Source organism: Apodemus sylvaticus (assembly GCF_947179515.1).
Source record: "Apodemus sylvaticus chromosome Y unlocalized genomic scaffold, mApoSyl1.1 SUPER_Y_unloc_2, whole genome shotgun sequence".
Classification (NCBI taxonomy): Eukaryota; Metazoa; Chordata; class Mammalia; order Rodentia; family Muridae; genus Apodemus; species Apodemus sylvaticus.
Window position 1 is genome coordinate 935,030 of NW_026262996.1, and position 288,358 is coordinate 1,223,387.

At 37.5% G+C, this 288,358-nt stretch overlaps 2 protein-coding genes and 1 non-coding gene across 6 annotated transcripts; all 3 read right to left on the reverse strand.

The window, feature by feature from the left end:
* Positions 1–22,826: 22,826 nt before the first annotated feature.
* On the reverse strand, positions 22,827–41,424 carry LOC127676083 (ATP-dependent RNA helicase DDX3Y). 3 transcript variants are annotated; one of them, XM_052172001.1, is made up of 17 exons: positions 41,278–41,424; positions 38,198–38,258; positions 36,802–36,849; positions 34,394–34,523; positions 33,514–33,669; positions 32,959–33,058; positions 30,597–30,732; positions 29,626–29,711; positions 29,072–29,170; positions 28,837–28,997; positions 28,252–28,396; positions 27,991–28,135; positions 27,259–27,440; positions 27,072–27,189; positions 26,147–26,300; positions 25,387–25,514; positions 22,827–25,220 (listed from the first exon to the last, which is right to left on the reverse strand). In XM_052172001.1, exons 1-17 carry the CDS (start codon positions 41,320–41,322, stop codon positions 25,141–25,143), a joined length of 1,974 nt encoding a protein of 657 aa, XP_052027961.1. In that variant the 5' UTR covers positions 41,323–41,424; the 3' UTR covers positions 22,827–25,140. The 3 variants fall into 3 exon arrangements, with proteins under 3 accessions (XP_052027961.1, XP_052027960.1, XP_052027962.1); XM_052172000.1 differs by having other exon boundaries at positions 25,387–25,517; XM_052172002.1 differs by lacking the exon at positions 36,802–36,849 and having other exon boundaries at positions 25,387–25,517.
* Positions 41,425–54,055: 12,631 nt separating this feature from the next.
* Positions 54,056–186,615, reverse strand: LOC127676064 (probable ubiquitin carboxyl-terminal hydrolase FAF-X). 2 transcript variants are annotated; one of them, XM_052171990.1, is made up of 45 exons: positions 186,520–186,615; positions 180,887–181,032; positions 178,901–178,980; positions 176,312–176,424; positions 171,260–171,478; positions 163,737–163,852; positions 163,298–163,549; positions 162,823–162,958; positions 161,293–161,445; positions 152,798–152,902; positions 144,219–144,425; positions 142,576–142,712; positions 140,315–140,448; positions 131,946–132,033; positions 130,164–130,506; positions 129,556–129,651; positions 127,934–128,148; positions 123,617–123,857; positions 122,751–122,903; positions 114,799–114,919; positions 113,118–113,248; positions 112,669–112,947; positions 110,583–110,708; positions 110,335–110,460; positions 109,121–109,290; positions 101,688–101,796; positions 101,380–101,526; positions 99,953–100,099; positions 98,740–98,962; positions 96,481–96,701; positions 94,988–95,178; positions 82,948–83,121; positions 73,325–73,466; positions 71,598–72,345; positions 71,074–71,197; positions 69,972–70,209; positions 69,105–69,234; positions 66,728–66,913; positions 62,638–62,858; positions 62,472–62,560; positions 60,093–60,249; positions 59,736–59,948; positions 58,803–58,898; positions 57,760–57,762; positions 54,056–54,187 (listed from the first exon to the last, which is right to left on the reverse strand). In XM_052171990.1, the coding sequence occupies exons 1-45, from the start codon at positions 186,613–186,615 to the stop codon at positions 54,056–54,058; spliced, it is 7,674 nt and encodes a 2,557-aa protein (XP_052027950.1). The 2 variants fall into 2 exon arrangements, with proteins under 2 accessions (XP_052027950.1, XP_052027949.1); XM_052171989.1 differs by lacking the exon at positions 57,760–57,762.
* LOC127676089 (U6 spliceosomal RNA) lies at positions 65,919–66,021 on the reverse strand. Its single transcript, XR_007975655.1, has one exon. It is a non-coding gene; the product is annotated as a U6 spliceosomal RNA (small nuclear RNA).
* Positions 186,616–288,358: the final 101,743 nt, after the last annotated feature.

A 288,358-nucleotide genomic window follows, 5' to 3' on the forward strand; every position in this document is an offset into this window, starting at 1 on the left:
GAACTGTTCCTCATTAAGCAACGACATCGTGGTTTGTCACTACCATACTTGAACTCATGAACTATGCATCAACTCAACCACATCAAACCAAAAACTTTACAAAAGTCGTGTTACGTTGACCGTACATAACAGATCATTGTCAATGAAGACTCCCTCACAAACGTTATGCCTTACAAAAAACAAAAAAAATCCCTTTGCATTTTGAAGATGCAACAACCATTTGAAAATAATACCATTTTTTTGCACTTTTTGGTGGTAACTAAAATTTTTAAATATGACCCAATACTTTGCCATATTTCTCAAGATGGCCATTCATTGATATGTAATACAAAAATAATAAATACAAAAGCACTCAGAAGTTTTGACTTATTTTTTGTTAGTATATTGGTTTGGTTTCCTTTTATTGCATTTGGTTGTTGTTCTTTGTTGTTTTTAATTTTTGACATACCATATTTTGTAAATCTAAGATGATCTTCAACATGAATTATATTGATGAATGACTATCTAACACTACCCAAGCCCCTTTCAATTAAATTCTTGAAAGACCCCCAAAACCAGGCCCACAAAATATGTCCAAGTTGCTTCAAAAGTTTCCATAATGGAATGCTGAAAAGCAACTAAAACAGTCAGCCAAGAGGTTTTAGAAACAATTAGAACTATTCCCACCTCCTACCTCGTCCCCCACCACCTGTACCCAATTTAACTTGTAAACCAGTTTCTAGGCCTCCAGAAAGTACACTTCAAAAATTGATTCACAGACCCAATGCTACTTTACTCTAAGGTACTAACTGCATGGTTTGGAGTTGCCAGTTTTTCAGAACAATAAAAATCACCTCTGGGGCTGGAGAGATGGCTCAGCAGTGAGGAGCCCTTGCTGCAATTCCAGATGTCCTGAGTTCAAATCCCAGCAACCACATGGTGGCTCACAGCCATCTGTAATGGGATCTGATTCCCTCTTCTGGGGTGTCTGAAGACAGCTACAGTGTACTTACACATAATAATAAATCTTTGGGCTGGAGCAAGTGGGGCCAGAGAGAGAAGAAAAAATATCTGAAGACAGCTACAGTATACTTACGTATAATTCATAAATCTTTAAAAAAGATCAGCTCTGGGCCTTCTTTAAAATTAATATGTAATCCACACTTGCCAAAGGACAGCTAACTTTGCAAAACACTGGAGGTTGTGGTTTTGCTTAAAAAGCAAGGTTTGTTGCCCCAACTGCACAGGATGTGCTTGATTACAGATAAGTGGAAGATATGCAGACAGGAAATAAGTGAGCATCTATGCTTGCCTCTGATTGAACAAAAGTGGAAAGCTCATAAAATTGTAGGGGTTTCTTTTCATGATCATCTGACTGATTTAAATTCAGGACCATTTCTCTTGGGATCTTGATGTGAATGTAGTCAGTGTCAAACTTCTTGCCAGTATTAAATAAAGTGTCCTTTAATTCAGTATTGTGGAATGGGTCTTTGATATGTCATATATAGGCAGGTTGATTGGGAAGCTGCCCTTGGACAAGTTCAATAACTGAGACCACAGAAGTCACCATGGAAGAGAATGGAAGGTGGGGGGGAAAAAGAGAAAACTCATGTACATGGAGCAGGAGGGAGAGATAACAGATAGAGATGAGGTAAGAAGGAAGAAAAAGAAGGGGCAAGAGGAGAAAAAGGAGGAATAAGAGGAGGAGGAGGCTGTGGCCAAATGTTAGGATTATATAGGGAAGGGCTTCTGGGGGATCAGTAGCCCAGGTCCTGATCTGGAAAGTTCAGGGTCAGGGATAGGGTATGCCAGGTTGCAACTAAAAGATGCTAGAGGTCTGCTTTGATTTGTAAAATATGCATCATAGTCCTTTGTATGGGGTCCAAAACCAAACAATCTTTCTCTACAAAATTCTCAGGTTTTAACAGTTCTGAAGTACTAGTAGTCCATCTTTTCATTTTCCTCTGCTGATATTTCTTCCACTCTTGTGTCTACTGAATTCTGGACTTGACAAATATTGGCCACAAAGGTATTGTAAGACTCTGGGAACCTTAACTCACCAGAGAGACCCCCTGAGTGAACAACAGTGTAAACAGGAATTGATGCAAAAAGCAAGAGGATTCTTTTTGTTTGTTTGTTTTTTTTTTTTTGTTTTGTTTTTTTTTTTGTTTTTTTTTGTGAGACAGGACAGGGTTTCTCTGCACAGCCCTGGCTGTCCTGGAACTCACTTTGTAGACCAGGCTGGCCTCAAACTCAGAAATCCACCTGCCTCTGCCTCCCAAGTGCTGGCATTACAGGCGTGTGCACCACCGCCTGGCTAAAAAGTTTTTGTTTGTTTGTTTGTTTGTTTGTTTTTGGATTTGTTTTTTTTTGTTTTTTTGTTTTTTGTTTTTTTTTTGAGACAGGGTTTCTCTGTGTAGCCCTGGCTGTCCTGGAACTCACTCAGTAGACCAGGCTGGCCTTGAACTCAGAAATCCACCTGCCTCTGCCTCCCAGAGTGCTGGGATTAAAGGCGTGCACCACCACCACCCTGTTTTATCATGCTTGGGTCACCCTGCACAAGGGAGGTCTCTGGGCCTTTCCTAGCTGCAGGGACCTCCCTGTGGTCTGAGGAATGTAATTTACCCTCTCCCTTCTGGGAGGGCCAAGTGTTTCATGACCTTTCCAAAGTTCCCAAGTTAACCCTTTCAGTATAATGGTGAATCCATTAAATTGCAGAACTCAGTATGTAAAGTCAGACAGATAACTGTTAAATGCCAACTTACTCTACATAGGGAGATCCTATCTTACAACAAACAAAAAAGGTATTTGATAATAAAAATCCTTCTAAATTAGACTTTGGGGGTTTGAGGGCATTTCTCTATTAAAGATTAAAACTCTGCCATATTCCCTCAATCTTCATTTTGTAGTTTATAAACTTAACTTGATCTATTGTTTCTTGCCCTGAAAAAAACAATTTGTTATACTTTTTCACTGAGACTTTTGGACTTGACAATTTATTGCAAATATTGTAAATGTTGCAAATGTGCGGGTTCCTTGTTTTTCCCATATAAAAATTGGTTTGGAAGACTGCCTGAAGTTTTGAATCCCAACTTTAGTGTTGGAGTATGGGTTAACAGTGTCAGAATGTGTGTTCAATAAACCATTGATACATCACTGAGATGGGTATCTGAGGGGTTCTATGACTATTACTGGACCCTAATAATCTCAATCACAGAGTATGTTAAATATGATCAGATTGTAGGTAAAAATCCCTAACACTGACATACATTGCTTACTTTAAAAAAATCTAGATTATCATCTAGGTGTTATACATATCTTTAAGTCTAGCACTTAGGAGACAAAGGTAGAAATACACATGTGATTTCAAATAGATTTCAAGGAGGTCTACAAATATAAATAAAAATCTGCCCCTCACATTTTTTTTTCCTTCAGGAATCCAGATTCATGATGATACTCTAAGAAACACTGAACTTGCTGGGCAGTGGTGGCGCATGCCTGTAATCCCAGCACTCTGGGAGGCAGAGGCAGGCAGATTTCTGAGTTCCAGGCCAGCCTGGTCTACAGAGTGAGTTCCAGGACAGCCAGGGCTACACAGAGAAACCCTGTCTTGGGAAAACAAAACAAAACAAAACAAAACAAAACAAAACAAAAACCAAATCCAAAAATGGAAAAAACAACCAACCAAACAAAAGAAACGATGAACTTTTATATCAAACTTCTGTTTATGATAAAAATTCAAATAATTTTATCTGGCTCACCTACTAAGACTTTTATGCACGTGTTCAATCTAGTCTGCTTAAAGAAGTCTTTGCTTACACAAACTGCATACTATATTCTCAGAATTAATGTTCATTAAGTGACTTCTGATTTCCTGAATTTCTTTTTTCATTTTTTATTTTATTAGATATTTGCTTTATTTACATATCAAATAGTGTCCCTTTTCCTTGTTGCCCCTCTGAAAACCCTGTCCAAACTCCCTTCCCACTGCTTAACAAACCAACGCTGCCCCCTCTACCCCCCACTTTCCTGTTCTGGTATTCCTCTGTACTGGGACATCGAGCCTTCACAGGACTAAGGGTCTCTCCTCCCATTGATGTCTGACAAGGCCGTCTTCTGCTACATATGCAGCTGGAGCCATGGGTCCCTCCATGTGTACTCTTTGGTTGGTGGTTTAGTCCCTGGGAGCTCTGGGAGTACTGGGTTTTTCATATTGTTGTTCCTCCTATAGGGCTGCAAACCTCTTCAGCTCCTGGGGACCTTTCTCTAGCTCCTCCAGTGGGGACACTGTGCTTAGTGTAATGGCTGGCTGTGAGCCATGGGTATTTTGATCCACTTTCCAATAAGGATCAAAGTATCCACACTTTGGTATTTCTTCTTCTTAAGCTTCATTGTGGTCTGTGAGTTGTATCGGGTATTCGGAGCTTCTGGGCTAATTAATATCCACATATCAGTGAATGCATTCCACGTGTGTTCTTTTGTGATTGGGTTTCTCACACAGGATGATATTTTCTGGTTCCAACCATTTGCCTAGGAATTTCATGAATTCATTGTTTCTAATGGCTGAATAGTACTCCATTGTGTAGATATACCACATTTTTGCATCTACTCTTCTGTTGAGGGATACCTGGGTTCTTTCCAGCTTCTGGCAATTATAAATAGGGCTGCTATGAACATAGTAGAACATGTATCCTTATTACATGGTGGGGAATCCTCTGGGTATATGCCCAGGAGTGGTATAGCAGGATCTTGGAAGTGAGGTGCCCAGTTTTTGGAGGAACCGCAGTTTTCGGAGGAACCGCCAGACTGATTTCCAGAGTGGTTGCACCATCTTGCAATCCCACCAGCAGTGGAGGAGTGTTCCTCTTTCTCCACATCCTCGCCAACACCTGCTGTCTCCTGAGTTTTTGAACTTAGCCATTCTGACTGCTGTGAGGTGAAATCTCAGGGTTGTTTTGATATCCATTTCCCTAATGATTAATGATGTTGAGCACTTCTTAAGGTGCCTCTCGGCCATCCGAATTTCTTCAGGTGGAAATTCTTTGTTTAACTCTGTACCCCATTTTTAATAGGGTTATTACTGTTCAGCTATTGGAAAGTCCTTAGCTTCCTTACAGCCTAGGACCTTGAAATTTGTTTTTCCCTAAGATTAAATGGAGTCTGAAAATGAAAGGATAGTACTTAGGATAAATCCCTCTAGCTGAACAGTTTCTGTTATAATCAGACATCTCAGAGACAAGTTCTCCATTTTTCTGAACCCTGAGCACTTGCTTTGTGCTTCCATCCTATAAAACTTTGTACAATCTCATGCTCGGTTTGTGGTTCAGAACTGAAACTGGCCATCTCCCTGAATGCTCAGAAAACAAAGCATTTTTATAGAATAGGATTTATAGAATTTTAAGTTCTGTTAAGAATTCTACTGCTTGGTCTACAGTGTGAGTTCCAGGACAGCCAGGCCTACATAGAGAAACCATGTCTCAAAAAACCAAATAAAACAAACAAACAAACAAACAAACAAACAAAAAGAATTCTGTTAAGTTCTAGGGTAGCCTGATCTAATATTGAATTCCAGGCAAGACAGAACTACATACTGAGACCCTATCTCAAGAGGGTGAAAAAAAAATTAATAATGAGAATGAGAAGAAGAGGAAGAGGAGGAAGCAGAGGAGGAGGAAGAGAAGGAGAATTTTGCAAGTTTTTGATCTTTAGGCTATTTATTTGACTTTTTCACTTTTGTAAGCTTTTCAAACTCCTAAGTGTCCTCTTCCTTCCTGAAGGGAAATGTTTCAATTTGGAAGAATATAATAAGAAGGCTAGGTTGATTCCATGACAGACTTCAAATTGGCAATTACGGAGACTAGACCTAATGAAGGGGTTTAAAAAGAGAGGATGGGGGTTAACGGAGGTGTAGCACAGTAGTGTGGAGGAAGGGGGTATCCAGGCAGGCCCATTCCCCAACACCCCTGAGGGACCACACACACACACACACTGGCATGGTATAGAATAGAGTTTGCTCAGGGTAGAGATTGGGAGTTAGTGGTAGAGAAGGGCAGAGAGAGAGAGAGAGAGAGAGAGAGAGAGAGAGAGAGAGAGAGAGAGAGAGAGAGAGAGAGAGAGAGAGAAGTGCAGGCTGGTCATGACCTTGTGGAGAGAGGGGGAGGGGAGGGGAGCCCAAGGAGCAGAGAAGTGAGAGTGGGATGGAAGAGAGCAAAGAACACAAGGAACACAATTATGGAGGCTTATAAATACTTGTAACGGCAGTGTCAAAGATCTCATATCCTCAAATGGGTGCTGTGACACCCATACATGTGGCATACACACACACAGGCCAACACAAAAATGTAAATACAGCAAAGATCACACTATGACTTAATAAACAAAGCCAACTTGATTTTATGTCTTAATCTTTTGAATCCTTAGTCAGAATTTCCTTAGCTATCCCTGCAAGTTGAAGTATCCTTTTCAGCTTTCCCCATAGCAGTTTTAGGGTAGTACATCTTGTTTTTATGTCTTAACCCACTATCCATTTTGTAAGAGATGGGCGAAGAGGTCATTGCCTCCAGGTAAGATCTCACTATTATACTAGGAACTTTAAACAGAAGAAAAGGTTCAAGATATAGTCATAAAAATATTTGGGTTAAAAACTGAATTGTTCATCAAAGCAAAGCAACATAGGCAAAGGACATAACCATACAAACTAGTCTGACAGGATGTGATTTGGAAAAACAAAATTGCTACCAGCAGTTGTAGAAAAAGTCTGATATAGACATCATAAAAAGAACATTAAATATTGACTGAGCAATGATCAAAGTTTCATATAAAGTTGCCCAACAACCGTAATGTTATTCTCAAAGGAAGTAATAAAAATAACCAATAAATATGTAAAAAGATGTTCAATGATTCTTTGTACTTAAACACTGAAATAAAAGTAAAAGTATTTTAGATTAAATTATTTAAAGTATTTCACATTAAATCTATTAAAGCAATATGTGTATCATAAACTCACAGAAGTCTCATAAATGGGTATAATTGTTTGGAAATAATTGTTTCTCCCTCCAAAACCAAAATAACTTCACAGCTCTTTGAAAATACAGTACAAGTTAATTTCAAGCTTACTCATAATGAAGTAATAAAATTGAAAGAGAAAATAGAAGGCTATATTGAAAGAGGCAGGGGGAAAAGAGGAATGCGGAAATGTTATGATCTCTAAATAAAACAAATATTTAAAAAGTTTTTCAAGGAAGTGTCCAGTTTACCAGATATTACAGAATAATCAGGTCATTAATAAGAATCATCTTTATTAACCAATTTTTCCTTCACTCTGGCCAAACATTTTACATAAACCTCCCACCGAACCAAACTTAAATGTTTTAGTATTTTACTAGGTATTTCATAGCATCATGTTGGAAAAACAAGGCAGAAGATCCATCTCCATTTTAAGTATGTATACATGATGTGAATGATCACAACTGAGATTGTTAAAAGCATGCAGTGAGACCAATAGCAAGTCCACCCTTTCATTCAGACAAACTAACACCAAAGACCCACACTCATTGGTGATATTCATCATTCTAAAAGTTCCAAATCATCTCCAAATATTACTATATTTCTATGATCTGTGAGTGCAATTTTCAAACACATGATCATATCAGAGACATTAAACACAAAAATGTGCTTCTGGTCTACATTAGCTTGTGACCATCTCATGAAGCCAAATTAATTCAGTTCCATTTTAGGTGCTCATGCAAACTTTACATAATTCAAATAGTTCTCAAAATTCTCAAATTACCTCAGAGATGCAAGACAAACACAATATTCAGGTCCTGTAAAATAAAAAACCAATTATGTACCCTACAAAGTACGTGTATCTTTAGTAGGATAATCTTGTCATATAACTATTAGGATGGGCAAATGAGAGTAATAATGGTATTTTCTTTTGTTTTGAATGTTTATTTTTTGTTGTTTTGTTTCTTGATGATGTTGTATTTGCTTTTTTGAAAAGCATATTCTTTTATGGAAAGAAGTAAAAGCATTTTATGATAAAATTGAAGATTTACATGGAAAATATTTCTGATAAAATAGAAGAGACACAGAAAAATACATTAAAGTTGACACTTTTCATGGAAATTTAAAGAATAAAAGTGGTAGAAATAAAAAACATTGAAAAATTAATTGAAAAGGAAGTAGAAACATTTTATGATATAATCGAAGATTTATATGGAAAAATTTCTGATTAAATTGTCGAAAAATGTATAGAAACATGTTAAAATTGAAGATTATCATGGAAAATTTTATATAGATACAATAATGGTAGGCATAAGGCATTCATAATTTATTGAAAGTGGAATTATAAGCTGATAAATTTGAAGGTCTGATAAATTTGAAGATTTACATGGAAAATATTTCTGATAAAATTGAAGAAATATATAGAAAAACATGGGTCTCCACCTCTGGATCTGGAACAGCCTGAGCGCAACAGCCTAGGCTAGAGCACGCAGTCTCCAGGCAGTGCAGGAGGTCAGTTGTGCACCCAGAGACCAGCTGGGAAGAGGCAGCTTGCACTGGTGAAGCCAACATTGACAACAAGACCAACTAACACCAGTGAGAACTAGATGGCAAAAGGCAAACGCAGAAACCTTACTAAAAGAAATCAAGGCAATATAGCAGCAGCTGAACCCAATTCTCCATTAACAGCATGTCCTGGATACCCGATCACACCAGAAAAGATTTGGATTTAAAATCACTGGTCATGATGCTGTTGTACAGGAACACATGAAGGACATAAATAAATCTCTTAAAGAAATTCAGGAAAAAAATGGAACAAAAGTTAGAAGTCCTTACAAGGGAAACACAAAATTAATTGAAAGAAATGCAGGAGAATTCAGAAGCCAATAAGGAGGAAACGCAAAAATCACTTAAAGAAATACAGGAGAACTTTGGTCAACAGGCTGAGGTCATGAAAGAGGAAACACAAAAATCTCTTAAAGAATTACAGGAAAGCACAAACAAGCAAGTGAAGGAGCTAAGCAAAACCATCCGGAATCTAATCATCCAGAAGTAGAAACAACTAAGAAATCTCAAAGGGAGACAACTTTGGAGATAGAAAACCTTGGGAAGAAATCAGGGGTCATAGATGCAAATATCAATAATAGAATACAAGAGATAGAAGAAAGAATCGCAGATGCTGAAGATTCCATAGAAACCATGGACTCAACAGTTAAAGAAAATGCAAAATCCAAAAAGCTTGTATCCCAGAACATCCATGAAATCCAGGACACAATGAGAAGACCAAACCTAAGGATTATAGGCATTGATGAGAGTAAAGATTTACAACTTAAAGGGCCAGTGAATATCTTCAACAAAATTATGGAAGAAAACTTTCCTATCCTAAAGAGAGAGATGCTCATGAATATACAAGAAGCCTACAGAACTCCAAACAGACTGCACCAGAACAGAAATACTTCCCGTCACATAATAATCAAAACACCAAATGTTCTAAACAAAGAAAGAATACTTAGGGCAGTAAGAGTAAAAGGGCAAGTAACATATAAAGGAAGACCTATCAGAATCACAGCAGACTTTTCACCGGAGACTATGAAGGCTAGAAGATCCTGGGCAGATCTCATGCAGACTCTAAGAGAACACAAATTCCAGCCAATACTACTATATACAGAAAAACTCTCAATCACCATAGATGGAGAAACCAAGATATTCCATGACAAAACCAAGTTTACCCAATATCTATCCACAAACCCAAACCTACAAAGGATAATAGGAGGAAAACACCAATACAAGGAGGGAAACTTCACCTTGGAAAAAGCAAGATAGTAACCTTTCATCAAACCCAAAAGAAGTTAACCAATCAAATTTAAAAAATAACATAAAAAATGACAGGAAGTAATAATCACTATTCCTTCTTATTTTTTAACATCAATGTACTCAATGCCCCAATAAAAAGACATAGACTAACTGACTGGATACGTAAACAGGACCCTACATTTTGCTGCATAAGGAAACACACCTCTGGGTCAAAGACAAAAACCACCTTAGAGTAAAAGGCTGGAAGACAATTTTACAAGCAAATGGTCTCAAGAAACGAGCCGGAGTAGCCTTTCTAATATCAGATAAAATTGACTTTCAACCTAAAGTCATCAAAAGAGACACTGAGGGACACTTCTTGCTGGTCAAAGGAAAAATCCACCAAGAAGAACTTTCAATTCTGAACATCTATGCTCCAAATGCAAGGGCACCCTCATTCATAAAAGAAACTTCACTAAAGCTCAAAGAACACATTGCACGTAACACAATAATTGTGGGTGACTTCAACACTGCACTTTCCTCAATGGACCAATCAGGAAAACAAACTGAACAGGGTCACAGTAAAACTAATTGAAGCTTTAGACCAATTAGATTTAACATATATATATCATTTTATCCTAAAGCAACAGAATATACCTTTTTCTCAGCACCTCAGGGTACCTTCTTCAAAATCGATCATATAATTGGTCACAAGACAGACCTCAACAAATATAAAAAGATCGAAATAATCCCATGCCTCCTATCAGATCACTATGGAATAAGAGTGGTCTTCAATAGCAACAAAAACAACAGAAAGCCCACATACATATGGAGGCTGAATAATATTCAAATCAATGATACCTTGGTCAAGGAAGAAATAAAGAAAGAAATCAAAGACTTTTTAGAATTTAATGAAAATGAAGGCACAACATACCCAACTCTATGGGAAACAATGAAAGCAGTGATAAGAAGAAAACTCATAGCCCTGAGTGCCTCCAAAAAGAAAATGGAGAGAGCATACACTAGCAGCTTAACGAATGACACACCTGAAAGCCCTGGAACAAAAAGAAGCTATTTCACCTAGGAGGAGTAGAAGGCAGGAAATCATCAAACTCAGGGCTGAAATCAATCAAATAGAAACAAAAAGAACCATACAAAGAATCAACAAAACCAGGAGCTGGTTCTTTGAGAAAATCAACAAGATAGATAAACCCTTAGCCACAATGACCAAAGGCCACAGAGACAGTATCCAGATTAACAAACTTAGAAATGAAAAGGGCAATATTACAACGGAAACTGAGGAAATTAAAAAATCACCAGATCCTACTACAAAAGCCTATTCTCAACACAACTGGAGAATCTGGAGGAAATGGACAGTTTCCTAGACAGATATCAGACACCAAAATTAAATCAGGACCAAATAGATCAGCTAAACAGTCCCATAACCCCTAAAGGAATAGAAGGGGTCATAGAAAGCTTTCCAACCAAAGGAATCACAGGACCAGATGGCTTCAGTGCAGAATTCTATCAGACCTTCATAGAAGACCTAACACCAATACTCTTCTTACTATTCCACAAAATAGAAACAGAAGGAACACTACCGAACTCATTCTATGAAGCCACAATTATACTGATACCAAAACCACACAAAGATCCAACAAAGAAAGAGAACTTCAGGCCAATTTCCTTATGAATATTGATGCAAAAATACTTAATAAAATTCTTGCCAACCGAATCCAAGAACACATAAAAATTATCATCCACCATATCAAGTAGGCTTTATCCCAGTGATGCAGGGTTGGTTCAATATACGGAAATCCATCATTGTAATCCACTACATAAACTCAAAGAAAAAAACCACATGGTCATTTTATTGGATGCTGAAAAAGCATTTGACAAAATTCAGCATCCTTTCATGCTTAAAGTCTTGGAAAGAACGGGAATTCAAGGCCCATACCTAAACATAGCTAAAACAATATAAAGCAAACCAGTAGCCAACATCAAACTAAATGGAGAGAAACTTGAAGCAATCCTACTAAAATCAGGGACTAGACAAGGCTGCCCTCTCTCTCCATATATTTTCAATATAGTACTAGCTAGAGCAATTAGACAACATAAGCAGGTCAAAGGGATACAAATTGGAAAGGAAGAAGTAAAATTATTACTATTTGCAGATGCCATAATAGTCTACTTAAGTGATCTGAAAACCTCCACCAGAGAACTCCTACAGCTGATAAAGATTTTCAGCAAAGTGGCTGGTTGTAATATCAACTCAAGCAAATCAGTTGCCTTCCTATACACAAAGGATAAGCAGGCTGAGAAAGAAGTTAGGGAAATAACATCCTTCACAATAGCCACAGACAGCATAAAGTATCTTGGTGTGACTCTAACAAAACAAGTAAAAGATCTATACGACAAGAACTTCAGGTCTCTGAAGAAGGAAATTGAAGAAGACCTCAGAAAATGGAAAAATCTTCCATGATCGTGCATTGGTGGGATTAATATAGTTAAAATGGCCATCTTGCCAAAAGCAATCTACAGACTCAACACAAGTCCCATCAAAATCCCAACCCAGTTCTTCCCAGAGTTAGAAAAAGCAATTCTCAAATTCATCTGGAATAACAATGACCCAGGATAGCTAAAACTATTCTCAACAGTAAAAGAACTTCTGGGGGAATCAGTATCCCTGACCTCAAGCAATACTACAGAGCAATAGTGTTAAAAACTGCATGGTATTGGTACAGTGACAGACAGGAGGATCAATGGAACAGGATTGAAGATCCAGAAATGAACCCACACACCTATGGCCACTTGATCCTCGACAAAGAGGCTGAAAACATCCAATGGAAAAAAGATAGCCTTTTCAACAAATGGTGCTGGTTCAACTGGAGGTCAGCATGCAGAAGAATGCGAATTGATCCATCCTTGTCTCCTTGTATTAAGCTCAAATCCAAGTGGATCAAGGACCTCCATGTAAAACCAGACACTCTGAAGCTGGGGAAAACCCTTGAAGACGTGGGCACAGGGGAAAAGTCCCTGAACAGAACACCAATAGCTTATGCTCTAAGATCAAGAACTGACAAATGGGACCTCATAAAACTACAAAGTAGTTAAGGCAAAGGGCACCATCAAAAGGACAAAACGGCAACCAACAAAGTGGGAAAAGATCTTCACCAACCCTAAATCTGATAGAGGGCTAATATCCAATATATACAAAGAACTCAAGAAGTTAGACCCCAGAGTAGCAAATAACCCTTTTAAAAATGGGGTACAGATCGAAACAAAGAAATTTCACCTGAAGAAATTCGGAGGGCTGAGAAACACCTTAAGAAATGTTCAACATCATTAGCCATTAGGGAAATGCAAATCAAAACAACCCTGATATTTCACCTCACACCAGTCAGAATGGCTAAGGTTAAAAACTCAGGAGACAGCAGGTGTTGTTGAGGATGTGGAGGAAGAGGAACACTCCTCCACTGCTGGTGGGATTGCAAGATGGTACAACCACTTTGGAAATCAGTCTGGTAGTTCTTCAGAAAACTGGACATGACACTTCAGTAGGAGCCTGCTATACCACTCCTGGGCATATACCCAGAGGATTCCCCAGCATGCAATAAGGACATATGTTCCACTATGTTCATAGCAGCCCTAATTATAATAGCCAGAAGCTGGAAAGAACCTAGATGTCCCTCAATGGATTTATGGATACAGAAAGTGTGGTATATTTACACAATGGAGTACTATTCAGCAATTAAAAACAATGAATTCATGAAATTCTTAGGCAAGTGGGTGGGACTGGAAAATATCATCCTAAGTGAGGTAACTCATTCACAAAAGAACACACATGGTATTTACTCACTGATATTTGGATATTATCCCAGAAGCTTGGAATACCTAAGACACAATTTGCCACACCAACCCCAGTCATTCCTCTGTGAAAAAAAGTTCCACAGGCTTAGGCCTTTGACTCCAAGGTGAAGAAGTCTCCTGGGGATGCTATGGAACTCTCCAGATTGCAGGATAAATCTGAGCCCTAGTTCTCAAAAGCGGTTTCTAAATTTCCTCTTTTTCTCTCTTCACAAGGAGAATGTGACTGGCCCAGCAGATAATCGGTTCTTTGAAGTGGACTCACTGACTGCAAACTCCTTTTTAAGAATGCAAAGCTTTGCCTCATACTCACTTACATAATTACAACCTTCCAACAACATGCAGGTTTATATGGCTGTGTGTATGTGTATGAGGGTGGCTCTGACACTGGGGTATGGAAAGCACTGATTAAGTCAAGAGGCTTTTACAAGGTGAAAGGTAAATGCTAGATAAGAATTTCTCACAAAAACTTATTAAGACCCAGGGGGTATAAGAAACTTCAAACTCTTTGAAGGTTTACTGTAAACTACAAGTGACTCTGTATTCTACTCAGGAAGATTGATGACATCTGTAAATTGATCCTCTGAATCTGTTACATGAGAAACATTGTACCTGATTGATTTTGCATTTCCTTGTGCCAAATGGTTATGATAATTGTGCCTGCTTCACTGGCAACATTTTTGACATGGTAATACCAACTCTTCCAGTATAAAAATCCTTGCTTTACAGCTCCTAAATACATTCAGATTCAAACCACCTCTGTGTGTGGTTGTTTCTGTCTGTCACTGCTGAACCTGCTCCTCTCCTGAAATCCAAAGTTCCCTCTCAGATCTGCATCTTCCTGGCTGGGACTGTCCCTGGAAAAAGAGGCTGTTGGTTGACAGTACTGAAGTCCATCTGACCTCAGAGAAGTGTATTCAGTTGGATTCCCTAAAGCTTTTAGGATATTTTTAAGTTCTATACAAAGAGATAAACTTTAGGTATACTAGTATTACCACTGTTTGTAATCCACACTGAAATGCACATGTAGAAAGAGCAAGGGATGGGGATAGAGGGATGGCTCAGAGGTTAAGAGCACCAAAGATCCTGAGTTCAAATCCCAGCAACCACATGGTATCTCACAACCATCTGTAATGGGATCTGACCTCCTTTTCTGGTGTATCTGAACACAGCTGTAGTGTACGTACATATGATAAATAAAAAATAAAAAACGAAAGAAAGAAAGAAGAAAGAAAGAAGAAAGAAAGAAAGAAAGAAAGAAAGAAAGAAAGAAAGAAAGAAAGAAAGAAAGAAAGAAAGAAAGAAAGAAAGAAAGAAAGGAAGAAAGAAAGAGCACCAGACTCATGCTTTTGTGTCATAGTAGAGACTTGGAAAATAATTCAAAATCTAATGTTAAAGCTCTGAACTTTGAAGTCTTAAAATAGCAATACCATAGTGAGGGGAAGAAATCTGAGCCATTTTCATTCCTTCCATACACATTAAATCACTTTTTCACCATTTATGTTTTTTAAGAACTTTAACCTTCAAAATTTCATTTACAAATGTTAAAACATTTTCTTAGACTCTCAAACATGTTCTCAGAAGCTTTTGTATCCTCAGACCGTACATAAACTTTAACAATTCCACTTTTTCCTATCTAATTTTTTTACCATGAGACACACATAGTTGATTACAGGAGCAATCACTGTAAAGTGAGTTTCGTTAGAGAAAGCAATGGCAGAAATTTACTTCTTTCACTAGTCTAGTCTTCAAACACCTCAAAGACATAAGAAATGTAAATTATAATCTAAATGGTATATATACATATCAGTTATATATATATACAATTTAGATTGTAATTTATATTTCTTATGTTTATCATATATATATATATATATATATGACTATGGTATATATATATATATATATATATACCATAGTCTATTACCTAGACCATTGTCCCAGTCTCCTGTAGTTTCTCATTGAGCACTATGGGCAGAGGAAGTCTTTCACCCTCAGTCTCAGGAGATGAAGAGACTTTTTCTGTGAAGGGGAATATGAGTAGGATCAACTTCTCCTTCTCATAGGTAACCTTAATTCTCCAGGTGTTTTGTCTGGCTACAGTTGAGGTCAGGCCATAGTAGTAGGTAAGGCAGTCTTGTCCAAATTGTTAGCATACCATAAATCAGACAGTCTTCTTAGAAACCTGGAGAGATCACTGTTACAATTGGGGAATCTCTGTATATCATGATATGTTAAAGCATCTTAAATACCATACTTAGCAGGTCTGTGAAGTGCTTGAGGACCATGTCTAAAATATAATTGAGGGCTAGAGAGATGGTTCAGCAGTTAAGAACCCTGGCTGCTCTTCCAGAGGTCCTGAGGTTCAAATCCCAGCAACCACATGGTGGCTCACAACCATCTGTAATGGGATCTGATGCCCTCTTTGGGGTGTCTGAAGACAGCTCCAGGGTACTCATATACATGAAATAAATAAATCTTAAATAAAAAATGAAATAAGATATAATTGAATAAATAAAATTTGTTTCTAGTTATCTTTCCTAGGCTTAAACTTGAAAACATATACATCTGGGTAAATAAGACTTATTCCTGTTAAGTTTGAGCTTAAAAATGAATCACAATTTTGAATTGAAACTAAAAGTGTATGTGTATGTATATGAGTGTGTGCATGTTTCTGACTGCCTCTGACCCCTGAGACCTGGAATTAAAGGTGTGTGCCACCCCTGTCCAACTCACTCAGCTTTTCCAGTTCTTATATTAAGGTGGCACATTTATGTTATTGTCATATTAATATTTCAAAGGTTCAGAAAACCTTTATACGTCTGGGGTGTGGAGACTGCTTACTATCAGGTTGCGCAATAGAAATACTTGTCCCTATAACACCTAAATTAGTTTCTAAAACACCTGTGCCCTCTGCATGCTATCTCTATTACCATATTAAAAATCACTTATGTTGGCTAAAAAGTTACAGAGGATGCTCATACTGATCTTGTAGATCACTTAAAGTATATTCAGAAGAAAACTTAACTTTTGTGTGAAATGGGGACTTTTTTTTAAAACTCTAAATTAAGAATGTATGATGCCCAAGATGGGAGAGAAGAATCACTGACATGCTATACTGGAGTATTTACCACCATCAGGAATGATCAAAATACAGAAGGCTATATACTCAACCCCTAAACACTCAGATGTAGAAAAGTCAGAAGTGGTCTAAAAGGTCCTCAGACATCCTTAACATCATCACCCTTCAAAGACAATATTGATCCCATTTCTCTGTCTTTCTAGTCACTCTGAAAGATGTTAACCTTGTTTCTAACCTTAATCCCCAAATATCAGTTAATAGCACTTTGATGGGCATTTTGGAGAACGCTGACTATATATTTCTCCTGGGTGAAATTTAAGACCACCATTTGAAGCACGCCCATTGACTTATTAGACTATGCTATGAGCCAAATATTACTACTACTCCCTTTATGTTATTCAGAATGCATTAATTCCTCTGGAACACACTTTGTAGCACATTGGATTTTTTAGAATGCAACAAAACTTTCTTAGTACTGCCACCCAATGCCTTGTCCCCTAAGAGCTGTAATATTTAAATTGGTAATTCCAGTGGACAGGAACGCTCAGGCAAAACAAGCATAAATTGTGAGCCCTGTTTCAGCGACAAAGCACTACCTATTTCAAACACACACACACACACACACACACACACACACACACACACACACACACACACATACACACACACAACCAAATAAAACCAAACACAACCAAAACCCTCACCAAAACCTCCCACACAACCAAATAAAATACCTTACACAGGAGTTAGAGAGATGGCTCAACAGATAACAGTGCTAGCTGCTCTTCCAGAATAACTAAATTCAGTTTTTAGCACTATGTCAGGTGTCTCCCATCCCCCTTTCTGGTGTGTAATCGCGCTGCACTATTATGTAGAGACCCATATTTGAGAATATATATAGCCTGCTCTCTGACATACTTGCTTCTGACAAGTATGGCTTAGAGAAAGACACCCAGAGGCCCACCCACAGCCACACCACATAGTATAAGCATGAGAAGGCAAGGCCCAACTGATACATAATGTGGGTGAGTAGAAGATACCAACAAGCGAACCCCACTCTTTATAGCAGCTGTAGACAACCAAAGCGCTGCCAGCTACTATACCATGTATTACAGGCAGGTGGAAGACATCTAAAGGTCCACCAACTATGAGGCCTGTGTTCAGCAGTAGCCATTACGATGTACAAGTATATGGTGGAGAATAGAAAAAAAAGCAGAAAGGTTTAGGCATCATGGAGAGGTAGAACTGGAGATGTGAGGGTAGAGAGTATCAGGCTATTCCCTAATGTGCATAGCCTGCCATACCACCTGATGCTATAGGGAAGTACCAGCCTGTACTACCACTGAGGGACATATCTGGGTCTGTGTCAATGTCCAAGGCTCATATTACCACAAAAGACCATGAAGATATCTCTGGTCTGGTCTGATGCCTGGAACCATACTGATATCCAAAAGCCTCCGTTCCTCCCCACCCCTGCCCCACAACACCTATCGGCTCCAGCACACAGGAGAGTGGGACATATTTTTTGCTTAGGCAGCACAGTAGACCTAGCCCAGACAACATGAATGTGGGAGAACTGGCTCTTCCACCGTATGACACTTGCTGGCTTGGGGGAAGATGTGACTCCACCCTCCAACCCACCCCTTCTCAACACCTGCAGTAGGTCAGAGGTCTACTTGCAGCACTCAGAAGAGAAGGCTGCACCTTGGCTGCGCTGCACAATAGAGCAGGCTCTGGTGGCATGGGTGCAGGTGAGCAGGTCTGAAGGGTGTAGGCACAGGGTTGGCCTTGCTTCTTGATAACTGTGTCATTGAACGAGCTAGCCAAGATGGTGCTGGAATAGTGTGGTATGGATATGGGAGAACTGGCAGGTGGGCCAATTCAGCTACCACCCAGGCCGAAATTAAGGGCTTTGAACAGCTCACCCCAATATCTACTTTATCTATGAATTGCTGGAGCATGTGAAAGGGTAGGTCTTGCAGATCTAAAGTTGCAGAATTTCCATGACAACCCAGGGCAACAATATTGGATCAGTATTGGATATGCAGCAAAAACTAGAGGCTTTGAATCAGACCAATAATCCATTACAATGGACATTTGCAAGTAAAACCTTGTGGAAAAAAATGGTATACACTGTGACACACAGTAATGCATGATAGCATCCATGGCAAGTTGTTTTTATAATCTGTTTTATTTTATTTTTGCTTTTGGGTGGATACAAAAGTACAGGGATATAGGTTGGATTTTGGTGCATGATGTAAAACTTACAAAGATCTCTTATGAATTTAAGGCCAGTCTGGTCTACACTGGAGTTCCCAAACCAGTTACATACTAGATTTTGTCTAAAACAAAATATCATACATACATAAATATGCATATATGTGTATATGTTTGTGTGTGTGTGTGTATTGAAACATTATTGAAATGTTATTAAAAGAAATCCAGAGTCCTTCCAAAATGGAATAAGGTGTCTCTTACCTTTTTGCAGCATTTTAAAATGTGCTAAGACTAGACTCTAATAGTACGGTTCACTTCTGTATTCCCTTAACAAAGAAAGATCAAGTATTTTCAGCTTGGAACTAGCTAAATGGACCCAGTTCCAAAGCAAAAGGCTGGAAATTTATCAGTGCCATTGTCCAGGTATTTCTTTTTCTCTTCAGGGGTAAAGCAGTATTTTACTACCTTTATAGCTATCCAAGTTATCTACCTGTGTTTAGTTGACTTATGCTTACAGTCTTTGTTTTCACTTCTTTAGGAGGGTGAGGATTAGAGACAGTGTCTTTCTCTATAGACACAGCTGTCCTAGATCACTTTGTAGACTAGGTTGTCCCCAAACTCAGAGAGCCATCTGCTTCTGCCCTCCTGAGTGAAGAGATTAAAGGTGTGCGTCACTACTGCCTGGCCATTTTTTCCAATTTCCGTATGACTGTACAGATATTTGTAACTTGTGTGTGATCCTGTAGGAACCTTGAAAGAGGTCACATATCTCATGGAAAAACATCCCAGAATAATAACATGCTATCTCTAAAATGAATGAAGAGTCTATGCTACAGCTCTACTTTCTGATTAAAGAAAAATGTTTATATTTAAGTACAGTCTTTGAAACTAAAGATATTTAATTTAAAAAATCTCATTAGACATCTTTTAACTTCAATCACACGCACACACACACACACACACACACACACATAAAAACAACAACAAATACCCTGTTACTCTAAGAAATTGTCCAGTTATGTGCAATATAGAGAATATGAGAATACTACATTTACATTCAAGAATGATCCAGGGTAGAAAACTCTTTTTTTTTTTTTTTTTTTTTTAAATCTTAATTTGGTTATTTTACTGGTCCCATTCTTAAATTTCAAGAATTAAATATAGAATATTTTTTATATAATATTTGTTCTAGAATTCTATATTATACTGGTAAGAAGTCTTGCCAAGTGCCATGTTAGCCTCACAATCTGTGTTTCATATGCAGAACTAATGGAAAAATTACACTGTCATCACACACAATTTTTTTTTTTTGAAAAAAAAAAAAACTTCAGCTATCCTGGAATTCACAAACATTCACTGGTACTTACCTACCAAGAGATGTGATTAAGGATTAAATCATGAATGGCAACATTTTTAAGAATTTTAAAGAAAAACTTTAAGAATTATGTCCCCAAACACCAGTTTCAACAATTTTAAGGGTAAAGAAATGGCTCTTACTGCCAAGTCTGACAATGCCAAGCCTGATTTGGTTCAAAGGACCTATATCGAGAAAGCAGAGATTTGAATTCCACAAAGGCACGCAAACACAGATACTCACAGAAACACACCCCTGAAATAAAAAGTCAATATTTTTGCTAGTAATCGTCAGGTCATCTTGCAATACATTTTAATTTTAATGATAAGGGCAAATGTTTCATTATTCTTAAGAATATAGCTGAATAGTTACCACCAATAAAAAATTAATGTATCTGCTTATCAAAATGTGAAAAAACAAATACTTAATAGAAGTTGGTAGGTATTACCAATTCTTGACTAAATAGATAAAATTCCACTAATTATTACAACTACTACTACAACAATGGTCTGGGCTATAAGAAAGCCTGCCTCAAAAATGCTAAAGAACAGACAAAGACCAAATATACATTGTCAATAGTTAGAAATAGTAATTTACATTTTGTAGTGAAAATATACTAGCTACAAGAATTTTAAAAACAATATTGAAATGTACTTTGTAGTTGAAATTTGTGTACAATTTACATGGTAACAACTAAATTAAATAACAGACCCATTTCACTAAAAATACTTTGTAGCAATGTTTGTAATAGACATCAGAAATAAAGTTAGATAAATGCCTATTCTGTTCTGCCTCTCCTAAAAATCTGATCCTTAAGAAACTTTACACCCTGTACCTTCCTCATTAACCTGTTTAAACAGACTTTGCACTTATCATGTCTATCCCTGAATTTAGCCTTACTAACACATCCTGCAATACAGACAACCTGAGTAAATCTTCAACCAAAGGCTCAATTCCCTGATACTACTATGGATGGCAAGAAGTGTATACCAAAAGGAGCATTCCATGGGTGTCTCTGGAGGGGTCCAGCCAGAGCCTTACAAATACAGAGGCAGATGCTAACAGCCAATTATTGGTGATGTCAGCCACCCAGACACCCCAAGACTCCCAGGGACTAAGCCATCAACCAAGGGGTATACATGGCTCCAGCCAAAAATGTGGCAGAGGAATGCCTTGTTGGACATCAGTGGGAGGAGTGGTCCTTGGTCAGGTAAGAGGCCCCAACAAAGACCGATGGGGGGGATATACACGGAGGCAGGGGGTGGGAGGAGGGATTGTAGGTTTTCAGGGAGGGGGGGAACCAAGAAAGGTTTTACCATTTGAAAGGTAAAAAGAATATATTCAAAAAACAAAGGCTCCTGCACTCATCCCATCTTCAAGGTGATGAGGTTTCATACTATAGTATATGCCTGAAACCCTCAAAATCCAGAAAGAGCTTCTGGTCATTGCGACTGGAAATCGAGTTTGAACTTTCCATAGAGTATGGATATGGATAGAAATTATCCATTCTATCCATAGAGTAGACTATGGACAGAAATTCAGCAAGTAATTTTAACTACAGTTATTCTTCTAGTTTCAGATACTGAATTTGCCAGGGACAAGGGACTGTACACATTGTACATATCAAAGCAGACCTGTCCTCCAGGTTCTTCCAGCATCCCTCAGTACCTACCTTGAATATCCTGTGCCCAACGCTGTTCCAGTCCAGTGGCTGTGCTGTCCTTCCCCAGACGTCTCCCTCCTTTTCTTCTCTCTGTACTAGCCCTTTTTTTTTCTCCCTCCCCCTCTTTTCCCCATGGTGACTTCCCTGGGCTCCAACCCACTTGAAAGTGATTTCTCAGTAAATCTGCCTTTTAATATATTATAATCTGGCTTGAATTGATTTATCTTACTGGTGGTGGGGAAAATAACCTATCATGTTTCACCCCACCCCAGTCAGAATGATTAAGATCAAATGCTAAAAGATATGAGGAATAACTTCATTCATTGCTGGTAGAACTGATGGCTGGAGTCGGCGTGGTGGCGCAGGCCTGTAATCCCAGCACTTGGGAGGCAGAGGCAGGCGGATCTCTGAGTTCGAGGCCAGCCTGGTCTACAGAGTGAGTTCCAGGACAGCCAGGGTTACACAGAGAAACCCTGGCTCAAAAAAACCAAAAAACCAAAAAACAAAACAAAACAAACAAACAAACAAACAAAAAAACCTGATGGCTGGTATAATCACTACATTGCAACTTTTAGACCAGCCAAAATTACAGTGAAACCATATTTCAAACAAAATAAAACCATAATTAAAAAAAAATACTGGATGTGATCTCTAGCAATGTGTTTTGTTTATAAAAAATAAAGAATTAGATAAACATTTTTTTCTTCAGCAGTATTTTGTATCAAAATGCATCAAAGATCATGCATTGTTGGCTATGTAAACTTTTTACAAATGTCATCATTCACAATAAAAATCTTGTTTGCTTACTTCTAACTTTGTACCACCTTCATCTCTTATGCAAGTATTTAAGCAAACACATAATGGTGTTCTTTACAAATTACCTTTTTTATTAGCTAAAACTGAGATTTCCAATAGTTCAAGCATGCAAGTTCATACGAACATTAAGTCACAAGTTATAGTAAACATTTTGCTGTACTTTCTACTTTAATGAGAATGGATTAGACACATGCAGTGCTAGCATTTAATACTAATACAATAAAGCAATTACTAACTTTATAGTAACTTAAAGTTCCAGGTTTACATTCAGCAAGATAAATATATCATTTACTGAAAAGATTGCTGGCTGATAAAACTAAATGTAACACATTACTGCTATGGTAACACAAATATATAACCACATGTTTGAAAATTACAAATATGCCAGACAGTTACAATACTGAACCAAACAAACAGATTATGTAAGGTAAATAAAATGTCTTAAGAAAAATGTTCAGTTTTCATTAATATTTTAAATATATCAAAACCTTGGCATGTCTTAGAAATTTTCGCTATTTCAACTGCCTTTTATTTTGTCAAAAACAAAACAAAGTGTAGCTATATCACCAATATTGGGTTAGATTAATTTGTCTCAAGTTTAGTAAAACTTAACATTAAAAGCTCACACTGCTCACACTACCCAAAATATACTATTTCACATACAGTGACAATCAACATTCAAATACCAGTGTTTTTATACTGTCTTTTGGTCAAGTTTCTTTAAACTTTCAAAGAATCATTTTTAGGCTTACAAAAATAAATATTTGTCAAAATGTTCAATAAATATTACACAAACTAGCAGCAAAAAGTCTGTTATGTGCAAATAGTTTTTCTTAACTATCATTCCATGGTCCAAATAAAATTTTCTGAACCAAGTTCTTGACACACTATAATCAACTATTTTCCAATTGGAACTTCAAGGACTTGTACATAAGATACACATATAAAATTCTCCTCATGTGCAATAAAATAAAGTACTTTGTAAAAAGTTATGGGCAAAATGTATAGTCTAAACATCTATAATTAAAATAGCACCATAACAAATGATCTTGATAATACTGTCAAGTACACCTACTTTAATAAAATTTTAATACAAGGCACAATACACTTGAAAATCTATTGCACTTTTAGAAAAATTTGTCAACTTATGACATTTTTAATGACTTAAAATTTTAAACTTATTGTATTGTATCCAGGAAATTCTCAAAGGAAAAGGCATTTTTAGTGATGGATAATCATCTTTGGCCAATTAAAATATGACTATAATACAATGGAAACCTATGCAACTAAAATATATGAAAACTGAACTGTACTGACCATCACGTATATTAGTACATAAATCCAACCTGTGAGATCTCAGCAATATCAATTTGTTATGCTTATATTTACATAGTATGTATGTAAGCCTCTTATTTTACATATCAACAACATAGCTCTAACAGAAAAACCTGTGTAAAAATAAAGCCTGCTGCCACATAATCCTTTCTGTTCATACTCTCTTGACCAAAAAACACCAACACTAGTATGCATTAAAGACCAGCATTAACAAGGCTGTGATAAGGTCTGATCACTGCCATGGTCAGCCATTAATATGTCATTTTTATGTATGGCAGGCATTAAATAAATCTAAACTTTATATTCCAAACTCCTCACCGAATTTCTAAACTTTCCTGTACGAGTATGCCAATCTAAATTACTTAAAACAGTAAATGAGGAATCACTGTAGTTATCTGTATTAGTGCTTTCAAAAATAAATGATATAATCATATATTTAAGAGTTTAAGGTTCTAAGTGTCAATCCACAATAGAATGAGCAATTCAGAACTTCAGCTTTGTATGTCTGTCACATTACAAACTTAAAAAAAATAAGTTTTACCAACAACTCTGCATATACCAAAAAATTCTTATTCAGGCTAATTTCTTTCACCATCATATTTGGCAATGAATTGATTTCTGTTAAGGTGTCTTACACTTGTGTGCCAAGGTTTGCTTGTAGCCAAAATTCAATTAACTTATTAAAACAATTTTTATCTTGAGCATTATTGAGCCAACAGAATATTAAATAACTTGTTTAAAGTTAAAAGTCACAGTACATTAACAAATGATCCTCAGTCACATTATAAATGCAGTTTAGAGTGCAACCAAGCAGGAAGGGAGTTAATCCAAATACAAAGAATGTTCACATCAATTTTGAATAGGGCTACAGGTTGTTGCTTAATTTCTTGTGACTTTGAGCGCTCACGAATTTTTAGAAGAATCACAGCTGGTAATGTACTGTAAGTTCCTGAAGCTATACAATACAGTCTGGCTAAGTTACATGTGGTTTCCATACTAGCTATATGAAATGATGATTTAGGCAGAAATTCAGTTGCCCCACCAGTCAACTGCCTGGGAGTTATAATTTCCTCCATATCCATCATTATTGTAGAAACCTCCATAGCCACCTATCAAGGAAAAATAAAGTTACCATTATTCTATGTAAAAAAAAAAAAAGAAAAGTCTCACTGTATAGCATTATTTTCTGTTATAAATTGTCTTGAAAATATTGTTAAGAAAGACCAGGAAACAAACAAACAAAAAAAAACTCTTCTAGCAAAAAATTAGCATTACCTCCACCAAATCCTCTGTTATGGCTACTACCACTACTTCGGCTGCTATTGGCACGATTACTATTAAACCCAGCATTTGCAGAACCACTGCTCTGTCGATAGTCTCTGGCACCAAATCCTCCACTGAATCTGCTATTGCAAAAACAACAACAACAACAACAACAACAAACATTATGTAAGTATGATATCCAATTAAAATATTAATTCATGCTCAAACCTGCCATTTTATTTGAGGAACGTATTTCCCATTGTAGAAACTGTCCTATAATCTCCAAAAACCTCAAGATTACAGAGTAACTGTCAGTTTGCTCTGTAACCTTTTTTTCTTCCTTTTTGTTTTTTGTTTGTTTGTTTGTTTTTGTTTGTTTGGTTTTTGTTTCTTTGGATTTGCTTTTCCCGAGACAGGGTTTCTCTGTGTAGCCCTGGCTGTCCTGGAACTCACTCTGTAGACCAGGCTGGCCTCAAACTCAGAAATCCACCTGCTTCTGCCTCCGAAGTGCTGGGATGACAGGCGTGCGCCACCACCGCCCTGCTCTGTAACCTTTTCTAATTACTACTTATCAAAATATTTGATCAAAATCAAATAGAATTTGACTTCTGGAACCCATTGCAGTTGTCTTCTTACTCCACATATATTCCACATCATACACAGCTGTATGTATACATGTGACACACACACTAATTTAAAAATTTTCAGTATATTAGGTTAGGCTCAACTCTAAGCAAACTATAATAATGAAAAAGCTCAAAACAATGCTTACCTTTTAGAACGTCCCCGGCTGCTTCCCTTGTAGTGGTGTTCATAGGCCATACTTTCCAACCAAGATGGCACTTCTTGTTTAGCCTCAACAAGGAGATCTAACAAATCTTTTGTGATGTTCAAATTCCTCTCATTGAAAAAAGAAGTGGCAAGTCCTAAAAAGTTTTTAAACATTACCTAAGGCCTACGTTTCCACAAAGTAGTTTCCTATTGTTTTCTTTCCCAGACAGTTTAGTAATAGAAAATATTTTATAACATCACTAAATATAAAGGTTAAAAAAGTTTGTTATTGATAGAAAAAGCTCTCTTTCTCTCTCTTTGGAGATAGGGTCTTTTATATATCCCTGGTTGGATATCCACTATGATGGCCTAGAACACATAGAGATCCAACTGCTTCTCCCAAATTCTGGGATGGTCCCATTCCATTAAGATAAGCTTTTATGTTTCTTTTTGAACAAATACGTAAGGCTCTTTAGTTTTTGAGATTACTTAGGCTAGGTTTAGAACACAAGAATCTTGTCTCTGCTTTGTAAGCCCTATCAAAACCCTGTGCTACAAGCCAGTAATTTTAAAAATCTGCTATAGTTTAAAAGGTCATCTGAGGAACAGAACAAGACTCTGCCCCAAAACAAAACCAAAAATCTAAACTCAAAGTCAAAACCCAGCTTCTTAAACACTTTTGCTAATATATCCATTAAAAAAAAATCAGTGACATGGTCCTAATGATCTAAACTCAACCCACATAATAGAATCATGTCCTGTAAGCTGTCCTCTGATCTTCTGTAAAGAGTACTACTATAACATGTGCATGGATACCCACACATAAATAAATGTAGAGGGAGTAGCAATGCACTTTTAGTGATAAAGGGCTCCCAGGTCTTTGGTCCCAAAATCCAAAGGGAAAAGGAACAACATTAGCACTTTACCAAGGTTTCCTACACGTCCTGTGCGGCCAATACGATGCACATATTCTTCAATATCACTTGGCAAATCAAAATTGATAACATGTTTCACATTTGAAATGTCTAGACCTCTTGCTGCCACCTGAAAAACAATACTAATTAAAATAAAGTAATAATCAGACTAAATGACTAAAAAATAAAATATACATACAGCTGTAGCCACTAAAATTGGCTTTCTCCCTGAGCGGAACTGATGAAGGGCCTCTTCCCGATCTTTCTGTGATCTGTCTCCATGAATACTAGTACACGCATATCTTTCTTGAAATAAGAAGTTCTCCAGTGAGTCTGCACCCTTTTTAGTCTCCACAAATACTAAAGTCAATGAATCCTTCCCTGAAAAATTACAAGGTTTTCTTTATTAACAGAAATGTGATATCTCTGCTTATTCTAAAATTTATTAAGCTTAGTGACTTGAGAAAGACTGCTCTGTGAGAGAAGGGTATAGACGTACACATCATACACAGCATACACTCACAGGATAGGAGGGTCCACAAGGCTGACTAGATAATCTATCTGAACTTGTAAACTGCAGTTTCAGTCAGAGACTACCTCAGAAAATGAAGAAGATGCCAGGCGGTGGTGGCACACACCTGTAATCCCAGCACTTGGGAGGCAGAGGCAGGTGGATTTCTGAGTTTGAGGCCAGCCTGGTCTACAGAGTGAGTTCCAGGACAGCCAGGGCTACACAGAGAAACCCTGTCTCAAAAAAACAAAACAACCCCCCCCAAAAAAAAACAAAAAAAGATACTCAAATATATATACAAACAGAGACACACACAAAATCACACATACAGAAAAAGTGGGGTTACAAAGTAATACTGGGAACTAGAGAGGAATTTTACAGGTATTTTCATTTTATTAAATAAAGGACTCATAATTTTACCTGTTGCATTTAAGAGATCAAGTAAAAATGACCGTTTGTCTAGCTCTTCAACCCACACTACTTTCTGTGTGATGTTCTCAGAAGTAGAGCCTACTCTGCCTACAGCCAGAAAAATATATTCATCTAAAAAGTCACGAGCAAGCATCTGAAAATGAAAAGAAAAATGAAAGCTAGAAACTTAAATTATCTATGTAATACAGAAATCACCAAAATTTACGTAAAAATAAAATGTTCTAAAATAAATTTGTAACAAAACAGTACCTGTATCTCCTTAGGAAAGGTAGCACTAAACATCATAGTGTGACGAATCCCCTTTGGTGGCATTGTGTCCTGCTCAACTATACGACGTATCTGAGGTTCAAATCCCATATCCAACATTCTATCAGCTTCATCCAACACTAAGTATCTATTAATAAAAAGTATTAGGTACTTATTGGCCTCTATATTTAACTGTTGAGTAAATGATTCTCATAATTAATATAACATCTCAGGTCTTAAGCACAGTAGCTTCTAATTTGAAATATTAAATTATTGTTTAAATGGACTTAAATCAAAAACAGAAAAAAATTAAGGGAAGAAAGAAGAAAGTAAAGAAGAAAATGACAAGTCAACTGCACTCATTCAACAGTGTGATTTAGTGAGACACACATACACACAATTATTAAGACTATGACATTATAACAATACATCTATTATCTCAGAAATGGGATGATGAGGCTAGTGAATTACTCTGAGCTGTAGCCCAGACCATTTAATAAATGTAATATACAAAGAAGTCTTATATACATGCAAGAATTTTAGAAGGCCTATATAGACGTTTTACTTCTTTTGTCAAAATTAACATACTTGCAGAAATCTAATCCAATTTTTCCTCTTTCCATCATATCCACTAGACGTCCTGGTGTAGCAACTAACAAGTGGCATCCCCGTTCTAAGTCCCGAATCTGCTGAACAGTATCAGCACCGCCATACACTACACAAGGACGGACTCTAGACCTGTATGAAAACTATAAGCAAAACATTATTAGTCACAGAAACACTGAAATTAAGAAAAAGACCAATCATTAAAAGTTATGCTTACTTTTCTGGCTTCCTCATAGATCTGCACAGCCAATTCTCTTGTTGGGGCTAACACCAAGGAAATTGGGTATTGTTTACGGCGACCATATCTTCCATTTTCCTAAGAGTTAAGTATAACTTTAGAGCTTATGATCCAAAATTTTACCTGTTTTGTTTTTAAATTGTTCCATTTTCTGTGCATGCATGTTTTGCCTACATGGATTTATGTGTACTGTGTGTATAATTTTGCAAAACTCAGAAAGTACAGAAAAGTCTGGAGTTACAGAGATTTGTGAATACTGGAATCAAACCCTAATACTCTCTCATAACTCATGAGAACTTATTAAGAACTCATAGTATTCTTAAGCACCAAGTGTCTCTCCAGTCACAATTTATTTTTTAAAGTTAACCAAAGTATAGTACCACATGTAATTTAAGAACTGTTTGAAGTACAATCACAAATGTCTCCAATTCCTATCCAATGATCTCTTCTACCTTCTGAGGACACTGCATGTACATTGTTCATAAATATATGCACAAAGAAAACAGTGGGACACAAAAATTAATAACTGTTACCTTCATAGCCTTCAAAGCCTCTCCTGGACCATCTGTATAAATCTGACTGAGAATGGGTAGTAGAAATGCAGCAGTTTTTCCAGACCCTGTTTAGAAAACACTGGATTATTTACTTTGAAAAATTAAGAAATGATATATAAGCATACTGGCATATATATGTAATCTCAGCATGTGAAGTTTAACCATCCTCATCTACTTAATAAATATAAGGTCAGCCAGGCAGTGGTGGTGCACACCTGTAATCCCAGAACTTGGGAGGCAGAGGCAGGAGGATTTCTGAGTTTGAGGCCAGCCTGGTCTACAGAGTGAGTTCCAGGACAGCCAGGGCTATACAGAGAAACCCTGTCTGGAAAAAGCCAAAAACCAAAAACAAACAAACAAACAAACAAACAAAGAAAACAAAAGTAAGGTCATCCTGGACTATGTGAAGCAAGATGTAAAAAGACAAATACCCTAAAGGCAAGCAGATCTCTACAAATGAGGCCAACCTTATCTAGTGAGCCTTTGTCTAAAATAACAAAAGCAAATAAATAAAGTGATAATGTTAATGTGAAAATATGTTTTATTCAATCTCTGATTACCTATGCTCCCAAAGCCACTGCAGTTATTTAAGTGAACTTCTCACACACCTTTCTGTATGTGAGAAGCAGTGCTTCTCTACATGACCTTAGCAGTCCTGGAACTCCTTATATAGATCAAGCTTGAACTCACAGAGATCTACCTGTCAGTATTAAAGAAAAGCACTACCTCATCTACAATTCTAGTCAGGACTATATGGGTGAGATCCTGTCTTAAAAAGACCAAGAGGAATAAAAAAGTGTTGTTATTGTTATGGTGTCTCTTCACAATAATGACTAAGCAGGGACTCAGATCCAAAATATATAGTTCCCAGATATTTTTATGTATTCCATACTTTCATAAAGAATATACTATATTTAAAACAATCTTTGATATTTACAAAATGACCTTACCTGTTTGAGCACAAGCCATTAAGTCCCTTTTTTCTTTAATAATTGGAATAGCATGTTTTTGAACTGGGGTAGGACGAGTATAACGAGTAAGTTCAATGTTCCCCATGATAATTTCTCCCATCTCAACATCACTGAACTGTAAAAGAAAGTAGTCCAAATAACATAAAACAAAAACAGGGTATTTGCTACATTAATCTAGTAACAAATACTGCAAATGAATTTAAGAGCTGTGTTCATTCTTATGATTATATTTTAAGAAAAATTCCTTCACTGAAAGAAATTATAGTTCTTGATGTTTGCTATATTTTCTATGTTGGAGTTATTCATAATAGTAACACATAGGCAAAACACTTATTTTTTTTCCTTTTTTAAAAATATTTTTTATTGGATATTTTCTTTATTTACATTTCAAACATTTTCTTCTTTCTAGCAGAAATCCTCTCTCCCCCTGCCTCTATGAGGGAGCTCCCTCACTCACCAACTCCTGTTTTCCCACCCTGGTATTCCCCTACACTGGCACATTGAAAACCGTCAGGCCCAAGGGCCTCTCCTCTCACTGATGCTAACAAGGCCATCCTCTTAGGCAAAACATTTATATACATAAAAAGGGAATCAGAAATGGGGATTTCTGTGAGTTCTATAATAGCCAAGGATAACTTTGCCTCAAACAAAACAAAACAAAACACACACACACACACACACACACACACACACACACACACACACACACACACACAAAAGGTGGGAATGGACAAAAGAGAATTCGTGTAATATAAGTAATCTGACAGGGAAAATGAGCTCCCTTAAGAAAGGGGTAGGGAAATAAATACAGAAGGAAGGTCAGTAAAATAACAATAGTGATGTCTGAAAAGAACAACATGCTAATATACTATTATCAATTTAAAAGAAAAAAACCCACAAAACATCTACACCTAATACTTTTAAACTCATAACCAAGAGACCAAGACCACCTAATAAAAACCTGCTTGACTTTTCTTTCTCTTCCCCCCTCCAAAAAAAACCCAAAAATACCTAAAACAAAACAAAACAAAAAACCCAATAACCAGATATCAGAAGCTAGCATGGGAAGGGAATATAAGGACAGAGAAAAAGGAGGGAGGTGACTGGAGAAGGAATAGAGAGAAGAAGGTTTATGGGACATATGGGGAGGGGGGATCTGGGAAAGGGGAAATCATTTGGAATGTAAACAAAGAATATAGAAAATAAAAATATTAAAAAAAAAAAAGAAGCTGTTTTTTGAGTTTGTTGGCAGGATCTGTCCAAGACACTTCTAAAACATACAGCCTATTGATGTTGCACTTGGTTTTATTCCAAATAAGTGTAAGTTAAGTCTTTACTCTGAAGATACCATGCACTTCAGAACAGGTTCCAGAGAACCCTGAGGTAGAACTTAACTAAGATGGAACCCTGAGCTGCCTCCTCCCTAAGGACTAGCTGTCATTGTGCCTCCTAGCACCACATATGCTTACAAAGGAGGGAGGTAATCAATAGTCCTACCTATTATGCTTCATAACCACATCAGTGACCAACATGGTACAATAACCTTGAGTGCAGTAGTAGCTTGCATACCTTGAATCTGTAGTTGGACTTAAAGAATGAACAAGAGGGAACCCAAACCTAACTAATCAGTCCCACAGAAATGGTTACTGGAGGAGAATCTACAACCGTTACCACTACATTATAAACCAAAATAATCCTTAAGAGCAATCTAGAAACATTATGTTCTTTTATATCTACAAGGAAACTTCTCTTTACAAGAGATAGAGACTACCACAGAAACCCAAAAGTAGTCAAAATATAAAATTTTGGAGCCAGTCTTAATACTCCCACAATCACAGCTCAGTTGAACACTGTAAAAAGGGGGAAGGAAGTCTGTTGTGAGATTCTGTCTCTAATAATAGCAGAAGTCATACCAGAAAAATCTCACTGATATGATGGTCTCAACAGGAAAACAATAGGAACTAACTATACCAAATCAGACAGAGAAAAAGCCAAGACTTCAGCTCTATAAGAAGAACTAAAGCAACTGCAGGAAAATGGGAGCAACTGAGGCTGTGGTCCATCATGGAAAAGCAGGATAACTAGTTATCCAGTGCTAAAATTTGGCCATGAAAATTTCTCATTATCAAGGAATAAAGGTCATTAAGGACTAGTGAGATGCCTCAGGAAGTAAAAACACTTGTTGCCACCCAAATTTGAGAAGCTCCTCCCACAAGTTGTCCTCTGACATAACCAAGTGGTGTGGCACACACACACTCAAAACAGTAAAATAAAAAGCCAAAGAACAAACAAAACAAAACACACACACCCAGTAAGACAAAAAGTCAAAACAAAAACTTACATTTTCAATGTGAGGAGGACAATTATTTCCAGTTGCCTCTACTGGTATATCATCATATTTCTCAAAGTTAATCCCTGTGTTTCCTCCAGAAAAAAGTTCTCTGAAATCAGATAATCATTATATTTTATTAATAGAAGGAAATAGTTTTGCCACAATCTCAAAGTTTATTTATCGACAAAATAGTATTAGGATTAAAGTCATTAGCTACAATAACCTACATAATTATAAAATTTAATTATTTTTAAAATTTCAATTTTCATTCTGTGTATATAGGAGTCATTCTCAGTGGGTATATTAGACACATGACCCAAATGCCTTAGGTCAGAAGCACAGGGTCCTCTTGAACTGAAGCATGGGGTCTGACAAGGGTACCAGGAATCAAATTCAAGTCCTCTGAAGAAATCCACATACTTTAACCTCTAAGCCATCCTTCTGACCCCATATTTAATATCACCTTAAGCTCTATTTCTTATTTACTTTGAGACAGGGGCTCACAAAAAGACAAGTTCGTGCACACTACACCCTAATTTAACAGTTAACATATTAAAAACTTACTGCTCTAAGCGTTCACTTGGTGGAAGTGGTTTTGACCAATCATCTTCATCTGATCTGTCACCCCAACGACTATGACCACTCCGTTCAAATTTGCCAAAACCAGTTCGGTCACGACCACCAATACCATCATAATCACTTCGACCATGGTCATCAAATCTGAACAGCAGAATAATCAGACTATATTAATAATGTAAAAGTACTTTGGACACTATTAGTTCAACTGAACTCAAATACCTAATAAATATATCAACAATTTAATCCTGATCTATACCATAAATAACTGCCTACAAACAGAACAGACTTGCTTCAAGTTCACAGATTCACTAACTTTATCCATGACATGATGGCATAAAAAAATGCTCCACTGTTCTCCTGTGATGACTATGGACTTAACATGGAACTAACTAAAAGCTCAAGCTGCTAGGCGCATTTATAAGAGATTTTTAGTTAATTGAATGAAATATGAAGATCCATTAATGTGGGCCACAGCTTCTTGTGGCAAACTAGACTAAGGAAAAGGAAGTATCATTTTACTCTTTGCCTTCTTGCCCTTGTTCTCACTTCACTGTATTACAGCCTACCTCTTTCGGATTCTGACATTTGCTGAAGACTAGCTGACACTTCTAACTTCATAGAGATATTGGGAACTTTTACTGGAAGATAGCCATTGTTGCAGCAGTTGGACAACAACCTATATTCACTCTACTTAGTAAATTCTCAAGTAGGTAGGCAGGTAGATAGATAGATTCATTCGATCAGTTTTGTTCCCCTTCAGAATCCTGACTTTGCCAAGTCAGGATGCCAAAGATCCTTACATATTCTTATTCTTAACTATTAAGATCCTAACCCGTACTTTATACATTATCAACCAAGAATTTACCTTCCCCTGGATCCACTTCCACGATCACTGAAATAATTGGGCTTTCCTCTGGAATCACGAGATCCAAAACTACTATAGGCATCTTTATCTTTACTATAACTCCATCCTGAACTGTCCTTATCACAGACTCCTTTCAAGGAAAAAAAGAACAAAAACCAAACAATTAACTAGTAAATCTCTTCAAGGCCAGACTTCTAAAATAACTGATTCTAGTTCAGTGATAGTCAGTGGAAACCCAATAAAATTTCAACACTTTTTAATAATCAGCACTTTTAAATTTCAGTAAGTAAAAAGTGACTTGTACTTTGATAATATTCTGGTTTAATGTTTTACCCTACCACCACTTGGGATACTGAGAGGAGACCAAGAGATTGAAGTCACTCTGAGCGACATTGTGAGAAGACCCTCTCTAAAACTAAAAAGAGAGCTAAAAATACTGCTTAGTAGTAGTGTTTTGCAGCAAGTGTGAAAGAAACTGAGTTCAATTTTAGTATATACAATACTCTATCTTAAAGATTCTGCTGAGGATATAGTTCAGATTTTGCCTAGAATGATTAAGACCCTAGCTTCAAAAACCATTAACATCACAGAAAAGAAAAACAGCAAAGAGAAATAAACAGCTTTTGAATAATACTAACAATATAATACCATCAGTACTTTATTAATATAATATAGAAATTCAAAATGCAAATTACTGTGGCTGGTTTGGCTATCTAAGCTAATAAGATCATTGTCTAGTGTTCATAAAATCTTGGATTAGACATAAAACTACCTGTGGAAACACCATTTCTGCCTGTCTGGGAAGCAGAGGCAGGAGATCACTACAAATCTGAAGGTCAGTCTGGTCAACAAAATCATGAAACTATATGTTCAAAACAAAAACTCGTAAACTGTTTACAATAAAACTCTAAAATCAAAGGTTATATTTTAGACTATTTAGTTTCTTAGTTATGTCTCATACAAAATTACTTGACAAATATTATTTAAAATACATAATATTTGCCATCCAATTTCTTTCCCCCCTTTTGAATTAAGACTGTTTCACAAACTTCTTGAAAACCTCAAGTCACTATGTAACTGAAGCTTACTTTGAACTTCTGATCTTCTGATAACTAACTACCTTAAAGTGAATGTTCTAATACTTTCAGTTTGCTCTGTAATTTGTAAGCAGAAGGACTCTATACTGATAATAGCAAGAGCAAACTAGATCTATTATTAGTTATTAGAATGGTGTCTAAATTCATTTTAATAATTGTTTGATGTTTATAGGTTATGTTATCTACCTACCTGCTTTACTGAACACTAAGATAATGAACCAATTTGTATAGCAAGGTCCTACTGTCAATCTCTAGCAAACATATCCCACCATAAATGCATATCCCCTAATGAAAAGAAGATGTTAAAAATTTCCTCTACCAATCACTGAATCTAACTTAAAACACTGTCACTTCTTTTGAGGTACGTTTGAAATGCAACTTTCAAAGCAGACATCTTAACAGCAGTCAGTATATACACAGTGGAAGAAAATATGTAGTTGAGAGAAAAAAAAAAGAGATGTACTTTGATAGGTCTTCAAAGTATCACCCACAAAAATATTTTAAACCTATGCTCCAATATCACAAAACTACTAAGACATAAGATGCATCTACATATTTTATATGTATGAGTATTTTGCCTACATATGTTTGTGACATCTGTGTGTAGCCAACAGAGTTCATAAAATGACATCCGATCCCCTGGAACTGAAGGTTTGGAGTCACAAGGATAGGAAATGAACCCAGCTTCTTTGTAAGAACTCATTCATTGAACCATCCCTCCAGCACCTCTAAACTTCAATATAGTAGTTAAATAAAACTTTTTTTTACTAGGCAGTATTTTAAATACTTTTTCAAATGGAAACTGCGCTGACATTTATATATTCAAGAGGCTCCATTCTAAGTCTTTAGGATTCAATGCCAAACTAAACAAGGAAATGCTGATGAGTCAATGTTTCTAAAATTACAAAGTGCTAGTTTTTGGTTTTCTTTGAGACAGAGTTTCTTCGTATACTCTGGCTCCTTAACTTACTCTTTAGACCAAGCTGGTCTCAAACTCAGAGAAATATACCTACCTCTGCCTGCTGAATGTTGGGATTAAAGACATGCACTGCTAATGCAGCAATGCACTGAAGAACCAGCACATGTTACTAGTTCTTCAAGACAAAAGAAACACAAAGAGGGAAAAATATGTTCAAAGACTTCCTGAAGAGATATTATCTCCTTAGTTTTAATTTTCTTTATTTTTCATGTGATATATGTGTATACATATACACATAGCAGTTGATCTTTGCTGCTGAGGTATACTCACTGAATCCAAAATTTAACTTCTAAAAAAGTAAAAGTTCAATCTATAAATCTGCTACAACATACCTTTAGATGTTTCTCTGTTCCTTAAGTGAGGAGGTATATAGCGCCCTTCTAAAAGACAAAATGTAAAACTGAAACCCTATAGTATTTTTCTAGGAAAATTTTTACCAAACTGTCAAGGAGTAGGAATTATGCTTTTTTGTTGTTTTTCTAACTAAAACTATTATCACAAATTAAAAATACACAAAATGCTGGAATAGATTTGAAGAAATTCATGTTTTAGCTTGAAGCATTATAGATTAAATCAAAATCTTAATGTAGTATTAAGAAAACAAGGAATCAATAAAGTAGAAGACTGGTATTATTTGATAATCTACATATTCATCCTGTTTTAAAGTTGAATATTTAAAGTCTATATACTCAATTAAGTTGATCACATTCTTGAGTGTTAAATATTGTTTGAAATTAGCTGGACTGAGTGAAGAGCTAAGGTTTATCACCTGCTAGCTGATGCCAAATAACCAACCCACCAATAACTCCAAATAAGTTCCAAAATTAATACCCACATTTTGAAATGTTTGTGTATTTGATTTCTAAAGAATATAACTCACAAACCATTCAGTCATACTTAATTTTATCATTATGTCTCTCAGGGTCTTCAGTAGAAATAATTAACAGAAAACTAAGTTTTATTTTAATAGGCTTAATACAATTCATGAAAGAACAAATCCTAACTTTTAAATTAAGGCTGGACATAATATGTACTCTAAAAACTACCATCAGGTAGTTTAAATGTTATGCTTAATATTTATTTAGGTGCTATAATAGCAAAAGAATCTGCACTTTTATCATGTGCCACAGTGATATAGAAAAACTTAAGAATAATAAATTGATGTTATAAAGGACCTTCTAAACTTGCTTAGGCAATATTAAAAGTTACAGGAAATAGAATTTATCCAAAGGAGCCCATTCTCTCATTAGGAAGAGCACATACTTAAGTGTTTTTTCCTTCTCAGTATTTTATCCCCCTAAACTCCACCTCTCTACTGCCTCTTCTTTCCTTTTCTAAAACTATTTTAAATTACTGAGTGAACAAGTTTTCTAAGTATCATCCACAAAAATAATTTAAAGCTATGTGCCAATATTACAAAACAACAAAGACATAGGATATTCTAATTGCTTTTATTTCGTTTATGTGTGTAACTGTTTGAGATGCAGAAAATGCAGCCATATTTGGTTTGTCCAAGATAACCATAACAGTATTTTACTCACAAATCTCTCCCATTTGCCCATAACGAAACTGAAATTACTATCTCTGTGAAATGTTTGTTTAAAATAGAAGTTGGAATCATTAAGCTACACAAGCAATTGAGGATTTCAGCTCAGGGTGGTTTCCCTTTGTAGCACAACCTAGAAAAAATTCTGTAATTATTATTATTAATTTTTTTTTTACACTTACTGCTCTCTGTACTTCCTCCTCCATTCTGATTATCTGATGAGTTTAGGTCCAGACCCGCAAGCTGTAAAATAAATATTAACTATTTATAAATTAAGAAAATAAAAAAACAAAAACCAGGCTGGTTACCACCACAAAAGACAAAATCAGAAAATTTAGGTTTGAGTCTTGTACAATATCATTTACTAAATGCGACCTTTCAGGGAGCTGGACAGATGTCAGAGTCCAAATCCCATCGCTCATCTAGCTGCTCACAGTCAATTCTAACTGTAGTGTCAGGTGATCCAAACATATCTTCTAGTTTTCCACTGTACATACATGCAGGAAAAATATCCATACACATAAAATAATAAAATATACAAATAGAGAAAATACTTTTTTAGATGTTAGGGATGAGAATTATTAGCAGTTGAGCATGTTCATTACAAAGTGCTTATATTCTTAAAGAGAAAAACTGCTTTGAAGTTGATAACATGTCAGTGGCAAGCAACAGAACTTGAGATAAAAAATAACTTTTAACAAATGCTTCTTTCAAGACAAATTAATTCTATTTTCATTATGAAATACTGCTAAATCACCAAAATGAAAAACTACTATCTTCTGCTGGCTAAATAACTCTGCAGATAAAGACTAGCCTGGAAATGTTTGATTTTTTTTTTTTTAGACTTAAAGGAAATGGATTTCATAAAGTCCTCTTCTGAGCTCTATACCTTCCAGTGCTGTGGCAATGCACACCTCCCATGAATAATAAAACAGCATCTTAACTTGTCAGTAATTTAAAATTTAGTGAGAGCATGGGACTTAACTGACAACTAAGCAATTAAGATTACTTTGTGCTCTTGCAGAGAACATAGTTCCCTTCCTCAAATTTGGCTGTCTCTGTAATTTTACTTCCAGGATATATGACAACCTCTTCTTATGTCCAAGGGCCAAGTAGCAAACATATAATGCATGGATATACATATAAGTACAAGCAAACACTTGAACACATAAGATAAAAATCAGTTTAAAAAATGTAGGCAGCTGGAGATAGCTCAGTAGTTAAGAATACAGGTTACTCTTCTAGAGGACTTGGGTTCAACTTCCAGAACACACATGGCTGTTCACAACTGTCCGTAATTCCAGTACCATATGATCTGACACCCTCATATGGGCAAAACACAAATGAATATGAAATTAAAAACTAAGGTATTACAGAAGTTCTACCTTTAAGGGGTAAGAAAAAACTAAAATGCATGCCTTTAGACAAGACTCTTTAAATACTTATGTCCTAAAGGAGAGACCCTCTCCCCCACTTATACTTGCATGACATTCACTCTTGGTGCGTACAGAATAGGGCCCTAGATCACCCTGGGAATTGAACTAAGGTGCTCTTCAAGAACACACTATCAAGGAATAGGTTAAAGTGGAGATTTCTGGTTAGTTACCAAGCTAGTAAAGAACACACATACATTATGTTTTTTATCTCTACTGTTCTTTACACTGGCAGAATATAAGACAGCATAAAGGCTATTTTGGTTTCTAGCACTTCTTGTATTATGTTACCAATGTAAGCCAAAAAAGTTCAGGTGTTCATTTATCAAAAAGCAATGTGACAATAGTACCTAATTAACAGCAAGGATAATTACTAAATTACTGTACAGCTGGGTTTGTAAACACTCTTTTAATCCTCATTCACAAGGGTGCACTGCAAGAATATTTAGCCATTTATTGAAAATAAAAAGTAACAAGTGTACTAGGGCTAAAGATTAGTAGAGCTATTGTTGAAACAGCATGTGCTAGTTCATATACTCTCAACATACAAGCTAAGTTATTTGTACAAAGGTGTGTGTAGGGGGAGGTCATGCTATATCAATTTAAACTGTGTATGTGACAAAAGACATGGTATCTCAGCAGGGCAAAAATTCAGTAGCAGTAAAGGAGACTTCATGACACATAATATTTGTCGTTCAAAGGATAATATTGTGTGTAATAACTGTATAGCAATTTTACCTAAGGTATTGTGTTTGTCCACTGGTAAAAAGAAAATAAAAATTTTTTGTGTAACGATGACAACAAAATATTTAAATACTTTGTTGTGTGACCTAGAGTTTAAGAAATACCCTTGAATTCCACACTTTTAATATTAGAACTTGGAGGCAAGTAAGATTTCTGAGTTTGTGAATAGTCTGAGCAAGTTTTAGGACAGCCAGGGCTACATGAAGAAACCCCGTCTGAAAAAGGGAAGAAAGAAAAGAGACAAGACAGACAGAAGGGTGGAGAAAAGAAGAAGAAAAATAAATAAATAGTGAACCAATCAAACAAAAAACCTACTGGTCTCAATTACTGGATATGTACATGCTGTGAATGAAAAGAAGTGTAAGTTTTAACACCTCGCAACAAAGCCCAACTTTCATTATTTGCAGACCACTGTCAAGGTACGTACACTGCAGCCATTACTTTTATCATCTGTACTGCAGTCTACTACTTTCCCGTTTTCCTGCGTCACAGAACTCAGGAGACAAAAATGAGGCCCCTGTACCGCGGGAAAAACGTAAAGGGTATCAGTGTGGATGAACATTAGCAGATTATCAGGTAAGTGTAAATAGAACTCTCGCCTTCTTTAGTTCGCTGCTTAGGCCGAACAGAACCGCAGCACGGCCTAAGCCCGCCGCCATTTCCTCCGCCATAAGGCCGCATTTTCTAAACGCCGAACAAAATTCGTGGCGTCAATGCTTTTCGACTGACATAAACTCAGAAACATAAGGAATTAGAGACACCCGATGTGCAGACAATAATTACAAGAATTATAGGGAAAACAAGTTCCCTTTCATGTATCGCCAAACACATATTTGAAGAAAGTTCCACTCGCAAATAAAAGACGCCATTATGTGATGTCTGTGGACTAATCTGTAACGTCATTGCTATCCCCCCTTTTCTCGTCTACGCCATTTTGTTCAGTTTGATTCTTTTCAGATTTTGAAGAGGCGCCAGAACTCCGGTAGAGAACACAAAAGAGTTTAAGCGTTTAGTTATTACTGGACCACGGCCAATTTAAAATAAAGGGTCGAAGAAGGAGCGTTTTATATATAGGTTCAACTTACTTGCTGATCCAGGTCGACCGTTTTTTCCGCAGCCACTTCACTCATTGCTGAAAAAAATTGAGAACTTCTTTCGGAGGAGCCACGGTAAACCTGTTTGCTCACAGTGAACGCCAGCACTTACGGACACAGCTTAGAGTACGCCCAAACGTAATCACGTGTTTACGTCATCACGCAAGACGTACGACTCTTTCGTCAATTCGTACAACGTGCCCCCACTCTTTAAGCGCTGCTGTTATTTCTATTTCCTTAACAAGCTTTCGTTTAAGTCACAGGATCTAACCTCGCCACTGCCGCTGTCAAAAACTTCAGATTTTTCACTTGAAAGATCTTAAGCATTTCACTCACTTTAATTATCCGACTTCCCACCTGCTTTCCTTTTTTTGTACTAGCTCCTTTCTATTTCCTTTTCAGGTCCGAGAATACAAAGTTTACTAAAATTTCCCCTTACTAATATAACCTTACCTAACTTTGAGAAGCTTCACCAAAATACAAGAAATAAATAGTAGTGTCTGCTGAGCTATATTTGGTTTCCTACTTATATTACTGAAAAAAAAAACTGACACTTTTGGCTGAAGAAACAATCAAAATTGAGGTACAGATAATGGTATTGGTAATAATTTAGCCCACTCATTTAGGTTATTTTTCTAGTCCCTTAGACGGACTGTACTGTATTCTTACATACCATGGGTTGTGGAATTATGAATAATTGTATTGGTTACACAAAGAATTATACATATTTGAAGCACCTGTAACAGAACTGTTTAATTTACAAGTGATACTAGGCAGCGTCAGTGGGTAAAAATACAAAATATACACAGTTTTAATGCCCTAAGTTTTTTCACTTTCTGCATTTCAGACAAAGGAGAAATTTGATTTTCTATGTGTTTACTATAAAGTAATCAACAACTATTTACACTATCAGCACTGTTTGCAAGTATTTTTTCTTTTTCTAACAAAACTGATGAAACCTTTGCATAATTTCCTAAAGAATCTTTTGCTGTTAAAATTGTTAAAATTCAAATTGCTGCATCCACAACCATTTTTCCCTTCCTGAACTTAGGGTCTCAATATACAGCTCTGGCTGTCATAGACCAGATTGGTCTCAGATGCACAGAAATCTGCCTGCCTCTGCCTCCCAAGTGTTGGGATTAAAGGCATTATCCTTGGATATTACCACTTCTGGGATTTTTTCTTTGTTTCTGATTTTTTTAATTATCAGTTTTAACATTTGTAAAACATGATTTGGACTAACAAATTTTAATCAGTTTCCTGGAATTTCTTTACTACCTCTTACAGTTTGTTCAAGGCAAGAAAAGATAATCTTCGGTTTTTTCTTTTTCCTTTTTCCTAGGACTGGATTTTTTATAGTGAGGCTCTGGTTGAGGATGACTATAAAATCCTATTCTGTCATCAACTTCTAAGGAAAAGATTACAGGAAGCTGTGAAAGTGCTGTGTTTATTTGGTTCTGGGAAATAAATTCAGGGCCTGGTGAATATTACATTGGTGATATTTTTAAATATACCCTACATTTAAACAACACTGAAAAATTATTTATTTTATTAGAAAAACACAGATGAGGAAAAAATAAAGTAGCCCCAATATGGTACTGTCCAAAGGGAAAAATACTTATATTTCTCAGCACCTTTATCATTCTGAAATTAAAGATCTAAGTTATATAAATTAAGTTCATTCACACAAAAGTCATAAAGACTAGTTGTGAGTCCAAATTGTAGGAAGTACAAATAAATAATCTGTAAATAATTTATGATATCCTGTATATCATAACATAGAAGTGTTTTTTTACTACAGTACCTGTCCCATTAAATAAGAAATGCAAAATATCTTATTCACAACTCACATATTATATATTGCTGCAAAAAGTAGTATAGTAGATCTATTCAAGCTATCAAGGAAACCATGGTTCTACTGGGAATTCTTAGTGTCAGTAAAACAAGCAAAAATAAACTAAAAATGAAGCTCAAAAACAATTTTAATAATTTGAGAAAACAGAAGCAAACCTATAAACTCTGTAATTCACAGAAGGAGAAATATAGAGAAGACAGAAAGTAATGTCTTTTTGATATTATAAATGCCATCATGTTCAGCAAGTAGGGTTAGAAGTAGCAGGTAGCTATATGGTTATAGATGTGAAGAGAATCAAAGAAAAACAGAAAAAAAAATCCAAAGTGTCAGGAAAGGCTTTTGAGCAGCATCTGAAAAGAATGGAGAATGGGGAATGGGGCAGATGAAAGGTACGGGGAGGGAAAAGAGTGGGAGCACACATACAGGGAGAAAAAAAAAATGCTGAGAGACAGAGATGACTAAATATCCGCATTATAAAGGGAAGAGTGTCTAGGGCTGTGGAAGCTCACCCTGTGGGCTGAAAAGTTCAGGGCAGAGAGCAGGGTCTGCCAGTCAGGCCTTGTAACAGGGATACTGGAGGAACCTGGAATCTAGAACTGCTTTAATATATTAAATAGGTACCTTAACTGCTTCTCCAAGGTTTGAAACCCTACTATATCTACCATTACCTAGGACTAATCATGTTCTTTTACTTTTTTCATTTGGTAGCAAAATTATAGGGCCTTTCCATAGTTAGTGATTGATAGGGGATGGCCATTCTAGGTGATAGCATGCCTGGGTTGCTGGACCTAGATTGCAGAAGTAAACACACTGAGAAAGTTATTGGAACAATCTAGTAAGCAACATCCTTCTATGTCCTTTGCATCAGTTCCTGACTTCTAGGTCCCTGCTCTATTTGAATTCCTGTCTGGACTTCCTTCAGTGATAAACAGTAATATGGAAGTGTAAGACAAATAAACCCTTTTCTTCTCAAGTTTCTTTCATCATGATTTTTTTTTATAACAGCAGCAATAATACTATCTAAGACAACTTATTTTCACAGGATGAGGTTTTCCTATGATAGACTTAACCATGTAGTTTTGGAGACAGTTGTAGAAATTTGAATGAGAAAAGATGTTTAAAATATCCTCTTGAGTGAATTAGCTTCTTTCTGTTCTAAAGGTTTCACGTGTGCTATTAACCTGCTAGTATATGCTTTCTCAGTTTTCTTTTTGGAGGCACTCAGGGTTATGAGTTTTCATCTTGGCACTGCTTTCATTGTGTCCCAAAGATTTGGGTATGTTGTGTCTTCATTTTCATTAAATTCTAAAAAGTCTCTGATTTCTTTCTTTATTTCTTCTTTGGTCAAGGTGTCATTGAGTAGAGTATTTTTCAGCCTCCATGTGTATGTGGAATTTCTGTTGTTTTTGTTGCTATTGAAAACCACTCTTACACCATAGTGATCTGATAGGAGGCATGGGATTAGTCCGATCTTCTTATATTTGTTGAGGTCTTATATTTGTTGAGGTCTTATATTTGTTGAGGTCTGTCTTGTGACCAATTATATGGTCGATTTTGGAGAAGGTACCATGAGGTGCTGAGAAAAAGGTATATTCTTTTGCTTTAGGATAGAATGTTCTATATATACATCTGTTAAATCTAATTGGTCCAAAGCTTCAATTAGTTTCATTGTGTCCCTGTTTAGTTTTTGTTTTCCTGATCGGTCCATTGAGGAAAGTGCAGTGTTGAAGTCACCCACAATTATTGTGTTAGGTGCAATGTGTGCTTTTAGTTTTAATAAAGTTTCTTTTATGAATGAGGGCGCCCTTGCATTTGGTGCATAGATGTTCAGGATTGAGAGTTCTTCTTGTTGTATTTTTCCTTTGACCAGCAAGAAGTGTCCCTCAGGGTCTCTTTTGATGACTTTGGGTTGAAAGTCAATTTTATCTGATATTAAAATGGCTACTCCAGCTTGTTTCCTGAGACCATTTGCTTGTAAAACTGTCTTCCAGCCTTTTACTCTAAGGTAGTGTTTGTCTTTGACCCTGAGGTGTGTTTCCTGTAAGCAGCAAAATGTAGGATCCTGTTTACGTATCCAGTCGGTTAGTCTGTGTCTTTTTATTGGGGCATTAAGTCCATTGATGTTAAGAGATATTAAGGAATAGTGATTGTTACTTCCTATCAATTTTGACGTTATTTTTTAAATTTGAATGCTTAACTTCTTTTGGGTTTGATGAAAGGTTACTTTCTTGCTTTTTCCAGGGTGAAGTTTCCCTCCTTGTATTGGTGTTGTCCTCCTATTATCCTTTTTAGGGCTGGGTTTGTGGATAGATATTGGGTAAATTTGGTTTTGTCATGAAATATCTTAGTTTCTCCATCTATGGTGATTGAGAGTTTTGCTGGATATAGTAGTTTTGTTTGGCATTTGTGTTCTCTTAGAGTCTGCATGAGATCTGCCCAGGACCTTCTAGCCTTCATAGTCTCAGGTGAAAAGTCTGCTGTGATTCTGATAGGTCTTCCTTTATATGTTACTTGGCCTTTTTCTCTTACTGCCTTTAATATTTTTTCTTTGTTTAGAACATTTGGTGTTTTGATTATTATGTGATGGGAAGTATTTCTGTTCTGGTCCAGTCTGTTTGGAGTTCTGTAGGCTTCTTGTGTATTCATGGGCATCTCTCTCTTTAGGTTAGGGAAGTTTTCTTCCATAATTTTATTGAAGATATTTGCTGGCCCTTTAAGTTGTAAATCTTCACTCTCATCTATGCCTATAATCCTTAGGTTTGGTCTTCTGGATTGTGTCCTGGATTTCCTGGATATTTTGGGTTACAAGCTTTTTGCATTTTGCATTTTCTTTAACTGTTGAGTCCATGGTTTCTATGGAATCTTCAGCATCTGAGATTCTTTCTTCTATCTCTTGTATTTTGTTGTTGATATTTGCATCTCTGTCCCCTGATTTCTTCCCAAGCCTTTCTATCTCCAAAGTTGTCTCCCTTTGAGTTTTCTTAGTTGTTTCTACTTCTGATTTTAGATCCTGGATGGTTTTGCTTAGCTCCTTCACTTGCTTGTTTGTGCTTTCCTGTAATTCTTTAAGATATTTTTGTGTTTCCTCTTTCATGACCTCAGCCTGTTGACCAATGTTCTCCTGTATTTCTTTAAGAGATTTTTGTGTTTCCTCCTTCATGACCTCAGCCTGTTGACCAAAGTTTTCCTGTATTTCTTCAAGTGTTTTTTGCGTTTCCTCATTGTTGGCTTTTGTATTCTCGTGGATTTCTTCCAATGATTTTTGTGTTTCCCTTGCAAGGGCTTCTAACGTTTGATCCATTTTCTCCTGAATTTCTTTAAGTATGTCCTTCATGTGTTCCTGTACCAGCATCATGACTAGTGATTTTAAATCCAAATCTTGTTTTACTGGTGTGATGGGGTATCCAGGACATGTTGGTAGAGGAGAATTGGGTTCAGATGTTGCCATATTGTCTTGATTTCTGTTAGTGACGTTCCTGCGTTTGCCTTTTGCCATCTAGTTCTCACTGGTGTTAGCTGGTCTTGTCAGTGCTGGACTCACCAGTGCAAGCTGCCCCTTCCCAGGTGGCCTCTGGTGCACATTACACCCTGCACTGCCTGTAGACAGGGTGCTGCTGCTCAGGCTGTTCAGATCCCAAAGCAGGCACCCGAAGGCTCCCACTGGGGCCCGCTGGATTCACTGGAGCACACCGATTTCTCCCAGCTGGCCGCCTGGAAGCCCCTCTAGCCTCTTGCAGGACCTGGAGATGTGGTGCCGCTGCCCAGGCTGATCTCAGTGTGTCCGATCTCTCTGGAGTCTGAAACCAAGAAGGAGATGAGCCTCTCCTGACTGGTGGGAGCCCGAATTCTGAAGTGTGTGTTCCTTGCAGCGAAAGGCGCCGTAAAACCGCAGCTACTTGCAGCCCGGCTGGTCAGCGAAGGTCAGTGGTCATGGGCACAGGACCTAACTGGACCCTGTGTCGCCTTGGTTCCACTGCTGATGGCCCTTCAGCTGGACCAGCCACTGCTGCACTGCCACCGCCACCGCTGCCCACCATGCAGTTTTTAACACTATTGCTCTGTAGTATTGCTTGAGGTCAGGGATACTGATTCCCCCAGACTTTCTTGTGTTGCTGAGAATAGTTTTAGCTATCCTGTGTTGTTATTCCAGATGAATTTGAGAATTGCTCTTTCTAACTCTGTGAAGAATTGAGTTGGGATTTTGATGGGTATTGCATTGAATCTGTATATTGCTTTTGGCAAAATGGCCATTTTAACACTATTGATCCTGCCGATCCATGAGCATGGGAGGTTTTCTCATTTTTAGAGGTCTTCTTCCATTTCCTTCTTCAGAGTCTTGAAGTTCTTGTCATACAGATCTTTCACATGTTTGGTAAGAGTCACCCCAAGGTACTTTATACTGTTTGTGGCTATTGTGAAGGGGGTCATTTCCCTAATTTCTTTCTCAGCCTGCTTATCCTTTGAGTATAGGAAGGCCACTGATTTGCTTGAGTTGATTTTATAACCTGCCACTTTGCTGAAGTTGTTTATCAGCTGTAGGAGCTCTCTAGTGGAGTTTTTTGGGTCACTTAGGTAGACGATCATGTCATCTGCAAATAATGATAGCTTGACTTCTTCCTTTCCAATTTGTATCCCTTTGACCTCCTTATGTTGTCGAATTGCCCGAGCTAGTACCTCAAGTACAATATTGAAAAGATAAGGAGAGAGGGGGCAGCCTTGTCTGGTCCCTGATTTCAGGGGGATTGCTTCAAGTTTCTCTCCATTTAGTTTGATGCTGGCTACCGGTTTGCTGTATATTGCTTTTACTATGTTTAGATATGGGCCTTGAATTCCTGTTCTCTCCAAGACTTTAAGCATGAAAGGATGCTGAATTTTGTCAAATGCTTTTTCAGCATCCAATGAAATGACCATGTGGTTTTGTTCTTTGAGTTTGTTTATGTAGTGGATTGCATTGATGGATTTCTGTATCTTGAACCAACCCTGCATCCCTGGGATAAAGCCTACTTGATCATGGTGGATGATCATTTTGATGTGTTCTTGGATTCAGTTGGCAAGAATTTTATTGAGTATTTTTGCATCGATGTTCATAAGGGAAATTGGTCTGAAGTTCTCTTTCTTTGTTGGATCTTTGTGTGGTTTTGGTATCAGCGTAATTGTGGCTTCATAGAAGGAATTGGGTAGGGTTCCTTCTGTTTCTATTTTGTGGAATAGTTTGGAGAGTATTGGTGTTAACTCTTCTTTGAAGGTCTGATAGAATTCTGCACTGAAACTATCTAGTCCTGTGCTTTTTTTGGTTGGAAGGCTTTCTATGACCCCTTCTATTTCTTCAGGTGTTATGGGACTGTTTAGATGATCTATTTGGTCCTGATTTAATTTTGGTATTTGGTATCTGTCTAGGAAATTGTCCATTTCCTCCAGATTCTCCAGTTGTGTTGAGTATAGGCTTTTGTAGTAGGATCTGATGATTTTTTGGATTTCCTCAGTTTCTGTTTGAATATCTCCCTTTTCATTTCTAATTTTGTTAATTTGGATACTTTCTCTGTGCCCTTTGATCAGTCTGGCTTATGGGACTTTCGGGGAGTGGGGGGCTAGAAAAGGGGAAATCATTTGAAATGTAAATAAAAAATATATCGAATTAAAAAAATAACTAAAAAGTAGGAAACTCACACTTAACATTAAGAAAAAAATCCAAAATGTAGATGAAAAAAAGAGACAAAACTTTCTAAAAAAAAAAAAAGAGTTTATTGATGAGAGGGAAGACCACTGATCTGTGGGAATAATGAAAAATGTTTATTGATTATTCCTAAGAATTATATGATTTTAATCCATATTTAACTAATTTAAAGTCAATTAGTGATTGTGATTTTCCTTCAATAGTTATGACATTTTATTCAGAATGTAAACAAAGAATATAGAAAAAAGATACATTGTATACCTGTGAGAAAATGTCAAAGAATAAATAAATAAATATTTTTTAAAAATAAAATAGTTATGACATTTTAACTAACAAAAATTGGGGTATTATTTTAAGGCAACATGACTAGATTTACATTTGGCTTTTCTTGATTTTGCTGACGATCTAGTTGACCTAAAATCTTGTTAATGATGCTCAGACATAGTTTTAACTCTACCTTACTAATACTGAAATTTTCTACCTTCTTTTTAATCAAATTGTAGGTTTGAAAATATAGATTTAGGGCAAAAATCTACTTAATGTTCCAGAAAAATCTATAAGTTTACTAAAAATTAAATGTTGAAAAGCCTAATAAGAGTTGTCAAAATGCTTTAAACATTCAGTATGTATACATGTATATTTATTTATACTTATTTACACATCTATATATATTTCAGGTTATGATGTATTACTGTAAACTGAAATTGTTAAGTTAGCATAAATACTTGTATTTTCCAGTTTGCCAAAAAAGCTTCAAGCTCAGTAAGGGGTAGAGTGGACTAGTCCTGCTAACTTGAACCTCTCTGCAGGCTAAAGGGCTGGGTTAAAGGGTTAGCCTTGGATCAAATGCAAAAGTGGAAAAAAAAAGTTTGTTTCCAGAATCCTACAGTTTTGTGCCTCCAGTTTCCTCCCATAGGTGCATTTCCAGGGATTATCAGGGCAACCTTCTCTGACTTCAAGGTGGGAAGGAGTGGGTGGAGCACCCTGGGGAACTGGTGAATTGACAGCCTTTCAGAATCCTGGAGTGCCCTCTGGTGGTCAAGGCAGCAACGATCCTGAGAATTGATTCTCAAAATGCCATTTTCTTTTTAATTTTTTTTTTTAAAAATTGGATACTTTGATACTTTGTTTACTTACATTTCAAATGTTATACTCTTTCCCGGTTTCCCCCGGAAAGCCTATCACATCCCCCTTTCCCTGCTTCTATGAGGATTTTCACTCCCCAACTCACCCACTCCTGCTTTCCTGTCCTGGTATTCCCCTATACTGGGGCATCCAGCCTTCACAGGACCAAGGGCCTCTCCTCTCACTGATGTCTGACCAGGCTGTCCTCTGTTGCATATGCAGCTGGAGCCACGGGTCCCTCCATGTGAACTCTTCAGCATTAGAATAGTGACTAAGATAATGCCCAAATGCTTAAGAAAGGACTATATTACATGGTTAACTGAAATGTTTGGAAGAATCTTGTGCTTTATTTCTCTCTGTTCAACAAATACTGAAAGGGCTGATTTGAAGGTATAGGACAATCACCAGAACTATCCAAGTAGTTTTTACTGTTCTTTCCCTGTATTTGTGGCATTAGGTATCAAACTAAGTTCTCTGTGTGATAGAAGAGTACTCTTTGGGAGTGTACTGAGATTGTGGGAACTGGATTCTCGGACAGGGGTGATGGAGGTGAAGTCACAATCTTGGGAAACAGACTCTGGAGACGAAAATCGAGGTACAGATCTATACTGTATTGCAAAACAACAAGCATTTTTAAATAGTCTTTAGACCAATGGGGAATTGACAGGAACTCTGGAGTAGCCAACTATCCCAGTGACATTATGGGCAGGTGTCACACTTGAGAGGACTTCTGTGAACATGGGGGAAGCAGTCACTGCTCTGTTCCAGGCCCATTATGACGTTCTAGTTTGCTAGGGTCTTTTATGTTTCATGGTAGGCACTCATACTATTACGGTTGTATGTAAGCCTCCATCACCATCCTCTGAGTCCCAAGTCTGGGTGGCCTTTACTTCAGTTTCAGTTCCACATGTTGTCTCCCTTATTGCTCTTGTGACTATTTTGTTATGTTTCATAGAGAAACCAAAGCACCCTCACTTAATTAAGTCTTCCTTCTTCTTGAGCTTGGTGAATTGTAACTTGTTTATTTTGAGCTTATGGGCTAACATCCACTTATCAGTTAGTGCATACCATGTGTGTCCTTTTGTGATTGGGTTACCTCACTCAGGATGACACTTTCTAGTTGAATCCATAAAATGGGTATTTTAAGACAGGATGTTGGCAAGGAAAAGAAAAGTTGGATATTCTAAGAGAGGTAAATAAACACTCCATTGTATAGGGAAGTTCCCTAAACTCAGTAAGTAAATGACTCAATACAGCAACAGGAAATCCATGAAAATAACTAGATTCACTATAGCCTAGCCTCTCCAGGAATATTTAAGGCATAAGGGACCCACTGAGGTGCCCTTAGACAACGTGACCTGGAAAAGATAATCTCCAACCTGTTGAACTGCCTACAGGCTGTGCAATATGCTCTAGGTTTCTTGTGAGGTAGGTTTTTGGTAATTCAGTGTCTTCAAGTCATTTCTTCTGTTACAAGCTAACCTTTATTCCTGTAACTTAATACAGTAATAAACAAATACAGTTAATAAACAAAGTTAATAAATACAGTATCTGTTCACCACGTTAGACTTTGCAGGTATGTTTACTTTTGTGTTTTGTAGTTTATTTTATTTTATTTTTTACCTACAGTGAGCACGTTTGTTCTCAACTTCTTAGGAATAGTGTCATAAAAGACTCTTAACTTTTCCCTTGCAAAACAAAGTGCTGCGAATACTAAAAATGACACTTACAAAGAAGTTAAACTGAATACTATATAGATGTAGCCTACTGACTATAAGTTGAAAGAGTGATTAAGCAATATATGGACTATAGAAGTCATATATCTTATATATTAATGGAGTTTCTCTCAGCTCATGGTCTAATAATTAATGGCCTGCTCATGTAGACCTTATAAAATTGTATTATTAAACAACAGAGCAGACATAGCAGTGTTCTAAGGAAATCACTATGGTAAGCTAAATTAGAAAAACCTGACATTTATTACAAGAATCCCTTAAGATAGAAAGTAACTGGACTGGAATTTGTACACACAGGTGGTTATCTCATGTTAAAACTAGAGCAATACAGAAGGGTGAATCTGGATATATTTCTTTTTGTACATCATGAAATAAAATACCAAGAATGATTGGTATTACAGAACACAGCAGAAAAAATGCCTATGACCATGAACAGAGGGGGTAATGTAATGAAAATACTGACCAAAGAGCAACATTAATATCTCCTTATAAGTATGACAAAGTTGTGCTTTGCATACTCAATAAATACTGTTTCAATATATTCTTAGCAAATATGACAATTTGTATTTTTAGACTAAGAAAGACTATTATAGCTCATTCTGTTTAACAATGGGCCAATAAAAATATCAAATATGCTCATTCTGTTTAACAATGGGCCAATAAAAATATCAAATATGCTTACAGGTTACAGGGTCAGGCTTAAAGATTATGGGCATTTAAAGTATTACTGTGAAAGGTGAAATTAGTATTTGTGTAAAATGCTTATTAATTTAGTTCTCATGGTAACTTTTTACAATAGACCTATTATTAATAAGTATTAATTATACAGAAGTATGCTGATTATATAAGGAAATTTAAATAGTACCAATGATGTCCTGTTTTCTTTTAACAGGACCAACCTTTATATCTACAAAAGGTAATATAACTGAAATGTGAGGTTAGCAAATCGAAGTATGCTATGCAGAGCAGAAATGTAGACTTTTAAAAAATGTAGTTTAAAAAAATAAAACAAAACAATGATTTTTCTTAAATTATATTTGTGAATCCAGCAAAATCATTTCTGTAACAGAAACAGAAATATATTTATTCAGGATGTACTGTTTGTAAGAATACTTTCTTTTTAGGGAGCTTCCAAAGTATGACAAATATTAAAGCTACTACTTAAAAATATTATTAATTTGAGAATGTTTGAGAATCATAAGTTTGAAATGTTTCAATATATTCTCAGAATTATTTTCATTAAGTAGTTACTATCTTAACTAAGCCTTATATCTAACAATAACAGTTTTGGAGACTGGACAAAGAAAAAATGGCATTGCTGCCAAAGAATACTGATAATTACTAAAGAATTAGCCAGATATGTTGGAAAATGACACTTCAAAATGTTGTGGATTCTGACAACCACTTAATCCACAATACTGCAGAAAAAAAGTCTTCACAGCTTAACCTAATAAATTCTACCAAATCAGTCAGTCAGTCTGTCAGTCAGTCAGTCAGTCAGTCAGTCAGTCAGTCAGTCAGTCAGTCAGTCAGTCAGTCAGTCTTCTATTATGCTTCTACACATTCTGGTATAGAAAAAAGATGTGTATTTGTTATTACTTTCTTGAGAATGAGAATTAATAGCCAAACTATATTGTACATACATTTTCCATTTGTGTATTAGTATTGGGCATTAAGAATTAAACAGCCCTATTTATAATAGCCACAAGGTGGAAAGAACCCAGCTTTCCCTCAACAGAGAAATGAATTCAGAAAATGTGGTACATTTACACACTGGAGTACTACTCAGCTATGAAAAACAATGAATTCATGAAATTCTTAGGTAAGTGGATGGAACTGGAGAATGTCACCGAGTGAGGTAACTCATTCACAAAATAACACACATGGTATGCACTTGATGATAAGTGATTATTATCCCGAAAGTTCGAAATACCCAAGATACAAGTCACAGATCACACTAAGCCCAAGTTGAAGGAAGACCAAAGTGTGGATACTTTGATCCTTATTGAAAAGTAAGGCCATCGCAACTAATAGAATCGGAATAGGGCTCCCAATGGAGTAGCTATAGAAAGGACCTAAGGAGCTGAAGAGGTTTGCAGCTCTGTGGGAGGAATAACAATATATACCATCCGGTAGTCCCTGAGCTCCAAGGACTAAACCATCAATCATAGAATACACATGGAGGGACCCACGAATAAATTAAACAGTATACATATTTCACTGCAGGTTATGTATATTACCACAGTAAAGTACACAGCATAAATTTCCCACTCAGGTTTGTTTGGCAAATATTTATAGTTTTAAATATGAACCAAGTACAGAAAAGTTTTTAATATAAGACCAGAATATGTGGATACAACACACCAGATATTATTTGTATTACTGATCCTTTATTAGAGATGAAGTTATTTCTTCACTGCTTTCCTGAGTTTCTTGTGGTTCATCATTTTTCTGAGGGTTATTCAAGTGATGTGCTGCTGGACCTGAATATGGCTGTTCAGGTACATAATTCTAGGAGGGTGAAAAAAAAATCTCCAGGTTAAACTTTTCAAAAATTGCAATTAAAATTTAAAGCATATGCTGAAGTTTTATAAAGTAGATTAAAAATGTTATTAAAACTTGGTATGTCTTTAAATAATTTGTTATGTAGCTGTTAAACAAAAAGCTTACTGATTACTATGTTAAAGCCAGTACCACCTGAGAAAATAAGTATACATATAAACCTTTGAGCAAATTATCTTTGATCTATATTTATATAGAGAAAGAACAGGCAAATCATGTAAAAATATTAATCTGTCATTCCAGAGCTAGGACCAGAAAAAAATGTATAGTTTCCAGAGCTACCATGGTATCACTTGCAGACTTGTTAGAAATGCTTTTTTGTCAAATAGAATTTTGCTACTATGTGAACCAGGATGGCTTCAACTACAATGTTTCCATAGTTATGTGAGTGAAATGTGGGGCTCACAGTTGTGTATTACTATTTATAGAGCTGGAACAGCAAATCTTTAAGGTTTTGAATATACATACAGACTGGACTGGAATCTTCCTGTGCAATTTGGCTGCCAAACAAACTCTTTCAAACTATTATTATACATACTAAACTTAAGAACAAATGAACTGAATTATGTAACACTCCTGATTTAATGTTATAATAATAATTTTCATCATTCTCAGCACTCCTTAGTCTTTTCCCCTCAAGTAAAGTATTTCCTGCCCCCTATGTTTAGTGTGTGCAGGCCAAAGACTGATATGGAATATCTTTATCAGCTGGTCTCTATTTTGTTGTATTTTTTTTAATTTTAAAATTTGGAGGTTCTTCAAAAAGCCACAGACAGAATTGTCAACTGATCTAGCTATATCACTTCTGGGCATTTACCCCAAAGTACTCTACATCCTAGTATAGAGGTATGTGTTTATCTATGGTCACTTCTGTTCTATTCATAATTAGCCAGGAAGAGCTGGAGATATGACTTAGTCAGAATATGGAAAAATATTGCAGGTCTATCAGTGGATGAATGGCTAATATATGGTACATATATGTAATGAAATTGTATCCACCTGTAAAGAAAAATAAAACTAGGACATTTGCAGGTAAATGGATAGGGCTGGAAATAATCAGAGTGACTTAGGCAAATAGTATATATGTTTTCTAATATGAATTCTATTTTTGATTTTTAAATATGCAAGCTAGAATACTTGTAGAAGTACTTGAAAGTGGCGATGGAGGGCAGATTTTATGGGAGAGAGATGGTACAACACAGGTGATGGTACAAAGGAACGATAAGAAAGAAAAAGGTCCAGAGAGTTTTAAGTGGAGCAAGAGATAGAAAGGTAAGAGTTGGAGAGATGGCTCAGCAGTTAAGAGCACCAACTGCTCTTTCAGAGGTCCTGAGTTCAATTCCCTGAAACCACATGGTGACTCACAGCCATCTGTAATGGGATCTGATGCCCTCTTCTGCTGTGTCTGAAGACAGCAAGTGTACTCACATACATAAAATATTTCTTTTTAAAAAAGAAGGGCAAGATATGAGGGACACTTTAAAAACATTACACTGAAAAGGTCACATGAAAATCTATTTTGGATGCTTCATGAAATGCATACACACATATAAAGAGTTTAGATGAAGTTATACTATGTGCGGATGTATCCTCCCCCAGCGTTTGAGCTGGTTGCTAATCACTAATTCTTAGCCCTTTATAGCTCCTGGCCCTTTGTTCTTTTATTTTTTTTTAAATTTTAATTTCTATATTCTTTGTTTACATTCCAAATGCTTTCCCCTTTCCCAGTCTCCCCCCCCCCCCTTCCTCATATGTCCCATAAGCCCTCTTCTCTCCAGCTTCCTGTTTTTCACCTGGGAGCCATGGCTAGCCAACACCTGGAGCTCTCAGCTGATCTGCCAGACCTGAAGTTTCCTGATTCCAGCAAGTAACACACTGACAGTGGAGCCAACACATGCTAAACCAGTTTCAAGAGATTCATACCATAGCCCATATATATTGTCAAATTGCCATACAAAGGTTACATCTTGAACAGCAATGTTGTCCTGGCCTCCTGATGTCATTTCTTTTTTGCCCACCCCCCACCTCTGTCTATCCCCAGCTTCTCTTCCAGGACCAGTTCACTGCAGCTGCAGGCAGCAACATGGGGATTTACCTTCCTTAGACACTCTTAAGTTGTTGTCCAGTGCACAACAGTGATAATACATTACAGGAGCACCCAACCATTTTCTGATTCAACTTAAGTCCCAATTTACAAAGAAGTCTCATTCCTGGTATTTCTAACTAGGTCAAGATCTTGTGGCTAAACAAGTGCTTGCTGTCATGAGTCTGATGGAGCTGTCACCTGGGAGGCCCTGCCAGTGAATCACAAATACAGAGGAGGACACTCTCAGTGAGCCATTGAACGGAGCACAGGGTCCCCAAATGGGGGAGCTGGAGAAAGAACCCCAGGATCTGAAGGGGTTTGTGCCGCAAAAAGAGGAACAACAGTATGAGCCACCCAGTACTCCCAGAGCACCTAGGGACTAAACCACCAACCAGACAGTACTAAACCACCAACCAGACAGTGCACATGGTGTTAGACATGGCTCCAGACACTTTGGCAGCAGAGGATGGCCTTGGTGGACATCAAAGGGAGGGGAGGCCCCTGGTCCTGGAAAGGCTCAGTGCAACAGTGTAGGGGAATGCCAGGACAGGGAAGCAGGAGAGGGGTAATTGGGGAACAGGGGGAGGGGCAGGAAAGGGGACAATATCTGAAATGTAAATAAAGAATATATCTTAAAAAAAAAAAAAAAGAACCTGTGGCTAAATAAAGGTACAAGGGAGAATTTATTAGTGGTGCAGCTCTCAAAGTTCACCAGAGACACTCTTTCTACCCTTTCTTTCCTTTCTTCTTTCCTTTCCTTGCCTTGCCTTTCCTTGTCTTGACATTCTGCTCCTTTCTGTTTCCTTTTCCTTTTCTTCAGCAATTTGTGTTACAACAGTTACTCAGAACTTATCAAAGTATAGAGAATAAAAAACTGTAAAATGCTCAGCTATACGCAAGGCATCTGTAACATCTCTGTCCACAATGTTTCCAAAGAGCCATAACTAGGTTAAGAGGAGTCTGCTGTGGAAGTATTTTCAGACACAACAGGACCATATCCTGTCTTGCAGCTTGTACAATACTGAGCCAGACAAAATCCTATCATGAATTTGGGATGGTTCATGCATCTATGGCCATCCTTAGCTGAGGCAACTAATGGCTGCTGAAGGTAGGAGAGTTCTTTCCTTTAGGGATATAGACTCTGGTAGAGTGCTCCAGAGTCTACTCCAGTGGATGGTCCTAAACCTGTGCAATAAGTGGTCTCCAAAAGAACATATCACCAGGTGTGGCGATGCACACCTTCAATTCCAGCACTCAGGAAACAGAGGCAGTCAGAAATCTATGAATTTGATGCAAATTCTGGGCTAACGAGTGAAACCAACCAAATTACAAAAACCCTAAAAGTACATGAAAGAGGGAGAGGATATGGTACGTGAGATCTGGGAAGAACCGAAAGAGAAAATGGAGGCAGATTTGGTCAAAACTCATTTTATACATTCTTGAAATTCTCAAACAGAAAACTTATTGGGGTGGAGAGTTTACCTCCAGGAAGTCTTTCCATCAACTCTGAAGACCTGAGTTTGATCTCTGGAACTCACAAGGCAGAATGACACAACTTAGTCCAGTAAAATGCCCTCTAACTTTCACACATATTCTTAGGCATGCACACATGCAATCAATAAAAAATACATTTTTATTATTATTGTGATGTACACATCTTGACTGCAGGTGCCAGTCAATGTATGAAGGTCAACTCTGAAATTTTCTCTTTTCTCTTTGAGTATGTGATCAGCAGGGATCAAACTTAGGTCAACAGGTTTGTATATAGCAAACACCTTTACTTGTTAAACCCTATTACAGGCACTAATTTTTATCTTATTTAAAAATATGGAACAGGACTACACACTAAAACTAAAACTAACCTATTTGGCTACACCGGCCAGTCAGCAACAGCATTTTTTCTATCATTCTAGTGCTGGAATCCCAATAGGCATGCTATTGAACCAGGTATTTTCATATGGGTTTTAGGGACCTAACTTTAAATTACTCCATTTATAATCAGGTGTGTATGGATAGATGTGGGGGAGGGCCACCTTTGTGGCTGGTTCTACTCTGACATCTTTACAGGGGTTCCAGGAATCAAAGCAGACTTTGCAAAACAAGTACCTTTACCAATGGAATCAGTCATACTGCCAGTCCCCAAATTACTAAGCATTTTAAAAACATTTTTACTTCCTCTGAATTTAGAGTAACTAAGACAGTTCTGTTTCTGTTTCTCTCATAATGCTGGAAACATGTCACAAAATTTATATTTTTCATACACCTTAATTAAGGTAGTAGTAGCACAAGGAACCTGGGTAGGTAATTGATATATAAAATACCAGAGAGATTAAAACAAACATTTCTCAGAATGATACCAGTACAAAAGTGCTTTTTTTGTTGTCTGGGAAAAGCTGAAGTCATAAATCATACATATTTATAAAATGAAGGAAAGTATAAACGGTGAAGTGGGAATATGAATGAAAAAAATCTGTTTACCTGTTGATACTGAGATCTGTGAGAATAAAGATAAAATGTTCTATCTTGTTGTGCAGGTGACTCATGCTCATCTGGGGCATCTCGGTCATCAGGGTCCTAATTTAGAAGAAATTAAAAAAGTAGGTGTGGTTTCATCACCTATAATTTCAACAATGGGGAGGGTTAAGCAACAGGACTGTAAGTTCAAGGTCATCCTCAACTACATAGTAAGTTTGAGGTCACCCTGTCTTACATAAAACTCTATTTCTCTCATCCCCTACAAAATGAATTAAACAATCAATAAAAATCTTCTCAAAATAAAAAAAAAACAAAAATATTTTAGTTATTAAAATAAATTTTAAAAATAAGATTTAATCTCTGTCATTTAAAGTTTTAAACAATAAATTAAAACACAAAGCTTCAATATATTTTTATTTACTCTAACACTTTCAAGGAAAATACACAATTGAATCCTTGTAGATCCTATGTTTGAGACAATTTAACATTATATAATAATAAACTGTACGTTTTGTTTTTGAGAAAGGTCTTGATATGTAGTGCTAGATTGCTACTGAGACAAGGCAAGTAGCAAACGGAAGAGATCTATCAGTTTCCCAAATGCTGTGATTAAAGATGCCCCAGTGTAGAAGAATGCTAGGGAGCTGAGGTGGGAGTGGGTGGGTGGATGAGCACCCTCATAGAAGCAAGAAGAACAGGGAAGGGAATAGGGGGTTTAACCGGGGAGCAGGATAACATTTGAAATTTATATAAATAAAAAACCAATAAAATAAAAAAAATGCATGTGCAACTCTACTTGGTTAAGTTATGTTAGCTACATATCCCATCAGTTCAAAACAGACAGAAGCCTAATCTGATATTTACATAATCTAAATACATAGGCATTAGCTTATAAAACAAGGTACTTTTCTTTAATTAATGAGTTTTATTTTTTACCTCTTCTGGACACAGGTCACAAGCTTTTGCAAGTGTCATTTTTGCACTCTGAGATCTCTCTAAAAAATAACCACTTGCTGTTTCATTGCTTTGTACTGGAGGAGACCAGTTGCTGTAAGTGTAGTGAGGATTGCCAGAATATGGTTTTCTTTCAAGTTCATCTCCAAGCCATTCCACAGCACAGGTCCACTTTTTTTTAAGGTCTCCATTACCCTTCAAGAGAAAGCAAAACTATGTAATATCAAGAACAGGAGATTAAATGTTAAGGTTTTAACCCAAAATGGAAACTTAGAAATTTGTGTTTTCTTTGAAAAATTTGAGTCAGAATTTCATACAACTGTAAAAAAGAACTTCTACCTGTAAGATCTGGTAGGCAACAGGACAACTGTTAAAGAGAGTTACCATCCATTTTATACATTGATAGGCTCTTTTTTGATGGTGATTTTTGGAGCGCTGGATTGTATCAAACAGGCCATCTCGATCATTTGGAATTCCTTTAAGTGCATTATGAATTCTGAAAAGATGCCAAAGCAAAAGAAATCTATAACACCTAGAAAGAACATAACTCTTCTAATTCCCTTTTAATCTTAGAATCAGACCAGACAAGCCTTGAACTCAAAGAGATCTACTTGTCCCTGTCTCCCAAAAGCTCTATCACATCTGGCTGAAGCCAATACATTTAAAGTGTCATTTGTGTCTCAATCAATGCTTTTGAGGTAATTAAAGTTTTCCATGTAAGTAACATTAGTAAATCCATTTAGTACATAAGAAAACAAATATAGTGATTAAACTGGTTGTCAAAGACAGAATTGGGAAATTATTCAGCATTCTAGTCTGAATCTCTGTTAAGGTTTTGATTTTAAACAAATTAATGTAAACTTTAATGTAAAATTAAAATGCATTTAAGTATATCATTAAAATAGAATTACAGAGGATGTTATTACACTATTATTCAAGTTAAACAAGTCTCTTTTCTTCAAGACTGATAAGTCTGTTGAGCTTATTTTAAATGATTGTATTTCAGCGGGGAGGAGAGATAGCTCAGAGATTTAGAGTACCCACATGGTGGCCATCTCTAACTCCAGTTCCTGGAGACTGAATTATAGGTATTTTGCATGTGGGTATCATACGCATAAATGTAGGATAAACATTCATAATATGTAACAAATTAAGTGAATCTAAACAGGGAAGCAAGCAAGCAAGCAACAACAATAATAAACAACAAAACATTGCATTTTAGAAACGAACAAGTGAATTTCAGAAGAACCAATGAATGAAAACATTTGGTGGTAAAAGATAACTTTAGGGCTGCTGAAATGAATCAGCAAGTAATATGCTGGCAATAAAGCATGATGACCTAAGTCCCCAAGAGTTACTGGGAGAAGAGAATCGACTTCCCTTAGTTCTGGTTTGACCTCCACATGGGCCTCATGGTATATGTGCATATACACAGCACAAGCACACAATGTACTAAGATATATTATGTGCAGAATATTTTCTCACTGGCAATAATATAATCTGAATTACTTTTTTTTTGTTTTTTTGGATTTGGTTTTTGTGAGACAGGGTTTCTCTGTGTAGCCCTGGCTGGCCTCGAATTCACTCTGTAGACCAGGCTGGCCTCGAACTCAGAAATCCGCCTCAAACTCAGAAATCTGCCTGCCTCTGCCTCCCAGAGTGCTGGGATTACAGGTGTGCACCACCACCGCCCGACTATAATCTGAATTATTAATTTAAAATTTTATATTCCCTAATTGTTTTTCTTTTCAGTAGATTATAAATTTACTTATATTATACTAAAATTATACAAATTTTCCTTTATGTCATGTATTCACTCAATAGATTGTAATTATATTTCAACTCAAAAGCAAATTTTTGTGTGTGTTTGACACAGAGATTTCAGTCTTTACAGTTTAGTTATTCCGACAAAAAATAAGGTATGAGAGCTTAGTGTGTATTTTATCCTGTCATCATTACTGCTAAGTGTTTTTATGACCAACTAGATACATACAAACTTTGACTTGTTCTCCACTGTTTAGAATTGTATCTGGACAAAGCAAATGTTTTATAAATAACTTCTGAATACTGTTCATTGAGTTTCTCACATAAAACTCTAGTGTTTCTACATTAATTTGTGTTTATTACATATTATTTAATTTTGTTTACTATAATTATATCTCTACTATTAGCATTTTTTTTAAGTAAAGCAGTAAGGGGAGAATGTGATTAAGACCAAATATCCAAAGTGCCATTTAAATAATATATTTTGGAATTCTTTTTAAAAAATCAGTAAAAATTAGGTTCAATCAAGGCAAATTAAAACAATAGTACCCCAATGAAACAACTTAAAAATATTGAAAATGACTAACAACAGCTTTACAACTTTTGTTTCACAATGTTTTTGGTTTATGAAATTTGTATAACATTAGCTGATTTGTTGAATCAGTTTTAAAAATTAACATCATATAATCTGCTAAAATATTAATCAGCTGATATTCATACTGAAATTTAAGAAAAACTGCATGCCAATTTCAAAGTATTAATTTATGAAATCTAATATTTCTAATGATAAAGATTTTTCTTAAATTTAAACAAAATTAAGCTTAATAAACTGTTACACAGGGTACCCAAAAAGTATTTTTAAGAATTCCAAAATATATTATTTAAATAACACTTATACAAATATTTTTAGAACTTATGGAACTAATTATGCTATTAGCATAAAAATATATATACCTGTGAGCTTGCCAAGAGTCCTCAAGCAGAATAATTTGCAAAAGTAGATCCAAATATGGTTGAAGTTCATATGCATATGAATATGCAACCTAAAAAATAGTGAAGGCATAGTTAAATAGTACTTAAAAGACTATGAATAAAATTAGATATATTTATTTTGCTTTACCTGCCATAGCAGTTCACTGAGAACAGAACATGAAAACTGGGGATTCTCCCAGCAGCAGAAGCGAAGTAATTTGACTGTTTCCTCTGAGTTACTGCAGTCTTCAATAACTTTCTTCACATAAGTGGTTCTCATAAATAAAATGTCAGCCACATGCTGCTGAATTGGCATTATAGGCTGTGATAAATTTGGGTCACCAAATGGATTTGGAAGAGGGGGGTTACCTGCAACATATTTGTCATTAATGAAAAATCAATAAACTTTTACAGAAAATTATAATGCCAGATTTATTATATCAAACAATGGATTTTGATTTTCTAAATAAGTACACCTGAATCCAAGAACACATCACATGACCATTTACCATGATCAAGTAGGCTTCATCCCAGGGATGCAGGGATGGTTCAATATAAGGAAATCCATCAATGTTATTATTGACTACATAAACTCAAAGAAAACACATGATCATCTCATTAGAAGCTGAAATGGCATTTGACAAAATTCAGCATCCTTTCATGTTAAAAGTCTTGGAAAGATCAGAAATTCATAGCTCATACCTAAACATAGAAAAAGCAATATATAGCAAACCGGTAGCCAAAATCAAACTAAATAGAGAGAAAGTTGAAGCAATCCCACTAAAATCAGGGACTAGACAAGGCTGCCTCCTCTCTCCATATCTTTTCTTTTATTTTATTCAATATATTTTTTATTTACATTTCAAATGATTTCCCCTTTTCTGGCTCCCCACATATCTTTTCAATATAGTACTTGAGGTACTAGCTCAGGCAATTCGACAACATAAGGAGGTCAAAGGGATACAAATTGAAAAGGAAGAAGTCAAACTATCACTATTTGCAGATGACATGATAGTCTACCTAAGTGACCCAAAAAACTCCACCAGAGAACTCCTACAGCTGATAAACAACTTCAGCAAAGTGGCAGGTTATAAAATAAACTCACGCAAATCAGTGGCCTTCCTATACTCAAAGGATAAGCAGGCTGAGAAAGAAATTAGAGAACTGACTCCCTTCACAATAGCCACAAACAATATAAAGTACCTTGGGGTGACTCTTACCAAACATGTGAAAGACCTGTATGACAAGAACTTCAAGACTCTGAAGAAGGAAATGGAAGAAGACCTAAAAAAATGGAAAAATCTGCCATACTCGTGGATCGGCAGGATTAATATAGTTAAAATGGCCATCTTGTCAAAAGCAATATACAGATTCAGTGCAATACCCATCAAAATCACAACTCAATATTTTATAGAGTTAGAAAGAGCAAATCTCTTTCTCCACATCATCTCTAGCACCTGCTGTCTCCTGAGTTTTTAACCTTAGCCATTCTGACTGGTGTGAGGTAGAATCTCAGGGTTGTTTTGAATTGCATTTACCTAATGCCTAATGATGTTGAGCATTTCTTTAGGTGTTTCTCAGCCATTCACTTTTCCTCAGTTCAGATTATCTGGAGTCTAAGGTATTTATTTATTTATTTATTTATTTATTTATTTATTTATTTATTTATTTATTTATTTATTTATTGGTTTTTGGAGCATGGTTTCTCTGTGTAGCCCTGGCTGTCCTGGAACTCACTTTGTAGACCAGTTTAGCTCTGTACCCCATTTTTTAATAGGGCTATTTGATTATCTGGAGTCTAAGGTATTTATTTATTTATTTATTTATTTATTTATTTATTTATTTATTTATTGGTTTTTGGAGCATGGTTTCTCTGTGTAGCCCTGGCTGTCCTGGAACTCACTTTGTAGACCAGGCTGGCCTCAAACTCAGAAATCTGCCTGCTGGGGTTAAGTGCCACCACTGCCTGGTTTGGAGTCTCTAACTCCCTGAGTTTGTATATATTGAATATAAGCCCTCTGTCAGATGTAGGCTTGGTAAAGATCTTTTCCCAATTTGTTGGTTGCTGTTTTGCCTTATTGACAGTGTCCTTTGCCTTATAGAAAAGCTGTGCAGTTTATGACGTCCTATTTGTTAATTCTTGATCTTAGAGCGTAAGCCACTGGTGTTCTATTCAGGAAATTTTTCCCTGTGCTCATGTTCAAGGTTCTTCCCTACTTTCTCCTCTGTAAGCTTCAGTGTATCTGGTTTTATGTGTAGGTCCTTGATCCACTTGGACTTGAGCTTTGTACACTTCTCCATTGCTGGTGGGTTTGCAAGCAGGTACAACCACTCTGGAAATCAGTTTGGTGGTTCCTCAGAAAATTAGACATAGTACTATAGGAGGACCCAGCTATACCACTACTGGGCATATACCCAAAGGATTCCCCAGCATGTAATAAGGACATATGCTCCACTATGTTCATAGCAGCCCTATTTATAATAGCCAGAAGCTGGAAAGAATCCAGATGTCCCTCAAAGGAGGAATAGATACAGAAAATGTAGTATATTTACACAACGGAATAGTACTCAGATATTAAAAACAATGAATTCATGAAATTCTTAGGCAAATGGTTGGATCTGGAAAATAACATCCTAAGTGAGAGGTAACCCAATCACAAAAGAATACACATGGAATGCACTCACTGATAAGTGAATGTTCTAGCCCAGAGGCTCGGAATACCCAAGACACAATTCATATATCAAATGATGTCCAAGAAGAAGGAACAACAAAGACCATCCAAAGACTGCCCCACCTAGGGATCCATCACATATACAATTACAAAACCCAGACACTATCATGGATGCCCACAAGTGCTTGCTGACTGGAGCCAGATATAGCTGTCACCTGGGAGGCCCTGCCAGTGCATGACAAATACAGAGGAGGACACTCTCAGCCAGCCATTGAACTGAGCACAGGGTCCCCAATGGAGGAACTGGAGAAAGGACCTCAGGAGCTGAAGGGGTTTGTGCAGCAATAGGAGGAACAACAGTATGAGCCAACCAGTACTCCCAGAGCGCCTAGGGACTAAACTACCAACTAAAGAGTACACATGGAGGGACCCATGGCTCCAGACGCATAGGCAGCAGAGGATGGCCTTGTCGGGCATCAAAGGGAGGGGAGGCCCTTGGTCTTGGAAGGGCTCAGTGCAGCAGTGTAGGGAAATACCAGGACAGGGAAGCAGGAGGGCTAATTGGGGAACAGGGGGAGGGGAGATGGCTTTTGGAGGGCAGGAAAGGGGACAATATCTGAAATGTAAATAAAGAATATATCTAATAATAAGAAAAGATATTTCAGTAAAGTGTTCAAGTGATACATCACAGAAAGATAGATTCTGAAAATTGGGAAAATGACGCTATCAATTCTTTCTAAAAAGAATTGTTTTGTTAAAAAAAATGTAATGCTTTATTAATTTGTATGTCATTTTAGTGCAGGGATCATGCTAATCTTGGCTATATAGTTCTGATTTTAGTATATTTGCTACTAAAATGACCCTTTAATTCCTTAGTAAAAAAAGTCAAGATTAACAGGAAGGCAAGACAGTCATACGTATAAAATGAGTACATATAAACTTTTTTTAAATCAACATTTCTTCATCAATACATGTGATAGTGCCATGACATGCAGGTTTATGTGTTAAAGAACAACTAAATCCTCTCTCTTTGTGTGTTCCAAGGATTAAACTCAGATTTCAGGTTTGGCATGCAACAATCTTTACCAATAAACCATTTCAACAGTCCTGTGAGTAATAGATTGCTGTGGATTAGGTGAGAGAATAGACTCCTGATGATTTTTTCAGACCTTCATGCATATGCTATGGAACATATGTTAAAGGAAACTGAATTCCCCAGCAGTATCTGAATTATAAGAGATCACTTTAAATAATAAATAAGTGGACAGTTTATGGTAGGAATACTGAAGAATCGCTAAGCAATGTAGTGAATTCTAGGTGAGAGAGAGAAGATGAAATTGGAAGAAGGGCAGGGAAAAGGCACTGTATAAAACAAAAGAAAAATAAAATTACTTCTAAACAATAATAAACTAACTAAAATGTCAGATAAAACTATATATAATATAATAAAATATAATAAAAAGTACATAATCTCATTCTACTTTATAAATCTTCAGTCTTATTTTAAGTATAATGTGCAGCTAGCATTATTTTGAAACTATTACATAATAAAGCTTTCTACTTTACCATTGATTGAAGACTGCATTCTTGATGAGACACTGCAACATCGGATTAGTTGAGACACTATTGAATGTAACTTGCTTAATTCAGCATATTGATATTTAATTGGGGGTCCTGGTCCTTCATCCAAAGACACAAGCATAAAGGTTGCAGGTACATTCAGTTTTAGAAGCTGGGTCTTTTCTGCCAAACCTATAAAAAATAGGACAAGTAATTTGAAGGAAAAATTAGGATAGACTATACAATTTACAGCTCTTGTATGCATGAATACAGCCTTAACAGTTTACAATATAAACAATTTCTACAGAATGTAGACAGCAATAAATACTGATATTTAATTAAGACTAATTTAATTATAACAGAAATAATATCATGGTACTAGCATCTTGTGTTTCTAGATTTATCTATTTCATGTATATAAGTGTTTTGTCTGCACGTGCTTCTGTGTACCCTAAACATGTCTGGTCTTCAAGGAGGTGGTAAGTCTCCATGAAGGTGCTGGAAATTGAACCCAGATCTTTCATATAACAACAAAAATAATCAACCAGAGTCAATTCTCAAGCTTGCCTACTGTAAGTCAAACAACAAACAAACAAACAAAAACCAAACCAAGTAACATTTTCTTGGACCCATATAAAAAAAGATAAACTAAATGGTAAATAAAAATTATTTTTATAACTACCAGTATTTTTCCCTAACTAGAACAATTACCTGGGTAAAAAAAATGTATTTTTATACTCTCCTTTCCACTTTATTGATTTCTTTTTTTTATTGAATATGTTCTTCATTTACATTTCAAATGTCTCTTTCCCAGTTTCCCCCACATCCCCCCCAGAAAACCCAACCCATCCTCCCTCCCCCTTGCCTCCAAGAAGATGCCCCTCTGCACAGCCCACTCCCACATACCCCCTCCCTCCATTATCCCGCACTGGGGCATCTAACAAGGCATTTCTCCACCACAATGGTGGCTAGAACCCTGTGTACCTCTTGGTTGATGTTTTAGTCCCTGGGAACCCAGGGAGGTCTGGTTGGCTAACATCATTGTTCTTCCCATGGGGCTGTAAACCCCTTTAACTTCTCCAGCCCTCCCTCCAGCTACTCCATTGGGGATACCACGCTCAGTCCAATGGTTGGCTGCTAGCAACTGCCTCTGTATGTGTAAAGCTCTGGCAAGACAGCCATAACAGGCTCCTTTCGGCAAGCGCTTCTTGGCATCCACAATAGTGTTGACCTTTACTTTTATTAATGTTACTTCCTCAATATGTTAAGATTTCATTCTTTTTAAGGTGTGGAGTGAATTGGAAATTTAGACTTTTGGGTACATTTAAAAATATGAACAATTATTTTAGTGTCACTGATCAGTAAACTGTGGCAAATATTTATATCTTTGCTTTCTATTAAATTATAAAAACATTAGTGTGTGTGTTCAAATGCGTTGGAATGCACACATACCATGATGTGTGGAGGTCAAAGAAAACTTGGAAGACTTGGTTCTTTCAGGTTGTCAAGTGTTGATAACTAATATCTTTATCCAAGCTTGCTAAAATTAACTAGACTACAGTTTTAAAATGACTTTTTATTTTATATACATGCTTATTTTCTTCTATGTATGTATGTATGTATGTATGTATGTATGTATGTATGTATGTATGTACACAGCTTGAGGATTATGAATAGGTTAGAAGAGGGTGCTGGATCACCTGGAATTTGTATTATTTATAACTAACTTTGTAACAGCTTTATTCTCTTTCCAACATGTGTTAGCATGCAAACCATCTCCTCCAAATCACTGAACCTGAATCAACTCTAAAATCATGGCATCTTCTGCCTATCTATCTGTCTACCTACATACATATTAAGTTAGGAATCAATCACTGATAGAAGGTAATGAACAGGTTCATGATAGGAGAAAAATAAAAATACTCTAGTAAAAATAGGCTAAAATGGAACTAATATATCAATAGAACAATGTAAATGAATTTTTCCATTACAAGTAATTTAAACTTACTGTTTAACTATTGCAAGCTCTTTCAGAAATTTTTCCTAAATGTAACAAATACCAAACTAATACTCTTTATTAACCATACCCTTTAGAAAACAGTAATTCTTTAGTATAATTATATTTCAACTAGTGCGAGAATCATCATTTTTCAGAAGGCAACTTGAATCAGATATGAAATATTATCTAAAAGACTATCAGAGAAAAAATGTCAAGTACAGTATGTGTTCTATTATTGTATAAAATGAAATGCATGAGTACATTTACAAGGGTTTTAAGGATATATTCCATAATTTAAGTTGTTATTTCATCATTTGATTAAATGGTTTACTCATTGTCTATACAATCATAAAACAATCACTAAATGATTTAAGTACTCCTTACCTAAACTGGCATACATTATAAATAAATTGAAATATTGTTGTAAATGTCGCCCATGTTCAGAAACTTCCCTCCTCAAGAGACTTAATACTGCTTTTAGTAAATGATCGCTCAAGCTTAAATTGTCATATATCTGAAAAAAAATAACATTAGTTATTTTATCAGCAGTTGCATATAAACTCGGTCTATTTTTATCTGCATAAGAAATAGTTATGCTATTTCAGAAAAAAAGGTTAGTTGGTTTATCAAAAAGGAAATAAAGAATTTCATAAAAATGCCATTTGTTATTTTGTTCAAATTGTAAGAAGAAAAATATATGTGTTATGGTCCATTTTGAAACGAAGCTTTTGTAGTTCTACCTGTCCTTGAATTTGCTATACAGAAGAGGCTGGCTTTGAACGAGTAGAGATTTGCATGCCTCTGATTATTGAGTACTAGGATTAATAGCTAGGTACCAACATACCTGACAGTATGTTACAGTTTGTAAAGCTGTGTATGACTCAAATAAATTACAGATCAGCCTGAGTTATGGAGTGTAATCTTGTTACCAAACCAAACCAAACCAAACCAAACCAAACCAAACCAAACCAAACCAAACCACAGCACTTAACAAAAAGTTTGTGATTACAAAATTAAATATTAAACATAATTTAAAATATAGTAACCATCTGAGTACAAATTTCCTTATTGAAGTCCTAATAATCATTTTCAATAGCATAAAATTAAAAACTTTATGTATTACAATATACATTTAGAATAATTATCCCCCATGGTAAATATTTCAAAACACATGATTTTCATAATTTTAATCTATAAGAAACAAAATTTTATAATTTATAATTTAACTACTATAGAAAAGCTAACAATTACCTGACTATAAGGTCCTGGAGTTGCAAAAGCTGATGTAAAAGATGAAGGAGAAGATCCATCTTGCAAAGAAAAATGTGCAATAAATACTATAAGCTTTGCAAATGTACCTCTGACTTCTGCACTTGGACATTCCAGAAGGTACTCAGAGAAGCGATTTGATACATTAAAAAGGACATTATGAGCAAACCAAAAACGTACATTCTTGCTGTGACGGAGGAGAATACACAGTGCATCATACCTAAAACAGAAACATCTATGAATACTGAGGCTTTAGAGGAAGGAAAGGTTTCTGTGAGAAAGAAGAAAAGCTGTCCTTCTACACAATCAGGGGTTCCTGTTGGTTCTCATATAAATACCACATTGATTACTAAAGTACTATTACAAGTCTCATAAAATAATAAAATGGTTTAAACCACTAAGAATGTTGTTAAGCCTCTGTAAAAATCAACTTCGTTATCTGATGACTTATTTTAACATCTTTTAATATGAATGATGTCGAGTTTTTAAATCTAGATATTATCTGTTCTGTAATTCTAAAGTTAGCAAGGACTTAAAATGTACATTTGAGAATTTAAGGCATGAGAATTTCATCTACTAAATGATAGTTTATTTTCATGATCATAAAGAAATGCCATAAATCAGAAATAACTTTTAGGCTGTTGCATCCATATATAATGCTCACAACTGCCTGTGACTCCTGCTGCAAAAAAATTGGTATACATGTACACATATATGTACACTTACACAGAGACATATAATTAAAAAAATAATAATCCTGAAACTTATTATGTAGACCATGCTGCCTAAAAACTCAGAGATCTATCTGCCTCTACCTCCCAAGAGATGAAAGGGGCTCATCACCACTGGGCCTGGGCAGAACATCTAATTAGTGAAAAACAAAAAAGTAGCCTTAGTAAAATTCTTCTAAGAACCTGTGTATGGCAGCATACACCTTAATCTCAGGATTTGAGGGAGAAAAGTCAGCATGGCCTATACAGCCAAGTCCCAAGGTAGCTAGGATACACAGTGACACTATGTCTCAAAACAATAGAGGTAAAAACTCAGTACACACAAATACACAAAATTAAATTCCAAGTTATACCAGTCATTGGCAGGTCCACGGACTATTTTCTTAGTATGAAATCCAGTAGTAAAGAGGAATCTAGCAGCAAGCTGAATGCTGATCATTGTGATATCTTCTGCTTCTGGCAGCAAGTGATCTTGTCCTTTAAGTAAAAAAGGTACACAGAAGCAGACACTTTTTATTTTCAACTTGTATGTTAAAAATGCCAGAACCATGACTGATTCTTACTGATTATCCCAATACAACAAACCAAGTTTAAAACTAAATGAATGTCTGAATCAAAATAAATAAATTGAACAAAAGCTCTTACTTTATCTAATATTACCATTCAGTGATTCATATTTTCTGCAAGTTTTATTTTAAAATAGATCTAACTAAAAATTCTGACACATTCAAATGGATTGAATTGAATAAATGTTTTTGGGAGGGTAGGATCAGAGAAAAGAAGAAAAAATGTAAACCCAGTTGCAGTATCTGGTAAGAAATCTTCAAATCAATAAAGAAGTACTGCTTTTATATAAGGTTAGTTTCAAGAAACTTACCTGGAGCAGGGTTTAAGTACACAGCATTACATGTAAGCAGTTTTTTAATAAACTGAAAATATTCTAAGCTAAACTGCATTTGGTTATGCAGGAATTGCACATTCTGTTTCCACACACTTCTTTCAATGGCTGGTGACATAATCTGATGGGGTCTGGTGATTGTTAGCTCTGATATATATGCTCTCATCTCATCATTTTCATCAGTTATATCCATCCGTTCATAAAAAAGAATATAAGCATTCCACCATCTTTTCTGACGCCTGTATGACATACGCTTCATCATATGATCAAAAACTTCTCCCATATATTCTCCACCAAAGCATTGATTTTTCATTTCTTCATCATCATCCATTTTACATTCCGTTACATCTCCATCATCAAATTTGAACCAGCGACTTCTCTTATTGTCTTTACCATTTCTTTGAATGATATAAGAATAATAATGTCCACCATTTGCTTGACCACTGTGAACAAGCACACCAACAAGTCTATATTTTGTGCTTCCTGGTATCACACTTTCAGACTGCTCATTCTGCTTAATCAATTGAGTCTGTGGATTTACACTGTCACCTTCCAGCTTTGTGGCACCTGCTACTGTATAAGGCTCCATATCCAATTCTCTTGGAAATTCAAAGTAATCATTGAATTTGATTGCACATTCTCTTTCCCAATCATAGTCAAATCGTTTCAGTTGGATAGCAAGAACAGAGGGTAGTTTTTTAATCAGTAAGCGCTTTACTGTATCAACCTAAAACAGACAGTATAAATAAATACATAAAAACCTTAAAAATATTTTTGTTATCAATCACTTAAAATTACTTACAACTGATAATACAATCAAGATCATTTAAAAAATAAGTGGATTTTAAGCAATATTTACAAATCTTTAAATATGTAATAGCTTTTCTTACTCAGTGCAAAAATTAGTAAAATATATTATTCTTGGAATGATTCCATATTGTCATTGTTATCTAATGACCCCTTTAAGGTGGATCAGGAGTTTGGGGTCATTTTTATTACCTGAGACACTTTCAAGTAGTAGTGAATCAAGTATAATGCAGAAAGCTTGGAGAGCAGAAGGTATGTGGGTCAAGAAAAAACATGTATTATTTCCTGCACAGTATCTTTAAAGATAGCCTATTATTTTCTGATAGTCCTATTATTTTATTCTACAATCCAAATACCTAAAGTTGACTGACTGAATCTAAAATTCATATCTGCTATTAAAATAGTAGTTATTAATAGTAGTGTTATTTGGTAAGGTTTAGGAGGTGTGGTCTTGCCAGAAAAATTATATTAGTAGAATTAAGTGTAGGGTTTGAGAGAGAGAGAGAGAGAGACAGAGAGAGAGAGAGAGACAGAGAGAGAGAGAGAGAGAGAGAGAGAGAGAGAGAGAGAGAGAGAGAGAGAAAACCTTGCCTAGTATTTTAGTATTTGCTGGTTTTTGTAGGCCTCATACTTCTCCATGTCTATGATGGACTACTCTCCATATGTTACTATAAGCCCAAATAAACCATATAAGTCAAATAAAACTAAAGATAAGTTTCCTTGGTCACAGTGTAATGAAATTATTTTTATTAATATTATCATTTTATTAATGAATATTACCAAACAGCTGGTCACCCCAAACATCCAAATAGAGGTTAATATTAAGTACAATACAGGCAACTCCAGAGTCTCTTAGTCTCTATTACATATAGTAATAACTTTGAAAACTTGATACATACCTTTTTATCACATTTTTCACAGTGATATGCATTTGCACCCTCTAATAAATCTCCTTTAATATACTGTTCTAAAGAATCAAGAAGATTTTGGTGATTTCTAATGTCTATATTTAATGTTGTAAAAGATTCTTCACATTCATACCTAAATATATTAGAAAACAAAGGCATTTGTTAAGTTTTAAAATATCTTTTTGTCTTCTATTGCTGTAAAGAAACATCAAAATTAATGCAGCTCTTATAAAAGAAAGCATTTAATTGGTTCTTGTGATGACATGCATGACATTGGCCCAGTAACTGAAAACTACATCCTGGTCCTTAGACCACATTTCTTCACAGATCTTGAAATTACAATCCTTAGCTTTATATAGAAACTGCCCCTCCCCCACATGTTCACATGTACACAGGAATAACTAAAACAATCCTGAGTAAAAGAGAACTCCTAGAATTATTCTTGGTTGCAAATTATACTCCAAAACTTTAGAAATTAAAAAAAATCCCATGGATATAAAAGTGTTCATATTGATTTGTGTAATCAAAGTGAAGACCCAGACATAAATCCACACATATATAGACACATGGATTTTTATAAAGAAGTCAGAAATAACACACAAGAAAAAAAGGTAGCATAATTAACAAATAATGATGTCCAAATAGGATGCCTGCATGTAGAAGAATACAAATAGATCCATACTTATCATGCTGCATAAAACTCAATTCAAAATGGATCAAAACCTTCAAAATAACAGCAGATCCATTAACCATCATAGAAAAGAAAATGTGCTGGGTGGTGGTGGTGCATGCCTGTAATCCCAGCACTCTGGGAGGTGGAGGCAGGCGGATTTCTGAGTTCGAGGCCAGCCTGGTCCATAGAGTGAGTTCCAGAACAGCCAGGGCTGCACAGAGAAACCCTGTCTTGAAAAAACCAAATCCCAAAAAACCAAACAACAACAACAACAATAAAAAAAAACAACCCAATACAAATCTGAGGACAGAGCTCTCAAAGATAAAATGGCTGGGAAACATAGACATGTTAATACCATTAATCATCTGCCAGGAGTGGTGGTACACACCTTCATTTCAGCATTCTGTAAGTAGAGACAGGTAGATCTCTATTTAATGCACTTCAGTGAGTTCCAGGAGATAAATTACTACAGAAAGAACCCTATCTTGATAAAAAAACCCAAAGCACAAAAAGAGGAAAATGCAAACCAAAATTATTTAAGATTTCATTTACAACATTCATAATGGCCAGTATCAATAAAACAAATAATGGGTCATGCTGTTGAGGATGTGAAATAAGGGGAACACTCATCTATTGCCAATGGGAGTACAAAAATGTATATCCACCTTGGAAATCAGTGTGGCAATTTCTTAGGAACAAGGGAATCAATTCACTTCAAGATCTAGTTATACCACTCTTGGGCATATTTCCAAATGACCCAGAGACACTGCTGCTGTACTTATACAGTAAATTTGAAATCATATAGATGTATATCAACAGATAAATTGATAAAGAAAATGTGGTATATAATTACCAGTGGAAGATTATTCAGTTGATAAAAAATAAATTATAAAATATTCAGGCAAATGGTTAGAAACACAAAAATGATCTTGAATGAGGTAATTCACACTCAAAATACAATCATATCGCTTTTCTCATATGTGGATATTTTATTTTAAGCTTCAATATCTGTGCTAACATCTTATAATCACAGAGGTTAGGTTCCTACTAAGGGACTAGGAGGAACAGAGAATCTCTCAAGTAAGAAAAATAGAATATGAAGTTATAAAAGTTATGGTAGTACAAAGTGGCACAAAGTGCCATTCTGATAGGACTTAAGACATTCCATGAGATGGAATCCAATGCTAACACAGTCCAGGTGGAAAAATCCAAAGTTCTAATAAAGGAATTACAATGGATTAAAATGAAGGGACTAAAATGACTCCTAACTACATTTAGCTATAATCATTGATAAATGCCTCATTAATCGCAACCAAACAGTGTGTTAATATTGGGTTATGCAGTGCCAAATGAGATGTCTCCAATTTAACTTTCTCCTCTATGGCTCAGAGATATAAGACAAAGTGAAGATATGAAGGATCTAAAAGCCAGATGTGATGGATGACTGAAAAGAAGCATTGAATTTCAGACTCAACAGAATTCATGTACATACAGACTGAGTGAAAAGATGACTGTACATGCAAGTCCTAGAATTGAAAGGCAGAAAGTGGACACAGGCTCACACCTCTGATCAAAAAGCCATCTATTATTTAAAACTGCTTTGAAAGAAAGAACACTAGTTTAGTCTAGTTAAGTATTACTGGACATATTAACCAGACTTCTTCACAGGGACCTCATAGACAAAAATAGCTGGCTAATTCAAACAGAACTCAATAGTATTTTTGTAGACTTTTGTCTCATGTTTGTGCTTTTCTCTCGCTTATTGGTCTTTTAGTTGTTTTTGTTTTGTGTCCTATTTTTATATGTTTATCTCTTTTAGGAGAGAAATGCACATAAAATAGGGGTAGTGAAGGATTTTAAGGAAGAATGTAGTCAGAATACAGTTCTTAAAAATTCAAAAAAATCAAAAAACATCTATTGGGTAGGTACATATTTGTGTCCATATCTGACCCTTCTGAATGACTATTAATAAAGTTATTTTTACTAGGAATCATAATACATCCATTCTTTTTGATTAATTTGAAAACTTAAAAAAACAACTGCCAATTAAGAACTTATTTTGTATTAGAAATAATACTCTAAAATGCTAGCCAATCTGTAGATTTATGTTAAGATATAATTATTGTTTCCAGAAAGAAATAAAATATCTAGGTAATTGTAAGCTTCCAAAATATGGTATTTCCTAAAAGGATATGTAACACCAACAAAAAGTCATGCAAAAAATATCAGGAATAGAAAGATCTGTTTTGAGGGGTCTGCCTGCACTCAGGAACTGAGCATGTAGGTGGCTTTTGTCTGCCATCCACCAGGCTTGGGGCCTGTGTCCTGCCCAGGAAGCTGTGGAAGGAGAGAAACCCCACAGCCATATTTGCTGTCTGCAGGGACACACAAGGATCACTAGGTACTGTATCACCCTGAGCTTTAGATTTCTGGTGGTGCAAACCTCTAGGGGTCTGCCTGCACTCAGGAACTGAGCACATAGGCGGTTCATCTGCAAGCCAGTCCATCGCAGTACCTGTGTCCTATGTGAGAATCAACAGAGGGAGCGACCCCCAACACAACTTCTTCCCTCCATAATAGAGCAGACAGAGAACACCTGGTTGACCTTGACAACCTAAGTATAGCATTGCTTGAGGCAAGACTGAGGAGGGCTCCAAAGGCACAAAAGAGGAAGCCAGCATATCAGTAATCTGTTCCAGAAGAAACCCAGTCATCCAGTGTTGCAGAGATAACCTTAAAGATCCACAGTAGGTTGAAGCACCAGCCAGTGACAATAAGACCATCTAACACCTGGCAGAACTAGATGGCTAAAGGCAAACATAGGAATGTTACTAGCAGAAACCAAGGCATTCTGGCAGCATCTGAACCCAATTCTCCAACATTAGCAAGTCCTGGATACCTCAACACACCAGAAAAACAAGATTTGGATTTAAAATCACTGGTCATGATGCTAGTACAGGAACACATGAAGGACATTCTTAAAGAAATTCAGGAGAAAATGGATCAAAAATTAGAAGCCCTTACAAGGGAAACACAAAAATCATTGAAAGAAATTCAGGAGAATACAAAAGCCAATAAGGAGGAAACACAAAAATCACTTAAAGAAATACAGGAGAACCTTGATCAACAGGCAGAAGTCATGAAAGAGGAAACCCAAAAATCGCTTAAAGAATTAGAGGAAAACACAAACAAGCAAATGACAGAACTGAGCAAAAATTTCCAGGATCTAAAAACAGAAGAAGAAACAACTAAGAAATCACAAGGGGAGACAACTTTGGAGATAGAAAACCTTGGGAAGAAATCAGGGACCATAGACGCAAATATCAACAACAGAATACAAGAGATAGAAGAAAGAATCTCAGATGCTGAAGATACCATAGAAACTATGGACTCAACAGTTAAAGAAAATGCAAAATGCAAAAAAGATTGTAACCCAAAATATCCAGGAAATCCAGGACACAATGAGAAAGCCAAATCTAAGGATCATAGGTATTGATGAGAGTGATGAGATTACAACTTAAAGGGCCAGCAAATATCTTCAACAAAATTATGGAGGAAAACTTCCCTAACCTAAAGAGAGAGATGCCCATGAATATACAAGAAGCCTACAGAACTCCAAACAGACTGGACCAGAACAGAAATACCTCCCGTCACATAATAATCAAAACCCTAAATGTACTAAACAAGGAAAGAATATTAAAGGCAGTAAGAGAAAAAGGGCAAGTAACATATAAAGGAAGACCTATCAGAATTACACCAGAATTCTCACCGGAGACCATGAAAGCTAGAAGATCCTGGGCGGAGCTCATGCAGACTCTAAGAGAACACAAATGCCAGCTGAGACTACTATACCCAGAGAAACTCTCAATTACTATAGATGGAGAAACCAAGATATTCCATAACAAAACCAAATTTACACAATATCTTTCAACAAACCCAGCCCTACAAAGGATAATAGGGGGAAAACACCATTACAATGAGGGAAACTATACCCTGGAAAAAGCAGGATATTAAGCTTCTTTCATCAAACCCAAAGAAGATAACCACACATGTATAAAATTAAAATCAAAAATGATAGGAATCAATAACCACAACTCCCTGATATCTCTTAACATCAATGGACTCAATTCCCCAATAAAATGACATAGATTAACAGACTGGTTACATAAACAGGACCCTACATTTTGTTGCATACAGGAAACACACCTCAGTGTCAAAGACAAAAACTACATTAGAGTAAAAGGCTGGAAGACAATTCTACAAGCAAATGGTCCCAGGAATCAAGCTGGAGTTGCCATTCTAATGTCAGATAAAATTGACTTTCACCCTAATGTCATCAAAAGAGACATGGAAGGTCACTACTTGCTGGTCAAAGGAAAAATCCAACAAGAACTCTCAATCCTGAACATCTATGCCCCAAATACAAGGGCGCCCTCATTCATAAAAGAAACTTTACTAAAGCTCAAAGTACACATTGCACCTAACACAATAATTGTGGGTGACTTCAACACTCCACTTTCACCAATGGACCGATCAGGAAAACAGAAACTAAACAGGGAGACAATGAAACTAATTGAAGCTTTGAACCAATTGGAGTTAATATATATATATATATATATATATATATATATATATATATATATATATATATATATATATATATATATATAACTTTTTATCCCAAAGCAAAAGAATATACCTTTTCTCAGCACCTCATGGTACCTTCTCCAAAATAGATCATATAGTTGGTCACAAGACAGACCTCAACAAATATAAGAAGACTGAAATAATCCCATGCCTCCTATCAGATCACTATGGAGTAAAAGAGGTCTTTAGTAACAGTAAAAACAACAGAAAGCCCACATACACATGGAAACTGAACAATACTCTACTCAATGATACCTTGGTCAAGGAAGAAATAATGAAAGAAATCAAAGATTTCTTAGAATTTAATGAAAATGAAGGCACAACGTACACAAATCTATGGGACACAATGAAAGCAGTGCTAAGAGGAAAACTCTTAGCTTTGAGTGCCTCCAAAAAGAAATTCGAGAGAGCTTACACTAGAAGATTAACGGAACAACTGAAAACCCTGGAACAAGAAGAAGCTAATTCACCCAGGAGGAGGAGAAGACAGGAAATCATCAAACTCAGGGCTGAAATCAATCAAGTAGAAACCAAGAGAACCATACAAAGAATCAACAATACTAAAAGCTGGTTATTTGAGAAAATCAACAAGATAGATAAACCCTTAGCCAGACTGACCAAAGGGAACAGAGAAAGTATCCAAATTAACAAACTTAGAAATGAAAAGGGAGATATAACAATGGAAACTGAGGAAATCCAAAAAATCATCAGATCCTACTACAAGAGCCTGTACTCAACACAACTGGAGAATCTGTAGGAAATGGACAATTTCCTAGACAGATACCAAATACCAAAATTAAATCAGGACCAAATAGATCATCTAAACAGACCCATAACCCCTAAAGAAATAGAAGGGGTCATAGATAGGCTTCCAACCAAAAAAAGCACAGGACCAGATGGTTTTAGTGCAGACCTTCAAAGAAGACTTAATACCAATACTCTTCAAGCTATTCCACCAAATAGAAACAGAAGGAACACTACGCAACACCTTCTTCGAAGCCACTATTACGCTGATACCAAAATCACACAAATATCCAACTAAGAAAGAGAATTTCAGGCCAATTTCCCTTATGAATATCGATGCAAAAATACTAAATAAAATTCTTGCCCACCGAATCCAAGAACACATCAAAACGATCATCCACCATGATCAAGTAGGCTTCATCCCAGGGATTCAGGGATGGTTCAATATAAGGAAATCCATAAATGCTATCCACTACATAAACAAACTCAAAGAAAAAAAAACACATGATAATTTCATTAGATGCTGAAAAAGCATTTGACATAATTCAGCATCCTTTCATACTAAAAGTCTTGGAAAGGACAGGAATTCAAGGCCCATATCTAAACATAGTAAAAGCAATATACAGCAAACGGGTAGCCAACATCAAACTAAATGGAGAGAAACTTGAACCAATCCCACTAAAATATGGAAATAGACAAGGCTGCCCCCTATCTCTATATCTTTTCAATATAGTTCTTGAAGTCCTAGCTAGAGCAATTAGACAACATAAGGAGGTCAAAGGGATACAAATTGGAAAGGAAGAAGTCAAACTATCACTATTTGCAGATGATATGATCGTATACTTAAGTGACCCTAAAAACTCTACTAGAGAACTCCTACAGCTGATAAACAACTTCAGCAAAGTGGCAGGTTATAAAATCAACGCAAGCAAATCAGTAGCCTTTATATATTCAAAGGATAAGCAGACTGAGAAAGAAACTAGGGAAATGACCCCCTTCACAATAGCTACAAACAGCATAAAGTATCTTGGGGTGACTCTAACCAAACAAGTGAAATACCTATATGACAAGAACTTCAGATCTCTGAAGAAGGAAATCGAAGAAGATCTCAGAAAATGGTAAAACCTTCCATGCTCGTGGATTGGCAGGATTAATATAGTTAAAATGGCCATCTTGCCAAAGGCAATCTAGATTCAATGCTATTCCCATAAAAATCCCAACCCAGTTCTACATAGAGCTAGAAAGAGCAATTCTCAGATTCATCTGGAATAACAAAAAACCCAGGATAGCTAAAACTATTCTCATCAGTAAAAGAACTTCAGGGAGATTTAATATCCCAGACTTTAAACTCTACTACAGAGCAATAGTGATAAAAACTGCATGATATTGGTACAGTATCAGGCAAGTGGATCAATGGAATAGGATTGAAGATCCAGAAATGAACCCATACACCTATGGTCACTTGGTCTTCGACAAAGGGGCTGAAAGCATCCAGTGGAAAAAAGATAGTCTTTTCAACAATGGTTCTGGTTCAATTGGAGGTCAGCATGCAGAAGAATGCGCATCGATCCATTCTTATCTCCTTGAACTAAGCTCAACTCCAAATGGATCAAGGACCTCCACATAAAACCTGACACAATGAAACTAATCGAAAAGAAACTGGGGAAGACCCTGGAGGACATGGGCACAGGGGAAAAGTTCCTGAATAGAACACCAATAGCTTATGCTCTAAGATCAAGAATTGACAAATGGGACCTCATAAAACTACAAAGTTTCTGTAAGGCAAAGGACACCGTCAAAAGGACAAAACGTCAACCAACAGACTGGGAAAGGATCTTCACCAACCCTAAATCTGACAGAGGACTAATATCTAATATATACAAACAACTCAAGAAAGTAGAACCCAGAGAACCAAATAACCCCATTAAAAAGTGGGGTACAGAGCTAAACAAAGAATTTTCACATGAAGAACTTCAGAGAGCTGAGAAACATCTTAAGAAATGTTCAACATCATTAATCATTAGGGAAATGCAAATCAAAACAACCCTGAGATTTCACCTCACACCAGTCAGAATGGCTAAGGTCAAAAACTCAGGAGACAGCAGGTGTTGGCAAGGATGTGGAGAAAGAGGAACACTCCTCCACTGCTGGTGGGATTGCAAGATGGTGCAACCACTTTGGAAATCAGTCTGGCGGTTCCTCAGAAAACTGGGCATGACACTTCCTGAGGACCCTGTTATACCACTACTGGGCATATATCCAGAGGATTCTTCAGCATGCAATAAGGACACATGCTCCACTATGTTCATAGCAGCCCTATTTGTAGTAGCCAGAAGCTGGAAAGAACCTAAGTGTCCTTCAACGGAGGAATGGATACAAAAAATGTGGTATATTTACACAATGGAGTACTATTCAGCCATTAGAAACAATGAATTCATGAAATTCTTAGACAAATGGATGGAGCTGGAGAACATCATACTATGTGAGGTAACCCAGTCTCAAAAGATCAATCATGGTATGCACTTACTGATAAGTGGATATTAGCCTAGAAACTTTGAATGCCCAGGACATAATACACAAACTAAATGAGGTCCAAAAAGAATGGAGGAGTGGGCCCCGGTTCTGGAAAGATTCAGTGCAAGAGTATAGGGGAATTCCAGAACAGGGAAGTGGGAAGGGGTGGATGGAAGAATAGGGGGGCGGAAGAGGGCTTATGGGACTTGCGGGGAGTGGGAACCCAGAAAAGGGGAAATCATTTGCAATGTAAATAAAAAAAAAAGAAAGTCTCCCAACCAAAAAAAAAAAAAAAAAGCTATACAGATGTTATAAGGAGATTCTGGGGCCAGGACTTCATGTTTGACTCAAAGACCAGAAATCAGATCCCTGTTACTTTACCTGTGTGTACAATGTGCATGTGGAAATAAAATTCCTCTATAATATGCTCAAAAAAAAAAAAGAAATCTGTTTATTTTTTCTTTTGAGAGAGGGTTTCTCTGCATAGCCCTGGCTGTCCTGGAACTCACTCTGTAGACCAGGCTGGCCTCGAACTCAGAATCCGCCTGCCTCTGCCTCCCAGAGTGCTGGGATTACATGCGTGCACCACCAAATGGATGGAGCTGGAGAACATCATACTAAGTGAGGTAACCCAGTCTCAAAAGATCAATCATGGTATGCACTCACTAATAAGTGGATATTAGCCTAGAAACTTTGAATACCCAAGAAATAATTCACATATGATGTCCAAAAAGAACGGAGGAGTGGCCCCTGCTTCAGGAAAGACTCAATGCAGCAGTATAGGGGAATTCCAGAAAAAGGAAGCGGGAAGGAGTAGATGGAGGAACAGGGAGGGAAGAGGGCTTATGGGACTTTTGGGGAGTGGGGAGCCAGAAAAGGGGAAATCATTTGAAATGTAAATAAAGAATACATCGAATAAAAACAAAAAAAAAGAAAGATCTATGACAGTGAGCTATTATCCATAAACAATAGTTAAGATTTTTATTAACAGTCTGTCAAAGGAGCAATATAACAAAACAGTATTACTGGAACTTACCTATGTGGGCAGCCTTGACAAATCTTCTGATCAGCAAAGGATCCTCCAAGGACTTTACTAAGCACAGTTGGATGTCCTAATGCTTTAAAAGCTTCATCTAAACTATCCACCAAAGAATTAAAAAACTCTAATGCATCATGTTGTTCACGTAGATTAACAGGTTCACCCCAAAGTCTAAGAAATAAACAGGAATTTTAATACAAGAAAGTTCTAGATGTATTTTATCTCTAAGAAAAATTACAACACTGTAAGATGAAAGAAGCAATTTTAAAAGGAAATACAAGCTGATAAATGTATTCTATAGAATGTGAAGAAACATTGTATATACTGTACATAAGGGTAGTAATTTATAAGTTGAAAACTAAATTACAGTAACAAATGACAGTACAGTCAGCCAGTTTCATTTAACACGTTTATGAGACTACAGATATGGCACAGAAGTTAATGCATGTACTGCTATTTTAGAGGTTCAGGGTTAGGGTCCCAGAACAGACATGACAGCTCACAACTATCTTAACTCCAGTTCCAGGGATTTGTCACATTCTTCTGTCCTCAGTGGACACTGTACTCATGTTTCCCAAATATGCATGCAAGTAAAACATGTATATACATAAAATAATTTTAAAAATAAGCAAAAGAAATGAGAGCTCGGAAAGAACCCAGGTATCCCTCAACAGAAGAGTGGATGCAAAAAATGTGGTATATATACACAATGGACTACTATTCAGCCATTAGAAACAATGAATTCATGAAATTCTTAGGTAAATGGATGGAGCTAGAGAACATCATACTAAGTGAGGTAACCCTGACTCAAAAGGTGAATCATGGTATACACTCACTAATAAGTGGTTATTAACCTAGAAAACTGGAATACCCAAAACATAATCCACACATCAAATGAGGTACAAGAAGAAAGGAGGAGTGGCCCCTGGTTCTGGAAAGACTCAGTGAAACAGTATTCGGCAAAACCAGAACGGGGAAGTGGGAAGGGTTGGGAGGGAGGACAGGGGGAGAGAAGGGGGTTTACGGGACTTTTGGGGAGTGGGGGGCTAGAAAAGGGGAAATCATTTGAAATGTAAATAAAAAATTATATCGAATTAAAACAAAAGAAATGAGAGCTCATGTTGACACAGATATTGGGTAAGGAGAACACTAATTTAAGGCTGTAGGGAATGCAAATTTGTACAGTCACTATGGAATTCACTGCGGCAGCTCCTCAAGATTTTGGAAATAAATATGTCAGTACACCTTTTTGGACCTATATATACAAAAAAGACTCCACACTGTACCTCAAGGACATTTGCTGAACCATGTGCACCACTGCTCTATTTATAATAGCCAGAAGTTGGAAACAGCTTAGATGTCAATCAACAGATGAATGGAGATGAATGAATTAAAATATGATATATTTACAGGGAATATGACACAGCTATTAAAAAAAGTAAAATTACAAAATTCACAGGTAATTTTGGTTGACCTAGAAAAAAATGATCATGAATGACACACTTCTGCTTCCAAAAGACACATATTATGTGAATTCTCTTATATGGTAATAGGGAGAAGAGAGTATTTCAAGAAAGGGAAATAGAAGCATAAAGTTATGGAGACACAGAGAGAGGCTTAAACAGGAGTGTTAACAGAGAGAAGTATGGAGGAGTTGATGGAGGAAATACATATGGGAGAGACAATTAAGAGTCACTAGATAGGTAATATAAAAACCTACTACAGTAGAAAATTCTTAAAATTTTATTTAATTACATATATAATTAAATTTTGTATACATATATGCAATTTCTATATACATGTGTATACATATGTCTGTATATTTATGTGTGTACATGAGTACATATTTATATATGTACACACAGACACACAGACACACAGACACACACACACACACACACGGAATCTAAAAGAGTCCCCAAGTGACAGGGACCTCTCTTGTGATCAAATAAACTTTCACTTCCAGAAATTAGATTTCTTGTAATTGAGTTGTTGGTCAAAGACGCACCATAACCCAAATAACATAGGCTATGTTCAAAGCTATTGATTGCTTCCCACAAACTGATAGTAAGGTCCTATTGCTGAAGACAATACCCACATAATTCACTGAACACAGAGAAATTGAGCTGATGTCTACCTACAACCTTCACCCCTACTGACTATGGTACATGGTACTGACAAGAACTCTGTACATTACCAGGGGAGAAAGGTAAACAAGAACCCAACTACAAACCTTGTGATGTGCATTGGTAATCTGCCTGAATGGCACAAATATTCAAATTACTACACTGAGCAACAGACTGACATGAATATCACACAATGTTATCAAGAATTATTTTACTTCTATGTATCTCTAGCAGTAGTTTTCACCTAGGTCCATATATGATCTCAAGTTCTAGGCACTTGAACAGTTTCAGGCATATGATCCTACAGTGGGCCTTCAAGAGGAAACGAATGACACCAAGAAAATAATGCTTTCCAGACCCAAAGCAATTGTAGGTTTTTTGTTTTGTTTTTTATTGTTTTGTTTGGGCATTTTATATCTCCCTTTTTTTTGCCATGATTCTTGGTTTTATGGACCTTGGTTTTTGAATGTGTTACTAGGTATGCATGTGTCTTGTGCTTTTTCTAAATTGTTTTATGTTTGTTTTTTATGGAGAAAAAAAGAGGGCATGGAGTGATTGAGAGGATCTAGGAGCAGCAAAATCATGATCAGAATACATCAAAAATTATTTCCAGCAAAATTCCTATCTTAATGTTTCTCCAGACCCAATCCTAAAGAAGATGAGCTGCAGATTCTTATCCCCTGGTCCATATCTTCTGTGGATCTCATAAACCAATTGCTCTGAGTCACCATCTCCCAATCTCAACTGTCCTCTGTAGATATTTCACTCTCTCCCTCTCCCCTCCCCACTCCTTCCTTTCTCTCCCACTCTGTCTCTCTCTCCTCCCAGGCTGAATCCTTTATTCTCATCTCTAGCTGTGCAGCAGACCATCCATGTCAACTTTCTGTCATTCTGCTCCCATCTCCTCTGGAATTTACAGACCTTTCTCTTCTAAAGGCTAATTCACATTTATTTTAAATGTACCATATCCAGTACAGTTCCCTCTTCAACACTTTCCCAGCTGCATAGCAGGAAAGCTTCTGTAATCTCCCTTTTCTTTCTGATCCTATCCCCAATAGATCATAAGACCTTTTCTTTCAACCTTCCATCTCCCAACTCATTCTACTGTCTCGGTTTCTATGGTTTCTATCTAACATTTGGCAGTACCTTCCCAGGGAACAAATCAGCATAGCAAACAAGAGGATCAGGCAACACATATCTATCATATTCTCTTAAAAACCAATAGAGGAAATAGAAACTGTGCAACACAACACCCAACAAGAGAAATCCAGAACTCAGAGCTTAGATAGATACAGAATCATTCTAAATCATATAGATGTCTAGATGTCCATGTAAAGTCAGAATCAGTAACAGCCAGGGAAATATGTCTCTACTTGACCTCAGGTATGATTACAGCAGGCACTGATTACTCCAACACAGTAAAGGACCAGAATAGATATTAAAGCCAGGTATATGAAGATGGTAGAGATCCTTAAAGAGGGGATGAATAAATGTCTTAAAGAAATCAAGGAAAACATACAAAAAATCAGAGAATATGAATAAATTTTTAGAAATCCAAGAAAAACAAGGAAATGAAGGAAATGAATAAAATTACTCAAGAGCTGAAAATGAAAATAGAATAAAAAATACACAAACTGAAAAAATTCTGGAAGTTTAAGCTTCAGGACTTTGAAAAGGAACTTCATCAGTTAAGCTTCACTAATAGAATATAAGAGATGAAAAAGACAATACCAGGCATTGACAATATGGTAGGGAAAATGTATACTTCAAGAAAATGTTCAGTTAAAACAACTACTAGTACAACAAATTCAGCAAATCTAGAACACTATGAAAGACCAAACCTAAAAATAATAGGAACAGAATAAGAATCCCATTCAACAAAATCATGGAAGAATATCCTCCTAACCTAAAGCAGATGCTAAAGGTAAAAGAAGCATACAGAACACCAAATGAGTTGGGCAAAAATAAAGTCCCCTTACATTTAATAATCAGAACACTAAGGATACAGAACAAGGGAAAAAGATCAAGTAGCATATGAAGGCGGTTTGTCAGAACTACATCTTACTTCTCAACGAAGAACTTAAAATCCAGAGAAGCTTGGACAGTTGGTGTTCTCCAGACTCAAAGAAACCTTAAATGTCAGACCAGACTAGCATACCCAGCAAAAATTTCAATGACCATAGAGAAATAAAAGGTTTGATGATAAAGCTAAATTTAAGCAATATCTATCTACAAATCCAGCACTAAAGAAGGTTCTAGAAGGAAATTTCTTATGTAAAAAGATTAACCACAGTTATGAGGACACAGAAATTAATCTCATACCAACAAAACCAAAGATGTGAATGCACACACACAGACACACACACCACAGACACATACAGACACAGACAGACAGACAGACAGACAGACAGACAGACAGACAGACAGACAGACAGACACACACACACACACACACACACACAGAGAGAGAGAGAGAGAGAGAGAGAGAGAGAGAGAGAGAGAGAGAGAGAGAGAGAGAGAGAGAAATCCACCTGTACTGGCTGGTTTTGTGTGTCAACTTGACACCGGCTAGAGTTATCACAGAGAAAGGAGCTTTAGTTGGGGAAGTGCCTCCATGAGATCCAGCTGTGGGGCATTTTCTCAATTAGTCATCAAGGGGGGAGGGTCCCTTGTGGGTGGTACCACCTTTGGGCTGGTAGTCTTGGGTTCTATAAGAGAGCAGTCTGAGCAAGCCAGGGGAGCAAGCCAGTAAGAAACATCCTTCCATGGCCTCTACATCAGCTTCTGCTTCCTGACCTGCTTGAGTTCCAGTCCTGACTTCCTTTAGTGATGAACAGCTATGTGGAATAATCAATATTGTGTGTGTAAGATCAATGAACCCTTTCCTTCCCAACTTGCTTCTTGGTCAAGATGTCTGTGCTGGAATAAAAACTCTGACTAAGATACCACCTCATCCCCTCAAAACACCCACCTCAATAATAGGAACAAAAAAAAAATCACTGGTTATTGATATCTGTCAACATCAATGATCCCAATTTCCCAATAAAAAGACAGACTGATTGAATGGGTGTGAAAACATACTTTGATCCTTCTGTTGCACCCAAGAAACACACCTCAACATGAGGAATAAATATCACCTCAGGGGAAAAGGATAGAGAATATACCCCAAGCAACTGAACCTAAGAAGCTGGTGTAGTCCCTGTAATATTTGACAAAATAAGATTTCAAACCAAACCGAATCAGAAGAAATAAGGAAGAATACTACATACTCATCAAAGTAAAAATCCATCAAGAGGACATTTCAATCCTTAATAAGAATGCCCCAAACATCAGGAATTCCACAGTTGTAAAAGAAACACTATTACTGTTAAAATCACATATTGATTCACTGCCCCCCCCCCCCCACAATACTCTACTCTTACCACTAGACAGGTCACACAGACAACTACTAAAGAGAGGAATGCTCGAGCTGACATTGTAAGCTAAATATATGACCTAACATATATTGTTGGAACATTTTGCCCAAACACAAAAGAATATACCTCTTCAGCTACCCATAAAAATTTCTTAAAAATTGAGCATATATTCAGACACAAGTCTCAACAAATGTAAGAAAATTAAAATAAACTTTTTGTGTCCAATCTGACCACCATGGATTAATGCTGGGTATCAACAACAAAACAAAAGAAAATTTGTAAATTCATGGAAACTGAGTAATTCTTTATTGAATTAAAAAAATGCAGCCGGTTGTGGTGGTGCATGCTGGTGGGATTTGCTGAAGGAGACAGAAGCAGGAGGATCATGAGTTCGAGGCCAGTCTGGGCCACAAATTTGGGCTGGAGAGATGTTTCAGTGGTTAAGAGCATTTGGCTGCTCTTCTGAAGGTCCTGAGTTCAAATCCCAGCAACCACATGGTAGGTTAAAACTGTTGATCCCTCTTCTGGGGTGTCTGAAAACAGCTACAGTGTATTTACATATAATAAATAAATAAATCTTAAAAAAAGAATACAGAAAAGAAATATTAAAATAAAAATGCATCAAGACAGAAATAGAGACTTTCTAGAACTGAATCAAAATGAATACACAGCATAACCAAAATGAGGGGTCACATAACGAGAAAGTGGTACTAAGATAGTTCATAGCACTAAGTGCATATATAAACTGAAGAGATCTCATATTTGCAAGGTGACAGTACACCTGAAAGTTCCAGAACAAAAACAAGTAATCATACCCAAAAGAAGTAGATGGTAAAAATAATCAAACCATGGCTTGAAATCAATAAAAACAATCAATGAAACAAAAGAGTTGGTGGTTCTTTGAGAATACCAACAAGACAAGGCAAATTCTTTATCCAAAGTAACTACAAAGCAGAGAGAATATCCCTGCCAACTGAGTTTTGTATAAATAAGCACCTCAACTGCTAGTCAGTCTGGCTGCAAGATCCTCCCCCCTTTTCCCCTCCCATTCACTCCTCCCTCATTGACTACTTGTCTCCTCTATGGGACGTGGGCATTGCTGGGACTATACTCATATGGCATATTTGTACCAGGGCCTCGGCATATATACTATTACTTTAGATTAGTATTTTTTGTGGGACCCCTGACTGTGAGAGCAATTGAGTCTCTGATTCTTTTGACTGCTCTTGGAACTATTTTCCTTTTGTTGTGTTACTGTGTCCAACTTTGATATGATAGTTTATGCATCACCTTATTATATTTTATTTTGTTATGTTTGGTTGTTATCTCAGAAGCCTGTTCTTTTGTAATTACAGACAAAAACGAATTGGATCCAGGGGAGAGCACAGATGAGAAGTAACTGGGAGGAGGAGAGAGGGGAAACTATAATTAGGATAAATTGTATGAGTATAGAATCTGTTTTCTAATTTGAAAGCAGAAAAAAAGAAAAAAGAGAAAAATCATTTTCAATAAAAAAGAAAATGGATTAAGAATGAGAAAAGAAATACTAAGATTGCATTGAAAGAAGCTATAACACATTTTTACTTTTAAATGTACAGTTACCTGTAGTGCTTTCATTTTGTTGTGCCCATATATACTTGGTGAACCTTTTTCATCTTGCAAAATGAAAGCTCTCTATTGATTAAACCAAATTTACCATGTCAACTATACATATTCTTTGCAAATAATATTTAAGGCAAAGCTGACTTGTAGTAAATACTTCCATGTAGTAATACTTATTGGTAATATATAACTAACCAGTGCATAAATAAATGTGGATTTTACTTTTTTTGACATCAGATAGACCCCACGCTAGCGTTGAAAGCTGAACGCTGGCATTACAAGAATGAATTTCCATATGTACTTTAAGTGGTTCTAGGAACTGAACATGGAACTACCTACTTGTTAGGTAACCTCAACCCAGGGTTCTCTTTTTAAAATGTTAAGGATGAATCATTTCTTTTCAAGCAATAGCATGTAATTTTGTGGTCAACAATGTACAATATTTAAATATTATATTTGGTAAAATAAGTATTACAACAATAAAGTATTGTTTAGCAAACTAAGGTAGTTTAAATAAAAATGCCTCCAAAGTCTCTTATGTGTGGGCCCAGTTGGTTGAACTGTCTTGGATGGATTTATAAGTGTGACTGTTGGAGAAGAAGGAGAAGGTGTGCCACTGAGGGTGAGTTTTTAGGTTGCCCACAACCATTCCTTTGTATACTCTCTCTGCTTCTCACCTATAGATAAAGGTATAAGCTCTCAGTTACTGCCCCAGACCCCATATCTGCTCCTATTCTCTCTTGCTATAATGGTCAAAGATTCTAACCCTCTGAACATGTAAATTTTGAATAAATTCTTTTTTTTCTACCAATCACCTCAGTCATGGTGTCTTATCACAGCAATTGAAAGTGCATCATGGGGCCCTTTTACATATGCATATTGGCCATGGCTAAATATTATTTTGAGAAAAAATTACTTTATTTACCTTTGTAGTTGGGGAGTTCTGAATACAATCTGGCTATATTCACATTAGATATTGTCTGTAAATTACAATCTTTGAGAAAACATCTAATATACATACAATTGTTTCCTCAATGAAGGACCTTATTCCCTGAGATGTGTTTCTCGTTGGTATGTTTCAGAATTAAGTCTATTTTATTTTATTATATGAGTATGCTGTCTGGCACACCAGAAGGGGGTATTGGATCCTATTACAGATGGTTGAGAACCACCATGTGGTTGATGGGAATCGATTTCAGGACATCTAGAAGAACAGCCAGTGCTCTTAACTGCTAAGCTATCTCTCCAGCCCTATGCCACACAATTTTGACTGCTGAAGTTCTGAAATCAGTGCTAGTTTTATTTCTTTTGTTTTTTTGCTAAAATATTTTGGTGTTTTGTGAGTCTCTTACACTCAGTATTGATTACAACTATTACTTTTTTCAATTTATAAAAAAGTCACTGAAAATTTTAGATACTGGCACTGATTTATTTAAACTGTCTTTTTGAGTAGTATTTCCTCTTACCCATTACGTAAACAGGAAATATACCTTTATTTTATGCCTGTAATTCTTCCTTTTTTTATTTTTATTTTTGGAAATGACAATGATAAAACATTGAGATATGTCAGGCTGGCCTTAAACTGACTTTATATCTAAGGATGATGTTTAACTTCTGATCCTTTTGCCTCTACTGCTCAAGAGTTGATATTTTCATTCAGTCATTTCTCCATCCCCACATTAATACAGTTTTTTGGTATGTGCATGTTTGTAGAATATAAGCTCAACTTTGTGTGTTTGCAGACACTGTCCATATTTGTTTTTCACACAGTTTCCTGGAATGCACCAAGCAGGCTAGGCCTGTTGTTCAAGCATTCCAATTCTATTTTTTTCTATTTCCCTAGTATTAGGAATGTAAGTTCCTGTGATCACACCCAAATTTTTTTGTAGGTTCTGAGTATTGAGCTCAGGTCTTCATGGTTTTATGAAAGGCACTTTACTGAATGACCTCTTCCAGCCTTTTAGAAAGGGTGCACTAGTGAAATTATACACCTTTTGAAGGCGTGCACCAGTGAAATTATGTTTTATATTAATATGGAGTATGAAATCAATCAATTTTCTCATTTTCTCTCATTTTTATATTTTTGATGTTAAAGACTTACTATGGCATGTATTAATTTATAAAGTGACCCACTGACATGGCTTCCTAATAATTTCTCGACAGTGTTATTAGTTGTGTGTGCTTTTTACTTTTTTTAATCTCTTTTTGGGTCTCCTTAAATTCATTGAAATATCAACAATTTTTCCTTTTAATATGTAGAAAATCTCTGTATAGATACTACCCCCATTTTATTACTGACACATAGGAAAAAGATTGTTTCCTGTTTTGTTCATTTGGTTTTGAAAGTTACTAATAATGATATTGTATTGGACCTTTTAATGAAAAGCTTCAGATCAAAGAGGGCAGGAAATAGTCAAACACAGTGCCCAAATCAACCAAATAGAAATAAAGAGAATGATAAAAGAATCAACAAAGCCAAAAGCTGGTTCTTTGAGAGAATCATCAGGATAGATAAACCCACAGCCAAACTAACTATTGGGCCCAGAGGTAGTGCCCAATGTAACAAATTTAGAAAGGAAAAGGGAGAGAAAAAAACAGAAATGGAAGAAATTCAAAAAAACCAAGAGATATTATTACAAATGCTTATACTCAATAAAACAGGAAAATCTCGATGAAATGGCACATTTTGTAGACAGATAACACATACCGTTAAATCAAGAGCAGGTAAACTATTTAAAGAAGTCCATATATCCCAAGAATATCAAAGAAATCATCAGAAACCTCCCAACCAATAAAAGCCAAGGGCCAGACGGCTTTAGTGCAGAATTCTACCAGCACTTCAGAGAAGACCTGATATAAATATTCCTCAAACTGTTCCATTAAATAGGAACAGAAGGAACAATATATAACCCATTCTATGAAGCAACAATTACTCTGATTGCTCGATGCAATGAAAGACAGAAAGAGAGAGAGCGAGAGAGAGAGAGAGAGAGAGAGAGAGAGAGAGAACTTTAAACCAATTTCCCTCATGAGTATTGATGTAAAAATACTCCATAAAATTTTTAGAAACCAAATCCAAGAACACATCAAAACCATCATTCACTATGATCAAGGCTTCATCCTAGCAATGCAAGGTCTGTTCAATATACAAACATCCATTAATGTAATCCACTATATAAACAGACTCAAAGAAAAAAATCACATGATCATCTCCTTAGATGCAGAAAAAGCATTGACAAAATACCACATACCTTCATGTTAAAAGTAATGGAGAGATCAGGAATTCAAGGCCTACACCTAAATATAATAAAAGCAATTTACCCCAAACCAACAGCCAGTATCAAATTAAATGAAGACATACTTAAAGCAATCCCACTGAATTCGGTGACAAGACAAAGATGCCCACTCTCCCCATACCTATTCAGTATGGTACTCAAAATGCTAGCCACAACAGTAAGACAACCAAAAGAGATCAAGGGGATACAAATTGGGAAAGAAGAAATAAAGGTATCACTATTTGTAGATGATATGATAGTATACATAAGTGAGTCCAAAAATTCTACCAGAGAACTTCTCCATCTGATAAACAACTTCAGAAAAGTTGCTGGATCTAAAATTAACTGAAATAAGTCAGTAGCCTTCCTTTATACAATTGATAAACAGGCTGAGAAAGAAAACAACTTCCTTCACAATAGCCACAAATAATATAAATATCTTATGGTAACTCTGAGCAAACATGTGAATCATTTGTATGACAATAACTTCAAGACTCTAAAGAAAGAAACTGAAGATCTCAGAAAATGGGGAGATATCCCTTTTTCATGTATTGGCAGAATTAAGAGTAAAAATGGCCATCCTACCAAATGCAATCTACAGATCCAACACAATCCTCATCAAAATCACAACACAATTCTTCAAAGACATGGAAAGAGCAATTCTCAAATTCATCTGGAAAAGGAAAAACCCAAAAGAGTGAAAACAATTCTTAACAATAAAAAAATGGCTGGGGGAATCACCATTCCTGACCCCAATCTATACTACAAAGCAATAATGATAAAAGCTGCAGGCTATTTGTAAAGAAACAGACACATTGATCAATGGAATAGAATTAAAGAACCAGAAATAAAACAACACACTTAATCTTTGACAAAGAAGCCAAAAATATACAATGGCCAAAAGAAAACATCTTCAATAAACAGTGATGGTCTAACTGGTTGTCTGTACATAGAAAAATGAAAATAGATCTGAATTTGACATCTTGCACAAAGGTCATATACAAGTGGATCATGGACATCAACATAAAACCAGATACACTGAATCCAACAGAGGACAAGGTGGGAAAGAGCCTTGAACTCATTGGCACAGGTGGAAACTTCCAAAACAGACCTCCAATGGCTCATGCTCTTAAGATTAAGAATTGATAACTGGGACCTCATGAACTGGAAAGCTTCTGTTAGACAAAGGACATAGTCAATAGGACAAGTAGGCAACCTACAGATTGGGAAAAAAAATCTCCTTTAACTCCATGTCTGATAGAGGGCATGTATATATACATCATCAGAGAAATGCAGTTTCAGCTACACAGGGTTCAAGATCAGTCTGAGCTATACATAAATTCATGCCTCATAAAAGAAACTAAAACCAAACCAAACTTAAGACACAGCAGAAAAAGGAAATCATATCCATAAAGCATATAAATTCAGAAATAACTGATAAAACAATCTGTTATTTGGTTTAGTTTAGAAGTATTAGTTCCAAATAACTGTACTTTAGTATTTTATGAGTTATAGAATAAAAACAAATACAAAAACAAAACATAAAATGTTTAAAAGTTTAAAGTTATTGTAACTGTGAGTTAAATAAAAATTTAAATAAAATTTACCCATAATTTACCTGAATTGTTGCCAAAATCCTCTTGGCACATAGTATTGTAGTTGAGAAGCAGCTAAATGTCCAAAGGTTATCTGAAGATGTTTTAAAACACCAATGTTGTACTCTTTTCGATCTTCTACTTTACTTAATATTGGTTTATCTTCAACTTGATGAGGATATCCAAATACATCATCTCTGGGATCAACATTATTCTAGAGTACAACAAAAACAATTCAAAATAACAAAACAAAAATTTCAAATATAGTCAAACAAAATAGATATCACATAGTGAATAAATAACTTACATTATTTTGAATTTCCTATTTGTAAAACAAATTTCAATTTATACAATTACATATTTATTTCTAGGTGGAATGTCATGAACTCCTTTAGATGTAATATTAAAATACAGTTGGGGAGATAGTATGATGGGCAACAGCCCTGTTAGCTGTACCTACATAAAAAGCAAAACGTGTAATCCCAGCATTTGGAGGTAGATACACCTCACTGACAAGCTAACCAGCAAAACTGATGGGATCCCTGTGTAATGAAAAATCCTGTCTCAAGGTAATAAGGCAAAGTGAGATAGAGAACACCCCCTGGATTCTGCATGTGTATACATAGCACCCAATCTGTCATACATACAATACAAAGAGTAATTATAAAAATATTCTGAACATTGATTGAGGGTAATATTCCAAATTTTGGTCAAGTAGACTGAACTGGAAGCAAATTAATGGCTTTAGATGGTTCATGGAAAAATTACAAAATTTCTAGCATTCAGTATCATTTTGAGGGAACAATGCCATATTCATTGTTTTTTAAAATACATAGCATGAGAAATATTAAAATCTAATATTACAGCTATTAAGAGGAATTGTAGTAGCACAGTAATCTCTTTTTAGCACAATTTGGTGATTTAATAACTTAGCTTTTTACAGATAACTAAACATCTTTTTATAATCTTTGTTTTATACCTGAACTTCATAATACATATTCATAACCAGGAAACAGAAACAAGTATACAATCTATTGTATATATATAAAATATACAAGTATATTATAGTATATACAACATGAAGCATAAAATGACTAACAACAAAAATGAGATAATTACACATCTTTATCAGTACTGAGATCAACAATTGAGAAGTAACATGGTCTACTAGAAACACAATAGCATGACTGTATTTTTCACTCTTTATTATATAATGGGGCACTATAATATACTGAACCAGATATTCTGCTTCTATCAGCAAATACAGTAAACTATTCTCCACAGGGAGAATAAGAATACCAGTCTCAGCTGGGTGGTGGTGGCGCATGCCTGTAATCCCAGCACCTTGGAGGCAGAGGCAGGCAGATTTCTGAGTTCGAGGCCAGCCTGGTCTACAGAGTGAGTTCTGGGACAGCCAGGGCTATACAGAGAAACCCTGAATTGAAAAATCAAAAAAGAAAAAAAGTATCCCAATCTCAAATTTTTGAAAATAAGATGAAACTTGATTAATAGTTACCTCACTGTCCTGCTTTTCATCTTTGAATATATCATCATCCGTATCATTCCATATGCTTTCAATTGCAAGAATACTGTTCCTGATTGAAGGAATCATGTAGAGCTGTTGGATCACAGAGTTCATATAACAAGTAGCACCAGCATTTTTCAGTCCCACAAATCCTTTTGGTGGGCGGGGTCCAACAGGTGGTAAATATTCCCATTCAGCAAGGGCTTCACAAGCTGAAAGAAGAAAGCAAATGAACCATGAAAAATGATTCTTTCAATGTACTGCCTTTAGGACTTAGAAATCAGTATTAGAAACAATGTATTTTTAAATGCAAGAGATAATTTAGTACACTAAAATTTTCTTTTAGTTAACATGAGCCAAATTGAGTTCATACTTTTATCTTTTAATACTATATCTATTTATGTCTATTTACACTTTTCTAGAACTACTAGTATAAGGTAGTATTTAATACTGAATTTCTATAATTTAGTAAAACAGCAATAATTAGAGGTATAAAGAGTAAAAGTACTTTAGTACTTTTAAAATTAATATGTTGAATTACTATGGACAAAACTATAATACATAAATAAAACACTACAATCTTCTTAGTTTTAAATATGTTAAATTACTTAGCTTCAAACTATAGTTCTACTATTAATAAATTTTTTCCACATAAACATTTACTCTTCCTCATGATAAGGTTAAACTGATTTTTTGCTTTGCCTAGATCAGTGGTCCTTAACTTTCCTAATGTTGTGACCCTCTAATATAGTTGTTCATGTTGTGGTGACCTCAAACTATAAAGGAATTTTACTGCTGTAATTGATACTATTATGTATTATCATGTAAATGTCTGTTTTTTTGTGGTCTCAGCCAACCTATATGAAATGGTCATTCAAACCCCAAAGTGGTTATCACCTATTCATTGAGAACTTCTGCTTTAGATTCAGTTTTGTTGTTGTAATGAGAGAAGGAAAATCAATATAAGAAAAACTTATCATTTAAATTCCCTGTACTTAGCAAAAATGAAACTCAAATTTAAGGATTATGAATAATTTATAAGTAAATCACACAAGTTAAGAATATAGCATAAATTAAAAATATATTAAATTGAAAGTCATTAATAATAAGAATCAGACCGTTAACTAAGCTTAGTGTCATACACAGCATTTAGGAATCAGAGGGATATCAAACTCCATGAGTTCAAGGTGAGCTTGGCCCACATATTAAAATTCCAGGCCTATTTACAGCCTGTCTTAACAAAAATACTAACAACAAAACCAAACCTGAAATAATTAGACCTCCAAATGCTGACACAAATACTGACTATAAAATAAAGTTGAGAACTTGTGTGGGGTGGGTTTAATCAGTCTGAAGGAGAGAGACATATAGAGCATGCACAAGTTGCATACATACAATCTCTGGACCAGGAACATGGAATACATAGATATTCAATAATTTTTCTTATGTATTTTGGAATCCTGGAAAATGTCAGCAATGCAAAGGTATTAGGCAAATAAATGACAATGCTGAGAAATAATTTTTTAATTCTAAGCTCTCCAGAATACTTGTTTAAGTTAATACAAGAACAAAATATATGGGAGAATTGCTTTGACTCTGAAAGAGAGTATTAACAATTTCAGGTCTTAAAATTTCTTCTACATAGTATTAACGATTATATATGTAAGCATTTCTCCTAAAATAACTTAATGATTTTACATTCTGACATTGTACTTAAAACCATTTATCTCCCATCCTCCACTTTTTATCAAAAAACCCGAGACTTGCTATTTTGCCCAGTAGTCTTCCAACTTGCTTTGCCTCAATTCTGTCGCCTCAAATTCCTGATCCTTCTACTCTACTCTCTGTAGTCTGAGGATTAAGGTATATACTACTATGCCTGGTTTGACTTTCTTTTCCGAGTAAGAACTCCAGACCCACAATGAGGGTATGGAATGCAAAGTAAGTCACTTGAATATTTTCTTTGGATCCTAAAAATGATTTTATTCTAAGATCTCAATTAATATTTAACACTAAATTAGGATATGAAGTTCTTCATAATATCTGTTTATATTGGCATCATTTCTGGTTCTAGATATTTTGGAGTTTAGATTTTAAGACAGATATTAAATAAAATTTATTATGCTTAATTACAAAACTAAAATAATACCAGTGATGCATTAATATATAAATTTTCTGCTTACAAAGATTTTAAATTTTAAATAATAAAATACTGGGACACAGTAAACAAGAATTTTACATTTTACTTACTAGTTACTGGTATGCCTATGTAAAACAGTTCAGTCAAACAGTTTACTATCTGTTTAAGATTCCTTACACAACCAAAAGCCAAAGCTACAAGTAGTTCAAAACCAGCATTAACTGTAGCTGGTGAACCACAAACTGGAATAGCTTGCTTGGTTGGCAGTTCCCCACTTCTCATATACTGCAGGTAAGCCTTGGATGCAGGAAAGATGAAATCATCAATTAATTCCTAAGGAGTTAGAAAAAGACATTATACATTATACTAGTATAAATATATTTTCAGAAAACTAAATTTCTTGTAAAAAATACTTTTATAGTAATTTGACAATTGATTTAACTCAAAAACAGAAACTGCCCCTTTTACCCAGACACTATGTGGATGCCAAGAAGTGCTGTTTCCTGAGAGGCTTTTCCAGAGCCACACAAATGCAGAGGGGGATGGACACTCTCAGACAACCATTGAACTGAGCACAGTGTCCCCAATGGAGGAGCTAGAGAAAGGTCCCCAGGAGCTGAAGAGGTTTGCAGCCCTATAGGAGGAACAACAATATGAAACACCCAGTACTCCCAGAGTTTCCAGGGACTAAACCACCAACCAAAGAGTACACATGGAGGGACCCATGGCTCCAGCTGCATATGTAGCAGAGGATGGCCTTGTCAGGCATCAATGGGAGGGGTGGTCCTTGGTCCTGTGAAGGCTCGATGCCCCAGTACAGGGGAACATCAGGACAGGAAAGCAGGAGTGGGTGAGTTGGGGAGCAGGGGCGGGGAGGGGAGATGGGATAGGGTGTTTTCAGAGAGGAAAACAAAGGGGATAACATTTGAAATATAAATAAAATATGAAATAAACAAAAAGATAAAAAAAACCCTAAGGGCCTGGGGAAGATAGTTTAAGTAAAATCACTTGTGGTTCTGGTATAAGACTCTGAGTTTGAAACCCTAGAATTCATGAAAAGTATTAAGTGCCTGGGAATCCCAGTATTTCTAAAGACTGGGCATAGAAAAGGAGAATTGCTTTAACTCAAAAATAAAGACTGGACACATAGAAAAGGAGAATTCTTGGAAGCTTGAGGGACAGCTATTACAGTATATTTGGTGGTGAACAACAAAAGGAACCTAATTTTCAAATAAGGAGGAAACCTACACATATATCACAGTATGCACACTCCTGTACTTATACATACAAACATGCACATATACTTATGAATTTAAAACTTACTTTAACAAGATTAGCACCTCCTGTTTTACAACCAATATGATATTTTTTCTCAGGAGTCTGAAAAGATAGTAACTCTTTTGTTACTCCCAGATGGCCTTCTAAGATTGGGTCTTCTACACTTGTTTCTCCTGTATTTTTAATGTAATCCTGCAGAGAAAAAATAATACAGGTCTAACTTATTAAGGATATAGAAAGGGATAAGAAGCCACAACAAAATTTCTGAGAGTGGATGTACATTTTATCTAAATTATTCTTTGCTGTTAAGTTATTTTGAAGTTTTACAATCCTGGGAGAAAGAAATTTTGATGGCACCTAGTAGTTTGTGGCCACAGTTGCCCTTTGATATTATGGAGTATGCAAGAGAATAACAGGATGACTCTATAAAGAAAGGTTCTTTGTTACCAAATGAAAAATGCTGACTCAGAAATCTTTCAGCAATTGTAAGTTTAACAAACTATTAGAATAAAGGCTATCTCAATGCCAAAAGTTTCAAACTATATATTACAAAAGATATCAGGTTGGTAAATGTTAACACCGATTAAAAATAAACCATCAAAATAAACTGTAATTTATAATCTTACAACTTCTCAGCAGGCTAAGGTACTAGGACATTAAGCTGAATCAAACAAACAAACAATCCAGAGAACCAACATATGTATACACAAATTTCCCTAAAATGTAACATTGTAATTCACAAAGTAGGATGAGAATACCAAAATAAATATAAATGAATATCAGAACATCAAGTTTCAAGTACATTTAATCCAAACAAGTTATGCATTTTCTATTAGTCACTGCCAATTGAATGCACATTTTCCATTTTAAAAATTTTGTTATAATTTTAGTGTCTTGTTGCCTGTGTTTAGTACCTACCTGCTATTTAGCCAGTTTGGCTGAATTCCTGATCATATTCCTTCCAATTTCTGAATGTTGAAATTAAAGGGAATATAACCATCTGTAGTTTGTTTACTTGTAGTATTCAAAACAAAATAAATACTTAAACTTATGAAAGTTCTGTAATGGTTAATCTTCTTGTCAACATGTTTGGACTAAGAGAGTTTAAGATATTACAAAAGCAACTTTGAATGTGTTTTTGGGATTTTTCTAGAGAGTAAAATATGTCCCAAATATAAATTATAACATTTTAAAATTTAGAGGCCCGAATGAAGTAGAAACAAGAAGCCCACAGGCAGACACATTTTCTTTGCTTCTTGGCTGTCATTACATGAGCTGCTTATGCAACATAATCATACTAACATAATAGTTCAAATTGAATGAATCTGGAAGAATTAGGTTGAATTTCTAAAACTATGACCAAAACTCAACTCTTCCTCTTGCAAATTTTTATTCTAGTAAAATTTAAATAAGTGAACATACTCTTTAAATGTATTTTAACAATAAAATAATCTGAATATTATGAATCTTACCCTAACCCTTTTAAGCCAATCAATTTCGTCATTGAGAAGAACATCAACATTGGGTACATGAATGTTGCTGTTGTAAGCATAAGTCAGAAGACGCCTTAAAAGTGGGAAGTAGACATCTGAATGTTTAGCCTTCTCTGTTGCCGCACTCTGAAATATCAAAAAAACCCACTGTGATCAGTATTGCCTTAAAATTATCAAAAAAATACTACTAATCATGACATAAATAAAATTAGAGTTGTAATTATTTTTTATCTTTCATTTTAAGGAATAAATCATACTGAATTCTCATATGCATTAGAGTACGTTACCCCCAAAATTGTGAAGAGTACAGTAATGAAGAACAACAGAGGTCTATGTCCCATGCAACATCTGGTACATATTAAAAAGAACTGCTCCTGTGCCAACTGCCGTATAGTTCTGCAAAAATATAAAGTAACAAATATACACTGTCACTTAACTGGTATCAAAGATGAGTTTACAACATTTTCAAAGAGTTGAACATCCAATTTTTACATAAGATTGAAAACATCACTAATAAACAATATTGTGATAGTTTTAATGTGTGACTTATTGAATCTTTTGAAATACATTGAGTCAAGAATCATGTTGAATTATGTTAAAGAGAACCACAGAAGAATAAAAATATGAATACTGTGCTTCATTATCAGGACAAAAATGTCCCTAGATACTATGAAAGATATGGAGCACTAATACATTTTTTCCCTCTAACTTTCCCAGAATTGTTCATATGAATAGAGCTTTGCAGCAAACAATTAATGAAAGCCTAATATAGCTAATGTAATACCAGAATATCTATAATTGTAAAAATACCATCAAGTGTAACATGATCACTTATTAGAAATAAAACGTGACAGCCCTTCAATTACTATTATAGTATACTATTCTTTCTTAGAACCATAGCATCAAACTTTTACATTTTACCAGTAGACACATGATCTGATTATATGAAAATCAGATTCCTATCTCTAAAATAAAATAAACAGGAGTTTGCATTCATTTATTATGGTTAATGTTAAGACTTAAGAATATATATCAAAAGTGCTTCACAGTGATCAAGAACAAATACAACTTATTTCTTTATAAGTAACAAGTTTCTCACCATTAATTAAAAACTAAAGCTTTAAGAAAATTAAAGTGACTCAAGAGTTTTACATTTAGGCATAAAATGCCACCCAAATTAGTCCTAAAGATAATTAACAAAACAGTTATACCTTCTTTCTGTGCTACAGTCAACCTCTAGGTTTCCTCCAGGGCTTATCCTTGCTGTACCAACTCCTCTGAATCAACTCCATCATCCTACTTACCATATCATACTCCAGGGTTTTTCCTGATGAAAACTCATTACAATCCAACCTTTGTTTTACCTCAATCCACCAGATCTAACTTAAATCCTACAGCCAGTGCTCAGTGTTACCTGGATACAACAATAGACTTGAAAATCAGGAAGCTGACCTAAGATCCTATCCTAATGAAGATAATAGAGTCCTTTAAGGAGGATATCAAAACTCACTGAAAGAAATGCAAGAAAACACAGGTAAACAGGTGAAGGAATTGAACAAAGTAATCCAAGACCTAAAAGTGGAAGGAGAAACAATAAAGAAAACATAAATGGAGGCAAACCTGGAAATGGAAAACCTAGGAAAGAGGTCAGGAATTACAGATGAAAGTATCACTAACAGAATACAATAAATTAAGAGAGAATCTCAGTGTAGAAGATACCATAGAGGAGATGGGCACAAATGTTAAAGAAAATGCAAAACATAAAAACCTCCTAACCTAAAGCATTCAAGAAATTCAGGACACAATGAAAAGACTAAATCTAAGAATAATCTGAATAGAGGAGAACAAAGATTCCCTGATCAAAGGACCTGAAAATGTCAACAAAATCATAGAGGAAAACTTCCCCCACCTAAAGAAAGAGATGACCATAAAGGTACAAGAATCCTACAGAACACCAAATAAATGGGAGCAGGAAAGAAAATCCTCTCATCACATAATAATCAAAACACTAAACACACAGAATAAAGAAAGAATATTAAAATCTGCAAGGGAAAAGAGCCAAGTAACATACAAAGGCAGACCTATTAGAATTACACCAGGCTTCTCAACAGAGACTATGAAAGCCATAAGAGCCTGGTCAGAGGCCATGTAAACTCTAAGAGAACACAAATGCCAGCCTAGGCTACTAAACCCAGCAAAACTCTCAATCAATGTAGATGGACAAACCAAAATATTCCAGGACAAAACCAAAATCAAACAGTATGCATCTACCAATCCTGCCCTACAGAGGATTCTGGAAGGAAAACTCCAACACAAGGAAGGTACCTGTACAAAAGACGGGACAAGATATTAAGCATCTTACAACAAGATCAAAGAAGAGAACAAGCACATAAAGACACCAACAAAAACAAACATATCAGGAACCAGCAGTCATCTCTCTTTAATATCTCTCAATATTAATGGACTCAACTCTTCTTTAAAATAGACATAAACTAACAGACTGGATATGCAAACAAGATCCAGCATTTTACTACATACCAGGATTCCCCAGCATATAATAAGGATATATGCTCCACTATGTTCATAGCAGCCCTATTTATAATAGCCAGAACCTGGAAAGAACCCAGATGTCCCTCAATGGAGGAATGGGTGCAAAAAATGTGGTATATATACACAATGGAGTACTATTCAGCCATTAGAAACAATGAATTCATGAAATTCTTAGACAAATGGATGCAGCTGGAGAACATCATACTAAGTTGGGCAACCCAGTCTCAAAAGATCAATCATGATATGCACTCACTGATAAGTGGATATTAGCCTAGAAAATTGGAATACCTAAAACATAATCCACATATTAAATGAGGTACAAGAAGAACTGAGGAGTGGTCCCTGGTTCTGGAAAGACTCAGTGTAGCAGTATAGGGCAATACCATAACAGGGAAGGGGGAAAGGGTGGATAGGAGAACAGGGGGAGGGAAGAGGGCTTATGGGACTTTCCAGGAGTGGGGGGGGACCAGAAAAGGGGAAATCATTTGAAATGTAAATAAAAATATATCGAATAAAAAAAAGAAATACACCTCAATAATGAAGACAGACACAATCTCAGAGTAAAAGGTTGGAAAAGATCTTCCAAGCAAATGGTTCCGGGAAACAAGCAGGAGTTGCCATCCTAATATCCAATAAAATAGACTTGATAACCAAAAGTTATCAAGTATGATGAAGAAGGACACTTCATATTCATCCAAAAAAAAAAAAGCATTTTCAACAAATGTTGCTGGTTCAACAGGGAGTCTGCATGTAGAAGACTGCAAATTGATCAATTTTTATCTCTTTGTACAAAGCTCCAGTTTGAGTGGATTAAGGAACTCCACATAAAGCTAGATACACCAGAAGATAAAGTGGGGAAAATCCTCGAACACATGGGCACAGGAGAAAACTTCCTGAACAGCACACCAATGGCTCAGGCTCTAATATCAACTATATAAAAATGGGATATCAAAAAACTGCAAAGCTTCTGTGAGGTAACCAGGACACTGTCTATAGGACAAAATGGCAACCAATAGATTGGGAAAAGATCTTTACCAATTCTACATCCGAATGAGGGCTAATATCCAATATATTAACTCAAAGAACTCAAGAAGTTAGACTCCAGAGAACCACACAACACTATCAAAAAGTGAGGTACAAAATGGAGAGAAACTTGAAACAATCCCACTAAAATCAGGGACTAGACAAAGCTCCCCCTCTCTACACATCTTTTCAATATAGTTCTTGAAGTCCTAGCTAGAGCAATTAGACAACAGAAGGAGGTCAAAGGGATACAAATTGGAAAAGAAGAAGTCAAACTATCATTATTTGCAGATGATATGATAGTCTACTTAAGTAACCCCAAAACCTCTACTAGAGAACTCTTACAGCTGATAAACAACTTCAGCAAAGTGGCTGGTTATAAAATCAACTCAAGCAAATCAGTTGCCTTCCTATACTCAAAGGATAAGCAGGCTGAGAAAAAAGGGAAATGACACCCTTCACAATAGCCACAAATAATATAAAGTATCTTGGTGTGACTCTAACCAAACAAGTGAAAGATCCATACCATAAGATCTTCAGGTCTCTGTGGAAGGAAATGGAGGAAGACCTCAGAAAATGGAAAAATCTTCCATGCTCGTGGATTGGCAGGATTAATATAGATAAAATGGCCATTTTGCCAAAAGCAATATACAGATTCAATGCAATCCTCATCAAAATTGAAACTCAGTTCTTTATAGAGTTAGAATGAACTCAGAAAGTTCTTTCTATCTAATTCATAGATGAATTTAAGCAATGCTCAAACAAAATAACAAAAAACACAGGATAGCTAAAACTATTCTCAACAGTAAAAGAACTTCTGGAGGAATCAGTATCCCAGACCTCAAGCAGTACTATAGAGCAATAGTGTTAAAAACTGCATGGTATTGGCACACTGACAGGCAGGTAGATCAATGAAACAGAATTGAAGATCCAGAAATGAACCCACACACCTATGGCTACTTGATCCTGGACAAAGGAGCTGAAAACATCCAATGGAAAAAAGATAGCCTTTTTAACAAATGGTGCTGGTTCAACTGGAAGTCAGCATGCAGAAGAATGTGAATTGATCCATCCTTGTCTCCTTGTACTAAGCTCAAATCCAAATGGATCAAGGATCTCCACATAAAGCCAGACACTCTGTAGAAGAGAGACTGGGGAAGACCCTTGAGGAGATGGGCACAGGGGGAAACTTCATGAACAGAACACCAATAGCTTATACTCTAAGATCAAGAATTGACAAATGGGACCTCATAAAATTACAAAGTTTCTGTAAGGCAAAGGACACCATCAAAAGGACAAATCAGCAACCAACAAATTTGGAAAAGATCTTCACCAACCCTACATCAGATAGAGGACTAATATCCAATATATACAAAGAACTCAAGAAGTTAGACCTCAGAAAACCAAATAACCCTAATAAAAAATGGGGTACAGAGCTAAACAAAGAATTTTCACCTGAAGAACTTTGAATGGCTGAGAAACATCTTAAAAAATGCTCAACTTCATTAGTCATTAGGGAAATGCAAATCAAAACAACCCTAAGATTTCATCTTACACCAGTCAGAATGGCTAAGATTAAAAATTCAGGAGACAGCAGGTGTTGGAGAGGGTGTGAAGAAAGAGGATCACTCCTCCACTGCTGGTGGGGTTGCAAACTGGTACAACCACTCTGGAAATCAGTCAGATGGCTCCTCAGAAAACTGGGCACATCACTTCCGGAGGACCCGGCTATACCACTCCTGGGTATATACCCAGAGGATTCCCCAGCATGTAATAATGATACATGTCCCACTATGTTCATAGCAGCCCTATTTGTAGTAGCCAGGAGCTGAAAAGACTCAGTGAAGCAGTATAGGGGAATACCAGAACAGGTGGGAAGGGGTGGTTGGGGGTTAGGGGGAGGGAAGAGGGCTTATGGGATTTTGGGGGAGTGGGAAGCCAGAAAAGGGGAAATCATTTGAAATGTAAATAAAAAATATATCGAATAAAAAAAAAGTTCAACATCATTAGTCCTTAGGGAAATTCAAGTCAAAACAATCCTGAGATTTCACCTCACACCAGTCAGAATGGCTAAGATTAAAAATTCAGGAGACAGCAGATGTTGGCGAGGATGTGGAGGAAGAGGAACACTCCTCCACTGCTGGTGGGGCTGAAAGATGGTACAATCACTGTGGAAATCAGTCTGGAGGTTGCTCAGAAAACTGGGCATGATACTTCCAGAGGACCCTGCTATACCACTCCTGGGCATATACCCAGAGAATTGCCTGGCATGCAATAAGGATACATGCACTACTATGTTCATAGCAGCCCTATTTATAATAGCCAGAAGCTGGAAAGAACCCAGATGTCCCTCAACAGAAGAATGGATGCAAAAAATGCGGTATATATACACAATGGAATACTACTCAGCAATTAAAACAATAAGTTCATGAAATTCTTAGGCAATGGGCGGAACCAGAAAATATCATCCTGAGTGAGGTAACACAATCACAAAAGAATACACATGGTTACACATCAAATGAGGTAGAAGAAGAAAGGAAGAGTGGCCCCTTGTTCTGGAAAGACTCAGTGAAGCAGTATTCAGCAAAACCAGAACGGGGAAGTGGGAAGGGGTGGGTGGGAGGACAGGGGGAGAGAAGGGGGCTTACGGGACTTTCTGGGAGTGGGGGTGCTAGGAAAGGGGAAATCATTTGAAATGTAAATAAAAAAAATTATCAAATAAAAAATAATCAATAAAATACAAAATTTTCACACTATAAAATAAAAAAATTTCACAGTAAAAAAAAAAAAGAAAAAAAAAAGAATACACATGGTAAGCACTCACTGATAAGCGGTTATTAGCCCAGAAGTTTGGAATACCCATATAATTCATAGACCATATGAAACTCCAGAAGGAAAACCAAAATGTGGATGCTTCAATTCCTACTTAGAAGTGGGAACAAAATAATCAAGGGCAGTAGATGTTGGCAGGGATCTGGGAGGGAGAGAGAGGAGGAGGGAAATGTAGGGAAGAATCAGGTATGGGAGGAGACGGAAGTACAGAGGGTGAGGAAATTGAATGGAGGTTTGCAGCCATGGGGGATGAGGAACTGGGTGTAGTAGCCAGTAGAGCACTAGAAAGTTCCAGATTCCAGGAAAGCAAGAGGCTATCCTAGGAGCCAACTGGGATGGCATTAGCTGAAATATCCAAAAGCATGGAGAGAGAACCAGTAGATACCATATATAGAGGTTAGGCATGACCTTGGTTGAGGATGGGGGCCACCTATCTCCAAAATTTTAACCCAGAATTGTTTCTGTCTAAAGGAAATACAGGGACAAAGTGTGGAGTAGAGAGTGAATGAAAGGCCAACCAGAGACTGCCCCATACCTTGGGATCCATCCCACCAGCATGTACCAAACCCAGACACTATTGCTGATGCCAAGAAGCACATGTAGACATGGTTGTCCCGGGAGGCTCTGCCAGAGCCTGACCAATACAAATGTGGATGTTCCTAGCCAAGTACCGGAGTGAGCATGGGGTCCCCAAGGGAGTAGTTTGGAGAAGGACTGAAGGAGCTGAAGGAGTTTGCAATCCCATAGGAAGAACAACAATATCAACCTACCAGACTCCCAGAACACCTAGGGACTAAAAACCAAAGAGTACACATGGAGGGACCCATGGCTCCAGCTGCATATGCAGCTGAGGATGGCCTTGTCAGGCATCAATGGGAGGAGAGGCTCTTGAACCCGTGGGGATTTGATGCCCTAACTTACGGTAATGCTAGGGCAGTGAGGGAGGACTGGGTGGCTGAGTAAACTCCCTCATAGAAACAGAGGATAACATTTGAAATGTAAATAAGATAACCAATAAAAAACCAAAACGCTTGCTGTAGTACTCCACAATAAGTGACTTACTGGTGCTGGTGAGGGTGAAAGAGATTCAGTTATTCTTTAAGGGGATTAAAAAAAAAACCTCCCATGGCTACTGGGAGTTTGACCATGTCACAGCATGTATATGTCTACCATAAATTAGATGTGTATTTTCTTTTCTTTTTAGTGCGAAGGCCCGAGGGACAGGTGGGGTGAACACAGGGGGGTGAAAAGTAATGGTAACCAGTGTGCATTTTGTGAAATTTCCAAATAATTAAAGAAAAACCAAACTACTTACTTGCTAGGACAGTACAATAGTAAGTCAATGACAAATGACTGCCAGGCCTTTTCTTTACTGAGTGAATCCATAGCAGTTGGAATTAAAGCAAAACATAATGTCATCACTTCCAGGGCTTCACAGCAAACCTGTTCATCTTTCACTTCTGGATTGCCCCTTGTACTGGTGGTCTGTAAAATTATAGCCAGGAACAAATTACTAGAGCTCCACTTATGCAAAATGGTCATAGTTTCAGTTAGTATTTAAAGTTATCTTCTCTGTGGCGCAGTACATATATCCTTTTCTATTCACTTGTTCCTACTGAAGTGTTAGTACGGTTAATAAAATTAAAAGTATAATAAGTGATATTCAGTCATCTACTTTTTTTCAGAGTAGTAGTAGTTTTTTTAATGTCATAATTCCTTCAAGAGAAACTTTAATGTTTTCACAGTCTACACAGAATGCCATTTTAAAAAATGTAATCATCTTTCAATTTCTTGAGACCAATAAAGACTCCAGTATCCTAAAATATGTAGCTAAGAGTTTTTAATTTGCCATCCCCATAAAAATGTATTCAATACAAAAATATCTGGATTTCTTAAAAAATATTTATTTTAATTTATCAGAAGTACATACCAGGCAGGTAATTACAATAAGACCTAATGATCCCAATACAGCTGGGAGGTGGAGTCACATGCCTTTAATTCTAGCACTGAGGAGGCAGAGGTAGGTAAATGTCTGAGTTTGAGTCAACATGAACTATAGAGTAAAGTCCAGGACAGCCACCAGGACTACACAGAGAAACCCTGTATCTAGAAAACAACAAAATCATAACCAACCAACCAACCAACCAACCAACCAACCAACCAACCAACCAACCAACCAACCCACCCCTTTGCAGAAGCAATTTTTTAACTAAGGGTCTAATTTGTTGCTAAGAGGTCTTGATATAACATGTAAATGATGACACTCTTCTTACTTCATATATAAAAGAACCAATTAAAAAAGTATTTAAATGTATGAAAAAATTAGAAAAAAGTACCAGGATAATACTTCACTTTTTTCTTTTCTTTTTTAACTTCACTCTCAAAATGCAATTATTTTCAGTTATAAACATGTTAGTTACTTTAAAGAAGACAAGTGACTTGGTCTTCAAATATGGTACACAGAGATTCAACTTGAAGTAAAATTATGTAACATTTCTTAAAAATTATTATTTCTGTTATTTTTCTTACCATCTTGTAAGTTTCTGTGATATCTTCATTTGGACTAAATACTAGCTCTAATGATCCACATCCTGATGCCCAGATAATTTTTTGTATAGCTCTAATAACACAAATATCAGGTATGTATCTTGAGGCCTGCAAGAAAATTGTTAACCATGAAACATTTTTCTTTTTCTTAAGTTGTTATTCTTTATGAATAAGTAGTGTTTATGAATAAGCCCTCCAGAATCCAAGAAATTTCAAAGTTTGATACTAACCAGCCCTGATATTTGTTGAGCAAGACGGAGTGATACATTTCTAAGCATGCACTCAGAAGAAGGATTAGGAATACTCTGAAGGGCATTTTGTAGCACCACAGCTTGATCATGAGTAACCTGGTTAATCTGAAGGGAAAAAAAGATTTTAAAAACCTGTTCATAAAATTCCAGAATCAACTACTCATCAAATCACTTTGGAAGAGTTCTACATTCTCTAAAATTCATGGCAACTTATATAAAAGCATCTAAATCTGTTAGTACTTTACATTTCCTTTCTTATTTCCCTGTTATTTTAACAATATCCTCAACAGATTTCAAACTTATATGAAACCAATATATTGTTTCTACATTTTAGTTCACTTTCTCTGGCATGGTTTTAAAACTACAGCTCTGAACTAACATTTTCACATATCTTTGGGGTTATTACTCTTCAATGCCTAAGCTTTCAAAAAATGATTATGAGAAGGCTGGAAATAACAGATAAAGACCTTCAGGGCCAACGACATGGTTCAGTCATTTACTTGATAGAAAATGGCGAGGTTCTTAGTTTAGATATCTAAGATTTATCTAAATGATGGTTAATATAGTAGTCTACACATAATTACAGTGCACAAAAAAATGACAGGGAACCTCCAGAAAGCTAGCCAGGTAGACTAGCTAAATTTGCACACACTGGGCTCAACCGAGGAAGACAACAACTGGTTTCCACTTATAGGCCCATGTATGTGTATATGTACAAAAATGTACAGTCACTTATATGTACTTGTGTACATGGGCATGCACACATATATGAATACATTAATTATATTTCTATATAGATATGCACACATTTGAACATGACCATACACATGTGTGCTTTTACATATGCATATGCACACTCAAAAATTCGCTTTTTGAAATGTATGTATTTATATATCTTATGATTTTATCTTTAAAATGTTTCCTGTATTCAAGACTACTTTTATTATGTGTACTCTTATTCTTGTAATCACAAAGATGCAAAGTTTCTCATAGTTAATGCATTCATTTTCTTTGTTATATTAGTTTCATTGTAAAATTCTTCTCCTCCTCCCCCTCCCCCTCCTCCTCTTCTTCTTCTTTTGGTTTTTTGGATTTGTTTTTTTCGAGAGAGGGTTTCTCTGCATAGCCCTGGCTGTCCTGGAACTCACTCTTTAGACCAGGATGGCCTCGATCTCAGAAATCCACCTGCCTCTGCCTCCTAGAGTGCTGGGATTACGGGTGTGCACCACCATCGCCCGGCTTGTAAAATTCTTAAAATGTCATATTGCTACGTTTTTTTCCTTTTTTTTCTGACAGGCTCTTACTCTCTGTACCTGGCTGGCCTTTCAATTCTTATTATAGACAGAGGGTGGTTTTGAACTAGTAATTGTCCTGCCTGGATTTCACAAGTGCTGTCATTGTAGAATATATCTCACACTTGGTAAGATTTTTAATATAGCTGTCTTAAAGAAATTTAGAGTTTGTATACAAGTATTTTATAAAGTAGGCAAAAGAAAGACACAAGTCTAATACTCTGTTATTCTAACGAGAGAAACCTGAAAGATTATGTTATATATACTGTAACAGTTTTGATAAGAAAAGCATATGTGACATTTAACTGAAAGTATTTCAGAATTTATATATATACATGTGTGTGTGTGTGTATATATATATATATATATATATATATATATATATATATATATATATATATATATATATATATATATATATGGTATAATTTAGTAAGATGTGATTTTAGGATTATATGAAACTTTAATTAAAAATTATAAGCCGGGTGGTGGTAGCGCATGCCTGTAATCCCAGCACTTGCAAGGCAGAGGCAGGCGGATTTATGAGCACAAGGCCAGCCTGGTCTACAGAGTGAGTTCTAGGACAGCCAGGGTTATACAGAGAAACCCTGTGTCAAAACCCAAACCAAACCAATAACACTCCCCCGCCCCACAAATACAAACTTTTAGTATAAAGAACTCATTAGATGAAAATCTTTATAATACAAAGTCTCTGAATTTATCTCTAAAAATTATGAAAGATAAATTACAAAATATTTCTTAAAATTTATTACCGGTGTTTTAGGATCTGTACCATCTGCCACAGGCTGACAAGCTTCTGCTATGGCCTGGACATGGCCATAGCCAATGGTAGTTAACAACAGTTTGGCTATTTTAAGGGCACTGAAGTAAGCATCTCTACGAGTTTCAACATCTGTATTTGGTAAGAAGTTATTCTGAATCAGCATACTAAGTACCAGGGGTAAGCCACCACTTTTCAAGAAGTGATACTGAAAGTCAGAGGAAATATCAGCCAGAGGTCCACCAGCAGGCATTAACAAGGTGTAAACTACCTACAGGTGAGGAGAGATGGGAAGGGAGATAAAAGAACATTAAAAGTTTTATATATTTAGAAACTTATTTTTTCTCTCATTTGTTCTTGATTAAAATTTTTGCTGCACAAGGTTAAACATCCTTAGTTTTACAATATTCTATAAAATATTTTTTGCAAGGAAAAACAAACCTCTGTTAAATATAGTACTTGGGAGGCAGAAGAACCAAAGAAAAGTGAGTGAAGAGATTGACCAAGTCGTCTTTCTCCAAGATTTATATGGTCTGAACATACAGCTCTTAATTTCTCTATGGTTGTGCTATCTGTAAAAAAAAGCCACAAAAATATAATTCATATACTCATGATATTTTATGTTGGGCAGTAATACAAAACTGGTTTAGATTTTATATTATGTGTATGTTTGTTTGCAAGAATTTATATGCTGTACATTTTGCTTGGTGTTCTGGGAGATATCATTTATCATTTGTCTTGAAATTAATTATAGATACCATGTACCACCATGTAGGTTCTCAGAACTGAATCCAGGCCCTCTGCCAGGGCAACAAGCACTCTTAACTACTGATCCATTTTCCCAGTCCCACTATATTTGATATTCTATTCAGTATGGTCTTAAATTATAAGTAATGATTAATAAGATGAGCTATAAAATCAAATGTCATATCAAAAAATTAGGATAGAAACAGTTTTTATCCATAAAATTTCAATCTATTCTTTTTCATTCACTGTTGACAGAAACTAACTAATACTAATTTGTTCTTTTTAAAACAAACAGCAACTTCACCTTCTCAAAATTCGATAATTACACGAAAAATAATTAAACTAAAATCATCAAATGAGCATTTCTCCAAATATGAGACACAAATTATTAGAGCTAAAACAAGTAAACATCATTAGCTTTCAGAGAAATTAAAATGAAAGTACCTATATTATCATGAGAATAACCAAAATTAAAAAAAACCTCAGAAATATTCTAAAAGATATTGGTGAAGATGTAATGAGAGGAAAACATATTTACTTTAATACTGGGAATCTAAAATGGTGCAAAAATTTGGGAAACATTTCTCCAAGGATTTTCTTCAAGGATTTAAACACTCAGTTATTATATACATATCTGCATGTAACAATTTTTAAAAAGGGATGTGGTTTTCAAAGAGAACAGGATGGGGATTAAGAAAGGTTTTGTAAAAAAAAAAGAAAATGAGGAAATGATATAACTTTAATATAATTTCAAAAATAAAATTAAAAATATTTAAACATAGTGAATAATACTTAGAGACAAAGTAAAAGACAGCAGCAGTATATGCAATAAGGGCTTAAAATTGAAAGCGTTCTTTTTGAAATAATAATGGAAGTTAATAGATATGTAAGGACAAAGAATGTTCTTCATTTCAGGTCTATGAACAGTCTTGACAGCTGGGCGGTGGTGGCTTACGCCTTTAATCCCAGCACTTGGGAGGCAGAGGCAGGCAGATTTCTGAGTTCGAGGCCAGCCTGGTCTACAGAGTGAGTGTCAGGACAGCCAGGGCTACACAGAGAAACCCTGTCTCGAGAAAACCAAATCCAAAAAACCAAACCAAACCAAACCAAAACCAAAAACAAAAAAAGTCTTGACTTCCTTAACTGTAATATAACTTTTTTCAAAGCTTCTAAAAGAGGACAGTATATCCAATTATCTTTCTAAACAATGAAAATGTTCATGAGCAATTACATGGAAAGACAGAAGAAATGACTTCATACAGAACAAATTATGATTAGACTATGAATACAGTGTATATTAAGTATCTGTGAGATACTTGTCAGTATCCTTAATTGAGTGTAGGAAATGACTGGATATATAATTTATTTTATTTACCTGGTGGCATAAGTTTCATAAGTATTCTTGCTCCATCTCTAAGAGTTGGCATAGTCAACACACTACCTAAGTCTGCAACTTGCCAAAGGAAAGATATGTATTTGGGCTGCAGTGACATTATCTAGAAAATGGAACAAATAAAATTGATAGCTGGTTAAATTAAACACTGGATAGGTTTTTATCAACAAAAATTTAACCAATAACAACTTTAAAACTTATTTTTGCACACATTACTTATTTTTTGAAATGATCTACATTTTTCCCTCTATATTCCAGCTTTTCCCCAGCTATCTTCATTCAGATCTAAGATATTAACAATACGCAATGAAACAAAAATATACTAAATAAAGACAAAACAAAACAGAAGAGAAAGAGCCCAAGGAAAGGCACAAGAAACAGATAAAGACCCTCTCAGGCACATGCTCAGAAATCCAATAAAAACACAAAACCAGAAGCAATAAAGCAAAGGACATTAAGAAACACGAGGAAGATAAAAATGTAAAAACTAAAAAACAATAAACTTGTAACAGGGCAGCAGCAGCAGCAGCAGCAACTTGTCCAGCAGAGAGGGTCACCAGCAGAACCAAGGTGACAGGGACCAGCCAGGTCCTGCGACCGCTACCATTGGCCAGCGGGCTGTGAGCAGTGGAGGAGTTACTGTGCTTTTCACTGCACTGAAGCCACATTAGACCTCTGCCTCAAGCTAGCCAGTTACAAGAGGCACTCTGCCATCTTGGCTCCTGGATGCCAGAGCGATCTAACAGTGCCAGGTACACAGATCTAGTCTGAGGCTAATATCGTTTGGGTCAAAGTTTGTCAGGCTCTGGGCTGTACCCAGGCCCTGGGCAGCTTGGTGGGCCATCTGTGTGCCAACCTGGCCAGGAGGTCGTTTGCCCTGCATACTGCCTAGCACTTACAGGGGTGTGCGCTGCTATCTTGGCTACCTGACAAAACCAGTTAGCAGACATAGCCAGAGGCAAACATTGCTTGGACCTAAGCCTGTCAGGCTTTTACCTAGACTCAGGGCCTGGGCAGCTAGGACAGCTGTGTGTGCACCAACCTGGTTGTGGGATCTGTTGCCCTGCAGAGGGATCAGCACTCAGAAAAGGTCCCCACAGCATCCACCATCATCACTCCCTGAAGGAGCAGATGAACAGCACCAGGTTCACAAAGACAACCTGAGTTTAGCATTGCTCGGGGCAGGACACACTAGGGCTCCAAGGTCACCCAAGAGGAGGGCAGCGCATCAGTAATCTGTGCCAAGGGAAACCCAGCCATCCAGTGTTGCAGAAATAGCATTACAGGCTTTACAGGAGGTTCAAACACCAACCAGTGAATATAAGACCAACTAATGCGAGAGATAACAAGATGGCAAAAGGCAAACATAGGAATGTTACTAACAGAAATCTTGGCAATATAGCAGCATTTGAACCCAACTCTCCAATAACAGCAAGTCCTGGATACCCCAATACACCAGAAAAACAAGATTTGGATTTAAAATCACTGGTCATGATGCTGCTAGAGGAACACAAAAAGGACATAACTAAATCTCTTAAAGAAATACAGGGGAACATGAATAAGTTAGAAGCCCTTACAATGGAAACACAAAAATCACTTAAAGAAATTAAGGAGAATAAGGCTCAAGAGATAGAAGCCAATAAAGAAGAAATGCAAAACAAACAAACAAACAAACAAACAAACAAACAAAAAACCAAAAAAAAACCAAAAAAACAACAAACAAACAAAAAAATAGCCCCCCCCAAAAAAACCAAAAAAAAAAAAACCAAAAAAAAAAAACCCAAACACAACAAAACAAAAACTTAAACAAATGCAGAAGAAATTGAGTCAACAGGCAGAAGTCATAAAAGAGGAAACACAAAAATTTCTTAAAGAATTATAGGGAAACACAAACAAACAAATGAAGGAACTGAGCAAAACCATCCTGGATCTAAAAACAAAAGTAGAAACAACTTAAGAAATCACAAAAGAAGACAACTTTGGAGATAAAAAATCTTGGGAAGAAATCAGGGGCCATAGATGCAAATATCAATCAATAGCAGAATACAAGAGATGGAAGAAAGAATCTCCCAATGCTGTAGATACCATAGAAACCATTGACTAAACAGTCAAAGAAAATGCAAAATGCAAAAAGCTTGTAACCCAGAACATCCAGGACACAATGAGAAGACCAAATCTAAGGATTATAAGCATAGATGAGAGTGAAGATTTATAATTGAAAGGGCCAGTGAATATTTTCAACAAAATTATGGAAGAAAACTTCCCTAACTTAAACAGAGAGATGCCCATAAACATACAAGAAGCCTACAGAACTCCAAACTGAATGGACCAGAACAGAAATACCTTCACTCACATAATAATCAAAACCCCAAATGTACTAAACAAAGAAAGAATACTAAAGGCAGTAAGAGAAAAAAGGGCAAGTAACATATAAAAGAAGACCTATCAGAATCATACCAGACTTCTCACCTGAGACCATGAAAGATAGAAGATCCTGGGCAGATCTCATGCAGACTCTAAGAGAACACAAATGCCAGCCCAGACTACTATACCCAGTGAAACTCTCAATTACTATAGTTGGAGAAACCAAGATATTCCAAGACAAAACCAAATTTACACAATATCTTTCTATAAACCCAGCTCTGCAAAGAATAATAGGAGGAAAACTCCAATACAAGGAGGGAAACTACATCTTGGAAAAAGCAATAAAGTAACCTTCTTTCATCAAACCCAAAAGAAGATAACCACTCAAATATAAAAATAACATAAAAAATGACAGGAAGTAATAATCACTATTCCTTAATATTTCTTAACATCAATAGACTCAATACCCTGATAAAAAGACATAGACTAACAGACTGGATAAGGAAACAGGACCCTACATTTTGCTGCATACAGGAAACACACCTCAGTTTCAAAGACAAACACTACCTTAGAGTAAAAGGCTGGAAGACAATTTTACAAGCCAATGGTCTCAGGAAACGAGCTGGAGTAGCCATTCTAATATCAGATAAAACTGACTTTCAACCTAAAGTCATCAAAAGAGACACAGAGGGACACTTCTTGCTGGTCAAAGGAAAAATACAACAAGAAGAACTTTCAGTTCTGAACATTTATGTGCCAAATACAAGGGCACCCTCATTCATAAAAGAAACTTTACTAAAGCTCAATGGACCGATCAGGAAAGCAGAAACTAAACAGGGACACAGTAAAACTAAATGAAGCTTTGGACCAATTGGATTTAACTGATATTTATAGAACATTTCACGCTAAAGCAAAAGAATATACCTCATGGTACCTTCTCCAAAATTGACCATATAATTGGTCACAAGACAGACCTCAACAAATATATGAAGATCGAACTAATCCCATGCCTCCTATCAGATCACTATGGAGTAAAAGTGGACTTCAATAGCAACCAAAACAACAAAAGCCCACATACACATGGAGGCTGAACAATACTCTACTCAATGATACCTTGGCCAAAAAAGAAATCAAGAAAGAAATCAAAGACTTTTTAAAACATAATGAAAATGAAGGCACAACATACCCAAATCTATGGGACACAATGAAAGTAGTGCTAAAAGGAAAGCTCATAGTCATGAGTGCCTCCAAAATGAAACAGAAGAGAGCATATACTAGCAGCTTAATGGCACATGTAAAGGCCCTGGAAAAAATAGAAGCTAATTCACCCAGGAGGAGTAAAAGACAGGAAATCATCAAACTCAGGGCTGAAATCAATCAAGTAGAAACAAAGAGAATCATACAATGAACCAACGAATCCAGGAGCTGGTTCTTTGAAAAAATCAACAAGATAGATAAACCCTTAGCCAGACTAGCAAAAGAGCCAGAGACACTATCCAGATTAACAAAATTAGAAATGAAAAGGGAGATATTACAACAGAAACTGAGGAAATTAAAAAATCACTAGATCCTACTACAAAAGCCTATTCTCAACACAACTGGAGAATCTGAAGGAAATGGACAGTTTCCTAGACAGATATCAGACACCAAAATTAAATCAGGAGCCAATAGATCATCTAAACAGTCCCATAACCCCTAAAGAAATAGAAGGGGTCATAGAAAGCCTTCCAACCAAAGGAATCACAGGACCAGATGGCTTCAGTGCAGAATTCTATCAGACCTTCAAAGAAGACAGAACACCAAATACCCTTCAAACTATTCCACAAAATAGAAACAGAAGGAACACTACCCAACTTGTTCTATGAAGCCACAATTATGCTGATACCAAAACCACACAAAGATCCAACAAAGAAAGAGAACTTTAGCCCAATTTCCCTTATGAACATCGATGCAAAAACACTCAATAAAATTCTTGCCAACTGAACCCAGGAACACATCAAAACGATCATCCACCATGATCAAGTAGGCTTTATCCCAGGAATTCAGGGTTGATTCAATATAAGGAAATCCATCAATATAATCTACTACATAAACAAACTCAAAGAAAAATAAAACACATGGTCATTTCATTAGATGCTGAAAAAGCATTTGATAAAATTCAGCATCCTTTCATGCTTAAAGTCTTGGAAAGAACAGGAATTCAAGGCCCATACCTAAACATAGTAAAAGCGATAAACAGCAAACAGATAGCCAACATCAAACTAAATGGAGAGAAACTTGAAGCAATCCCACTAAAATCAGGGACTACACAGGGCTGTCCCCTTTCTCCTTATCTTTTGAATAATGTACTTGAGGTACTAGCTCGGGCAATTCGACAACATAAGGAGGTCAAAGGGATACATATTGGAAAGGAAGAAGTCAAACTATCATTATTTGCAGATGATATGATAGTCTACCTAAGTGACCCACAAAACTCCACTAGAGAACTCCTACAGCTGATAAACAACTTCAGCAAGCTGGCTGGTTATAAAATCAACTCAAGCAAATCAGTAGCCTTCCTATATTCAAAGGATAAGCAGGCTGAGAAAGAAATTAGGGAAATGACCCCCCTCACAATAGCCACAAACAGCATAAAGTACCTTGGGGTGACTCTGACCAAACATGTGAAAGACCTATATGACAAGACCTTCAAGTCTCTGAAGAACGAAATGGAAGACCTCAGAAAATGGAAAAATTTTCCATGCTCATGGATTGGCAGGTTTAATATAGTTAAAATAGCCATCTTGCCAAAGCAATCTACAGATTCATGCAATCACCATCAAAATCCTAACTCAATTCTTCATAGAGCTAGAAAGAGCAATTCTCAAATTCATCTGGAATAACAAAAAACCCAGGATAGCTAAAACTATTCTCAACAACAAAAGAAACTCTGGGGGAATCAGTATCCCTGACTTCAAGCAATACTACAGAGCAATAGTTTTAAAAACTGCATGGTATTGGTACAGTTACAGGCAGGCAGATCAATGGAACAGGATTGAAGATCCAGAAATGAACCCATACAGCTATGGCCTCTTGATCTTTGACAAAGGTACTGAAAACATCCAGTGGAAAAAAGATAACCTTTTCAACAAATGGTGCTGGTTCAACTGGAGGTCAGCATGCAGAAGAATGCAAATTGATCCATCCTTGTCTCCTTGTACTAAGCTCAACTACAAATGGATTAAGGACCTCCACATAAAGCCAGACACTCTGAAGCTAATAGAAAAGAAACTGGGGAAGACCCTTGAGGACATATGTAGAGGGGAAAATTTCTGAACAGAACACCAATAGCTTATGTTTAAGATCAAGAATTGACAAATGTGACCTCATAAAATTTACAAAGTTTCTGTAAGGCAAAGGACACCATCAAAAGGACAAATCAGCAACCAACAAATTGGGAAAGGATATTCACCAACCCCACATCTGATAGAGGGCTAATATCCAATATATACAAAGAACTCAAGAAGTTAGACCCCAGAGAACCAAATAACCCTATTAAAAATGGGGTACAGATCTAAACAAAGAATTTTAACCTGAAGAAATTTGGATGGCCGAGAGGCGCCTTAAGAAGTGCTCAACATCATTAGTCATTAGGGACATGCAAATCAAAACAACCCTGAGATTTCACCTCACACCAGTCAGAATGGCTAAGATTAAAAATTCAGGAGACAGTAGGTGTTGGCGTGGATGTGGAGAAAGAGGAACACTCCTCCACTGCTTGTGGGGCTGTAAGATGGTACAACCACTCTGGCAATCAGTCTGGCAGTTGCTCAGAAAACTGGGTATGACACTTCCGGAGGACCCTGCTATACCACTGCTAGGCATATACCCAAAGGATTCCCCACCATGTAATAAGGATACATGCTCCACTATGTTCATAGCAGCCTTATTTATAATATCCAGAAGCTGGAAAGAAGCTAGATGTCACTCAACAGAGGAATGGATACAGAAAATGTGGTATATATACACAATGGAGTACTATTCAGCCATTAGAAACAATGAATTCATGAAATTCTTAGGCAAATAGATGGAGCTGGAGAACATTATACTAAGTGAGGTAACCCAGTCTCAAAAGATCAATCATGGTATGTATGCACTCACTGATAAGTGGATATTAGCCTAGAAATTTTGAATACCCAAGACATAATCCACAAATTAAGTGATGTCCAAAAAGAATGGAGGAGTGGCCCCTGGTTATGGAAAGACTCAGTGTGGCAGTATAGGGGAATTCCAGAACAGGGAAGTGAGAAGGGATGGATGGGGGGACAGGGGGAAGGGAAGAGGTCTTATGGGACTTTCAGGGAATGGGGAGCCAGAAAAGGTGAAATCATTTGAAATGTAAATAAAAAATATATCAAATAAATAAAAAAACTAACAAACAAACAAACAAAAAACCATGTAACAAACTCCCCAAAACAGAGAAAGAAAAAACCCTGAAAGTACACATGGAGGGACCCATGGCTCCAGCCTCATATGTAGCAGAGGAGGGCCTTATCAGTGGGAGGAGAGGCCTTTGATCTTGTGAAGGTTGAATTCCCAGATTGCCAGGGCAAAAAGTTAGGAGTGGGTGGGTGGGTAGGAGGGTAAGCACCCTCACAGAAGCAGGGGAGAGGGGAATAGGATAGGGATTTGTGGAGGGTAAACCGGAAAGGGAGGTAACATTTGAAATGTAAATATGATAACCAATAAAAAATAAGTAAACAAAAAACAATGTGTGCTGCAATGTTTAGCAGAATCCACTGATTCTTTACAATACAAAATTTATATATTATTTCCTGTTTTTTCAATTGAGCAGTTTTTTGGTATCAATCCATTATTTGGTAAATTACAATTTCATATGGCATTCAAATGTGAAGGGCAAATCACTGTGGTAGTTTAAATGAGTATATCTCCTATATGCTCACTGACTTAAACACTTGGTTTTCAGTTGGAACTGTTTGGGAAAATTAAGAGGTGTGTTATTTAGTAAGAGGTGTGTCACTGTTAACTCTTTGTGCTTTATGGTTGGGTCTCAAGATGTGTGCAGCAACACCATGCTTACCACTACAATGGTCACATCACAGACTTTAAACCTCTGAGCTGTAAGCCATAAATGAACTTTTCTTCATTCTTTTATAAGTTGCTTCTGTTATCTGTGTCAAAACCATGGAAATGGATAGATACCTAAGACTAACTTAGAAGTCAAATTTATATTGGTAATAGGAATACAAACGTGACACAAGTTGTTAGAAAAATTACAGAAATACTTATCTTTTAAAAGGATGTAAGGACCAATTAATTTAAAGATAGGAATCATTTCTTTTTATATACTGTGTGTGTATATGGATTAATGTGAATGCAGATTATAATCATTAAATCTATGTAACTTATAAGTTGCAACATTTCCATAATACACTTAAAAGTTACTAACTTAAATTATTTGGTGTTTTTATCTATAGTTAAAATTTTAAACTTGGAAACAGAAACATTCTACATAATCTCCTCATACTACTAAATGAGAAGGTAATCCTTTGTAGATAGTAATTACTCACCACCCCAGGTAAATACTTTTCCATTTCTGGATTGGGAATATTTCTGTAGTTATTATTACTGTGGTTTCCAGGAGATCCAGCTGATGAATCAGATGAGCTATCAGGACTTGAAGGCACGTTGGAATTTATTTGTATAAATTTAGCAGTAATTAGCTGAAAATGATGATAATGTAAACATGAAAGATGTTTTGAAAACAAAGAACCAAAGGATACCAAAAGGCTATTCTCAAGTTGGCTTTCAAAAGCACATTTAAAAATTAGTATAATATAACCATTTATAACAATCTACTTTTACAACGTCTGAAGAACACTCTGTAGGATATTAAATTCCATAGATCCTAAAGTCATCCATCACCAGTATACATCTGCAAAGAATCCACATAAGTATGCTTATTTCATTTTAAATTATTTAGATATAATAGAATGCAAATTAATAAATACTATAAATAATAAATATAAATATTATAAATGTATAAATATTATTTGGGAGACTAAAATGAAAACCATCTCTAAATGTTCAGTAGGTATGAAATAATTTTCATATATCTTATTCTTGGATGTAAAAGGGAAAATACAGATTTTCTTTACCTAAAACCCTAAGATATCTACCTTTTTATATTTAATAAATTTATATTTTAAGCAACAGTCTTACTCTGTGGGTCTGATAGGCCTGTAACCTGGTATATAAAGTAGGTAGCTACTAAGTGCTGGAATTAAAATGTGCAATGTCACACATCTACCTCCTTAGTTTTAATCCAGCTATCAACACAAAACATGCACAAAATAAATAATGTTCAAGAAACTTGACTAATAGTAAAGCTATAAACACAAACTTGGGAGAATATTTGAAAGTTATATTTACTTACTGATTTATCTTTCAAATTTAACTGTTCAACTAGCTTTCTGTCATCTTCAGAATCTATCAACTCTCCACCTATAAACAGTTCAAGTTTTGTCTGGGCTACATTGGCATTCATACGACTGAGAATGCAGCGTCGCACAGAACCAATGGTAGCATTTGTATGAGATAGTATATCCAAATCATCAACTTCTTTGCCTTGGTTTGAAAATCGAACTGTAAACGACAAGTGTTTACCACGAAATGCTCTGTGGGGAAAAAAATTTTATTATAAAACTAAAAAAAGGAGCTCAGTAATATTCAACAAAATGTAAAGGATATGAATTTGTTTCTTAAAATACAGTGGTTAACTTAAAATATTAACTCTTGAATTACAAAGTAATAACCCTATTTTACTTCCATTAGCTAAGAATAAATGTTTCCTACTTATGCATAACTACATAAGTAGCATAATCACAAAAACTTCAAAAAGCTTAATTTACTAAGACTGAATTTTGGGCAGGAGATTTTATTGTTAATGTACATGGGTGTTTTGGCAGCATGAGAAAGAGAGGTGTCAGATTTTCTTGGACTAGAGTTACAGAATTGAACAGCATGTAACAAGTTTTTTTTGAAAATTTCAATAAACAATAATTATATTTCTGTTAAAAATGAATAAACATTATAAAAAACACTCCATAAAGGATATTTATAAGCCTACATGACTCACGGGTGAACTTTCTTTTAAAGAATTAATACAGAATTTGCATAATTTCTGACAGAAAATTGGGAAACAAATGCTTACAACACATAGCACAAAAGTAGCATGATCATGACATAAACATCTTATACCAAGTAAGGACAAAACAAAAATTATATTTATCATGAACACAAAAGAAGAAATCCTCTATAAAATACAAGGAAGTGGAATTCAGTTTCCAAACTGTATAAAACAATATCGTCATATATAGGTTTCACTGTGGGGATGTAAAAATGGCTTAAATCTTAAAAATAAATTATGGTAGTACACTGAATTAACACCTAGAAGATGAAAATCTACACAAAAACATGACTGATGCAAAAGTTGTAGCTAAAATGTATTATTTGCTCATGATACTCTCAAAAAAACACTAGGAATTTTCTTGTTAGTAAGCACACATACTAAGACAGAGAGAGCCTGAGAGACAGAGAGAGAGACAGAGACAGAGAGGGGGCAGCCAAGAGAAAAAGATATAGGGGAGAGAGGCAGGCAGACAGAGACTGTCTCTAAGGCCTACATCAATCAGGTTATAATTATTTAACTATGATCTTGGGAATGATTAGGAACAAGAAAAATATTTCCTTTCATACCATTCCAAGTCAACCTGATCTGGTATAACAGATGATAAATGGAATCACAAGCACAAGTGATCTTAACCACTTAGTTATCACTCTAAACCCTACACTAAGATTATTTTTGAAGGAAGATAAACCTCAACTTAAATCATGCTTTTGCAAAAATATGTGACTGCGTGTTAGAAAGTGTAGTCTTTTATACATATACACGTACCCACATTTGATAATTGTACATAAAACACGTAAATTTTTAAGGAATTATTTATTTATGTACATAAGTACAATGTAGCTCTCTTCAGACACACCAGAAGAGGGTGTCAGATCTCATTAGAGATAGTTGTGAGCCACCATGTGGCTGCTGGGAATTGAACTTAGGACCTCTGGAAGAACAGTCAGTGCTCTTAACTGCTGAGCCATCTCTCCAGCTCCACCACACCAAATTTAATTTTTTTTTTTAACATACAGAATGACCTATCTTAGAAAAGACTGCAAGTTGATCCATTTTTATCTCCTTATACAAAACTCAAGTTCAAGTGGAAGAAGGACCTCCACATGAACCCTGATACACTAAATCTAATAGAAAAGAAAGTGGGAAGAGCTTCAAATACATGGGCACAGGAGAAAATATTTCTGAATATAACAACAATGATTCAGGCTCTAAGACCAACAGTTGACCTCATTAAATTGAATAAATTCTGTAAGGCAAAGGACACTGTCAACAGGACAAAACAGCAACTCACAGGTTGGGAAAAGATCTTCACCAACCCTACATCCGACAGATGGCTTATATCCAAGATATATAAAGAACTCAAGAAGGTAGACTCCATAGAGCCAAATAACGCTATTAAAAATGGGTACAGAGCTAACCAAAGAATTTTTACCTGAGGAATACTGAATGGCTGTGAAGCACCTAATGAAATGTTCAACATCCTTAGTCATCAGGGAAATGCAAATCAAAACAACCCTGAGATTTCATCTCACACCAGTCAGAATGGCTAAATTTAAAATCTCAGGAGACAGCAGGTGTTGGTAAGGATGTGGGGAAAGAGGAACACTCCTCCACTGCTGGTGGGACTGCAAGCCAGTGAAACCACTCTGGAAATCAGTCTGGCAGTTCCTCAGAAAACTGAACATAGTACTAGCAGATGAAGATGAAACTGGGAAAAAATAATACTAGACTCAGTATGACAAATAATAGTATTTATTTGCTTCTCTGTGGGTATTACTTATTATGTCAATGATATTCAATCTACAATTCATAGAACCACAGTGGGATCTGGCATAGAGTAAGGGAGTTGGTCTCTTCTGGAGAGGGGAAATAGAATAAATGGTTATGCATGATTCAGAGCAGAGCTAAACTGGGAGGATCAAGTGGAGATGGAATAGGTAAAATAGGGAGGGAAAAGAAAGAGGGGGGCTAAAATTAAGAACTATTTCAGCAGTAGTATGGAAACCTCATACAGTAGAAGCTTCTGAATATATATTCATATAGGAATGATATAAATCAAATTTTCAAATAATGACAGAGGCTGAAGGACCTAACATGTCATCTCTTGTCATCAGGTGAAGTTTCCAGTAATGAGACTGGGTTTTATCTAAATGAGTTGTTGGCCAAAAGGGTCCCATGGGAATCCTCCAAAAGACAACCTGATACCAAGTTCGCTTTTCATAAACTGACAGTAAGAATCCACTGCAGAAGACAACACCTATACAACTCCCCTGAATATGGAGAAATCTAGCTTGTGCTAGGTGTATAAAGATTTCACCATCATGCCTACAATCTTTGGTATAGGGAGGTAATAACATGTAAACATCAACACATTCACAAACTCTTGGATATACAATGGAATCCTGCCTGCAAGATATGCTAGGGTCATGGTGACACAATGCTTGTGCTAGTAAATAACCAATACCTGATTTGGTTTAAGAGCCACTCCTTGAGACAGCAGCCATACTCAACAATGCTTAGATGGGAAAGAACCAAACAAGAGAGATAGCATAGGAACCTAGGATAAAATCAATAACTCTGTCATACTCATCGACCTTGCTCAATCATCATCTGACAAGATTTCTCTCACATGAGATAGAGACCCAATACCAGAAAGAGAGTGAAGACTTTGGAACATTCAGCACCCATTTCATCAGTACTCAGGGAATCCCTAGGAAAAGAAAGTGAAAATAAGAGCCAGAGGGGATAGAGGACAGCAGGGTAATAAGGCTCTCTAAATCAACATGATCAAACCTCATATGAACTCAGAGAATGAAGCAGTATGCACAGGCATGCATGGGTCTCTACCAGGTTGTCTCTACATATAATATGTTTTGGTGAATTCCTTGAGACATACATGATTACATATCTATGTGTTTTGGGCTCTTTTTCTTCTATTTTGTTCAACTTTGATGTATTAGTTTTTGTTTTATTAAATTGTATTGTATCCTTAGAAGCCTGTTTGCCTTTTTAAGGACAGACAGTAGATTCTGATGGGAAAGGAGGTAGGGAAATATGAAGTGTAGAGGCAGAGGACACCATAATCAGAATATATTATGTAAGAAATGAATCTATTTTTACTAAAAGGATAAAAAAGGAGAATAGATTTTGACAACAGAATCTACATTGTAAATGAAGGCCACACAGTTGCACTCACTGCACTTTAAAAATTGAAACAAAAAGACCTTAAAAGGTCACAGTCTGCTTTAATTACATTGCAGAGTTTAAGACCAGCGAAGGAAATCATATCTCAAAAAACATGGGTGAAGGATGAATGAACTACAAAATTAGATTAATGCCACACTCAACAGGTGACAAAAATTTGGAAAATACTAACAAAATCAAAGAAAAATTCCAAGTAACAAATGAGTGCTTTAACAGACTGTAAGTTAAAAAATAATTGCATTATGAAGCTCCCACTTTTAAAAACAGGGTAAAATACACTAAAGTGTAAATAGCATTCACATTTTGCTAAATAAGTCTAAGAAATAATTGCAAGTTATTAGATCAGTTTTCACAAACCTTGACATAGGTAGAATCATCCTTTCCACATGATAATCACTGTCACATTCACTTATGTATTCCCTTAAAACTGTTAATATGCGAACCATCCGGATGGCTTCTTGTCTTGCACAGCTAAAATTATTGTCTTTATCACCATCCAAAACATTCAGTGTATCATATGAGGCATTCAAGCGATCAAAGCAAGATTGAATAAAGTCTTCATGAATTACTACCTGCAAATATTATATCAAAATCAATTCAATTGTTGCTTATAAAGTTATCAAATATTACAAATCATTTGAAATGTAAATAAAGATATATCAAATAAAAAATTAAAATAAAATTTTTTTTAAAGTTACCTAGGATTGTTCCTGTCTAAAAGAAATATATGGAGAAAAAAATAGAGACTGAAGGAAAGGCCATCCAGAGATTTTCCCACTGTGCAATCCATTCTATCTGTAGATACCAAACCCTAACACTATTACTGATGCCATATTGTGCTTGTAGACAAGCCTGATATAGCTGCTCTCTGAGAGGCTCTACAAGTTGCTGACTGAGACAAATGCAGATACTCACAGCAACCACTGCACTGAGCCCAGACACCCCTATGGCTGAGTTAGAGTAAGGATTGAAAGAGGTGAAGGGGATTGTAACTCCATAGGAAGAATATAGAAACTCCCAGGGACTAAACCACCATCCAAAGAGTTTACATGGATGGATCCATGGCTCCAGCTACATGTGTAGCAGAGGATGGCCTTATTTGGTATCAATGTGAGGGGAGGCCCTTGGTCTGGTGGAGGCTTGATGCCCCAGAGAATGCTAGGGGATGCTAGAGGGATGAAGCAGAAATGGGTGGGGGAGCACCCTCTTAGGGGAGAGGGTTTGAGGTATGGGGGTCATGGAGGAGGACAACGCTTGAAATGTAAATAAATAAAATAATTAAAAACTTTGAAACTTTATTTCAACATTCAGGAGGCAGAGGCAGACCTTTTTGCATTCCAGGATAGTATGGTTTACATTATATTAGCAGGTTTTAGGACAGTCAGGTTTATAAAGAGAGACCCTGTCTCAAAAGTAAAAAAGATCTTTGAGTCAATTGCCAAATCAAGTAATATTTTGGTCAGAGCAATATATAGCAATAATTTCATTCAAAACAACTCCAAGCATTTAAGAATAGGGTAGAAAGGTGTTGCTGTTAAGCCCTAATGATCTGTGTTTAATACTGTATGAGGAAATAGAATCAATTACTGACCTCTGTCCTTGCATTGAAACACATGCAAGCATACACATATACATATAGAAACAAGCAAAAAAATAACAAAAATAAAGTTAAAAAGGAATAAGCTGAAGGTTCTGGCATACGATTGTAATCCCAGGCTGAGTAAAGAGGAGTGCCTTGAATTCTATGAGATGGAGTAACATAATGAACTTCCAGATCAGTCTGAGTTATAATAGGTGACTCTTTTTTCTCACCAAAGCAATCTCTCAAAACAAAAAAGCAAGAAAAGTGGTGGAAATATTTATCGTATTTCTGAAAATGATATACTTGATTTTATTTTTTTCTAATTAAATTTAAGGTTAAGATATGATACTAACAATATTTTAACCTAAACATGGAGTTTTCAGTACTTTACCCTTACCTGATTAGCTTGTAATCTGGGACCAAGGCTTGTGTATATCTCTTTAAGGAGATCTATTGCTCTGCTTGAAATATCGTCGTTACTCTGAATGACAACCTGATTTTAAGAATAACAAAATAAACACTATTAAAGATATATTTTAATTTGCCACTTAAACTGGAAATGTTTCTTTCAATTACTAAGAAAACCAAAAGGGAGAAAGAGTAGAAGCAGGAATGTGAGTAAAGAAAAACATATTTTCTTTCCTCACTTATTCCACTTTCTATTAACAGACATTTTTTATGTCATTAATTTTGGTACTAAAATGTATTATAACACAAGATCTTATATAAAACTTGAGAGAACTTTTATGAAAGTTTTATGAAGTACAAAAGGTAAAACATATTTAGGTGACACCAGCTGACACACAAAATCTAAAAAGGGTAAATCTAAGGTGAATGCTAAAGAAACACCAGTATCAGACATAAAACAGCAAAAAATATAAGCAACTAATTCCCCTGATTTCTAGGACATACATCAAATATGCATAAATATGTTGAAGAAAAAAAAACAAGTTTTAACTACCTCAGATACTTTTGCCATTACATATTTCTACGTTTTAAACTTACCTTCCAAAGATAGTCTAATCCTATTAAGTCCAAATCATCCATCATATAAACTTTTCTTTTTATCATTAGTTTCCCTTCTCGACAATTAACAGTTTTGAAAAATCTTTCAAAACATTTTATTCCATTTTCAGTTAATAGAGAAGGATCAAGCTGAAGCACATTACTTTCAAAAAACTCCTTATTAATATCAGGATCCAAGTCAGGTTCATCGCCCATTAATTTAGAATACCACATAAAGCAGGCTTCTCGATCACTAAAGTAAACTGCATTCTCTGCTAAACAGTTCCATATTTGTTTTGCCTGGGAAGCACAGAGCCAGAGTTGACCATCCTTCAATAAGAATCTTGAAAAAAAATCCACAAACAACTAATTAGATTTATTCTTATCAATAAGTTATTTTGATACACCAACACATTTAGGTATTTCATTTTAATGTAACCTAAAGACATACCCAACACATTTATCTACTTTATTTTAATGTATTTGAATGGCTATTTATTCTTTAAAAATGACCTATCTGAACTTACATCTTATTTTTTTTCATTTATTTATTGAATATATTAGGCAACCACAAAATGCCATTATCTTTCTCTGTCAACATGACTCATAAAGAGTTTTGCATATATTCAAAATGTACAGCTTTTGAAACAAGTTATATTTAAATTCCAACTTGTGCAGATTGACAGTGAAGATAAAACAGAATTGTTTTAGCAACAGCTGATAATTTTTATGATTTAAAGCTGCTTTAAAAATTTTTATATTCATTAAAAACTTTTAGCTACTACAGTCATATTAAACATAGATATTTATTCAAATTTATTCATATAATTACTTGTATGTGTTCAAAAGTTAATTAACCTAGTAGGACATTTTAGTTTCATTATTATAAAAGAAAATAATAAAAGTAATGATTATGTTTAAAGAGTCTTTACTAAAAACTTTCTGAAATTCTTCGAACTCTGAATTCTTCTCAATCTACTAATTTTTCTTAATAAGAAAATATAATATCTGCTTTACAAATGATTAAATTAACTAAACAAGGTGCATTATCAGAAGATATTAACTGTTCCTTTTCTTTTGAATACATTTTATTGTTAACAATTTGCAAAACTGTAACAAAGGAAGACATCTGATTCTTAACTTTACAGTGTTCATATTTTTAAACTCAGTTTTCTGTTGGTTAGTATTTAATAACATTAACTAAAATATGACTCCACATTGTAACTTTAGTTCAAAAAAATTTAAAACAATAAATCTATTTTTTACAAAGTAAGCATATGCTACTTAAATTTAATTTAAATTTAAATATCCTTTTACAAATTTCTGAATCTAAAGCTAAAATTCAGCTAATAATTTTATGGGTTGACGAGAAGGTTCAGTATGTAAAATACTTTCTACGTATACTTCAGTTTCTATGTTTGCATCATTAGGATCCACATGAAAGTTAAATGTAATAATGTATGCCTATAATATTATTAATGGAAGAACATAGATCCTAGGAATTGCTAGCTAGCCAGAATGTGTGAAAAGTCATCCTTAGAAACCCTAAGAAAAACAAAAATAAAAAACAAAAAGTAACAAAAATATGAGAATAACAGAGAGTGCTTACTGAACTCTATATATGCACTTATTTATATCACATACAAAAAGATAATACCTATACAACAAAATGATATATAAACTTCTGAAAATGACTTTCTTGGAGAGTATCTTGCTATGCTAACCAGTAGACACCTCATTATCTGTACATGAAAGAAACCAGCACTATTGATCAAAACAAACCTGAGGAAATTAAGCCGTTCTTGGACTTCTTGAACATGACTGTATCTACTTCCTAGTCTTATCGTTTGTGGGTCATAATCTTCATGATCTGCATATTAAAAATACTGTAAATTACAAGCATCCACTGCTGAACTTAGCAAAAAAATAATTGGTAATATTTAATAGTTCATAGGCTCTCTCCTACAGATAGAAGAAAATATTTTTAGCACAATCAAAATATAATCTTCTATTTACAGAGGGTCAGGAAATTGAACAGAAGTGTGTAGCAATGAGGGATGGTGAACTGGGGGTAGCAACCATGAAGTCCACAGTCCAAAACTGACGCAGAACTGTTCCTGTCTAAAGGAACTATGGGGACAGAAATGGAGAAGAGACTGGGGAAAAGGTCCAGTGACTGGCCCATCTTGAGATCCATCCCATGGGAGGGCTCCAAGTCCTGACACTACTATTGATGCAATGATGTGCTTACAGGCAGGATCCCAGCATGGCTGTAAGCTGACAGAGACAGACATAGATATTTACACCAAACCATTGAACTAAAGTCGTGGACTACTGTGTTTGAATTAGTGAAAGGATGGTAGAAGCTGAGGAGGAGGGCAACTTTATAGAAAGACCAGCAGACTCAGCTAACATGTATCCCTGAGATCTCTCACACACTGAGCAACTATCCAGGAAGCATACATTAGCTGGTCTGAGGCCCTGGACATATATACAGCAGAGGATTGCCTGGTCTGGTCTCAGTGAGAGAAGATGTGCCTAACCCTCGAGAGACTTGAGGTCCCAGAATATGGGGAGGGCTGGTGGTATGATGCTGGGTGGGGTGGGGACATCCTCTTGGAAATGTGGAGGAGGAATGGGATGAGAAACTGTTGGAGGGCAGATCAGGAGGGGGTGTATAACAATTGGACTATTAAAAAAATAATTAGGGTCCTCTGTCACAGGCCTCCATTCCCAGGTGGAGATAGCTAGTCTCCCAGGAGTGTGGACAGGCATGTGAGTGCAGGTAGGACCACCTCTGCTACTCAGAGAAACCTGCCTAGAACTCTGAAGACACAGGTACCAAGGGGCTGCCTGGAACAGGAGCCTTCCGATTTCCAAGTCTGCCTTCCGATTTCCAAGTCTGTGTCCAGAGATTATCCTGGGCTATAGATCACAGAGAGAGAAAGAGCGCCACACACACACACACACACACACACACACACACACACACACACACACACACACACACACACACACACACGCTTGCTGGTCTGAGAAAGAGCGACACACACACACACACACACACACACACACACACACACACACACACACACACACACACGCTTGCTGGTCTCCAGGGAGTGCCTATATACTTTCGAGCACAGGTAAGACCACCACTTCTCTTCAAAATCCGAGCACAAGAGAAACCAGCTCAGAGCCATCAAGACGTGGGAACCAAGGATCAGCTGGGGACAGGATCCTTCTGGTTTTACTCTGGATATCAGAGCTGACCCTGAACTACAGTTCTCTATACCAAAATTCCTCCTGGAGAGAACTGGTCTCCCAGGAGTACTGACACAGAGGCTTGCAGGAGGGACAAGCCACTGCCAGAGACTGCAAGACCAGCTAACACCGTAGATTACTAGAGGGCAAAAGGCAAATGCAAGAGAAATTGGCTACTTGGTATCATCAGAACACAGTTCTTCCAACCACAGCGAGCCCTGGATACCACAACACTGTAGAAAAGCAAGACTCTGATTTAAAATCACATCTCACGATGATGCTAGGAGACTTTAAGAGGACAAAAAATAACTCTCTTAAAGAAATACAAGAAAATAGGTAAGGTAAACAGGTAGAAAAGACCTTAAAAAGGAAACACAAAAATCCCTTAAAGAATTACAGTAAACTATGACCAAACAGATGAAGGAATTGAACAAAATTATCCAGTATCTAAAGATGGGAATAGAACCAATAGAGAAATCACAAACAGAAACAACACTCCAGATAGAAAACCTAGGAAAGAGATCAGGGGTCATAGATCAACAGCAGAATACAAGGGATAGAAGAGAGACTCTCAGGTGAAGAAGTTATCATAGAAAACACTGACACAACAGTCAAAGAAAATGCAAAATGCAAAAAGCTCCTAAGCTAAAACATCCAGGAATTCCAGGACACAATGAGAAGACCAAACCTAAAGATATACCTCTAATAGGTATAGAAGAAAGTGAAGATTTCCAGTTTAATGGGCCAGTAAATATCTTCAACAAAATTATAGAAAATTTCCCTAACCTAAAGAAAGAGATGTCCATGAACATATAAGAAGCTTACAGAACTCCAAATAGATTAGACCAGAAAAGAATTCCTCTTGGCACATAATAGTCCCAATACTAAATGCACTAAATAAAAAAATATTAGAAGTTTAAGGGGAAAAGGCCAAGTAACTTATAAAGGAAGACCTATCAGAATCACACCAGACTTCTCACCTGAGACTATGAAAGCTAGAAGATCCTGGGCAGATCTCATGCAAACTCTAAGAGAACACAAATGCCAGCCGAGACTACTATACCCAGAGAAACTCTCAATCACCATAGATGGAGAAACCAAGATATTCCATGACAAAACCAAATTTACACAATATCTTTCTACAAATCCAGCCCTACAAAGGATAATAGATGGAAATGTCAACACAAGAAGGGAAACTACAGCCTAGACAAAGCAATAAAGTAATCTTCTTCCAACAAACCCAATAGAAGACAATCACACAAACATAAAAATTACATCAAAAATAGCAGGAAGCAACAATCACTTTCTTAATATCTCTTAACATCAATGGACCCAATACCCTAATATAAAGACATAGACTAACAGACTGGATTCGTAAACAGGACCCAACATTTTGCTGCATACATGAAACACATCTCAGTGTCAAAGACAAACACTACCTCAGACTAAAAGGCTGGAAAATAGTTTTCCAAGCAAATGGTCCCAGGAAACAAGACCATTGGAGTAGTCATTCTAATATCCAATAACACAGCTTTGAACTAAAAGTCATCAAAAAAGAAACAGAAGAATACTTCATACTAATCAAATGAAAAATATACCAAGAAGAACTCACAATTCTGAACATCTATGCTCAAAATGCAAGAGCACCCTCATTTGTAAAAGAAACTTTACTAAAGCTCAAAGCACACATTGCACCTCACACAATAATTGTGGGTAACTTCAATACACCACTCTCAAATCAGGGAAGCACAAACTAAACAGAGACACAGTGAAACTAACAGAAATTTTGGACCAAATGGATTTAACAGATATCTACAGAACATTTCATCCTAAATCAAAAGAATGTATGTTCTTCTCAGCACCTTCTGGTACCTTCTCCAAAAATAACCATATAATTAGTCACAAAACAGATCTCAAGAGATTTAAGATGACTGAAATAATCCCATGCCTCCTATCAGATCACCATGGAGCAAGGCTGGTCTTCAATAGCAACAAAAACAGAAAGCCCATGTACACTGGGAAGTTGAACAATGCTAACTTGGTCAGGGAAGAAATAAGGAAAGAAATCAAAGACTTTTTAGAACTTAGTGAAAATGAAGGTAAAACTTACCAAAACTTATGGGACACAATGAAAGCAGTGCTAAGAGGAAAACTCATAGCTCTGAGTGCTTTCAAACAGAAACTGGAGAGAGTATACGCTAGCAGCTTGACAAGACACCTGAAAGTTCTAGAACAAAAAGAAGCAAATACATTGAACAGGAGTAGAGAGCAGAAAATTATTAAAATCAGGGCTCAAATCAACCAAGTAGAAACTAAAAGAACTATACAAAGAACCAAACCAGAAGCAGGTTCTTTGGGAAAAATCAACAAGATAGAAAAACCCTTAGCCAGACTAATAAGAGGGCACAGAGACAGTACCCAAATTAATAAAATTGGATACAGAGGAAATCCAAAAAAATCATCAGATCCTATTACAAAAATTTATACTTAACACACCTGGAAAGTCTGGATGAAATGAACAATTTTCTAGACAGATACCAATACTAAAGTTAAATCAGGACCAGATAAACCATCAAAACAGTCCCAAAACCACTAAAGAAATAGAAGCAGTCATTAATAGTCTCCTAATCAAAAAAGGCTAAGACCAGACAGGTTTAGCACAAAGTTCTATCAGACCTTCAGAGAAGACCTAATACCAATATTCTTCAAACTATTCCACAAAATAGTAACAGAAGGAACACTACCCAATTCTGTGAAGCCACAATGAAGCTGAAAACTAAACCACACAAATATTCAACAAAGAATTTCGGAACAATTTCCCTTATGAATATCAATACAAAATACTCAATATTTTTGCCAACTGAATCCAAGAACATGTCAAAACGATCATCCACCATGATCAAGTAGGCTTCATCCCAGGGATGCAGGGATGGTTCAATATAAGGAAATCCATCAATGCAATCCACTACATAAACAAACTCAAAAGTAAAAAACCACATTACTAAAAATTCATTAGATGCTGAAAAGAAATTGACAAAATTCAGCATCATTTCATGTTAAAGGTCTTGGAAAGAACAGGAATTCAGGACCTAAACATAGTAAAAGCAATATACAGCAAACCAGTAGCCAACATCAAACTAAATGGAGAGAAACTTGAAGCAATCCCACTAAAATCAGGGACTAGACAAGGCTGCCCTCTCTCTCCATATCTTTTCAATATAGCTAGAGCAATTAGACAACATAAGGAGGTCAAAGGGACATACATTAGAAAGGAAGAAGTCAAGCTATCACTAAGGCAGACAATATGATAGTACTTAAATCACCCCAAAAATTCCATGAGAATTCCTAAACCTGAGAAACATCTTCAGCAAAGTGGCAGGATACAAAATTAGTTCAAAGATATTCCTGTCCTCAAAGGATAAAAAGGCTGAGAAAGATATTAGCCAAGTGACACCCTTTACAATATTCACAACAATATCAAGTATCTTGGTGTGACTCTAATCAAACAAGTGAAAGATTTGTATGAACTTCAAGTCTCTGACAAGAAACTGAAGTTGATCTCAACAAGATGGAAAGTCTCCCATGCACATGTATTGGCAGGCTTAATATAGTAAAACTGGCCATCTTGCCGAAAGCAATCTCCAGATTCAGTGCAATCTCCATCAAAATCCCAATTCAGTTCTCAAATTCATCTGGAATAACAAAAAACCCAGGATAGCTAAAACTATTCTCAACAATAAAAGAACTTCTAAGGGAATCAGTATCCTGGACCTCAAGCAATACTACAGAGCAATAGTGTTAAAAACTGCATGGTATTGGTACAGTGACAGGCAGGAGGATCAGTGGAATAGAATTGAAGATCCAGAAATGAACCCACACACCTATGGCCACTTGATCTTCTACAAAGGAGCTGAAAACATCCAATGGAGAAAAGATAGCCTTTCAACAAATGGTGCTGGTTCAACTGGAGGTCAGCATGCAGAAGAATGCAAATTGATCCATCCTTGTCTCCTTGTACTAAGCTCAAGTCCAAGTGGATCAAGGACCTTCACATAAAACCAGACACACTCAAACTTACAGAAAAAGAAAGTTCCAAAAGAGCCTCAAACACATGGGCACAGGGGAATAGAACACCAATGGCTTATGCTCTAAGAACATGAATCAACAGGTGGGACCTCATAAACCTGCAAAGTTTCTGTAAGGCAAAGGACACTGTCAATAGGTCAAAACAGCAACCAGCAGATTGGGAAAAGATCTTCACCAACCCTACATCCACCAGAGGGCTAATATCCAATATATACAAAGAACTCAAGAAGTTAGACTCCAGAGAACCAAATAACTATTAAAAAATAGGGTACAGAGCTAAACAGGGAATTCTCAACTGAGGAAATGTGAATGGCTGAGAAACACCTAAAGAAATGTTCAGTATCCTTAGTTATCAGGGAAGTACAAATCAAAACAACCCTGAGATTCCACCTCACACCAGTCAGAATGGCTAAGATGAAGAACTCAGGGGACAGCAGATGCTGGCGAGGATGTGGAGAAAGAGGAACACTCCTCCACTGCTGGTGGGATTTTAACTACTCTGGAAATCTATTTGGTGTTTTCTCAGAAAATTGGACATAGCACTACCTGAGAACCCAGCTATACCACTCCTGGGTATATACCAGAGGATTCCCCAGCATGTAATAAGGATATGTGCTCCACTATGTTCATAGCAGCCTTATTTATAATCTCCAGAAGCTGGAAAGAATCCAGATGTCCCTCAATGAAGGAATGGATACAGAAAATGTGGTACATATACACAATGGAATATTAGTCAGCAATTAAAAACAAGGAATTCATGAAATTCTTAGGCAAGTGGGTGGAACTTGAAAGTGTCATACTGAGTGAGGTAACCCAATCACAAAAGAACACACAAGGTATTTACTCACTGATAAGTGGACGTTAGCACAGAAGCCCAAAATCAACAAGTTACAATTCACAGACCACAGGAAGTTCAAGAAGAAGGAAGACCAAAGTGGGGGTGCTTTGGTTCCTCTGAGAAAGGGAACAAAATATTCACAGGAACAACTATGGAGACAAGGTGTGGAGCACAGACTGAAGGAAAGACCTCCCAGAGATTGTCCACCTGGGCATTCATCCTACAAACAGTTACCAAACCCCGACACTATTATGGATGACAAGAAGTATGTACTGAAAGGAGCCTGTTATGGTTGTGTTTTGGAGCAGCCAACCATTGGACTGAGCGCAGGGTTCACAGTGGAGAAGTTAGAGGGCACACTGGAGGAGTGGGGTGGGGTGTGCTGCACCCCCATGGGAAAAATGATATGTTCGGCCACCCAGATACCCCAAAACTCCCCGGGGTACACATAGTTCCAGCCAAATGAATGGCAGAGGAATGCCTTGTTGGGCATCAGTGGGAGGAGAGGTCCTTAGTCAGGTAAAGGCTCAATAGAGTCTCCAGAATGGGCAAATTAAGTGGGGATCGTGGGAGTGGGTTAGGAGGATTGGTTGAAGGTTTTTGGGGAGAGGGAAACTGGGAAGGGGTATAACCTTTGAAATGTAAATGAAGAATAAATTCAATAAAAAAGAAACAAAAAAGTTAAAAGTACATTACACAGAGATGCTAATGTCATTTAATATGCAAAATTTAAACATTTATAACTTTTTTTTCTGGAAGAGGCTATTTAAGTCAAGTTTTCATAGTTTAATTGCACAATTAATGAAACTAACAGTATAATTTCTTTCACCAACAAAAATAAATGTTATTTTTGAGGTGATTAACATTCTCTTAATTCAAAATAAAAGTCAAGAAATTAGTTTCTGGGAGGAGAGGCTCTTGGTACTATGAAGGCTCGAAAGATGCCCCAGTGTAGGGGAATTAAGGGCAGGGAGGCCGGAGTAGGTGGGTGGGTCAAGGAATACCCTCACAGAAGCAGGGGGAAGGAGGGTGGGATAGGGTATTTCTGGGAGGGGAGTGAAACTGGAAAAGGGAATAACATTTGAAATGTAAATAAATAAAATATCCAATAAAAATAAAAGAGAAAGTTCACTTAAAAATGTGAGAAAGATGAGATTTCACCTTACACCAGTCAGAATGGCTAAGATTAAAAATTCAGGAGACAGCAGGTGTTGGAGAGGGTGTGGAGAAAGAGGAACACTCCTCCACTGCTGGTGGGGTTGCAAATTGGTACAACCACTCTGGAAATCAGTCTGGCGGTTCCTCTGAAAACTGGGCACCTCACTTCCAGAAGATCCTGCTATACCACTCCTGGGCATATACCCAGAGGATTCCCCACCATGTAATAAGGATACATGTTCCACTATGTTCATAGCAGCCCTATTTATATTTGCCAGATGTTGGAAAGAACCCAGGTATCCCTCAACAGAAGAGTGGATGCAAAAAATGTGGTATATCTACACAATGGAGTACTATTCAGCCATTAGAAACAATGAATTCATGAAATTCTTAGGCACGTGGATGGACCTAGAGAACATCATACTAAGTGAGGTAACCCAGACTCAAAGGATGAATCATGGTATGCACTCACTAATAAGTGGATATTAACCTAGAAAACTGGAATACCCAAAAACATAATCCACACATCAAATGAGGTACAAGAAGAACGGAGGAGTGGCCCCTTGTTCTGAAAAGACTCAGTGAAGCAGTATAGAGCAAAATCAGAACAGGGAAGTGGGAAACGTTGAGTGGGAAAACAGGGGGAGGGAAGGGGACTGATGGGACTTTCGGGGAGTGGGGGTCCAAAAAAGGGGAAATCATTTGAAATGTAAATAAATTATATCAATAAATTAAAAAAAAGTGAGAAAGAATTAATTTCTAAAACTGTGATTCTCAATAATTAATTTTAGCTTACCATACATACCTCTAGCATACAATCTTATGCTGTTCATGTAAGTTGCAAGGTTTTCTGCTACCAAAGTAACTAAAGCATGATTATGCTGAAGTTGGCTGATTAAGTCATGACGATAAAATACATGAGGACTTCGATGAGTTTGACTGAAATTATAACTAACAGTGTCATTAGGCAAATCAACATTATTTACAATAAAGAAACTTCTAGCTTTAAATTCTTAACATTTTGAGAAAGATATAATCAGTATTCTCCTAATAGTAAAGATAACATTAATAATGATCTCAGGGTAGGATTTAATTTAATTTTTACATAAAAGGTATCAGTTCTTTTCCAATTCATTAGTATCAAAGCACAGTATTACATTGTCAAAATATTAGTCAATAAAGATATATTATTAAATATTGTGTTTGTAATGGATTTTGTTCCTTAATATTATTGGAAGCAAAGATACTGGTTTTTCATTTTTATTTTCTTATTTACTATAACAAAAGCAGTCAAATTCTCACAATGACTGAGACAGGGACCAGCCTGATGCCTGTTTCTTCTTCTTCAGTGCTGTGATTATACTGAACTGTACTGGTATATATTGGCCATGCCTAATTTTATTTAGAACTGAGGTCTGACCCCAGGGCTTTTTGTGAATGGTTGACAAGTACACTGAGTTCTAATCATAACTCTATTGAATTCTTATTCAAATACTAATGAAATGACCAGCTTTAGGAAAATACATATACAACTACGGCTACCTGAAAACAGTATGAATATATTTTGTAAAGGACAAAAAGTTTGGCTCATACATAATCAAAATAGACTATTAATACTGTTTATTTTCTCCATTGCTTATCTCCATGAAATTCTGTAACTACTATTTTCTAGTACTAAAAAATATAGTTAAAATTTATCTTGGAAAAGAAAAATAAAAAAATTTCTACATATAAAAGATTTCTATTTTAAATCATAATCATACCAGGTTAAAGATAGAATTTCCCAATCATCTAATTATCTTACACACAAGAAAATACTTACAGATAGAAGATCCTTTCTGAAATTTAGCTAGACCCAGTTCAGCTTCCCTAAAAATCATTATTAAACTGCAAATGTTTTGGGGGCAACACACATTTTCCTCTAAAGTATTTTTACTCTCATGTAATTCATTCCAAATGTATTACAATGTATTACAATTAAAAATATACTCCTCTAGTAGTCATGCATTAATATGATGCTGAATGTTTACACTGCTATAAAATCTAGCTGTTGATTATGGTAGAAAACACATGAGGTATGGGACAGAGAGGCCATTCAGTCTAAGGTTACATCTTTCTCATGTTGGTGCACACATTTAATGTCAGAGTTTGGAAGGTTGATGTAGAAGAATCTTTGTGAGGTCCAGGCCAGTTGATCTACATAGAAAGTTTCAGACCAGACAGGCCTACATAGTAAGAAGGATACTATCTCAAAAACAACCAAAAAAATCTAGTTTAACAACTGATGAATAAATCCTTTAGAGATTTTTGCTTTTCATAATTAAAGTCAATTTTTATTCTGACATTTGAAATTTAACCATAAAGTTTGAAGAAGGGCTGTGCTGGTGGCACACACCTTTAATCCTAGCATTTGGAGGCAAAGGCAGGTGGATCAGGTTTGAGGCCATCTTGTTCTACAAGATGAGTTAGTTAAAGGACAGCCAGAACTGCTGCACAAAGAAACTGTCTATAAAAACAAAACAAGTATGGTTAATGAAAGAATAGACACTTAAAACATAAGGTAAAATAAAATGGAAATAGGTAAAAACATAAACTATTATGATTTCTAGGATAGCTACTGAATGTGAAGTGGTAATTCTGAATTGAAAGACAGCCAATTATTTTGACTGAATTTTAATAGTCAATTAGATCATCTTTAACTCATCTGTTCAATAAAATATAAGGTAACTGAAATTATCAAGGATCTTTGTTTCAGACCAAAAAAACAAAACAAAAAACAAACTCCAACAATTAACAAAAACCAACAACAAAAAATTTCAACAAGTCAGGTATGTTGGTGTTCCTTTTTAACCCTAGCGTTCAAGAGAGAAAGGTCAGCTGGTCTATAGTGAGTTTCATGATAGTTAGTGGTATTAAAAAAACCAAAACAAACAAAAACCACAAGCAAACAAAAAGCCCTATCTCTAAACCTTGCCATTTTCTTTTACTTAGAGTTTGGTAATAATTATAGGCTACTTTCAACACAATTATGAATAAAAGCAAATAAACTTGTATTTAAAGCCTTACCTTAAATTCTGAGGTGCTTCACCAAACAAACTACAAATCTCTTTAATTTGTTTTAATGCAGGGATAACCCATTTATTATTTGTTCGAAATTCTTCTATAAAGCAGTCTATCCATTGGATTTTTTGGGTATCTCGATCCTAACATACATAAAATTTATTTTCTTTTAATTCAAGGTAATTATATTGAATTCAGCATAGCTTAAAATAGCTCAATATTAACTCCACCTTCAAAGTTTCTTTGAGAATATCATAATAGAAAAAACATTAAGCAAGTAATGTTATGTAATATAACTGTGAATTTAATAGGTCAAAATGCTTTGGAATATAAAATATAACAATCTCAGTGTTACTTGGTTTATAATATATCTGTAGTATAGAATTTTCCAAGTAGGGGGACATGCATAAGTAATATTGTTTTAAGGTGTTTGTTTAAACATGGGTTTTATGTACTCTTTAGTGTTTTGCTTATACTATTAATATTTATTCTAAAATTTAAACTATTCTAAAATTTAGCAGCAACAAAAACTTTCATTTATTCCTATATAAGCATTATCACATTGTTATTAAGTAAAACTGAGAATACAGAAATTTTGTTTACTCAAGAAAATAAGTTTAATAATTTGAAAATAAAAAATACCTGCAAAATAGGAATAGATCAATAAAATGCACAGAAAATAAGGTGAAGTTTTATCCCTTAGGAAAATTAGAAATACTGTAATTATGACTTCGTTTTAAATATTCTGCTTTGGTTTAGTTTTTTAGTACTGTATAGTACTTTGTTAATAATCAGAAATTTATTTCTTTGAAATGATAACTGTTTCTGTGTCTCAGATTTAGAGAGTGAGTATATGTAAGGAAAAGTTGTATGAATGTCTGTGTAACAAGAAGTCATCAGCATTCGATATCTTCCCCCCTTCACTCTTACTAAATGTTGACCTAAGGTGTTTCACTGAACATAGATTTCAGTCTTCTAGATTTTCTGGACAACAAACCTAGAGATTGTCTCATTTTTGCCTCCTTATTATGGAAGTCAAATGTATGTTGCTATTTTTGGATGACAACTTTACAATTATAAGGAATATTTTAAGCACAAAAATAATGATAATAAATAATTTAAGAGATTTTATATGATTTTTGGTGAAAAATCCAGTAGTTATTAAACTGTTATACATTTTTCACAACTCTTCATTTTTTAATTAAAAAATTAACTATTGTGTATATGCATGTTTAATAAGCAGTAATGCAAAATGGTCAGAAGAAAATGTTATTAAGTTTGTTTTCTCCTACTTTTGTATAAGATCCAGGGATTAAACTGAGGTCATTAAGTATACATGACAAACACCTTTTACTGATAAATTATCTTTCAGGCTTCTGAAGACCTAATCTTGATTTTTCTTTACTTGATTCAAATGAATAAAGCATGAATAAATTCTTCCTAGTGCTTTTTAACTTTCATTTTTAAAAGAGAATATCATTAAATCTTTAACTGATTTTGCCAAAACAGTATTATATGATCACATACAGTCAATTCTTCAAAATTTCTTTGAAAGCAAAGTGACAGAATAAGATGCAAATATCCTCCAGTTCAATGAACAAATTAAAAAAAAAAGAGTAGAAAAAGTAAACAAAGAAGCATTCCCCTACCTGGGAACAACTATAATCGAGTATTTTTATGTGGGCACCGAGAGCCAGATCCATGATATCTACAGGCACATCATCACTGTGAGCTAGATTCCAAAGAAGATTCAACACTTTGTGTGCCATTACACCATCTTTATCATCTTCTGCAAGGCGACGTATCAATTCAAGGAGTTTTTCACGTTGTTTTTTACTTGCATTCGTCCAGCTTGCCTAAAAATTTTTTTAAATATTCAGAATTTATGTATTAATTTGCATTAAACCATCATGTTTAATGGTGCTGTTTTCACAACTATATTTAATTTTTTCTTCCATTCTTTTTCTGTCTCCTTACAAGCAAAACCAGTAAACATTAAAATTAATGATTGAGAAACTAAATAGGATATAAGAAATATAGAGACTGGCTGTCTCCTCAGGACAACAGCACATTTCTGACAAGTATAAAATTCACAATCATGGGGCTCTGAATACAAATCAAAAAAATAAAACCAATCATAAATTGTTTTGAAAACAAGAAATTAAAATTTTACATTGGAGGGAAGTTCTTAAGACACAATGCTAAAGTGGGGGAGGTGAAATCAGCTCAGGAACTAAACAACTAAGTGCCTGCAAGGAAATCCCTAAAACTGACGAAATACATTTAGCCTGTACCTGTCTGTCACCCATCTGGGGTAGTCATTTCTCCTCCTGTAAGTAACACTTTACCTATATTCCTTTAAGTACTGGTCCCACAAAATAACATTCATGATAGCCTTATTTTCCTCTTGTTTTGATTCTCTGTATGGATAAATACATGTTTGTTCATGTTTCTAGGTAAACTGTATTACTTGGGGAAGGTGTATCACAACTGTTAACAGTCAGTAGTCAGTTATGGACAGATGCAGACAAACCTTATTCAGGTAGTACAAAGTTACATGCATATAATAAAAAAAAATTGTTTTTTGTTTTTTTCTGAGACAGGGTTTCTCTGTGTAGCCCTGGCTGTCCTGGAACTCACTCTGTAGACCAGGCTGGTCTTGAACTCAGAAATCCACTTGCCTCTGCTTCCCGAGTGCTGGGATTACAGGTGTGCGCCACCACCGCCCAGCAATAAAAAAGTTTTATGATAAGCAGTTTAAACCTCTAGCAAAAAGTTATAAATAAGAATAACTGTAGAACTAATAGCCTGTGAGCCTGAAGTGAGTGAGTGAACTGACCTATTCACCTATTGAATACAAATGTATTCACCTATTGAGTTATAAAGTTCACTCACAGCAAGACTGTGAAAGGGGAAGCTCTAAAAGAAAAAAAGCTAATTGAAGAAGCTCTTGCTAGCATGTAAATATTGTTCTGGTCCCTTCTCCCCAATTTCCTATCTCTTGCTAAAAACCATTAATAACATTCCTTAAGTACTCCCCAATGTCTACTCCCTTATTTGGCCACTTCTTCCTCATAAGATGAATTCCCAAGATCCTATTATCAAAGTATTAAAATTCAGCAACCAAACACCTCCTGGCTCATATAATTTACATGTTCAGTTATGGGGTTTACCTTCGTAAATAAGGATTTGCCAAACAATCTGTCTCCTCTCTTTCCAGAAGCAGTAAGTACTTTGTCTTGTTCCCCTCTGGGACAAAAACCCCTCCTTCCCCTCTGTCTCTCTAATCCTCCATCTCCTGTCTCCTCCACCTTCTTCCTTGCCTTCTGTCCCTCTGAGGCAAATAAATCTTTGTGCTGAGACCTTGGTCTTGGGTCCTCCTAAACTAATTTCCTTAGCCTCATCTCTTACACATTAGTGTGTTTAATAGGAAGCACTGATACTGTTCGCACACATATTAAAAAACACTTATTTCTACACCCTTTAACATAGATAAGAATTATGGTTGCCAGTGTTCAGCTTTTGCCACTGTGTATGCCAAGCTAGCAGGATTATAGGCTTCAGAAGATTCTCCTGTCTTTGACTTCCATGAAGATTAATGGGATTGAAAACAAACTACAGCACCAATCTTCCCATGGGTTACAGAAATACAAACTCAGGCATTTACACTTACACACTGAACCATTTCCTCAGCCTTATGAGAATATTTAAAATATGCTCTTCAACTAGGTGGTTGTGGTTCAAACCTTAAACCCAGCATGGAGATGCCAGAGACAGGTATATTTCTATGAGTTTGAGGTTAGCTTGGTCTATAGAGTGAATTCTAGCTACATAGTTAAAAACCTCATCTCAAAAAACAAAAAACAAAACAAACAAAACAAAATAAAATATGCTCTTCAAAAATTGTCTTTTTTCTTTTTTTCTTGGAATTTCTAATTCTACAATAAATTTTAAGCATTCTTGAGTACTCTCCATTTCATGACCTTTTTTTCTGTATAGTCATAAAGAAGATCTTAGTCTGTTGTAGAGGGTGTTAAATTGTTTGATTTCTTCTATCTTACTGATAAAGAGCTTGAAATCTCAAAAGAAGGGTAATACTGTTAAGAGAGGCTCATACTTCTCTAACAAGAAATTATCAGCACTAGCAGATGAAGGAAAAAAAATTCTTTAATTAGCATATATCTGTAGCTCTGGAAATTGCTTTAAAAGCCTAGATTAGATCTCAAATATCTCTTACCTTATACAGGACTATTCACAGTCAGAATCCTGTCTACATAACCGTCTAAGATTAGCCTTTTCAAATCCTCCCCAAAGGATTTTTTTTCTGGAGTTTTACAGAAACTGAAATTGCAGGTTTCTAGTTAGAACAGTTTTATCCTTGGCAAACAGAATTTTCTGTTTGTGCCCTTTTTCAGAATAAAAGAGGCAAGCAAATGTACAGAAAAAAGTCAGTAGGTTAGTTTTAGCTGTTATCGAAGAACAAAGAATTTCTTATCCTATTTTCTTATGCCAATGATACTATATTTATACTAATGCTTGCTATTTTCCTTTTTTGTATTAGAGAAACCCAGAGTAAAACCTTAAGAAATATGAATTTTAATACATGAGTAACATACCCCATTTGGGGGACAGAAATGAAAAGGCCACTAGAATTATAAACAGTATCCAAAGAAAGAGGAATTAAATCACAGGGCAAAGATTTTTGAAGTCTATTTGGCAAATATGGGTAGATTAGAAAGATGATATAAAATGATGGCTACTGACAGGACAGGGCTGCCAACTCTCTCCCTATCCAATATGGTACTTGAAGTTCTAGCTAGAGCAATTAAGACAACAAAAGGAGGTCAAAGGAATTCAAAATGTAAAGTAAGCAGTCAAAAATATCACTATTTGCAGATGACATGATAGTATACTTTGATGTCCCAAAAAACTCCACCAGAGAACTCTTACAGCTGATAAACAACTTCAGCAAAGTGGCAGGTTATAAAATCAACTCAAACAAATCAGTAGCCTTCCTATACTCAAAGGATAAATAGGCTGAAAAAGAAACTAGGGAAATGATACCTTTCACAATAGCCACAAACAATATAAAATACCTTGGGGAGACTCTAACCAAGCGAGTGAAAGATCTGTATGACATGAAATTCAAGTCTCTGAAGAAACTGAAGACCTCAGAAGAAGGAAAGGTCTCCTATACTCATGGATTGACAGAATTAATATAATAAAAATGTCCATCTTGCCAAAAGCAATCTACAGAGTCAATGAGATCTCTATCAAAATTCCAACAAAAATTCTTAACAGATATAGAAGGAGCAACTCTTAATTTCATATGGATAAACAAAAAACCAAGTATACTCAAAACAATTGTCAACAGTAAATGGTCTTCTGTGGGCATCACCATTGCTGACTTCAAGGTATACTAAAAAGCAATAGTGATAAAAGACCAAATGGTACTGGTACAGAGACAGACCGTCAATCAATCGAACAGATTTGAAGATGGAGAACTAAACCCATACACCTATGGACACATAGTCTTTGACAAAGAAGCCAATACCATACAGTGGAAAAGGAAAGCATCTTCAATAAATAGTGCTGGTTCAAGTGGCAATCTACATGTACAAGAATGAAAATTGATCCATAATTATTACCTTTCACAAAGCTTATGTCCAAGTGGATTGAAGACTTCTACATAAAACCAGATAGACTGAATATAATAGAAGAAAAAGTGGGAAAGAGTCTCCAACTCATTGGCACAGGGAAAAATTTACTAAACAGAACACCAACGGCTTAGGCTCTAAGATCAACAGTTGATAAATGGGACCTCATGAAAATGAGAAGCTTCTGTAAAGGCAAAGTACATAGTCAATATGACAAAATGGAAACTCATAGATTGTGAAAATATCTGTAATATCCCAACATCTGATAGAGGGTTAATATCCAAAATATACAAAAAACTCAAGAAGTTAACCTCCCCAAAACCCAAATAACCCAATTTAAAAATGAGGTACAGAGCTAAACAGAGAATTCTCAATAGAGGAATGTCAACTGGCAGAAAAGCATTTAAAAAAATGTTCAACATCCTTTGTCATCAGTGCAATGCTAACCAAAATGACCCTGAGATTCCACCTCACAATAGTCAGATTGGATAAGATGAAAAACTCAGGTGACAGCAGATAGTGGCCAGGATGTGGAGAAAGAAGAACACCCTTCCATTGCAGGGGGGATTGCAAGCTGGTACAACTCTGGTAATAAATTGGAAATAGTTCTACCTGAAGACTCAGCTATACCACTCTTGCGCATAAATTCAAAAGATGCTCCATCATTCCCAAAGGACATGTGTTGCACCATGTTCAAAGAAACCTTATTTGTAAAGCTAGAAGATGGATGCTGAGAGACCCAGATGTCTCTCAAAAAAAATGGACACAGAACATATGGTTAATTTACACCACAGAATATTACTCAGCTATTAAAAATGAGGACATCATGAATTTTGCAGGTAAATGGATGGAACTACAAAATACCATCCTGAGTGAGGTTAACACAGACCCAAAAGAACTCAGTGCTAAGTGGAAATTATCAAAAGTACAGAATACCCAGGATATAAAACCACAGACTTCAAGAAGTTTAATAAGAAGTAAGGTCCAAGAGAGGATGCTTCAATCCCACTTAAAGGGGGAGAACAAAATAATTACAGAAGGCAGAGAGAGGGAGGTACCTGGATGTGAAAGAGGATGGAGAGGGGGAAAATACAGCAGGATCAGGTATGGGGGGTGCAGGAGAGAAGCCCAGAGAGGGGAATAAATAGAATATGTAGCAGTGAGGTTTTAGGGGTGGGAGGACCCTCTTGAAAGTCCCAGAAATCTGTGATATGAGAGGCTACCAGGACTCAACAGGAGTGACAAGAGCCAAAATGCCCAACAGCAGGGAGAAAGAACTAAAAGAGTCCACCTCTAGTACACAGGACTCTAAGTAGAGGGATGAGGTTACCAACCCACTGTCAAAATTTGTGACCTAAAATTGTTCCTGTCTAAAAGAACTGCAGTGACAAAAAATGGAGAAGAGGCAGAGGGAAACACACTCCAGTGAAATGGCCCAACTTGGGATTCATCTCATGGTGGAGGGGTGTTCATCAAGGCTTTACTCTATTCCTGGTGCTTTGACATGTTTGCAGACAGGAGCCTAGTAATGGCATGACTGTACTGGGAGAGACCTTACCAGCAGCTGACAGAGACAGATGCAGATACTTTCATCCAACCACTAGCCTGAAGTTGGAGCCCCTATGGAGGTAAGTAGGAATAGGATTGAAGGAGCTGAAGGGGATGGGAAAACCAGAAGTCTCAACTAACTGACTTCTTGGGAGTTCTCACAGACAGAGACACCAACCAGGGAGCATACATAGGTTAGTCTGAGGTCCCCCGACACTTGTATAGTAGAGGATTGTCTTGTCTGGCCTCAGTGGGAGAGGATGTTCTTAATCCTGTAGAGACTTGAGGCCCTAGGGAAGGGGGGTGCCAAGGCATTTACAGTTCACAATATTTTAAGAAACATAACAAAACAGAGTTTAAATTCCAAGAATGCAAAAACAAAACAATACAAAACCACACTGTAACTAAAGCATTATGAAATGGTGCTTTAAGCAAGTAGACTTGGTGAGTTAAATTACTTGCCATCATGCTTGTTAACCTGACTTTGATCCTTGAGACATGGTACAAACGGAGAACCAACTTTGTCAAGCTATAGTTTGATCTCTATGTATACATGTTTGATCATTCACACACACACAACACACAGATTCTCACACAAAATAAAAAATATTTTTAAAATCCAGAAAGAAAAAAGGTATTAAGACATCATAAAGGAAAACAATCAGGATAACAGAAGAGCTCAATAGAACCCTTAAAGTTATAAAGGCATGGGGTAATATATTACAAGCCCTGAAAATAAATGACTGCCAAAAACACTTTGTATCACAAGGCCATCTTTTAATATTGTTAGACAAAAATATTAGAGAAAGGCATGAAGTGACAAATCATGACCATTAGGTCAGAACTGCAGTATTACAACATTTTAATTACAAAAGAACTAATTTCTTATTCTGTGGATATTATCTGTATATCTGTAAATATGAATAGGGGGAAAAGAACAACAAATAATATTTATAATAACATAATTATAACAAATAATTTATAATTTTGTTAGAAAACACCAACAAAATTATAGGAATCAGCAGCCTATTTTCCCACAAGTACCCTAAAAATAACGATCATAAACTATATCAAGGTTAGAAATGTTGAAACATGTATACACTTAACTAATTTTTAAATAGTCTAAGAGGTCACTGAAAAAAATCTGTTAACCTAAAAAAATTTGTAGAGGAATATGAAAATGAAATGAGCATACTTGATCCTTACATAAAGACAGGCTTATATTTAAAACATAGAACTTCATTTCATGATTAAACTTAAGGTTTCACAGAAATAAAAACTAGATAAAGTCAAAATCTTGAAAAATGGAAAAATTAAAAAAAAATTGAAAAAGAGAGCTAATTAACAAATCCTTAGATGCATGTGGCCAACAATGAAACCAAGATAACCTTGGAATCTTTTAATAGGCAAAGAGATGGAAAGACTGGTACAAATATTTACAAGAAAGCCAGGTAAACTTAATTACATCAAGAGTTTCCGAGAAAGAATTAATACCTGTATTTTGAAACAATTCATAAACTAGGAGGCAAGGTACAGAGAGTAACTCTAATACTACAAAAAGATAAATATATAAAAACAATGAAAAATTACCACTGATTAAAAAAGTTTCAAGTGTTTGTAATTAAGTAATTAAAATATACTGTGTCTTAATAAGAGTACTTTTCAAAATATACCACTTCAAAGAACAGAATTTAAAAAATGAGCCAATTGCTAGAATAACTGCCAGTACTCTCTTACACAATATGAAACATATTTTTTTAATAATTTTATTTTCTATATTCTTTGTTTACATTCCAAATGATTTCTCCTTTCCCGGATTCCCCCTCCCCATATGTCCCATAAGCCTTCTTCTTTCCACCCATTCTCCAATCACTTCCCTCCCTTTTCTCTGTCCTGATAATCCCCTACAATGCTATATCAATTCTTTCCAGGATCAGGACCCTCTCCATACTTCTTCATGGGAGTCATTTGTTATACAATTTGTGCCTTGTGCATTCAGGACTTCTGGGCTAATTAATATCCACTTATCAGAGATTGCATTCCATGTGTATTCTTTTGTGATTGGGTTACCTCACTTAGGATGATATTTTTCAGATCAAACCATTTGCCTAAAAGTTTTGTGAATTCATTGTTTCTAATTGCTAAGTAGTATTCCATTGTGGAAATATACCATATTATCTGTATCCATTCCTCCTTTGAGGGGCATCTGGGTTCTTTCCAGCTGCTGGCTATTATAAATAAGACTGCTATGAACATAGTGGTGTATGTGTCCTGATTGCAAGCTGGGGAATCCTCTGGGTATATGCTCAGGAGAGGTATAGCAGGGTCCTCCGGAAGTGAATATGAAACATCTTAATCTTTTTAGGATATCATTTCTTTTCCCTCAGGGATTTTCTACATTAGACAGATTCATCTTTGTATAAAATGGTTCAAATACATTAATTTTTGCCAGCAAAACAGCAATTGGGGCATTAAATATAATTATTCACATATTAATGGAAAATATCAAACAAATATTTTATACCATGGTCAGAAACTAGTAAAAGTCAGACCAAAAGTGTAATAATTTTAAGGAAATCTTATATTACTAAAGCCAATGATAAGTAGCATATAAGTATATCATCACTGCCATAGGGTTTTATCTTTTGACTCCTAAATTCACCAACCAAACAATACACAGAAAAAGAATAGTATGACACAATATTTAAGATAGTTTCACCAACACCAATGGAGATACACTATTATAGACTCTTGGACTATCTACAAAATAGTATTTTTATATCCTTTATATGCAGTAGGTTATTTAATTCCACATCAAAATAAAAATTTCCAGGAAGCAATAAAGAACTAGATAGATTAAAAATGGTTAAATTTACTCCTGCATGATATAAATTATTACATGAACAAAAACAATTTTGTGTTTTGAGTATATGAGAAAATTATTATTAATATATTAGCTACTTTAAAGGCATACCAAAATACCTAATTAAATAATGATAATACTTCATTATTTGGACTTTTACCTTAAAGCAATCAAAAAGATGATCAAGTTGTTCAGGAGAAAAATCCCAAGCCAATTTTGCTAGTAAATCATGTACATTTTTCACAATAGCTTCATGTTTTCCAGCCTATTGAAAAAAAAAAGTAAAAATAAAAATCTCTGAATTAAGACAGTAACAAAACCCTTAATTATCTTTCCACCTAAAAGTGTAATTACAACTCAGTATAAGACAACTAGCCTTACCTTTTTTCTTTCAAAGGATTTATAGAAGTAATATGAAAACAGTAAACTACCATAAAGTAAAGAAAAAATAAATTTAGTCTAAAAACATATTAAAATGTTTCAAAATTAGAAATCTAAGATCAACCACCAGGATCAAAGATATTCAGGAATAACTTAACACACATAAATTGATTAAATATATCATATAAATGAACTGAAAAAAGTGGTAAGCAGCCTGAGAAAGAAATCAGGTTATTAATACTCTTTATAATAGCCACAAATAACATAAAGGATCTTGAAATTACATCTTACTGAGCAAGTGAAGGACATGTATGATTAAAAACTTCAAGTCATTGAAAAAGTAAATTGAAGATATCAGAAAATGGAAAGATCTCCCATGTTCAAGGATCTGTAGGACTAACCTAGTAAAAATAATCCTACCAAAAGCATCAAGCATCTTATCAGATTCAATGCATGAAAATTCCAACACAATTATTAGTAAATATTAAAAGGTCAGTTAAGCTGGGTGTTTTCATACACAAGAATGCAAATAGATCAAAATATTTATCATCCTACACATACTCAATTCTAAATGGATCAAAGACCTCAACATAAAAGAAGATACTTGGAAAAGACAGAAGAGAAGATGGGTAACAGCTTTGAACTCTGACAGTAAAAGACAATCTTAACACCAATGGCACAGTCATTAAGATCAACAAAGTTGAAGTTTCTGCATGCTTTTACCACTGTCATTTGAACAAAGATGTAGCCTACAGAAAGAGAAACATTTTTTTCATCATCTTCACATGACAGTAGGCTAATATTTAAAATATAAAAAGAAACTCAAGAAACTACATTTCAAGAAGACAAATGACTAGATTAAAATATCTAAACAGAATTCTCAATAGAGGAAACTCAAAAGGCTGAGAAATGCTTTAAAAATATTCACCAATGCCAATAAAAATCACCTTGAGATTCCATCTTAAACCAGACAGTATGGCTAAGATCAAAATCTACAAGATACAACTCATGCTAATCAGTGGAATAAGGGAAACAATCATCCATTGTTTGTGGGTAGGCAAACTTGTACAGTCACTATGGAAATCAGTGTGACAGTTCCTGTCATAGAGTTTTATGGCTCTGAAGAGAAACCATGACGATGGCAACTCTTATAAAGGGAAAAGATTTAATTGTGACTGACTTATCATTTCATAGATCTAGTCCAATATTATGATAGCAAGAAGCATGGAGACATTAATGCAGACATGGTGTTAGAGGAGCTGTCTACATCTTGTTTCAAAGCCAGTAGAAGGGACACTGAAAGTGTTTCTCAGTGGGTAAAGCTTAAGTATGCAAGACCTCAAAGCCCCAACTCCGAAGTGACATCTATCCTCCAGCAAGGTCACACATACTCATGAACTAGTATTACTAGCATAGTTAAAATGGTCATTGTACCAAAAGCAATCTACAGATTCAACACAACCAGTCTCAAAATTCCAACACAATTCTTTACAGTCCTTTAAAGAACAATACCCAACTTTATGAAGAAAAACAAAATAAAAGAATAGCTCAAACATTCCTGTACAGCAAAAGAACTTACAGAGGTATCACCATTCCTGATTTTAAGCTGTACTACAGTGCTTTAGCAATTAATACAGAATGGTGTTGGTATAATATATGTGTATTATATATATGTATAGATATAAATACATATCCATCAACTGACCTACCAACCAACCAACCAAACCTACCAATCAATCAAATCAAATACCCTGATGTAAATCCACACACCTCTGAACACCTGATTTTCATAAAGAAGACAGAGGTACTCAATGGAAAAAAGAAATGCTTGTCTAACAAGGTATCTGTATGTAGAAGAATGCAAACGGAACTATATCTTCCAGCCAGCACCTAACTCAAGTTCAAAGGGGTCAACAAACCTCAACATAAAGCCACTAAACATAATAGAAAGAAATGGAGAATGGCCTTGAATGTATTGTTACAGGAGACTACTACTTGAACAGAACACTAATAGCACAGAGTCACTAAGAACAACAATTAATAAATGGAACCTCATGAAATGGAAGAGCTATAGCAAAGAACATTGTCAATAGGATAAAATAGCAGAATACAGAACAAAAAAATATTTTCACCAACTCTATCTGACAGAAGGCTAATACTCAAAATATATAAAGAATTCAAGAAACTAGACATTAACAAACCAACTAATCCAATTTAAAAAAGGAATATTGGTCTAAGCTTATTTGTCAACAGAAGAATCTATTTTTTTTTTTTTGAGATAAGGTTTCTCTGTGTAGCCATAGCTGTCCTGGAACTCACTCTGTAGACCAGGCTGGCCTCAAACTTGGAAATCCGCCTGCCTCTGCCTCCCAAGTGCTGGGATTACAGGCATGCGCCACGACCACCTAGCTCAACAGAAGAATCTTAAATGGTCAAGAAATAATTAATAAATGTTCAACATCCTAAGCCACCAAGGAAATCTGAATCTAAAATACTTTGAGATTCACATTTGTCAGGATGGCTAAGATAAAAAAATACAATTGAAGCTCATGTTGGCAAGGATATTCAACAAGAGGAACACTCCTCCATTGCTGGAGTGAGTGCAAAGTTGTACTGCCACCATGGAAACCAATATTGAAGTTTTTCAGAAAACTGGTAATTGACTAACCTCAAGACCCAATTCTAGCATTCTTCGGCATGAAAACAGAAAAACATACTATCCAGAAGGAGGTAACCCAGCCCCAGAAAGGCAAACATAATTATGTATTCACCTATAAATGGATATTAGCTGTCAAGTAATGATAATCATGCAACAATTCAGAGACCAAGAGAGGCTCAAGAGGTCAGACATGGTCTCCCTGGAAAGGGGAAATAAAATAAATTTTGTAGGTGTAAAGTGTGCAGGTAGGAATGGGAAAAGAAGGAGCAGGCTACATAGAGGGAGAAAAGTATTGGGAGAGATGACTAAAATTTGTGATGGGGGCATCTGGAGGGTAATGTAGAAACCTAGTACAGTGTAAAGTCCTTGGAGTGTACCAGACTGACTGTACTGAAGACTCCTATTAATGGGGGAATGCTATATTGCCTCCCCCATATTGCCATAATGGGGGAGGTTATAGAAGACTTACAGCTTCCACTGCTAGGACTGGGTTTAACAATCTAGCCACAACACCTTTGACCTACAGTCTGTCATACATTCAAGATATTCTGGGGCAATGATGGCTCAGAACTTGTGAATGTTGTCAACTAATGACTAAAGGAAAATACCACAAAAGGGAGCTCATGCTTGGCATTTCCTGGATAGTCAAGAACCAGAGACAGATTAGTTCAGAAACCCAAGATAGACTCAAACACAACTAGCAAAGAGAGAAAAGAAATGATTCTCCTATAATAATAATCAGTGCCTAGGCTGTCATCAGGGAGGCATCATTCATCAACTGATAGTTGCAGATTCAGAGACAGATATCAAGCACTAGGCGAAGCAAGAGGAACCCTTACAAGGAGTCTGTAGCAGCCTGAAGGGCAAGATCACAATAAAAACACAGCCCACAGAATCAACTAAGCAGGATTCAGGGAATCAGGGACAGAAGTAAGAGACCCTACACTGTATGAGTATGAGCTGTAGGTCCTTCACATATACTTTATAGTTGTGTAGCTTGGCATTCTTGTGGGCATTCCTAACTGTGGGAATGTGGGGTATCTCTGGCTCTTTTGAAGACACTTAGGATCCTTTTCCTCCTACTGGTTGCTTCATCCAACATTGTTAAAAGGGTTTGTGCTCAGTCTTACTGTATCATGTTGGGCAGATATCCATTGGTGGATATCTCTGTTAGGCCTGCTTTTTTGAAGGGAAACAGAGGAGATCTGGATCTGGGGAAGAAGGGAGATTGGGGGAGGGGCTAGGAGGAGTAGAGGGAGGAGAAACTGCAGTCAAGATGTAATGTATGAGAGAAAAATATACTTTGCTTTACTTATTTTTATTTTATGTTCTTGGTGTTTTCCCTGTCTGTGTGAGGATGTCAGATCCCCTGGAAGTGGAGTTTCAGCTGGGAGCTGCAGAGTAGATAGTAGGACTTGAACCCAGGTCGTCTGGAAGAACAGCCAGTGCTCTTAATTGATATACCATCTCTTCAGTCCAATGAGAAATGATCTCAAACCCAGAAAGTCAATTATGATATGTATTTTCTTATTAGCTGTTACGCTACTATCCAAAGAACCACAGAGAGTAAGTATATAATAAGTAGAAGAAACATAGATCTTATTCATATATGTATATATGAAGGCCCTCTGAGAGAAATCACTAAATAAATAGGAAAACTGTGTCCCAACTGATCATCTCATCATCAAACTTCCAATATCAGGATTGGGTTACATCTATTTGAATTGTTAGCCCAAGAGGCCCAATGGAAATCCTCAAAAAACCCAAGCAATTGTCAAGACAATATGTTCCTCTCTATAAACTGACAGAAAGGGCCCACGCTAAAAACAATACTTAAGCAACTCATTCAACAAGGAAACCTTCAAACCTAAGTTCTGCCATCTTTGGACAAAGGAAGGAAGGTACTATACACACCCTTAAAAAAGAAATGTAAATAGCAAACCAGCCACATTATCCTTATCTACAATGGTCTCTTGACTGCAAGATATGCCAAGTCAATGGTGGCACAAAACTTGTGGGAGTAAGAAAACAACAAATTTGACTTAGGGCCAGTCACACAAAATACATACTCAACACTACTTGGGTTGCCAGATCCTGACACTAGATAGCTCAGGGACTTAGTGTAAATCAAATTAAGACTGGTCTATTAAAAAATGTACTGACAAATGACTCCTGGTGATATTCTGTTATAATCCCAGGTCAATTCTTTCCTTGCTCAATCATCATCAGAGAAGTTTGTCCCCAGAGGAAACAAATATAAAGGCCACCACCAGATATTAGGCAAAGAGTGAGAGAATACACAGTCTTCTAAATAGATGTCTCCATCAGACCTATCCTCCTCTGAGCTCTTGTACAAGAGGAGGCAGAAAGAGTGTAAGAGAGAGAGGAGATAGATGACAGAAAAAAAAAAACAAAGCCCTTATTAAGATCAACTGAGCAAAGCTTATATAAACTCACAGACTTAAGGAATATGCACAAGGCCTGCATGGGTCTTCATAAGGTCCTCTGTACATATATTATGGCCACGGTTTAGTGTTTTTATGAGATTTATAAATATGTGTACATAAGGGTCTCTGACTTTTGTGTGTTCTCTTGGGTTACCTTGGTCAGTCTCAATGTGATAATTATTATATTAAAAAATGATCAAATGAATGAAAGCCCAGACTTGAGGGTAAAGGTTAACACCTGAACTGTCATTTATACTTACTAGTCAAAGGGATGCCATTTTTTCCCCTATGAAATGACATTTAGTATTATCAACTACTCCATGATTGGCCTCAATGTTCAGAAGCAGCATGTAATGGACTCCATAGTTTTATTTGGTTTCAGTTTTGTTTATTTATTTATTTTTTGCCAATTTGTTATGTTTTTTCTTTATTTTTGGGTGATCTATTTTGTATTCTAGATTTTGTTGTTTTACAGGGTTTTAGTTTTTTCTGAGAAAGACCTTAAAGCTGGGTGGGAGGAAAGGATCTGGAAGGACTTGGGAAAGAAAAGAATATGATTAAAATATAATTAAATTTACAAGTTGTTAAAATAAAATTTAAATTATATGTGAAAGACATGAAGTTTTGTCTTAATATATTTATAGATTTAGAAATGCTTACTGTTGTTAATGAAGTCAGGAAATTCATCATCTCAGTCTTTTGTCTTGAGTGCTTAAATTTTATGTTATCTAGTTTCTAATATATCAAACATTACAGATATAGTTCTTTTGTATATTTTTATTTATCATTAAGTATTTATAATATTATAGATTCAAGGTTTCAAGGAATAATGCATACAGCCATTTGTTCTGTTAATAAACAAAAACCCCCGAACACAGAATCCTTTGTCTGCCTCTATCTATCTAATCTATCTATCTATCTATCTATCTATCTATCTATCTATCTATCTATCTATCTATCTATCTATCTATCTATATTTAATTATTTTTATTTTTTATTTTTTGGTTTTTGGAGACAGGGTTTCTCTGTATAGCCCTCCCTGGCTGTCCTGGAACTCACTCTAGACCAGGCTGGTCTCGAACTCAGAAATCTGCTTGCCTCTGCCTCCCAAGTGCTGGTATTAAAAGCGTTGTCTGCCTTTATTTAAAAAACAAAAAACTTGCCAAATTTTCTTTCCTAATTGGGGTTTCCATTACTGTGAAGAGACATCATGACCAAGGAAACTTTTACACAGGTGAAAATTCAGTAGGAGCTAGCTTACAGTTTCTAGGATTAAACCTTAATCTAGGATTAACATAGTGAAAACGGCCATTTTACCAAACACAACCTACAGATTCAATAGAACAGTCATGACACAAGTACAGGCATGGTATGTATTCAGTGATAAGTGGTATTAGTCTAAAAATACAGGATACCCATTATACACTCCACAGACCCAAAGAAGCTAAACAAAACAAAGGCCCAAATCAATGTCTGGACATTTTAGGACCATTTTATTAGACTATTATGACTATATATACCATATCTATACTATTATATTATATACTATATGTGTTTGGATAGATATATAAAAATCTATACCTATACATGTATGTAAAAGGAATCTAAATGAAGCTAATATAACAAAGAAGATGCCCTGATACACTATGCCAACACTATCAAGATATGTCTTCTTGAGTTGTTGGCCAATGGATTACTCACTTACTATCACAAACTGGTACATACACAATTTATGACATAGAAAATATAGAACAATTTAGTATCCAATTAGAAGGTTCAATAATACTTATTAATGTTCATGGTAATTGCAGATACTATACTTGCTATTGGAGGATAAAAAGTAACCATCAGAATCACCCATCTATAAACTCTTAAGACCAATATAAGCAATTTGACTGTAAGATATACTTGTACAATATTGGCACTAATGTTGTGGGAAAACCCACTTTTTGATTGGAGTTAATGGTAAAGGACAAAGAATCTGTACTGTGATAGGACAGAGAAAAATTTACTCTTATTTTTCTGCTAAATGAACCTAGCAATGACATAACTCCTATTGAAATATTGCTATTCATATATATAAGAGTATCTTGTAACTACCTTCAGAGAAGTTACTTGTCAAAATACAGACTTTCTACAGGACAATGTGCAATGCCAGAAACTCTGCAGCACTGAGTCCTAAATGAAATGTTTTTAATACAGAAAGATTTTAAGATCCAAAGGCAGTAGATGACTCCAAGGAAACAATATCTTCCAGATAAAACAATGGCTGAAACTCATATAAGTTCAGAGATTGCTATAGGACACATAAGACATAAATACAAGTCAGAAAAACTGTCAACACAGAAACAACAGGAAACAAAGACCTACCCTTAGTCAAAAAGATATTTGCAAGTGTAATTGCTGGGAAAGACAAATCAGTTGTCTTGAATGGAATGACACTGAATCTACCACCCTCACTCTATACCAATGCCTAGGAAATGTTTGACACAAAATGATAACAGTTTTCGTGGGTTTTTTTGTTTTTGATTTTTAGTTTTGTGTCTTTATATTTTTCCATTTCTTTCTTTCAAGATAGTAAATGAATTTTTACAGAAAAGAAATAGAAGAATTTGGGATATAGGAAAGAGTATGACCAAAATATAGCACAGGAGAAAAACTTTAACCTAGTAATAAAGAAAAAACCCTACAAAAGAGCTTTGTAATTTATATGTAACAGAAGTATTACTGCTCATGCTATGAGTGGAAAACCTACCATTAAAGTGATACACCTTATTTTCTAACATTAAGGCTATTATTATTATGAAAAATTACAATCTACCGTAATAATCATAAGTTTTTATAAGTAACACAGTAATATAACTTTTTTACATACTTTTTTTTACAGATTGTATGAGAAAATGCCTACAATTATTAAATTCTTTATAGTACTTCCATAGCTATTCCATCAATAATTGTTTCATTAAATGGGTTTAATAATATTTGATCACCTATAAACTTTATTACTTAAATATATGGACATATTTGTTTCTTAAAAATAGTGTGTGTATATATACACATAAATATATAATTATCTGAAATGAAATTCTTATAACCCATATCTGCTTTTCAAGTCATTACATAAAAAGGAAAATTTCATTTTTTTAGTAGCTTAAGAAAATTTCTTACCTGTGCTGCCCAGATGTTATTAAGATCCTGTAAAGTAAGAGCCTTTTCTTTAATTACAAAACGAAGAATCTTCTCTAGCTTTTCCACATACTGAGGTTGATGTAGGCTATCTTGCAAGACAATGGATAAGATATTGTTCTGTTGTATCCACTCCTAAATTTAACAATAGCATAAATATTTGTTTAACTGTAGAAACTGAAAAAATTTCCAAAACTCAAATAAAAAGAGTTCAGACATAAATAACAAGTGAAATTAATCTGTTTAATGCAGGTATTAAATATTGCAACAAATAATTTTAAAGGATTAAGTTATACATAAAAGACACATCCAATACAGAGAAACACAACTACTGCTTAAATGTGTAATTAGTAATTACATGGAATTTATTTCTATTATGTAGAGAAACTTCCTGTATATGTGCTAAAGGGTGTAGATTGCTGAGAAGGTATAGGCAGTTCTGAGGAAGGTGAACCAGAGCTGGGAAGGCCTTTGCATGGGGCTAGCCAAGAGGCAGAGATGCTATCAATTTTTTTTAGCATAAGAGGATGGTATGGTTGTGAGATAGAAGTGGGTGAGTGGTAGGGGAGCACCATCATAGAGGGAGAGGGGAATGAGATAGGGGGCTTGAAGAGGGGAAAACATTTTAAATGTAAACAAAATAACCAATAAAAATTTACCCATATTAAAAAAACATTCCTCTTGTATATCTGCAGAGATGTGCTAATTTAGTTTGTGGACACTATGTATGACTCTACATGACATGCTATGAAGCAGATACACTGCATGTATATGTAAAAATCTGAACTTTGATATTTAAAGTCTATGCCTTTGACATATTCTATTTTCACAACAGTAAAAAGGCTTCAAGATTTTGTCACATTTTGGTTAATTAAGACTTTTATAAGTCAGTGATTATTCTTCATAAACGTGTATTTAGTATTTGTGCTAAATCTATATTAAGATATTTTATATGATATTCACTTCAAAACTAAAATATTTGAGAAGTGATTCTACAGATTTACTAAATTCCAGATCTAATTAACCACTTAAAAGATCACCTTTTTAAACAAGTTACTTATACTTTGAGTCATGCTTCCAAAAGACAACAATAAGTTACTTAACACTTCTTCCCAATTCGTTGCTTATCATTTAAAATGGTTAGTAAAAATGTTTAGTAGTTTTAATTTTAAGATTTTCCTTTTAATTGTATGTATATAGGTATTTTACTTATATATGTCTGTTGCATCATTTGTTTGATGCCCACTGTAAGTGCTCTCTCCAAACTACAGCTACATATATCCATGACAAGAACCAAACTAGAGTTCACTGGAAACACAATAAGCACGTTCTGTTTTTCCTTTTACCCTAGCAACTGATAATTAGTGTTGTTGCCAAGTTTTGTTATTATGTCTCAAATGCTCAAGGACAGAACTGAGTCTCATAAGCTATCATCAGATCATCCAGCCCCTTACACTTACAATAAGTAGATAAATAGACAAATTATATGTTATTTTTTTTTAAAGAACTTACTGCCATTCGCTCAGCAGTTAGCCACTCTTCTTCAGAATTGCCATGTCGATGGGTATAATATGACACACTTGATAGCACCTTGTTAATTTCATTCAGTGCATTCATCTTTCCATTAAAAGAAGAAATCTGTAGCAATCTATAAAAAATTGCAACCAATAATGATTTTTAATCATTCACATCAATAGCCTGGGTGGTATATACCTAACCAAACAAAAAAGCAATTTAGAAGACTGAACTAGGAATACCACAACATAAAAGGTTTAGGCTATACAATGAGTTCATAGTTGGCAGACTCTGTCTCAGGATCCCAAAACAAACAAAACATCTAAGTAAAGCCAAATCCAAACAAAAAAAAATCTTTAAAGGGTGGACATATAGCACTGGTAAAATGCCTGTCCATAATACAAAGCCCTAGGTTCAATTTAAAGCCCAATCTGTAGTAACAGTAACTCAAGGCAAAAAATATCTTTCGTACCTGAGTATCATTTTTAACCTAAAAATTTCTAAATTTTTAACAGTTTCCTCTTGTCCCGGAATTCTTGAAGCTAAATTTTTTAGAAATTTAATAATCATTGAAATGGCATCATTTTTCACTTCAGTCTTTGCTTCTTTTTTCAGTTCTTCATTAGTTAATTTTTGTAATAATTGTGGAACCACTTCTATAACAGGAATGAAGTACTTTTTTAATGTATGTTGAGTAAGAAACTCATAGCACTGTCCAAATGGCCTGAAAATAGAAAACACAGAAAAACCTTAAAATTCTTCTACAGATATATTCTCATATTAGTTCCAATACTTACAAGTAATGATACTAAGTTGAAAAGAAACTGCATTTGAAACCAAAATTCAGTAATTTCCAAGTAAATATGAGCAGTTTGTATACTGTACTGAAAATATTTTAAAATATCACTTACTTAATAAGAGCCGCAATTGTTTGGACATTTAATGCTGATCCACTAATGAAACGATCATGCAAAATCTGGAAACCATTTAGTGTGCCAAATGTGTTAATGAGATCCACTAACCAACCCTGTAAGTGAATAATAAGAGTTAATTACCTTCTTTAAGAAGTTATTATTTGAAAAAAAGTTACTATTTGAAAATGTTTTAAAACATACAACAGCAATTATATACTACAGTCCAAAATTTGTTGTAAAAATCGATATATATATATATTAGATTTATTTATTTATGAAGACCTAAGTGTTGTTTAGTTTTCATGTTTTTGTTCTGAGATAATTATTTATTGAAACCCTATTTAAAATATGAATACAAATTAGATTTTGGTTATCTAACTAAACATTTTCTAAATCTAAAATGAAAAGTTTTAAAACTAAAACATAAGAAAAAATAAATAAGATTATTACTTTGCCTGTATGCAAATGGAACTAGAAAAATCACCCTGAGTGAGGTAACCCAGACCCAAAAGAACATGTATGCTACATACTCACTTATAAGTGGATATTAGCTCTAAAGTACAGGATACATATGATACGCTCCACAATAAAAAGAAACTAATAAACAGGATGTTAGAATTTCATTAAGACTTAAATAGCTGCTACCTGGTCCTTTCTGCTGGGGTAGACTCACGACTGGTCTGCACCAGTGAAGACAACATCTCCTGATCCATACTAGTCAAACCACTGCACTCAGAGCAGTTGACCCAATAGTTTGAAGGCATCCCAGGTGATCTACTGCAGCCAGAGCAAAGATCAGAACTGTCTCTGTCCCTGTGAAGAGCCCCCTGTTAGATAGCCCCACAGGCAGTCTGCTACAGCCAGGGCTGCAGGCCTACAAGGAGAACTAAGCAACCCAGGGCCAAAAGAGGCAAACTCCATATAATCGCCCAGACCAACGAACACCAGGGATATCCAGATTGCAAAAGGCAAGCACAAGACCATAAGCAACAGAGACCAATATACCTGGGCATCATCAGAATCCAGTTCTCCCACAACAGCCCTGAATACAATACACTTGAAAATCAGGAAGCTGACCTAAAATCCTATCTCATGAAGATAGGAGTGCAGAAGAAAACACTGGTAAACAGGTGAAGGAAAAAAGTAATTTAAGACCTAAAAGTGGAAGGAGAAACAATAAAGAAAACACAAATGGAGGCAAACCTGGAAATGGAAAACCTGGGATGGAAGTGAGTAATATAAGTATCTCCAACAGAATACAAGAGATAGAAGAGAGAATATCAGATGCAGAAGATACCATAGAAGAGAGATAGACACAACATTGAAAGAAAATGCAAAATGCATAAAGCTTGTAACCCAAAACATCCAGGAAATCCAGGACACAATGAGAAGACCAAACCTAAGGATTATAGGTATAGATGAGAGTGAAGATTTACAACTTAAAGGACCAGCAAATATCTTCAATAAAATTATGGAAGAGAACTTTCCTAACCTAAAGAGAGAGATGCCCATGAATATACAAGAAGCCTACAGAACTCCAAACAGACTGAACCAGAACAGAAATACCTCCCATCACATAATAATCAAAACCCCAAATGTACTAAACAAACAAAGAATACTTAGGGCAGTAAGAGAAAAAGGCCAAGTAACATAAAGGAAGACCTATCAGAATCACAGCAGACTTCTCACCAGAGACCATGAAAGCTAAAAGATCCTGGGCAGATCTCATGCAGACTCTAAGAGAACACAAATGCCAGCCAAGGCTACTTTACCCAGCAAAACTCTCATTCACCATAGATGGAGAAACCAAGATATTCCATGACAAAACCAAATTTATACAGTATCTGTTCACAAACTCAGCCCTACAAGGGATAACAGGTGGAAAACACCAACATAAGGAGGGAAACTACACCCTAGAAAAAGCATGAAGGTAATGTTTCAACAAATCCAAAAGAAGATAGCAATACAAACATAATTCCACCTTTGATAACAAAAATAACAGGAAGTAACAAACACTTTCCCTTACTATCTCAAAACATTGATGGACTCAATTCCCCAATAAAGAGACACAGACTTACAGACTGGATATGTAAGCAGGACCCAACATTTTGCTGCCTATAGGAAACAGACCTCAGGCACAAAGATAGTCACTATTTCAGAGTAAAAGGTTGGGAAACAATTTTCCAAGCAAACAGTCCCAAGAAAGAAGCTGGAGTGGCCATTCTTGTATTGGATAAAATCAACTTTCAACTAACAGTTGTCAAAAAAGGAGGGACACTGTCCCTTCCCCCACAGCATTGAGCTGGACTTCTCAGCCCATCCCATCAGCTGCAAACATTCTGGGCTGGCAGCCCCCAGCCTTCTGCTTGTGTTATCTCTGGCCTTTGTTCCTCTGAGAACAATGCATGAAGTCCTTTAATCCCAGCAGGTGACCCGCTGAGAAGAGGAGCCAATGAGTTCTCGGCCATCTCCTTGAAGTTGGCGGGGGGGGGGGGGGGTGCGGCAGGGCTTTTCTTTAAAGGCTATTTATTGACTAAATATTAGTAAAAATCAGTCTTGATTGGTAAATGTCGTCCTGACTCATTTCTCTTTCGTTGCCTCCCCATTTATCCCCAGAATTCTCTTCCAGGTCTCCAGCTCACATGTGGCCGCTGGCGGCCACAGGACACTTCATAAAGGAAAACTCTACCAAGAAGAACTTTCAATTCTGAACATCTATGCTCCAAATACAAGGGTACCCACATTCATAAAGGAAACTTTACTAAAGCTCAAAACACACATCACACCCCACACAATAATAGTGGGAGACTTCAACACCCCACTCTTATCAACGGACAGATCATGGAAACACAAACTAAACAGAGACACAGCAAAACTAACAGAAGTTATGAACCAAAAGGATTTAACAGATATCTATAGAACATTTCATCCTAAAGCAAAAGAATATACCTTCTCAGCACCTCATGGTACCGTCTCCAAAACTGATTATATAATTGGTCATGAAGACCTCAACAGATACAGGAACATTGAAGTAATTCAATGCATTCTATCAGATCACCACAGTGTAAGGCTGGTCTTAAGTTCAAACAAAAACAATGAAGCACACGTGCACACACACACACACACACACACACACACACACACACACACTCAAACACGGATGTTGAACAATACTCTACTCAATGATAATTTGGTTAAGGCAGAAATAAAGAAATTAAAGACTTTTTAGAATTTAAAGAAAATGAAGTCATATCAGACCACACTTATGGAACACAATGAAAGCAGTACTAAGAGGAAAATTCATAGCTTGACAACACACCTGAAAGCTTTAGAACAAAAAGAAGCAAATACTCCCAAGAGGAGTAGACAGAAAGAAATAATCAAATTCAGGGCAGAAATTAACCAAGTAGAAACAAAAAGAACTCTCCAAAGAATCAACAAAAGCAGAGCTGGTTCTTTGAGAAAATCAACAAGATAGATAAACTCTTAGTCAGAATAACCAGAAGGCACAGAGACAGTATCCAAATTAATAAAATCAGATATAAAAAGGAAGGCATAACAACAGAAACTGAGGAAATTAAAAAAAATCAGATCCTATTACTAAAGCTTATACTCAACAAAACTAGAAAATCTGGATGAAATGGTCAATTTTCTAGACAGATACCAGGTACCAAAGTTAAAACAGAATCAGATAAACCATCTAAATAGTTATATAAGCCCTGAGGAAATAGAAGCAGTCATTGACAGTCTCCCAAATAAAAAAAGCCCAGGACCAGATGATTTTAGTGCAGAATTCTATCAGACTTTTGAAGAAGACCATGGCCTCCCATTTGAGATATGGACCCACCTACTCGCCTTCAAAATTCTTGACCCAGAGCCTAGCATGGTTGTGGTCTGATGCTCTAACAGCAGCTGACTGAGACAGATGCAGATAATTACACTCAACAACAGGACTCTGAGGTCAGGGACCCCTATGGAAGAGTTACAGGAAGAAATGAAGGAACTGAAGGGAATTGCAATCTCACAGGAACACTCACAGTGTCAACTAACCCAGATACCTCAGAGCTCTTAGGGACTGATTGCCTACCAAAGACCATACATGTCCAGGAACATGGCCTCTAGTAAGTAGAAGAGGACTGTCTTGTCTAGCCTTAGTGCAAAAGGATGCTCTTAATCCTGTAGAAACCTGATGTCCCAGAGTAGGAGGATGCTAGCAGCCTGAGCCCTCTGAGAAGCAAAGGAAGGGGGATAGGATGAGGAACTCATGGAGGGGAACCAGGATGGGGGACATTTGGTATGTAAATAAAATAATACAGAAGAAAAAAATGGAAATACTAATAGGGAGAGAACAGTTGAATAAGAAACTATTTTCTGCATTCAAATAGAAAAGGGCCTATAGGGAAAGATCAGTAAGCAAAATGCTGCCAGGCAAAATAGGAAATCTCATTTGTCAATACTGCTCTAAGTGACTGTATATTAAGCAATGGTAAGGCTTGAGGGTCACCTAGTTTAGCCAATCAATAATCTCAAGGTCCATTGAGAGCTCTAGTATCTCAAGAATTAAGATGAAGTACAACTGAGAAAAGATACTTAAGACTGGGCTCGGGACATGGCTCAATAGTTAAGACTTCTTTTCCAGAGGGCCTAAGTCCAATTCCTAGCAACTACATGGTGACTCACAGCCATCTGTAATGAGACCTCACACTGACTTTTGGTGTGTCTGATGAGAACAATGGTGTAGTCACATATATTAAATAAACAAATAAATCTTAAAAAATAGATACTTAAGATTGACCCATAACCTTACTGAACATGAATAACACAGATAACACAAATCTATCTCCACTAAGAGACATACTCTCTATCCCATCCCCAACACCAAAAAAACCCCAAAAAACAAAAAAACAAAAAAACAACCCCAAAATAAGTAACACACTCAATAATGCTAAATAAAAGGTAAATTCTTAAAAAAATTAGTTAATTTACAACTAATGCTAATTTTAAGGGCAAAAATCTAAACAAAGTTTAAAAGCTCTAGTTTAAATATTGACTCATTTTGAAATGAAGCTAATGGATTTTGTAATTATAATTATAAACTTTTAATTTTGATAAATCTGTAAAAAGTATTAAATATTAATATTAACGAAAGAAAAGAGATTACAAAATTTGTACCAATTATAACTTTCTAGAAAGTTTGAAAATTGGCTAAATATATAATTAAACACACAATTAAGAGAAAACTAAATCTAATGGAGAAATAATTCTGTAATATCAATTTGAAGAAAATGGAGGCATACTCACGAGTTTCCACTAAAGGGAGTGGATTGTAGTAACCTATCTAAAGGCTATTTGAGCTAATTTTTAGACTTAGGAAAAGTAAAATGAGTCATGGGAAAGATTATGTGAAAACATGGGAACTATATACCAGACATCTGAAACAAACTAATAAAAGTATAAGAACTAAGGTACTCTCAAGCAAGCTGGGATAGGGCCTTGAAAGGAATTACAAAATTTAAAAAAAACCAAGCACATGGAGAAAATAGTATAAGAAATGGTTCAATTTTCAACAAACCATGAGCTTATGGAAAAACATAACCCTTTCAAAAGAATAAAATCAGACAGACCTATCTAAAAAGTATTAGTATCAAGTACTGTCCAAGAACTACAAAAAATATGAACAAATATCTGAAGGTAACCAAAAAAAATCTATAAGCAAATTGAGTATATCAGTAAGGACAAAATTTAAAAAAGTCAATTCAGTAACTCTGTAGATAAAAATATAATTAAATATATTCAACATATGTTGTTCAAGAAAGAGGCATATTTATTAACTATGCATGATTTTAATCCATAAAGTCAAAAAGGAAAAGCTGTATAGAAAGTAAGGTATTTATTCACCAGGGAAACAGGGAAAAAATAAACAATATAAAGTCCAAGAAAATAAAGAGTTTTTATGAATACTACATAAAACCTTCCCTTTGGGGAAACAATATAAACCTAAGAAGCCCCATAATATCCATAAAGGACATTCATATGCCAAATCTGAAACCAAATCAATTTCAGGCATAAGAAGTTCTGAAGAAAAAACCTGAAGTTCCAAGGATATGTAGCCGAGGACTGCCTTGTCTGGCCTAAGTGGGAGATGATGAGTCTAATTCTGTTGAGAATTGAAGTCCCAGGGTGGGATACCTCTCAGAAGCAAGGGGAGAATGATAGTGGGTGGGGAGAACTCTAAAAGATGGGGCTGGGAGGGAGGGAATCATTTGGGATGTAAATAAATAAAAGAATTTACTAATAAAATAATAATTGAAATACAATATACAGATAAATCAATTTCATAAACTGAATGAAAGAATGAACTTCAATAATTATACACACTAATCTTTTACTAGTGAAAAATAGTGAACTAATAACTGAAACAACAGCTAGGTATATGACAAATACCAATAAGCCCATCACAAGTAATAGTGCATCAGCCTGGGTTTTAAAAAACCTTGTCTACAACAAAACAACCAAGACTCAAAATGCATTCTCTAAGAGCAATCATATTTCAACATCCAACTATCAATCAATGTGATTCAACACAATAATAGAATGAAGAACAGAAAAACAAATCTAAAATAGTTTCTAGTGATGGAAAAATAGTAACTAGCAAAATTAAACTATGTGAAAATAAAAATACTTAACAGAAGAAACTATTTCAACATAACAAAGATCAAACTACAAAAGAAAACTAATGTAATATTCAATGGTAAAACATAAAATGTTATCATTAGATATGCCTATTTTTACACTTCATGGTCAATATAACAGAAATCAAAGTTAAAGATATTGTATAAGGAGAAGTATTCAGTTAAAACAAAAATATGCACAAAACTTGATTTAAAGGTAGTATGTATCATTCTGTCTTCTCAGATTTTATTCTACGTAGTATGTGTAATTGTTCACATACTAAAACTATGTTATTCTTTGTAATATTTAAAAAAATCATTTGTTATTTTTATAAAGTTAAACTGGATTTGAAACACCAAAACATAAGTTAAATGTTCATATTCATGCTGGTGTTTAAACACGAGTGCAGTGTTTTTTTTTTTTCTTTTTAGATGTTCTGATGCACAACTATTTGTTTTCCTCTTCTTGTTTCATGAAAATGTTACAATTTTTACTACTATAAAGCAGAACCTATTTCAAGTTAAATAAAAGGCTACTTAATTCAACATTCAGAGGCTGAAAAACACTATGCTTTACTTCTAGGGAATCAAATTATAATAACTGCCTAATGGCATATGTTTCATGAAAAAAAAGCTGGATTTTTTTTCTTTTTGTTCAAGTGGTTTTCTATGTAGCCCTGACTGTCCTGGAATTTAAACTTGTCTGCCTCTGACTCCTGAGTACTGGGATTAAAGGAATATACGCCACTACCACCCAGCAAAACCAGGAATTTAAATGTCAGTTTATATTATCTAAAATTAATGCCAAAAAAGTTAATACACAATTTTTAAAAGAACAAATGGACATACCTTTGGCGAATGTAGGTCTGGAGAACAGGCAAAGAGTTCATCTTCAGGAAACTGAAGACTTGAGGACACGGATTCACATGGACGTGCACCATTATAGACATGAAATTTGCAATGAGGATTTAAAGCCATTGCTAGAAGTTCTAGAAATGGAAACCAGTCCTGAGACAATTTGGCCACACAAAGCTCCACTAGGCGATGGGTATTATTAATAATACACCTCTGTTAAACAAATAAAAGGTAAGAACAGATTATAATTTCACATACAAAAAATTTTATTCTTGTAAATAATTTTTCCATTTATAAATTATCTTATTTTATACATTAATACTATGAATCAAATAACATTCATTAAATTAATATTTAATTTACTATAGTTTCATATTTTAGAACCACACACAAACTTAGCAGTAAGAAAATAGAGATAGGAATATTTCAAGCCATGCCAGACTACATACTGAGTCTAATGCTGACTAAAAATTAATTTTTTTGGATTTTTAATTTGTTTTGACTGTTTGGTTTTGTTTTTCAAGACAGGGCTTCTCTCTGTAGCCTTGGCTGTCATTTATTTTATAGACTACTCTGGCTTCAAAATCACAGAGATCTACCTGTCCATATATCCCAAATGCTAGGATTACAGGCATGTACTGCACAGCTATAAAATTTATTTTTTAACCTGGGATAACTTTTCTATTGATGTTTAGACAAAAGGCTGCTTACAACTATACATTTCATTCATAAGATGCATGTAACAATATTTTCTCACTATGGTATACTGTAGTCTACATGTAATAATTCTAAAGTCTAAAGAAATTCATTATCCATTACAAAGAAAATTTGAAATCTAAAGGTGCAATTCAGAGGTCACACATAACTTTTAAAAGGTGCACAAACATATATGTATACATACATGTGTACATACATACCAGACAGACACATGCATGCCTTGGTCATGTTGGATAATATTTAAGCTAAATTCCAGCTATTAAATTATTCATGTTTCACAACTTCTGATTAATTGCATTTTATAACTATCTGCTTTGCCATTCAGTAATTTATTAAAAAGATAGCTATATTATCCTTAAGAAAATTTAATTCTTAGAATGGATTGATAGTTTTCTAAATTATTTTGTTCCTTGAGTGTTCATATTTACTTTTGCTGGCTGAGTAAACCTAAGATCAATCTCATAACACAAAATTTTGTTTCTACTTTATCAGTGTCAAAACTAAAATTTGAATTTCTAAACTGTGTGACTACTGAATTGTGGTATATTTCATACAAGAAGTTAACTTTTTATCTCTCAGGTAAATCTTTGTATACCTTTTTTTTTATTTCTACATTTAAACTGTTATGCTGTTGCATCATTTAGTGTTCCACCTATACATTATTTATTCAGTGTTCCAGCTATACATAATTCCCCTTTCTAGATAAGTATTTTTAAAAATAAACACAATAGTGGCTAACTATTAGAATCAACAGTATCACAAATTGGGTAAATTTTACTGTCAGAAGTCATTTAATGCTCAACTTCATTAGTCATTAGGGAAATGCAAATCAAAACAACCCTGAGATTTCACCTTACACCAGTCAGAATGGCTAAGATTAAAAATTCAGGAGACAGCAGGTGTTGGCGAGGATGTGAAGAGGAACACTCCTCCACTGCTGGTGGGATTGCAAATTGGTACAACCACTCTGGAAATCAGTCTGGCGGTTCCTCCGAAAACTGGGCACCTCACTTCCAGAAGATCCTGCTATACCACTCCTGGGCATATACCCAGAGGATTCCCCACCATGTAATAAGGATACATGTTCTACTATGTTCATAGCAGCCCTATTTATAATTGCCAGATGCTGGAAAGAACCCAGGTATCCATCTCCTGGCATCCTATCTGCTCCTGGTTGCTTCTACTGACTAGTTCCTATCTGGAGGAGGTCTGGTGGTTTCTGCTAGATCATGCCACTGCTGCTGACTCTTGTTTGCTATCCTGACACATCTGAACTGGAGTGCTGGTATCCTGACAAATGGGCCCGCAAACTACGTCTAAATTGGTCCACATCCCCTCATCCTATTGACCATCTTTCTTCCTTACTTTTGGACAGTGGACTAGAGAAAGTTTTAAGTATTTAAAAACCATTATTAAAAGTAGGTTTAACATTTGAAATGAGATTGGTGCCCTCTATGGGTGTATCTGAGGACACTTGCAGTGTACTTATATACATTAAGCAAATAAACAAACAAATAAATCTTTTTTTAAAAAGTAGGTTTAACAAAGAATTAAAAAATGCCATTAAAACAAATATTTACACATTAAAAAAAATGTAGGTTTCACAATTACGCTGATACCAAAACCACACAAAGATCCAACAAAGAAAGAGAACTTCAGGCCAATTTCCCTTATGAATATCGATGCAAAAATACTTAATAAAATTCTTGCCAACCAAATCCAAGAACACATCAAAACAATCATCCACCATGATCAAGTAGGCTTCATCGCAGGGATGCAGAGTTGGTTCAATATATGGAAATCCATAAATGCTATCCACTACATAAACAAACTCAAAGAACAAAACAATATGATCATCTCATTGGATGCTGAAAAAGAATTTGACAAAATTCAGCATCCTTTCATGCTTAAAGTCTTGGAAAAGGCAGGAATTCAAGGCCCATACCTAAACATAGTAAAAGCAATATACAGCAAACCTGGTAGCCAGCATCAAACTAAATGGAGAGAAACTTGAAGCAATCCCACTAAAATCAGGGACTAGACAGGGCTGTCCCCTCTCTCCATATCTTTTCAATATAGTTCTTGAAGTTCTAGCTCGGGCAATTAGACAACATAAGGAGGTCAAGGGGATACAAATTGGAAAGGAAAAGTCAAATTATCACAATTTGTAGATGACATGATAGTCTACTTAAGTGACCAGAAAACCTCCACCAGAGAACTCCTACAGCTGATAAACAACTTCAGAAAAGTGGCAGGTTATAAAATCAAGTCAAGCAAATCAGTAGCCTTCCTATACTCAAAGGATAAGCAGGCTGAGAAAGAAATTAGGGAAATGACACCCTTCACAATGGCCACAAACAATATAAAGTATTTTGGTGTGACTCTGACCAAACAAGTAAAAGATCTATACGACAAGAACTTCAGATGTCTGAAGAAGGAAATCGAAGAAGACCTCAGAAAATGGAAAAACCTCCCATGCTCATGGATCGGCAGGATCAATATAGTTAAAATGCCATCTTGCCAAAAGCAATATACAGATTCAATGCAATACCCATCAAAATCCCAACTCAATTCTTCACAGAGTTAGAAAGAGCAATTATCAAATTCATCTGGAATAACAAAAAACCCAGGATAGCTAAAACTATTCTCAGCAACAAAAGAAAGTCTGGAGGAATCAGTATCCCTGACCTCAAGCAATACTACAGAGCAATAGTATTAAAAAACTGCATGGTATTGGTACAGTGACAGGCAGGCGGATCAATGGAACAGGACTGAAGATCCAGAAATGAACCCACACACCTATGGCCACTTGATCCTCGACAAAGGGGCTGAAAACATCCAATGGAAAAAAGATAGCCTTTTCAACAAATGGTGCTGGTTCAACTGGAGGTCAGCATGCAGAAGAATGCGAATTGATCCATCCTTGTCTCCTTGTACTAAGCTCAACTCCAAATGGATCAAGGACCTCCACATAAACCCAGACACTCTGAAGCTAATAGAAAAGAAACTGGGGAAGATCCTTGAGGACATCGGTACAGGGAGAAAGTTTCTGAACAGAATACCAATAGTGTATGCTCTAAGATCAAGAATTGACAAATGGGAACTCATAAAATTACAAAGTTTCTGTAAAGCAAAGGACACCATCAAAAGGACAAATCGGCAACCAACAAATTGGGAAAAGATCTTCACCATTCCTACATCAGATAGAGGGCTAATATCCAATATATATAAAGAACTCAAGAAGTTAGACTCCAGAAAACCAAACAACCCTATTAAAAAATGGGGTACAGAGTTAAACAAAGAATTCTCACCTGAAGAACTTCGGATGGCGGAGAAGCATCTTAAAAAATGCTCAACATCATTAGTCATTAGGGAAATGCAGATCAAAACAACCTTGAAATTTCACCTCACACAAGTCAGAATGGCTAAGGTCAAAAACTCAGTAGACAGCAGTTGTGGGCGAGGATGTGGAGAAAGAGCAACACTCCTCCACTACTGGTAGGGTTGCAAGATGGTGCAACCACTTTGGAAATCAGTCTGGCAGTTCCTCAGAAAACTGGACTTGAGACTTCCAGAGGACTCTGCTATACTTCTCCTGGGCATATACCCAGAGGATTCCCCACCATGTAATAAAGGCACATGCTCCATTATTTTCATAGCAGCCTTATTTATAATAGCCAGAAGCTGGAAAGAACCCAGGTGCCCCTCAATGGATGAATGGATACAGAAAGTGTGCTATATTTACACAGTGGAATACTACTCAGCAATTAGAAACAATGAATTCAGAAAATGTTTAGGCAAATGGTTTGATCTGGAAAATATCATTCTAAGTGAGGTAACCCAATCACAAAAGAATACACATGGAATGCAATCTCTGATAAGTGGATATTAATTAGCCCAGAAGCCCTGAATGCCCAAGGCACAAATTGTATAACAAATGACTCCCAAGAAGAAGTATGGAGAGGGTCCTGATCCTGGAAAGAATTGATCTGGCATTGTAGGGGATTATCAGGACAGAGAAAAGGGAGGGAGGTGATTAGAAAAGGGGTGGAGAGAAGAAGGTTTATGGGACATATGAGGAGAAGGGGGTAACTGGGAAAGGGGAAATCATTTGGAATGTAAACAAAGAATATAAAAATTATATATATATATATATATAAAGTAGGTTTAAAAAAATCTAAGCAAAAAAACACCCCTAAGAGTACAGAAACTCCTCCTTAAAACTCACATCATGCTTATTATTCAAAACATAGCAGTAATATTTTACAAACATAGGCTCATAAGAAAATAACATATAAAACTTAAATTCCCCTCATATTTAAAACTCACATGAATTTCAAACTTCCATCCACTCACTGCCTCATCCATGAGGATTTTGGTAAAAGACACAGTTAAAACATCTCGAAAAAACCGCTGGCATGCTTCACTTTTAGCATCAAGGCCTAAAAGGAAAAATAAATGAAAAATAAGCAAGATTGAAGGACCTGATGGGGTTTGAAGCCCCATAGGAACAATAATAACAATATCAACCAACAAGAGCCCCCCAAAGAGGTCCCAGGGACTAAACCACCTACCAAAGAGTACGTAAGTCTAGCTGCATATGTAACAGAGGATGGCCTTATGTCTGGTCTCAGTGGGAAGGGGTGTGCTTGGTCCTGTGGAGGCTTGATGCCCCATAGAAGGTGGATGCTAAAGAAGTGAGGTGGTAGGTTGGTGAGTACCCTCTTAGAGGGGAAGAGATGGGGGTATGAGATGGAGAGTTCCATACCCATGAGGGGGTATTAGAAGGGGGCATTATTTGAAATGTAAATAAAATTATTAATAAAAATACATTGTCAAGTAAAAAATAGGCTAAAATTTTTTTCAATGATCAAGTATGTGACTACACACTACACAATATTAGAATCTGGTATGGTTTCTAATCCATGAAGAATACTGTGGTGTTTAAGACAAAACGGCATTACCATTAAATTTAAAAAGACAGAATTCAGAAAAATAAAAAACTGTATAAAAATCATATCAAACCAAATAACTGGAACAGTTTGAAATGTTTCAAAATATACTGTTTCTTAACATATTCTGATGTCACTTAAACCCAAGCTCTAAAAAGAAGCCATCTCTACTTCACATGATCTCTAAAATAATGATAAGCACTTATAATCTGAATGTGAATCAGTACTAAATATGATTTAGGTTTTGTTTATCTTACACTGTTCTAGAAGATGCCCTATATATATGTGACATCTTCTGAATTAAGATCTGCCTACAATGGCTGGATAGATCAGTTAGAAAATGAATGTACTATTTTTGCAGAGACACATCCAAGTTCAATTCCCAACACTCACAACCAGTGATTCACAAATACTTATTAACTCTAGTTTACTCCTCTTTCTGGCCTTCATGCACACCTGCAGTCACATGTACATACCTCTATATAGACATATATATTCATTTAAAGATGAAAATAAATTTTAAAAGGTTACAGAGACATTAATAGACACCAAAGATATGTTAATGTGGCAACTCATTTCAAGATCTTGATAAAAGACAATTAAATGTCCTTTTATCCCTGCACTCAGGAGGCAAAGGCAGGCATGCATATCTCTGAGTTCAAGGCCATCTTAGTCTACAGAGTGAGCTCTAGGGCAGCCAGGGCTACAGAGAGAAAGCTTGTGGGGAGTAGGAAGAAAGAGGGAAGGAGAAGAATGGAGAGGGAATTCTATTACACAAAATATTTGATAAAGTGATTTAAAAAATTATCCATTCTGTAATCCAGGTAGTAACATGCATAATTTACTAACAACTTGTGTGAGCCTTCTATTCACATAAAAATAATATGTGGATAACAGATAGCTTGGATTTCCTATCTTTTAGTCATTACTCAAAACATAAAAATTTAGGTGTAATAACTCTCAGCTTGTATCACTTATAATTGTAAGGGTGTGAGATATACTTGGGTGAAAATATGTTGCTAAGGTTGACAAAGCTTATTTGTATATGCTATGAATAAAGCTAATATTTGCATGTGACTGCAGATGTCCATGCAAGGCAAGAATAAGTTGTAGCCCTAGAGAGAGTTACAATTGTTCATAGTGTGATAGCCTGGGAAGTGCCTATTTTGTCAATTTAATTCTAGTGGATGGAAAACTAAAATGCCAACATGAAGAAACACTTGGTTTCCAAAGGTTCATTCATATATGTGTGTGTGTGTGTGTGTGTGTGTGTGTGTATGTGTGTATATATATATATATATATATATATACACACATGTACATATACATATATATATCCATGTGTGCGTATGTACATACATATACATACATGCACACAATCTTTAATCCTTTAAAAAAAAAGATTTTATTTTATGTATGTAAGTACACTGTAGCTGTCTTCAGACACCCCAGAATAGGGCACAGGATAACAGATGGTTGTGAGCCACCATGTGGTTGCTGGGAATTGAACTCAGGACTTCTGGCAGAGCTGAGGTGGTCTTAACTACTAAGCTATCTCTCCAGCTAATGCTTTTTTTCTTTTTTACAAGTCCAATCATCCCCCTCTGGTCTGCCCTCTGACAGTTCCTCATCCCATTTCTCCCCTCCTCCCCTCCCATATGCAAGAGGATGTCCCCACCCCACCCCCACCCAGCCAGAAGTTCCCACTTTGTGGGGCCTCAAGTCTTTTGAGGGTTAGGCTTATCTTCTCTTACTGAGGCCAGACCAGGGAGTCCTCTGCTGAATCCTTGCTTTCAGTGAGTAAATGCCCAAGTATATACATTTAGCCTTACCAGAAAGGTATTGATATTCACTGCAAATTACAAACATTTAATTTTGTATGGAAAAAAAATCAAAGCCTTCAAAAATAATTTACATATATAAAAAAGCATGTATGATGAAAAAAGTAAAAGACGTGAAAACTCACCTTTTTTAGTAAGATCCATAGAAGCTTCTAAAAGTACTTCTAACTCCCCCTTTGGCAAAACAGGAACCACCCATCGGGGCCTAATTATTGTAAAATAAGATTATTGTTCAGAACACTATTCAAACATTGTTAAGTTACTACACATTACTAGCAAAAAGAATATAACAAACAACAAACAAAATCCCCAAATTATATTCACCATAGTTTTAAAGAAAAATGTGGCCAAGTGAAATCCTTTTGTGACATTAAAGATATCCATTATATCTACATGCATATATCAAGTATAATATAGTACTAAGAAATAACTTAGCATCCTTAACAAAACTAAAAATTAAACTGCCAATACCCGTAGCTAAAAAGGAATGTGTGCTCTTAAAATTAAAGTTAATTTTCACAGTGTAAAAATAAAACATTTTTAATTTTCATGACACAGATGAAACTTTGAGATAAGTGCCACATTCCACATATTAACCAACTTTTCCTGAAGATGTATTTGCAGAACTTTTAAAATCTATTGTCTTAAGTAAATATCTATACCCCAAAACATACTGAGTTTTTAAAATGTGTTTGTCTATATTATGGAAAAGGTAGAACACTTTACTATTACTGCTATATTTACAAAAGAATGTCAGATTTCTATAAATGACTGACCTACCACTACCCAGAAAACACCTTTTCCGAAATCTCCTAGGTGCTACAGAGCGAGCTAGAAAAAGTATCAAATAAATACTAATGCTATGTCATTTTAAATCAATTTAATAAAATTATATTATTGAACTGAAGAATCTTTTAAACGTTCCCATAAATGATTTAGTAAATAGTATAACAGTTCTCCAATCCCTTATGAAAAAATAACCCTAATTAACAATAAGAGAGACTAAAAGAGACGAAGGACAGACTTGCAAAGTCCTTCAATTTTCCCATTCCTGCTATTGCTCAGATCAGGAAGGAATAGGTTACAGGAAATGCACAGCAGAACTGAGACTGTGGCATAGTTCCATCAGGGTAATAGGAATACATAGAAATGTGTTAAGATAGAGCTGGAAAAATGCCTTAGTAGTTAAAAGCAATGGCTGCCTTTCCAGAAGTCCAGGTTTGAGTACCAGGACCCACATGGAAGCTCACAGCTTTATCTAACCATTATGCCACAGAATCAGATGTTCATTTCTGGTCTCTTCAGACTGAACACATATAATACACAGACAGGCAAAGTTCCCATATATACATAACATATATATGAATATATCTTTTAAAAAAAAAGAAAGACATTGAAGAAAATCTGAGGTTTCTGCTATATGTTGTCTTCTCTCACTATAAAAGCTATCAAGGATATTTGATTGAAGCCTTTGGTCATTAAATTTATTCCTTAATCTATAACAGAAAAAAAACTGATGATGGCATCTGTCTTGTTTTAGCCAATCCTCAGGAATCAGTGATTTTTGAAGATGTAGCCATGATGATATGTTGCTGTAGAACTCTGAATTCTACACTGAAGCAAGAGAAAAGCAGCAGATTTTCTCAATAAAAGGAAGAGTTATAAGCAGTAAGTACTGTAAAGACGAGTTCATCACAAAAGTAAAAAAATATATATGCTCAACAACTAGAAAGAATTTCACAATGAAAGCAAACATTCCTCAAACTATGCTGGGTAGACAAGAACGTTGAATCCCTGACCTTTCAATGTGTTTGACAAAGATGATTTATGAGACATGTCAGATGCAGTTTCTTTTCTATAGTCATGTATATTTTCCTACAATAATCAATAAATAAACTAGCAGAGTACAAGTACCATGAAACTAAAAAAGAGACTATTATAGGTAGAATATGTATGTGTATAAAGGGAAAACCAGAGAACAGAGAAGAAAACTGTCAAAATAGTGTCACTGTCCCTCCCCTTTCCTCTAATAACAGTTAACTTGTTAGACAAAAGCAATTTGTTCTTTCAAGCAATTATATCCATTAACAAACAAATGAAAATAAATGCACCTGTTGATCATGTCTTCTAACTTTGCCAGGTCAGCATGAGGAAATGAAGGATCCTCCTCTTCGTGCTGTGGTGGAGCATCACCTTGGCCTTGTTCATCTGGAGGAGTTGCTGGAGAATTCTCATTGGAAGAATCAGATGATGAGATCTTAATTAAAAGTTAAAAATCCCACACTTAACTATAAACACATGTATAGCACTTAGCAATTCATGTATCAGTACATACTTGTAAAATTATCTGATATACACTATCTCTATATATTTAAGAACTGGAGTATTACTTCTGATTACTTCCAATTGCATGGAGGTATTTTCCCACATATTAAAAATAATAATTATTATATAACACTATATTAACTATGTCAAATTGCAGATATCATTTCTAGAAAATTACTACAAAAGTTAATATAATTGCATTCATTTTTAATTATAAAACTTTCAAAGGTACATGATGTCACCACACATATAGTAATAATTAGAAACAATAATAGTTATTACTGGCAATATTAAGAAAATTAAATATTTACAAAAAACAAAGGAGATAGTTATGCTCAGTAATCAATTATAATATGTTAATTATAGGGGCAAACAGAATAATTAATACAAGCTCAATATTCATTGCAATGCTAGATTATATAAAGTGTAGTCTGCATATTCTCCAAAACTTAACAAATTTGATTTCTGGATAAGAAACATTCACAACCCCCCCATAAATACACACACACACACACACACACACACACACACACACACACACACACACACACACACAAAGAAACATTCACAATGATCAGGTGATATAATTGAGAAAGACAAAAGTTTAAAATGGAATAGTGAGAATCAAGTCATAAAGCCTGGTTTATTAGGTGAGAGGCAGGAACCACAGAATAAGGAAAAATATCCTAAAACTCATGACCTAATAGAATAAACAATTCCTGGAAATAGGGGTATAGCTCTTAAGTAGTGTACTTGTATAATAATGTATGATGCTATAAAGTTAGATCCCAGTACTTTGAAACCCAAAGAGAAAAACAGAAAAAGCTATTATTTTATATTGCTCTATTAATTTTCATGAACGAATTAAAATCTCCAACACAAGTCTGCCCAGAAAAAACAAATCTATTAATTGGACAGTTAACATTTCTATACTTAAAGTATACTAAAGTATACTTAAGTAACTATTAAGCAATGAAAGACTGTATTAACAGAAGAAAAGTAAAAATGAAGTAGGTTTATAAAATCATTAAGTGGATACTTATACTGCTCTAAAAGTAGAATGAAAATAAAAATTTCTTAAGTTAAAACTTAAAGAAAATTAAAAGGGTCAAAAACATTAATGAATAAAAACTAGTATCACAAAATGATAGTGGTATGTGACTTATACATGTAATCCTTGTATTATACAGGTATAGGTAGAGAGACTTTGAAGTTTCTAGGCTGGATTCAGCTACATATTGAGTTTAAGGCAAGTAAACTACATGAAAACTGTCCACTGAAATAAAATATGCCACTCAAAAACATATATAAAAGGCAATATGAGAAAGAAAAAAACATCAATCAGAAATACAAACTTAAATATATTATGTAGCCAGTAACATGACAAAAACCTAAAACATAGCTACAAGCTACATAAGACTCAAACTATTTAAATAAAAGAATTAAAAGGAAAAGATAGGTCATATTTGGATTCTAGTCCAGTATATCATATGCCTGGAAATTAACAATTCATCCCCCAAAATGTGACATGCTGAACAACCTGAAAATCAACAATTCTTATAAGAATTTGTCATAAATAAATGAAACTGTTGTCTTTAAAATTAAAAACCAAACAAAATAACAACTTAACTGGGTGTAGTGTCACACACTCTTTAAGGTAGAGGCAAAAGGATGTCTTTTGAGAGCCAGGGCAGGTAATACTATATAGTAGGACACTTTAATAATAAAGACATTATAACTTTTGCAGAGAAAGATAAAATTCATCAAGATACAATGGTTACGTACATATCAAACTTTGGAATTATTAATTATATCTGAAAATATTGTTCTGAAATAAACTGTTCATTAACAGATGAGTGGATGCAAAAAATGTAGTATATTTACACAATGGAGTACTATTCAGCCATTAGAAACAATGAATTCATGAAATTCTTAGGCAAATGGATGGAGCTAGAGAACATCATACTAAGTGAGGTAACCCAGACTCAAAAGGTGAATCATGGTATGCACTCACTAATAAGTGGATATTAACCTAGAAAACTGGAATACCCAAAACATAATCCATACATCAAATGAGGTACAAGAAGAAAGGAGGAGTGGCCCCTGGTTCTGGAAAGACTCAGTGAAGCAGTATTCAGGAAAACCAGAACAGGGAAGTGGGAAGGGGTGGGTGGGAGGACAGGGGGAGGGAAGGGGACTGATGGTACTTTTCGGGAGTGGGGGACTAGAAAAGGGGAAATCATTTGAAATGTAAATAAATATATCAATAAATTAAAAAAAACAGTAATAAGCTTCAATGCTCTATCTTAATAATGAACAGAACAGTCAGTACAATGTTCAAAACAAAAGGTTTTCTTACACTGTAAAAGTATTTAATTCAAATGAAATATAAAGAATATTGCAGTTTGATTTTGTGAAGTATGTGAGTTAAAAATTCCCATGGAATCTAAGGATCTATAATTTTTTTTTGTTTTGCCAATTAATCATAATGAAGGCCAGAGAAACATCCTCGCTATATTTCAATAGAGAAACATACTTTCATAATTTAGAAGGCAACAGCAACCATTTAAAAATATTCCAGATCATTCTGTTCACTTACTAAGTTTATCTTCAACAAGCGGTTTTTGTTACCCACACAGGATTTAGAGCACAATATAAGTAACCCTGGAAAAAGGGAAAGATAAATATCCAACCATACCCCTTATATACAAGAAAAAGAAAAAGAAAAAAAAACCCTCCAATTCCAGCTCTCTATAACCAATGTCTTACTTGAGATAATAGTTAAGGACAGTAAATAGCATTAAGGAATGTAAAAGTGCACGAGCAAAACCTCACTAAAGTACTGAGAATAACCACTACTTAATTTTCCTTGAAACAAACTATTATAACACCAAAAAATGTTGAAGAAGTTGTTTTCAAACAGTATGTTCATATTTCATCTACAAATCTCAAGGCATACTCAAGAGTTTGGGTGTTGGAGAAAGGAAATAAGTCTGAACAGAAAAGAATTAATGTTGTCCTAACAATAGCATAACAATAGCAGAAATTGTCAATTAATCACTTTGTATATTTGAAATGTTAAGGATTCTAACAGACAAAAGACAGGTGAGAAAAAATGTAAGCAAAAATGAAATTTTTGAAAAGAAATAAAATATCATAGATAAGTACTTTAACAAGAATGAAGGAAAACATGGATGGGATCATTAGTAGCAGATCAGCCTTCCAATACAAAAAAGCAAAGAGAAAAAAGATGACTTAAAAATGTTATTAATACAAAGCACTATTTAAATATGATTTCTATTGTGATTTTTTTATGACACATGAGTGTATGTGTGTAAATGCTTTTAATGGCAAGTCTTGTCGGTCTTGAGTTAAATAACAATGCCAGTTTCATAAACAGAACTTTCTAAACACGTTATTAGAGAAAATAAAGTTATTAGTAAGGTGTGAGATACCTTTACAGAACGGCTAAGCAGACATCATGTCTAAAAAAATAATTATTGAGAATTAAAACAAGGGCTGGAGAGATGGGTCAGCGGTTAAGAGCACTGACTCCTCTTCCTTAGGTCCTGAGTTCAAATCCCAGAAACCACATGGTGGCTCATAGCCATCTGTAATGGGATCTGATGCCCTGTTTTGCTGTGTCTGAAGACAGCTACAGGGTACTCACATATAATAATAAATCTCTGAAATATTGGGATAAAACTAAAGAAAAAAAAAAGGTCCCATTCCCAGCCTCAGTAGGTCTGAGACACAGACATCTGGGTATAACCGAGTTGGCCAAGTGGAGGGCAAAAATGAATGTACTGTTGGGCAGTAGTGGTGGCGCACGCCTGTAATCCCAGCACTTGGGAGGCAGAGGCAGGTGGATTTCTGAGTTCGAGGCCAGCCTGGTCTACAAAGTAAGTTCCAGGACAGCCAGGGCTACACAGAGAGACCCTGTCTGGAAAAACCATACAAAACCAAAAATTCCTCACAATGCCTATGATACAACCATCAGAGTACATGGAGCTTAGCAGGAAGGAAAACCAGCTTATGGATGCTTCAGTCCTGCTTAGAAGGGTAAACAGGATGATCCTGGGAGGTAGAGGGATGGGGACATGGGAGGGAGGAGGCATGGAAAAAAGGGGGTAGGATCAGGTACTGGAGGGGATGGGAGAGAGGTCTAGAAATCAGGAAATCAAATAAAAGTATGTAGCAGTGGGGGATGAGGAACTGGGCATAGGCACTAGAAGGTCCTAGATAACAGGGAAGCTAGAAGCTCCCAGGGCCCAGTGGGTATGATTTTAGCTGAAATGTGCAGTGAAGAGATAGAACCTGTACAGACCACCTTCAGTAGATTGGCACAGGCCTCAGTCAATGGATGGACTTACTCATCTTAAAGTTTTTAACTCAAAAATGTTCCTATGCAAAGGAAAGACAGGGACAAAAATGGAGCACAGTCCAAAGGAAAGGCCATCTGGGGGCTGCCACATCTGAGGATCCATCCTTTCTACAGATACCAAACCCTGACACTACTGCTGTTGCCAAGAAGCACTTGCTGACTGGAACCTGGTGTTCCCTGTGAGGTTCTGCCAGCACCTGACCAATGAAGATACGGATGCTCTGAGCCAATCTTCAAACTGAGCTCAAGGACCCCAGTGGGGGAGCTAGCAGAAGGACTGGAGGAGCACAGGGGGATTGCAACACTATAGGGAGAACACTGTTGGCTGGCCAGACCACTCAGTTCTCCTAGGGACTAGACAGACAGTCAAGGAGTATATAGGGAGGGATCCCTGACTCCATATAGATATAGCAGAGGATGGCCTTGTCTGACATGAATGGGAGGGGAGGCCCTTGGTCCTGTGGAAGTTTGTTGCCCCAGCATAGGGGGATGCTGGAGGAGTAGGAGGGAGTGGGTGGGTGGGGCAGCACCCTCATAGAGGCAGTGCGAAAGGGGCAGAGGGCTGACACGCTGTGGAGGGGTAATTCGGAAGGGGAATATCATTTGAGATGTAAACGACAGGAATGATTAATAAAAACATAATTAACAAAAAGGTAGCAAAAAATAATTCAGATGTAACATTGCCTCATTTCTATGAGTTTTACTTTTCCTAATGTGGAAAAATCCTAGAAATAACAGTTCATAAATTTTAAATAAACACATCTGTGGATACCATGATTGAATTTTGTACCATATTATTAGTTTACTAATTACTATTAACTAATTATAATGAATAACTTAATTTTGCCCTCAGAGACATTTACCACTTTAGACATAAAACCACAATTCTGCAAGTCTTAAGTAAAATATAACACTTAAATTTTTTCTGTTGTCATTTTTCTTTAGTTTAAGTGGCTTTCATGATTACAAATTATCCTGAACATAATCCAACTGTTCATATTCTAAAGGACCTAAAACAACATACTGTATTATTACCTGGTTCTGTTGGAAAGAAGGCTGAGGTTGTCCATCTGGAGTCTGTCCCTGGCTCTCATTCTCTCCTACTGGAGAGCCACGAGTTGTGATTGTCATGATCAAAGAGCAGACCTTTTTTAGTTTGTCTGTTTATGCATTTGTCCTAAGAGAAGAAATTATAGTCTACTTACAAAAAATAAAGTATTACCATACGCCAATCCCTAAAATCTCTAAGAACAATCATATAGAATTTCTTGTTTAACCAAATTCCTTGTTTAACCAAATCAAGGAAAATAATGGAAAAGGTGAAGAAGGAATTATTCCAACTTTAACATTCCAAATGAATGAATTCCAAATTTAGCCAGGTCTCTACAATCAGCAATACACAATTATAAAAATGAGACAAAGGCAAAGTATAATTTCAGTAATACTTTAAATCACCTTGATAGGTTCACATTATTATACTGGCAGTTCTACCAAGAAAACAAGTCTTGCCAGTTCCTACATGGAAGACAATGTCAATAAACTAGAATCCTCACAGGACTATAGACTGTTTATGTTGGGAGTTCTTTGCAACATAATATGAAAGTATTGATTTTAAAGTTACAATATTATTTAGCCCAATGATTTCTAATCAACAGTATAAATATGAAAATAAAATTTCTTGTCATTCTTTTAAATGAATTCTAATGAAATTTAAGTCTGGCCTAGATAGGACTAGACGAAATGCCTAAGGCTTAGAAGTTGGCATTTCTTGAATATATCCTTGAAAATAAAATGTTTCATCAAATAGAAAACCAAGTTTCATTCCAAAAGCCAAGCATTGGAAACCAAACCAAGTAATAAGGAAGAATCTGACATTTTTCTAAAATAGCAGCAACTAACACATTCAACTAGAGGAAGCTAGGAACACAAAAAGACATCAGTTGGGAATATACATGAAATATTTAACACTAAAGGTTTTAGAAATCATGCAGTATTTTGAGTTTATGTTTCTCCACAAATATACAAAATAGATTTGTCTTTATAAACAAAAGCACAGCCAGGCAATGGTGGCGCACGCCTGTAATCCCAGCACTTGGGAGGTGGAGGCAGGCAGACTTCTGAGTTCGAGGCCAGCCTGGTCTACAGAGTGAGTTCCAGGACAGCCAGGGCTACACAGAGAAACCCTGTCTGGGGGGGGGGGGGACCAAAAACCCAGAAACAAAGAAAGCAAAAACAATGTAATTTTTATATAAATGCTTAGGCAAGTATGATCATAACCTAGAATCTAGCTCTTGAGTAAATTACAGAACCATGTAAAATTTCAACCTTAATTATCATAAAAAGGTAACTATAAGAATAAGTTACTGTTCATAGCATGAAACATCATTGAGGTGAAGGATTAACCTGAATTTTTCTTTGGAATCATAATAGCCTTATTAGCCAGGAGGTGGAAAGAACCCAGATGTCCCTCAACAGAGGAATGGATAAGAATGTGATCCAATATCCTGCATTTTATATATATAGAGAACCTAAGACAAACAATATACTGAATAAAAGCAAATGAAAAGATTAAAAAATATCAATTGGCAGAAAACAAAATACAAGGGAAATAATGAATGAAAAATAAAATCAAAAGAAAATATTTAGGCATATTTAGGCATATTTAGGCAGAGGAAGCAAATAATCTAACCAGCTTTCAATTTTTTAATAATTTATTTTTCATTCCCATTACATCCCAATTACAGCCCGCCACCTCTCCTCCAAGTCCCAGCTTAGAAATTCCTCCCCCAGTACCCCTTCTCTTCTTCTCAGAAGGGAAAGCCCCCTTGAGTATCAATCCTCCTGGGCACATCAAGTCCCAGCAGGACTAAGCACATCCTTTCTCACTAAACTGTTTAGTCATTTACGTAGCCCCTAACTAGATCATTTCTTTAATTTATAAACTATAATTTGTTTTAAGAATTGTTATTTATTTTATGTATGTGAGTACACTGTCACTGTCTTCAGACACCCCAGAAGAGGTGTAGGACCCCATTATAGATGGTTGTGAGACACCATATGGTTGCTGAGATTTGAACTCAGGACCTCTGGAAGAACAGTCAGTGTTCTTAACCACTGAACCATCTGTCCAGGTCCCTAAACTATTTTTTTTAAAGTTTCATTTCCCCTTTTTTTAAAAAAAATATTAGTTTTTTATTCACTTTACATTCTGCTCACTGCCTTTCCCCCCAGTCAGTCCCTCCCACAAAAAAATTCCCTATCTTCCCTTTTCTTCTTCTCTGAGAGGGTGGAGTTCCTTTCCCCAAGCCCCAACCTGGCACATTAAGGCTCTGTGAGGCTATGTGCATACTCTGCTACTTGGGCCAGACAAGGTTGGTTTCTAAATTTTTAAAAATTTGTTTCTTGTTTAGTACATTCCCATCACAGTTTCAATTCCCTTTGACTCTCCTAACCCACTGTCTTATATCTCCCCATCCACTCCTCTCTTCAGAAAAGGACAAGGATATCAAACAAAAGGCATATCATATTCCACTAACACTATGCGCTTTTGTCTTAAGCCTGGATGAGGCAAGCCAGTAGGAGAAAAAGTTTCCAAAAGTAGGCAAAAGTATCAAGAGACATCCTCCTGTCACTGTTAGGAGTTCAACAAAACACTCAGCTTTACAATCATAACAAATCTGCAGAGATGAGTAGATAGGTAAGACACCCACCATTACAGGCTCCCTGATGTGAGTTCAGTCTCTGTGAGACCCTCTGAGCACAGAGTCCATGCTAGTTGATTCTGTATAAACAACTGATTTTTAAGGTGGAAACAAAAAACCATTCTGAACTTACCCCTGAAACACCAAGGACAAATTCATTGTTCACAAACTGGAAAATAAGGTTAAAAAGTAATAAAGTATTTAAAGTCAAACCATACAGGTAAGCTTTGAATTATGAATAGATGTAGATTCTTTTATATTTACAGGTTCCAAGCATAAGTTAATCACATACCAATGAAAATGTACATTATGGTTAGTTCTTTTAGGTTTTCAAGGTTAGGCTTAAAATTATCACTACTAGCTAATGTTTTTTATCATATTTCCCTAGTGGTTATGAGGCTCAGGAAAGATAAAGAAGGTTTAAGCAAATAATTCTAAATGCGTTTTGAAAAGTGAGAAGTTAGCAGGGCGGTGGTGGTGCACGCCTGTAATCCCAGCACTTGGGAGGCAGAGGCAGGTGGATTTCTGAGTTTGATGCTAGCCTGGTCTACAACATGAGTTCCAGGACAGCCAGGGCTACACAGAGAAACCCTGTCTTGAAACAGAACCCCTACCCTCCCATAAAGTGAGAACTCCAAGAAATGTAACTAAAACACCTCAAATTCTTTCTTCAGTGAAGAAAAATGTTTCTTGAACTTTCAAGAGAAATGGTCCTTGGATTTAGAAGATGAACAGTTTAATGACTGGCAATGTCATTAAGAAGTACATCATGAACATCTAAAAATGAGTTAAAAAGGTGAACAGAAAATTTAAACTATAGACAAAAGTGTAGTTAACATATTTCCATAATAAAATCACTAATGTTAAATTTCTACTATTTCTACTACCAGTTTTTAGCATATTTCTAAAATAAAACTGGTTTTCACAAAACACCATTCAAATTTTATGCAGTCTCTGAACTGTAAAAGCAATGGAAAAAACACATTGTGACACATCAGCAAAGTCAGGTTTACAGGTAGGCAAGTGAGACATATTTTGGTAGGAATTTTGAAACCCAGAAAAGTAGCAGACATAGGTCAGTTTACAAAGGATTCTTTCGTTAAAAATATTGTCATGGTTATGTTCAATCTCAGTAGTATCTTGGAAAGATAAAAAAGTAGATCATTTCTCAGGCAAGATGCCAGCATACAGAAAAGGCATAAACAAATGTTGCTTGGCCATTAGTAAAGTCATTAGTAAAATCTGTGGCCTAGCTGTACTGTAGATCACCCAGTAAAGATTTATCAGTAAAGACATCGGGAAGGTAAATAAGATGCAAAATTATTAAGCTCCTTTCGGATTAAGTCGTCAAAACAAAGTGGAAAAAGTAAAACGGGAGGCAGTCATTTTCGAAAGCACATGTTACGCAAACTAGTCACATCAGTCTGAGTTTCTAAATCGCAAAACGGTAAAATAAGGGCAACAGATACAAGCCACTGTTTCATTGTCCTATCCTGGCTCAACAGTCCAATACTACGGCTTCTGTGAGATCAGAAGAGTGGCCGGCTCAGAATCTATTTGAAACTATCAACTGTAGATAGCTTATACCTTTGTCGCAGAGGAGCCTTACTAGTCCCTCTTCTTTTCTAGCAGATGAGCAGCTTACCTTTTTCTCTGTCTTGGGAGCCGGACGCTCTAATCGTACAGTTCAGTCCGGTAACTAAGGGCCGTTTTTCCCGGAGTCACCTCTGACTTCTCTGGCAGTTTTCGCTTCACTTTTCTTTGGTCCCTGTTCTGAGCCTTATGACACCCTTATGACACCACAAAGTGACCACCAACGTGAAAGGTGGCACCCAGCAACGGCAATCAGGGAGAAAAGAAATATAAAGTTTGTTCTCGTAAAAATAACATGGCGGACTCAACGATTCGACGCTGAGAAGTGAAAAACTCCCAACAGCCTTAGCGCCACGCAAAGGCTCAAGGGATCTCAACGGCTGCAAAGCCACGCCCCTTACCCCCTCCCTCAAATAGGCTCCTTCCTGTCTTGGTCCTTTCCTTTTAGCCGTACTATGACTACTTCCGGCACCAGTACCTAATAAATCTTCCTGTTAGAAACTAGTGAAGAGTAAATCTTAAGTTCCTATGTAGTAAAGAACTGATGAGATAAAGGAAGTCACTTCGGCCCTTTACCTACACTTCATAAAATAAGACAAGAAAAAGGGTGATTATGTTAATTTTTTTCTATCTCTTTTACATTCTTTATTTAAATTTCTTGACAGACTACATGCTCTCAGTTATACAAGATTTTTTTTATTTGATATATTTTTTATTTACATTTCAAATGATTTCCCCTTTTCTAGCCCCCCACTCCCCGAAAGTCCCGTAAGCCCCCTTTTCTCCCCCTGTCCTCCCTCCCACCCCTTCCCACTTCCCCGTTCTGGTTTTGTCGAATACTGCTTCACTGAGTCTCTCCAGAACCAGGGGCCACTCCTCCTTTCTTCTTGTACCTCATTTGATGTGTGGATTATGTTTTGGGTATTCCAGTTTTCTAGGTTAATATTCACTTATTAGTGAGTGCATACCATGATTCACCTTTTGAGTCTGGGTTACCTCACTTAGTATGATGTTCTCTAGCTCCATCCATTTGCCTAAGAATTTCATGAATTCATTGTTTCTAATGGCTGAATAGTACTCCATTGTGTAGATATACCACATTTTTTTTTTTTAATATTTTTTTTTCTTTTTTTTTTTATTTGATATAATTTATTTACATTTCAAATGATTTCCCCTTTTCTAGCCCCCCCCCCCCCCCACTCCCCGAAAGTCCCGTAAGCCCCCTTCTCTTCCCCTGTCCTCCCTCCCACCCCTTCCTAGTTCCCCGTTCTGGTTTTGCCAAATACTGTTTCACTGAGTCTTTCCAGAACCAGGGGCCACTCCTCCTTTCTCCTTGTACCTCATTTGATGTGTGGATTATGTTTTGGGTATTCCAGTTTTCTAGGTTAATATTCACTTATTAGTGAGTGCATACCATGATTCACCTTTTGAGTCTGGGTTACCTCACTTAGTATGATGTTCTCTAGCTCCATCCATTTGCCTAAGAATTTCATGAATTCATTGTTTCTAATGGCTGAATAGTACTCCATTGTGTAGATATACCACATTTTTTTTTTAATATTTTTTTTCTTTTTTTTTTATTTGATATAATTTATTTACATTTCAAATGATTTCCCCTTTTCTAGCCCCCCCCCCCCACTCCCCGAAAGTCCCGCAAGCCCCCTTCTCTTCCCCTGTCCTCCCTCCCACCCCTTCCTAGTTCCCCGTTCTGGTTTTGCCGAATACTGTTTCACTGAGTCTTTCCAGAACCAGGGACCACTCCTGCTTTCTTCTTGTATCTCATTTGATGTGTGGATTATGTTTTGGGTATTCCAGTTTTCTAGGTTAATAACCACTTATTAGTGAGTGCATACCATGATTCACCTTTTGAGTCTGGGTTACCTCACTTAGTATGATGTTCTTTAGCTCCATCCATTTGCCTAAGAATTTCATGAATTCATTGTTTCTAATGGCTGAATAGTACTCCATTGTGTAGATATACCACATTTTTTGTATCCACTCTTCTGTTGAGGGATACCTGGGTTCTTTCCAGCATCTGGCAATTATAAATAGGGCTGCTATGAACATAGTAGAGCATGTATCCTTATTACATGGTGGGGAATCCTCTGGGTATATGCCCAGGAGTGGTATAGCAGGATCTTCTGGAAGTGAGGTGCCCAGTTTTCGGAGGAACCGCCAGACTGCTTTCCAGAGTGGTTGTACCAATTTGCAACCCCACCAGCAGTGGAGGAGTGTTCCTCTTTCTCCGCACCCTCTCCAACACCTGCTGTCTCCTGAATTTTTAATCTTAGCCATTCTGACTGGTGTAAGATGAAATCTTAGGGTTGTTTTGATTTGCATTTCCCTAATGACTAATGAAGATGAGCATTTTTTAAGATGCTTCTCCGCCATCCGAAGTTCTTCAGGTGAGAATTCTTTGTTTAACTCTGTACCCCATTTTTTAATAGGGTTGTTTGGTTTTCTGGAGTCTAACTTCTTGAGTTCTTTATATATATTGGATATTAGCCCTCTATCTGATGTAGGATTGGTGAAGATCTTTTCCCAATTTGTTGGTTGCCAATTTGTCCTTTTGATGGTGTCCTTTCCCTTACAGAAACTTTGTAATTTTATGAGGTCCCATTTGTCAATTCTTGCTCTGAGAGCATACGCTATTGGTGTTCTGTTCATAAACTTTCTCTGTACCGATGTCCTCAAGGGTCTTCCCCAGTTTCTTTTCTATTAGCTTCAGAGTGTCTGGCTTTATGTGGAGGTCCTTGATCCATTTGGATTTGAGCTTAGTACAAGGAGACAAGGATGGATCAATTCACATTCTTCTGCATGCTGACCTCCAGTTGAACCAGCACCATTTGTTGAAAAGGCTATCATTTTTCCATTGGATGTTTTCAGCCTCTTTGTCTAGGATCAAGTGGCCATAGGTGTGTGGGTTCATTTCTGGATCTTCAATCCTGTTCCATTGATCTGCTTGCCTGTCACTACACCAATACCATGCAGTTTTTAACACTATTGCTCTGTAGTATTGCTTGAGGTCAGGGATACTAATTCCCCCAGAATTTCTTTTGTTGCTGAGAATAGTTTTAGCTATCATGGGTTTTTGTTATTCCAGATGAATTTGTTAATTGCTTTTTCTAACTCTGTGAAGAATTGAGTTGGGATTTTGATGGGTATTGCATTGAATCTGTATATTGCTTTTGGCAAAATGGCCATTTTAACTATATTGATTCTACCGATCCATGAGCATGGGAGGTTTTCCTTCCATTCTTGAAGTTCTTGTCATACAGATCTTTCGCATGTTTGGTAAGAGTCACCCCAAGATACTTTATACTGTTTGTGGCTATTGTGAAGGGGGTCATTTCCCTAATTTCTTTCTCAGCCTGCTTATCCTTTGAGTATAGGAAGGCCACTGATTTGCTTGAGTTGATTTTATAACCTGCCACTTTGCTGAAGTTGTTTATCAGCTGTAGGAGCTCTCTAGTGGAGTTCTTTGGGTCACTTAGGTAGACGATCATGTCGTCTGCAAATAATGATAGTTTGACTTCCTCCTTTCCAATTTGTATCCCTTTGACCTCCTTATGTTGTCGAATTGCCCGAGCTAGTACCTCAAGTACAATATTGAAAAGATAAGGAGAGAGGGGGCAGCCCTGTCTAGTCCCTGATTTTAGTGGGATTGCTTCAAGTTTCTCTCCATTTAGTTTGATGCTGGCTACCGGTTTGCTGTATATTGCTTTTACTATGTTTAGGTATGGGCCTTGAATTCCTGTTCTCTCCAAGACTTTAAGCATGGAAGGATGCTGAATTTTGTCAAATGCTTTTTCAGCATCCAATGAAATGACCATGTGGTTTTGTTCTTTGAGTTTGTTTATGTAGTGGATTGCATTGATGGATTTCCGTATATTGAACCAACCATGCATTCCCGGGATAAAGCCTACTTGATCATGGTGGATGATCATTTTGATGTGTTCTTGGATTCGGTTGGCAAGAATTTTATTGAGTATTTTTGCATCGATGTTCATAAGGGAAATTGGTCTGAAGTTCTCTTTCTTTGTTGGATCTTTGTGTGGCTTTGGTATCAGCGTAATTGTGGCTTCGTAGAAGGAATTGGGTAGTGTTCCTTCTGTTTCTATTTTGTGGAATAGTTTGAAGAGTATTGGTGTTAACTCTTCTTTGAAGGTCTGGTAGAATTCTGCACTGAAGCCATCTGGTCCTGTGCTTTTTTTGGTTGGAAGACTTTCTATGACTCCTTCTATTTCTTTAGGCATTATGGGACTGTTTAGATGGTCTAGTTGGTCCTGATTTAATTTTGGTATTTGGTATCTGTCAAGGAAAGTGTCCATTTCCTCCAGATTCTCCAGTTGTGTTGAGTACAGGCTCTTGTAGAAGGATCTGATGATTTTTTGGATTTCCTCAGTTTCCGTTGTTATATCTCCCTTTTCATTTCTAAGTTTGTTAATTTGGATACTTTCTCTGTGCCGTTTGGTCAGTCTGGCTAAGGGTTTATCTGTCTTGTTGATTTTCTCAAAGAACCAGCTCCTGGATTCGTTAATTCTTTGTACGGTTCGCTTTGTTTCCATAGATTGATTTCAGCCCTGAGTTTGATGATTTCCTGCCTTCTACTCCTCCTGGGTGAAATAGCTTCTTTTTGTTCCAGGGCTTTCAGGTGTGTCGTTAAGCTGCTAGTGTATGCTCTCTCCATTTTCTTTTTGGAGGCACTCAGGGCTATGAGTTTACCTCTTAGCACTGCTTTCATTGTGTCCCAAAGATTTGAGTATGTTGTACCTTGATTTTCATTAAATTCTAAAAAGTCTCTGATTTCTTTCTTTATTTCTTCTTTGGTCAAGGTGTCATTGAGTAGAGTATTATTCAGCCTCCATGTGTATGTGGGTTTTCTGTTGTTTTTGTTGCTATTGAAAATCACTCTTACACCATAGTGATCTGATAGGAGTCATGGGATTAGTTCTATCTTCTTATATTTGTTGAGGTCTGTCTTGTGACCAATTATATGGTCGATTTTGGAGAAGGAACAATGAGGTGCTGAGAAAAAGGTATATTCTTTTGCTTTAGGGTGAAATGTTCTATAAATATCAGTCAAATCCAATTGGTCCAAAGCTTCAATTAGTTTTACTGTGTCTCTGTTTAGTTTCTGTTTTCCTGATCGGTCCATTGAGGAAAGTGGAGTGTTGAAGTCCCCCAAAATTATTGTGTTAGGTGCAATGTGTGCTTTGAGCTTTAGTAAAGTTTCTTTTACGAATGAGGGTGCCTTTGCATTTGGCGCATAGATGTTCAGAATTGAAAGTTCTTCTTGGTGGATTTTTCCTTTGACCAGCAAGAAGTGTCCCTAAGTGTCTCTTTTGATGACTTTAGGTTGAAAGTCAATTTTATCTGATATTAGAATGGCTACTCCTGCTCGTTTCCTGTGACCATTGGCTTGTAAGATTGTCTTCCAGCCTTTTACTCTAAGGTAGCTTTTATCTTTGACACTGAGGTGAGTCTCCTGTATACAGAAAATTGTAGGGTCCTGTTTCCTTATCCAGTCTGTTAGTCTATGTCTTTTTATTGGGGAATTGAGACCATTGATGTTAAGAGATATTAGGGAATAGTGATTATTACTTCCTGTCATTTTTGATGTTCTTTTTATATTTGAGTGGTTATCTTCTTTTGGGTTTGATGAAGGAAGGTAACTATCTTGCTTTTTCCAGGGTGTAGTTTCCCTCCTTGTATTGGAGTTTTCCTCCTATTATTCTTTGTAGAGCTGGGTTTGTGGAGAGATATTGTGTAAATTTGGTTTTGTCATGGAATATCTTGGTTTCTCTATGTATGGTGAATGAGAGTTTTGCTGGGTATAGTAGCCTTGGCTGACATTTGTGTTCTCTTAGAGTCTGCATGAGATCTGCCCAGGATCTTCTAGCTTTCATGGTCTCTGGTGAGAAGTTTGGTGTGATTCTGATAGGTCTTCCTTTGTATGTTACTTGGCCTTTCTCTCTTACTGCCTTTAATATTCTTTCTTTGTTTAGTGCATTTGGGGTTTTGATTGTTATGTGACGGGAGGTTTTTCTGCTCAGGTCCAGTCTGTTTGGAGTTCTGTAGGCTTCTTGTATATTCATAGGCATCTCTCTCTTTAAGTTAGGAAAGTTTTCTTCCATAATTTTGTTGAAGATATTTGCTGGCCCTTTCTGTTGTAAATCTTCACTCTCATCTATGCCTATAATCCTTAGGTTTGGTCTTCTCATTGTATCCTGGATTTCCTGGATGTTCTGGGATACAAGCTTTTTGCATTTTGTATTTTCTTTAACTGTTGAGTCAATGGTTTCTATGGTATCTTCAGCATATGAGATTCTTTCTTCTATCTCTTGTATTCTGTTGTTTATATTTGCGTCTATGGTCCCTGATTTCTTCTCAAGGTTTTCTATCTCCAAAGTTGTCTCCCTTTGTGATTTCTTAGTTGTTTCTACTTCTGTTTTTAGGTCCAGGATGTTTTTGCTCAGTTCCATCATTTTTTTGTCTGTGTTTTCCTGTAATTCTTTAAGAGATTTTTGTGTTTCCTCTTTCATGACTTCTGCCTGTTGACTCAAGTTCTCCTGCATTTCTTTAAATTTTTTTTTGCCTTTCTTCTTTATTGGCTTCTATCTCTTGGGCCTTATTCTCCTGTATTTCTTTAAGTGTTTTTTTGTGTTTCCATTATACGGGTTTCTAGCTTATTCATGTTCCTCTGCATTTCTTTAAGAGATTCATTCATGTCCTTTTTGTGTTCTTCTAACAGCATTATGAACAGTGATTTTAAATCCAAATCTTGTTTCTCTGGTGTGTTGGCATAACCAGGACTTGCTGATGTTGGAGAGTTTGGTTCAGATGCTGTGATATTGCCTAGATTTCTGTTAGTAGCATTCCTGCGTTTGCCCTTTGCCATCTTGTTCTCTGGAGCTAATTGGTCTTGTCTCTGGCTGGTGTTTCAGCCTCCTGAGAGGCTCTAGGGCTATTTCTGCACCACTGGAGGGCAGGGTTTCCCCTGTTGCAGATTGTTGATGTGCTGTCCTCCTCTTGGCTACTTTTGCAGCCCTAGTGTATTTTGCCCCAGATTGTGTCTGTGAACCAGATGGTGCCCGTTTGCTCCTTCAGGGAGCGCTGAGGCTGTATGCTGTGGGGACCTTTTCTGTGTGCTGATCTCTCTGCTGGCCAGCGGAACTCCCAACCGGGTTGGTGCACACAAGGCTAGCCTAGCTGCTCAGGCCCTGAGTCTAGGCAAAAGCCTGGCAGGCTAATGTCTGAGCAAAGTTCCCCTCAGCTGTGAGTGTTAATTGGGTCTGTCAGGTGGCTAGGATGGTGGCGTGTGCGCGCTCCCTGAGAGTGCTGGGAGAGTCTGCTGGGCTAACGACCTCCTGGCCGGGTCAGCACACAGATGGCCCACCGAGCAGCCCAGGGCCTGGGGGCAGCCCAGGGCCTGATCGTCTGAGACCCCTGCTATGTCAGCCTCGGGCTATGCCTGTTAGCTGGTTTGGTTTTGCCTGCTAGGTCTCTCTGGCTTCCCGTAGGCAAAATGGCGGTGGTGCGCAAACCAGCCTGGATAAACAACCTCCTGGCCGGGTCGGCACACAGGTGGCCCACCGAGTAGCCCAGGGCCTGGGGGCAGTCCAGGGCCTGACCGTCTGAGACCCCTGCTATGTCCGCCTCGGGCTATGCCTGTTAGCTGGTTTGGTTTTGCCTGCTAGGTCTCTCTGGCTTCCCGTAGGCAAAATGGCGGCGGTGCGCGCCGGCCCAGGCAAACAAGCTCCTGGCTGGGTCGGCACACAGATAGCCCACCGAGCAACCCAGGACCTGGGGGCAGTCCAGGGCCTGACCGTCTGAGACCCCTGCTATGTCCTCCTTGGGCTATGCCTGTTAGCCGGTTTGGTTTTGCCTGCTAGGTCTCTCTGGCTTCCCTTAGGCAAAATGGCAGTGGTGCGCGCGCTGGCGTGGGGAGGGGGGGAACCTCCTGGCGGGGTTTGCATCCTGGTGGACCCACGATCAGCCCAGGGCCTGGGTGCAGGCCAACGCCCGTTGGGCTTAGACCCCCGCGATGTTGGTCTCGGGTTATATTTGCGTACCTCAGTCTGATTTCTCTGGCGACCGAGAACCAATATGGAGGCCTCGTATCTGACTGGCGGGAGGCAGAGTTCTGAAGTGGCTTCTGTGTGGTGAAAGGCGCCTTAAATCCTCCGCTGCTCGCAGCCTGGCTGGCCAGCAATGGCCAGTGGTTGTGGGCGCAGGGTCTGCCTGGACCCTGTCCACTTGGTTCTACTGCTGATAGCCCTTCCTCTGGAACAGCCGCTGCTGCTGTTGCTGCCGCCGCCGCTGCCGCCGCTCTTCTCCAGGTTTTTTTTTTTTATTGATATATTTTTTATTTATTTTTCAAATGATTTCCCCTTTTCGGGACCCCCACTTCCCAAAAGTCCCATAAGCCCCTTTCTCTCCCCCTGTCCTCCCACCCACCCCTTCCCACTTCCCTGTTCTGGTTTTCCTGAATACTGCTTCACTGAGTCTTTCCAGAACCAGGGGCCACTCCTCCTTTCTTCTTGTACCTCATTTGATGTGTGGATTATGTTTTGGGTATTCCAGTTTTCTAGGTTAATATACACTTATTAGTGAGTACATACCATGATTCACCTTTTGAGTCTGGGTTACCTCACTTAGTAAGATATTTTCCAGTGCTCTGTTAAATATATAGCATCCCTGAAGCCTTTAGTGCTCTGTTAAATACATAGCATCCATGACATATTTAGTGCTCTGTTAAATGTCTAGCATCCCAGATGCATTTAGTGCTCTGTTAAATGCATAGCATCCCTGAGGCATTTAGTGCTCTGTTAAATGTATAGTATTTCTGAAGTATTTAGTGATCTGTTAAATGGTTAGCATCCTTGAGGCTTTAGGTTCTTTGTTAAATGGATAACATCCCTGAGGCATTCAGTGCTCTGTCAGATGTATAACATCCCTGACACATTTAGTGCTCTGTTCAATGAATAGCAACCCTGAGCCATTTACTACACTGTCAAGTGGTTAGCATCCGTGATGCATTTAGTGCTCTGTTAAATGTATAGCATCCCTGACACATTTAGGGTTCTGTTAAGTGTTTAGCATCCCTGAGGCATTTAGTGCTCTGTTAAATGGTTAGCATCCCTGACACATTTAGTGCTCTACTAAATGTATAACATCCCTGAGGCATTTAGTGCTCTGTTAAATGGTTAGCATCCCTGATCCATTTAGTGCTCTGTTCAATGTATAGCATCCCTGATGCATTTCTTGCTCTGTTAAATGGTTAGCATCCCTGACTAATTTAGTGCTCTGTTAAATGTTTTGCATCCCTGAGGCATTTAGTACTCTGTAAAATGTATTGCATCCCTGACACATTTAGAGCTCTGTTAAATGTTTAGCATTTCTGAGGCATTTAGTTCTGTCTTAAATGTATAGCATCCCTGATGCATTTAGTGCTCTGTTCAATGTAAAGCATCCCTGATGCATTTAGTGCTCTGTTAAATGTGTAGCATCCCAGATGCATTTAGTGCTCTGTTAAATGTACAGCATCACTGATACATTTCTTGATCTGTTAAATGGTTAGCATCCTTGAGGCATTTAAGACTCAGTTAAATGTATAAAATCCCTCAGGCATTTCATGCTCTGTCAAATGTATAGCATCCCTGAGGCATTTAGTGCTCTGTTAAATGTATAGCATTCCTGATGCTTTTAGTGCCGTGTTAAATGTATAGCATCCCTGAGACATTTAGTGCTCTGTCAAATGTACAGCATCCCTGAGGCATTTAGTGCTCTGTTAAATGGTAAGTATCCCTGACACATTTAGTGCTCTGTTAAATGGTTAGCATCCCTGAGACATTTAGGCCTCTGTTAAATGGTTAGCATCCCTGAGGCATTTAGTGCTCTGTTAAATGTAGCATCCCTGAGGCATTTAGTGGTCTGCTGAATGGTTTGCATCCCTGAAGCATTTAGTGATCTGTTAAATGGTTAGCATCCTTGAGGCTTTTAGTGCTCTGTTAAATGTATATCATCCCTGAGGCATTTAGTGCTCTGTTAAATGTATAGACTCCCTGATGCATTTAGTGCTCTGTTAAATGGTTAGCATCCCTGAGGCATTTAGTTCTCTGTTAAATGGTTAGCATCCCTGATGAATTTAGTGCTATGTTCAATGTATAGCATCCCTGACACATTTAGGGCTCTGTTAAATGGTTAGCATTCCCAACACCTTTAGAGCTCTGTTCAATGAATAGCATCCCCTAGGCATTTAGTGCTTTGTTAAGTGGTTAGCATCCCTAACACATTTAGTGGTCTGTTAAATGTATAGCATCCTGACACATTTAGGTCTCTGTTAAATGGTTAGCATCCCTGATGCATTTAGTGGTCTGTTAAATGGTTAGCATCCCTGAGGCATTTAGTGCTCTGTTTTTTTTTTTTTTTTTTTTTTAACAGTGAAATTCTCCATATTTATTTATAGTATTTTACTGAAGATGCCAGAAGCAAACTACCTCCTCCTTAAGCACCTCATTAGGAGCTCTTCATTAGTCTATTCCACTCCATTGTGAGTAATACCAACATGACATCATTCCTGCGGACCTTATTTCTGGAAACTACTTTTTTTTTTCATTCTTTTTTTTTATTCGATATAATTTATTTACATTTCAAATGATTTCCCCTTTTCTAGCCCCCCCCCACTCCCCGAAAGTCCCGTAAGCCCCCTTCTCTTCCCCTGTCCTCCCTCCCACCCCTTCCCAGTTCCCCGTTCTGGTTTTGCCAAATACTGTTTCACTGAGTCTTTCCAGAACCAGGGACCACTCCTGCTTTCTTCTTGTATCTCATTTGATGTGTGGATTATGTTTTGGGTATTCCAGTTTTCTAGGTTAATAACCACTTATTAGTGAGTGCATACCATGATTCACCTTTTGAGTCTGGGTTACCTCACTTAGTATGATGTTCTCTAGCTCCATCCATTTGCCTAAGAATTTCATGAATTCATTGTTTCTAATGGCTGAATAGTACTCCATTGTGTAGATATACCACATTTTTTGCATCCACTCTTCTGTTGAGGGTTACCTGGGTTCTTTCCAGCATCTGGCAATTATAAATAGGGCTGCTATGAACATAGTAGAGCATGTATCCTTATTACATGGTGGGGAATCCTCTGGGTATATGCCCAGGAGTGGTATAGCAGGATCTTCTGGAAGTGAGGTGCCCAGTTTTCGGAGGAACCGCCAGACTGATTTCCAGAGTGGTTGTACCAATTTGCAACCCCACCAGCAGTGGAGGAGTGTTCCTCTTTCTCCGCACCCTCTCCAACACCTGCTGTCTCCTGAATTTTTAATCTTAGCCATTCTGACTGGTGTAAGATGAAATCTTAGAGTTGTTTTGATTTGCATTTCCCTAATGACTAATGAAGTTGAGCATTTTTTAAGATGCTTCTCCGCCATCCGAAGTTCTTCAGGTGAGAATTCTTTGTTTAACTCTGTACCCCATTTTTTAATAGGGTTGTTTGGTTTTCTGGAGTCTAACTTCTTGAGTTCTTTATATATATTGGATATTAGCCCTCTATCTGATGTAGGATTGGTGAAGATCTTTTCCCAATTTGTTGGTTGCCGATCTGTCCTCTTGATGGTGTCCTTTGCCTTACAGAAACTCTGTAATCTTATGAGGTCCCATTTGTCAATTCTTGCTCTTAGAGCATACGCTATTGGTATTCTGTTCAGAAACTTTCTCCCTGTACCGATGTCCTCAAGGGTCTTCTCCAGTTTCTTTTCTATTAGCTTCAGAGTGTCTGGCTTTATGTGGAGGTCCTTGATCCATTTGGATTTGAGCTTAGTACAAGGAGACAAGGATGGATCAATTCGCAATCTTCTGCATGCTGACCTCCAGTTGAACCAGCACCATTTGTTGAAAAGGCTATCTTTTTTCCATTGGATGTTTTCAGCCTCTTTGTCGAGGATCAAGTGGCCATAGGTGTGTGGGTTCATTTCTGGATCTTCAATCCTGTTCCATTGATCCTCCTGCCTGTCACTGTACCAATACCATGCAGTTTTTTAACACTATTGCTCTGTAGTATTGCTTGAGGTCAGGGATACTGATTCCCCCGGATTTTCTTTTGTTGCTGAGAATAGTTTTAGCTATCCTGGGTTTTTTGTTGTTCCAGATGAATTTGATAATTGCTCTTTCTAACTTTGTGAAGAATTGAGTTGGGATTTTGATGGGTATTGCATTGAATCTGTATAGTGCTTTAGGCAAAATGGCCATTTTAACTATATTGATTCTACCGATCCATGAGCATGGGAGGTTTTCCCATTTTTTGAGGTCTTCTTCCATTTCCTTCTTCAGAGTCTTGAAGTTCTTGTCATACAGATCTTTCGCATGTTTGGTAAGAGTCACCCCAAGATACTTTATACTGTTTGTGGCTATTGTGAAGGGGGTCATTTCCCTAATTTCTTTCTCAGCCTGCTTATCCTTTGAGTATAGGAAGGCCACTGATTTGCTTGAGTTGATTTTATAACCTGCCACTTTGCTGAAGTTGTTTATCAGCTGTAGGAGCTCTCTAGTGGAGTTCTTTGGGTCACTTAGGTAGACGATCATGTCGTCTGCAAATAATGATAGTTTGACTTCCTCCTTTCCAATTTGTATCCCTTTGACCTTATGTTGTCGAATTGCCCGAGCTAGTACCTCAAGTACAATATTGAAAAGATAAGGAGAAAGGGGGCAGCCTTGTCTGGTCCCTGATTTCAGTGGGATTGCTTCTAGTTTCTCTCCGTTTAGTTTGATGCTGGCTACCGGTTTGCTGTTTATTGCTTTTACTATGTTTAGGTATGGGCCTTGAATTCCTGTTCTCTCCAAGACCTTAAGCATGAAAGGATGCTGAATTTTGTCAAATGCTTTTTCAGCATCCAATGAAATGACCATGTGGTTTTGTTCTTTGAGTTTGTTTATGTAGTGGATTGTATTGATGGATTTCCGTATATTGAACCAACCCTGCATTCCCGGGATAAAGCCTACTTGATCATGGTGGATGATCGTTTTGATGTGTTCTTGGATTCGGTTGGCAAGAATTTTATTGAGTATTTTTGCATCGATGTTCATAAGGGAAATTGGTCTGTAGTGCTCTGTTAAATGGTTAGCATCCCTGACACATTTAGTGCTCTATTCAATGTATAATATCCCTGAGGCATTTAGCGCTCTGTTAAATGCTTAGCATCCCTGAGGCATTTGGGCTCTGTTAAATGTTTAGCATCCCTGAGGCATTTAGTCCTCTGTAAAAAGTATAGCATTCTTGACACATCTAGGGCTTTGTTAAATGTTTAGCATTTCTGAAGCATTTAGTGCTATGTTAAATGTTTAGCATCCCTGAGGCATTTAGTACTGTCCTTAATGTATAGCATCCCAGACACATTTGGTGCTCTGTTCAATGTAAAGCATCCCTGATGCATTTAGTGCTCTGTTAAATGTATAATATCCCTGATACATTTAGTGCTCTGTTCAATGAATAGCATCCCTGAGGCATTTACTACACTGTTAAGTGTTTAGCATCCCAGACACATTTAGTGCTCTGTTAAATGTATAGCATCCCTGACACATTTAGTGCTCTGTTAAACGTATAGCATCCCTGACACATTTAGGGCTCTGTTAAATGTTTAGCATCCTTGAGGCATTTATTGCTGAGTTAAATTATTATCATCCCTGAGGCATTTAGTGCTCTGTTAAATGGTTAGCATCCATAAGGCATTTAGTGCTCTGTTAAATGGTTAGCATCCCAGAGGCATTTAGTATTCTGTTAAATGGTTAGCATCCCCGAGGCATTTAGTATTCTGTTAAATGGTTAGTATCACCGAGGCATTTAGTTCTCTTTTAAATGTAGCATCCTGGACACATTTAGGCCTCTGTTAAATGTTTAGCATCCCTGAGGAATTTAGTGCTCTGTTAAATGTTTAGCATCCCTGAGGCATTTAGTACTGTCTTAAATGTATAGCATCCCTGAGGCATTTAGTGCTCTGTTCAATGTAAAGCATCCCTGATGCATTTAGTGCTCTGTTAAATGTATAACATCCCTGAGGCATTTAGTGCTCTGTTAAATGTACAGCATATCTGAGGCATTTAGTGCTGTGTGAAATGTATAGAATCCCTGAAGCCTTTAGTGCTCTGTTAAATATATAGCACCCCTGAAGCCTTTAGTGCTCTGTTGAATATATAGCATCCCTGAAGCCTTTAGTGCTCTGTTGAATATATAGCATCCATGACATATTTAGTGCTCTGTTAAATGTCTAGCATCCCAGATGCATTTAGTGCTCTGTGCAATGTATAGCATCCCTGAGGCATTTAGTGCTCTGTTAAATAAGGTTAGCATCCCTGATGCATTTAGTGCTCTGTTAAATGTACAGCATCCCTGACACATTTCTTGCTCTGTTAAGTGGTTAGCATCCTTGAGGCATTTAGAGCTCAGTTAAATGTATAACATCCCTGAGGCATTTCGTGCTCTGTTAAATGTATAGCATCCCTGAGGTATTTAGTGCTCTGTTAAATGGTAAATATCCCTGACACATTTAGTGCTCTGTTAAATGGTTAGCATCCTTGAGGCTTTTAGTTCTTTGTTAAATGGATAACATCCCTGAGGCATTTAGTGCTCTGTTAAATGTATAACATACCTGACACATTTAGTGCTCTGTTCAATGAATAGCAACCCTGAGCCATTTACTACACTGTCAAGTGGTTAGCATCCGTGACGCATTTAGTGCTCTGTTAAATGTATAGCATCCCTGACACATTTAGGGTTCTGTTAAGTGTTTAGCATCCCTGAGGCATTTAGTGCTCTGTTAAATGGTTAGCATCCCTGATCCATTTAGTGCTCTGTTCAACGTATAGCATCCCTGATGCATTTCTTGCTCTGTTAAATGGTTAGCATCCCTGACTAATTTAGTGCTCTGTTAAATGTTTTGCATCCCTGAGGCATTTAGTGCTCTGTAAAATGTATTGCATCCCTGACACATTTAGAGCTCTGTTAAATGTTTAGCATTTCTGAGGCATTTAGTGCTATGTTAAATGTTTAGCATCCCTGAGGCATTTAGTTCTGTCTTTAATGTATAGCATCCCTGATGCATTTACTGCTCTGTTCAATGTAAAGCATCCCTGATGCATTTAGTGCTCTGTTAAATGTGTAGCATCCCAGATGCATTTAGTGCTCTGTTAAATGTACAGCATCACTGACACACTTCTTGATCTGTTAAATGGTTAGCATCCTTGAGGCATTTAGGACTCAGTTAAATGTATAAAATCCCTCAGGCATTTCATGCTCTGTCAAATGTATAGCATCCCTGATGCATTTAGTGCTCTGTTAAGTGTATAGCATCCCTGATGCTTTTAGTGCCGTGTTAAATGTATAGCATCCCTGAGACCTTTAGTGCGCTGTTAAATGTTTAGCATCCCTGAGGCATTTAGTACTGTCTTAAATGTATAACATCCCTGAGGCATTTAGTGCTCTGTTCAATGTAAAGCATCCCTGATGCATTTAGTTTTCTGTTAAATGTATAACATCCCTGAGGCATGAAGTGCTCTGTTAAATGTGTAGCATCCCTGAGGCATTTAGTGCTGTGTGAAATGTATAGAATCCCTGAGGCATTTAGTGCTGTGTTAAATGTATAGCATCCCTGAAGCCTTTAGTGCTCTATTAAATATATAGCATCCGTGACATATTTAGTGCTCTGTTAAATGGTTAGCATCCCTGACTCATTTAGTGCTCTTTTCAAGAATAGCATACCTGAGGCATTTAGTTCTTTGTTAAGTGGTTAGCATCAGTAACACATTTAATGCTCTGTTAAATGTATAGCATCACTGACCCTATTAAGTCTCTTTTAGGGTTACCTCACTTAGTATGATGTTCTCTAGCTCCATCCATTTGCCTAAGAATTTCATGAATTCATTGTTCCTAACGGCTGAATAGTACTCCATTGTGTAGATATACCACATTTTTTGCATCCACTCTTCTGTTGAGGGATACCTGGGTTCTTTCCAGCATCTGGCAAATATAAATAGGGCTGCTATGAACATAGTGGAGCATGTATCCTTATTACATGGTGGGGAGTCTTCTGGGTATATGCCCAGGAGTGGTATAGCAGGATCTTCTGGAAGTGAGGTGCCCAGTTTTCGGAGGAACCGCCAGACTGATTTCCAGAGTGGTTGTACCAATTTGCAACCCCACCAGCAGTGGAGGAGTGATCCTCTTTCTCCACACCCTCTCCAACACCTGCTGTCTCCTGAATTTTTAATCTTAGCCATTCTGACTGGTGTAAGATGAAATCTTAGGGTTGTTTTGATTTGCATTTCCCTAATGACTAATGAAGTTGAGCATTTTTTAAGATGCTTCTCCACCATCCGAAGTTCTTCAGGTGAGAATTCTTTGTTTAACTCTGTTTCCCATTTTTTTAATAGGGTTGTTTGGTTTTCTGGAGTCTAACATCTCGAGTTCTTTATATATATTGGATATTAGCCCTCTATCTGATGTAGGATTGGTGAAGATCTTTTCCCAATTTGTTGGTTGCCAATTTGTCCTCTTGATGGTGTCCTTTGCCTTACAGAAACTTTGTAATTTTATGAGGTCCCATTTGTCAATTCTTGATCTTAGAGCATACTCAATTGGTGTTCTGTTCAGAAACTTTCTCCCTGTATTTAGTTCTCTGTTAAATGTATAACATCCCTGAGGCATTAAGTGCTCTATTAACTGTATAGCATCCCTGAGGCATTTAGTGGTCTGTTAAATGTATAGAATTCCTGAAGCCTTTAGTGCTCTGTTAAATGTCTAGGATCCCAGATGCATTAAGTGTTCTGTTAAATGGTTAGCATCCCTGAAGCATTTAGTGCTCTGTTAAATGTATAGCATCCCTGACACACAGGGCTCTGTTAAGTATATAGCTTCCGTGACATATTTAGTGCTCTGTTAAATGTACAGCATCCCAGATGCATTTAGTGCTCTGTTAAATGTACAGCATCCCAGATGCATTTAGTGCTCTGTTAAATGTGTAGCATCCCAGATGCATTTAGTGCTCTGTTAAATGTACAGCATCCCTGACACATTTCTTGCTCTGTTAAGTGGTTAGCATCCTTGAGGCATTTAGAGCTCAGTTAAATGTATAACATCCCTGAGGCATTTCGTGCTCTGTTAAATGTATAGCATCCCTGAGGTATTTAGTGCTCTGTTAAATGGTAAATATCCCTGACACATTTAGTGCTCTGTTAAATGGTTAGCATCCTTGAGGCTTTTAGTTCTTTGTTAAATGGATAACATCCCTGAGGCATTTAGTGCTCTGTTAAATGTATAACATACCTGACACATTTAGTGCTCTGTTCAATGAATAGCAACCCTGAGCCATTTACTACACTGTCAAGTGGTTAGCATCCGTGACGCATTTAGTGCTCTGTTAAATGTATAGCATCCCTGACACATTTAGGGTTCTGTTAAGTGTTTAGCATCCCTGAGGCATTTAGTGCTCTGTTAAATGGTTAGCATCCCTGATCCATTTAGTGCTCTGTTCAACGTATAGCATCCCTGATGCATTTCTTGCTCTGTTAAATGGTTAGCATCCCTGACTAATTTAGTGCTCTGTTAAATGTTTTGCATCCCTGAGGCATTTAGTGCTCTGTAAAATGTATTGCATCCCTGACACATTTAGAGCTCTGTTAAATGTTTAGCATTTCTGAGGCATTTAGTGCTATGTTAAATGTTTAGCATCCCTGAGGCATTTAGTTCTGTCTTTAATGTATAGCATCCCTGATGCATTTACTGCTCTGTTCAATGTAAAGCATCCCTGATGCATTTAGTGCTCTGTTAAATGTGTAGCATCCCAGATGCATTTAGTGCTCTGTTAAATGTACAGCATCACTGACACACTTCTTGATCTGTTAAATGGTTAGCATCCTTGAGGCATTTAGGACTCAGTTAAATGTATAAAATCCCTCAGGCATTTCATGCTCTGTCAAATGTATAGCATCCCTGATGCATTTAGTGCTCTGTTAAGTGTATAGCATCCCTGATGCTTTTAGTGCCGTGTTAAATGTATAGCATCCCTGAGACCTTTAGTGCGCTGTTAAATGTTTAGCATCCCTGAGGCATTTAGTACTGTCTTAAATGTATAACATCCCTGAGGCATTTAGTGCTCTGTTCAATGTAAAGCATCCCTGATGCATTTAGTTCTCTGTTAAATGTATAACATCCCTGAGGCATGAAGTGCTCTGTTAAATGTGTAGCATCCCTGAGGCATTTAGTGCTGTGTGAAATGTATAGAATCCCTGAGGCATTTAGTGCTGTGTTAAATGTATAGCATCCCTGAAGCCTTTAGTGCTCTATTAAATATATAGCATCCGTGACATATTTAGTGCTCTGTTAAATGGTTAGCATCCCTGACTCATTTAGTGCTCTTTTCAAGAATAGCATACCTGAGGCATTTAGTTCTTTGTTAAGTGGTTAGCATCAGTAACACATTTAATGCTCTGTTAAATGTATAGCATCACTGACCCTATTAAGTCTCTTTTAGGGTTACCTCACTTAGTATGATGTTCTCTAGCTCCATCCATTTGCCTAAGAATTTCATGAATTCATTGTTCCTAACGGCTGAATAGTACTCCATTGTGTAGATATACCACATTTTTTGCATCCACTCTTCTGTTGAGGGATACCTGGGTTCTTTCCAGCATCTGGCAAATATAAATAGGGCTGCTATGAACATAGTGGAGCATGTATCCTTATTACATGGTGGGGAGTCTTCTGGGTATATGCCCAGGAGTGGTATAGCAGGATCTTCTGGAAGTGAGGTGCCCAGTTTTCGGAGGAACCGCCAGACTGATTTCCAGAGTGGTTGTACCAATTTGCAACCCCACCAGCAGTGGAGGAGTGATCCTCTTTCTCCACACCCTCTCCAACACCTGCTGTCTCCTGAATTTTTAATCTTAGCCATTCTGACTGGTGTAAGATGAAATCTTAGGGTTGTTTTGATTTGCATTTCCCTAATGACTAATGAAGTTGAGCATTTTTTAAGATGCTTCTCCACCATCCGAAGTTCTTCAGGTGAGAATTCTTTGTTTAACTCTGTTTCCCATTTTTTTAATAGGGTTGTTTGGTTTTCTGGAGTCTAACATCTCGAGTTCTTTATATATATTGGATATTAGCCCTCTATCTGATGTAGGATTGGTGAAGATCTTTTCCCAATTTGTTGGTTGCCAATTTGTCCTCTTGATGGTGTCCTTTGCCTTACAGAAACTTTGTAATTTTATGAGGTCCCATTTGTCAATTCTTGATCTTAGAGCATACTCAATTGGTGTTCTGTTCAGAAACTTTCTCCCTGTATTTAGTTCTCTGTTAAATGTATAACATCCCTGAGGCATTAAGTGCTCTATTAACTGTATAGCATCCCTGAGGCATTTAGTGGTCTGTTAAATGTATAGAATTCCTGAAGCCTTTAGTGCTCTGTTAAATGTCTAGGATCCCAGATGCATTAAGTGTTCTGTTAAATGGTTAGCATCCCTGAAGCATTTAGTGCTCTGTTAAATGTATAGCATCCCTGACACACAGGGCTCTGTTAAGTATATAGCTTCCGTGACATATTTAGTGCTCTGTTAAATGTACAGCATCCCAGATGCATTTAGTGCTCTGTTAAATGTACAGCATCCCAGATGCATTTAGTGCTCTGTTAAATGTGTAGCATCCCAGATGCATTTAGTGCTCTGTTAAATGTACAGCATCCCTGACACATTTCTTGCTCTGTTAAATGGTTAGCATCCTTGAGGCATTTAGGGCTCAGTTGAATGTATAACATCCCTGAGGCATTTCGTGCACTGTCAAAAGTATAGCATCCCTGATGCATTTAGTGCTCTGTTAAATGTATAGCATCCCTGATGCATTTAGTGCTCTGTTAAATGTATAGCATCCCTGAGACATTTAGTGCTCTGTTAAATGTATAGGATCCCTGAGGGATTTAGTGCTCTGTTAAATGGTAAGTATCCCTGATGCATTTAGTGCTCTGTGAAATGTATAGCATCCCTGATGCATTTAGTGCTGTGTTAAATGTATAGCATCCCTGAGACATTTAGTGCTCTGTTAAATGTATAGCATCCCTGAGGCATTTAGTGCTCCGTTAAATGGTTAGCATCCCTGACACATTTAGTGCTCTGTTAAATGGTTAGCATCCCTAAGGCATTTAGTGCTCTGTTAAATGCATAGCATCCCTGATGCATTTAGTGCTCTGTTAAATGTATAGTATTTCTGAAGTATTTAGTGATCTGTTAAATGGTTAGCATCATTGAGGCTTTTAGTTCTTTGTTAAATGGATAACATCCCTGAGGCATTCAGTGCTCTGTTAAATGTATAATATCCATGACACATTTAGTGCTCTGTTCAATGAATAGCAACCCTGAGCCATTTACTACACTGTCAAGTGGTTAGCATCCGTGACACATTTAGTGCTCTGTTAAATGTATAGCATCCCTGACACATTTAGGGTTCTGTTAAGGGTTTAGGATCCCTGAGGCATTTAGTGCTCTGTTAAATGGTTAGCATCCTTGACACATTTAGTGCTCTATTCAATGTATAACATCCCTGAGGCATTTAGTGCTCTGTTAAATGGTTAGCATCCTTGATCCATTTAGTGCTCTGTTCAATGTATAGCACTCCTGATGTATTTAGTGCTCTGTTAAATTGCTAGCATCCTTGACACATTTAGAGATCTGTTAAATGGTTAGCATTCCTGATTCAGTTAGTGCTCTGTTCAATGTATCATATCCTAGGCATTTAGTGCTCTGTTAAATGTTTAGCCTCCCTGACACATTTAGTGCTCTATTCAAGGTATAACATCCCTGAGGCATTTAGTGCTCTGTTAAATGTAAAGCATCCCTGATGCATTTAGTGCTCTGTTAAATGTTTAACATCCCTGAGGCATTAAATGCTCTGGTAAATGTATAACATATCTGAGGCATTCAGTGCTGTGTTAAATGTATAGAATCCCTGAAGCATTTAGTGCTGTGTTAAATATATAGCATCCATGAAGCCTTTAGTGCTCTGTTAAATACATAGCTTCCATGACATATTTAGTGCTTTGTTAAATGTCTAGCATCCCAGATGCATTTAGTGCTCTGTTAAGTGGTTAGCATCCCTGACACATTTCTTGCTTTGTTAAATGGTTAGCATCCTTGAGGCATTTAGTGCTCTGTTACAAGTATAACATCCCTGATGTATTTCGTGCTCTGTTAAATGTATAACATCCCTGAGGCATTTCGTGCTCTGTTAAATTCATCCCTGATGCATTTAGTGCTTGGTTAAATGTATCTCATCCCTGAGGCATTTAGTGCTCTGTTAAATGTATAGTATCCCTGACACATTTAGTGCTCTGTTAAATGGTTAGCATCCCTAAGGCATTTAGTGCTCTGTTAAACGTATAGTATCCCTGAGGCATTAGGTGCTCTGTTAAATGGTTAGCATCCCTGATGCATTTAGTTCTCTGTTAAATGGTTAGCATCCGTGAGGCATTTAGTGCTCTGTTAAATAAATAACATCTGTTAGGCATTTAGTGCTCTGTTAAATGTGTAGCATCCCTGATGCATTTAGTGCTGTGTTAAATGGTTACCATCCCTGAGGCATTTACTACTCTGTTAAGTGGTTACCATCCCTGAGGCATTTAGTGCTCTGTAAAATGTATAGCATCCCCGACACATTTAGAGCTCTTTTAAATGTTTAGCATCACTGAGGCATTTACTGCTCTGTTAAATAATTATCATCCCTGAAGCATTTAGTGCTCTGTTGAATGGTTAGCATCCCTGTCACTTTTAGTGCTCTTTCAATGTATAACATCCCTGATGCATTTAGTGCTCTGTTAAATGTATAGCATTTCTGAAGCATTTAGTGATCTGTTAAATGGTGAGCATCATTGAGGCTTTTAGTGCTCTGTTAAATGTATAGCATCCCTGAGGCATTTAGTGCTCTGTTAAATGTATAGCATCCCTGACATATTTAGTGCTCTGTTCAATGAATAGCATCCCTGAGGCATTTACTACACGGTTAAGTGGTTAGCATCCCTGACACATTTAGTGCTCTGTTAAATGTATAGCATCCCTGACACATTTAGTGCTCTGTTAAATGGTTAGCATCCCTAAGGCATTTAGTGCTCTGTTAAACGTATAGTATCCCTGAGGCATTAGGTGCTCTGTTAAATGGTTAGCATCCCTGATGCATTTAGTGTTCTGTTAAATGGTTAGCATCCTTGAGGCATTTAGTGCTCTGTTAAATGGTTAACATCAGTTAGGCATTTAGTGCTCTGTTAAATGTGTAGCATCCCTGATGCATTTAGTTCTGTGTTAAATGGTTACCATCCCTGAGGCATTTACTACTCTGTTAAGTGGTTAGCATCCCTGAGGCATTTAGTGCTCTGTAAAATGTATAGCATCCCTGATGCATTTAGAGCTCTTTTAAATGTTTAGCATCACTGAGGCATTTACTGCTCCGTTAAATAATTATCATCCCTGAAGCATTTAGTGCTCTGTTGAATGGTTAGCATCCCTGAAACTTTTAGTGCTCTTTCAATGTATAACATCCCTGATGCATTTAGTGCTCTGTTAAATGTATAGCATTTCTGAAGCATTTAGTGATCTGTTAAATGGTGAGCATCATTGAGGCTCTTAGTGCTCTGTTAAATGTATAGCATCCCTATGCGGAGAAAGAGGAACACTCCTCCACTGCTGGTGGGGTTGCAAATTGGTACAACCACTCTGGAAATCAGTCTGGCGGTTCCTCCGAAAACTGGGCACCTCACTTCCAGAAGATCCTGCTATACCACTCCTGGGCATATACCCAGAGGATTCCCCACCATGTAATAAGGATACATGCTCTACTATGTTCATAGCAGCCCTATTTATAATTGCCAGATGCTGGAAAGAACCCAGGTATCCCTCAACAGAAGAGTGGATACAAAAAATGTGGTATATCTACACAATGGAGTACTATTCAGCCATTAGAAACAATGAATTCATGAAATTCTTAGGCAAATGGATGGAGCTAGAGAACATCATACTAAGTGAGGTAACCCAGACTCAAAAGGTGAATCATGGTATGCACTCACTAATAAGTGGCTATTAACCTAGAAAACTGGAATACCCAAAACATAATCCACACATCAAATGAGATACAAGAAGAAAGCAGGAGTGGTCCCTGGTTCTGGAAAGACTCAGTGAAACAGTATTTGGCAAAACCAGAACGGGGAACTGGGAAGGGGTGGGAGGGAGGACAGGGGAAGAGAAGGGGGCTTACGGGACTTTCGGGGAGTGGGGGGGGCTAGAAAAGGGGAAATCATTTGAAATGTAAATAAATTATATCAAATAAAAAAAAAGAAGACAAAAAAAAAAAAAAAAAATTCATCCCTGATGCATTTAGTGCTTGGTTAAATGTATCTCATCCCTGAGGCATTTAGTGCTCTGTTAAATGTATAGTATCCCTGACACATTTAGTGCTCTGTTAAATGGTTAGCATCCCTAAGGCATTTAGTGCTCTGTTAAACGTATAATATCCCTGAGGCCTTAGGTGCTCTGTTAAATGGTTAGCATCCCTGATGCATTTAGTTCTCTGTTAAATGGTTAGCATCCTTGAGGCATTTAGTGCTCTGTTAAATAAATAACATCTGTTAGGCATTTAGTGCTCTGTTAAATGTGTAGCATCCCTGATGCATTTAGTGCTGTGTTAAATGGTTACCATCCCTGAGGCATTTACTACTCTGTTAAGTGGTTACCATCCCTGAGGCATTTAGTACTCTGTAAAATGTATAGCATCCCCGACACATTTAGAGCTCTTTTAAATGTTTAGCATCACTGAGGCATTTACTGCTCTGTTAAATCATTATCATCCCTGAGGCATTTACTGCTCTATTCGATGTATAACATCCCTGACACATTTAGTGCTCTATTCAATGTATAGCATCCCTGAGGCATTTAGTGCTCTGTTCAATGCTTAGCTTCCCTGAGGCACTTAGGTCTCTGTTAAATATTTAGCATCCCTGAGGCATTTGGTGCTCTGTTAAATCATTATCATCCCTGAGGCATTTAGGTCTCTGTTAAATGGTTAGCATTCCTGAGGCATTTAGTGCTCTATACAATGTATAAAACCCTAATGCATTTAGTGCTCTGTTAAATGCTTAGCATCCCTAAGGCGTTTAGTGTTCTGCTAAATGGTTAGCATCCCTAAGGCATTTAGTGCTCTGTTAAACGTATAGTATACTATCCCTGACGTATTAGGTGCTCTGTTTAATGGTTAGCATCCCTGATGCATTTAGTGCTCTGTTAAACGTATAGTATCCCTGACGCATTAGGTGCTCTGTTAAACGTATAGTATCCCTGACGCATTAGGTGCTCTGTTAAATGGTTAGCATCCCTGACGCATTAGGTGCTCTGTTAAATGGTTAGCATCCTTGAGGCATTTAGTGCTCTGTTAAATAAATAACATCAGTTAGGCATTTAGTGCTCTGTTAAATGTGTAGCATCCCTGATGCATTTAGTGCTGTGTTAATTAAATATCATCCCTGAGGCATTTACTACCCTTAAGTGGTTAGCATCCCTGACACATTTAGTGCTCTGTTAAATGTATAGCATCCTTGACACATTTAGGGCTCTGTTAAATGTTTTGCATCCCTGAGGCATTTAGTGCTCTGTAAAATGTATAGCATCCCCGACACATTTAGAGCTCTTTTAAATGTTTAGCATCACTGAGGCATTTACTGCTCCGTTAAATAATTATCATCCCTAAGGCATTTAGTGCTCTATTCAATGTATAGCATCCCTGATGCATTTAGTGCTCTGTTAAATGTATAGCATTTCTGAAGCATTTAGTGATCTGTTAAATGGTGAGCATCATTGAGGCTCTTAGTGCTCTGTTAAATGTATAGCATCCCTGAGGCATTTAGTGCTCTGTTAAATGTATAATATCCCTGACATATTTAGTGCTCTGTTCAATGAATAGCATCCCTGAGGCATTTACTATGCTGTTAAGTGGTTAGCATCCCTGAAGCATTTAGTGCTCTGTTAAATGTATAGCATCCCTGACACATTTAGAGGTCCTTTAAATGTTTAGCATCCCTGAGGCATTTATTGCTGTGTTAAATCATTATCATCCCTGAGGCATTTAGTGATTTGTTAAATGGTTAGCATCCCTGACACATTTAGTGCTCTATTCAATGTATAACATCACTGAGGCATTTAGTGCTCTGTTAAATTGTTATCGTCCCTGACACATTTTTTTCCAGTTTTTTTTATTCGATATAATTTATTTACATTTCAAATGATTTTTCCTTTTCTAGCTCCCCACTCCCCGAAAGTCCTGTAAGCCCCCTTCTCTTCCCCTGTCCTCCCTCCCAACCCTTCCGACTTCCCTGTCCTGGTTTTGCCGTATACTCTTTCACTGAGTCTTTCCAGAACCAGGGGCCACTCCTCCTTTCTTCTTGTATCTCATTTGATGTGTAGATTATGTTTTGGGTATTCCAGTTTTCTAGGTTAATAAAGACTTATTAGTGAGTGCATACCATGATTCACCTTTTGAGCCTGGGTTACCTCACTTAGTATGATGTTCTCTAGCTCCATCCATTTGCCTAAGAATTTCATGAATTCATTTTTTCTAATGGCTGAATAGTACTCCATTGTGTAGATATACCACATTTTTTGCATCCACTCTTCTGTTGAGGGATACCTGGGTTTTTTCCAGCATCTGGCAATTATAAATAGGGCTGATATGAACATAGTAGAGCATATATCCTTATTGCATGGTGGGGAATCTTCTGGATATATGCCCAGGAGAATTTTTATATATTATTAATAATATGCTTCTCCGCAGCATCTTAAAATACTCAACTTTATTAGTCATTAGGGAAATGCAAATCAAAACAACCCTAAGATTTCATCTTACACCAGTCAGAATGGCTAAGATTAAAAATTCAGGAGACAGCAGGTGTTGGAGAGGGTGTGGAGAAAGAGGAACACTCCTCCACTGCTGGTGGGGTTGCAAATTGGTACAACCACTCTGGAAATCAGTCTGGCGGTTCCTCCGAAAACTGGGCACCTCACTTCCAGAAGATCCTGCTATACCACTCCTGGGCATATACCCAGAAGACTCCCCACCATGTAATAAGGATACATGTTCTACTATGTTCATAGCATCCCTATTTATAATTGCCAGATGCTGGAAAGAACCCAGGTTTCCTGCAACAGAAGAGTGGATGCAAAAAATGTGGTATATCTACACAATGGAGTACTATTCAGCCATTAGAAACAATGAATTCATGAAATTCTTAGGCAAATGGATGGAGCTAGAGAATATCATACTCAGTGAGGTAACCCAGACTCAAAAGGTGAATCATGGTATGCACTCACTAATAAGTGGATATTAACCTAGAAAACTGGAATACCGAAAACATAATCCACACATCAAATGAGGTACAAGAAGAAAGGAGGAGTGGCCCCTGGTTCTGGAAAGACTCAGTGAAACAGTATTCAGCAAAACCAGAACGGGGAAGTTGGAAGGGGTGGATGGGAGGACAGGGGAAGAGAAGGGGGCTTACGGGACTTTCGGGGAATGGGGGGGCTAGAAAAGGGGAAATCATTTGAAATGTAAATAAATTATATCGAATTAAAAAAAAAGATGCTTTTCCGCCATCCGAAGTTTTTCAGGTGAGAATTCTTTGTTTAACTCTGTACCCCATTTTTTAATAGGGTTGTTCGGTTTTCTGGAGTCTAACTTCTTGAGTTCTTTATATATATTGGATATTAACCCTCTATCTGATGTAAGATTGGTGAAGATCTTTTCCCAATTTGTTGGTTGCCGATCTGTCCTCTTGATGGTGTCCTTTGCTTTACAGAAACTCTGTAACCTTATGAGGTCCCATTTGTCAAATCTTGCTCTTAGAGCATACGCTATTGGTGTTCTGTTCAGAAACTTTCTCCCTGTACCGATGTCCCTCAAGGGTCTTCCCCAGTTTCTTTTCTATTAGCTTCAGAGTGTCTGGCTTTATGTGGAGGTCCTTGATCCATTTGGAGTTGAGCTTAGTACAAGGAGACAAGGATGGATCAATTCACATTCTTCTGCATGCTGACCTCCAGTTGAACCAGCACCATTTGTTGAAAAGGCTATCTTTTTTCCATTGGATGTTTTCAGCCTCTTTGTCGAGGATCAAGTGTCTATAGGTGTGTGGGTTCATTTCTGGATCTTCAATCCTGTTCCAGTGATCCTCCTGCCTGTCACTGTACCAATACCATGCAGTTTTTAACACTATTGCTCTGTAGTATTGCTTGAGGTCAGGGATACTGATTCCCCCAGATTTTCTTTTGTTGCTGAGAATAGTTTTAGCTATCCTGGGTTTTTGTTGTTTGATAATTGCTCTTTCTAACTCTGTGAAGAAGTGAGTTGGGATTTTGATGGGTATTGCATTGAATCTGTATATTGCTTTTGGCAAAATGGCCATTTTAACTATATTGATTCTACCGATCCATGAGCATGGGAGGTTTTCCCATTTTTTGAGGTCTTCTTCCATTTCCTTCTTCAGAGTCTTGAAGTTCTTGTCATACAGATCTTTCACATGTTTGGTAAGAGTCACCCCAAGATACTTTATACTGTTTGTGGCTATTGTGAAGGGTGTCATTTTCCTAATTTCTTTCTCAGCCTGCTTATCCTTTGAGTATAGGAAGGCCACTGATTTGCTTGAGTTGATTTTATAACCTGCCACTTTGCTGAAGTTGTTTATCAGCTGTAGGAGCTCTCTAGTGGAGTTCTTTGGGTCACTTAACTAGACTATCATGTCGTCTGCAAATAATGATAGTTTGACTTCTTCCTTTCCAATTTGTATCCCTTTGACCTCCTTATGTTGTCGAATTGCCCGAGCTAGTACCTCAAGTACAATATTGAAAAGATAAGGGGAAAGGGGGCAGCCTTGTCTGGTCCCTGATTTCAGTGGGATTGCTTCAAGTTTCTCTCCATTTAGTTTGATGCTGGCTACCGGTTTGCTGTATATTGCTTTTACTATGTTTAGGTATGGGCCTTGAATTCCTGTTCTCTCCAAGATTTTAAGCATGAAAGGATGCTGAATTTTGTCAAATGCATTTTCAGCATCCAATGAAATGACCATGTGGTTTTGTTCTTTGAGTTTGTTTATGTAGTGGATTGTATTGATGGATTTCCGTATATTGAACCAACCCTGCATTCCCGGGATAAAGCCTACTTGATCATGGTGGATGATCGTTTTGATGTGTTCTTGGATTCGGTTGGCAAGAATTTTATTGAGTATTTTTGCATCGATGTTCATAAGGGAAATTGGTCTGAAGTTCTCTTTCTTTGTTGGATCTTTGTGTGGCTTTGGTATCAGCGTAATTGTGGCTTCGTAGAAGGAATTGGGTAGTGTTCCTTCTGTTTCTATTTTGTGGAATAGTTTGAAGAGTATTGGTGTTAACTCTTCTTTGAAGGTCTGGTAGAATTCTGCACTGAAGCCATCTGGTCCTGTGCTTTTTTTGGTTGGAAGACTTTCTATGACTCCTTCTATTTCTTTAGGCATTATTGGACTGTTTAGATGGTCTAGTTGGTCCTGATTTAATTTTGGTATTTGGTATCTGTCAAGGAAATTGTCCATTTCCTCCAGATTCTCCAGTTGTGTTGAGTACAGGCTCTTGTAGTAGGATCTGATGATTTTTTGGATTTCCTCAGTTTCCGTTGTTATATCTCCCTTTTCATTTCTAAGTTTGTTAATTTGGATACTTTCTCTGTGCCCTTTGTTCAGTCTGGCTAAGGGTTTATCTATCTTGTTGATTTTCTCAAAGAACCAGCTCCTGGTTTTGTTGATTTTTTGTATGGTTCTCTTTGTTTCTACTTGATTGATTTCGGACCTGAGTTTGATGATTTCCTGCCTTCTACTCCTCCTGGGTGAAATAGCTTCTTTTTGTTCTAGGGCTTTCAGGTGTGTCGTTAAGCTGGTAATGTATGCTCTCTCCATTTTCTTTTTGGAGGCACTCAGGGCTATGAGTTTTCCTCTTAGCACTGCTTTCATTGTGTCCCATAGATTTGGGTATGTTGTGTTTTCATTTTCATTGTGTTCTAAAAAGTCTTTAATTTCTTTCTTTATTTCTTCCTTGACCAAGGTATCATTGAGTAGAGTATTGTTCAGTTTCCATGTGTATGTGGGTTTTCTGTTGTTTCTGTTGCGATTGAAGACCACTTTTACTCCATAGTGATCAGATAGGAGGCATGGGATTAGCTCTATCTTCTTATATTTGTTGAGGTCTGTCTTGTGACCAATTATATGGTCGATTTTGGAGAAGGTACCATGAGGTGCTGAGAAAAAGGTATATTCTTTTGTTTTAGGATAGAATGTTCTATATATATCTGTTAAATCTAATTGGTCCAAAGTTTCAATTAGTTTCATTGTGTCCCTGTTTAGTTTCTGTTTTCCTGATCGGCCCACTGAGGAAAGTGCAGTGTTGAAGTCACCCACAATTATTGTGTTAGGTGCAATGTGTGCTTTTAGTTTTAATAAAGTTTCTTTTACGAAAGAGGGTGCCCTTGCATTTGGGGCATAGATGTTCAGGACTGACAGTTCTTCTTTTTGTATTTTTCCTTTTACCAGCAAGAAGTGTCCCTCAGGGTCTCTTTTGATGACTTTGGGTTGAAAGTCAATTTTATCTGATATTAAAATGGCTACTCCAGCTTGTTTCCTGAGACCATTTGCTTGTAAAATTGTCTTCCAGCCTTTTACTCTAAGGTAGTGTTTGTCTTTGACCCTGAGGTGTGTTTCCTCTAAGCAGCAAAATGTAGGGTCCTGTTTACGTATCCAGTCAGTTAGTCTGTGTCTTTTTATTGGGGCATTAAGTCCATTGATGTTAAGAGATATTAAGGGATAGTGATTGTTACTTCCTATCATTTTTGACATTATTTTTTAAATTTGAATGCTTAACTTCTTTTGGGTTTGATGAAAGGTTACTATCTTGCTTTTTCCAGGGTGAAGTTTCCCTCCTTGTATTGGTGTTGTCCTCCTATTATCCTTTGTAGGGCTGGGTTTGTGGATAGATATTGGGTAAACTTGGTTTTGTCATGAAATATCTTAGTTTCTCCATCTATGGTGATTGAGAGTTTTGCTGGATATAGTAGTTTTGGTTGGCATTTGTGTTCTCTTAGAGTCTGCATGAGATCTGCCCAGGACCTTCTAGTCTTCATAGTCTCAGGTGAAAAGTCTGCTGTGATTCTGATAGGTCTTCCTTTATATGTTACTTGGCCTTTTTCTCTTACTGCCTTTAGTATTCTTTCTTTGTTTAGAACATTTGGTGTTTTGATTATTATGTGACGGGAAGTATTTCTGTTCTGGTGCAGTCTGTTTGGAGTTCTGTAGGCTTCTTGTATATTCATGGGCATCTCTCTCTTTAGGTTAGGGAAGTTTTCTTCCATAATTTTATTGAAGATATTTGCTGACCCTTTAAGTTGTAAATCTTCACTCTCATCTATTCCTATAATCCTTAGGTTTGGTCTTCTCATTGTGTCCTGGATTTCCTGGATATTTTGGATTACAAGCTTTTTGCATTTTGCATTTTCTTTAACTGTTGAGTCCATGGTTTCTATGGAATCTTCAGCATCTGAGATTCTTTCTTCTATCTCTTGTATTTTGTTGTTGATATTTGCATCTCTGTCCCCTGATTTCTTCCCAAGCCTTTCTATCTCCAAAGTTGTCTCCCTTTGAGTTTTCTTAGTTGTTTCTACTTCTGATTTTAGATCCTGGATGGTTTTGCTTAGCTCCTTCACTTGCTTGTTTGTGCTTTCCTGTAATTCTTTAAGATATTTTTGTGTTTCCTCTTTCATGACCTCAGCCTGTTGACCAATGTTCTCCTGTATTTCTTTAAGAGATTTTTGTGTTTCCTCTTTCATGACCTCAGCCTGTTGACCAAAGTTCTCCTGTATTTCTTTAAGTGTTTTTTCCATTTTCTCCTTGTTGGCTTTTGTATTCTCCTGGATTTCTTTCAATGATTTTTGTGTTTCCCTTGCAAGGGCTTCTAACTTTTGATCCATTTTCTCCTGAATTTCTTTAAGTATGTCCTTCATGTGTTCCTGTACCAGCATCATGACTAGTGATTTTAAATCCAAATCTTGTTTTACTGGTGTGATGGGGTATCCAGGATATGTTGGTAGAGGAGAATTGGGTTCAGATGTTGCCATATTGCCTTGATTTCTGTTAGTGACGTTCCTGCGTTTGCCTTTTGCTATCTAGTTCTCACTGGTGTTAGTTTGTCTTGTCAGTGCTGGACTCACCAGTGCAAGCTGCCCCTTCCCAGTTGGCCTCTGGTGCACAGCTTACCTCCTGCACTGCTTGTAGACAGGGTGCTGCTGCCCAGGCTGTTCAGATCCCAAAGCAGGCACCCGAAGGCTCCCCCTGGGGCCCGCTGGATTCACTGGGGCACACTGACTTCTCCCAGCTGGCCGCCCGGAAGCCCAGCTAGCCTCTTGCAGGATTTGGAGATGTGGTGCTGCCGCCCAGGCTGATCTGGATCCGGAAGCGGAGAGAGTTGAGCTGAGGGCTTCTGCCTGAGGCCTTGCCCCAGATTGTGTCTGTGGACCAGATGGAGCCCGTGTGCACCCCCAGGGAGTGCCGATGGTGTATGCTGCTGTGACCTCCCCTGTGTTCCGCTCACTCCGCTGGGCAGCCGATCCTCCAACCGGGCTGGCGCACACAAGGTTAGCCTGGCCGCCCAGTCCCTGAGTCCAGGCAAAAGACTGGGAGGCCAAGGTCCGAGCAAAGTTCCCATAGGGCTGCGACTGTCAACTGGGTCCGCCAGGTGACTAGGATGGTGGGCGTGCGCGCCCGCGCTCCCTGAAAGCGCCAGGAGAGTCCGCTGTGTCAACAACCTCCTGGGCGGGTTGACCCACAGATGGCCCACCAAGCCGCCCAGTTCTTGGGGTCAGTCCTGTGCCTTTTGGGGCCTAGACCCCCGCTTCGTCAGCCTCAGGCTATGCCCGTTACAGGTCTGCCCGCCAGAGTTCTCTGCTGTCCTGCAGGCAAAATGGCGGCACGCGCGCAGGCCTGGGCAAAAAACCCCCTGGCTGGGTTGCCACCCCGATGGCCCCCCGACCAGCCCAAGGCCTGGGCACAGGCCAACACCCGTCAGGCTCAGACAACCACGGTGTTGGCCTCGGACCATGTCCATGCACCTCAGTCTGTCCGTCCGATCCCTGGAGTCCGAAACCAAGATGGATGCACCTCTCCTGACTGGTGGGAGGCCGAGTCGTCCCTGACACATTTAGTGCTCTATTCATTGTATAACATCCCTGAGGCATTTAGTGCTCTGTTCAATGCTTAGCATCCCCGAGGCATTTAGGTCTCTATTAAATGTTTAGCACCCCTGAGGCATTTGGTGCTCTGTTAAATCATTATCATTTCTGAGTCATTTAGTGCTCTGTTAAATGGTTAGCATCCCTGACACATTTAGTGCTCTATTCAATGTATAAGATCCCTGAGGCATTTAGCGCTCTGTTAAGTGGTTAGCTTCCCTCAGGCATTTGGGCTCTGTTAAATGTTTAGTATCCTTGAGGCATTTAGTCCTCTGTAAAATGTATATCATTCCTGACACATTTAGGACTCTGTTAAATGTTTAGCATTTCTGTGACATTTAGTGCTATGTTAAATGTTTAGCATCCCTGAGGCATTTAGTAATGTCTTAAATGTATAGCATCCCAGACACATTTGGTGCTCTGTACAAAGTAAAGCATCCCTGATGCAATTAGTGCTCTGTTAAATGTATAATATCCCTGATGCATTAAGTGCTCTGTTCAATGAATAGCAACCCTGAGGCATTTACTACACTGTTAAGTGTTTAGCATCCCTGACACATTTAGTGCTCTGTTAAATGTATAGCATCCCTGACACATTTAGTGCTCTGTTAAATGTATAGCATCCTGACACATTTAGGGCTCTGTTAAATGGTTAGCATCCCTGAGGCATTTAGTGCTCTGTTAAATGTACAGCATATCTGAGGCATTAAATGCTCTGGTAAATGTATAACATATCTGAGGCATTCAGTGCTGTGTTAAATGTATAGCATCCCTGAAGCCTTTAGTGCTGTGTTAAATATATAGCATCCCTGAAGCCTTTAGTGCTCTGTTAAATACATAGCATCCGTGACATATTTAGTGCTCTGTTAAATGTTTAGGATCCCAGATGCATTTAGTGCTCTGTTAAGTGGTTAGCATCCGAAAAGCATTTAGTCCTCTGTTCAATGTATAGCATCCCTGAGGCATTTAGTGCTCTGTTAAATGTACAGCATCCCTGACACATTTCTTGCTCTGTTAAGTGGTTAGCATCCTTGAGGCATTTAGTGCTCTGTTAAATGTATAATATCCCTGAGGCATTTCGCGCTCTGTTACATGTATGACATCCCTGAGGCATTTAGTGCTCTGTTAAATGTATAACATCCCAGATGCATTTAGTGCTCTGTTAAGTAGTTAGCATCCCTGACACATTTCTTGCTCTGTTAAATGGTTAGCATCCCTGAGGCATTTAGTGCTCTGTTAAATGTATAACATCCCTGAGGCATTTCGTGCTCTGTTAAATGTATAACATCCCTGAGGCATTTTGTGCTCTATTAAATGTATAGCATCCCTGATGCATTTAGTGCTTGGTTAAATGTATCTCATCCCTGAGGCATTTAGTGCCCTGTTAAATGTATAGTATCCCTGACACATTTAGTGCTCTGTTAAATGGTTAGCATCCCAAAGGCATTTAGTGCTCTGTTAAATGGTTAGCATCTCTAAGGCGTTTAGTGCTCTGTTAAATGGTTAGCATCCCTAAGGCATTTAGTGCTCTGTTAAGTGGTTAGCATCCCTAAGGCATTTAGTGCTCTGTTAAACGTATAGTATCCCTGATGCATTAGGTGCTCTGTTAAATGGTTAGCATCCTTGATGCATTTAGTGCTCTGTTAAATGGTTAGCATCCTTGAGGCATTTAGTGCTCTGTTAAATAAATAACATCAGTTAGGCATGTAGTGTTCTGTTAAATGTGTAGCATCCCTGATGCATTTAGTGCTGTGTTAATTAAATATCATCCCTGAGGCATTTACTACCCTTAAGTGGTTAGCATCCCTGACACATTTAGTGCTCTGTTAAATGTATAGCATCCCTGACACATTTAGGGCTCTGTTAAATGTTTTGCATCCCTGAGGCATTTAGTGTTCTGTAAAATGTATAGCATCCCTGACACATTTAGAGCTCTTTTAAATGTTTAGCATCACTGAGACATTTACTGCTCCGTTAAATAATTATCATCCCTGAGGCATTAATGCTCTGTTAAATGGTTAGCATCCCTGACACTTTTAGTGCTCTTTTCAATGTATAACATCCCTGATGCATTTAGTGCTCTGTTAAATGTATAGCATTTCTGAAGCATTTAGTGATCTGTTAAATGGTGAGCATCATTGAGGCTTTTAGTGCTCTGTTAAATGTATAGCATCCCTGAGACATTTAGTGCTCTGTTAAATGTATAATATCCCTGACATATTTAGTGCTCTGTTCAATGAATAGCATCCCTGAGGCATTTACTATGCTGTTAAGTGGTTAGCATCCCTGAAGCATTTAGTGCTCTGTTAAATGTATAGCATCCCTGACACATTTAGAGGTCCTTTAAATGTTTAGCATCCCTGAGGCATTTATTGCTCTGTTAAATCCTTATCATCCCTGAGGCATTTAGTGATCTGTTAAATGGTTAGCATCCCTGACACATTTAGTGCTCTATTCAATGTATAAGATCCCTGATGCATTTAGTGCTCTGTTAAATGTATAGCATCCCCGAGGCATTTAGTGCTCTGTTAAATGTTTAGCATTCCTGACACATTTAGTGCTCTGTTAAATCATTATCATCCCTGAAGAATTTAGTGCTCTGTTAAATGTTTAGCATTCCTGATGCATTTGTGCTCTGTTAAATGTTTAGTGTCCCTGAGGCATTAGTGCTCTGTTCAATGTAAAAATTCCCTGAGGCATTAATGCTCTGTTAAATGGTTATCATCCCTGAGGCATTTAGCATTCTGTTAAATGTAGCATCCCAGACATATTTAGGCCTCTGTTAAATATTTAGCATCCCTGAGGAATTTAGTGCTCTGTTAAATGTTTAGGATCCCTGAGGCATTTAGTACTGTCTTAAATGTATAGCATCGCTGAGGCATTTAGTGCTCTGTTCAATGTAAAGCATCCCTGAGGCATTTAGTGCTCTGTTAAATGTATAACATCCCTGAGGCATTTAGTGCTCTGTTGAATGTACAGCATATCTGAGGCATTTAGTGCTCTGTTAAATGTATAGCATATCTGAGGCATTCAGTGCTGTGTTAAATATATAGCATCCCTGAAGCCTTTAGTGCTCTGTTAAATACATAGCATCCATGACATATTTAGTGCTCTGTTAAATATATAGCATCCTTGAAGCCTTTAGTGCTCTGTTAAACATATAGCATCCCTGAAGCCTTTAGTGCTGTGTTAAATATATAGCATCCCTGAAGCCTTTAGTGCTCTGTTAAATATATAGCATCCCTGAAGCCTTTAGTGCTCTGTTAAATACATAGCATCCGTGACATATTTAGTGCTCTGTTAAATGTCTAGCATCCCAGATGCATTTAGTGCTCTGTTAAGTGGTTAGCATCCCTGACACATTTCTTGCTTTGTTAAATGGTTAGCATCCTTGAGGCATTTAGTGCTCTGTTACAAGTATAACATCCCTGATGTATTTCGTGCTCTGTTAAATGTATAACATCCCTGAGGCATTTCGTGCTCTGTTAAATTCATCCCTGATGCATTTAGTGCTTGGTTAAATGTATCTCATCCCTGAGGCATTTAGTGCTCTGTTAAATGTATAGTGTCCCTGACACATTTAGTGCTCTGTTAAATGGTTAGCATCCCTAAGGCATTTAGTGCTCTGTTAAACGTATAGTATCCCTGAGGCATTAGGTGCTCTGTTATATGGTTAGCATCCGTGATGCATTTAGTTCTCTGTTAAATGGTTAGCATCCTTGAGGCATTTAGTGCTCTGTTAAATGTATAACATCTGTTAGGCATTTAGTGCTCTGTTAAATGTGTAGCATCCCTGATGCATTTAGTGCTGTGTTAAATGGTTACAATCGCTGAGGCATTTACTACTCTGTTAAGTGCTTAGCATCCCTGAGGCATTTAGTGCTCTGTAAAATGTATAGCATCCGCGACACATTTAGAGCTCTTTTAAATGTTTAGCATCACTGAGGCATTTACTGCTCTGTTAAATAATTATCATCCCTGAAGCATTTAGTGCTCTGTTGAATGGTTAGCATCCCTGACACTTTTAGTGCTCTTTCAATGTATAACATCCCTGATGCATTTAGTGCTCTGTTAAATGTATAGCATTTCTGAAGCATTTAGTGATCTGTTAAATGGTGAGCATCATTGAGGCTTTTAGTGCTCTGTTAAATGTATAGCATCCCTGAGGCATTTAGTGCTCTGTTAAATGTATAGCATCCCTGACATATTTAGTGCTCTGTTCAATGAATAGCATCCCTAAGGCATTTACTACACGGTTAAGTGGTTAGCATTCCTGACACATTTAGTGCTCTGTTAAATGTATAGCATCCCTGACACATTTAGTGCTCTGTTAAATGGTTAGCATCACTAAGGCATTTAGTGCTCTGTTAAACGTATAGTATCCCTGACATATTTAGTGCTCTGTTCAATGAATAGCATCCCTGAGGCATTTACTATGCTGTTAAGTGGTTAGCATCCCTGAAGCATTTAGTGCTCTGTTAAATGTATAGCATCCCTGACACATTTAGAGGTCCTTTAAATGTTTAGCATCCCTAATTATGGCTCTGTTAAATCATTATCATCCCTGAGGCATTTACTGCTCTGTTAAATGGTTAGCATCCCTGACACATTTAGTGCTCTATTCAATGTATAAGATCCCTGATGCATTTAGTGCTCTGTTAAGTGGTTAGCATCCCTGACACATTTAGTGCTATGTAAAATGTATAGCATCCCTGACACATTTAGAGCTCTGTTAAATGTTTAGCATCCCTGATGCATTTAGTGCTCTGTTAAATCATTATCATCCCTGAGGCATTTACTGCTCTGTTAAATGGTTAGCATCCCTGACACATTTAGTGCTCTATTCAATGTATAGCATCCCTGAGGCATTTAGTGCTCTATTCAATGTATAGCATCCCTGAGGCATTTAGTGCTCTGTTCAATACTTAGCTTCCCTGAGGCACTTAGGTCTCTGTTAAATATTTAGCATCCCTGAGGCATTTGGTGCTCTGTTAAATCATTATCATCCCTGAGGCATTTAGTGCTCTGTTAAATGGTTAGCATCCCTGATGCATTTAGTGCTCTGTTAAATGTATAGTATTTCTGAAGTATTTAGTGATCTGTTAAATGGTTAGCATCCTTGAGGCTTTTAGTTCTTTCTTAAATGGATAACATCCCTGAGGCATTCAGTGCTCTGTTAAATGTATAACTTACCTGACACATTTAGTGCTCTGTTCAATGAATAGCAACCCTGAGCCATTTACTACACTGTCAGGTGGTTAGCATCCGTGATGCATTTAGTGCTCTGTTAAACGTATAGCATCCCTGACACATTTAGGGTTCTGTTAAGTGTTTTGCATCCCTGAGACATTTAGTGCTCTGTTAAATGGTTAGCATCCCTGACACATTTAGTGCTCTATTAAATGTATAACATCCCTGATGCATTTCTTGCTGTGTTAAATGGTTAGCATCCCTGACTAATTTAGTGCTCTGTGCAATGTTTTGCATCCCTGAGGCATTTAGTGCTCTGTAAAATGTATTGCATCCCTGACACATTTAGAGCTCTGTTAAATGTTTAGCATTTCTGAGGCATTTAGTGCTATGTTAAATGTTTAGCATCCCTGAGGCATTTAGTTCTGTCTTAAATGTATAGCATCCCTGATGCATTTAGTGCTCTGTTCAATGTAAAGCATCCCTGATGCATTTAGTGCTCTGTTAAATGTGTAGCATCCCAGATGCATTTAGTGCTCTGTTAAATGTACAGCATCACTGACACATTTCTTGATCTGTTAAATGGTTAGCATCCTTGAGGCATTTAGGACTCAGTTAAATGTATAAAATCCCTCAGGCATTTCATGCTCTGTCAAATGTATAGCATCCCTGAGACATTTAGTGCTCTGTTAAATGTATAGCATCCCTGATGCTTTTAGTGCCGTGTTAAATGTATAGCATCCCTGAGACATTTAGTGCTCTGTCAAATGTACAGCATCCCTGATGCATTTAGTGCTCTGTTAAATGTATAGTATCCCTGACACATTTAGAGCTCTGTCAAATGTATAGCATCCCTGAGGCATTTAGTGCTCTGTTAAATGGTAAGTATCCATGACACATTTAGTGCTCTGTTAAATGTATAGCATCCCTGAGGCATTTAGTGCTCTGTTAAATGGTAAGTATCCATGACACATTTAGCGCTCTGTTAAATGGTTAGCATCCCTGAGACATTTAGTGCTCTGTTAAATGTGTAGCATCCCTGAGGCATTTAGTGCTCTGTTAAATGTAGCATCCCTGAGGCATTTAGTGGTCTGCTGAATGGTTTGCATCCCTGAGGCATTTAGTGATCTGCTAAATGGTTAGCATCCTTGAGGCTTTTAGTGCTCTGTTAAATGTATATCATCCCTGAGGCATTTAGTGCTCTGTTAAATGTATAGACTCCCTGATGCATTTAGTGCTCTGTTAAATGGTTAGCATCCCTGAGGCATTTAGTTCTCTGTTAAATGGTTAGCATCCCTGATGAATTTAGTGCTATGTTCAATGTATAGCATCCCTGACACATTTAGGGCTCTGTTAAATGGTTAGCATTCCCAACACCTTTAGAGCTCTGTTCAATGAATAGCATCCCCTAGGCATTTAGTGCTTTGTTAAGTGGTTAGCATCCCTAACACATTTAGTGGTCTGTTAAATGTATATCATCCTGACACATGTAGGTCTCTGTTAAATCTTTAGCATCCCTGATGCATTTAGTGGTCTGTTAAATGGTTAGCATCCCTGAGGCATTTAGTGCTCTGTTAAATGGTTAGCATCCCTGACACATTTAGTGCTCTCTTCAGTGTATAATATCCCTGAGGCATTTAGCGCTCTGTTAAATGCTTAGCATCCCTGAGGCATTTGGGCTCTGTTAAATGTTTAGCATCCCTGAGGCATTTAGTCCTCTGTAAAAAGTATAGCATTCTTGACACATCTAGGGCTTTGTTAAATGTTTAGCATTTCTGAGGCATTTAGTGCTATGTTAAATGTTTAGCATCCCTGAGGCATTTAGTACTGTCCTTAATGTATAGCATCCCAGACACATTTGGTGCTCTGTTCAATGTAAAGCATCCCTGATGCATTTAGTGCTCTGTTAAATGTATAATATCCCTGATGCATTAAGTGCTCTGTTCAATGAATAGCATCCCTGAGGCATTTACTACACTGTTAAGTGTTTAGCATCCCAGACACATTTAGTGCTCTGTTAAATGTATAGCATCCCTGACACATTTAGTGCTCTGTTAAACGTATAGCATCCCTGACACATTTAGGGCTCTGTTAAATGTTTAGCATCCTTGAGGCATTTGGTGCTCTGTTAAATCATTATCATCCCTGAGGCATTTAGTGCTCTGTTAAATGGTTAGCATCCATAAGGCATTTAGTGCTCTGTTAAATGGTTAGCATCCCTGAGGCATTTAGTACTCTGTTAAATGTATAGCATCCCCGAGGCATTTAGTACTCTGTTAAATGGTTAGCATCGGGAAGTTCAGGGCGGCGGCGGCGGCGGCGGTAGCAGTGGCTGCTCCAGCTGAAGGGCCATCAGCGGTGGAACCAAGGCGACACAGGGTCCAGTTAGGCCCTGCGCCCACGACCACTGACCTTCGCTGACCAGCCGGGCGGCAAGCAACTGCGGTTCTGCGGAGCCTTTCGCTGCACGGAAGCCACTTCAGAACTCGGCTGCCCGCCAGTCAGGAGAGACTCACCGCCATCTTGATCCCGGGCTCCAGAGATCGGTCAGACCGAGGTACACAAACATAATCCTAGGCCCAACACCGCAGGGGTCGGAGCCAGACGGGCGTTGGCCTGCACCCAGGCCCTGGGCTGTTCGAGTGGCCATCGGGGCGCCAACCCAGCCAGGAGTTTTTTTTTTGCCCCGGCCGGTGCACGCTCCGCCATTTTGCCTACAGGAGCCAGAGTGCTCGGGAGGGCAGAGACTGCTAACAAGCGTAGCCTGAGGCTAACAAAACGGGGGTCTAGGCCCCAAAAGGCACAGGACTGACCCCAAGAACTGGGCGGCTTGGTGGGCCATCTGTGTGTCAACCAGCCCAGGAGGTTATTAGCACAACAGACTCTCCCGGTGCTTTCGCGGAGCGCGGACGCGCACGCCCGCCATCCGGGTCACCTGGCGGACCCAAATAACAGACATAGCCCTAGGGGAACTTTGCTCGGACCTTGGCCTCCCAGGCGTTTGCCTGGACTCAGGGCCCAGGCGACAAGGCTAACCTAGTGTGCGCCAGCCCGGTTGGGGAAATCGGCTGCCCAGCGGAGTGAGCGGAGCACAGGGGAGGTCACAGCAACATTCACCTTCGGAGCTCCCTGGGGGTGCACACAGGTTCCACCTGGTCCACAGACACAATCTGGGGCAAGGCCTCAGGCAGAAGCCCCCAGCCCAACTCTCTCCGCTTCAGATCAGCCTGGGTGGCCGCCACATCTCCAGGTCCCTCAAGAGGCTAGTGGGGGCTTCCGGGCGGCCAGCTGGGAGAAGTCGGTGTGCTCCAATAAATCCTGCGGGCCCCAGCGGGAGCCTTCAGGTGCCTGCTTCGGGATCTGAACAGCCTGGACAACAGCACCCTGTCTATAGGCAGTGCAGAGTGTAAGCTGTGCACCAGAGGCCAACGGGGAAGGGGCAGCTTGCACTGGTGAGTCCAGCACTGACAAGACCAAGTAACACCAGTGAGAGCTAGATGGCAAAAGGCAAACGCAGAAACGTCACTAACAGAAATCAAGGCAATATGGCAACATCTGAACCAAATTCTCCTCTACCAGCAAGTCCTGGATACCCCATCACACCAGTAAAACAAGATTTGGATTTAAAATCACTGGTCATGATGCTGGTACAGGAACACATGAAGGCCATTGAGGAGAAAATGGATCAAAAGTTAGAAGCCCTTGCAAGGGAAACACAAAAATCATTGAAAGAAATCCAGGAGAATACAAAAGCCAACAAGGAGGAAATGCAAAAAACACTTAAAGAAATACAGGAGAACTTTGCTCAACAGGCTGAGGTCATGAAAGACGAAACACAAAAATCTCTTAAAGAAATACAGGAGAACTTTGGTCAACAGGCTGAGCTCATGAAAGAGGAAACACAAAAATCTCTTAAAGAATTACAGGAAAACACAAACATGCAAGGGAAGGAGCTAAGCAAAACCATCCAGGATCTAAAATCAGAAGTAGAAACAACTAAGAAAACTCAAAGGGAGACAACTTTGGAGATAGAAAGCCTTGGGAAGAAATCAGGGGACAGAGATGCAAATATCAACAACAGAATACAAGAGATAGAAGAAAGAATCTCAGATGCTGAAGATTCCATAGAAACCATGGACTCAACAGTTAAAGAAAATGCAAAGTGCAAAAAGCTTGTAACCCAAAATATCCAGGAAATCCAGGACACAATGAGAAGACCAAACCTAAGGATTATAGGCATAGATGAGAGTGAAGATTTACAACTTAAAGGGCCAGCAAATATCTTCAATAAAATTATGGAAGAAAACTTCCCTAACCTAAAGAGAGAGATGCCCATGAATATACAAGAAGCCTACAGAACTCCAAACAGACTGCACCAGAACAGAAATACTTCCCGTCACATAATAATCAAAACACCAAATGTTCTAAACAAAGAAAGAATACTAAAGGCAGTAAGAGAAAAAGGCCAAGTAACATATAAAGGAAGACCTATCAGAATCACAGCAGACTTTTCACCTGAGACTATGAAGGCTAGAAGGTCCTGGGCAGATCTCATGCAGACTCTAAGAGAACACAAATGCCAACCAAAACTACTATATCCAGCAAAACTCTCAATCACCATAGATGGAGAAACTAAGATATTTCACGACAAAACCAAGTTCACCCAATATCTATCCACAAACCCAGCCCTAAAAAGGATAATAGGAGGACAACACCAATACAAGGAGGGAAACTCCACCCTGAAAAAAGCAAGATAGTAACCTTTCATCAAACCCAAAAGAAGTTAAGCAATCAAATTTAAAAAATAACGTCAAAAATGATAGGAAGTAACAATCACTATTCCTTAATATCTCTTAACATCAATGGACTCAATGCCCCAATAAAAAGACACAGACTAACTGACTGGATACGTAAACAGGACCCTACATTGTGCTGCTTACAGGAAACACACCTCAGGGTCAAAGACAAACACTACCTTAGAGTAAAAGGCTGGAAGACAATTTTACAAGCAAATGGTCTCAGGAAACAAGCTGGAGTAGCCATTTTAATATCAGATAAAATTGACTTTCAACCCAAAGTCATCAAAAGAGACTCTGAGGGACACTTCTTGCTGGTCAAAGGAAAAATACAACAAGAAGAACTCTCAATCCTGAACATCTATGCTCCAAATGCAAGGGCACCCTCTTTCATAAAAGAAACTCTATTAAAACTCAAAGCACACATTACACCTAACACAATAATTGTGGGTGACTTCAACACTGCACTTTCCTCAATGGACCGATCAGGAAAACAGAAACTAAACAAGGACACAATGAAACTAATTGAAGCTTTGGACCAATTAGACTTAACTGATATATATAGAACATTCTATCCTAAAACAAAAGAATATACCTTTTTTTCAGCACCTCATGGTACCTTCTCCAAAATCGACCATATAATTGGTCACAAGACAGACCTCAACAAATATAAAAAGATAGAACTAATCCCATGCCTCCTATCTGATCACTATGGAATAAAAGTGGTCTTCAATAGCAACAGAAACAACAGAAAACCCACATACACGTGGAAATTGATCAATATTCTACTCAATGACACCTTGGTCAAGGAAGAAATAAAGAAAGAAATTAAAGACTTTTTAGAACACAATGAAAATGAAAACACAACATACCCAAATCTATGGGACACAATGAAAGCAGTGCTAAGAGGAAAACTCATAGCCCTGAGTGCCTCCAAAAAGAAAATGGAGAGAGCATACATTACCAACTTAATGACACACCTGAAAGCCCTAGAACAAAAAGAAGCTATTTCACCCAGGAGGAGTAGAAGGCAGGAAATCATCAAACTCAGGGCCGAAATCAATCAAGTAGAAACAAAGAGAACCATACAAAAAATCAACAAAACTAGGAGCTGGTTCTTTGAGAAAATCAACAAGATAGATAAACCCTTAGCCAGACTGACCAAAGGGCACAGAGAAAGTATCCAAATTAACAAACTTAGAAATGAAAAGGGAGACATAACAACGGAAACTGAGGAAATCCAAAAAATCATCAGATCCTACTACAAGAGCCTGTACTCAACACAACTGGAGAATCTGGAGGAAATGGACAATTTCCTTGACAGATACCAAATACCAAAATTAAATCAGGACCAACTAGACCATCTAAACAGTCCCATAAAGCCTAAAGAAATAGAAGGAGTCATAGAAAGTCTTCCAACCAAAAAAAGCACAGGACCAGATGGTTTCAGTGCAGAATTCTACCAGACCTTCAAAGAAGAGTTAACACCAATACTCTTCAAACTATTCCACAAAATAGAAACAGAAGGAACACTACCCAATTCCTTCTACGAAGCCACAATTACGCTGATACCAAAGCCACACAAAGATCCAACAAAGAAAGAGAACTTCAGACCAATTTCCCTTATGAACATCGATGCAAAAATACTCAACAAAATTCTTGCCAACCGAATCCAAGAACACATCAAAACGATCATCCACCATGATCAAGTAGGCTTTATCCCGGGAATGCAGGGTTGGTTCAATATACGGAAATCCATCAATACAATCCACTACATAAACAAACTCAAAGAACAAAACCACATGGTCATTTCATTGGATGCTGAAAAAGCATTTGACAAAATTCAGCATCCTTTCATGCTTAAAGTCTTGGAGAGAACAGGAATTCAAGGCCCATACCTAAACATAGTAAAAGCAATATACAGCAAACCGGTAGCCAGCATCAAACTAAACGGAGAGAAACTTGAAGCAATCCCACTGAAATCAGGGACCAGACAAGGCTGCCCCCTTTCTCCTTATCTTTTCAATATTGTACTTGAGGTACTAGCTCGGGCAATTCGACAACATAAGGAGGTCAAAGGGATACAAATTGGAAAGGAGGAAGTCAAACTATCATTATTTGCAGACGACATGATCGTCTACCTAAGTGACCCAAAGAACTCCACTAGAGAGCTCCTACAGCTGATAAACAACTTCAGCAAAGTGGCAGGTTACAAAATCAACTCAAGCAAATCAGTGGCCTTCCTATACTCAAAGGATAAACAGGCTGAGAAAGAAATTAGGGAAATGACCCCCTTCACAATAGCCACAAACAGTATAAAGTATCTTGGGGTGACTCTTACCAAACATGCGAAAGATCTGTATGGCAAGAACTTCAAGACTCTGAAGAAGGAAATGGAAGAAGACCTCAAAAAATGGGAAAACCTCCCATGCTCATGGATCGGTAGAATCAATATAGTTAAAATGGCCATTTTGCCTAAAGCACTATACAGATTCAATGCAATACCCATCAAAATCCCAACTCAATTCTTCACAGAGTTAGAAAGAGCAATTATCAAATTCATCTGGAACAACAAAAAACCCAGGATAGCTAAAACTATTCTCAGCAACAAAAGAAAATCTGGGGGAATCAGTATCCCTGACCTCAAGCAATACTACAGAGCAATAGTGTTAAAAACTGCATGGTATTGGTACAGTGACAGGCAGGAGGATCAATGGAACAGGATTGAAGATCCAGAAATGAACCCACACACCTATGGCCACTTGATCCTCGACAAAGAGGCTGAAAACATCCAATGGAAAAAAGATAGCCTTTTCAACAAATGGTGCTGGTTCAACTGGAGGTCAGCATGCAGAAGAATGCGAATTGATCCATCCTTGTCTCCTTGTACTAAGCTCAAATCCAAATGGATCAAGGACCTCCACATAAAGCCAGACACTCTGAAGCTAATAGAAAAGAAACTGGGGAAGACCCTTGAGGACATCGGTACAGGGAGAAAGTTTCTGAACAGAACACCAATAGCGTATGCTCTAAGAGCAAGAATTGACAAATGGGACCTCATAAGGTTACAGAGTTTCTGTAAGGCAAAGGACACCATCAAGAGGACAGATCGGCAACCAACAAATTGGGAAAAGATCTTCACCAATCCTACATCAGATAGAGGGCTAATATCCAATATATATAAAGAACTCAAGAAGTTAGACTCCAGAAAACCGAACAACCCTATTAAAAAATGGGGTACAGAGTTAAACAAAGAATTCTCACCTGAAGAACTTCGGATGGCGGAGAAGCATCTTAAAAAATGCTCCACTTCATTAGTCATTAGGGAAATGCAAATCAAAACAACCCTAAGATTTCATCTTACACCAGTCAGAATGGCTAAGATTAAAAATTCAGGAGACAGCAGGTGTTGGAGAGGGTGCGGAGAAAGAGGAACACTCCTCCACTGCTGGTGGGGTTGCAAATTGGTACAACCACTCTGGAAAGCAGTCTGGCGGTTCCTCCGAAAACTGGGCACCTCACTTCCAGAAGATCCTGCTATACCACTCCTGGGCATATACCCAGAGGATTCCCCACCATGTAATAAGGATACATGCTCTACTATGTTCATAGCAGCCCTATTTATAATTGCCAGATGCTGGAAAGAACCCAGGTATCCCTCAACAGAAGAGTGGATACAAAAAATGTGGTATATCTACACAATGGAGTACTATTCAGCCATTAGAAACAATGAATTCATGAAATTCTTAGGCAAATGGATGGAGCTAGAGAACATCATACTAAGTGAGGTAACCCAGACTCAAAAGGTGAATCATGGTATGCACTCACTAATAAGTGGTTATTAACCTAGAAAACTGGAATACCCAAAACATAATCCACACATCAAATGAGATACAAGAAGAAAGCAGGAGTGGTCCCTGGTTCTGGAAAGACTCAGTGAAACAGTATTTGGCAAAACCAGAACGGGGAACTGGGAAGGGGTGGGAGGGAGGACAGGGGAAGAGAAGGGGGCTTACGGGACTTTCGGGGAGTGGGGGGGGGCTAGAAAAGGGGAAATCATTTGAAATGTAAATAAATTATATCAAATAAAAAAAAAAATGGTTAGCATCCCCGAGGCATTTAGTTCTCTTTTAAATGTAGCATCCTGGACACATTTAGGCCTCTGTTAAATATTTAGCATCCCTGAGGAATTTAGTGCTCTGTTAAATGTTTAGCATCCCTGAGGCATTTAGTACTGTCTTAAATGTATAGCATCCCTGAGGCATTTAGTGCTCTGTTCAATGTAAAGCATCCCTGATGCATTTAGTGCTCTGTTAAATGTATAACATCCCTGAGGCATTTAGTGCTCTGTTAAATGTACAGCATATCTGAGGCATTTAGTGCTGTGTGAAATGTATAGAATCCCTGAAGCCTTTAGTGCTCTGTTAAATATATAGCACCCCTGAAGCCTTTAGTGCTCTGTTGAATATATAGCATCCCTGAAGCCTTTAGTGCTCTGTTGAATATATAGCATCCCTGAAGCCTTTAGTGCTCTATTGAATATATAGCATCCATGACATATTTAGTGCTCTGTTAAATGTCTAGCATCCCAGATGCATTTAGTGCACTGTGCAATGTATAGCATCCCTGAGGCTTTTAGTACTCTGTTAAATAAGGTTAGCATCCCTGATGCATTTAGTGCTCTGTTAAATGTACAGCATCCCTGACACATTTCTTGCTCTGTTAAGTGGTTAGCATCCTTGAGGCATTTAGAGCTCAGTTAAATGTATAACATCCCTGAGGCATTTCGTGCTCTGTTACATGTATAGCATCCCTGAGGTATTTAGTGCTCTGTTAAATGGTAAATATCCCTGACACATTTAGTGATCTGTTAAATGGTTAGCATCCTTGAGGCTTTTAGTTCTTTGTTAAATGGATAACATCCCTGAGGCATTCAGTGCTCTGTCAGATGTATAACATCCCTGACACATTTAGTGCTCTGTTCAATGAATAGCAACCCTGAGCCATTTACTACACTGTCAAGTGGTTAGCATCCGTGACACATTTAGTGCTCTGTTAAATGTATAGCATCCCTGACACATTTAGGGTTCTGTTAAGTGTTTAGCATCCCTGAGGCATTTAGTGCTCTGTTAAATGGTTAGCATCCCTGACACATTTAGTGCTCTATTAAATGTATAACATCCCTGAGGCATTTAGTGCTCTGTTAAATGGTTAGCATCCCTGATCCATTTAGTGCTCTGTTCAATGTATAGCATTCCTGATGTATTTAGTGCTCTGTTAAGTTGCTAGCATCCTTGACACATTTAGAGATCTGTTAAACGGTTAGCATTCCTGATTCAGTTAGTGCTCTGTTCAATGTATCATATCCTAGGCATTTAGTGCTCTGTTAAATGGTTAGCATCCCTGACACATTTAGTGCTCTATTCAATGTATAACATCCCTGAGGCATTTAGTGCTCTGTTAAATGTAAAGCATCCCTGATGCATTTAGTGCTCTGTTAAATGTTTAGCATCCCTGAGGCATTAAATGCTCTGGTAAATGTATAACATATCTGAGGCATTCAGTGCTGTGTTAAATGTATAGAATCCCTGAAGCATTTAGTGCTGTGTTAAATATATAGCATCCATGAAGCCTTTAGTGCTCTGTTAAATACATAGCTTCCATGACATATTTAGTGCTCTGTTAAATGTCTAGCATCCCAGATGCATTTAGTGCTCTGTTAAGTGGTTAGCATCCCTGACACATTTCTTGCTTTGTTAAATGGTTAGCATCCTTGAGGCATTTAGTGCTCTGTTACAAGTATAACATCCCTGATGTATTTCGTGCTCTGTTAAATGTATAGCATCCCTGAGGCATTTCGTGCTCTGTTAAATTCATCCCTGATGCATTTAGTGCTTGGTTAAATGTATCTCATCCCTGAGGCATTTAGTGCTCTGTTAAATGTATAGTGTCCCTGACACATTTAGTGCTCTGTTAAATGGTTAGCATCCCTAAGGCATTTAGTGCTCTGTTAAACGTATAGTATCCCTGAGGCATTAGGTGCTCTGTTATATGGTTAGCATCCGTGATGCATTTAGTTCTCTGTTAAATGGTTAGCATCCTTGAGGAATTTAGTGCTCTGTTAAATGTATAACATCAGTTAGGCATTTAGTGCTCTGTTAAATGTGTAGCATCCCTGATGCATTTAGTGCTGTGTTAAATGGTTACAATCGCTGAGGCATTTACTACTCTGTTAAGTGGTTACCATCCCTGAGGTATTTAGTGCTCTGTAAAATGTATAGCATCCATGACACATTTAGGGCTCTGTTAAATGTTTTGCATCCCTGAGGCATTTAGTGCTCTGTAAAATGTATAGCAATCCTGACACATTTAGAGCTCTTTTAAATGTTTAGCATCACTGAGGCATTTACTGCTCTGTTAAATAATTATCATCCCTGAGGCATTAATGCTCTGTTAAATGGTTAGTATCCCTGACACTTTTAGTGCTCTATTCAATGTATAGCATCCCTGATGCATTTAGTGCTCTGTTAAATGTATAGCATTTCTGAAGCATTTAATGATCTGTTAAATGGTGAGCATCATTGAGGCTTTTAATGCTCTGTTAAATGTATAGCATCCCTGAGACATTTAGTGCTCTGTTAAATGTATAATATCCCTGACATATTTAGTGCTCTGTTCAATGAATAGCATCCCTGAGGCATTTACTATGCTGTTAAGTGGTTAGCATCCCTGACACATTTCTTGCTCTGTTAAATGGTTAGCATCCTTGAGGCATTTAGTGCTCTGTTAAATGTATAATATCCCTGAGGCATTTCGTGCTCTGTTAAATGTATAACATCCCTGAGGCATTTCGTGCTCTGTTAAGTGTATAGCATCCCTGATGCATTTAGTGCTTGGTTAAATGTATCTCAACCCTGAGGCATTTAGTGCTCTGTTAAATGTATAGTGTCCCTGACACATTTAGTGCTCTGTTAAATGGTTAGCATCCCTAAGGCATTTAAATGGTTAGCATCCCTAAGGCATTTAGTGCTCTGTTAAACGTATAGTATAGTATCCCTGACGCATTAGATGCTCTGTTAAATGGTTAGCATCCCTGATGCATTTAGTGCTTTGTTAAATGTATAACATCAGTTAGGCATTTAGTGCTCTGTTAAATGTGTAGCATCCCTGATGCATTTAGTGCTGTGTTAATTGAATAGCATCCCTGAGGCATTTACTACTCTGTAAAGTGGTTAGCATCCCTGACACATTTAGTGCTCTGTAAAATGTATAGCATCCCTGACACATTTAGGGCTCTGTTAAATGTTTAGCATTTCTGAGGCATTTAGTGCTATGTTAAATGCTTAGCATCTCTGAGGCATTTAGTACTGTCTTAAAGTATAGTATCCCTGATGCATTTACTGCTCTGTTCAATGTAAAGCATCCCTGATGCATTTAGTGCTCTGTTAAATGTGTAGCATCCCAGATGCATTTAGTGCTCTGTTAAATGTACAGCATCCCTGACACATTTCTTGATCTGTTAAATGGTTAGCATCCTTGAGGCATTTAGGGCTCAGCTGAATGTATAACATCCCTGAGTCATTTCGTGCTCTGTCAAAAGTATAGCATCCCTGATGCATTTAGTGCTCTGTTAAATGTATAGCATCCCTGATGCATTTAGTGCTGTGTTAAATGTATAGCATCCCTGAGACATTTAGTGTTCTGTTAAATGTATAGGATCCCTGAGACATTTAGTGCTCTGTTAAATGTATAGCATCCCTGAGGCATTTAGTGCTCTGTTAAATGGTAAGTATCCCTGACACATTTAGTGCTCTGTGAAATGGTTAGCCTTTAGTGCTCTGTTAAATGCATAGCATCCCTGATGCATTTAGTGCTCTGTTAAATGTATAATATTTCTGAAGTATTTAGTGATCTGTTAAATGGTTAGCATCCTTGAGACTTTTAGTTCTTTGTTAAATGGATAACATCCCTGAGGCATTCAGTGCTCTGTGAAATGTATAATATCCATGACACATTTAGTGCTCTGTTCAATGAATAGCAACCCTGAGCCATTTACTACACTGTCAAGTGGTTAGCATCCGTGACGCATTTAGTGCTCTGTTAAATGTATAGCATTTCTGAAGTATTTAGTGATCTGTTAAATGGTTAGCATCCTTGAGGCTTTTAGTTCTTTGTTAAATGGATAACATCCCTGAGGCATTCAGTGCTCTGTTAAATGTATAATATCCATGACACATTTAGTGCTCTGTTCAATGAATAGCAACCCTGAGCCATTTACTACACTGTTAAGTGGTTAGCATCCGTGATGCATTTAGTGCTCTGTTAAATGTATAGCATCCCTGACACATTTAGGGTTCTGTTAAGTGTTTAGGATCCCTGAGGCATTTAGTGCTCTGTTAAATGGTTAGCATCCCTGATCCATTTAGTGCTCTGTTCAACGTATAGCATCCCTGATGCATTTCTTGCTCTGTTAAATGGTTAGCATCCCTGACTAATTTAGTGCTCTGTTAAATGTTTTGCATCCCTGAGGCATTTAGTGCTCTGTAAAATGTATTGCATCCCTGACACATTTAGAGCTCTGTTAAATGTTTAGCATTTCTGAGGCATTTTGTGCTATGTTAAATGTTTAGCATCCCTGAGGCATTTAGTTCTGTCTTAAATGTATAGCATCCCTGATGCATTTAGTGCTCTGTTCAATGTAAAGCATCCCTGATGCATTTAGTGCTCTGTTAAATGTGTAGCATCCCAGATGCATTTAGTGCTCTGTTAAATGTACAGCATCACTGATACATTTCTTGATCTGTTAAATGGTTAGCATCCTTGAGGCATTTAGGACTCAGTTAAATGTATAAAATCCCTCAGGCATTTCATGCTCTGTCAAATGTATAGCATCCCTGAGGCATTTAGTGCTCTGTTAAGTGTATAGCATCCCTGATGCTTTTAGTGCCGTGTTAAATGTATAGCATCCCTGAGACATTTAGTGCTCTGTTAAATGTTTAGCATCCCTGAGGCATTTAGTACTGTCTCAAATGTATAGCATCCCTGATGCATTTAGTGCTCTGTTAAGTGTATAGCATCCCTGATGCTTTTAGTGCCGTGTTAAATGTATAGCATCCCTGAGACATTTAGTGCGCTGTTAAATGTTTAGCATCGACCGGAATTGGGCGGCGGCGGCGGCGGCGGCGGTAGCAGTGGCTGCTCCAGCTGAAGGGCCATCAGCGGTGGAACCAAGGCGACACAGGGTCCAGTTAGGCCCTGCGCCCACGACCACTGACCTTCGCTGACCAGCCGGGCGGCAAGCAACTGCGGTTCTGCGGAGCCTTTCGCTGCACGGAAGCCACTTCAGAACTCGGCTGCCCGCCAGTCAGGAGAGACTCACCGCCATCTTGATCCCAGGCTCCAGAGATCGGTCAGACTGAGGTACACAAACATAATCCTAGGCCCAACACCGCAGGGGTCTGAGCCAGACGGGCGTTGGCCTGCACCCAGGCCCTGGGCTGTTCGAGTGGCCATCGGGGCGCCAACCCAGCCAGGAGTTTTTTTTTTTTGCCCCGGCCGGTGCACGCGCCGCCATTTTGCCTACAGGAGCCAGAGTGCTTGGGAGGGCAGAGACTGCTAACAAGCGTAGCCTGAGGCTAACAAAACGGGGGTCTAGGCCCCAAAAGGCACAGGACTGACCCCAAGAACTGGGCGGCTTGGTGGGCCATCTGTGTGTCAACCAGCCCAGGAGGTTATTAGCACAACAGACTCTCCCGGTGCTTTCGCGGAGCGCGGACGCGCACGCCCGCCATCCGGGTCACCTGGAGGACCCAAATAACAGACATAGCCCTAGGGGAACTTTGCTCGGACCTTGGCCTCCCAGGCGTTTGCCTGGACTCAGGGCCCAGGCGACAAGGCTAACCTAGTGTGCGCCAGCCCGGTTGGGGAAATCGGCTGCCCAGCGGAGTGAGCGGAGCACAGGGGAGGTCACAGCAACATTCACCTTCGGAGCTCCCTGGGGGTGCACACGGGTTCCACCTGGTCCACAGACACAATCTGGGGCAAGGCCTCAGGCAGAAGCCCCCAGCTCAACTCTCTCCGCTTCAGATCAGCCTGGGTGGCCGCCACATCTCCAGGTCCCTCAAGAGGCTAGTGGGGGCTTCCGGGCGGCCAGCTGGGAGAAGTCGGTGTGCTCCAATAAATCCTGCGGGCCCCAGCGGGAGCCTTCAGGTGCCTGCTTCGGGATCTGAACAGCCTGGACAACAGCACCCTGTCTATAGGCAGTGCAGAGTGTAAGCTGTGCACCAGAGGCCAACGGGGAAGGGGCAGCTTGCACTGGTGAGTCCAGCACTGACAAGACCAAGTAACACCAGTGAGAGCTAGATGGCAAAAGGCAAACGCAGAAACGTCACTAACAGAAATCAAGGCAATATGGCAACATCTGAACCAAATTCTCCTCTACCAGCAAGTCCTGGATACCCCATCACACCAGTAAAACAAGATTTGGATTTAAAATCACTGGTCATGATGCTGGTACAGGAACACATGAAGGACATTGAGGAGAAAATGGATCAAAAGTTAGAAGCCCTTGCAAGGGAAACACAAAAATCATTGAAAGAAATCCAGGAGAATACAAAAGCCAACAAGGAGGAAATGCAAAAAACACTTAAAGAAATACAGGAGAACTTTGCTCAACAGGCTGAGGTCATGAAAGACGAAACACAAAAATCTCTTAAAGAAATACAGGAGAACTTTGGTCAACAGGCTGAGCTCATGAAAGAGGAAACACAAAAATCTCTTAAAGAATTACAGGAAAACACAAACATGCAAGGGAAGGAGCTAAGCAAAACCATCCAGGATCTAAAATCAGAAGTAGAAACAACTAAGAAAACTCAAAGGGAGACAACTTTGGAGATAGAAAGCCTTGGGAAGAAATCAGGGGACAGAGATGCAAATATCAACAACAGAATACAAGAGATAGAAGAAAGAATCTCAGATGCTGAAGATTCCATAGAAACCATGGACTCAACAGTTAAAGAAAATGCAAAGTGCAAAAAGCTTGTAACCCAAAATATCCAGGAAATCCAGGACACAATGAGAAGACCAAACCTAAGGATTATAGGCATAGATGAGAGTGAAGATTTACAACTTAAAGGGCCAGCAAATATCTTCAATAAAATTATGGAAGAAAACTTCCCTAACCTAAAGAGAGAGATGCCCATGAATATACAAGAAGCCTACAGAACTCCAAACAGACTGCACCAGAACAGAAATACTTCCCGTCACATAATAATCAAAACACCAAATGTTCTAAACAAAGAAAGAATACTAAAGGCAGTAAGAGAAAAAGGCCAAGTAACATATAAAGGAAGACCTATCAGAATCACAGCAGACTTTTCACCTGAGACTATGAAGGCTAGAAGGTCCTGGGCAGATCTCATGCAGACTCTAAGAGAACACAAATGCCAACCAAAACTACTATATCCAGCAAAACTCTCAATCACCATAGATGGAGAAACTAAGATATTTCACGACAAAACCAAGTTCACCCAATATCTATCCACAAACCCGGCCCTAAAAAGGATAATAGGAGGACAACACCAATACAAGGAGGGAAACTTCACCCTGAAAAAAGCAAGATAGTAACCTTTCATCAAACCCAAATAAGTTAAGCAATCAAATTTAAAAAATAACGTCAAAAATGATAGGAAGTAACAATCACTATTCCTTAATATCTCTTAACATCAATGGACTTAATGCCCCAATAAAAAGACACAGACTAACTGACTGGATACGTAAACAGGACTCTACATTTTGCTGCTTACAGGAAACACACCTCAGGGTCAAAGACAAACACTACCTTAGAGTAAAAGGCTGGAAGACAATTTTACAAGCAAATGGTCTCAGGAAACAAGCTGGAGTAGCCATTTTAATATCAGATAAAATTGACTTTCAACCCAAAGTCATCAAAAGAGACCCTGAGGGACACTTCTTGCTGGTAAAAGGAAAAATACAACAAGAAGAACTCTCAATCCTGAACATCAATGCTCCCAATGCAAGGGCACCCTCTTTCATAAAAGAAACTTTATTAAAACTCAAAGCACACATTACACCTAACACAATAATTGTGGGTGACTTCAACACTGCACTTTCCTCAATGGACCGATCAGGAAAACAGAAACTAAACAAGGACACAATGAAACTAATTGAAGCTTTGGACCAATTAGACTTAACTGATATATATAGAACATTCTATCCTAAAACAAAAGAATATACCTTTTTTTCAGCACCTCATGGTACCTTCTCCAAAATCGACCATATAATTGGTCACAAGACAGACCTCAACAAATATAAAAAGATAGAACTAATCCCATGCCTCCTATCTGATCACTATGGAATAAAAGTGGTCTTCAATAGCAACAGAAACAACAGAAAACCCACATACACGTGTAAATTGAACAATACTCTACTCAATGACACCTTGGTCAAGGAAGAAATAAAGAAAGAAATTAAAGACTTTTTAGAACACAATGAAAATGAAAACACAACATACCCAAATCTATGGGACACAATGAAAGCAGTGCTAAGAGGAAAACCCATAGCCCTGAGTGCCTCCAAAAAGAAAATGGAGAGAGCATACATTACCAACTTAATGACACACCTGAAAGCCCTAGAACAAAAAGAAGCTATTTCACCCAGGAGGAGTAGAAGGCAGGAAATCATCAAACTCAGGGCCGAAATCAATCAAGTAGAAACAAAGAGAACCATACAAAAAATCAACAAAACTAGGAGCTGGTTCTTTGAGAAAATCAACAAGATAGATAAACCCTTAGCCAGACTGACCAAAGGGCACAGAGAAAGTATCCACATTAACAAACTTAGAAATGAAAAGGGAGACATAACAACGGAAACTGAGGAAATCCAAAAAATCATCAGATCCTACTACAAGAGCCTGTACTCAACACAACTGGAGAATCTGTAGGAAATGGACAATTTCCTAGACAGATACCAAATACCAAAATTAAATCAGGACCAACTAGACCATCTAAACAGTCCCATAAAGCCTAAAGAAATAGAAGGAGTCATAGAAAGTCTTCCAACCAAAAAAAGCACAGGACCAGATGGTTTCAGTGCAGAATTCTACCAGACCTTCAAAGAAGAGTTAACACCAATACTCTTCAAACTATTCCACAAAATAGAAACAGAAGGAACACTACCCAATTCCTTCTACGAAGCCACAATTACGCTGATACCAAAGCCACACAAAGATCCAACAAAGAAAGAGAACTTCAGACCAATTTCCCTTATGAACATCGATGCAAAAATACTCAACAAAATTCTTGCCAACCGAATCCAAGAACACATCAAAACGATCATCCACCATGATCAAGTAGGCTTTATCCCGGGAATGCAGGGTTGGTTCAATATACGGAAATCCATCAATACAATCCACTACATAAACAAACTCAAAGAACAAAACCACATGGTCATTTCATTGGATGCTGAAAAAGCATTTGACAAAATTCAGCATCCTTTCATGCTTAAAGTCTTGGAGAGAACAGGAATTCAAGGCCCATACCTAAACATAGTAAAAGCAATATACAGCAAACCGGTAGCCAGCATCAAACTAAACGGAGAGAAACTTGAAGCAATCCCACTGAAATCAGGGACCAGACAAGGCTGCCCCCTTTCTCCTTATCTTTTCAATATTGTACTTGAGGTACTAGCTCGGGCAATTCGACAACATAAGGAGGTCAAAGGGATACAAATTGGAAAGGAGGAAGTCAAACTATCATTATTTGCAGACGACATGATCGTCTACCTAAGTGACCCAAAGAACTCCACTAGAGAGCTCCTACAGCTGATAAACAACTTCAGCAAAGTGGCAGGTTACAAAATCAACTCAAGCAAATCAGTGGCCTTCCTATACTCAAAGGATAAACAGGCTGAGAAAGAAATTAGGGAAATGACCCCCTTCACAATAGCCACAAACAGTATAAAGTATCTTGGGGTGACTCTTACCAAACATGCGAAAGATCTGTATGGCAAGAACTTCAAGACTCTGAAGAAGGAAATGGAAGAAGACCTCAAAAAATGGGAAAACCTCCCATGCTCATGGATCGGTAGAATCAATATAGTTAAAATGGCCATTTTGCCTAAAGCACTATACAGATTCAATGCAATACCCATCAAAATCCCAACTCAATTCTTCACAGAGTTAGAAAGAGCAATTATCAAATTCATCTGGAACAACAAAAAACCCAGGATAGCTAAAACTATTCTCAGCAACAAAAGAAAATCTGGGGGAATCAGTATCCCTGACCTCAAGCAATACTACAGAGCAATAGTGTTAAAAACTGCATGGTATTGGTACAGTGACAGGCAGGAGGATCAATGGAACAGGATTGAGATCCAGAAATGAACCCACACACCTATGGCCACTTGATCCTCGACAAAGAGGCTGAAAACATCCAATGGAAAAAAGATAGCCTTTTCAACAAATGGTGCTGGTTCAACTGGAGGTCAGCATGCAGAAGAATGCGAATTGATCCATCCTTGTCTCCTTGTACTAAGCTCAAATCCAAATGGATCAAGGACCTCCACATAAAGCCAGACACTCTGAAGCTAATAGAAAAGAAACTGGGGAAGACCCTTGAGGACATCGGTACAGGGAGAAAGTTTCTGAACAGAACACCAATAGCGCATGCTCTAAGAGCAAGAATTGACAAATGGGACCTCATAAGGTTACAGAGTTTCTGTAAGGCAAAGGACACCATCAAGAGGACAGATCGGCAACCAACAAATTGGGAAAAGATCTTCACCAATCCTACATCAGATAGAGGGCTAATATCCAATATATATAAAGAACTCAAGACGTTAGACTCCAGAAAACCGAACAACCCTATTAAAAAATGGGGTACAGAGTTAAACAAAGAATTCTCACCTGAAGAACTTCGGATGGCGGAGAAGCATCTTAAAAAATGCTCCACTTCATTAGTCATTAGGGAAATGCAAATCAAAACAACCCTAAGATTTCATCTTACACCAGTCAGAATGGCTAAGATTAAAAATTCAGGAGACAGCAGGTGTTGGAGAGGGTGTGGAGAAAGAGGAACACTCCTCCACTGCTGGTGGGGTTGCAAATTGATACAACCACTCTGGAAATCAGTCTGGCGGTTCCTCGGAAAACTGGGCACCTCACTTCCAGAAGATCCTGCTATACCACTCCTGGGCATATACCCAGAGGATTCCCCACCATGTAATAAGGATACATGCTCTACTATGTTCATAGCAGCCCTATTTATAATTGCCAGATGCTGGAAAGAACCCAGGTATCCCTCAACAGAAGAGTGGATACAAAAAATGTGGTATATCTACACAATGGAGTACTATTCAGCCATTAGAAACAATGAATTCATGAAATTCTTAGGCAAATGGATGGAGCTAGAGAACATCATACTAAGTGAGGTAACCCAGACTCAAAAGGTGAATCATGGTATGCACTCACTAATAAGTGGTTATTAACCTAGAAAACTGGAATACCCAAAACATAATCCACACATCAAATGAGATACAAGAAGAAAGCAGGAGTGGTCCCTGGTTCTGGAAAGACTCAGTGAAACAGTATTTGGCAAAACCAGAACGGGGAACTGGGAAGGGGTGGGAGGGAGGACAGGGGAAGAGAAGGGGGCTTACGGGACTTTCGGGGAGTGGGGGGGGCTAGAAAAGGGGAAATCATTTGAAATGTAAATAAATTATATCAAAAAAAAATGTTTAGCATCCCTGAGGCATTTAGTACTGTCTCAAATGTATAACATCCCTGAGGCATTTAGTGCTCTGTTCAATGTAAAGCATCCCTGATGCATTTAGTGCTCTGTTAAATGTATAACATCCCTGAGGCATGAAGTGCTCTGTTAACTGTATAGCATCCCTGAGGCATTTAGTGCTCTGTTAAATGTATAGAATTCCTGAAGCCTTTAGTGCTCTGTTAAATGTCTAGGATCCCAGATGCATTTAGTGTTCTGTTAAATGGTTAGCATCCCTGAAGCATTTAGTGCTCTGTTAAATGTATAGCATCCCTGACACACAGGGCTCTGTTAAGTATATAGCTTCCGTGACATATTTAGTGCTCTGTTAAATGTCTAGCATCCCAGATGCATTTAGTGCTCTGTTAAATGTGTAGCATCCCAGATGCATTTAGTGCTCTGTTAAATGTACAGCATCCCTGACACATTTCTTGATCTGTTAAATGGTTAGCATCCTTGAGGCATTTAGGGCTCAGTTGAATGTATAACATCCCTGAGGCATTTCGTGCTCTGTGAAAAGTATAGCATCCCTGATGTATTTAGTGCTCTGTTAAATGTATAGCATCGCTGATGCATTTAGTGCTGTGTTAAATGTATAGCATCCCTGAGACATTTCGTGCTCTGTTAAATGTATAGCATCCCTGAGGCATTTAGTGCTCTGTTAAATGGTAAGTATCCCTGACATATTTAGTGCTCTGTTAAATGGTTAGCATCCCTAAGGCATTTACTGCTCTGTTAAATGCATAGCATCCCTGAGGCATTTAGTGCTCTGTTAAATGTATAGTATTTCTGAAGTATTTAGTGATCTGTTAAATGGTTAGCATCCTTGAGGCTTTTAGTTCTTTGTTAAATGGATAACATCCCTGAGGTATTCAGTGCTCTGTTAAATGTATAACATACCTGACACATTTAGTGCTCTGTTCAATGAATAGCAACCCTGAGCCATTTACTACACTGTCAAGTGGTTAGCATCCGTGACGCATTTAGTGCTCTGTTAAATGTATAGCATCCCTGACACATTTAGGGTTCTGTTAAGTGTTTAGGATCCCTGAGGCATTTAGTGCTCTGTTAAATGGTTAGCATCCTTGACACATTTAGTGCTCTATTAAATGTATAACATCCCTGAGGCATTTAGTGCTCTGTTAAATGGTTAGCATCCCTGATCCATTTAGTGCTCTGTTCAATGTATAGCATTCCTGATGTATTTAGTGCTCTGTTAAATTGCTAGCATCCTTGACACATTTAGAGCTCTGTTAAACGATTAGCATTCCTGATTCAGTTAGTGCTCTGTTCAATGTATCATATCCTAGGCATTTAGTGCTCTGTTAAATGGTTAGCATCCCTGACACATTTAGTGCTCTATTCAATGTATAACATCCCTGAGGCATTTAGTGCTCTGTTAAATGGTTAGCATCCTTGATCCATTTAGTGCTCTGTTCAATGTATAGCATTCCTGATGTATTTAGTGCTCTGTTAAGTTGCTAGCATCCTTGACACATTTAGAGATCTGTTAAATGGTTAGCATTCCTGATTCAGGTAGTGCTCTGTTCAATGTATCATATCCTAGGCATTTAGTGCTCTGTTAAATGTTTAGCATCCCTGACACATTTAGTGCTCTATTCAATGTATAACATCCCTGAGGCATTTAGTGCTCTGTTAAATGTAAAGCATCCCTGATGCATATAGTGCTCTGTTAAATGTTTAACATCCCTGAGGCATTAAATGCTCTGGTAAATGTATAACATATCTGAGGCATTCAGTGCTGTGTTAAATGTATAGAATCCCTGAAGCATTTAGTGCTGTGTTAAATATATAGCATCCATGAAGCCTTTAGTGCTCTGTTAAATACATAGCTTCCATGACATATTTAGTGCTTTGTTAAATGTCTAGCATCCCAGATGCATTTAGTGCTCTGTTAAGTGGTTAGCATCCCTGACACATTTCTTGCTTTGTTAAATGGTTAGCATCCTTGAGGCATTTAGTGCTCTGTTACAAGTATAACATCCCTGATGTATTTCGTGCTCTGTTAAATGTATAACATCCCTGAGGCATTTCGTGCTCTGTTAAATTCATCCCTGATGCATTTAGTGCTTGGTTAAATGTATCTCATCCCTGAGGCATTTAGTGCTCTGTTAAATGTATAGTATCCCTGACACATTTAGTGCTCTGTTAAATGGTTAGCATCCCTAAGGCATTTAGTGCTCTGTTAAACGTATAGTATCCCTGAGGCATTAGGTGCTCTGTTAAATTGTTAGCATCCGTGATGCATTTAGTTCTCTGTTAAATGGTTAGCATCCTTGAGGCATTTAGTGCTCTGTTAAATAAATAACATCTGTTAGGCATTTAGTGCTCTGTTAAATGTGTAGCATCCCTGATGCATTTAGTGCTGTGTTAAATGGTTACCATCCCTGAGGCATTTACTACTCTGTTAAGTGGTTACCATCCCTGAGGCATTTAGTGCTCTGTAAAATGTATAGCATCCCCGACACATTTAGAGCTCTTTTAAATGTTTAGCATCACTGAGGCATTTACTGCTCCGTTAAATAATTATCATCCCTGAAGCATTTAGTGCTCTGTTGAATGGTTAGCATCCCTGACACTTTTAGTGCTCTTTCAATGTATAACATCCCTGATGCATTTAGTGCTCTGTTAAATGTATAGCATTTCTGAAGCATTTAGTGATCTGTTAAATGGTGAGCATCATTGAGGCTTTTAGTGCTCTGTTAAATGTATAGCATCCCTGAGGCATTTAGTGCTCTGTTAAATGTATAGCATCCCTGACATATTTAGTGCTCTGTTCAATGAATAGCATCCCTGAGGCATTTACTACACGGTTAAGTGGTTAGCATCCCTGACACATTTAGTGCTCTGTTAAATGTATAGCATCCCTGACACATTTAGTGCTCTGTTAAATGGTTAGCATCCCTAAGGCATTTAGTGCTCTGTTAAACGTATAGTATCCCTGAGGCATTATGTGCTCTGTTAAATGGTTAGCATCCCTGATGCATTTAGTGTTCTGTTAAATGGTTAGCATCCTTGAGGCATTTAGTGCTCTGTTAAATGTCTAACATCAGTTAGGCATTTAGTGCTCTGTTAAATGTGTAGCATCCCTGATGCATTTAGTTCTGTGTTAAATGGTTACCATCCCTGAGGCATTTACTACTCTGTTAAGTGGTTAGCATCCCTGAGGCATTTAGTGCTCTGTAAAATGTATAGCATCCCTGATGCATTTAGAGCTCTTTTAAATGTTTAGCATCACTGAGGCATTTACTGCTCCGTTAAATAATTATCATCCCTGAAGCATTTAGTGCTCTGTTAAATGGTTAGCATCCCTGACACTTTTAGTGCTCTTTCAATGTATAACATCCCTGATGCATTTAGTGCTCTGTTAAATGTATAGCATTTCTGAAGCATTTAGTGATCTGTTAAATGGTGAGCATCATTGAGGCTTTTAGTGCTCTGTTAAATGTATAGCATCCCTGAGGCATTTAGTGCTCTGTTAAATGTATAATATCCCTGACGCATTTAGTGCTCTGTTCAATGAATAGCATCCCTGAGGCATTTACTACACGGTTAAATGGTTAGCATCCCTGACACATTTAGTGCTCTGTTAAATGTATCGCATCCCTGACACATTTAGTGCTCTGTTAAATGGTTAGCATCCCTAAGGCATTTAGTGCTCTGTTAAACGTATAGTATCCCTGAGGCATTATGTGCTCTGTTAAATGGTTAGCATCCCTGATGCATTTAGTGTTCTGTTAAATGGTTAGCATCCTTGAGGCATTTAGTGCTCTGTTAAATGTCTAACATCAGTTAGGCATTTAGTGCTCTGTTAAATGTGTAGCATCCCTGATGCATTTAGTTCTGTGTTAAATGGTTACCATCCCTGAGGCATTTACTACTCTGTTAAGTGGTTAGCATCCCTGAGGCATTTAGTGCTCTGTAAAATGTATAGCATCCCTGATGCATTTAGAGCTCTTTTAAATGTTTAGCATCACTGAGGCATTTACTGCTCCGTTAAATAATTATCATCCCTGAAGCATTTAGTGCTCTGTTAAATGGTTAGCATCCCTGACACTTTTAGTGCTCTTTCAATGTATAACATCCCTGATGCATTTAGTGCTCTGTTAAATGTATAGCATTTCTGAAGCATTTAGTGATCTGTTAAATGGTGAGCATCATTGAGGCTTTTAGTGCTCTGTTAAATGTATAGCATCCCTGAGGCATTTAGTGCTCTGTTAAATGTATAATATCCCTGACGCATTTAGTGCTCTGTTCAATGAATAGCATCCCTGAGGCATTTACTACACGGTTAAGTGGTTAGCATCCCTGATGCATTTAGTGCTCTGTTAAATGGTTAGCATCCTTGAGGCATTTAGTGCTCTGTTAAATAAATAACATCAGTTAGGCATTTAGTGCTCTGTTAAATGTGTAGCATCCCTGATGCATTTAGTGCTGTGTTAATTAAATATCATCCCTGAGGCATTTACTACTCTTAAGTGGTTAGCATCCCTGACACATTTAGTGCTCTGTTAAATGTATAGCATCCCTGACACATTTAGGGCTCTGTTAAATGTTTTGCATCCCTGAGGCATTTAGTGCTCTGTAAAATGTATAGCATCCCCGACACATTTAGAGCTCTTTTAAATGTTTAGCATCACTGAGGCATTTACTGCTCTGTTAAATAATTATTATCCCTGAGGCATTTAGTGCTCTGTTAAATGGTTAGTATCCCTGACACTTTTAGTGCTCTATTCAATGTATAACATCCCTGATGCATTTAGTGCTCTGTTAAATGTATAGCATTTCTGAAGCATTTAGTGATCTGTTAAATGGTGAGCATCATTGAGGCTTTTAGTGCTCTGTTAAATGTATAGCATCCCTGAGGCATTTAGTGCTCTGTTAAATGTATAGCATCCCTGACACATTTAGGGTTCTGTTAAGTGTTTAGGATCCCTGAGGCATTTAGTGCTCTGTTAAATGGTTAGCATCCTTGACACATTTAGTGCTTTATTAAATGTATAACATCCCTGAGGCATTTAGTGCTCTGTTAAATGGTTAGCATCCCTGATCCATTTAGTGCTCTGTTCAATGTATAGCATTCCTGTTGTATTTAGTGCTCTGTTAAATTGCTAGCATCCTTGACACAGTTAGAGATCTGTTAAATGGTTAGCATTCCTGATTCAGGTAGTGCTCTGTTCAATGTATCATTTCCTAGGCATTTAGTGCTCTGTTAAATGTTTAGCATCCCTGACACATTTAGTGCTCTATTCAATGTATAACATCCCTGAGGCATTTAGTGCTCTGTTAAATGTAAAGCATCCCTGATGCATTTAGTGCTCTGTTAAATGTTTAACATCCCTGAGGCATTAAATGCTCTGGTAAATGTATAACATATCTGAGGCATTCAGTGCTGTGTTAAATGTATAGAATCCCTGAAGCATTTAGTGCTGTGTTAAATATATAGCATCCCTGAAGCCTTTAGTGCTCTGTTAAATACATAGCTTCCATGACATATTTAGTGCTTTGTTAAATGTCTAGCATCCCAGATGCATTTAGTGCTCTGTTAAGTGGTTAGCATCCCTGACACATTTCTTGCTTTGTTAAATGGTTAGCATCCTTGAGGCATTTAGTGCTCTGTTACAAGTATAACATCCCTGATGTATTTCGTGCTCTGTTAAATGTATAACATCCCTGAGGCATTTCGTGCTCTGTTAAATTCATCCCTGATGCATTTAGTGCTTGGTTAAATGTATCTCATCCCTGAGGCATTTAGTGCTCTGTTAAATGTATAGTATCCCTGACACATTTAGTGCTCTGTTAAATGGTTAGCATCCCTAAGGCATTTAGTGCTCTGTTAAACGTATAGTATCCCTGAGGCATTAGGTGCTCTGTTAAATTGTTAGCATCCGTGATGCATTTAGTTCTCTGTTAAATGGTTAGCATCCTTGAGGCATTTAGTGCTCTGTTAAATAAATAACATCTGTTAGGCATTTAGTGCTCTGTTAAATGTGTAGCATCCCTGATGCATTTAGTGCTGTGTTAAATGGTTACCATTCCTGAGGCATTTACTACTCTGTTAAGTGGTTACCATCCCTGAGGCATTTAGTGCTCTGTAAAATGTATAGCATCCCCGACACATTTAGAGCTCTTTTAAATGTTTAGCATCACTGAGGCATTTACTGCTCTGTTAAATAATTATCATCCCTGAAGCATTTAGTGCTCTGTTAAATGTATAGCATTTCTGAAGCATTTAGTGATCTGTTAAATGGTGAGCATCATTGAGGCTTTTAGTGCTCTGTTAAATGTATAGCATCCCTGAGGCATTTAGTGCTCTGTTAAATGTATAGCATCCCTGACATATTTAGTGCTCTGTTCAATGAATAGCATCCCTGAGGCATTTACTACACGGTTAAGTGGTTAGCATCCCTGACACATTTAGTGCTCTGTTAAATGTATAGCATCCCTGACACATTTAGTGCTCTGTTAAATGGTTAGCATCCCTAAGGCATTTAGTGCTCTGTTAAACGTATAGTATCCCTGAGGCATTATGTGCTCTGTTAAATGGTTAGCATCCCTGATGCATTTAGTGTTCTGTTAAATGGTTAGCATCCTTGAGGCATTTAGTGCTCTGTTAAATGTCTAACATCAGTTAGGCATTTAGTGCTCTGTTAAATGTGTAGCATCCCTGATGCATTTAGTTCTGTGTTAAATGGTTACCATCCCTGAGGCATTTACTACTCTGTTAAGTGGTTAGCATCCCTGAGGCATTTAGTGCTCTGTAAAATGTATAGCATCCCTGATGCATTTAGAGCTCTTTTAAATGTTTAGCATCACTGAGGCATTTACTGCTCCGTTAAATAATTATCATCCCTGAAGCATTTAGTGCTCTGTTAAATGGTTAGCATCCCTGACACTTTTAGTGCTCTTTCAATGTATAACATCCCTGATGCATTTAGTGCTCTGTTAAATGTATAGCATTTCTGAAGCATTTAGTGATCTGTTAAATGGTGAGCATCATTGAGGCTTTTAGTGCTCTGTTAAATGTATAGCATCCCTGAGGCATTTAGTGCTCTGTTAAATGTATAATATCCCTGACATATTTAGTGCTCTGTTCAATGAATAGCATCCCTGAGGCATTTACTACACGGTTAAGTGGTTAGCATCCCTGATGCATTTAGTGCTCTGTTAAATGGTTAGCATCCTTGAGGCATTTAGTGCTCTGTTAAATAAATAACATCAGTTAGGCATTTAGTGCTCTGTTAAATGTGTAGCATCCCTGATGCATTTAGTGCTGTGTTAATTAAATATCATCCCTGAGGCATTTACTACTCTTAAGTGGTTAGCATCCCTGACACATTTAGTGCTCTGTTAAATGTATAGGATCCCTGACACATTTAGGGCTCTGTTAAATGTTTTGCATCCCTGAGGCATTTAGTGCTCTGTAAAATGTATAGCATCCCCGACACATTTAGAGCTCTTTTAAATGTTTAGCATCACTGAGGCATTTACTGCTCTGTTAAATAATTATTATCCCTGAGGCATTTAGTGCTCTGTTAAATGGTTAGTATCCCTGACACTTTTAGTGCTCTATTCAATGTATAACATCCCTGATGCATTTAGTGCTCTGTTAAATGTATAGCATTTCTGAAGCATTTAGTGATCTGTTAAATGGTGAGCATCATTGAGGCTCTTAGTGCTCTGTTGAATGTATAGCATCCCTGAGGCATTTAGTGCTCTGTTAAATGTATAGTATCCCTGACATATTTAGTGCTCTGTTCAATGAATAGCATCCCTGAGGCATTTACTATGCTGTTAAGTGGTTAGCATCCCTGAAGCATTTAGTGCTCTGTTAAATGTATAGCATCCCTGACACATTTAGAGGTCCTTTAAATGTTTAGCATCCCTGAGGCATTTATTGCTGTGTTAAATCATTATCATCCCTGAGGCATTTAGTGATTTGTTAAATGGTTAGCATCCCTGACACATTTAGTGCTCTATTGAATGTATAACATCCCTGAGGCATTTAGTGCTCTGTTAAATGGTTATCGTCCCTGACACATTTTTTTTCCAGTTTTTTTTTATTCGATATAATTTATTTACATTTCAAATGATTTTTCCTTTTCTAGCCCCCCCCACTCCCTGAAAGTCTTGTCAGCCCCCTTCTCTTTCCCTGTCCTCCCTCCCAACCCTTCCGACTTTCCTGTCCTGGTTTTGCCGTATACTCTTTCACTGAGTCTTTCCAGAACCAGGGGCCACAACTCCTTTCTTCTTGTATCTCATTTGATGTGTAGATTATGTTTTGGGTATTCCAGTTTTCTAGGTTAATAAACACTTATTAGTGAGTGCATACCATGATTCACCTTTTGAGCCTGGGTTACCTCACTTAGTATGATGTTCTATAGCTCCATCCATTTGCCTAAGAATTTCATGAATTCATTTTTTCTAATGGCTGAATAGTACTCCATTGTGTAGATATACCACATTTTTTGCATCCACTCTTCTGTTGAGGGATACCTGGGTTCTTTCCAGCATCTGGCAATTATAAATAGGGCTGCTATGAACATAGTAGAGCATATATCCTTATTGCATGGTGGGGAATCTTCTGGATATATGCCCAGGACAATTTTTATATATTATTAATAATATGCTTCTCCGCAGCATCTTAAAATACTCAACTTCATTAGTCATTAGGGAAATGCAAATCAAAACAACCCTAAGATTTCATCTTACACCAGTCAGAATGGCTAAGATTAAAAATTCAGGAGACAGCAGGTGTTGGAGAGGGTGTGGAGAAAGAGGAACACTTCTCCACTGCTGGTGGGGTTGCAAATTGGTACAACCACTCTGGAAATCAGTCTGGCGGTTCCTCCAAAAACTGGGCACCTCACTTCCAGAAGATCCTGCTATACCACTCCTGGGCATATACCCAGAAGACTCCCCACCATGTAATAAGGATACATGTTCTACTATGTTCATAGCATCCCTATTTATAATTGCCAGATGCTGGAAAGAACCCAGGTTTCCCGCAACAGAAGAGTGGATGCAAAAAATGTGGTATATCTACACAATGGAGTACTATTCAGCCATTAGAAAAAATGAATTCATGAAATTCTTAGGCAAATGGATGGAGCTAGAGAATATCATACTCAGTGAGGTAACCCAGACTCAAAAGGTGAATCATGGTATGCACTCACTAATAAGTGTATATTGACCTAGAAAACTGGAATACCGAAAACATAATCCACACATCAAATGAGGTACAAGAAGAAAGGAGGAATGGCCCCTGGTTCTGGAAAGACTCAGTGAAACAGTATTCAGCAAAACCAGAACGGGGAAGTGGGAAGGGGTGGATGGGAGGACAGGGGAAGAGAAGGGGGCTTACGGGACTTTCGGGGAATTGGGGGGCTAGAAAAGGGGAAATCATTTGAAATGTAAATAAATTATATCGAATAAAAAAAAAAAGATGCTTTTCCGCCATCCGAAGTTCTTCAGGTGAGAATTCTTTGTTTAACTCTGTACCCCATTTTTTAATAGGGTTGTTTGGTTTTCTGGAGTCTAACTTCTTGAGTTCTTTATATATATTGGATATTAGCCCTCTATCTGATGTAGGATTGGTGAAGATCTTTTCCCAATTTGTTGGTTGCCGATCTGTCCTCTTGATGGTGTCCTTTGCCTTACAGAAACTCTGTAATCTTATGAGGTCCCATTTGTCAATTCTTGCTCTTAGAGCATACGCTATTGGTGTTCTGTTCAGAAACTTTCTCCCTGTACCGATGTCCTCAAGGGTCTTCCCCAGTTTCTTTTCTATTAGCTTCAGAGTGTCTGGCTTTATGTGGAGGTCCTTGATCCATTTGGATTTGAGCTTAGTACAAGGAGACAAGGATGGATCAATTCGCAATCTTCTGCATGCTGACCTCCAGTTGAACCAGCACCATTTGTTGAAAAGGCTATCTTTTTTCCATTGGATGTTTTCAGGCTCTTTGTCGAGGATCAAGTGTCCATAGGTGTGTGGGTTCATTTCTGGATCTTCAATCCTGTTCCATTGATCCTCCTGCCTGTCACTGTACCAATACCATGCAGTTTTTAACACTATTGCTCTGTAGTATTGCTTGAGGTCAGGGATACTGATTCCCCCAGATTTTCTTTTGTTGCTGAGAATAGTTTTAGCTATCCTGGGTTTTTGTTGTTTGATAATTGCTCTTTCTAACTCTGTGAAGAATTGAGTTGGGATTTTGATGGGTATTGCATTGAATCTGTATATTGCTTTTGGCAAAATGGCCATTTTAACTATATTGATTCTACCGATCCATGAGCATGGGAGGTTTTCCCATTTTTTGAGGTCTTCTTCCATTTCCTTCTTCAGAGTCTTGAAGTTCTTGTCATACAGATCTTTCACATGTTTGGTAAGAGTCACCCCAAGATACTTTATACTGTTTGTGGCTATTGTGAAGGGTGTCATTTTCCTAATTTCTTTCTCAGCCTGCTTATCCTTTGAGTATAGGAAGGCCACTGATTTGCTTGAGTTGATTTTATAACCTGCCACTTTGCTGAAGTTGTTTATCAGCTGTAGGAGCTCTCTAGTGGAGTTTTTTGGGTCACTTAGCTAGACTATCATGTCGTCTGCAAATAATGATAGTTTGACTTCTTCCTTTCCAATTTGTATCCCTTTGACCTCCTTATGTTGTCGAATTGCCCGAGCTAGTACCTCAAGTACAATATTGAAAAGATAAGGGGAAAGGGGGCAGCCTTGTCTGGTCCCTGATTTCAGTGGGATTGTTTAAAGTTTCTCTCCATTTAGTTTGATGCTGGCTACCGGTTTGCTGTATATTGTTTTTACTATGTTTAGGTATGGGCCTTGAATTCCTGTTCTCTCCAAGACTTTAAGCATAAAAGGATGCTGAATTTTGTCAAATGCATTTTCAGCATCCAATGAAATGACCATGTGGTTTTGTTCTTTGAGTTTGTTTATGTAGTGGATTGCATTGATGGATTTCCGTATATTGAACCAACCCTGCATTCCCGGGATAAAGCCTACTTGATCATGGTGGATGATCGTTTTGATTGTTCTTGGATTCGGTTGGCAAGAATTTTATTGAGTATTTTTGCATCGATGTTCATAAGGGAAATTGGTCTGAAGTTCTCTTTCTTTGTTGGATCTTTGTGTGGCTTTGGTATCAGCGTAATTGTGGCTTCGTAGAAGGAATTGGGTAGTGTTCCTTCTGTTTCTATTTTGTGGAATAGTTTGAAGAGTATTGGTGTTAACTCTTCTTTGAAGGTCTGGTAGAATTCTTCACTGAAGCCATCTGGTCCTGTGCTTTTTTTGGTTGGAAGACTTTCTATGACTCCTTCTATTTCTTTAGGCATTATGGGACTGTTTAGATGGTCTAGTTGGTCCTGATTTAATTTTGGTATTTGGTATCTGTCAAGGAAATTGTCCATTTCCTCCAGATTCTCCAGTTGTGTTGAGTACAGGCTCTTGTAGTAGGATCTGATGATTTTTTGGATTTCCTCAGTTTCCGTTGTTATATCTCCCTTTTCATTTCTAAGTTTGTTAATTTGGATACTTTCTCTGTGCCCTTTGTTCAGTCTGGCTAAGGGTTTATCTATCTTGTTGATTTTCTCAAAGAACCAGCTCCTGGTTTTGTTGATTTTTTGTATGGTTCTCTTTGTTTCTACTTGATTGATTTCGGACCTGAGTTTGATGATTTCCTGCCTTCTACTCCTCCTGGGTGAAATAGCTTCTTTTTGTTCTAGGGCTTTCAGGTGTGTCATTAAGCTGGTAATGTATGCTCTCTCCATTTTCTTTTTGGAGGCACTCAGGGCTATGAGTTTTCCTCTTAGCACTGCTTTCATTGTGTCCCATAGATTTGGGTATGTTGTGTTTTCATTTTCATTGTGTTCTAAAAAGTCTTTAATTTCTTTCTTTATTTCTTCCTTGACCAAGGTATCATTGAGTAGACTATTGTTCAGTTTCCATGTGTATGTGGGTTTTCTGTTGTTTCTGTTGCTATTGAAGACCACTTTTACTCCATAGTGATCAGATAGGAGGCATGGGATTAGCTCTATCTTCTTATATTTGTTGAGGTCTGTCTTGTGACCAATTATATGGTCGATTTTGGAGAAGGTACCATGAGGTGCTGAGAAAAAGGTATATTCTTTTGTTTTAGGATAGAATGTTCTATATATATCTGTTAAATCTAATTGGTCCAAAGTTTCAATTAGTTTCATTGTGTCCCTGTTTAGTTTCTGTTTTCCTGATCGGCCCACTGAGGAAAGTGCAGTGTTGAAGTCACCCACAATTATTGTGTTAGGTGCAATGTGTGCTTTTAGTTTTAATAAAGTTTCTTTTACGAAAGAGGGTGCTCTTGCATTTGGGGCATAGATGTTCAGGATTGACAGTTCTTCTTTTTGTATTTTTCCTTTTACCAGCAAGAAGTGTCCCTCAGGGTCTCTTTTGATGACTTTGGGTTGAAAGTCAATTTTATCTGATATTAAAATGGCTACTCCAGCTTGTTTCCTGAGACCATTTGCTTGTAACATTGTCTTCCAGCCTTTTACTCTAAGGTAGTGTTTGTCTTTGACCCTGAGGTGTGTTTCCTCTAAGCAGCAAAATGTAGGGTCCTGTTTATGTATCCATTCAGTTAGTCTGTGTCTTTTTATTGGGGCATTAAGTCCATTGATGTTAAGAGATATTAAGGGATAGTGATTGTTACTTCCTATCATTTTTGACATTATTTTTTAAATTTGAATGCTTAACTTCTTTTGGGTTTGATGAAAGTTTACTATCTTGCTTTTTCCAGGGTGAAGTTTCCCTCCTTGTATTGGTGTTGTCCTCCTATTATCCTTTGTAGGACTGGGTTTGTGGATAGATATTGGGTAAACTTGGTTTTGTCATGAAATATCTTAGTTTCTCCATCTATGGTGATTGAGAGTTTTGCTGGATATAGTAGTTTTGGTTGGCATTTGTGTTCTCTTAGAGTCTGCATGAGATCTGCCCAGGACCTTCTAGCCTTCATAGTCTCAGGTGAAAAGTCTGCTGTGATTCTGATAGGTCTTCCTTTATATGTTACTAGGCCTTTTTCTCTTACTGCCTTTAGTATTCTTTCTTTGTTTAGAACATTTGGTGTTTTGATTATTATGTGACGGGAAGTATTTCTGTTCTGGTGCAGTCTGTTTGGAGTTCTGTAGGCTTCTTGTATATTCATGGGCATCTCTCTCTTTAGGTTAGGGAAGTTTTCTTCCATAATTTTATTGAAGATATTTGCTGGCCCTTTAAGTTGTAAATCTTCACTCTCATCTATGCCTATAATCCTTAGGTTTGGTCTTCTCATTGTGTCCTGGATTTCCTGGATATTTTGGGTTACAAGCTTTTTGCACTTTGCATTTTCTTTAACTGTTGAGTCCATGGTTTCTATGGAATCTTCAGCATCTGAGATTCTTTCTTCTATCTCTTGTATTTTGTTGTTGATATTTGCATCTCTGTCCCCTGATTTCTTCCCAAGCCTTTCTATCTCCAAAGTTGTCTCCCTTTGAGTTTTCTTAGTTGTTTCTACTTCTGATTTTAGATCCTGGATGGTTTTGCTTAGCTCCTTCACTTGCTTGTTTGTGCTTTCCTGTAATTCTTTAAGATATTTTTGTGTTTCCTCTTTCATGACCTCAGCCTGTTGACCAATGTTCTCCTGTATTTCTTTAAGAGATTTTTGTGTTTCCTCTTTCATGACCTCAGCCTGTTGACCAAAGTTCTCCTGTATTTCTTTAAGTGTTTTTTCCATTTTCTCCTTGTTGGCTTTTGTATTCTCCTGGATTTCTTTCAATGATTTTTGTGTTTCCCTTGTAAGGGCTTCTAACTTTTGATCCATTTTCTCCTGAATTTCTTTAAGTATGTCCTTCATGTGTTCCTGTACCAGCATCATGACCAGTGATTTTAAATCCAAATCTTGTTTTACTGGTGTGATGGGGTATCCAGGACATGTTGGTAGAGGAGAATTGGGTTCAGATGTTGCCATATTGCCTTGATTTCTGTTAGTGACGTTCCTGCGTTTGCCTTTTGCTATCTAGTTCTCACTGGTGTTAGTTTGTCTTGTCAGTGCTGGACTCACCAGTGCAAGCTGCCCCTTCCCAGTTGGCCTCTGGTGCACAGCTTACCTCCTGCACTGCTTGTAGACAGGGTGCTGCTGCCCAGGCTGTTCAGATCCCAAAGCAGGCACCCGAAGGCTCCCCCTGGGGCCCGCTGGATTCACTGGGGCACACTGACTTCTCCCAGCTGGCCGCCCGGAAGCCCAGCTAGCCTCTTGCAGGACTTGGAGATGTGGTGCTGCCGCCCAGGCTGATCTGGATCCGGAAGCGGAGAGAGTTGAGCTGAGGGCTTCTGCCTGAGGCCTTGCCCCAGATTGTGTCTGTGGACCAGATGGAGCCCGTGTGCACCCCCAGGGAGTGCCGATGGTGTATGCTGCTGTGACCTCCCCTGTGTTCCGCTCACTCCGCTGGGCAGCCGATCCTCCAACCGGGCTGGCGCACACAAGGTTAGCCTGGCCGCCCAGTCCCTGAGTCCAGGCAAAAGCCTGGGAGGCCAAGGTCCGAACAAAGTTCCCATAGGGCTACGACTGTCAACTGGGTCCGCCAGGTGACTAGGATGGCGGGCGTGCGCGCCCGCGCTCCCTGAAAGCGCTGGGAGAGTCCGCTGTGTCAACAACCTCCTGGGCGGGTTGACCCACAGATGGCCCACCAAGCGGCCCAGTTCTTGGGGTCAGTCCTGTGCCTTTTGGGGCCTAGACCCCCGCTTCATCAGCCTCAGGCTATGCCCGTTACAGGTCTGCCCGCCAGAGTTCTCTGCTGTCCTGCAGGCAAAATGGCGGCACGCGCGCAGGCCTGGACAAAAAAACCCCCTGGCTGGGTTGCCACCCCGATGGCCCCCCGACCAGCCCAAGGCCTGGGCACAGGCCAACACCCGTCGGGCTCAGACAACCACGGTGTTGGCCTCGGACCATGTCCATGCACCTCAGTCCGTCGGTCCGATCCCTGGAGTCCGAAACCAAGATGGATGCACCTCTCCTGACTGGTGGGAGGCCGAGTCGTCCCTGACACATTTAGTGCTCTATTCATTGTATAACATCCCTGAGGCATTTAGTGCTCTGTTCAATGCTTAGCATCCCCGAGGCATTTAGGTCTCTATTAAATGTTTAGCACCCCTGAGGCATTTGGTGCTCTGTTAAATCATTATCATTTCTGAGTCATTTAGTGCTCTGTTAAATGGTTAGCATCCCTGACACATTTAGTGCTCTCTTCAGTGTATAAGATCCCTGAGGCATTTAGTGCTCTGTTAAGTGGTTAGCTTCCCTGAGGCATTTAGTGCTCTGTTAAATGGTTAGCATCCCTGACACATTTAGTGCTCTATTCAATGTATAAGATCCCTGAGGCATTTAGCGCTCTGTTAAGTGGTTAGCTTCCCTGAGGCATTTGTGCTCTGTTAAATGTTTAGTATCCTTGAGGCATTTAGTCCTCTGTAAAATGTATATCATTCCTGACACATTTAGGACTCTGTTAAATGTTTAGCATTTCTGTGACATTTAGTGGTATGTTAAATGTTTAGCATCCCTGAGGCATTTAGTAATGTCTTAAATGTATAGCATCCCAGACACATTTGGTGCTCTGTACAAAGTAAAGCATCCCTGATGCAATTAGTGCTCTGTTAAATGTATAATATCCCTGAGGCATTTAGTGCTCTGTTCAATGAATAGCAACCCTGAGGCATTTACTACACTGTTAAGTGTTTAGCATCCCAGACACATTTAGTGCTCTGTTAAATGTATAGCATCCCTGACGCATTTAGTGCTCTGTTAAACGTATAGCATCCCTGACACATTTAGGGCTCTGTTAAATGTTTAGCATTCCTGAGGCATTTAGTGCTCTGTTAAATGTATAACATACCTGACACATTTAGTGCTCTGTTCAATGAATAGCAACCCTGAGCCATTTACTACACTGTCAAGTGGTTAGCATCCGTAACGCATTTAGTGCTCTGTTAAATGTATAGCATCCCTGACACATTTAGGGTTCTGTTAAGTGTTTAGGATCCCTGAGGCATTTAGTGCTCTGTTAAATGGTTAGCATCCCTGACACATTTAGTGCTCTATTAAATGTATAACATCCCTGAGGCATTTAGTGCTCTGTTAAATGGTTAGCATCCCTGATCCATTTAGTGCTCTGTTCAATGTATAGCATTCCTGATGTATTTAGTGCTCTGTTAAATTGTTAGCATCCTTGACACATTTAGAGCTCTGTTAAACGATTAGCATTCCTGATTCAGTTAGTGCTCTGTTCAATGTATCATATCCTAGGCATTTAGTGCTCTGTTAAATGGTTAGCATCCCTGACACATTTAGTGCTCTATTCAATGTATAACATCCCTGAGGCATTTAGTGCTCTGTTAAATGTAAAGCATCCCTGATGCATTTAGTGCTCTGTTAAATGTATAACATCCCTGAGGCATTAAATGCTCTGGTAAATGTATAACATATCTGAGGCATTCAGTGCTGTGTTAAATGTATAGAATCCCTGCAGCATTTAGTGCTGTGTTAAATATATAGCATCCCTGAAGCCTTTAGTGCTCTGTTAAATACATAGCATCCATGACATATTTAGTGTTCTGTTAAATGTCTAGCATCTCAGATGCATTTAGTGCTCTGTTAAGTGGTTAGCATCCGAGAAGCATTTAGTCCTCTGTTCAATGTATAGCATCCCTGAGGCATTTAGTGCTCTGTTAAATAAGGTTAGCATCCCTGACGCATTTAGTGCTCTGTTAAATGTACAGCATCCCTGATGCATTTCTTGCTCTGTTAAGTGGTTAGCATCCCTGAGGCATTTAGTGCTCTGGTAAATGTATAGCATCCCTCAGGCATTTAGTGCTCTGTTAAATGGTAAGTATCCCTGACACATTTAGTGCTCTGTTAAATGGTTAGCATCCCTAAGGCATTTAGTGCTCTGTTAAATGCATAGCATCCCTGATGCATTTAGTGCTCTGTTAAATATATAGCATTTCTGAAGCATTTAGTGATCTGTTAAATGGTGAGCATCATTGAGGCTTTTAGTGCTCTGTTAAATGTAGAGCATCCATGAGGCATTTAGTGCTCTGTTAAATGTATAATATCCCTGATACATTGAGTGCTCTGTTCAATGAATAGCATCCCTGAGGCATTTACTATGCTGTTAAGTGGTTAGCATCCCTGGCACATTTAGTGCTCTATTCAATGTATAACATCCCTGAGGCATTTAGTGCTCCGTTAAATGTAAAGCATCCCTGATGCATTTAATGCTCTGTTAAATGTTTAACATCCCTGAGGCATTAAATACTCTGGTAAATGTATAACATATCTGAGGCATTCAGTGCTGTGTTAAATGTATAGAATCCCTGAAGCATTTAGTGCTCTGTTAAATATATAGCATCCCTGAAGCCTTTAGTGCTCTGTTAAATACATAGCATCCATGACATATTTAGTGCTCTGTTAAATGTCTAGCATCCCAGATGCATTTAGTGCTCTGTTAAGTGGTTAGCATCCGAGAAGCATTTAGTCCTCTGTTCAATGTATAGCATCCCTGAGGCATTTAGTGCTCTGTTTTTTTTTTTTTTTGTCTTTTTTTTTTATTTGATATAATTTATTTACATTTCAAATGATTTCCCCTTTTCTAGCCCCCCCCCCCCACTCCCGGAAAGTCCCGTAAGCCCCCTTCTCTTCCCCTGTCCTCCCTCCCACCCCTTCCCAGTTCCCCGTTCTGCTTTTGCCAAATACTGTTTCACTGAGTCTTTCCAGAACCAGGGACCACTCCTGCTTTCTTCTTGTATCTCATTTGATGTGTGGATTATGTTTTGGGTATTCCAGTTTTCTAGGTTAATAACCACTTATTAGTGAGTGCATACCATGATTCACCTTTTGAGTCTGGGTTACCTCACTTAATATGATGTTCTCTAGCTCCATCCATTTGCCTAAGAATTTCATGAATTCATTGTTTCTAATGGCTGAATAGTACTCCATTGTGTAGATATACCACATTTTTTGTATCCACTCTTCTGTTGAGGGATACCTGGGTTCTTTCCAGCATCTGGCAATTATAAATAGGGCTGCTATGAACATAGTAGAGCATGTATCCTTATTACATGGTGGGGAATCCTCTGGGTATATGCCCAGGAGTGGTATAGCAGGATCTTCTGGAAGTGAGGTGCCCAGTTTTCGGAGGAACCGCCAGACTGCTTTCCAGAGTGGTTGTACCAATTTGCAACCCCACCAGCAGTGGAGGAGTGTTCCTCTTTCTCCGCACCCTCTCCAACACCTGCTGTCTCCTGAATTTTTAATCTTAGCCATTCTGACTGGTGTAAGATGAAATCTTAGGGTTGTTTTGATTTGCATTTCCCTAATGACTATTGAAGTGGAGCATTTTTTAAGATGCTTCTCCGCCATCCGAAGTTCTTCAGGTGAGAATTCTTTGTTTAACTCTGTACCCCATTTTTTAATAGGGTTGTTCGGTTTTCTGGAGTCTAACTTCTTGAGTTCTTTATATATATTGGATATTAGCCCTCTATCTGATGTAGGATTGGTGAAGATCTTTTCCCAATTTGTTGGTTGCCGATCTGTCCTCTTGATGGTGTCCTTTGCCTTACAGAAACTCTGTAACCTTATGAGGTCCCATTTGTCAATTCTTGCTCTTAGAGCATACGCTCTTGGTGTTCTGTTCAGAAACTTTCTCCCTGTACTGATGTCCTCAAGGGTCTTCCCCAGTTTCTTTTCTATTAGCTTCAGAGTGTCTGGCTTTATGTGGAGGTCCTTGATCCATTTGGATTTGAGCTTAGTACAAGGAGACAAGGATGGATCAATTCTCATTCTTCTGCATGCTGACCTCCAGTTGAACCAGCACCATTTGTTGAAAAGGCTATCTTTTTTCCATTGGATGTTTTCAGCCTCTTTGTCGAGGATCAAGTGGCCATAGGTGTGTGGGTTCATTTCTGGATCTTCAATCCTGTTCCATTGATCCTCCTGCCTGTCACTGTACCAATACCATGCAGTTTTTAACACTATTGCTCTGTAGTATTGCTTGAGGTCAGGGATACTGATTCCCCCAGATTTTCTTTTGTTGCTGAGAATAGTTTTAGCTATCCTGGGTTTTTTGTTGTTCCAGATGAATTTGATAATTGCTCTTTCTAACTCTGTGAAGAATTGAGTTGGGATTTTGATGGGTATTGCATTGAATCTGTATAGTGCTTTAGGCAAAATGGCCATTTTAACTATATTGATTCTACCGATCCATGAGCATGGGAGGTTTTCCCATTTTTTGAGGTCTTCTTCCATTTCCTTCTTCAGAGTCTTGAAGTTCTTGCCATACAGATCTTTCGCATGTTTGGTAAGAGTCACCCCAAGATACTTTATACTGTTTGTGGCTATTGTGAAGGGGGTCATTTCCCTAATTTCTTTCTCAGCCTGTTTATCCTTTGAGTATAGGAAGGCCACTGATTTGCTTGAGTTGATTTTGTAACCTGCCACTTTGCTGAAGTTGTTTATCAGCTGTAGGAGCTCTCTAGTGGAGTTCTTTGGGTCACTTAGGTAGACGATCATGTCGTCTGCAAATAATGATAGTTTGACTTCCTCCTTTCCAATTTGTATCCCTTTGACCTCCTTATGTTGTCGAATTGCCCGAGCTAGTACCTCAAGTACAATATTGAAAAGATAAGGAGAAAGGGGGCAGCCTTGTCTGGTCCCTGATTTCAGTGGGATTGCTTCAAGTTTCTCTCCGTTTAGTTTGATGCTGGCTACCGGTTTGCTGTATATTGCTTTTACTATGTTTAGGTATGGGCCTTGAATTCCTGTTCTCTCCAAGACTTTAAGCATGAAAGGATGCTGAATTTTGTCAAATGCTTTTTCAGCATCCAATGAAATGACCATGTGGTTTTGTTCTTTGAGTTTGTTTATGTAGTGGATTGTATTGATGGATTTCCGTATATTGAACCAACCCTGCATTCCCGGGATAAAGCCTACTTGATCATGGTGGATGATCGTTTTGATGTGTTCTTGGATTCGGTTGGCAAGAATTTTGTTGAGTATTTTTGCATCGATGTTCATAAGGGAAATTGGTCTGAAGTTCTCTTTCTTTGTTGGATCTTTGTGTGGCTTTGGTATCAGCGTAATTGTGGCTTCGTAGAAGGAATTGGGTAGTGTTCCTTCTGTTTCTATTTTGTGGAATAGTTTGAAGAGTATTGGTGTTAACTCTTCTTTGAAGGTCTGGTAGAATTCTGCACTGAAACCATCTGGTCCTGTGCTTTTTTTGGTTGGAAGACTTTCTATGACTCCTTCTATTTCTTTAGGCTTTATGGGACTGTTTAGATGGTCTAGTTGGTCCTGATTTAATTTTGGTATTTGGTATCTGTCAAGGAAATTGTCCATTTCCTCCAGATTCTCCAGTTGTGTTGAGTACAGGCTCTTGTAGTAGGATCTGATGATTTTTTGGATTTCCTCAGTTTCCGTTGTTATGTCTCCCTTTTCATTTCTAAGTTTGTTAATTTGGATACTTTCTCTGTGCCCTTTGGTCAGTCTGGCTAAGGGTTTATCTATCTTGTTGATTTTCTCAAAGAACCAGCTCCTAGTTTTGTTGATTTTTTGTATGGTTCTCTTTGTTTCTACTTGATTGATTTCGGCCCTGAGTTTGATGATTTCCTGCCTTCTACTCCTCCTGGGTGAAATAGCTTCTTTTTGTTCTAGGGCTTTCAGGTGTGTCATTAAGTTGGTAATGTATGCTCTCTCCATTTTCTTTTTGGAGGCACTCAGGGCTATGAGTTTTCCTCTTAGCACTGCTTTCATTGTGTCCCATAGATTTGGGTATGTTGTGTTTTCATTTTCATTGTGTTCTAAAAAGTCTTTAATTTCTTTCTTTATTTCTTCCTTGACCAAGGTGTCATTGAGTAGAGTATTGTTCAATTTCCACGTGTATGTGGGTTTTCTGTTGTTTCTGTTGCTATTGAAGACCACTTTTATTCCATAGTGATCAGATAGGAGGCATGGGATTAGTTCTATCTTTTTATATTTGTTGAGGTCTGTCTTGTGACCAATTATATGGTCGATTTTGGAGAAGGTACCATGAGGTGCTGAAAAAAAGGTATATTCTTTTGTTTTAGGATAGAATGTTCTATATATATCAGTTAAGTCTAATTGGTCCAAAGCTTCAATTAGTTTCATTGTGTCCTTGTTTAGTTTCTGTTTTCCTGATCGGTCCATTGAGGAAAGTGCAGTGTTGAAGTCACCCACAATTATTGTGTTAGGTGTAATGTGTGCTTTGAGTTTTAATAGAGTTTCTTTTATGAAAGAGGGTGCCCTTGCATTTGGAGCATAGATGTTCAGGATTGAGAGTTCTTCTTGTTGTATTTTTCCTTTGACCAGCAAGAAGTGTCCCTCAGAGTCTCTTTTGATGACTTTGGGTTGAAAGTCAATTTTATCTGATATTAAAATGGCTACTCCAGCTTGTTTCCTGAGACCATTTGCTTGTAAAATTGTCTTCCAGCCTTTTACTCTAAGGTAGTGTTTGTCTTTGACCCTGAGGTGTGTTTCCTGTAAGCAGCAAAATGTAGGGTCCTGTTTACGTATCCAGTCAGTTAGTCTGTGTCTTTTTATTGGGGCATTGAGTCCATTGATGTTAAGAGATATTAAGGAATAGTGATTGTTACTTCCTATCATTTTTGACGTTATTTTTTAAATTTGATTGCTTAACTTCTTTTGGGTTTGATGAAAGGTTACTATCTTGCTTTTTTCAGGGTGGAGTTTCCCTCCTTGTATTGGTGTTGTCCTCCTATTATCCTTTTTAGGGCTGGGTTTGTGGATAGATATTGGGTGAACTTGGTTTTGTCGTGAAATATCTTAGTTTCTCCATCTATGGTGATTGAGAGTTTTGCTGGATATAGTAGTTTTGGTTGGCATTTGTGTTCTCTTAGAGTCTGCATGAGATCTGCCCAGGACCTTCTAGCCTTCATAGTCTCAGGTGAAAAGTCTGCTGTGATTCTGATAGGTCTTCCTTTATATGTTACTTGGCCTTTTTCTCTTACTGCCTTTAGTATTCTTTCTTTGTTTAGAACATTTGGTGTTTTGATTATTATGTGACGGGAAGTATTTCTGTTCTGGTCCAGTCTGTTTGGAGTTCTGTAGGCTTCTTGTATATTCATGGGCATCTCTCTCTTTAGGTTAGGGAAGTTTTCTTCCATAATTTTATTGAAGATATTTGCTGGCCCTTTAAGTTGTAAATCTTCACTCTCATCTATGCCTATAATCCTTAGGTTTGGTCTTCTCATTGTGTCCTGGATTTCCTGGATATTTTGGGTTACAAGCTTTTTGCACTTTGCATTTTCTTTAACTGTTGAGTCCATGGTTTCTATGGAATCTTCAGCATCTGAGATTCTTTCTTCTATCTCTTGTATTCTGTTGTTGATATTTGCATCTCTGTCCCCTGATTTCTTCCCAAGGCTTTCTATCTCCAAAGTTGTCTCCCTTTGAGTTTTCTTAGTTGTTTCTACTTCTGATTTTAGATCCTGGATGGTTTTGCTTAGCTCCTTCCCTTGCATGTTTGTGTTTTCCTGTAATTCTTTAAGAGATTTTTGTGTTTCCTCTTTCATGAGCTCAGCCTGTTGACCAAAGTTCTCCTGTATTTCTTTAAGAGATTTTTGTGTTTCGTCTTTCATGACCTCAGCCTGTTGAGCAAAGTTCTCCTGTATTTCTTTAAGTGTTTTTTGCATTTCCTCCTTGTTGGCTTTTGTATTCTCCTGGATTTCTTTCAATGATTTTTGTGTTTCCCTTGCAAGGGCTTCTAACTTTTGATCCATTTTCTCCTCAATGTCCTTCATGTGTTCCTGTACCAGCATCATGACCAGTGATTTTAAATCCAAATCTTGTTTTACTGGTGTGATGGGGTATCCAGGACTTGCTGGTAGAGGAGAATTTGGTTCAGATGTTGCCATATTGCCTTGATTTCTGTTAGTGACGTTTCTGCATTTGCCTTTTGCCATCTAGCTCTCACTGGTGTTACTTGGTCTTGTCAGTGCTGGACTCACCAGTGCAAGCTGCCCCTTCCCCGTTGGCCTCTGGTGCACAGCTTACACTCTGCACTGCCTATAGACAGGGTGCTGTTGTCCAGGCTGTTCAGATCCCGAAGCAGGCACCTGAAGGCTCCCGCTGGGGCCCGCAGGATTTATTGGAGCACACCGACTTCTCCCAGCTGGCCGCCCGGAAGCCCCCACTAGCCTCTTGAGGGACCTGGAGATGTGGCGGCCACCCAGGCTGATCTGAAGCGGAGAGAGTTGAGCGGGGGGCTTCTGCCTGAGGCCTTGCCCCAGATTGTGTCTGTGGACCAGGTGGAACCCGTGTGCACCCCCAGGGAGCTCCGAAGGTGAATGTTGCTGTGACCTCCCCTGTGCTCCGCTCACTCCGCTGGGCAGCCGATTTCCCCAACCGGGCTGGCGCACACTAGGTTAGCCTTGTCGCCTGGGCCCTGAGTCCAGGCAAACGCCTGGGAGGCCAAGGTCCGAGCAAAGTTCCCCTAGGGCTATGTCTGTTATTTGGGTCCTCCAGGTGACCCGGATGGCGGGCGTGCGCGTCCGCGCTCCGCGAAAGCACCGGGAGAGTCTGTTGTGCTAATAACCTCCTGGGCTGGTTGACACACAGATGGCCCACCAAGCCGCCCAGTTCTTGGGGTCAGTCCTGTGCCTTTTGGGGCCTAGACCCCCGTTTTGTTAGCCTCAGGCTACGCTTGTTAGCAGTCTCTGCCCTCCCGAGCACTCTGGCTCCTGTAGGCAAAATGGTGGCGCGTGCACCGGCCGGGGCAAAAAAAAAACTCCTGGCTGGGTTGGCGCCCCGATGGCCACTCGAACAGCCCAGGGCCTGGGTGCAGGCCAACGCCCGTCTGGCTCCGACCCCTGCGGTGTTGGGCCTAGGATTATGTTTGTGTACCTCAGTCTGACCGATCTCTGGAGCCCAGGATCAAGATGGCGGTGAGTCTCTCCTGACTGGCGGGCAGCCGAGTTCTGAAGTGGCTTCCGTGCAGCGAAAGGCTCCGCAGAACCGCAGTTGCTTGCCGCCCGGCTGGTCAGCGAAGGTCAGTGGTCGTGGGCGCAGGGCCTAACTGGACCCTGTGTCGCCTTGGTTCCACCGCTGATGGCCCTTCAGCTGGAGCAGCCACTGCTACCGCCGCCGCCGCCGCCGCCCCTGGCCCTAGTGCTCTGTTAAATGTATAATATCCCTGAGGCATTTCGTGCTCTGTTAAATGTACAACATCCCTGAGGCATTTCTTGCTCTGTTAAGTGTATAGCATCCCTGATGCATTTAGTGCTTGGTTAAATGTATCTCAACCCTGAGGCATTTAGTGCTCTGTTAAATGTATAGTGTCCCTGACACATTTAGTGCTCTGTTAAATGGTTAGCATCCCTAAGGCATTTAAATGGTTAGCATCCCGAAGGCATTTAGTGCTCTGTTAAATGTATAGTATAGTATCCCTGACGCATTAGGTGCTCTGTTAAATGGTTAGCATCCCTGATGCATTTAGTGCTTTGTTAAATGTATAACATCAGTTAGGCATTTAGTGCTCTGTTAAATGTGTAGCATCCCTGATGCATTTAGTGCTGTGTTAATTGAATAGCATCCCTGAGGCATTTACTACTCTGTTAAGTGGTTAGCATCCGTGAAACATTTAGTGCTCTGTAAAATGTATAGCATCCCTGACACATTTAGGGCTCTGTTAAATGTTTAGCATTTCTGAGGCATTTAGTGCTATGTTAAATGTTTAGCATCCCTGAGGCATTTAGTACTGTCTTAAATGTATAGCATCCCTGATGCATTTACTGCTCTGTTCAATGTATAGCATCCCTGAGACATTTAGTGCTCTGTTAAATGTGTAGCATCCCAGATGCATTTAGTGCTCTGTTAAATGTACAGCATCACTGACACATTTCTTGATCTGTTAAATGTATAGCATCCTTGAGGCATTTAGGGCTCAGTTGAATGTATAACATCCCTGAGGCATTTCGTGCTCTGTCAAAAGTATAGCATCCCTGATGCATTTAGTGCTCTGTTAAATGTATAGCATCCCTGATGCATTTAGTGCTGTGTTAAATGTATAACATCCCTGAGACATTTAGTGCTCTGTTAAATGTATAGCATCCCTGAGGCATTTAGTGCTCTGTTAAATGGTAAGTATCCCTGACACATTTAGTGCTCTTTGAAATGGTTAGCATCCCTAAGGCCTTTAGTGCTCTGTTAAATGCATAGCATCCCTGAGGCATTTAGTGCTCTGTTAAATGTATAGTATTTCTAAAGTATTTAGTGATCTGTTAAATGGTTAGCATCCTTGAGGCTTTTAGTTCTTTGTTAAATGGATAACATCCCTGAGGCATTCAGTGATCTGTTAAATGTATAATATCCATGACACATTTAGTGCTCTGTTCAATGAATAGCAACCCTGAGCCTTTTACTACACTGTCAAGTGGTTAGCATCCGTGACGCATTTAGTGCTCTGTTAAATGTATAGCATCCCTGAGGCATTTAGTGCTCTGTTAAATGGTAAGTATCCCTGACACATTTAGTGCTCTGTGAAATGGTTAGCATCCCTAAGGCATTTAGTGCTCTGTTAAATGCATAGCATCCCTGATGCATTTAGTGCTCTGTTAAATGCATAGTATTTCTGAAGTATTTAGTGATCTGTTAAATGGTTAGCATCCTTGAGGCTTTTAGTTCTTTGTTAAATGGATAACATCCCTGAGGCATTCAGTGCTCTGTTAAATGTATAACATACCTGACACATTTAGTGCTCTGTTCAATGAATAGCAACCCTGAGCCATTTACTACACTGTCAAGTGGTTAGCATCCGTGACGCATTTAGTGCTCTGTTAAATGTATAGCATCCCTGACACATTTAGGGTTCTGTTAAGTGTTTAGGATCCCTGAGGCATTTAGTGCTCTGTTAAATGGTTAGCATCCCTGACACATTTAGTGCTCTATTAAATGTATAACATCCCTGAGGCATTTAGTGCTCTGTTAAATGGTTAGCATCCCTGATCCATTTAGTGCTCTGTTCAATGTATAGCATTCCTGATGTATTTAGTGCTCTGTTAAATTGTTAGCATCCTTGACACATTTAGAGCTCTGTTAAACGATTAGCATTCCTGATTCAGTTAGTGCTCTGTTCAATGTATCATATCCTAGGCATTTAGTGCTCTGTTAAATGGTTAGCATCCCTGACACATTTAGTGCTCTATTCAATGTATAACATCCCTGAGGCATTTAGTGCTCTGTTAAATGTAAAGCATCCCTGATGCATTTAGTGCTCTGTTAAATGTATAACATCCCTGAGGCATTAAATGCTCTGGTAAATGTATAACATATCTGAGGCATTCAGTGCTGTGTTAAATGTATAGAATCCCTGCAGCATTTAGTGCTGTGTTAAATATATAGCATCCCTGAAGCCTTTAGTACTCTGTTAAATACATAGCATCCATGACATATTTAGTGTTCTGTTAAATGTCTAGCATCTCAGATGCATTTAGTGCTCTGTTAAGTGGTTAGCATCCGAGAAGCATTTAGTCCTCTGTTCAATGTATAGCATCCCTGAGGCATTTAGTGCTCTGTTAAATAAGGTTAGCATCCCTGACGCATTTAGTGCTCTGTTCAATGTATAGCATCCCTGATGCATTTCTTGCTGTGTTAAATGGTTAGCATCCCTAACTAATTTAGTGCTCTGTGAAATGTTTTGCATCCCTGAGGCATTTAGTGCTCTGTAAAATGTATTGCATCCCTGACACATTTAGAGCTCTGTTAAATGTTTAGCATTTCTGAGGCATTTAGTGCTATGTTAAATGTTTAGCATCCCTGAGGCATTTAGTTCTGTCTTAAATGTATAGCATCCCTGATGCATTTAGTGCTCTGTTCAATGTAAAGCATCCCTGATGCATTTAGTGCTCTGTTAAATGTGTAGCATCCCAGATGCATTTAGTGCTCTGTTAAATGTACAGCATCACTGATACAGTTCTTGATCTGTTAAATGGTTAGCATCCTTGAGGCATTTAGGACTCAGTTAAATGTATAAAATCCCTCAGGCATTTCATGCTCTGTCAAATGTATAGCATCCCTGATGCATTTAGTGCTCTGTTAAGTGTATAGCATCCCTGATGCTTTTAGTGCCGTGTTAAATGTATAGCATCCCTGAGACCTTTAGTGCGCTGTTAAATGTTTAGCATCCCTGAGGCATTTAGTACTGTCTCAAATGTATAACATCCCTGAGGCATTTAGTGCTCTGTTCAATGTAAAGCATCCCTGATGCATTTAGTGCTCTGTTAAATGTATAACATCCCTGAGGCATGAAGTACTCTGTTAAATGTGTAGCATCCCTGAGGCATTTAGTGCTGTGTGAAATGTATAGAATCCCTGAGGCATTTAGTGCTGTGTTAAATGTATAGCATCCCTGAAGCCTTTAGTGCTCTATTAAATATATAGCATCCGTGACATATTTAGTGCTCTGTTAAATGGTTAGCATCCCTGACTCATTTAGTGCTCTTTTCAAGAATAGCATACCTGAGGCATTTAGTTCTTTGTTAAGTGGTTAGCATCAGTAACACATTTAATGCTCTGTTAAATGTATAGCATCACTGACCCTATTAAGTCTCTGTTAGGGTTACCTCACTTAGTATGATGTTCTCTAGCTCCATCCATTTGCCTAAGAATTTCATGAATTCATTGTTCCTAACGGCTGAATAGTACTCCATTGTGTAGATATACCACATTTTTTGCATCCACTCTTCTGTTGAGGGATACCTGGGTTCTTTCCAGCATCTGGCAAATATAAATAGGGCTGCTATGAACATAGTGGAGCATGTATCCTTATTACATGGTGGGGAATCCTCTGGGTATATGCCCAGGAGTGGTATAGCAGGATCTTCTGGAAGTGAGGTGCCCAGTTTTCGGAGGAACCACCAGACTGATTTCCAGAGTGGCTGTAACAATTTGCAGCCCCACCAGCAGTGGAGGAGTGATCCTCTTTCTCCACACCCTCTCCAACACCTGCTGTCTCCTGAATTTTTAATCTTAGCCATTCTGACTGGTGTAAGATGAAATCTCAGGGTTGTTTTGATTTGCATTTCCCTAATGACTAATGAAGTTGAGCATTTTTTAAGATGCTTCTCCACCATCCGAAGTTCTTCAGGTGAGAATTCTTTGTTTAACTCTGTTTCCCATTTTTTTTAATAGGGTTGTTTGGTTTTCTGGAGTCTAACATCTCGAGTTCTTTATATATATTGGATATTAGCCCTCTATCTGATGTAGGATTGGTGAAGATCTTTTCCCAATTTGTTGGTTGCCAATTTGTCCTCTTGATGGTGTCCTTTGCCTTACAGAAACTTTGTAATTTTTGGAGGTCCCATTTGTCAATTCTTGATCTTAGAGCATACTCAATTGGTGTTCTGTTCAGAAACTTTCTCCCTGTATTTAGTTCTCTGTTAAATGTATAGCATCCCTGAGGCATTAAGTGCTCTATTAACTGTATAGCATCCCTGAGGCATTTAGTGCTCTGTTAAATGTATAGAATTCCTGAAGCCTTTAGTGCTCTGTTAAATGTCTAGGATCCCAGATGCATTTAGTGTTCTGTTAAATGGTTAGCATCCCTGAAGCATTTAGTGCTCTGTTAAATGTATAGCATCCCTGACACACAGGGCTCTGTTAAGTATATAGCTTCCGTGACATATTTAGTGCTCTGTTAAATGTCTAGCATCCCAGATGAATTTAGTGCTCTGTTAAATGTACAGCATCCCAGATGCATTTAGTGCTCTGTTAAATGTACAGCATCCCTGACACATTTCTTGCTCTGTTAAATGGTTAGCATCCTTGAGGCATTTAGGGCTCAGTTGAATGTATAACATCCCTGAGGCATTTAGTGCTCTGTCAAAAGTATAGTATCCCTGATGCATTTAGTGCTCTGTTAAATGTATAGCATCCCTGATGCATTTAGTGCTTTGTTAAATGTATAGCATCCCTGAGACATTTAGTGCTCTGTTAAATGTATAGCATCCCTGAGGCATTTAGTGCTCTGTTAAATGGTAAGTATCCCTGATGCATTTAGTGCTCTGTTAAATGTATAGCATCCCTGATGCATTTAGTGCTCTGTTAAATGTATAGCATCCCTGAGACATTTAGTGCTCTGTTAAATGTATAGCATCCCTGAGGCATTTAGTGCTCTGTTAAATGTATAGCATCCCTGAGGCATTTAGTGCTCTGTTAAATGGTAAGTATCCCTGACACATTTAGTGCTCTGTTAAATGGTTAGCATCCCTAAGGCATTTAGTGCTCTGTTAAATGCATAGCATCCCTGATGCATTTAGTGCTCTGTTAAATGTATAGTATTTCTGAAGTATTTAGTGATCTGTTAAATGGTTAGCATCCTTGAGGCTTTTAGTTCTTTGTTAAATGGATAACATCCCTGAGGCATTCAGTGCTTTGTCAAATGTATAACATACCTGACACATTTAATGCTCTGTTCAATGAAGAGCAACCCTGAGCCATTTACTACACTGTCAAGTGTTTAGCATCCGTGACGCATTTAGTGCTCTGTTAAATGTATAGCATCCCTGACACATTTAGGGTTCTGTTAAGTGTTTAGGATCCCTGAGGCATTTAGTGCTCTGTTAAATGGTTAGCATCCCTGACACTTTTAGTGCTCTACTAAATGTACAACATCCCTGAGGCATTTAGTGCTCTGTTAAATGGTTAGCATCCCTGATCCATTTAGTGCTCTGTTAAATGTGTAGCATCCCTGATGCATTTCTTGCTGTGTTAAATGGTTAGCATCCCTGACTAATTTAGTGCTCTGTGAAATGTTTTGCATCCCTGAGGCATTTAGTGCTCTTTAAAATGTATTGCATCCCTGACACATTTAGAGCTCTGTTAAATGTTTAGCATTTCTGAGGCATTTAGTGCTATGTTAAATGTTTAGCATCCCTGAGGCATTTAGTTCTGTCTTAAATGTATAGCATCCCTGATGCATTTAGTGCTCTGTTCAATGTAAAGCGTCCCTGAGGCATTTAGTGCTCTGTTAAATGGTTAGCATCCCAGATGCATTTAGTGCTCTGTTAAATGTGTAGCATCCCTGAGACATTTAGTGCTCTGTTAAATGTATAATATCCCTGATACATTTAGTACTCTGTTCAATGAATAGCATCCCTGAGGCATTTACTATGCTGTTAAGTGGTTAGCATCCCTGACACATTTCTTGCTCTGTTAAATGGTTAGCATCCTTGAGGCATTTAGTGCTCTGTTAAATGCATAATATCCCTGAGGCATTTCGTGCTCTGTTAAATGTATAACATCCCTGAGGCATTTCGTGCTCTGTTAAGTGTATAGCATCCCTGATGCATTTAGTGCTTGGTTAAATGTATCTCAACCCTGAGGCATTTAGTGCTCTGTTAAATGTATAGTGTCCCTGACACATTTAGTGCTCTGTTAAATGGTTAGCATCCCTAAGGCATTTAAATGGTTAGCATCCCTAAGGCATTTAGTGCTCTGTTAAACGTATAGTATAGTATCCCTGACGCATTAGGTGCTCTGTTAAATGGTTAGCATCCCTGATGCATTTAGTGCCTTGTTAAATGTATAACATCAGTTAGGCATTTAGTGCTCTGTTAAATGTGTAGCATCCCTGATGCATTTAGTGCTGTGTTAATTGAATAGCATCCCTGAGGCATTTACTACCTTTAAGTGGTTAGCATCCCTGACACATTTAGTGCTCTGTAAAATGTATAGCACCCCTGACACATTTAGGGCTCTGTTAAATGTTTAGCATTTCTGAGGCATTTAGTGCTATGTTAAATGCTTAGCATCCCTGAGGCATTTAGTACTGTCTTAAATGTATAGCATCCCTGATGCATTTACTGCTCTGTTCAATGTAAAGCATCCCTGATGCATTTAGTGCTCTGTTAAATGTGTAGCATCCCAGATGCATTTAGTGCTCTGTTAAATGTACAGCATCACTGACACATTTCTTGCTCTGTTAAATGGTTAGCATCCTTGAGGCATTTAGGGCTCAGTTGAATGTATAACATCCCTGAGGCATTTCATGCTCTGTCAAAAGTATAGCATCCCTGATGCATTTAGTGCTCTGTCAAAAGTATAGCATCCCTGATGCATTTAGTGCTCTGTTAAATGGATAGCATCCCTGATGCATTTAGTGCTGTGTTAAATGTATAGCATCCCTGAGACATTTCGTGCTCTGTTAAATGTATAGCATCCCTGAGGCATTTAGTGCTCTGTTAAATGGTAAGTATCCCTGACACATTTAGTGCTCTGTTAAATGGTTAGCATCCCTAAGGCATTTAGTGCTCTGTTAAATGCATAGCATCCCTGATGCATTTAGTGCTCTGTTAAATGTATAGTATTTCTGAAGTATTTAGTGATCTGTTAAATGGTTAGCATCCTTGAGGCTTTTAGTTCTTTGTTAAATGGATAACATCCCTGAGGCATTCAGTGCTCTGTTAAATGTATAATATCCATGACACATTTAGTGCTCTGTTCAATGAATAGCAACCCTGAGCCATTTACTACACTGTCAAGTGGTTAGCAACCGTGACACATTTAGTGCTCTGTTAAATGTATAGCATCCCTGACACATTTAGGGTTCTGTTAAGGGTTTAGGATCCCTGAGGCATTTAGTGCTCTGTTAAATGGTTAGCATTCTTGACACATTTAGTGCTCTATTAAATGTATAACATCCCTGAGGCATTTAGTGCTCTGTTAAATGGTTAGCATCCCTGATCCATTTAGTGCTCTGTTCAATGTATAGCATTCCTGATGTATTTAGTGCTCTGTTAAATTGTTAGCATCCTTGACACATTTAGAGCTCTGTTAAACGATTAGCATTCCTGATTCAGTTAGTGCTCTGTTCAATGTATCATATCCTAGGCATTTAGTGCTCTGTTAAATGGTTAGCATCCCTGACACATATAGTGCTCTATTCAATGTATAACATCCCTGATGCATTTAGTGCTCTGTTAAATGTATAACATCCCTGAGGCATTAAATGCTCTGGTAAATATATAACATATCTGAGGCATTCAGTGCTGTGTTAAATGTATAGAATCCCTGAAGCATTTAGTGCTCTGTTAAATATATAGCATCCCTGAAGCCTTTAGTGCTCTGTTAAATACATAGCATCCATGACATATTTAGTGCTCTGTTAAATGTCTAGCATCCCAGATGCATTTAGTGCTCTGTTAAGTGGTTAGCATCCGAGAAGCATTTAGTCCTCTGTTCAATGTATAGCATCCCTGAGGCATTTAGTGCTCTGTTAAATAAGGTTAGCATCCCTGACGCATTTAGTGCTCTGTTAAATGTACAGCATCCCTGATGCATTTCTTGCTCTGTTAAGTGGTTAGCATCCCTGAGGCATTTAGTGCTCTGTTAAATGTATAGCATCCCTGATGCATTTAGTGCTGTGTTAAATGTATAGCATCCCTGAGGCATTTCGTGCTCTGTTAAATGTACAGCATCCCTGAGGCATTTAGTGCTCTGTTAAATGGTAAGTTTCCCTGTGTTAGTGCTGTGTTAAATGGTTAGCATCCCTAAGGCATTTAGTGCTCTGTTAAATGCATAGCATGCCTGATGCATTTAGTGCTCTGTTAAATGTATAGTATTTCTGAAGTATTTAGTGATCTGTTAAATGGTTAGCATCCTTGAGGCTTTTAGTACTTTCTTAAATGGATAACATCCCTGAGGCATTCATGCTCTGTTAAATGTATAACATACCTGACACATTTAGTGCTCTGTTAAATGTATAATATCCCTGACATATTTAGTGCTCTGTTCAATGAATAGCATCCCTGGGGCATTTACTATGCTGTTAAGTGGTTAGCATCCCTGAAGCATTTAGTGCTCTGTTAAATGTATAGCATCCCTGACACATTTAGAGGTCCTTTAAATGTTTAGCATCCCTGAGGCATTTATTGCTCTGTTAAATCATTATCATCCCTGAGGCATTTAGTGATCTGTTAAATGGTTAGCATCCCTGACACATTTAGTGCTCTATTCAATGTATAAGATCCCTGATACATTTAGTGCTCTGTTAAGTGGTTAGCATCCCTGACACATTTCTTGCTCTGTTAAATGGTTAGCATCCTTGAGGCATTTAGTGCTCTGTTAAATGTATAACATCCCTGAGGCATTTCGTGCTCTGTTAAGTGTATTGCATCCCTGATGCATTTAGTGCTTGGTTAAATGTATCTCATCCCTGAGGCATTTAGTGCTCTTTTAAATGTATAGTGTCCCTGACACATTTAGTGCTCTGTTAAATGGTTAGCATCCCTAAGGCATTTAGTGCTCTGTTAAATGGTTAGCATCCCTAAGGCATTTAGTGCTCTGTTAAACGTATAGTATCCCTGACGCATTAGGTGCTCTGTTAAATGGTTAGAATCCCTGATGCATTTAGTGCTTTGTTAAAAGTATCACATCAGTAGGGATTTAGTGCTCTGTTAAATGTGTAGCATCACTGATGCATTTAGTGCTGTGTTAATTGAATAGCATCCCTGAGGCATTTACTACTCTGTTAAGTGGTTAGGATCCCTGACTCATTTAGTGCTCTGTAAAATGTATAGCATCCCTGACACATTTAGGGCTCTGTTAAATGTTTAGCATTTCTGAGGCATTTAGTGCTATGTTAAATGCTTAGCATCCCTGAGGCATTTAGTACTGTCTTAAATGTATAGCATCCCTGATGCATTTACTGCTCTGTTCAATGTAAAGCATCCCTGATGCATTTAGTGCTCTGTTAAATGTGTAGCATCCCAGATGCATTTAGTGCTCTGTTAAATGTACAGCATCACTGACACATTTCTTGATCTGTTAAATGGTTAGCATCCTTGAGGCATTTAGGGCTCAGTTGAATGTATAACATCCCTGAGGCTTTTCATGCTCTGTCAAAAGTATAGCATCCCTGATGCATTTAGTGCTCTGTTAAATGTATAGCATCCCTGATGCATTTAGTGCTGTCTTAAATGTATAGCATCCCTGAGACATTTAGTGCTCTGTTAAATGTATAGCATCCCTGAGGCATTTAGTGCTCTGTTAAATGGTAAGTATCCCTGACACATTTAGTGCTCTGTGAAATGGTTAGCATCCCTAAGGCATTTAGTGCTCTGTTAAATGCATAGCATCCCTGATGCATTTAGTGCTCTGTTAAATGTATAGTATTTCTGAAGTATTTAGTGATCTGTTAAATGGTTAGCATCCTTGAGGCTTTTAGTTCTTTGTTAAATGGATAACATGCCTGAGGCATTCAGTGATCTGTTAAATGTATAATATCCATGACACATTTAGTGCTCTGTTCAATGAATAGCAACCCTGAGCCTTTTACTACACTGTCAAGTGGTTAGCATCCGTGACACATTTAGTGCTCTGTTAAATGTATAGCATCCCTGACACATTTAGGGTTCTGTTAAGGGTTTAGGATCCCTGAGGCATTTAGTGCCTGTTAAATGGTTAGCATCCTTGACACATTTAGTGCTCTATTAAATGTATAACATCCCTGAGGCATTTAGTGCTCTGTTAAATGGTTAGCATCCCTGATCCATTTAGTGCTCTGTTCAATGTATAGCATTCCTGATGTATTTAGTGCTCTGTTAAATTGCTAGCATCCTTGACACATTTAGAGATCTGTTAAATGGTTAGCATTCCTGATTCAGTTAGTGCTCTGTTCATTGTATTATATCCTAGGCATTTAGTGCTCTGTTAAATGTTTAGCATCCCTGACACATTTAGTGCTCTATTCAATGTATAACATCCCTGAGGCATTTAGTGCTCTGTTAAATGTAAAGCATCCCTGATGCATTTAGTGCTCTGTTAAATGTTTAACATCCCTGAGGTATTAAATGCTCTGGTAAATGTATAACATATCTGAGGCATTCAGTGCTCTGTTAAATGTATAGAATTCCTGAAGCATTTAGTGCTGTGTTAAATATATAGCATCCATGAAGCCTTTAGTGCTCTGTTAAATACATAGCTTCCATGACATATTTAGTGCTTTGTTAAATGTCTAGCATCCCAGATGCATTTAGTGCTCTGTTAAGTGGTTAGCATCCCTGACACATTTCTTGCTTTGTTAAATGGTTAGCATCCTTGAGGCATTTAGTGCTCTGTTACAAGTATAACATCCCTGATGTATTTCGTGCTCTGTTAAATGTATAACATCCCTGAGGCATTTCGTGCTCTGTTAAATTCATCCCTGATGCATTTAGTGCTTGGTTAAATGTATCTCATCCCTGAGGCATTTAGTGCTCTGTTAAATGTATAGTATCCCTGACACATTTAGTGCTCTGTTAAATGGTTAGCATCCCTAAGGCATTTAGTGCTCTGTTAAACGTATAGTATCCCTGAGGCATTAGGTGCTCTGTTAAATGGTTAGCATCCCTGATGCATTTAGTTCTCTGTTAAATGGTTAGCATCCGTGAGGCATTTAGTGCTCTGTTAAATAAATAACATCTGTTAGGCATTTAGTGCTCTGTTAAATGTGTAGCATCCCTGATGCATTTAGTGCTGTGTTAAATGGTTACCATCCCTGAGGCATTTACTACTCTGTTAAGTGGTTAGCATCCCTGAGGCATTTAGTGCTCTGTAAAATGTATAGCATCCCCGACACATTTAGAGCTCTTTTAAATGTTTAGCATCACTGAGGCATTTACTGCTCTGTTAAATAATTATCATCCCTGAAGCATTTAGTGCTCTGTTGAATGGTTAGCATCCCTGTCACTTTTAGTGCTCTTTCAATGTATAACATCCCTGATGCATTTAGTGCTCTGTTAAATGTATAGCATTTCTGAAGCATTTAGTGATCTGTTAAATGGTGAGCATCATTGAGGCTTTTAGTGCTCTGTTAAATCTATAGCATCCCTGAGGCATTTAGTGCTCTGTTAAATGTATAGCATCCCTGACATATTTAGTGCTCTGTTCAATGAATAGCATCCCTGAGGCATTTACTACACGGTTAAGTGGTTAGCATCCCTGACACATTTAGTGCTCTGTTAAATGTATAGCATCCCTGACACATTTAGTGCTCTGTTAAATGGTTAGTATCCCTAAGGCATTTAGTGCTCTGCTAAACGTATAGTATCCCTGAGGCATTATGTGCTCTGTTAAATGGTTAGCATCCCTGATGCATTTAGTGTTCTGTTAAATGGTTAGCATCCTTGAGGCATTTAGTGCTCTGTTAAATGTCTAACATCAGTTAGGCATTTAGTGCTCTGTTAAATGTGTAGCATCCCTGATGCATTTAGTTCTGTGTTAAATGGTTACCATCCCTGAGGCATTTACTACTCTGTTAAGTGGTTAGCATCCCTGAGGCATTTTGTGCTCTGTAAAATGTATAGCATCCCTGATGCATTTAGAACTCTTTTAAATGTTTAGCATCACTGAGGCATTTACTGCTCCGTTAAATAATTATCATCCCTGAAGCATTTAGTGCTCTGTTAAATGGTTAGCATCCCTGAAACTTTTAGTGCTCTTTCAATGTATAACATCCCTGATGCATTTAGTGCTCTGTTAAATGTATAGCATTTCTGAAGCATTTAGTGATCTGTTAAATGGTGAGCATCATTGAGGCTTTTAGTGCTCTGTTAAATGTATAGCATCCCTGAGGCATTTAGTGCTCTGTTAAATGTATAATATCCCTGACACATTTAGTGCTCTGTTCAATGAATAGCATCCCTGAGGCATTTACTACACGGTTAAGTGGTTAGCATCCCTGATGCATTTAGTGCTCTGTTAAATGGTTAGCATCCTTGAGGCATTTAGTGCTCTGTTAAATAAATAACATCAGTTAGGCATTTAGTGCTCTGTTAAATGTGTAGCATCCCTGATGCATTTAGTGCTGTGTTAATTAAATATCATCCCTGAGGCATTTACTACTCTTAAGTGGTTAGCATCCCTGACACATTTAGTGCTCTGTTAAATGTATAGCATCCCTGACACATTTAGGGCTCTGTTAAATGTTTTGCATCCCTGAGGCATTTAGTGCTCTGTAAAATGTATAGCATCCCCGACATATTTAGAGCTCTTTTAAATGTTTAGCATCACTGAGGCATTTACTGCTCTGTTAAATAATTATTATCCCTGAGGCATTTAGTGCTCTGTTAAATGGTTAGTATCCCTGACACTTTTAGTGCTCTATTCAATGTATAACATCCCTGATGCATTTAGTGCTCTGTTAAATGTATAGCATTTCTGAAGCATTTAGTGATCTGTTAAATGGTGAGCATCATTGAGGCTCTTAGTGCTCTGTTAAATGTATAGCATCCCTGAGGCATTTAGTGCTCTGTTAAATGTATAATATCCCTGACATATTTAGTGCTCTGTTCAATGAAAAGCATCCCTGAGGCATTTGCTATGCTGTTAAGTGGTTAGCATCCCTGAAGCATTTAGTGCTCTGTTAAATGTATAGCATCCCTGACACATTTAGAGGTCCTTTAAATGTTTAGCATCCCTGAGGCATTTATTGCTGTGTTAAATCATTATCATCCCTGAGGCATTTAGTGATTTGTTAAATGGTTAGCATCCCTGACACATTTAGTGCTCTATTCAATGTATAACATCCCTGAGGCATTTAGTGCTCTGTTAAATGGTTATCGTCCCTGACACATTTTTATTCCAGTTTTTTTTATTCGATATAATTTATTTACATTTCAAATGATTTTTCCTTTTCTAGCCCCCCACTCCCCGAAAGTCCTGTAAGCCCCCTTCTCTTCCCCTGTCCTCCCTCCCAACCCTTCCGACTTCCCTGTCCTGGTTTTGCCGTATATTCTTTCACTGAGTCTTTCCAGAACCAGGGGCCACTCCTCCTTTCTTTTTGTATCTCATTTGATGTGTAGATTATGTTTTGGGTATTCCAGTTTTCTAGGTTAATAAACACTTATTAGTGAGTGCATACCATGATTCACCTTTTGAGACTGGGTTACCTCACTTAGTATGATGTTCTCTAGCTCCATCCATTTGCCTAAGAATTTCATGAATTCATTTTTTCTAATGGCTGAATAGTACTCCATTGTGTAGATATACCACATTTTTTGCATCCACTCTTCTGTTGCGGGAAACCTGGGTTCTTTCCAGCATCTGGCAATTATAAATAGGGCTGCTATGAACATAGTAGAACATATATCCTTATTGCATGGTGGGGAATCTTCTGGATATATGCCCAGGAGAATTTTTATATATTATTAATAATATGCTTCTCCACAGCATCTTAAAATACTCAACTTCATTAGTCATTAGGGAAATGCAAATCAAAACAACCCTAAGATTTCATCTTACACCAGTCAGAATGGCTAAGATTAAAAATTCAGGAGACAGCAGGTGTTGGAGAGGGTGTGGAGAAAGAGGATCACTCCTCCACTGCTGGTGGGGTTGCAAATTGCTACAACCACTCTGGAAATCAGTCTGGCGGTTCCTCCGAAAACTGGGCACCTCACTTCCAGAAGATCCTGCTATACCACTCCTGGGCATATACCCAGAAGACTCCCTACCATGTAATAAGGATACATGTTCTACTATGTTCATAGCATCCCTATTTATAATTGCCAGATGCTGGAAAGAACCCAGGTTTCCCGCAACAGAAGAGTGGATGCAAAAAATGTGGTATATCTACACAATGGAGTACTATTCAGCCATTAGAAAAAATGAATTCATGAAATTCTTAGGCAAATGGATGGAGCTAGAGAACATCATACTAAGTGAGGTAACCCAGGCTCAAAAGGTGAATCATGGTATGCACTCACTAATAAGTGTTTATTAACCTAGAAAACTGGAATACCCAAAACATAATCTACACATCAAATGAGATACAAGAAGAAGGGAGGAGTGGCCCCTGGTTCTGGAAAGACTCAGTGAAACAGTATTCAGCAAAACCAGAACAGGGAATTGGGAAGGGGTGGATGGGAGGACAGGGGAAGAGAAGGGGGCTTACGGGACTTTCGGGGAATGGGGGGGCTAGAAAAGGGGAAATCATTTGAAATGTAAATAAATTATATCGAATAAAAAAAAAAAGATGCTTTTCCGCCATCCGAAGTTCTTCAGGTGAGAATTCTTTGTTTAACTCTGTACCCCATTTTTTAATAGGGTTGTTCGGTTTTCTGGAGTCTAACTTCTTGAGTTCTTTATATATATTGGATATTAGCCCTCTATCTGATGTAAGATTGGTGAAGATCTTTTCCCAATTTGTTGGTTGCCAATCTGTCCTCTTGATGGTGTCCTTTGCTTTACAGAAACTCTGTAACCTTATGAGGTCCCATTTGTCAAATCTTGCTTTTAGAGCATACGCTATTGGTGTTCTGTTCATAAACTTTCTCCCTGTACCGATGTCCCTCACGGGTCTTCCCCAGTTTCTTTTCTATTAGCTTCAGAGTGTCTGGCTTTATGTGGAGGTCCTTGATCCATTTGGATTTGAGCTTAGTACAAGGAGACAAGG

What these genes read in the sequence shown, in the direction of transcription:
- LOC127676083 (XM_052172000.1), bottom strand. Translation starts at nt 41,322, where the DNA reads ATGAGTGAAGTGGCTGCGGAAAAAACGGTCGACCTGGATCAGCAA. An exon ending in AGGAGGAAGTACAGAGAGCA is followed by an intron (nt 36,850 to 38,197) that starts GTAAGTGTAAAA and finishes TTTGTCTTTTAG; the next exon opens with AAGGGCGCTATATACCTCCT. An exon ending in GGAAGTGGATCCAGGGGAAG is followed by an intron (nt 33,670 to 34,393) that starts GTAAATTCTTGG and finishes TCTGCTGTTCAG; the next exon opens with ATTTGATGACCATGGTCGAA.
- LOC127676064 (XM_052171990.1), bottom strand. Translation starts at nt 186,615, where the DNA reads ATGACAATCACAACTCGTGGCTCTCCAGTAGGAGAGAATGAGAGCCAG. An exon ending in ATGAAAAGCAGGACAGTGAG is followed by an intron (nt 95,179 to 96,480) that starts GTAACTATTAAT and finishes GTTGTACTCTAG; the next exon opens with AATAATGTTGATCCCAGAGA. An exon ending in TTGCCTACCAGATCTTACAG is followed by an intron (nt 59,949 to 60,092) that starts GTAGAAGTTCTT and finishes TTTCTCTTGAAG; the next exon opens with GGTAATGGAGACCTTAAAAA.